Here is a 243,793-nt window from a genome sequence, read left to right on the forward strand (position 1 = left end):
GGATCACATGGCCTTAGGCGTTGGTGCGTAATCGCACCAGACTTACAGGATCTTGCTTAACATTATTAAGTACTCGCCCGATGCTGGGACCTCGCACAATGTCTTTCTTTTGAATTCCCTGATCCCGAAGACAGAAAAGCTTGATCTAGCTGCCTCCCGACCAGCGTGCCTTTTCCAGGCAGTAGCACTCCCGCGATCTGAAATCCGTAATCTGCTTAAGCGGCGAGCTTAAGTCGAGGAATCGGTGGGTCCTTCGGGACTTGGCAGGACCAAGCGAGATTAGAGGCACTGTCCACTTGAATCCTGAAGGCTCTCAAAAGGCAACGCCTAATCTGGCTTAGCCGCGGGAGCAACTATCTCAAATGGCTAGCTCCCATCTTAGTATACATGTACCTTTGGTTTTTATACCAACTATGTCTTGCTACACATGTTTTGGGTTTACTTTAAAATAACTGCATTTATTATACATTTATAAATTATAGATACAGTTTTGTAAGTACTGAGCTCCGCAATATTTTTTAAAAGTATTTTTTGCTTGAATGTGGTAGTTGCCAAAGCTGGTTCAGAAATGAAACTATTTGTTTATTATTTAAATCAGTGCATATAATACATATAGTAAGTAAGTTGTATTTGGTTAGCAACCGTAATTCAAAAAATGCATTTAATGGGAGAATCGAAAGCGATTGAGGCTTAAAATGGTTTGTTTAGTAAATTGTTTAAAAATTACGTTAAAAAATTCATACTGAACTTATATATTAGATTTATGTAAATTTAATAAACTCAAGCAAAACGCCAGTTTAGGGTCTATAATTTTGATATTTTTGTACAATCTGATATCTGTCAAAGTCTTTAGATTTATCATTCCCCTAAACATTCATATGGTTGCATCATAAAAACCTAATTACTGAATGGAAAACAATCAATAGTGCGTGGTATTCAACCCCTGCTGCTACTATCGCCACTCGAAAAGGACTCGCCTCGCAGGACTAGAAGCGAACCCACAGGTACTTCACACAAATCACAAAGCGGCAATAATGGCAGCGCCATAAAATACTCGGCCATGGATATGGAGGGATATCTCTTCATTAACAACTGTCGCAGGACGGGCAGAGATTCTCTGCTGCAAGAGAGGGTAGCAGACGGACGAGGAGTTCGCGAGAGAGCAGGTAGTGAATCCTGCGGAAAAGGGCCATAAAAACCCAAGAAATCGAGAATGAGAATGAGCGACGGCTGCTGCGTTCCTTGCTCAATGAATTTTTCGCAATGGCAGCCTGCCGCAGGATCGAAGGATTCTCCAGGGGAGAGTGAGAGAGGATATGCGAGAGAGGGCATTAGAAGCAACCCTCGCCCGAGTTTCGACCAATGAACGCGGAGTTTGTCTACCTAAGGGTGATCGACTGCTCGATGAATGGATTTGGTCTGCAGGACTATTAAAACGCCGGCGGTCCTCACAGCAGACAACACAACCCATCGTGATCTCATCGAGTCCACATCGGAGTAACCAAGGATATATCGAATATATCACAATCCGCAATACCGCCGTCCACATAAACCGTTATAACAAATATCCACAACGACTCAAAGACACTCCAGTGCCAAGTGAAATTCAATTTGTGCAACCGTTTCTATAAAAATCGCCAAAATTACGCCCCACATCGGTATGCAGTCGTCGGAGGGTTCGCCAGACATGATGGATCAGAAATACAATAGCGTGCGCCTTTCGCCAGCGGCATCGAGTAAGTATAGCAAAAAAATCAGATAGGAATAAAAAAAGATGAAATCAATCCTTCTAATATATAAACTCAAGACAATCCTTTACTTATACAAACTTTCCCCTCTTCTTGAATTTCCAGGTCGCATTCTATACCATGTGCCCTGCAAAGTCTGCAGAGATCACAGCTCCGGCAAGCACTACGGCATCTACGCCTGTGATGGCTGTGCCGGATTCTTCAAGAGGAGCATTCGGAGATCCCGGCAGTATGTGTGCAAGTCGCAGAAGCAGGGACTCTGTGTGGTGGACAAGACGCACAGGAACCAATGCAGGGCCTGCCGGCTGAGGAAGTGCTTTGAGGTGGGAATGAACAAGGATGCAGTGCAGCACGAGCGGGGACCGCGGAACTCCACTCTGCGTCGCCACATGGCCATGTACAAGGATGCCATGATGGGCGCCGGTGAGATGCCCCAAATACCCGCTGAAATCCTGATGAACACGGCTGCCTTGACCGGCTTTCCTGGAGTGCCGATGCCCATGCCTGGCCTGCCCCAGAGGGCTGGTCATCATCCTGCTCACATGGCCGCCTTCCAGCCGCCACCATCGGCTGCCGCTGTCTTGGACTTGTCCGTGCCACGAGTGCCCCACCACCCGGTGCATCAGGGACACCACGGCTTCTTCTCGCCCACCGCCGCCTACATGAATGCCCTGGCCACTCGGGCTCTGCCCCCCACTCCTCCGCTGATGGCAGCTGAGCACATCAAGGAAACCGCGGCGGAACACCTTTTCAAGAACGTCAACTGGATCAAGAGCGTGCGGGCCTTCACCGAACTGCCCATGCCGGATCAGCTGCTCCTGCTGGAGGAGTCCTGGAAGGAGTTCTTCATCCTGGCCATGGCCCAGTACCTTATGCCCATGAACTTCGCCCAGCTGCTGTTCGTCTACGAGTCCGAGAATGCCAATCGGGAGATCATGGGCATGGTGACCCGCGAAGTGCACGCCTTCCAGGAGGTGCTGAACCAACTGTGCCATCTGAACATTGACAGCACCGAGTACGAGTGTCTGCGGGCTATTTCGCTCTTCCGTAAGTCACCGCCGTCGGCAAGTTCCACCGAGGATTTGGCCAACAGCTCAATCCTGACAGGAAGCGGCAGCCCGAACTCTTCGGCCTCTGCTGAATCCAGGGGTCTCCTGGAGTCGGGAAAAGTGGCGGCCATGCACAACGATGCCCGGAGTGCGCTGCACAACTACATCCAGAGGACCCATCCCTCGCAGCCCATGCGATTCCAGACCCTCTTGGGTGTGGTGCAGCTGATGCACAAGGTCTCCAGCTTCACCATCGAGGAGCTGTTCTTCCGGAAGACCATCGGCGACATCACCATTGTGCGCCTCATCTCCGACATGTACAGTCAGCGCAAGATCTGAACAGTATATAGAGCCTAGACTAATCGCCGCACTCGAAGTGCCTTCCAAGTGCTGGGAACTGTGATAATCTCGGAAGAAGCGCTTTGGACAATACTCGATCAGTGAAATCAACGATTTCACACATCCAGGAGTCGAGCCTTAAAATGCGTACACAACACTCACCTTAATACCTTACCTAACCAGAACTCGAAGTAATCTTAGCTAAAGTCTCTCAGACCATCCAGATGTGTTTCAAATTGCATTCGCAAAAGTTTTAACTTTGCCTGTTAAATACGCCAATCGTAGCTTAGTTTTAAACACTAGTTTTAAGCGCATATTATTAGCTTTAGGATTTGGAAAAAACTTATTCAAAATAAACCTAAAGGTTTCGAAATGAAAATTAATTGGACTTTTTTGGGTGGATACACTATTTTGGAAGAAATGAAACAGTCAGTTTCAGAACTTCGATTTGGATTGTTTTTATTTGTTCACTTGAAAGAATATAGTTTATTAATTAAATAGAAAAAACTACTGATTCATTTTATTTGGACTGTATTTTGGTTTACAAATCAATTAAATGTTTAATAGTATAGCATCCCGAGCTAAACTTCGAAAAAATGTATCTAAACTAATCAAGAAGTAAGTCCCAATTATTTGCGCAATGCGTTCGCAGCTGAAAGTGTTATGCCAAACATGGAATCATGAGATTACACACGGAATTATCATTCTTTTTATGGCCATTTCATGAGGCTTTTCGCATCCTTAGAGACGACAAAGCAACCGCACAGGACAACCCAGTTAATCACAAATGAATTATGCAAATACTGGAACAAAGAAATATTAGATCGCAGAAGGAACCTTGGAAAATTAGCATAGTTTTTCTGCATGAGCAGACCAAAGTCGGCATTAATTTGGGAACCTGAGGGACGCAGTGCAATGGCCGCCCCAGTTTTGATATCCTTTCTCTCCCGCCCCGAAATTCGAAAAGTTAAAAAGCAAAAATTCACTTTTGTGACTTTGTCGAGCGGCGTTGGATCGTCGGATTGCTGGCAGGACTGGGACCGGGAACGGGGTCCGGGGATCGGGGATCGCTCTGGCGGAAGGACAATTGAATCCTTTCACAATGGCCAACCAACGTGCAGCCGGAGGTAAATGAGTTTTCGCTGGCGAAGGCTGAACAAACAGTTGCCAAATTGTTCGAATTGCGTTGGCCAAAGTAAACAGAGATGAGTGTATTCCACTGACACACATCCATGGCAGTGGCGATGAGGATGTGCAAAAACCTACCCTAACGGAGAGTCCGGAGCCCAAGCCTGATTCCAATCCAACCACGGCACCCAGAACATCCTGCGGGGATTGGGATTGGGAATTAAGCATGCTTCGTTGGTGCTGCCATTTCGACTTTCGCCAAAGGACCCTGTGTCCTGGGTGCTCAGGCGGTTCACTCGGATGCTGTTGAACCCGGGGTAACAAATTGTGATATTTCTATTTCCCTGCGCTGTTGAGCCCTTTTAAGTCCTAATGGCCCTTTATTATCTGCCTTTAGACTTTTAATAGACTCAGGCACCAGGACACAGCAACGCAGAAACACCGAGAGCAGCACCCGAGAGTCCTTTCGGTGGATGTGTGTGTTGGCCTAATCCTCATCATTCTGTCATCAGTGACGTTTTTCTGCACATTGTCGGTTGGCCATTGTTTGCGTCTTAATTTGCAGTTTTCTCTTGTAGTTTTGCACTCTCGCCGGCGAGCAAAGGATTTTCACATTTTTTCACTTTTTGATTTCTATAATGTCCCTTAAAGAAGGAGACCATCTTTAAGACGACTTCAACGTCGGGTGTGATACTAGCATGGGGCTTACTTCATGGGATTAAGATCTACGAATAACTAAAATCAAAAATGATCATTTTGAAATAAACAAAAACTTTAAATATTATTTATAAATATATTACTCTTAACAATTCATGTTTAATATCAGTAACAGAACAGAGTTCAAATATATAGATTCATGTATAATACCTTACATTAAGTCCTTAGTTAGGGTGTAGATAAAGCTTAGAGTCCTTTAGAAATTAATCTCAGTTTGCGGATTCTCTTCCCTTAGATTAGACTCAATTTAATCCATTTGAAGGTGGAAGGCGGTTTGGACTAGGACTCGGACTATCTACGCGGACTGACTTGTGCCTCACTTGAACTGCATTAAATCCGCGAGCTTTACCTGCCGAAAGGGGGTGGGAACTGGCTCATCTGGGAGAAATCTCAAGTGGCTGGCGGTCCGAAAATTCTGGGGAAATTCGGAACAAGTAAGTAGGAATCTGCGGGATTTTGTGTAACACGTTTAATTCATAGATTTTCGTTGATTAAGTAATCCCCGCAAAGGGCTCAATGAAGGCGACCGTCGGCCGATTAGCGCAGTTCGCGTAAGCGGGATGTCCCGAGTTTGTACCCGAGGGCAGGTGTGGGTTAACAGGTTAAGGGTTTCGCAAGCTTAACCCACACAGGACCTCTCTCGCTCCCTCCTCGAGGCTCTCCTTCTGGCTCTGATCCTTATCCAGGCGCAATTACCTAGCGAAACAAAAATATGAGTATGCAAATAGATTTTAATGGGCAGGATTACCCTTTTGCTAAATACCAAAATCCTGGCCGGGCGGTCTGCGCACCGCAGCTCCTTTGTTTTCAAATGTAATGAGAATGTCTCTAAGCCAAAATATTAAACATCCGTTTGAGCCTGGCCAGAACACAACCATAGATCGGCTATGTATGCACGTATACTGCAAATCCGGCTTCCGATTGTCCTAGTTGTTTGTACCTGAAGTCAGGACGTCTCTCTCTCGTCCTGCGGCAAGCAAAAGTCAAAGCGGCGTTGTTCTTGTAAATTGAGTAGCTCGATCTATCGCCAGATCAATTTTCTATATCTGCCGCCCAGATAAGCGGGTATATAATTGTTTCTGTGGCTTATGCGCTGCCAACTAAGCCTGGTTTTGGTCCTGGTTTCCGTTTCGCTTCTTGCTCTGAGCCTTACTTAGTACCTTAAGTTCTGCTTAACTTACTTTAGTGGGCAAATGGCAAATTTTCGGCGGAAAATTCTACGAAGTTCTTTGTATTTGCATACACATCCGTGGCGGCATTGTCTTTGACGCTTAGTCGCTTAATTTGCCAGACAAAACGGTCATAGGACTAGAGGGGCAATGCACTGAGGAAAAAAGTTGATTTTAATTAAAAACTAAGTTGTACACATAAAACGATTTGCAATTGTATGCATTTTTCGACTCTTCATCGCATAAAGTCAATAAAAAGTGCAAAAGACATTATTTACATAGGTTCTTTACAAAAACCCTTGTGTAAAGGTAGAACACAATAAAGTATCGATTTATCCACCGAATTGTGCGACTTTTAGACCTCATTAGACAGAACACTTCAAGCACACCAGCTGCTTTCTAACAAGGCTTTCTTAGATCATCAGCTCAATGATCAATGCTATCCAAGGCGATTAGGACGAGGACATCGCGTTGCAGGATCATCGAAGCGTGGCCTCATCCAAAGTACTTTTTGCACTGGTCCCGCCATTGTATCTGCCCCTTTTTTATGCCCCTAAGTACTTGATGCCCCGAAAATCTGTGCACATCCTTTTGATTGTTGCCATCTGAGTACGGGACAATAGTCGTGGTTTTGCGACGAGTGGACCTCCTGGAGGTGAGAAAAATATTAAGGGCAAATCCGCTGAGCCGCCGATCCGGCGAACAATGTCCTCGAAGAATCTTGAGAGCAACTTGCGTTTAACCTCAAGAAAGTAGCAATTGCCCGCATTATTTCGATGATCGACGAGTCCTTTGTTCGAGGGATGCAGTTTGCTGGAAACTCCGCTGCGGCGAAAATATATTGACAGACTAACAAGTGTTATACGATCTGCGACAGTTTTTTCCGAAACAAGAGGCCTCGGTTCAAGGACTTGCAATCAAAAGCTGGACCACCGCGACTGCAACATCTTGTGTGTTCCCTCGAAGATGTTGAATTGAATAGGGGCTTGTCCGTTGAGAAACTTTTACAAAATTAATGGAGGATTTGTCTCACGTATATTTTTTGATCGGAAGTGGTGGAAGCTGCATCTGCGTATGGAAATGTGCCTCCGGGCGGAATCTTTGCGCAGCCTGGTAATTGAATTTGTTGCCTTTTCATTTGATGTTTTCTTTGCATAACAAAGCGGACCGCCGATGGCCTCCGGGCCTCGAAAACCGATTGCGTAGATAGTTTTCGATGGGGTTGTACGTGTATCTTTCCGGGAAAAATGGCGGCCAACCGGCATTTAAAGGCGTTGCACATCATTTAATTAAGCCGTCGCACGAAGCTCTCCCACTTCCATTTTCCTGGTTTCGAAAAGTTCGAAACTTTTCAACTTCCGGTCAAGAAAGCAGGTGGCCGGTCATCAGGTGCATCCCCGAATGAAGCCATTACTACCGGGTCACGCAATGTCCAACGGTCCTGGGAACTTGGGAACTCTTCGGGTTCGGTGTTGACCAGCAGCGGTGAAAAGTGAAAAGCCGTCGCGTCATCCTCGTCGATGGGAGGCCATATGTCATCATAACGAGACCCGATCAACCCTGAGCTACTGAGCTCTCAATAGAAGTAGGGATGCACCGCGAATAAAGTAGTTTAAAATACTAGGTATAAGTACCATATATATTAACTTAAAATTTGAACGTAATTTTGGATTTAAGCTTAAAAAATCGTTACATTTCTTACCCCTTTTTTGCTCGTTGTGTTCTTCAAGAGCCCCCCTCCAGAATGCAAGGTTCGTCTTTCAGTGTACCAACCCTGCCCTCGCATTCCGCAACAGTTCGATGAGAGCTCGGCAAATATTGAAAGAGCTCCCAGAAAGGATCTGGGTCGAAGGGGACGAAGGGGAAAGGACTCGCCACTTGAGAAATGTTACAAATCGACTTTGACAAAGCTTCGACCTCAACCTCAAAAACTCAACCTCGACCTGGGAAATCGCGAAGTCGCCAAACACAAACTGTCGCTTTCGGTTTCTCGATTCGGGTTGAGTTGTCGGTGGTTCTGGGCACTTGGAAAGTTTTGAAGTGGCCACTTAACACTCGAAATCGGGAACGAGCTTGCTACACGTCACTCACACCATCACCTCATTAGGGTTTGCTGCGCTCCCAGGATGCAAGGATATGTGTGCAGGATGTGCGGAGCGCCTAAAACAAAAGGGGTAGTTAGCGAGTTGGACTTGCCAGCGAAACGCTACAAAAAAGCAAGTTCAGCAGTTCGAAACTGAAATCGGGATATTGGCAAACCAATTTTTGAGGGCTTTTGTTTCGCTGAACGACGCGAGTAAGCCACAAAGGATCAACAAGGCTCGAGAATTATTTTGTAGGACCAGCAATTGAAGCACTCCAAATAAGTCTGGAGTGTTGGACCCGGCGATTGTAAATTAATTTTCCAGCAAGCAAACTACTTTGTCATACAAATATATTTGAAAAAACAGTGGAAAAAGGCTGGATAGGGAAACCATCTTGCACATTGATTTTAATGAATTATTCCGATGCATATCTGTTAAATATATAATCTTGTTTGAATAATCAAAATTAAACATTATTATTCAAAATAGTAAGCCTGAAAATTCATTGCACATACACTTGAAACATGTTTTCATAAGTTATCAAGATTTCATTGAAAACAAAGGAACCTTTTCAGACACTTTGCCATAATTTTTGCCACATTTTGAAAACCCACAGAAATGATTGAGTGCTGGTCCAAATATCAAATGGTTGTCCACATTTTGTTTTATCGCCAGCTGTCGACGGGAACAGCAACAAAATCAACTTCAATTTCGTTTTTAGTCTGGTGATTTTCGCTTTTTATCGAAGCCATTTTGTCAGAAAAAAGGGATTTAGCCACTAATCCGAAAATGGGACATGTCCGGGCCAGGAAAACGGTGCAGAGGGCGATTGAATGTATCTGCGGCTGCCTAACGAGCCTGCTGCCCAATTGGTGTCGATAAAAAATATAAAAAACCGAAATGAGAATCAGGGCGCGTGATTTCTGACATCGCAATTGACAACCGAGAGGAACAACAGCTGCTGAGCGAGGGAGACGGCGCAACGCTTTCAATTTGCTTCAGGAGATTAGGGAGGAGGACCAGCTAGAGGCACGATGGCACATCCACATTTAAGCGCTTACATGGGAACTAATTTCTGAAGTGCCCTCGAACACTTCATATAATATTTGCATCATCTGCGGCAAGCGGCTGGCGACAGCGACAACCCGCTGCGGGGATTAGCACTAACGCAAACATGGCGACAGTCAAAACCAATCCGGAACCCTGTGGCACCCAAAAAACTATCTGACGGATACGCGAGCTGTGACTGACTCGCCGTGGCTTGTCAGCTTCACTGTGGCTTGGTGACAGTGGTTAAAAGTGGTGTTTAGGTAGTAAAAAACTAATTGTAACCAACCTCTACGTCTGTAGAAATCATAATTTTTTACTGGTCCTTCGTGCCGTATGTCGTAATTGAAACACATCGATTGTTAGGCATTAGGTGGTATGTATATATGTCTTAATGAAGCAGTTTAATTTGGTTTAAGCTTAAGTTAGTATTTTGTATATAGTTCATTAGTATTCAGCCCACTGTGCGTGGGGTGTCTTTGGGCTGCGCGTGCTGTGTTCCTCGTGAGCAGCTTAAAAAACGCTGGTCGGACGGACACTGTTTACCGTGCGGATCACACTTGAGGGCCGGGTCCGTTGACAAAACGGTTAAGTCGGCGTTCCGAAAGCGCCGGTCCATGACATATTTTCAGGGGAAACAGGCGCGCGGGGGCTGGCAATTATAATGTGACAATGTCACGTGAACAGCGGCAACATCCTGATGTCCTACGTTGGAAAGGCATATATATATATCCCTTCATATAAATACTTAACATATGAAGAAAGGGGCTTTGGATTCCGCATAGCTGGAACCACTTTTTGTGCGCTGGTCTGTTCCATTTTAATGAGAGAATGAGCGAGGATGAGCAATGAACTGTTGGCCCGCAGTGCAACTGTTTCAACTGGTTAGGCTATAGGACTAGTTCTCCAAGGGGTGGTTCTGCCAACCCCTACCACAACCCATCCAAACGCAAAACTCATTTGCACCCCGCGATTTGTTTGCCGGCTATGTAAATTGTCACATTATTGTCATAATTCTCAGCCCTGGGAAATGGAAAAGCCATCAGCGGAAAACGCCTATGACATAATTTGTGCTTTGTTGTGGTTAATTGTCGTGCTCACCTCCGAAGGGCGTGAGCGTATGTAGGAGATTAGTCCGAATGGACAATAAGCAATAATGCTCTAAAGTGCTGCTAAACACTCCAGCTACTGGTCGACTGGGTCTTAAAATATGGCTCAAAAGTGGTGAATACTCGTATTGAGATAGGCTGGTTAGGGGTTAGATCGATTAGAGGTCTTTGAATATGATTATTAAATCGCAAAGTAGGCAGTAGGCAGTATCTTTCTAGTCTCTATTTAAATCTATGTAATATATATCGCTGAAGATTTTACCTTACCATCCAACTTAATCCAATTAAACGAAAAATTGAGATGTTCAACAAAAACATAATGATTCCCAAGAATTTCATGAACCGACTTCGAGCATCTTTCATAACAGTTCGCCCCTATCGATGGCGGAACATCTTGAGTAACCGTCCGAGCCAATTAACTCGACGCCAATGATCTGTGAAATCGCGCAACGCAGAAGCCGCCGCCGGAGATCTAGATGCAGAATCCCTGAATCCAGATCCTTAGGATCTGGAAGAGCTCCGATCATCTGGGCGGATTCTGCGCTTTGGTCTCTGGCCGAGACCCGTAATAATTGAAACCAATTAGCTTGGAAAAACCTTTTAATTGTGTGTTCAATGCCCGGTCTTAAGTAAATATTTTCATGGGCGCAGGACAATGCGAGGATGTGAGAACATGGCAATGACCAAAATAATCCTGCTCCGTTCGTAGGATATATTGTAGTGAATGTTACCAGCGAAAGCGGTCTAAAGAAATTGCCAAATAATTGCCAGGAAAAAAGCAAGACAAAGGCCCTGGAGAATGGAAAGCATGAAGACAAAAAATCAACCGCAGGCATTGTGCGCCGAAGAAAGAAACTGAAATCCTGGTCTTCAGGAACTCTCATCTCTTTTTTGCCAACTGTCGATGGCTGTCAAAACTCGTGTGGGTAGCTGGAAATATTGTTGCAAAATATTGCACAGGCCCAGGAAATATTAAGGGGTCCATTCTTCTTGATTTATTTACTTTTTGATTCCCAGCATTTCTTGGCAGCAGTTAATTGGCCCGTTGTTGTGTCAGTCAGGCTAAGGATCAGGATCAGCGCTAAAATAAACAAATTTACATCGGAGATTTTCGGGCTCTGAATTGCGACAGTTTCACGTAATCAGGAAGTGATGAGCTCTGGGTATTCACCTGCACAAAAGCCCGTAATTTGTTATTCCTTTTCGTATAGTATGGTATAGTACAGGAAATTCTTTCGGTGAGCTAATGAAAATGCCAAATTCCCTGGCTGTAATTAGCCAACTATTCGAAATGTTTCGGTTTCCAAATTCGCAGCTAATTCTACTTTAAACGAACCCAATGAGCTGATCCGCTCTACATGCTGCTTAAGTTTTGTGATTGGCATATCATTATCGCATGCCGACTTCAGTTTTTAATTCGGCTCCATACACTGAGAGAAGTAAGAATGGATTTGGCTATGTACTTTGTACAACCCCCTTAGTATCATTAAGCCAACTAACTAAAATAATGACCAAATTAATAAAATAAGTAAATTGTCTATGGACTACTTAACTTAGTAATCCCTAATTATATTTCAATTTATTATAGTTAAGTCCATTTCCTCAGTGTCCCAGCTTTGGATTGTCTTGAAGTAGCCACAACAAAGTGGCAAGCATAACAGAGTAATAACAAAAAGGCAGCAAGAAACGGTAGGCTAATTAAGCACTTTGAGCCGCCGCCGCAGACGTGGCCAACATCTAATCACCTGTGAAAAAGGAGCCGAAACGCTCGAGTTGAGTGGCTCGGAAGGCGAGTTGAGTGGAGGTGAGGTCTACCATAAATATCAAATCGATTACAAGTGAGCCCGTCAAGTGGACGGGGGTATATTTTTCGATAATAATTTAGTGCCGTGTCATGAGAGCGGAACTCGCCGGCACTCCGGTTTATTTGTTTTTTATTTGAGGCTGTGTGCTGTTTGTTTATTGGCTGTCAAATTCTTGCACTTTGACGTTTGACATTGTCCCACAAACGGCGCACAATCAACCGGAATTTAATGCCCATTTTCAGGGGATTGTGTGTATGAGCGATTCCGATTTGTCGAAATGTCGGCGCTGCCAACGCAATTAATCGTTCACTTGTTTGCATGTCACACCGAAAAGTAACACCACTGAAAATAAACCCCATCCGATGTGACATTGAAAATGCGATTATGCATGGAAATCATAAGTTGGTTAATAGCGCGGTAATTAATGTGTAATGTGCGTTGAATCATGAATCATGAATCATTTTCGCCAATGAATAGATGTCAACATCGGCTTAATTGTCTCATTTGTGAGCTGACCTTCTGGCTGCTGTGCACTTGCAGATATGATATTCAAATTATCTCAGATTTTTCTTGGTCTTCGGATAAGTGTTGCTTGGAAGTGGAAAAGTACTCCTTCCCCCCGAAAAAGTGAGCCGTACATTCTTGGCCCCACAAGATAAATGATCAGGGTTCAGTGCACCAGCTTTTCGACAAGGTCAACAATTTGGGTGGCTGCAAAACAACTTTCGAAAAGTGCAGCAACTGCAACTGGGCAGTGGCATGCCACATTTCAAGGACAAGGGCAGAAGGCAATTCACGAGTGCCACAGGATGCAGATAACCACTTCTGTTGAAGGCCCTAATGATGGACTTTTTAATTTTTTGAGGGCATAGATTAAACAAATTGGAGAACTTAAATAAGAAATGCAAAGGCAATTCAAATTAAAAGGAAAAACTCTTAAGTAAGCCATATTGTTTTTATGTTGTCATTTAATCAGAAATTGTGTGCAGTCGATTAAAATTATTGGCACTATGGTTCTAATCCTACTTATTTCTCTCAGTTATTCATTTTCCGCTTCCTTTTCCACCTCACTGGTATTTTGACGTCACTCCTTGTTCGATTTGCATATTCGCACGCTGCGCAGACAGCCGAACCCAGTAATCAGGCCCCCGAAATGCGGAAGTCTGCGAATGCATTGCGAAAACCGCTACGCATGCGAAAAACTCGTTTTCCACCGCCCTCTTCGCTTCCCCCTCGCCCCACTAGAAAAACACGCAATAATCCCACGTAAAATGACCTTGATATTGCCAACGGGCCAATGCGTGTGTGTGCGTGTGGGGAAACTGGTCCAGTGGAGCTGTAAACGCTTTAAGCCATATAAACCACGTTAGTTATGCGACAGTTTATGGCTTAAAGTAATGTTGCTAGGCCGGAGGAAAAGTCAAACGGTAAGCGAAACCGTGGCCAGGAAAATGGAAACGCGATGTGAAAATTCAGCAGATGCGCAATTAGCGGGCACTTACACGGGAGTTAAAGTATACGTACATATATCGAGTTACACATTCATAAAGGATGAGTGATTGAAGTCGGATTTGGAGCAGTATTTAGGGGAAATACATAGGAACCAATTTCTAGGTATATTAATATTATAGGAATTATATGATAATAGCGATTAATATTAATTCTTTTCATAAAAATCTTAAAAAATTTAGTTTTTTGATAAATCCTTATAAACAGTACCTAATCAGAGTTCAATATTTATTTCAAGGAATATGCGCATTTTTTAGCAGTGTACCTAGAGTTGTCTGACTGACTTTTGACGAGTGTGCAGGGTCATCCGTGAATCAGCTATCAAATCACCATCTCCCCATCATCTGAAACTCCTTGCCTCCTTTCCACCAGGAATAAATGGATCGTATTTCCCGACGAGTTTGGCGAGTTAGGTTTTGACTTCTGATGGAAATGGAAATGGAGATGTAGATGGTGATGATGGAACCGATAAGCGTTTAGCATTAAATTTTTGTTAACCTTCCGCGCGGAGTTGACTCGCTCGATTTCAGAAAACGCTCGACTGCATCTTGAATTACAAATAATCGCAATTGTCTGCCCATATATCTGCCTGCTCGTTTTCGCTTTGTTCGGGTGGTAGTTCCTAGTTTCCTGGTCCGCAGCTCTGACCCGGGCTCCTGGACTCGGAATAGCAGCTGAAATAATTGAGAGACAACGCGGAATTACGACAGCATGGATGTGGACGAGGATGAGGATGAGGAAAACGCTCTGCTTTGCATGATGCATCCCCTCCCTGAGGGCACAACCCTCATTATCTCTTCGCCGATTGTGATTAACTCGGCCAAAGTGAAAGCCTGACAAATAAAACGCTGAATGGGCCCATCAGCCATCTCTTTCTGGCTGCTGCAGATGACGGGGCAATCACAACAGAAATAACAACAAAATCAACCTCCTGGTACAACTCCCTCCCTCGAAATTCTGGGTGGCAGTATCGTCGCATCAGGCAAACGCCTCAAAATCGAAATGGAAATCAAAAAGGCAGCAGCAGAGAGGCCAGCGAAGAAGGACGTGTCCGGAGTACAGTGGGCGCTCGAGCATAACGGATTTAATGAAATATTTTGAATTAATTGATAATAAAGTTGCAAATGTAAGTTATTCTATAAGAGAATTAAGATATAGTTTTGGAGTACTTTGAATTATAACTGTGGTGCCATTTCTATGGATATTTTAAGTATAAGAAATTCTTAAACTTCGCGTTTTCCGAGTGATCACTGTAGCTGGACCGTTTCAACCCTCCGATGGGCACACCCTCAAGCTAATCCGGCCATGCTCAACTGCTCGGCCTCACCTTGGATCCGCTGCTCTTGCCAGCGCCTCCTTGCCATGGCGTTCGCACATAAGTATATATTCCGGAGCTATATGCCATAGCTGCAGTTCCTGTTGTTGTTTGTCAACTGATTTAATTTCCTCCTCCTTTTACCGCTTTCTGCTCTGATCACCGCCTCCTGCTGCGAGAGGGCGTTCTCCGCTTTTGGCCACACAAACAAGCCCGCCGGATAATGACGATGGTAATGATGATGGCGATGTTCAGACGATGGCGACTTGCAAAAGGGCAAATAACGGTGAAAATGAGAGTGTTGCTACTCGAAATCTTCGACCCCATGCGGCTTTACTTTGTGTGCGAGAGTGTGCCGCTGTGTGGAAATCGCTCATTAAAATATGAAAACACGATTTGCATACCTAAATGCTCTAATTCTCTTTGCGTCGAATTTAAGGACTTAGGAAAAATTTTTTTAAATTAAAATGAATGTATATATAGATAATTTAATTTTCATTTGACTCTAGATATAAAACTTCACCTAAGTTGGGGATCCTGACCTGCTTGCATTGTTAGATCATAAATAATGCCAAAAGTTCTCTGCAAACATTACGCAAAGTGGGGGGCGTGGGAGTGGGCGTGTGGCATGTGGCATGTGGGTGGGCGGCCAACTGCTTTGGCCATAAACAAGCCCAAACAATGCCAGACATTTCAAACACAATAAATAATTGAAGCCAGCGCAGAGTCAACAAGTCAAACACATTGCGGTAACTCTGGCGATTGTTGCCAAGCGCTTTTGGCCACACCACAAAGTCCAGCTTTTCAGTCCGATCTAGATATAAATCAACTTGGCCATGCACATGCAGATTGCAAATCCAGCTAAAAGGCAAACAAACGGCTTTACAACTTTACAACTTGAAGAGGGGAGTGAAAATTTAACAACGCTCGTTTGGCGAATTTCCCAAGATCTGTTCGGATTTTCGGCAGAGGGCGACCGCCCAGTTATCCATCACAATCGACAGTTTCCACGGGATTTTCACACTGGAAAAATCAAAAAACAATAACGAGGCTTATGCCAATTTCTTCCACAAGGTGTAGTTACTTTCTATTTCTCTTTTTAGCTTAGGCCGCGTTAATGGCAGAAAATAAAAGGTTGAACATTATTGTAATATAAAGGCATGTTATTTAATCCATTTTATATCCCATTTTATTTGTATGCTTCATACATTTTATTTTTTGCCTACGCCCAAATTAAACTATTGCCATGAAAATTGCATCATGCTCTGCAGAACCAATTGATAATTCCTGGTTTCGATAGATCCCCTCCCAGATGAGGATACCTGCGCTGAGGCTGGATTACAGCTGAAAAACTTTTGAAATAATTAAAAAATAGTTTCGTCTTGGGCTTGGGCCTGGTGCAGCCAGAAACGGTGGAACTAAGTGCATATAGCATATATTCGTATATATAGAAAGCAAAAGTTGGCGCTCCAAGCGAAAGAGATCGAAACTGGTAAAACGACTTGGCAACACGACCGCGATACCAATACTCGCCCAAAGTTGACTTATTGGAGCACTTAGCTCGATTCTTGTTATTGTTACGCCGACTTGGCCGACTTGTTGTTGCCGTTAACGTTCATAGTACCAACACAATTACATAGCTTGGAGTGCCTAGGCGGAGCCGATCGGCGATCCAGCCATCCAAGGTTCCCGCTCGGACTATAAAAAGCTTGGGCGGCGCCGTTGCGGAAGGCAGTTAACTCCACAAATCCGTTGCCGTCGGTCCCATTTCCCAATTAACCGACTTGTAAGCGTAAAGGCGCGTGTGAACCCCCTCGAGAAGAAGAGAAAATTGTGTGCAGTTTACGCTTGACAAGGATATTCCAAACTCCCCGCACCAAAATGTTCAGATTTGTGAGTTGTGTTTTATTCAAGGGTGTTCAAACAATTTAAAAGCTATTAAGAGAAAAGTAATCAACCTTACAGACAAAAGTGTCAATTCCAACCAGGATATTAGAATATACATTAAAAAGTGAAAGCATCTGACTATAAAAATCTTACCTTTTATTACTTTAAGTAATAATGGTTCAGATTAATGAATTAGTAGCACATATATACTTGTAGATTGTACAATTCATTTTGAATTCTTGACAGCTTGCACTGACCACCTTGGTGGCCCTGGCTTCCAGCCAGCACTATCACCAGGACCCCAAAACGGCGGCCATCATCAGTGAGCAGCGTTATCTGTCCGGAGATGGAAAGTTCGGAGCTGCCTATGAGCAGGAGGATGGCATCAACTTCAAGGAGGAGACGGATGCGGATGGAACACGTCATGGCAGCTACAGCTATCTGGATCCCACGGGCCAGAGGCGTACTATTTCGTACACAGCTGGCAAAAATGGGTAAGGAAACTATATAGGACCAATACGCGAACCCGTATTAATTTATTGGTGTTTATTCCGAAATAGCTTCCAAGCTTCTGGAGATCACTTGCCTCAGGCACCACCTGCTCCACCACAGCCCGTGCCCACAGCGGGATATCAGCCACAGCAGCAGTACCAGCCACAGCAGTACCAGGCTCCCGCTCCCCAGCCCCAGGCCAGTTTCCGCAGCAACGACTACGGAGATGATGGTTCCTACGATCCCCGCTACAACGATCCCTCCTTCGGCCAGAACCAGCAGAGCTACCAGCAGCCCGCTGCCCAGCCGCAGTACCGTCCTGCTCCCCAGCCCGCCTACAACCCACAGCCCGTGCAGCCGCAGCAGCAGTACCAGCCCCAGTATCAGCAGCCCCAGCCCCAGTATCAGCAGCCGCAGCCCCAGCAGGCGTTCTACACCACCACCACCCCCAACCCACACCGCTTTTCGCCTCCCGGAAAACTGTCCCTGAACCGCACGCCCGATGGCTTCACCTACTCCTTCAACAAGGTCTAAGCCCCACTGTCCCCCACTCAGACATTATGCATCTTCTTCATTAGTAGGGACCCTCTTTTCTTTTCCAACTTTCCCTATCACAACTAGAACCCTTCTCTTTTCTTGACTCCATCAAACTCTCGTGTGATATGTTTAAGAGCAATTGTATCGTACTTCCTATATGCGTACTGTTTGTTATTAATTTATAATCCTACACAGAGAAAATCAATCGCTGCTGCCCAAGGGGTATTGCTGATTTAAATTACAAAATATATATTCAAAATATCATTTGCATATTTTTGAAATATGAAAAAACTTAAGAATATCGGCCTTTTTCTCTGTGACTTTCCCATTAAACTTTAAACTTTCCATTTAAGTCTTTCCAAGAAAAGCGAAGTCAATAAACTTCGATGATGTTGAAAAATGTTCAAAATTAATTTAGAAACTATGGTAATTTGGGCCTTGGGACGTCTGAGCAATTTGTACTATAAACGTGTAAAAGCAATATATGAAGGAAACCAAGTTCGTGTCCTGCAGTCTTTTGTTTTTCGGCCAGTGGCAGCTAATTTAATTTCCAGCAGATTTATCTAAACACCTCGGGTGGTGAACGCCCACTAAAAGCGGCATTACACAACCGACTTTCGTACGTGCAAAACAAGTTTCGAGTTTCTGTTACGATTCTATGCGGCCAACAAGGAAAGACCTCAAACGGGTTTCGCTCATTTGACAGTAATCTTGGCCAATTGTGCAAAATTCCGATGAAAATGAAATCAGCCTGGTGCGCTGGCGCTGGCTAAGCCGGAAAACCATGTGCAAGTGGGGGTGGCACTGGTTCATTAGGGGATTGGGGCTCTAAATCAATTCCCAATGGTATTGCGATCCGTCAGGCTCCAGTTGCGTTAGTGCAACTTAATTACATCCAAATATTTTGCATATTTCATGCACAATCGAACGCAAGAATGGCAGCTAATTTGCTATTTCCTCTCACCTGTTGAGTTCTCAGCATATGTGTGTTATAATTTACAACTTAATTCGAGCTCCGATTGCTATTCTATTATTTGATTGCACTTATACATATATATTTACTTCGAAAATAATAAATTTACTCAGGACATGGTTAAATAATTGATATCATTCAATATCTGTCAAATTTGACTTCATTATTATGAGAACTATATTTTATTTATGATTTTTTGTGTAAATAAAAACTTAATTAAAATTTAAATATTTTTAGGACTATTTTTTATTTTATTATTTATTTTATTATGTTATTATTTTTAACATTTTTCCCTCTGTACTTTCCACATCCATTGGTTGGCATTCTTTTTCACCACCGACAACGATTACATTAACAATATTAGCAACACTTTTCAGAGCTTAGCTTTCAAGGTCAGATTTGTTGTGGACTCGAGGGTCCGGCTTAGAGTTTGGATTTTTGCTTTTGCTGGCTTTGGGGTCTGGCTTCTGTTGAAACTGCTCAGTCAATTAAGAAAATCAATTCGGTTTTGTTTTTTGCTGCTTATTGTTTTTTATGATTTCTTCTCCGCGTGCCTTTGTGCACCCACTTTTGCGGCAATCGCAATCGATGGAATTGGCTTGCTCAATTGCGGATTTTCGTTCGGATTTGCGAAAGAGGTAAGAGTCGAGAATTTGCCTGGGACTGAAACAGGTGTCTCATGGGTGTGTTGCTTCCAGTGTGTTCTTTATACGTCTATTTTTATGAACAACACACGTTTATGAGTGACTGCGTTTATTTTTAAAATGGCAAACGTCGCCAGAATTTGTCGTGAAATGTGGAGCTCACTCCAATTATGGGGATGTGGGTGTGACAAACCCAGAATCTAATTAAATTGATGAGTAGTTAATATATTTGATTAAAGTGGCGGATTATTAACTTGAAAACATCATTAAATTGAAAGGTATTTGCAATTGAGTTAAGTGATATAATCTTATTTTTTTAAAAGCACATAAGCCAGCAGCAATCCTTATCATATTCACTTAGGTGACGAATTCTCCTCATGAAATGGTAGATAGCCGGGACACCAAACATTTAGCTGAGACAATAACCGATACTGTATAACTCTATCAAAAACCGATAGAGAGCGCCACCGTTCTGTTGATATGAAAATATACATACATTTATGTTTAAAGTGCCAAATAACTCTTATATTAAAATAAGTAAATTATAAATTAATGCATTGAAATATTTCTATCATTTTTTTTTAATGCGTTCGTTCAATCAATGCGCAACTTCCCAGATAAAGTCGTTAAAAAAGGAATTTAAAATAAATGGTCTTTTATTACTTAAAAATACTCTGTACAACAAGACTACTCTAAGTATTTATAAACGATATTTAAATTAACGATTAAGTCAGGACTTAGTAATCCCTCTCACACATTGATGACCAGTGCTGTGGATCGGTATTTCCTTTTGGGTTTGATGATGGTCTTGGGTGGTCGGTTAAGATCTCCACTTGGAGGGCGCCTGCGTGATCGAGATCCCTTCGGTGGAGAAGATGGTGGGTGTTCGATGTACTTGTTGCGCAGGTGTCCGGGCCCCGAAAAGTTGGGCGGATAGGCCTCAAAATCCTCGATCTCGAGGTCTGGCCGCGATTCACGCTCCTGTTCCTGCGCCTGGGCCTTGAAAAACTTTTGCAGCTTCGGATTGTTCAAAAGCTGAACCTTGATGGCCTCGTCGAGCAGCTTCTGCTGATCCTCCAGGTAGGCCTCTATTTGTTTCTTGGAGGCGACGCTTTTGTAGCGATCGTGGTTTTTTGGTCGAGGCACTGGAACCACCTCGTAGTCATCGTGCTCGGGCTCATAAACACTATATGAATTGCTGCTGGAGGCGACGGTTGCCTTTGGAGGTGGCACTAGATGGAAGGGATCGGCCTCTGATTCGTATTGCACTGGGGTCCACTTCGATCTCTTCGGAGGAGGTCCTACATCCTCTCCAGACCCAATATGAACATCGGATCCATAACCGGAGGGCTTGTGGATATCGGATCCATAACCAGATGCCTTGTAGGGAATGGCCGTCACGTATTTAGACTGCTTCTGGTAGCCGGAACTGGACTTCTTGGGCACAGTTATGGGGTGCTGGACGCGAATTTGGGTGCCAATCGTGTACTCCCGACTATCCTGAACGGAGGACTCTCCTGAATATTCGGCCGAATTGTAGCGTTGTTCGCCGGAGTAGTCCTCTTCCTCTTGCTATATTTAAAAGGAATACTTTATTATTTGATATCTTATTTATTAGGCCAACTCACCGATCCGTAGGGTCTGTAGTGGCTCTTCTTGGGATACTTTTTGCTCAGTGGCCGGTGCTTGCTCTCATTTGTTTGCAGATCGGCGCGGAGGTAACCAGCAGGTCCTATTCTCACCGGTCCTGGCAGGGAGCTAGGTCCGTGCCCAGATCCCGAACCCACTGCACTGAAGTAGCTCCTCCGATAGTAGGATCGCGGGGGTCTCAGCCCCGAGGTGACCGTCACTAACAGCACCGCTGCAGCGAAGAGCTATGAAGATAGTATCCATTTCAAGTTAATTGTGAATCTACGATTGCGGGTGTAACAGCTTACATTCCAGCACACTTTCATTTTGGGTGGCGGCTTTTTCGGGGGGATTGCGACTTGTGAAAACTCTCTTCAACGGTATTAACCACCAGCGTGGCCCCAACGAAACTGAAAGTTCGGCCAACGGACGCAACAGTTTTATGCCAGCTTCCTCGAACCTGCTGCAACATGTTTTGCAATGGCAATCGCAATTGAAACCTGCCAGGTGAGCAGCTAGTCAGTAGCAGATCGAAATCTCCGCTTCACGCATGGACTTACTACTCACAACATGGAGTAAAAAAGAGCTTACCGCGCGCAAAGTGAGGCATCATTTGCATTTCCACTAGGAAATGGAGCACCAACTTATCGGATGGGGCAGGGGGGCATAAATAAAATGTTTCTTTATGGCCGTAATTACACATAACGATGGCCATTTACTTCTTCGAAGCTGTAACTGCGGAGGGGGCTCAGGTTGTGGTCTGTGACTTAATAGGAAAGTAAGCAAATTAGATATGTAAAATGTACGACAATAAAGTTAATAGGCAAAGATTGATGGCTTTTTTGAGTAGCGTAATTCGACCTCGAACTTGTTAATATAAAGCTAAGTAAAAGAATGCCTTTATTCTATAGTAACCAACTTACAATTGCTTATCAATCATCATAGAAGTGTACACATATTTTCGTAATAAAGGTTCAACAAACGAAAATGGTAATATAAAAATATTATAACTATTCATCGCCCTTTAAGCCAGCAATTTTTTTATGTGCATGAGGTCGACCGGCACGAGCCACCCACCCACTGAAAAGCAGAAGAACCACTTATCCTATCGACTTTTTTAAATCAGTGTTGCGGCAAACGGGTTTCCACGAGTATTACCCAATAAACGCTGCACTTTTCTTCTCTCCTCATTTGGCCCGAAGTTCAGGTTCAGCCGGGGCCAAGTCGAGCCAGGAAATGTTAGCCAGCTGGCGCTGCTTTTTGGCCCGTTTCGCCTTTTTTGCCGGCACGCTTGGACTACTTTCTATCGGCCAGGATGCGCGATCGTAATGCGGAAGATGTATGCCGTATGGACGTACATGAGCGGAGGCAGTTTGTCTTGTCCCGGAGTTGGTGGAAGTGGATGTGGAAATGGAAATGGACGAAGAAATGGTTGGAGAAATGGCAGTGGATATGGACAGGGAGTTGCGTAACATTTCACCACGCTTCATTTGCACAATTATTTTGCACGCTTATCCTGTCTCTGGATTTTGAATTGGGTTCCCATGGCAGCTGCAGATTGGCGGCAATTAAAGCGATGCCTTAATTAAATCCCCGGCTAATGCCGCCTTGATTGCAGCCCCGTGGCATATGATGGATAATTGCCGCACTTGTTGCAATTTGCTGGCTGGACAATGGGTGGTTATTCCACACCCCGTTCCAAGACAAGGTCAAGCTCAAGTTCAACACGAGTGACAATTGGTTGCAACTCCGCATAATGCCCCGCTTCCTTGTGAAACCGACCAGTCGCGACTTAAACTGGCACTTGGACTTCAACTTGACTGCGAGCTGGTTGGATTTCCGCTGGCTCCTAACAATGCCACCTCAATGGCTCTTTCTTTCTGAAAGTTTTGTGAAAGGAGCTAGGGGCAGGGACCTGCGAATGCCCCAGCCCCAGCCCCAAAATGGGCTGGCCAGGTGAGCTGCCCAGAGCAACGGACTTGATTGCCAGACTAGCAAATTGTTGGGAATTTAAATGAGTCGATAAAGAAAAGCCGCGCGAAAGGGTGCCTCGAATGGCATTATGCTCTATGAATAACATACATTTCCAAACAGATTACGGGCCCATCAGTGAGATTGAGAGATCAATAAGTTTCTGTTCACCAAGTCTTTCCAAGTTCAATGTGCGCCTGCTTTCGATTACCTCGATATAATGATATAAAAACCTGAACTTCACTCTTCTGTTGGCCATAAGTTTCTTTATTGGTTTAAAAACTGAATACCAAACGAATTGATCAAGTGCCCATGTATAATTTCTGTGCCTATAGTAGGTTTAAGGCTTAATTGAATGTTTCCCGATTCGAAACTTATTTGGTTATATACGTATCAGTTTATTAGCATATCTCTATTATTATAATTATAGATTATTCTGCGTTGGCTTTAAAAGCTAAATTAATACATGATCGTGGTGCACAACAACAGCATCGCTCACAAATTAGTCAAGATCAAGGTTTGTTTATGTATATTCAACCGCTCGAAAACAACAAAAAAGCCGACTCATTCATTCGCATGTGGGTGAATTCAAAGATTGTGATCGTAAAAGTAAAAACTAAATAAAAGTTTGAGCTGCTGCCGTGCCTAGAAAAGCAGCTGCTGTCGCATCAACGTTGCTGCTGATGTGGCTGTTGTGCTGCAGATGTTGTTGCTGCTTCTGTTGCAGTCGCAGTTGGCTTTCAATTTGCAATGCAGATTGTTGCTGTCTTCTTACCACACAGAGAAATATTTATAATACTATTTCAAACAGATATTCATGTACGATGGCTACATTATTCTACTGACCCAATCGCTTCAGTTATTTGTTTTTGATTTCGCAATCGACAGCATTTCTCGCTGTGTAGCTGCACTAATCACTAAACACGCGAACTGGAGCTCTCAGTCCGGCAGACCCACGCTCACTCTCTGCCCCGCCGAGCTGCGCCGCGCCTGCGCAGTGGGCGGCGACTGCGACGCCGTACCGCCCACCATCAAAGCGTCGCCGCTGAAGCAGAGACTGCTGCGCAGGTGTTTGCGTGGGTCAGAGGGCACGGGGGGATCCTCGTCGGTAGTGTGTGCGTTACCCACTACGGATTGGATCTGTGGCATTTTTGGCAAGATTTTCCTACCACTACCACTGGCCTGATAATTATTATTATTATTTAATGGCTTGCTCCGACTAGTTTCCATAAAAGAGCGTTGATGTTGCTGCTGCTGGCGACTTCCTGTCGGCATATTTGGCTGCTGACGTGGACGAGTCTCGTAGGCGGGCTCCTCGCGATCTTCCCGATCCACCCGATCGTCGTAGTAGGCGTACTCGGCAGCCTCCTCGTTGTAGGTCACATGCTTTTTGGGCAGGCCGGGACTTCGGGTTAGTTGCAATCTTCGGACTCGACTTTCCACGTGGTCGTAGGGATCCTGATCCTGGGACGTTTGCTTCAGTATCCTTTTGGGCAGCGGCAGTGGGCGTGGTCGCCGCCACTCGGGGCTGTCGTTCAGGGGTTTCTTGGTGACCTTGGGCTCTAGTTCCACGCTGAAACTGCGCACATTTCTTTTGACCTGCAGCTTGGGACTGTTCTTGGAATTCAGTTCCACTTCGCGCTTGTCATTGAAGTCCATTTGAGGTCTCCTGGCGTTATTTTGAGTAGCGTTATCTGCTTCGTTTACGTAATCGTAGAACTGGATCTTGGAGCTGTAAGCCTGCTTGCGACGGCTGCTGGTGTCCTCGGCTTTGTTATCCGATTCCTGGGGTCTCACTTCGGTTAGTTTTGGGGTTATTTCCCTGCGTAGACCCCTTGCCAATGAAGGTTTGTTTCCAGGATTAGACTGCAGATTATCATAGAACTGTATGGAAGAACTGGCAAACTCCTTGTGGAACATTCGCCGTGTGTCCACTTCGTCGGATGCATTCTGATTGGAAGTAATCCTTTCCACTGGCTTCTCCAGCTGCTGGCTGTTTCTCCTCTTTGCTCGGGTCTCCACCGCGGAATCCGCTCGGGAATCGTCTGGCCAGAAGAAGTGCGACTCCTGGCGATTGCACACCTTCACCGCCTGGCGCTCCACCATTTTGGGCGGCAGGCCCGTGTAGAATTTTCCGTTCAGCATGGTCGCCCAATCTTCGCCGGATTGGTGGTCCACTCAACTGATCAGAGACTGATCCGCAAACCGACTGACACAAAAAGAATCCGGCGGAGGCCGAGAGCACATAAAATGGCTGAGATGTTGGCGTCGCCATCGGCGTTGTCATTTGTCGTAGGCGTTCAGTTTCGAGTTCGAGTTTGCTCAGGTGATCAACCAGGCCCCAGACTAATTTGCGATTCTTGCGAAAAACAACTCGAGAAGTGAGTAAAAACGAGAGTCTATGTGTTTATAAACTTTTGGATACTCTACCAATTGGAAATATTAGAAATATTATATAGAATATATATATATAAATGATATTTCTATATTCGAGCTCTCAAAAAAACAATGCGCTGCATTTACTGCAGGCAGTTTGAAAAATTTCACACTTCTTGGTTTTGGCTTTAACCTCTCGCAAGATTTTTGAAAATGCATTATACCCTTTTGCAAACTCTTCGAGTGAATTGTCTTATTAACAACAAACACAAACAGCATTTCGAGGCAAAAATTTATTTGCTGCCAGTGCAGCGTGGACGCTGGCAGCGAAGTCGACTGCGCAGCGGCAGAGACGAGTTTCCATCTAAGGTCAAACCAAATCGCGGCATTTTTCACTTTTGGAACGAAAAGTTGATTTTCGTGAGCTCAGCGTTGACCAAATGTTTTGGTTTTTACTTCGCTTTTGGCCAGTCCGTTCGGACTAAAAAGCCAGAATGCCGCCAATCTTGGCCAGCCAAGAATAATAAACGACAACAGCTGCCAATTATTGGGTGCTTTAATGGCTTCAATTCGTACTTTTGGCCGCAAGTAAGTGTCACTTCAATGATGCTCAGTATGGCCGACACTGCGTATACGTAACATTACATGGCTTAAGTTTGAGAGAAGCTCAATACTCTGCGTCTGTAGAGAAACTGATATATATATAAAGGAAACCAAACCCCCAGTAAAACATAATAGTGCTTATTTAATTAAATTAAATTTATTTTCTCTTGATCTTTACATGGTTTGCCATTGGAATCGAGTGGGGAGATGTGTGGGGAGCTTTGCTGATGGACACTACTACTGCTACTTATGTTTTGCTTCCATTATTTCATTTTATTTGGTTTGCCTGCCAGGCTGCGTTTTAGTCGAAGACGTAATTGGAGTACGTAATAAGCTTAATGTACAAACAATGCCATAGAAACACATACAATATCATACACGCTCGGTTTGCATACGGGTCTATGTGGGGACACTACTCTGGAGGGTCTGTGGCATATCTATATATCTCAGTGTGGTGGCTGCTCATGTAGATGGGTACTATATACGTTCTGCGGGGGGATATGTTAGGTTGCTTAGACTACGTTTGATTTTGAGTTGACTTCGCTGACACGGGGATCTATGCTTCATAACCTGACATTTACAAACTTTGTTTTTTTTTTGGTTTTTGGTTTTGCTGGGTATTGTTGTTAAACATATACTTAGGGTTGCTCTCGGCTGCTTAAGACTTTATTTACAATTCGTATTTATAGCTGGTTGGCCAGGCAGTAAGCCTTTCTCTTCGATGGTGCTTACTGCTGCTGTTGCTGCTGCTGTTGCGGCTGCTGCTGCTGTTGCGGAGGCAGCAGTTGCATCGGCGACATAACTATTATGTTGGTGGCTCCACCGGCTGCGTGGCCATAGTCCAGGGGCTTCTGCATCGCCTCCACATCCAGATCCGGGGCCCGGGTGATCACGCAGTACTGGTTCCCATTGTACGTGACAATGGGCATGCCGTGCTGCATGTTGCTGGCGTGCTCGCTCAGCTGGGCCTGCATGTAGGTGGCGGCCGTCGGCGAATTGGCAATGATGTGCGACACCGGCACCGACACCTGGATTTGCAGGGAAAAGGGGTAAACGGAAGGGTAACAGAATACAGAATGCGGAAATGGTGAGTTTTTTGGTGTTCAATGTTGCTGTTGGCTGTTGGTGTTGCTGTGGTTTCAGTTCATTTGGTCTGATTAATAGGTAGTTACTTCTTGGCTTTGGTTGTTGCCGTTGTGGTTGCTACTACTATTGTTATTGTACATAGGCGCACTGGTCTGTTGCTGCTGCTGTTGCTGCTGCTGCTGCTGCTGCTGTTGCTGTTGCTGTTGTTGCTGCTGCTGTTGCTGCAGATGTTGCTGGTGTTTTCTGGCTGCCTTCTTTCCGTGGGCCACGTGTTGCTGCTGCTGCTGCTGTTGGTGCTGCTGCTGTTGCGGATGTTGCTGCGGCTGCTGTTGCTGCTGGTGGCTGGCATTGAGTATCATCTGGTTTTGAATGATTATCTTCTGCTTTCGTGCTTGGGCCTCCATCTGAATTTGGTTTTGATTAGCATCCATTTGATAGTTGCGACTGTTGTTGCTGCTGGTGGTCTTAGCAATGACTCCTGCCGCCGCTGCTGCTGGTTTTGTTGACTCTGCGACTAGCCGTTCCGGCTGTCAATACTATAGATCAATGGGAAAGAGAGGGGTGAAGGGTTAGATCCACTCCAGGCATATCACAAATATGTATCTCCTTGGCTCAACTTTCACCAGGAGTGTCTACCGACATCTTCTCACCTCCAGATGACTCTTGGCGTGAATGGACCACTCGTCCCGACTCGAGAACATCCTACCGCACAGCTCGCACGTCCAGGACAACTGCTGCTGATGGTGCGGTATGATGATACCGGGAATCGACGTCGGCGCTCCTTGAGCGGATTGCACTATTATGTTCTGGGCGGCCACCTGGACCGCCTGCTGCTGCAGCTGCAGCTCCAGGCTCTGCTTGTTGTCCTCCGGCGGCGGATCCGGCTGCTCCTTCTTCTTCACCATGTTGTTCAGCCGCTTTCCGAGTGGTGCAATGTTCGTGGGCGTCACGTGCTTGAACTTGTTCATGTGGATCACCAGCTTGTCCCGCCTTGCGAACGCCTTATTGCAGACCTGGAATGGAGGATTCGAGAGCGAGGGTTAGATATTGATTGAGGCTAGAGGTGCGGGGCTCGAGGGCAGCTTATACTTCACAAATATAGGGCTTCTCGCCGGTGTGGATGCGCATGTGGATGGTCAGCTTGTCCTTGCGGGCGAGTCCCTTGCCGCAGACCGTGCACTCGAATGCCTTGTTGGTGGCTGTAAAAGCGAAAGGTTGATTGATTCAAATCCATGTAAAAGTACGTTATTGTTGAACTTCCACACTAGTGCTTATTACCAACTTTGCGAAACTTTTAACAATACTCACACTTTGAGGGATTTGTCTTGCGCACCCCGGAGGATGCCTGTTGCACCTGTTGCAGGGCCTTGAGTCGACTGGCGGGATGCATGGAGCCCCCCTCGACATAGGGCTCTGTGAAGGGAATGAGGTTGGGCTTGGGGATGTTGTAGGTCAGTTGCTCGGCCGCCGACCAGGTTCCCAGGCTCTGCAGGACCCGCACGCCTCCCTCGAATCCCATTCCGTCGTCCGGAACTGTGAAGGTGCTCTCCCCCGCCGCCGCGGCTGCCACATTGGAGGAACTGATCTGCGGCACCTTGATGGTTGCTGCATAATGCTGCTGCTGTTGTTGCTGCTGCTGCTGTTGCTGCTGCTGCTGTTGTTGCTGCTGCATGTTGCCGTTATTCTGGCTGTTGTTGTTGTTGTTGGCCGTGGGGGAGTTCTGTTGCTGGGACGTCTGCTGCTGCTTGAACTGAATGGCCGCCTGGGCCATCTGCTGCTGCACCGCCATGTGCGCCTCGAGATATGCGTTCTTCTGGGCAACCGTCATCTTATCCATGTTAACGGCGCCGATCTGGCGATTAATGAGAAATATTTAGTAAAATAAATAATTAATGGGTATACCAATTAGGAAAGATAAATTAAGAGATTCCATGTCATGTAGATACATCGAAAAATTGTCAATTTATTGTCAACACACACTGTATAGTATTACTATCGATTTTAAGGCTTTTAACTTCTTTAACTTTTGATAAAGCCTTTGTAATTGGCTAGCATTAATGGAACTTTATGGATCTCCCAGTCTGCGAGGGTATTCGAATCACCGCTAGTCCTTTCATAGGTCTTATCGTCAATGCCACCCCTAACTGTAAATTGTGGGGGTGCTTGTGCGAGTGTTGCGAAATTTCGCTGGCGTCGACCGAGACGCCGACTGCGGCAGCGACGAAGCCGCCTGCCACCCCCTTTGCGGAAAAGCACTCGACTCGATTCACTTCGGCCTGCCCTTGCGCAAAAATTTGTGACTTGAGCTTTTCCCAGCCCAACTTTCGGATTGTTGGATTGCCACCCCCTTGTGGTTGTGTGTGTATGCCGGCCGCTTCTTCCTCTTCCGTTTTTTCGGGCTTCCTCTTCTGCTTCTTCAGCTTTTTTTCATTTTTGAGCCCGAGGTTTGAGGCTTTTCCGTGTCTGCCCGGATTTATTTTCAAGCGCGCTATAATTTAGCCACAACTTTTGAGTTTGGGGTTTTCCCACCTTTTTGCGCCGACACTGCACTATATCACTATTCTATTTTTGGACACTTTGTGGGGATTCTGAGCCAGCTTTAGACACTTTTCAGCACTTCAGCACTTTCCTAACCCACCACCGCCCCTTTTTGTTCCGCCTGGCCATTGACATTTCCACATGCATTTTCACTGCCAGTTGGTGGGGCTTTTCTCTGGACTTTCTCATGTTTTTCCGTATTTGCTTGCGTTTTCCGCTTACCACACTTGAAAATCAATACGAGAATGGTCGCTGCTTTCCGATTTTCCGCTTTTCCTCGACGCGAATTCGGTGGAAATGCTGAGCCGCCAAGGATTCGCCGTCGTCTACTTCCCAGTGCCTATTGTTTGTGTATGTATATTGCGAAACCGAAACCGATTCACTTCTCTGCCACTTTTTTGACTCGACGTCGACTCAAAAGCTTTGCGCCCCCACACCACCTCAATTATTATTATTTTGAGTAATTATTTGTTATTTTTGGAAGGCCGCAGGACGCCGAACGCGGATGTAGGATGCGAGCAGAGCGAAGGCAGCCAGATACCGACTGTCGAATTGCTTTTACTTATTCCACGAAAATCGGAAGCGGTACGCTACGCAAGGCGAAAAGCGTTGCATACCTCACGGCGTCCAAACAGGGAGAGCTTTTGCTCTCTCTCTCTTTTCTCCGCCTCTCTCCGAACTCACACATACATTCGCAGCGACAGCTGCTGGTCACGCACAGTGGTTATGGAATTTCTAAAATTGCTTTGTAAGGTTTCTAAATTTAAAAACACAGGGAAAATAGTAATTAAAATTAAAAAGTAATTCCTTTTTTGTTTTTAGTTATAGATAATTTTTGTATTTATTCCAAAGCCTGGAGATGTCTTGGTGTATCACTTTCGAAGTCGCATCCTGTGTTAAAGGATTCTATAAATGTGATGCAATGCTTTTATCATATAAATATATAGTCACACGACTTTATTTTCGCCTGATCGATGCAGCTTAAAAATTACTTGGCTTGGCTTCCAAAAGTGCATATAAAGGTATACATTAAAGCAATACCCAAATCTAGATTACTCCTTTTATCAAAGTAAATCGGTGAAATCCAAAATAATCCAGGCGAAACCTATTGTTATTCTTTAATTGGGTTAATTGCAGCCACTGCAGGCCACTTTGCCCCGCGAAAAAGTGTGCCACATGCAACGCACACTTTTGCACTGAAAGTTGGCCCATAAATTTAATTTGATTTCATTGTTTGTTTTAATTTTCAACGTTTTTTTTATTGGACACTTGAAAGGGGCGAAAAAATTTTGCCATTTGGCCAGCGGCAAGTTGGAGGCTAAAAAGCTGTTGCTCCTGTTGATTTTCCTGCCGTGTGGGATGCACTTTTTAGGGGCAAATAAAGAACTGCAGGAACAGCATTTTAAGCCCTCCTCCCAAAATTCTGCGAGTGCGCAATTGCCAGTTTAAGGTGGTTCAACGGGTGCAATGGTTGGTGATGCAAAAATCGCGCGCATTTTAGTCCATTTTTTCTATGCTTCGCCAGACAAATGATGGGGCAACAGGTGTACTAGAGAAACGAACTTATTCCGCTGGTGGAGCTTCCTCTGCGGGAGCTTCTGGAGCGTTAGGATGTTCTTCAGCCACTGGAGGGACTTCAGGCGCAGGAGTAGCCTCTTGGGCAGGATGAGCCACTTCCGGAGCGTGAGCAGTTTCGCCTGGCTCCCCAGCAGCAGCGTCACCCTCTTCGGACTCCTCATCTTGAGCTGGTGGCGGTGGAGCTTCATGAACACTTCGGTCTGACTCCGCATCTGAGCCCCCAGACTCGCCTTCGCCTTCCTCCTCCAGGTCGTGCAGGTCCTCCTTGGACTCCTGCTCCTCTGCCTCCGGTTGGATTTCCTCGTAGACAATAACTTCCTTCCACAAAATCTCCTCGTCCACACAAACTGGCTCCTCGTCATGAGGTTCCACGCGCTTATTGAGGTCCAGTTCCGAAATACAGGGCTGAGATCTTTCGAAGCCTCCACAGGTGACACAGGAAGACGATGAGAGCAGCATTGAGGAATGCGGCGATGTGGTGGACAAGGGTTCACTGCTGCTCTGCGTTTTCTTGTCTCGTGGCTGCACTGCCCTCGCACTTGGCTTCGGAGCATAGGTCATGGTGGTCTGCTGCGATTTGTCCTGGATTGCCACATCCGGTCGCTGCTGGCACTGGTTGCTGATTTCCGGCATCTTTGGATTGCTGCGCACCAGGTAATCGGACAAGCGCACCTTCCAGTTATCCTGGCTGCAATCGGTGTTCTGCATTATGTCGTAGATCTCCTCGAGCATCGACTTCAGCATCGGCCTGTTGCAGAAGTTGGTGTGGTCGAACATTTGATGGGGCTCATGAATATCTGAAAATTTACATATTTGATTTCTACTTTACCAATCATTGTAATGCTACTTACAGTTAGGAAAAATAAAGTTTATCTCACGGGCCACACTGTAACTGTTCTTGGTGACATGGATATGGCGTTCCAGATCCGATGCCGAACCACTTAAAGTCAAATTTTACCTAGAGAACTTACTATTCAATTTAAAAGCACTCACAAATAACAAATCATAATGTTGAGCAGCTCCTGCACGGCGTTTTCCTTGGTAACTATGAACGCCTCGGAAACACCCTTCGAAAGCAGAATGACCTCCAGCATAAAACCCTTTTCATCGGCATAATCGGCGTAGAACTCGGCGGCAGTTTCTGGCGAAAAGGCAATCCGTCGATTACCCTGAATCTGGAAGCCCTCGGCCAGCAACTTCAAGAGCACCGGACGCCGCTTGTGCAGATAGTCCGGCTTAATGATGAGCAGGGAGTTCTCAAACATGTCGGCTAGAAAATATATACTGTTCCAAGGGGAATTGGAAATTTTCAATAATGTGCTACTATGTCGGTTTAAGTTTTCTTTATGATTTATAAGATCAATGTTCGTATTTTACACAGTTTTGCTTGATATCTTAAACTACACACACTGCTCAACTGACTTCGGACAGATGGGGATATCGATACAAAGTTTGCGGCTCGTGAATTTCGCTAATTTTTAGGTTGAAATTACGATTAGGGTACTGCTTAGTGTAAGTGTTAGTTTAGTTAAGTTTAACTTTTTTCAGCCGGCGTTTGAGTGCGTTTATAAAATCAGTTTCATCACAAATTCACCTAACAAATTTAGAGCCAAAAACCGGGGTACAAAACGAAAAGTAAGTAATTATGTTTCATTTACAGTAAATCGTTATAGAATGTAAACAGATATATGTAAAGGTATATGCATATATAAAGCGTGGGATCGGGTCCCTTCTCCTTCGAATCCTCCGCGTCTGGTTCGCACATCACAACGCATCACTTAGGCTGTTGACAAGAGTAAATTAATGAATGTATTGTTTTGGCCCTTCAACCTATAGCTTACCTGAAATTCTAGCAAAGGCCAGCGAAGACTTCTCGCTATCGAAACACTTGCCAATCTCGGCGCAAATGTGCGACTGATCAATATAGGGTCGCTTGGCCAAGTTCTTAATGCTACTGCCATAGATGGAGATCATCTCAGAGCACTGCAACGCAAAAGAACTTATAGATATTTATAACATTTAGGATTTTAAGTTACTTACAATCTTGTAGTACTTGGCTGGCAAGTTCTCGCAGCCCACCGATGTCATCTGCAGGGCTGTCACTTCGGATTCGTCATCTTTCTTCTCGCGCAGGAAGGGCAACAGAGCCTGGGTGACTCCATGGCACACACCGCACTCCACAACCTCATCGGTGACGGCCACGCTGAAGCAGAGCTGCAGTTTCTGGCACACCTGCTTGGGCGGCACATCGCTCAGCAATTTCAGGACCGCGGAGGCATATCCATCGACGAAGGCGTCGCACTGTTTGCGCACCGTGGCTGGCAGGCGATTGCATACGGCTTCAATCGCTCGCTTAATGTCGTCCTGTTCGGTCTTGTTCTTTAGATCGGCATCCAGCTTGGTCATGATGAACTCGCAAAGGACGCAGGTGGGCGGCTCCTTGATGCTAGACATCTTGTTGTCCTGGTGCGGCAGAGCAATCACGTCGTACTTCAAAGCCTCATCAACTTCGACTGTGTCACCAAAATGTAATTCATAAGTTTAAACGCATACATAACGTAGCTCTATATTTTAATACTCACGATCATACAGATCAGCCAGAATGCACATTCCCAACTCCGTGCAGATAAGCTTGGGATCCATTTCCTTTAACAGCAGATCGGCGATCTTATCGCCGTACTTGTCGATAACCTTGTGGCATTTAGCGTTCACTGGCTTCCTCATCCGGTCGCAAGACTCCTCCAGGATATGCTTGATACTGTCCCTAGTGGGGTGCTTGCCCATACGCTTCTCCAAGGTCTTAACCAACTCCTCGCAGATCAGGCAGTTGGGAGCAGCGTTGAATCCTGAGTCGAAGGCCAGCTGAGGGGGCAGCTCCTCCAGGGACTCAATGCCATTGAAGCTCATTTCCTCACTGCTGGATTTGTCCTCACCATCGACATCGTCCTCCAGCGAAATGCCCAAGTCGCTGAGAGCGTTAGTGGTCTTTGGGCAGAGCTTCAGTTGCACGCAGATCTCCTGCGGCTTAAAATCTGTGATCAGCATGTCGATCAGCTCATTGGAATAGGTGTTCACGAAGTCTACGCATTCTTCCTTTATCTCGTTGGGCAGATGGCTGCAAAGGCCATTCAGAACCTTTTTGATGTTATCCTTGGACTTGTTGTCGCGGATCTTCATCTGGGCCTGCTCAACGGCAAAGAGGCACAGAGGGCAAGTTGGGTGATCCTGCTCATCGCTGGCTGGTTGGATAAACACTTCGACATCGTCCTTCTTGGGAAGATTCTTCGGGCACATCTGCATGAGGGGGCACACGTCACGGGGATTCAGTCCTTGGACGAGCAGAGCTATCACAGCATCGCCATACATCTCCACGAAGTTGCGGCATTGACCGGCAACTCCCGAGGGCAGTTTGGCGCAAATGTTCTCCACGGTGTGCTTGATCTCGTCATCCGTGGAGGGGGTAGCCAGAGTCTCCTGAATGAAGTGCAGCATGTACTCACAGAGCGTGCACAGCTCTCCACCCTCGACCAAAGCTCCGGGATTAGCTGCACCCATTAGGTGATCAATGGGCAACTGCATGTCCAGGATCTCTTTCTGACTGAACTTCGGCTCACTGGCTCCCAGTTGCTTCTTCTCGTGCTTCTCCAGCTTCTCGATGGTGATCTTCACCTGAGCCGGCTCAATAACAGGCAGCAGCGGCATGATTGGGATATCCTTCATTGAGGAGGCGGAGTTCTTCTGACAAATGCCGATCATGCAGCAGGCTCCATTGGCATCTAACTTGTTAACCAGAGTCTCGTAGATCACATGGTAGTATTGGTCGACAATGCTAAGGCACTCGTCCTTGAATCCCTTTGACTGCTTGCAGAATGCTTCCATAACTTGCTTGAACTCCGTTTCAGTGGTGTTGGCCACCAACACGTCGCGCAGGTGCTTAACCAGTTGCTCGCATAGTTCGCAGGGAATATCATCGCCGGCATCCAAGGCAACCAGGGCTTCTTGTGGTTGCTTTTCCTCTTCATGCTGGTGATATTTGGAGGCACACACTCCGGACACATGGCACACGGCATCCGTGGTCAAGTGCTTGCTCACATGGTCGTAGATATCATTAAAATAGGTGAGCACAATGTTGGCACAGGCGTCTGAGAAACTGGATAGCGATCCGCACATATGAAGCATCGTTTCCACCATGTCATCGCGATCGGTAGCCGCGAATTTTGAGTGCATCAGGCGGGAAAGCAGGTTGCAGTTGCCGCAGGAAAGTTGGTTGGGCTGCATGGCCAACTCGGTCTCCTCGGAGCTGTCATCTTCATCCTGGACGGTTCCATCAAGACCAGCCTGAATGCCATTCTTGAACATTTCGTCGATGCGAGCACTGTTGCAAAGTCCGGCCACAGAGCAAACTTGCTGAGGATTGAAGGAAACAATTTTAGATATGAATAAGAGGTTGAGGATGATGTGTTGTGGAGGTGAAAACTCACATCAGGATTCATCTGCGAGGCCAGGGCCTCGACCAACTCGGGCAGGAAGTCATCGGCCACCTTGATGCACTCCTTCTGGATCGGCTTGATCGGAATCAGCTTGCAGGAGCCCTCGAAGACCTCCTTCAGCTCCTCCTCTGTCTCGTTGCTCTTCAGCTGGTCGCGGGCCTGAGTAACCATGTCCTTGCATATCTTGCAGATGGAGTCCGTGTCCACCGGCACTTTTTGGGTTTCCCAAACGGTTTGGATGCAATGGCGGGTGGCACGACATTCCTTGGAGTTGCTGGAAAGGAAACAGACATAAAGTAAGCAAACTCTCTTTGCTGTTAAGATAAACCCGTCAGAGTAAGTCCCACAGTCGGATTGTAAGCTGATTGTGCGAAATGCCGCTGTTCGGATCAAATGACCCGCATTCGTAATCGAGTGGCCAAGTCAGAATCGACGAGTCAGCAAAGACCAGAGTCCACAAAAAAGGGAGTAGCCCTATCCACTTTAAGAATGCACCCGCAGCTCACATGATTATGTTGGGTTTTCAATGGATACAACGAAGCAATGAGTGGTAATATTTCGATTTTTTAACTTCCGAGTCGAAACGAAATGATACCACTCTTCTGTTTAATAATCACCAAGCTTATGCTGACTTCATCAAAGCCTTTACCATCCCATATGAGCAAATATAATAGCATTTAAAGCCCAGATACTAAGAGCATTTTACCCACTTTGATGGAAAGTAACCCTATATTTGTTCAATATAAATCGATTTGACTGATTCCAACGGAAAGTGCTAATTTCTATAAACATGTAGAGAGTCTGCGGTGAATTCACCAGGAATACCAAACAAAGCGTCTAAAAAGCAAAAATCAGCACTGATAAGCATGGAAATAAACAGTACATATGTATGGTATATCTGGACGTATCCACGTATATATTATTTACTTGGCTGCGCATTCAGATATTGTTTTTTGAATTTTCAACAGCAATGGCGACGTTTTTAATTTTTGACACTCTGCAATTTTTCGCAGTTAATTGAGAAACAAAGAAACGGTTAAGAGCCAGAAATGGCGGATTTTCCTGGCCATTTAAAAATAAATCAATCAACAAACAAAGGAATTACGACCAGCGATAAGGGATGGGTGCTTAACAAATGTTTTCCGTTGCCTATTGATCGTTTTTACTCTATTAATGATGCAGTCCATGTAAAGTTTGACTGTAAGTTGATCGTGGTGTTACATATGTACAGTATAGCCTCTGTAAGATGATCCTCTGTGGCCGCAATGAAATATCACTCCATTGAGGAATTTACAAATGTCAATGAGTAAGGCTTGGATAAGGGTTTCAGGTGCGGGTCATTGTGACTGTGTTAAGTGCTTAGAAGTTGCACTTTCGGATGTTCCCCTGTACTCATCATACGCCTGAGGGATTAGTCAGAATCCGTTGATAAGGAACAACTGTTGCCGCTTGCAGAATTGACAATGATAAACAAAGCAATCATGTGGTTTGTTTGGCGGTGCAGGGAAAAGGTAAAGGGAGCAGTTTCTGAACGATCTGCTCCTATGGATTACTCATGCATATAATCGTGTCGATAAAGTTGTGCCCCTACGAGCGCTTAAATTTGCCGTCTAAATGTTCCGACTGGCGGTACTGTTAATTTGATTTAAAGCGAATGTGCGGACAAAGGAAATCCAGAAATATGGGATATGGAGGCAGAGAGCATTGCGAAAAGTGCACTCAGAGAAAACATGGAATCTGTAAAACAATACAACGCAAAACAGGGGAAGCAATTAGAGCGGCACTAGTGTTAAGTTTGCAATAACAGGGGTTATCGGCGAATAGAGCTATGTAGAGCAAAGTGATTCGATTTCCGATTCGAGTGATAGTCTTATCGGCGCAGAGAACAAAAACAGACGAGTCTTTGCTGCAAACAATGGGCAAGTGAGGCGGAGAAACAATATCGCTATGCGGAGCGGGGTTAAGAGAGGTTAGCTTTTTGCCTTCGAGAACTTTGTAGTGTTCGATGACCAAGCGATTATCCGAATATACCGTTTATTTTGCCACCCACTTTTCCGCACTCACCTGAAATTTCCGCACCAGTAGGAGGGTCCCCAGGTGCACTTGCTGGAGCCCAAAAGGGGCGTGGCAGCGGCGAAGGCGCCTGCAAGAAAGCAAACAAACAAAGAGAGCAACGGTTGAGGAACAGAGTGCACAGCGCGAATACGCAATAAGCTATGACTAAACTATTATTGTGGTTCCCTTTCGACGTCGCTTTTCGCACTTCTCTTCTCCACTTACCGAAGGCGCAGCACAGTGCCAAAACGGCCAAGAGGCCTGCTCTCTCCATTTTCCCGGTTTTAACTGTACTTCTTAAATGTCGGTGGAGATAGTCCTCTATTTGCAACTACGTATTTATTTCTGAACGAAGACTGAAGTGCAATTGCAACGATTGGTTAAATTTTTTATTTGTCTGCAGTGTGGCCGCCGTTTCTTCCCTCAAATATATACCGTAGCGATATAATAGTGCGACCAGTCAGCGATTGGATTATGGTCAAATTAATTTAACGATAGTTTTGGGAAGAGCTTGTGGAGTGAGACTTGGATAATGCTTTTAGCATAAAACCAACCCCGTGTAGACTTAGCAATCAGGGCGGAGCATGGACTCGAACCGCGCTCTGTTAATAACAGAGAGCTGTTTTTGCCTTTCAAAAAGCCATAAAAACCGCCGAGGAAGCCATCATAAAATGGGGTCAGGAAATCATTTAACTTAAAATGTTATAATAAATAATTAAGTAACTATTAGAATTGGACCACATTTCTGCAGGGTGTTAAGTACTTTGAGTACTTGAATACAATGTCTTTGAAATTATAGCTTAAATTATCGTAGAAGGAAATTATTGCTCTTAAAGTCGGAACAATTTATTAAATCACTCACTCACTCAGCAAACAAAGCCTTCGTCACCCGCAAATGCCGCACAACGTATTTATAATCGATTGCAATCCGCAGATTTAATTACATATTGCCGCGGCAAAACTATGACAATAACCATCAGCGATGTTCTTGAACTTAGCGCGGTTATTAATACGTTTCTTGCCCAGCCCCATCGCTTAACCCCCCCTTTGGCCAACTGTGCGACTTGAACTAGCAGAGGCACATGATTAAATTCTATTGTAATTGCGGGTTAATTGATGTGAGCCTGCCCAGATGTAAAGCTCGCAGGCATAAATGTTGGGGAAAATGCATCTCACTCGTAATGGCCGGCCAGTAGATTTTTCTCGCGATGCCTATCGGCGTGTAATTCTCGATTCCGAGGTGCGTATCAAGATCTGTGTGAGAATCGTCTGAAGATACATTCGCAAAGAATGCCAGACACATTCTCACAGCGATTGAAAGTCGAGGTCACCTGGTGGTGTTTGGCCAACGAAATGCCAAATGCAAGCGCCGATCCGGCCAATACGGCCATAACATGGCTATATCTGTGTCAAAACCAACGATTTGGCCGTTCAGGGGCTTAGAAGGAAACCTGAAACCTGTCGTGTTGACCGTGGATTGCAACGCCTGCCGTGCATTTCGGTTCTTTGACGGAGATTAACCCGCTGAGACCGGGTTGAAAGACTTGGTACTTAGAACCAAATATTGAGGAAATATTAAATTGTACTAGATTAAATTGGAATTGAATTTAAGCTTTATGTGACCTTAAGCAAGGTACTATGGGGCAGTAGAGGGTTAATTGCAGCCAGACACTGCACTTGACACTTGTTGAAGTCTGGCTGCGAGATTGATATTATGGCAATCGAGTGGACCGCCAAAGAACAAGTAATCAAGTTCAACAGTGAAGGAAATTTAGGCAATTAACACGCTTATAAGTAAAGCAGTAAATCATTGGACTAACGTTTAATTTCGGAGTTTCAAGAGCGAGATAATTTTCTGCTTTTATCCGCTTTTTATGTCTTTCATAAATTTGTTTACTCTAGAAGCGACTGCGCCTTTTATTCCCCCCCAACTTACTTGGCCAAAAATCAGGTTCGGAAAGAATTAAATGCATCCACAAGAGTGAAATTTCCGGCAGTTCACACGCTGGCAGATAAAATCGAGGCTCGATATACATATTGTGTTGCGTGACCCGCGGAGAGATTGGTAACAACTCTAATTGCCGCGATTGCCAAGTGCGTCACATAAGGCCCGTCTAATGGCTAATTGTTTTATGGCCACTTGAGCTGACCTCTTGGGCAATTTCCCTTTCCCTACCCATGAAATCCGCCCGAAACTCCGAAACAGTTACTTCGGGGTAGTCGTTTGGAGATCAGAGAACGGCGCTCACTAACTACTGGCTCACCATGCGGAAGTGAACTTGACCTTATCGAGGGGCTAAAAGACCGCTAGCCACAGCCAAATGCCAGCTAATCAATTCAGCCACAACTGCTGGCCATAATAATTTGTGAGTCAAATCTTCAAATACTGTCTATAATGGCTATAAACGAACGAAACCCCCACCAATAACAAAGCAGAAACAGTTGAAGTTATAGTTAAGATCTACAACTCTTTTATAGCTGACTTCGGGCGAAGGCTTCTCGACTGCTGCTCTTCTTCCGCACGTAGTCCGTCCAGCATCCAGATCAAGTTCAGGCATGGACTTGGCCATACAGATGCAGTAGTCTAGCTGGGTTAGAAGCACCAAGCCTCGGAAACTTTGACCCATTGAACTGCTTTGCGTGAGACTTCGCTCATGATTTGTTTATGGCAAACCAAACACGTTTGCCACGCTTATTTCGAATCGATAAAAAGTGAATAAACCACACACTCACGTAGAAATGTCAACAACCGTTAACCGGTCATTATTATGTAAATCTGAAAAAATTAAGCATCCTGATAAGAAAGTGTATTACTTCATGTAATGAAGAATTTCACCCAACAATCAAAATTAAAATCTTGATTCTTCTATATAATATTCTAATATTAGCTTGTTAATTAGTTGTAGAAGATTACTATCTAAATTTATTTTTCAGTTCTTTACTTCTGTGTGTAAATGAAGTCACATATTGACATAGTAATGTATTGGTGGTACTTATGAGAACTTATCACTAAAGACGTGCCATGGAAATGATGGTCATCTAATTCCACCCTTCTTTCTTGTCTTTCTGCACTGTTGAAAACTTGACTAATCAGGAAGATGAATGAATACCACTCGTATCGTGTTGTGCCCTTGATCTTGAAAACAGTAGAGGACGGCCGGCCCTCCGCATTAAGATACTCACCGCCTATTAGCACCGACATGCGAGATGCTCGGATATCGGATTCGGATCCGCTGCAAATCAGTCATGGATCGCCTGCACGTAGGCATATTATCATCGACATAGTCCAGTAGAAGACCGAAAGCCACATCAAAACAAAGAGCATGGCAACACAGCCGTTGTGGAGGGGAAGCCCCCGAGATACTTGAGTCTTAAGAGCGATGTTCTCTGTGTTGTGCTCTAATCTGCGGTGGAATTGCATGACTATATAAAGTAAACAGAAATACGCAGAATTAGACGATAAAATGGTTAAATGAAAACAGAAGTGGTTTTCAGCAGTGACTTGGCGCTTTTTCCCCCGCGAAGCTGTTAATTCTTCTTTAATTAAAGAACGAGTCGCTCGCCGGCTTCTTCCACTTCCTAGACATTATTTTCAGTCTCCGGGTTTCGTAATCACTCGGCTTCCTAGCCATAAAGTCGATTGTAATGCGCCATCGATTTCATAGAAATTGGTTACAAAAGACTTTTGCTAGGTGGTGTCTGACCTTTCGATTGAACTCTTCGAAAGGCTTCGTATTTTGGTATGCAAAAGTGTGTTTAGAATTCTAGATTGGGGACTTCAGGTCCGGTTCTATAATATATTTACCGTGCCAAAAAAAGGCATTATATTTCTGGGATTATGTCACAATCTCTGGATGTGCCGGGAGCTCCTACTAAGTCTTTAGTTATGCATCAGTAAGACAAGGTTCTATGGGCTCCATTGGAACAGGTTCCTTGGTTTACAAACCAGAAAAAAGAAACGAAACCCAAAACGCAGACGGCGAAATAATATTAATTTTGTTAGCTAAGAACCCAAAACGAGTTACGCTGGTTCCAACTCGATCTTCATCAATAAGAACGGGCACGAGTTTGAATGGTGACGGACACTAGGAAACTTCCTCCTAACCTTGGGTTACATTTAACAGGCGGCAGCAAATCGGATCTCAATCTCGATCTCGATCTCGATCTCCACCTCGAGCTATCGCTAATTGTCCAAGAATCTTCTGACTCACGAAGGTTGGGTCTACCCATGACTTCGGTGACTGAAATCCTCGAATCAAACGCTCCCATTATTAAGTGTCTACTAGCGGACATGACAGTGCGTTTAAGCTTGTTTTAATTGCACTCTTATAATGAGATCCGAACCTGCAGTTAATGAGCGATCGTAGAATCGAGCGGCTTTATCCCAGTGCCAACCTTCTTGCAAAAAGCTAGCCAAGGCTGTCTGGCTATGTCTGGGCGGAACTCAACCTCCGATCCAATCCTATAACTTTCAATAGACTTCAAAAAGGGTTGACAAGTATACGCCCCTCTTTGCCGATTGAATATGATGAGATCTTTCAGCTTTGAAGTTTGCCATTCAGGCACAAGGGCGAGATACAAAAGCGCTTAGTAAGAAATTATGCGAATCAATAGGTTGGGTAAGACGAAGATATACTGCTCTTACCAATTCAATTTCTGATATACGAAAACCAAAACTTATTTACTACCACACCAAGAAGAGGTTCTACTGGTATTTTCATAACATTTCACACTAGTGGTGCTATATCGATTAATAAAAAGAACAGATTTAGTTCAAGTTCAAGTTAAATTGCTTTTGAGACCACCACGTATTTGCATAGAAACACGTTTAAGCCAACATCTGCATTCGAAAACAGGTATAATGAAATAATACATTTCCCTTTTGGCACAGCTTTCTTCAGCATTGACAAACTTCGAATTGGAACTGAAATGCCCTAGGGGCTAAAAAGTACCAAACGTCACATATGAAATCGTAATCCAAACTGCAACGATTTGTAGGTTCCATAAACAGTGGAAAGGCCCAGTCATCTAGGCAACAATGCGACTGCAAGTCGCTTGTTTTGGCCACCTTTTTTGCCCCCTCTTTGTATGTGTGTGTCTATCGCTGTTACCACTACTGGCGCTATTACCAGCCCGGCTAAGAGATCGAGATACTCACGAATACTGGCGCAGATACTCAGCCTCAGATACAAATGCGATTCAAAGCCGAGTTCGCGAGACGAGAGCTCGAAACCCGAAACGCTTGGCCCGAAATTTTTAGCACTTCTTTTTAAATTTTTGTGCAATCTCGGTTTTTCGGTTAGTTGTCTATTGGAGTTCGCAGCGCTTGAATCGCCGGGTCCGGGTTCGAATCTCCGTGCGATAAGGATATACATACACATAGCGAATAGAAAGTGAAGTTAACGCTGAGACTGAACGCCTGTAGATCTGTGGATACTCCGCGAAGATGTCCTCGAAAGTGATAACCTCGTTGATGGCCGAGAGCATACTGCTCTCGAAAGTGGGCCAAGTGATATCCGGCTACTCCCCGATCACGGTTTTCCTCCTGGGATCCATTCTAATTTTCCTCGTGGTCTACAACAAGCGCCGCTCCCGACTGGTGAAGTACATCGAAAAGATCCCGGGACCTGCGGCCATGCCCTTCCTGGGCAACGCCATCGAAATGAATGTGGATCACGACGGTGAGTGCCGGAGTCACAAATTCTTACGGCCGTGTGGGTGCTCCAGTTAGTGATATTGACCCTGAGTCATTCTCTGATTGCTAGGGCAAACAATCGCCGACGAACAGGTGCTAATTTCTGTGATCAGCTCCCAACGAGGCAGTCGTCCACGTCCCGAAATAATTCGAATATCTGTTAAAGACCAGTGTTAATGAACTTTACTTTCCGAAATTCCGAATTGGCAATCTTCACTTTCGTTGCGGAGAATGGCGTGTCCAAGATTTTGGTCAAGTTCGTGGTCTCCTTAGAGCCAACTGCTAATTGATTTATAGAACCGCAGGGGCAAACATGTCAAAATGCGAAAACCTGTTAAAAATTAGATTGCAATAAGCTGTGATTTATGCATTTTCTATTCCTCTTTGTTTAGTCGTCCGGCGGAGCACATAATTTAATTAACAAATTTTGTATTTGTTTGCGATACGCCACATCGTCGATTGGAGGCAAATAAAACGTGAAAAAGTCGCCGGGACAAGGGGCAATTGAGCGTGCAGTTTTGGCATAATTCTAATGAATTTTAATTGCTGGAAAGTTTCGGTGGAGAAGAGGTACCAGCCTTTGAATAATTTTACTACGCAAACCAGTCGAATTACGTCTGATCTCGATATAAGGCCGGATCCGCCGACTTTCACCGGACAAAGGGGCAATTTAGCCCGCCATTTCACACGCAATTTGCGTGAATTTGTTTGCTCATCCCAAAAACAATTACCGAATATGAAGAATCGGCGCCGAAACAGCAGCCAGAAGCCGCTCATAAATCACTCACATAACAAGCTCGCCAAACACTCGGCGCAGTGATAAAAATAGCCATAAACTGCGAACAGACTGGGCTCAGAGCTTTAGGCCCAGAAAAAGATAAAGAAGAAAAGGTCCAAAGCGGACTTGATCTTGACACTGAATGGCATAATATAGCCATCGTAATTGGACCCGGCCTGGCTCGGATTCTCAATCGATCGAGGGGCTGATTAATTCGCATTCCGCGGATCCGGCGTTTTGCAACCTCCCCCCTTTCGAAGACAAAGCGAATTAACATAAATTTCAATGCGGAAGAGCCAGATACAAGATACAAGATACAAGTTCGAATTCGGCTCTTGGCCACTGCAGTGGATTCGTGTAGGAAATGGATTTGATAAACGTATGAAAAATTGCTACTCATTCGATGGGTGCTAAGCCCCAATGGATTCGATTCAATTCGATTCGTTTCCGTTTCGAGTTCTTTGTCTTTGTCTTCGTGGTTGTGAAGTTCCAATCAAGTTTTGGATACTTAATTTGGGGGTTCTATGGGTTCTCTCAATGCTCCTCGTCTAGCCCAATTAGCATTTACATTTAACAGATTTACAACCTGCTTTGATTGTCTCGAAAAGAACCTTAGAAACCCGTTTGACTAGGCAGAGAAATGCCTTGCTAATTCGTGTCATCAACATCCAAAACTTTAAGGTCGCGATAAAATCAAAAGACTTGCTCAAGAATATTTCTGCCAAGGCAAGCGAGCAACTTGCATATAATTTATGGACCGATTAGCAGCCAGTGAGTTTTATTAATTTTTTATAATTTAATTTAAGAACGAATCTCGAAATGGCCGCCGTCTGTTTGCCTGCGCAATTACGAGGCTTTTGTTAAGTGCTAAAAACTGAAAATAAAATGAAAAATGAAATATGATGTTGCAGCAACTCGGGCTGAAGGTCAAGCGGTTCTTGATCGCGTACATTTTCCAAAATACCTCTGGCTGTTGAAGAGGCAGCTCGGCAACATTTGGAGTGGAATGATGCGGAGTGTTGCCAAGGCTCAAACGGGTTTCCAGTTCTGAGTTTTCAGAGTTCTGCTGCCAACAAAACGGGGGTCACGGTTTTTTTTCAAGTGCCTGTGGGTGTTTCGGGGGTTCGTTTTGGCCTCTGCGCGATCTGGTAACTGCTTTTTAATCTGCACTACCAATGTCAGCCAAGAAATTGTGACAATCGCGAATTATACCAAATTGCCTGCGTAATCGCAGACTACCCAAATGACACACATCTACAGAAATCTGTTGCGAAGGGAAATCCATGAGGTAGGGTAGCAAAATGCGCCTAGCGTAATGTAAATAGGTTTGTTTCCATAGGTGATACGACCTCTTGAGTTTCAAATGAAACAGCGAAGGTGTGTCGGCTTAGACTTGGCTAAGGTTTAATCACACACTTTTCCCTTTTAGCAATCGAGAGCGATCTTTGTTCTTGGCAAAATCCCACAACACTTTCACTTAGTAACGTAATTCCCGTATTAGCACTTCGAATTAAATTCGCTATGATATAGGTTCTTTTTGGATTATCAAATTCATTCATATTAAGCTTTTTTATGGACATAATCATGTCTAAAATTACCTTAAGTAATTAAACGAATTCACAGACCTTGTTGATAATGGAGTGACCCCTAGAGCGGCAAAAGAGATTGCATGAAAAGTGATTTCTTTTGGACAGATCGGCATTCGACATTCGCCAAGCTCCAACTTCCGATGAAAGAGCTGCCCAGAGTCCCTCCGTTTCTCACCTGAGAAATGCCCCACCTGATGGTCGCGAAATAGCGATTCGCTTTTCGGGCGGTGGGGTTACATAAAATCATTATTAGAGACAGAGATTGCTGAATGGCCGCGCATCGCTGTTTGCGTTGTGTGTTTCATCTTTTAATTAATGCAACACACATGAGCTGCGGCGACACATAAACATGTTTACACGGTCTTGTCTATGAGTAACGTGTTTTGGCCAGAGTTTCGGCCGAGAAGAGCCCGGCTTATTAACTGGGCCACAAAGAAAGCAATTGAGGCGACCTTCATGGGGTCGGCGAAGGGGCAGCAGCGAACGCGAAATAATTACTCTGACATCTGGGAAATGTGCAAATACATAAAATAACAAACTATTTTGGCCACAAATGAATCAACAGTGATAACATAAATGCTGACGTAAATTACCCTCCCACCCATATTGTTCGAGCCAACCAAGCTAAACTGGTTTTTTCTTACCAATTCCTATCATTTTGCAGAGCTTTTCAACCGTGTCATCGGCATGCAAAAGTTGTGGGGCACTCGAATTGGAATCAATCGCGTTTGGCAGGGAACAGCTCCAAGAGTGCTCCTTTTCGAGCCTGAGACCGTGGAGGTGAGTTCGAATACATAGGCATTCCTGTAAACATAACTAATTTAAATTTAAATATATCAGCCCATACTGAACAGCCAGAAGTTTGTGAACAAGAGCCACGACTACGACTATCTGCATCCTTGGTTGGGAGAGGGTCTGCTCACCAGCACAGATCGCAAGTGGCACTCCCGCAGGAAGGTGAGTCCTTTTGAGCTGCTCTTACAACTGTATTGTGTACTTATTTCAATTTAACTTAACCACAGATCCTCACACCTGCCTTCCACTTCAAAATCCTGGACGATTTCATCGACGTTTTCAATGAGCAGAGCGCAGTCTTGGCCAGAAAATTGGCGGTGGAGGTGGGCAGCGAGGCGTTCAACCTGTTCCCCTACGTCACGCTCTGCACCTTGGACATTGTTTGTGGTGAGTGTCAATGCCGCTGGGGATCGGATACATTTTCCAGATCGGGTGACATTATTCGTGGCTAATTGCAAACGTAACTCAATTCACAGAAACCGCCATGGGTCGCAGAATTTACGCCCAGAGCAATAGTGAATCGGAGTATGTGAAGGCGGTCTATGGGTAAGATATTGTCAATAACTCGAACCTAAGATGGGCAGATTGCATGTCGAAGTTTTCTTGCCAGCTTTGCAATCAATGTTTAAATTGATAAAACATCCTGTCTTGGAATCGGCAGAAACGTTTTCATTGTGATCGAAATTGTGCCAAATTACCTATAATCATTTAAAGCAATCTGGTTTTCATCTAATCCATGCTGCCGCTAAGTGTGAAAGATTTGTTGATCTGGTTTCAATTATAGTCACAAATTGCATTCATAAAATGTATATCAAGTATATAATATTAGACCATTGAGTTTTCGACCGATGTTGATTGAAACTGTTATTGGCTATTACAAGTCGTTTCCTTTTTGATTTTTATTAGAAACGCTAGTGTCATAAATGGCTTATCTTAAATTTGACTTCGTGTCACGCGAATGTATGGTATTTAATCGTTTATAATAATCTATTGATTGAAATCAAACAAAATATGTAGTTGCATGCAATAAGCTTTTTTATCAACACAAATTGATGTTATGAGCAAATGTACTTCATTAAGTATAACAAAAAGAAAAGAAAATTGTTCAATTAAATATGTTGCCAGCCTGAAAATATGCAATTCATTACTTCGGAGTCGTAGTCAGTTATTAAACTATTTCTCGGCATACTTTCGGAGAGGAACTTATGAAACGCTGCCACATACATTTGAAAACCAGTTATGACCCTCTGAACATGAAATTTCCTTCTGTATAATTAAAATATATCACAAAAGCCGGCGACCACTGGGAATAAAATCATCAATACCAAACACAACTCTTCCTCATTTGGCGAAGAGTTATCAGCGTTGTGGCAGCAGTTTAATATCGAGAGCTGTCAGAACAGCTGTCAGGAAAGAAGACACCCTTTAGATACACATGTCCTTCCACCTCCCGAACCATTTCCCCAACCTGCCCCATCCGCCCACTTTCACCCACTTTCTGCCCCGTGCGTGCGCCAGTGGGTGGTGGTGCATCCAAGCGCAAAATATGCGAGATTAAGATGTCAATGGGATGCTTGAAGTGCTTCCAAGCTGATAACACACAGCATCGGACCCATCCTTCCACTCCTCCCAGCCACGCCTCATAGAACACACTCCCATCCAGTGCACAGATGACTAACTTTCAATTTAACGCAACACTTTCTCATTTCCCATTCCCTGTGAGAAACTCCGTAAATCGGGACAAAATGTGTATGGCACTGTTTATCTATTTAAAAACCAGCAAAGCTTTTCATTTGGAAATCAAAGAAAACTGCCACAGAACTTTGAGTTTACAATTGTTATGTTTCTTCTCGCAGCATTGGATCGATTGTGCAGAGTCGGCAGGCAAAGATTTGGCTGCAGAGCGACTTCATTTTCAGCCTGACCGCGGACTACAAGCTCCACCAGAGCTACATAAGCACCTTGCATGGATTTTCCAACATGGTGATCCGCGAGCGGAAGGCTGAGTTGGCCATTCTCCAGGAGAACAATAACAACAACAATAATAGCGAACCCGATGCCTATGATGACCTGGGAAAGAAGAAGCGCCTGGCCTTCCTGGACCTCCTCATCGATGCCTCTAAGGAAGGAACTGTGCTTTCTAATGTAAGAAGAAGGGTGACCCTGAAATGTTTCTATTATTAAATATGAAATTCTGTTGTAGGAGGACATTCGCGAGGAGGTGGACACCTTTATGTTCGAGGGCCACGACACCACCTCTGCAGCCATTTCCTGGACACTATTTTTGTTGGGTTGCCATCCCGAGTACCAGGAGCGCGTGGTGGAGGAACTGGACTCGATCTTCGGCAACGACAAGGAGACGCCGGCCACCATGAAGAATCTTCTGGATATGCGATACCTGGAGTGCTGCATCAAGGATTCGCTGCGCCTGTTTCCCAGTGTCCCAATGATGGCTAGGATGGTGGGCGAGGATGTGAATATTGGTAAGATCTTTACGTTTTCCCTGCGAGAGCTCTTTTAACTGGCTTCCCTTCCATAGGTGGAAAAATTGTGCCCGCCGGAACTCAGGCCATCATAATGACCTACGCCCTGCACCGCAATCCGCGTGTCTTCCCCAAGCCGGAGCAGTTCAATCCGGACAACTTCCTGCCGGAAAACTGCGCCGGACGCCATCCCTTCGCCTACATACCCTTCAGCGCCGGACCGCGTAACTGCATTGGCCAGAAGTTCGCCATTCTGGAGGAGAAGGCCGTGATTTCCACGGTTTTGAGGAAGTACAAAATCGAGGCTGTGGATCGCCGGGAGGATCTCACGCTGCTGGGCGAGCTCATTCTGCGGCCCAAGGACGGCCTACGGGTTAAGATTACTCCAAGGGATTGAGGAGCTGATTCCCTGCCTCGGAACTCGGAACGCCGTTCGCTTCTATCCAAAGCCCAGTTGTAAATAATTAGAGTTAGCCGGATATGTTAGGTCTAGAGATTAGTTTATGTTAAACTTTGTAACCGATGGAATTCTTTATAGCATAGGAATAAACCTCATCGCATAATTTGTTAAAAGTCATGAAAGTGAGTAAAAGAAATCTACGGTTGCGCGATTAATTCCGTATGCATACCAGTCGGAGTGGATGAGGTAATCCCCGTGGGGAAACTTGAGGTCCCCGCTCACTTGTTGATTCATAAAGTTTGTAGGCAGTTTCTCAACGATTAGATCATGCTGAAATATAAGAAAGGAAAGTATTCAACTGCTCAACCAATCACCGCATCAGCAAACTTACATTGAATGGACAGGTGTGGTTCATGTTGGAATGTTTTTTAAACAGCCCATGAAAGAAACTAAATATCGGATTGGACTTCGGGTGTCTCAGGGCTTTGCAAGCATCGACAGTGATGTTGTATAGAAATGGCTTGTAGCCATTGTAACGCTTGAGCAGAGAAAAGTTCACCTGAAAATTAAACAATAAATTTTAATTCAACACTAAATAATGTATTCATTTTAGTCGTGACAAACCTTCACTTTGGTTATGGGAAGCTTGTGTAGGTTTACTTTGAGCGAGAAGTACTTAAAGCTCCGGTTAACCGACTTCAGATGGCAATACTCAAAATCATCGAACGCGTTATCCCAGGAGGTGCACTTGACATTCGTGAATTCCACCATCGAGGCTATCTTAAAGAGAAATGTGCCTTAGTAAGACTTTAATAAATGCATAGCATGCATACTTCTGTGATCAGAATAAGGAGCATAATTATGTTGCTTATAAGCCCTATGAGTTTGCACATAATGAACAGCGCAATGATACTGACTTCAAGAGATTCGGTTTATTACTGCCCCAGGCCAACATAACTTTGCAGTAAAAAGATCACAATACATTAATCACAATTTAAGTACGCATGAACCTGAACTATTTGCATTCGTCTAAATTCGTAATAATGTTCTTTTAATTTGTCACAGTCTATTGGACCAGCAAATAGCATTTTTATATTTTTACGTTCCCTGATTACATTTCATATGAAAACTTAAATGAAACTAGACCCATTTTAGGCATTTTATAAAATTTAAAAAAAAATGTTGTTCACAATTTTGTAGAATATAATTGTATGATTTGGTTAGCCAAGCTTTCTTTGTACTCACTTTTTTAAATTATGTATATTAGGCATTATATTACTGGGTTTAATGAAACTATTGTTTTCAGGATAGAGTGCCATAAACTTGAACATCCGCTCTATTTATATCATTAACTATCCATTTGGAATCAAAAAGATAATCTCCCACGGGAAAAGGCAAAATTTTTGTAAATTTCGTATTTACAAAATCGGCAGGCAGCTTGTCCACAATAATATCGTGCTGTACGTACGAGAAATAAATTACTCATATATTCATATTCATATTCATATTTTACGTACATTATAGGGACATGAATGATTCATGTTGGAGTGATGCGCAAAAAGACTGTGAAAAAATCCGAAAACCGGGTTGGACTTCGGATACTTCAGAACTCTGCAGGCATCCGTGGTGATGTTGTATAGGAACGGCTTGTATCCATTAAACTTCTTGAGGAGAGCAAAGTTCACCTAAAATGGTGGATCATATAGTGGATATTTAACCATTTTTAACCTTACCTTGACTCTGGTAACGGGAATCTTATACATTCTTACTTTAAGTGATATGTATTTGAAGGTACGGTTCACAGACTTCAGATGGCAGTACTCAAAGTCGTCAAATTCTTTGTCCAAAGAAGTGCATTTGATATTCGTGAACTCGAAGTCAGAAGTGCTCTAAATAGAAATGTTTACAAAATGAACTCTCTTTCCGGTTGGTACTTACCATATTCACTGAGTGTAATATTACAATGATTAAAAGTTTGTATTTCACGGACATCGTTCGAATATTCGAAATCTATTCATATAATTTTTTACATCAATATAGCTCCATGTCTGCCTACAAATAAACTATTTGTTTTTAATTGTGTAAGCCTGGCTCCACAACTATCAATCAATACTAAACAGAAATTAATGGATGCATTCAAATCGGAAGATGCTGATATTAAGCAATCAAATATAATTTAAATATTATGATGTTGGGGTTAATCAGATAACTTATATGGAGCAATTAAAACTATTTTCAGACTAACTTTTTAAAATAATACAAACTACCAATAAACTCCTAAATACAGAGATTCATTTATCTTTGTCATTATTTATATTTTAGTCATTTGTGTGGATCCGTTTATTGGGAGCATTGTTTCGTAGTCGCTTTTCAGTGTTAGTTGAGTTAAGACCAGCTTGATTGGGATTCTCCTCCTGGAACTGGATTTATAAAAATAATTTATGTATCCAGACTTTAGATTATTTGTTATAAATTATTCTTTCGTGTGACAAACGTCTTTATTTGGTTGCAAATCGATAACTGTGCAGTGGCCTAATAAAATCGATTTTACATCTCTGAATTGAGTCTTTGAAGGCTTTTAAGGAATATGTGGATTTCAACAAACGGCACTATCTGTCTGTCTGTGCCCTTTTCCTCAGTTTCTTTTTTCTTGTATCTATCATCATTATTTTATTTTTTTTTTTTGCAAAATAGAGCGGCGCCAGAGCTTAAAGGCAACTTAAGTGTGCTCATGGTTTGTAATGCACAAATAAATGCGGCGGACAAATAAATGGGTGGTGCGGTGTGCGGCCATTGGTCGTATGTGTATATCTGAATGGATATTATGCGCATATTTCCCGGGTCGGCGTTAGATAACTCGAATCGGAGCAGGAAAAGATAGCTGGCCAGATAGATAGATAGAAAGATAGATAGCTAGATCGATAACCGGCGACGATAAGCGACCAATGACGACTCCTGCGCCGGAATGGGCAAACAATCAATTAGAATGGCAAAATCTTCGCAAATGCAATAAAAATCCACGGAACGCAAAGGGCTTAAAAAGTAATTCCCGAGCTAGAAAATTGTGGTCGGTGAGAAAGGGTGATCACCACCAGCACCGGCTGAAGAAGAGCGGAGAAGTGGCCCTGAAATCATGACGATCCCTATCGACCCGTCTGCGGAAAACTCACTCACCCACTTACGAGTCGCGGCAATAAATCGATTGCCACTGCAACCGCACTTTATATATGGGTTTATGCATTTACAATGCCAGCGATTATTGTTTGCTTTAGTTTACGGCCGGACTTTAAAACCAATCGATCACAATTGGCCAGTGACCAAGCTAGTTATGTGTGTCATGTGAACGGAAGCTTGGCCCACAGCTCTATCCCAACTAACTAACTTTCCGGGGAATCTTCCGCCCAGCATATGCTATCCGCTAGCCAAGTCCCGGGGTAATTATGCGAACTCTCCGTGCTCCCCGACTCCTTGCCGGATGTCACTTAACCGGATTGCGCCTGCTACATCAAAACAAATTGCACTCCCTCGTGGATAGCACACAAATCTGATTAGAAAAACATTTACAAACGCAAATCGCAAGTTAGCAACGACGTTATCCTGTCCGCAGGAAGGGGCCGTCCGAACCCACCCTGACATAATTTGATGTGTGAACTTTGGCCGACCCACGATGCTCCGGCTCCGGGATGGGTCTAATTTGATTGACGTCAACGCGCCCGGAAACTGTGGGAAAGGGAGGCGGTCGCACTGAAAAAAAATATATAGAACCTGAAGTGTTCCACTGAAGTGAATCGTTTTAAAATCAAACTTTGCCTTGCTTTTTTCCCAGTGAAGGCAAGAAACGATTTCACAACGGACCGCAAGTGGAAGAAGACCCAATCCGCTTCTGTGGCAGGTAGCATCCGAGTCCGGTCCGGGATCCTGTTACTGTTCCTTCTGCGAGTCCGTGTCCTCGCCAATGGAAATGATATCCAAACAAACTCAATTTGGTGTGCTGCCAGCGCCTTTGATAGATTAGCAGACAAAGCGAAAGAGGCGCGACTGCAGCGACACGTGACCACCAGTCCTGGGCGGAGGTGGGGGTGGATGTGGCATGGGCTGTTGGTGGGCGGTGGTGGGCGGTGGTGCGAGGACACTGACAACTCGTATTCGTATTCCATTTGGGCGAGCATACAAAATTGATTTGGTTGTAGCACAAGCAAAATATTTGCCAACGGCAGGCAGCCATTAAACAGCTGCTGCTGTTGCTGAAATTTGGAAATTCTGGCTCCTGATTTTCCAGCAAGGACACGTGCCGGGCGGCGATGGATGGCGATGGCTGGCTGCTGGTTGGGTGGTGCACTTGCCAACGCCACTGTCACGTGCCACAGGCGGCAAATTAAACAAGGCGCAACATGGGAAGCAAAAGTTTAACAATGCAGAAAATTGAAAAACAATCAAAAAACCCGGCCGCAAAGAGAGGAGGGCAGTGAAAGTTAAGTGCCGGCATGCATCCGAGGACACAGGATGTCTGATACGGGATTCGGGCTGCGGGATAGAGGATTCGGATATATTCCTCTGTTTGCTCGAAGCGCGCTTTTCGTTTCGTCTCACTTTATTTGGCCATAATTAGCTTAATGCGCGCAACAAACAAACCGGAAGAGGCCGGGGTGACGAGGAGCTGAAGCGGAAGTGGCCGAGTTGCCATCCAAAAGCGAGTGGGCCGTGCATGTCCTTGCCTGGCATTTAGCCAGGCCAACGGCAATGGCAGAGCAAACAAACGTCCCAGCAACGTGAACCAGTAGCAGTCCACACAGTGCCAGAAAAAATGGCAAGGGTCACGAAAGGTCGATATAAGTAATACCCTTCTAGATGTGTGGCTAATAAGCTAATTTATTCGTTTAGAACTTATTCTCTAACTACCTTAATTTCTTAAGTTGTGCATATTCACGGATTAGTCGGTGCTGATACCATGTGGAATAATATATTATTAGTACAAATATTACTGAATCATTTCGTATATAGAATCAACTTAATTCATTTTGATTTCATAATGTACCTTATAATATTTGTCATGTCATTAAAATCATTTCTTTTTCAAAATTCACCATTCAAAGCCAATCCGCAAGTCGGTACACCCCGAAGAAAGGGAACTGCCGGAAAACGGAAACAAGGCAAACAGAATGCACGGAAAAAATTAAAATCATTAATCCCCTTAAAAGGTTCTTAATCTGCGGCTGCTGCTGCTGAATTTTGTTGCTTCATTTGCCGTCGTCGTTGAGTTTTTGCCAGCCATTTGGGAATCGGTGCCCCTGCATTGCTCATACGCAGCGTTGCCAAGTTGGTTGCCCCGGTGTGCGCGCCCCTCTTCCTTCCTCACAATATTGCTATATATATTCAGTTAGTTTGGTTTTTTTGCACCTACATATATTATTTGTGCTGTCAATGAAGTGTCCGTTGGCTGTCATCGCCCTGCGACATCATCATATGACTCTGAGTCAGCGGACAATCAGCTGCCAATTGTGATTAGTTCTCGGGCGAGTGCAGATTATGTTCGATCTTTGGCAAACCGACGACCCTGGCCAGTTTGGAGCCACACGCAACAGTTGTTGATTGCCACCTCCGTCAGCGACTGCGATCGTAAATTGAGCAAACATTTGTGGCTGTGCAATTGCATCGCAAGTTTTATGGCACTCTCCAGGGCCCACTATATATGTACACATATATGCGCATATAGATATTTTCGCATTCGCATGTACGAGTATACTCGGGCAATTTCGAGTACGAGACGAGGGCAAACAGCTCGCTTTATGACTGGCAAACCTCCCGCGGAATGGCAATGCAAAAACTGTCACAATCAGCAAAATGTAAATAATTTCACTGCGACCCGAAACAGAAAACAGAAACAGCAGGCAACTGAGCGTCTGAAAGGTGGCAAAACAAAAAGGCGAACCTGGCGCAAATAAAACAATAAATTTTATACAAAATTGACAAGCTGGCTTAGCCGCAGCCGCAGTTACTGATAGCCAGCCACTTTCGATGGAGTGGCCGTTGGGAAAACTGGAGGGCAAAGGCGTTGGAGTAGACCACTCACGGACAGCACTGCCGCGGCCCAATAAACAATAAACTATTAACAATTAACAATAAACAATGAGCAGAGCACATTGCAGCCAGAATTATGCAGTAGCCAGTTTGGTAGTTGGCTCACTTTGGGCCGTAAACTCTAAGCATTTAATTGCGAAATCTAAGATAGACTAAGCTTCTCTCGGTTAAGTAGACTAATTGGGTGCTACATGTCATTTCGGGGAAATGTTCTCTTTAATAATATAAGTTTAATATACAAATGATCTTTTCTTTCAGCTGGAAGTATATCAGACTTATCTTCCCAACAAACCCCGCAAAATCTAATTAATTTCGCCCCCCTCCGAAAATTATGACAGGGGTGGCTAAATAGATCGTACCCTTATTTGGCGACTGAAATCAAAACGAAAACAAAAGGAAAACTTATGTTCCGCTGCCGTCTACAATTGCACCTCCCATCCATCCGCACGCAGTCAAAGAAAACAAAGCTCTAAAAAAGAAAACAAAAATAAAATAACAAGGAATTTAAATTGAAATTATTTATTTTTGCATTTTGAAAGCGTTCGCGCGTGTCAAGGATTTCTCACGCGCACCAGTCAACCGACAAAACGATGACAAACCCCTCGCACTGAGTACCAGTACAATTTGGCCACCCCTCGACGTCACCTTCCCCAGCCGCTGGGCGGGAAAAATAAGAACCGCACGCCTTTGCTTTTTTAATTTGAAAATATAAAAATAACAACGCACCCGCGCGTATTCAAATGTCAAAGTCTCGCGGAATCCGCTTTTCCACCCATCATTCCCTCCCGGAAAACCTTATTTGCATTCGAGGCTTCGCGGAAATCTCTAAAATCTCACCTGAAGAAGCTGCATTGACTGATATAACAACTGTAGTCGAAACCATAATAAAGTATCCTTAAGATATTGGTTCAATTAAGTGTGAGAAATAACTGTGGGTTCTGATGAAACAAACCCCATTATGGACTCGCACTATTCACACCACTTTGAGGTCAAGGTCTGGCGGTCATTGGCGCCCTGGGAACTCTGCAAATCTATTTTCAGAGTGGATTATCACCTCCAGTTATGTAAACGAGATAAGCACGTATCCGAAGCAACAGCTGATCGAGAATAGCCGTACATTGAGGTGGGTTCCGATTCGAATCGTGGGATAGCGGGCCCACTTCCTCCCCTAAAAGCCCCGACAAATGCAGTAGTTAGCCCAAGACATCATCTCTTAATCCTTGGGCACACACACCTAAAACTCGGAACCCAGTGCCGCCGTGGGAATGCCGGAGGGAAGCGGCACCTGCCTGTCCAAAACGGGGAACACGGAATTTGGAATATGGTATATGGTATATGCAATATGGTAAATACCGGCCGAGTGTGATGGATAAATCTGTAATCACACACTCTTACCGCTCCGCTACATCAACGTCGGAACTTCGTCGTCGGGGAAGCCGCCGTTTTGATCCGCTGGCTTAGGCAGTTGAACCATCGGACTAAGGCAGTCCAATAATTTTCAGGTTCCCCACGCAGCGGGCCAATGAGTCGGCGGCCACATAGCTAAAGAATACGAGTGACGGCGGTGTGGGGCGCACTGGAAAAAAGTTGGTTACATTAAGGAAGATAGAGTTACAAATCTAGTATATTTCATTCATAAATGAAATCCATATAATATTATGAAAATACAATGAGCGTGTGTCGTCACGAAGCATGAAATACTTGAGCAATACCCACTTTGTCTCCATGCAAATATATAGCGCTTTATAAATTCCAAGTTAAGACATCATGCGGTCTTATCTGATGGCCATTCTTTCAGTGTAGACTGGCGGATCGCTGAGACCATGCGACAGTCGCATCGAAGTCTATGGGTATATATGCGTATATGTGGTGTAGTCAGCCGACCGATACTCCCACTCTCACTCCTGCTGTCAGCCACTCCCACTGCCACCCACCGCCACCCACCGCCCCCGCCCACTGCGAGTGCGACTGCTGTCTTTCGGGCGCTATAAATCATAAGCAAACATTTTGATATTGTAATCCCCAATTTAATCCGTGCGCATAAAAAGCCAAAAATCAAACTTTTCGACATGGGCGGCGGTGTCTGTGATGTGCCTTCTGCATTTGCTTTGTTAGTTTTTCTCGCTCGTTCGTTTCGTGTTTTTTTCGCTCGTTTGCCCAAAAATTGATGGATTACCTTGGCCCCCCATCCCGCCCACCAAGAACCAGGTGATAAGAATTCTTCAGCTTCTGTTTGTTGCTTTTTTCCTGCTGGCGATGATGATGTGGCAACTGTTGCTTTCGTTGGCCGCCGTGATTTATTAATTAATTATGTGCGGACCGAAAGTGCGTCATTACGTGGAGTGTCGATAAAATGGCTAATAGGGAGCGATAACTTCGATTCGGCGGCACAAGATCGTTTGTCGTCGGCCCTTTTTGAAGCTTCTCAGCGGTAAAAGTTGAAAGAACCCACCACCCACAACCGCCCACCGAACCACTCAGGGTCTGCCATGTTTGATGTGGAATTTTCGGCGGTTGGTAGTCTATTTGGGTGCGTGGTTGCACTGCCTAGGATCCCGGATGCCTTTGAAGTCGTTGCGGCAAAAGGTTGGGAAATGCAAAAGGAGTGGAAATGAGTACTAACCAAATTAGAAGAATTAGGTTAACTGGCTCCCAAAAACAAGAACGCGCTTCGTAAGTTTGGTAAGTGATTATTTGAGCAACTACAACAAATGTGTACACCCCTTTTAAATCTGATCATAAGAATAAACCTACAAAGACTATTTTTATTTAACCTCTAATCCCCAAATATATTGATCCTTCGTAGCGGAACTGCCAACCCCATTTCTATTGCTCACCATTCCCATTACGTTTATTGCCATCATCCGATTGATGTCTGTCCAGGATATCTGCACCCTTAATTGATTATGTCTAGCGTCCGAGTCCAATTTCCATCTCTCGTGGTCTGAGCAGCTACGCGCCGCATCTTCCCTTGCGAGTATCTCCAAACTCGATATAATTACCATCCGAACAGCTGATTTTCCAGGCAAAGTCCCAAAATGCTCGTCCCAAGAACTCGAGGAAGTGCAACAGTCGAGAGGGGAAGTCCTTCGCTCTCTTTCCTGTCGTCCTGGGGAAATTGCGTAGCCGCCCTGTGCGCATGTAACACATGGCACACATAGAGGCAACGCCCCCTTAAAACAGCACGCCATCGGTGGGCGTGGCCAGTGAGCAGCGAGTGCCAAAAGAAATAAACCAATCGAAAGGGAGTGAATAATCAGCGAGTTTTCGACGAGTGGCTGTAGATAAGCGCGCGGGGAGGGAAATATAAATAGCCGGACGGCGGAGCAAAATGTGCGTGAGTTTTCCGCTCCTGGCCTTGCGTTCTCGGCATTTTCCGCTCCTTTTTCCACGTGCCTTGCATAAATCGGACAGCAATCGATGTAACTTGTGCCCAGGAGGAGTTCCGAACAGATGTCATCATATTTCTCTGCAGGTTCCAAAATTATGCGGCTCCTTCGGCGTCGCTTAATTTGTTTTTCCCCCTTCCTCCTTTTGCTCGGAAAACCCAGCTTCGTTTTCCTTTTTTCCGACGTGTGTCTGCTACTTGGTTACAAGTACTTTACGGTAATGGAGGATTTTCGCTTGAGCATCCTCTAACAGAAATTAATTTAAATCGATATGCGGCCAGAGTGGCGCTGTCTACGTGGCCATGGCTGTGCGACGAGGGGGTGGTGCTGGTGGGTGGGTTGTGTGTGGCATCCTGGCCTTTATTAATTAGCATCGTAATTTACTTTGGCGGTTTGATTGAACTGTAGGTGGCTGAAAGCTCTCAGCTGTGCGAATATTCCGCGTATCTCTCGCATTTCCAATGGCAATGTCAACAAGGACATGCCACGCAAACTAATACACAAAACCTACACACTGACGCACTTTTTTGGAGGATGGGAAAACCCTTGCCATGCTTACACAAAAAGAAAAGAACGAAAAATTTAAATATGTTCTTAAATTTTATGTATACAAGTTTTCCCACAGAATACATGTTTTTAATTTAATTTCCCTATTTCTGTGCTTATTTCTGCACAAACTGGCATCCTTGGCACTCCAAATTTCTCGCAGTGCACGTGTGTTTGTATAGTTTATTGACTGCTTGAAGGGAAGTGCTTTCCATAGAGAAACGGAGAGATTTTTCGCTAAGGAATGTAAGACTGGCCGCAAATCCTGAAAATTGACTTCGTCCTCAAGGACAGCGGGGGCTGGTGGGGCAGGGCGTTCTTGGGGGGCAAACAGGAAAGGGAAATCAATGCCGCCATTTTGCGAAAGAGTTGCCAGGGAATCCGCTCGCTACCCGCGTGGTTTTTCACCATCATCATAAGGCATACAAAATTAGTTCAGTCGGCTGGGGATTTTGTGAGCTGGGAAATGGGCAGTGAGATCGGGGGTGAGTGGGGTTGTGGGGCTGTGGGGATGTGGAGATGGGAAATTGGGAATGGGAAAGCGAGCCCGCGTCTTTGTTGCTGTTGTTGTCGCATCTCCCTACGCACCATCGTATTTCATTTCGTCATGTTTCGGGATTAGGCCGGATTACTTTGGCGACTGAGCAATGGCTCCGAATGCTCTGAACTTTTCAACTGCGCTGCCTGTGAACTTTTCGGTAGTTGCTTAAAAAAGGAAAGCGGGAAAACGAGAAAATGTGACGACGCGAATGTGTGTGGATGTAAATCTGAAAGGGGGAAGCCCCATTTCCCTGGATATCTGACACTTTGGCGCGCCATGGCATTTCAATTTCTTGAGGTGCGTGCGACTGCTCGAATGTTCGGCATTAAGTTTTTCTGTTGCCAGCATCAAAGGATGATGAGTTTTCTTCCCCGGACACTTAAGAGATCCCCCCAAATGGCAGACACACTCCCCGGCACGTAGACCCCATTTGGATGGAAAAAAGAACGCCATTTTCTTTTGGGTTCGCTAGATAACAGTAGATACCGCGAAAACGGTCCCCTTTTGATATCGGAAAGTCGAAAGTCTAATTTCGGTTGCCCTAATAATTGAAAAACGACGTGGTAAATTCCCGCAGCGCTGGGCCAGAAATAGACAGCCTGTCATCAATATAAAAGTCAGGGATTTAACCAAGGGACACAAAGGACATTGTGTAATTACGCCATCGTAAAACAGAATTTCCCTGGGGTGCCGAGAACCCTTTGATGGGTGAAATCAGTGAAAGTCGGACCTTGCACCACAGGTGGAGAGCCCTTTACCATGATATTGCACTGCATCATCGTCACTCAGGTGAAATTGAGTGGGTGGATCGCTGGATTACCAGCCCGCCCTTCCAACATTGTGCCACATTTACGTAACTGGGCAAATGTGTGACGGCGAGTTCAAAGGCGGTACACTCGAGAAGGTCTGAGCAACTCGAGTGGCTTTAGTATTTCAAGGGCCTCCGCTCAGCGCGATTATCATTTCAAGTCTATCTGCAATCTGGGTTATGCGAGTCGTGCGTTCTGAGAGGTGGCAGTAATCAACAAAAACATCACACCCTGGGTTGCAAAAATATAATGAATCCTAAAAATATTTACAATTAATAAATATATATAAGTAGGTTAGATTTTATGAAGCATGCTTAACATCACAAACTGATTCCCACTCTCCCCATTCTCCCTTCCATCTTGTCGAATTGATTTATTTTGTACCATGGGATCCAGTAAACTTCCTGAGATCTCCAGAGGTCATGAGTTATGACTCGCATGGCCATTGAAAATTATGTCTGATTAGTTCCCTGGCATGTCAGTTGCGGAATACGGGGCTATAAAGCCAGCATCATTTACATCCGTCGGCTGTCTCCCCAGTATTTCTTCCAGCTTCCCCCTTTCGTCCCAGTTAAACCCATTCCTCCACTCAAGGAGGAGGATAAAACCTAAGGGAACGGCAGGCAAATGCGAAATAAAAACGAAAATTATGAACTGCACAAAAGCTGTTGTGAATTTTAATAAATTCTGCCTGCTGCTTGTTTCTGTTTCTGTTTCAGTTTCAGCTTCCTTTGAAAGTATCGCTGTCTCTGTGACTGTATTTCTGTGCTGGCGGAGCGAACAAATCAAAAAGGGGAAAGTCCCAGGGAGGAGATACAGATACAAATACAAACGCAAGGATACGTCAAAAGGAGCAGTTATTTATTTATTTGCGAGGGGCGGTCGGGGGGTTAAACTGGCACAGGCACAGGCACAGGCACAACAATGGCGGGCTAACGCAGAATAATGGGATAACAAAACGCCCTTGACACCCAGTAAAAGACAGCCAGCCCTCAAAAGTGGGCAAAGTAGCCTTATTATTATGAACACAGCACGTAGCAATTGTCCAGGGGCGGAGGGCAGGGCTCTGCCAGGGGTCCTGAGAGGGGGGAACGGAACAAAGGACCAAACCAGAGCCAAACCCGAAAGTACAAATCAAACCCTCGAGAGCGGCCAAATAATGTACGCATGAAGAGCGAGAGGGAGAGTGGGCGAGAGAGGGAGAGCACAGCAATGGCGCACTGCAAACACCAGGGTCTGAGTGAGAGAGAGCGAGAGTGGCGACTTTGGGGGTGTGTCTTCCATGCACTCGGATGATCGGACCTCTCTTTCGCACTGCCGCGGCACAGGCAGCTCTCGCTACTCGTCGGCCAGCAGACCATCTCCCTCACACCCTCTCGCCGACGCACGGGCAGAAAAGAGAGATAAGATAGCGGGCGATACACGGGGCTCTTGCGTTCGAAAGGCGAAATTCCGGGGTATTGCGTTCAGTAGCCGCGAGTTCTCGTCGCCAGCACCACGTTTACCGTTAGCACTGGCCCAACCACCCCGCACACCCCACCAGCCAGGTACTCGCTGCATGCGCTGTACACGCATCCAACAGATACTTTTCCGAATTCGTTTTCAATCCAGCTACGTCCTGTTACGGATGCAGACGCGTCGCCTCCGTTGTGATACCAGATACATGTAATTGCAGGTCTAGAGCTACAGATTTAGATACAGAGATTCGAGTACCCTAGCAGATACTTAGCCTAATTACGCCGCGGATTAAACTATTAAACACTTAAATCCGCCAGGATTTGCCTATCAAATCAAATCGAATCGAAATCATATCACTGAGAGTGCCGCGAGTGACTGTGTGCGCGAGTGTGTGTTTCTGTGAAGCGGCAGCGAGATTAAAAACATATCCCCGAGTTACTTAAAATTAATCACTAACATAATCACTGTGATTTTTATTATTTGATCTGCCGACGTCAACACCGCGTGTGCGAAAACTGTTTAACGGCTGGGGCTTTATTAAATGCCGCTTCGCATTTGATTAGCAATCTGTTGCAACAACACAGCACAAACCTACCGATCTCCCCGAGATTTATAGCCCACTGCCCACGCGATATATCCGGAAGATTTTCGGAGACTTTCCCAGATCTCCGGCGATTGAAATGCTGGCCATCTGATTTATTGACGGGCCCACGACATTTGCTCCATCAAAGTTCGCCTTTGATATTCCGGATCGACGGAACCAGCGAACCGACGGAAGTTCGTTCCCACCACCTAGTGGATTAATTTGAATTCCTCTCCCATCATTCAGAGGTGAGTCTCAATCGCATAAAGTTAATTATGACTTAAAACCGGGTTTAAGTACTTGTTATTAGGGCTAATAAAGAAGATCTGATCTCAATGATTCTTGAGTTGCTAGCGGACCAATTACAATCAAGCCACTAAAAACTTTAGGCTTATAGAAGACATCCTTATAAATCATATTTGTCAGATATTATTAATAGATTTTAGAAATTGAATTATATAGGGATATTCTAAAAACGAAAGTAAAGCTGCCCCAATTAACAGGAACAACGATGTGTTAGGTCATAGCAAACAGAAGTTTCCCGGTAAACACCTGGCTAGGAACTTAAGCGCCCACTAATGGCAATGTCAATTCAGCTGATGCTAGGGAAACAGCCTAGCTTTCCAGCGAGGATCAGCAGAGGTTCCCATTGAGGGCCCAGAGCCCGCCCATAAACGGCTTGTTGGACAACGAATTAAGTTTACGGCGGACTCTCACGCCGCGCATAAATCACGGCGGAGTGAGACCCGGATCCGGATTGCCGCCATAAACAGAGATCTCGGCCATCCCGTAAGGGGGCCTCTGGGCTTCTGGGCCAGTACTGTGGGTTTTGCCAAAAAATTGGACGAGAGCCCGGCCAAGTGGCGCTGGCTCATTGACGTCACCTGAACAATTAGCAAACAAGATGTGGAAAAAACCTAAGTACACAATGCTCGGACTCGGATCTCCGGGCAGCCGCTAAACTCGAATTTGAATAAAATAATAAAATTAAATAGAAATGAAAGCATGTGGAAAGCCTTGGCACAACATCGGAATCTTGCCACCTTCGCGACGAAGAGGCCGTAAACACACGAGATCTCGCGGCCATAAAGTGGCATAAAATAATTCTGGCATTCTTTGTCTTAGGGAATCATTATGTAAATAAATTCTCACTTTTGAAATAAAATGACGAGGCAGAAAAGCCGAAAGCTGAAAAACACACACGAAATGGAGCGGAGAATGTTCTTTGGCGGAATGGAAACAATGGCAAACTGGCAACCGAATTATTTATTAGACGCTGCGGCAGATAATTTAGCCAGAAATTGAGACAACTGCGGCAAAGACCGAGCAAATAACAGTATTATAAATATCCCCATCACGGCAACAAATGCAGAACTTTTCATTTCAACGGCTGACCCCCCACCCATCCAATCGTGTGGCCTATAAATTGGCTTCAAGTGAAATTATGTTTATCACGAAAGGCTGGCTGCCTATTATTATTGCTGTTGGACAACCGCAAATGGATTTAACATTACAGCCGCACTAATCCACTGGGGATCAAGTGGAGATCAAGCGGCATTATCAGCGAAATCGAAAGTGACAGCTCAAGCCAAGGCATTCCAATTAAATTTAATTAAATTCACTTAAACACACACTGCGAATTTATGCTGCCGCTAGATTTATGAAATTCGTTCTCGTTTCGAATGCCTTTGAATGCCTTTAGTTTGTTGTGATTGAGATTAGATAACCATTTATTGCAACGTTTCGTTTCGTTTGCTTTCGTTTGCTCAGATAGCGGACCGCATATATAACGTATATGTATATATGCCGTTCCCGGCCGATATCGGGCGAAGGGGCCTAGGAACCTGGAGAGGTGTTCCCTCCCTTTTCGCTAATTGATTTACGATCGTTTATGGCTATTTTCGTGCTACTGTCAGTGGGCTGTTTTTATTTTTAACGAATTTATTGGACGCCCATGGCACAGTTTATCGCACTAGTGACTGTCAGTGCGGCGCTCTACTACCTTTTGGAGCTTTCCCCAATTTCGATTGCCAAAATCCAAAGGCGCCCAGTGTACGTGCAATCATAACAATAATAATAGCGGAGAAATGCTCGCAGAAATGTAAATATTTTACATCGATAAGGCTGTTATCACCTGGGCCCCGCCCTCTCCGCTCCATCAGTCTGCTGATAGCGGTGTAGGCGGTTCGGTGGCGCGGTGGTGCGGTGCTGCGGCGGTGCTGTTGTCAGCCCATATGCCCCACCAGATCCCCTCAGGTGCTCCGCCAGCCATACGATTTACGACGCCAACTGAAAGAGTCCCAGTTTACCACTCCGTTTGCCGCCGGCTCCAGCATCCGTGGTATTAACCCCTTGACGTGTTTGGTGTTAACTTGCCATTCGGCTGGTGTTTGGGTTAAGCTCCCTGTTTGCCTTCGCCGTTGAGGCGATAAAAGGTTCCACCAGTTGATTTGCCTACCAGGTAGCCAAGCGATAATTAAGTCTGAGTAGCAATGAACTCGATATGACTAACCTGAGCGACATCTCTGAACTAAATCTATAGTTAGGGGAACGAATTAGATAAATTAGTGAAATACTTCCCAGCTTTTCTCAGTGTTTTAATGACATACGGCCTGCTCCTTTCCAGCTTTTCGGGCTCTGGCAACGGCTGCATCTTGGATTTGCTTTCACCACAGTTGGAAGATACCGGCCTCAAGACGACGACTTTCCTGCAGCACTTCAAGGACGTCGTCACGACGAAGTTCACGGGGAGGGACCACCACCTGCCGCCGCTGCACCCCGCACACCCCGCCCACCCGGCGCACCAGCAGTCGGCGCTGCACCACCACCACCACCAGCAGCAGAGCTTCTCCACCATTTTCCCCACGTATCTTGGCATGGACCGCTCCTCCGCCGTCGGCGGTTGCGGCGGGGGCGGCGGTCTGGGAGTGGGCGTGGTCACCAGCTCGGCCACGGCCCTGGGCCCGGGTGGCCTGACCAACGGGGGCGGCGGAGTGGTCAGTGGCGCACTCAACGGATTGGAGGCCATGTCGGCCGAGTCCACGGGCCTGTGTCTGCAGGATCTGGTGAGTGCCGGGACGGCCAACGGAGCAGGCTCCGCAGGATCGGCGGAAAGTGCCACCACCACCAGCACGGCACTGAGCAGCGGCAGCACCGGAAGCTCCACGGTCAACGGAGGAGGCAGCAGCACCTCCGGCACGGAGCACCTGCACAGCCACCACAGCCTGCACGACTCCAGCTCGTCGGTCAGCATCTCACCCGCCATCTCGAGCCTGATGCCCATCAGCAGCCTGAGCCACTTGCACCACTCCGCGGGCCAAGACCTGGTGGGTGGCTACTCGCAGCACCCGCACCACACGGTGGTGCCGCCGCACACGCCCAAGCACGAGCCGCTCGAGAAACTCAGAAGTAAGTATCAGGTCAAGCAGTTCAGGGGAAATTCTGGGCATCCTATATAAAAGATATAATAGGTAATGAACTGAAGGTTTTTATAAGAAGGTTTGTAGATTGGCATACATTAGGCATTATATTAGTCGGTAGGATAAATCAAAGATCTATAAATTTGCTTCGAAATATTTCAACTTAGTCTTGGGCATTATTTTCTTTTGATCTGTTCCCTTTTGAGGAGATTTTTCCCGAAATATATCAGAAACGTTTATTTTTCCTTGGCATAATGGGATACCATTTCGTGGGCAATTTGTAGTGAAATTTGTGAGGGGCATCTCGCGCATTGACAGCTAATTAGTGGGCTCATAACTCAGTCTGAGATACGAACATTTTTGGGGCGCTACTAAGAAGATATTCCCTTCGATCCGAGTCATCAACAAGTGTCCACATTCTCATTGCTATTCATGGCCTTTGGTGGGCTTGTGTTTTATACATTTTCCTCTGTCAGTGGCAGCTGTTGTCATTTCAATATGCGATTCGTTTTGGCCATCATTCACGCTCCGTGCCAAAAGCTCACTCCCTGGGCCACTTGTCGCTCCATTCGAATCTCCATTCCCCTCATGCATATTCATAATCATTGGGCAATCATTAGCGCATAATCTCCACAAAGCGTTACAAAGGGAACAGGCCAAAAAACAGCAGTTGGGCTGCGATACATCTAAACAAATTTCAATTTTGTGCGCATGTCACGGCTAATTGAGCACCCTTCTGGCGTAGTGCCGAAAGCAACACTCTACCCTGCTCACTTCCTCTTCCCTTGGATTCGTCCCTCTGAAATTCGATATGTGCATTGTAGTCAAGTGTTTGTTGTTCCGATTGCTCTAATTGTTATGGGAATTTGGACTTTTCAGAGGATGCCGGATTGGCGGCCGAGTGCGCAATGCCACAGCTTCAAGTGGCAATATGACAACTCAATTGGTTCTGGGGAAGATTTCGGATGGAGTCAGGGCACTCCAGATGGGCAGGAAACCTGTTGGGCGAAGGCGAAGATCACAATTTTATCAATACTAGTAGGAAATATATGAATTTGTGGATCTCTCTTTAATGCGACTAGTTTTGTTAATGCTCACTTTATTTAGAAACGCAGGAGCAGCACTTGGAAGTCCTGCCCGACGAGTGCCTCCGTACGAAATTTCCATTTGCACAAGAGATTTGTCTGCCCTCGCCCAGAGATTTGTTGGCTGTCGCCCTGTCAACTCAACTCTGCCCCTTCGGGGTTAACAGCCCGGCAAACTTTGCACTTGTCTGCATCCCGAAATGGCCGGAATACCCGAAAAGAACCCAACCGAACCGAACTGAGGTGGGCCTGGGCGAACCCATGGCCGCAGATGTCCTGCCATTTATTTGCGTGCCAAAACAATTTAGCACAAAAATGGCTGGCATTTAAAATATGCACGACTGCAGTTATCCTTTGACACCCGTACAAACACGTAGATATTCGTAGCTGCAGGTGCGGGCCACGTTAACAGCTCTGAGCCACAAATTTCCACTCCTGTCCGCCTGTTTGCTCCCGCTTTTCCCCCGTTTTCCCTGATTTTCCCCCTTGTCGTCGTTATTGTTTACGCTCTTGTTTAAATAATGGCCACGCAACGTGATTCTGCTCCTGCTGCCGGTTGGCAGGATTTTCATCAGACTCCAGAATTGCATGGCTGCAATCGGATTTTCAATTATTGGCCAATTTAATGGTCAGCACACAAACAGAGACACACACCCACATCCCATGCATTTATACACATTTATTTATGCGTATTTATATGTGCGGCAGAGGTAATAATTTTTTACGATTGCACTTTTTTATGGGCCGTGTTCCACCTTTTAGTTTCGAGTCTACTCGACTCGATTCTTGCGTTTTATTTTTGGTAGACCATTTTATGACTTCGGTGCGTGTTTTTATTTCGCTGGCGGTGCTCAAAGGATTTCAAGTTCACGTTCTACACTAATTTAGTTCGAGGAGTAAAGATTTTTATGGCCGAAAGATGTAACTCTTTAATAGATCGGGATTGTCGCCTAAATTATGTTGTCAGCAGCTGCGAGGAACCGACCTTGTCCCTCCGACTCTGTATTTCAAATTTCACCACCGCGGCAATTAGGGAATTATCTCGCTGTATCAGTGACTATATAAACATATATCCACTGGCGTTCATATTTGCCCCAGGCAAACCAAACAGAACCCGAAACGAAACTGAAACCGAAACCGAAACCGAAATCCAAATCAGAGCAGTTTACATTTATTTTTTGGTTGCTCGGCAAATAATAGAATGTTGTTCTATTCCTATTTCTTTTTGTTTCTATTTTTTATTGCCAGCTAGTCCTTAGCTTGTTTGCCAAGTTGTTACCACAGATACGACGAGATGGAGAACTATTTGCCCATGACAATGTTTGTGGCTGATGCCGTTGATAAAATTATGAAATTACCAGAGTTTCACTTCGGGTTTCTGGTGAAATCGTGCTGTTATCTGTTGTGTCTACACGAAAGTAAATGCCCATCTTCCCGCTAAGTGTTAATGGCACGTGCAGCTCGCCGGGCTCTAAAAAAAACAGGAAAATACCGAGCAGAACACAACAGAACCACATAAACAAAACGCCAGACTAAGAAATCCAGGAGATACACACTTTTCCAATGGGGAGGGGTCCTCCAGGACACCCGAACCTGGTCTACTTTAAATTCCGCACCAACGCCTGTTTTTGTCAGGCCTGGTCCTTATGAATATAAATACCTTTTATCGATTTTCCGCTCGGCGCCTGTTTCGCCGCTTAAAGCCTTAAAGGATTTCGTCCTGCGGTGTGCGAACAGTGCATTGCCCGCAAATCTCTGCGAAATTGCTCACATATGTCATCGGGCACTGGCAAAACCAAGGATCACACTCGAATTGGCAATGCAAGCACCCCGAATGCCACATAAATTGCACTTGCTGACCGCACAGTGGTATATTGAAGGCAAAGTGGGAGAAGTGTCGCAAAAAAGCTTAACATAGCGTTATGTTTTAATGTAATATAATTTTTAAAAAATGTATTAGCAAGCCAATAGTTTTTTTAGTGTTTGTATTTTTCATTTCTTTTACCCACTGTACTCGATGCACCACTGTAACTACCACAGAAGTTGCCATTTATCAATCCATCTGCACAGCTCTATCTGTAGGTTTCCTCCTCGCTGGCACTGATTTCGTTTATATAAATTATAATGTCATTATGGCAACCAGCCACAGAATCCACAACCCTCCATCACCATCCCCAATCCACGTCGCTCCCCGTTTTCCTTGAGGCAATTACCTCGTTGCAGAAGTTAGTCGGGAAAACTTGATTCTCTGTCCGCTTTTCCGCCTCTTTTCTCATTATCCGGGCATCGTGCAATTTCGTAAAAATGTCGCATTAGAGATTATCTGAGGAAACAAACTTGTCCGCCAGACAGGACTCGCAGGTCCTTGGTGTGGTCCGTTGGCCGGCTTTTTGCTGGCTGACCCAATGGCAGGAAAGGAATTCGAGCTGACAGTCGGGCAAATTACTGGCCAAAGTCATTGCAGTGGAAAACTACAAGCCAAGAAGAAGGGGAAAAGCTAGTCTGGACAGAAAAACAGAGATCTGCCCTTTTTTGGGTGTCCTTCTCCCTTTTGTCTTATCTGCAGCCTCAACTAATGAGTCCGGGCTTTTGGCCAGGACCTCTGCTACATATAGCCAGGGCCATTTGGCCAAGGGTTGTTCTCCATTCTTGGGACATGTCAATGTGATTTCCGAGATTTTTATGCGACTTTGCTCCAGTTGGTCAAGTGCCTGGAGCTCATTATAGGGCCATAACATATGGTCAGGGGCCATTGTCTCGACCAAAGGATTAGTTTTGCGAGACATAAAAATTAACTCTCCAAGCCGTTGCCTAATTTTCATGACTCCGAATTGGGCTAATTTGCAGCGAGGGATGCAGCCGGGGTTTTTCTTTTGCGGCATATGGGCCAGCAATTTCCACGGACATCAACACCTCGGCGGCAAATGTGGCATGAAATTGGAAAATATTTTCATTTGCGGTGGAGTGTTTAACCCTTTGGTCGGCCAGCCAGTGGTTTACAACGAAAGCAACTCTTGGTCGAAGTCCTGGTCCCATTTCCAATTCCAATCTCAATCTCAATTCCAATCCCAATCCCAGGACCCACAACCAAAGCCAATCCCGATCCCCTTTCAACTGTCACATTAATCGTTTGTTTTTGGTCACCAACTAAACGTTGCTTATGCTTGACATTTTCCTTTAACCGTTTTCCTCCCTTTTCCGGGGCATGTCCTTTGTTGGCTCGTCCTTTTATTTTTGTTTGTTTTGGTCTGGTGAGGTTTTCCTGCTCTGACAGTCTCCGTCTCCTGCGTCTCCTGCTCCGGATAATTTATTGCTCCGGCTGCCGTGTCGTGTGTCAAAAGTTTTTATGTGGAAATCTGTCTATGAATGAGGCGCGTATGGGTGCAGGGTGCCTAGATGCTCACATCCTCGGAGGCGAAAAAATCCGAATCATTTTCGAATTTTTGTGCAGTTTCATTCGGGCAACCCTCGCTTGATTAATTGTGCCCGCCCCTCGGGAGTGTTTGCCTTTGACTTTTGTTTAGGATCGTCACAATAGTCGCCAAGTCAAATAAATTTACCATCGCTCATTTGTTTGCTCAGCGGCTAATGCCACTGCAAAATGGCTGTCGGGGAAATCGGAAAATTGGAAAATCGGGGAATCGGAGAATCCGACAATCAGAGAACCGGAATGCCAGCAAATCGGAAAAGCGAAAGTGACGCCGACACTTGTTGTCACAGAACACAGAACTCTTGCCTGACATGTGCAAAATGCTCCCGACAAGCAACGCCCACCTCTATTGACACTTGCCACTCATCCAAATTCGATACCCACTCGAAAGCCTTGAAAACATTGTAAAACTCGGGCGACAACTGGCCGACAAATGTCACCGCCAGCTGACAGACGACGACAATTTTTCCGACGACCTGTCAGGCGGGAAAGCAGAACAACAAAAAAAAAAAACAAAGCACCAGCACAGCAGGAAAATCAAACTCAAATTAGTCGCTGGCCAAAATGCTGGGGAAATATTTACACAAATGAAAATCACCGTGCTACGTGATTTTCGCTGCGTTTTTTCGAATTCTCCGTATTTTTTGTCTGCTCGGTTTTTGTTTTTAGAGCGTGTCGTTAGGAAAATATTTTACGATACGAAAAATGGGCGATGACGACCCATTTAGCTCAGGTCGGAAATCGGATTTGGGATCGAGAATGGGAGCATTCTATCTTTTCGGATTCATTCAGCTGTGTCTTCGAATTCAAAGGTTGCAACGAGGCGTTCACTAAAAAATGAAAGTGGAAATGAGGATGCAGTGGAATTGGTGCGAGAAGTTGAGTCTCACATGACAAATAACATATGACATATTAACAAATTAACAGCTGAAATGGGTTTCCCAGGCGAATGGATTTTTTACAATTTTCATCGATCTTGACAAAACATTTACACAAAAATTAATTCTCTGCTAAACACTGCTACCATGTTTGTTTTTCAAATTTTCCTCCCAACATCCGAGACGCTCATAATAAAGCAATGAAATTTTAATTACCCCAAAACGCACTCATTAGAGGCCATAAAAATACTTTTCACGCAGAAATTTGAATTTTCCAACGGCATGTGAGGCTGTTGTCGGCGGCATAAATTATGCAACTGGCAATAAACTAATTGAGCCATGGGCCACCTCCAAGGAGATGACATTTGTGACTCCTAGGGGTGCCGGAACCCCCCCTTCCCCCGCCAAAAAGGAGCAGGCTAATTGTTTCGAATGTCGCCCCGGGTGTTTGCTCACTTTGAAAACCACTTTAAAGTGACAGCATGTGAGAAGGCCATAAATAATCAGCGGTATGCAAAGGAAGTGGTCCAGAAGATTTAGGAGAAAGTCGGGAAGTCGGGACCCCGGACCATATGGGTGCACACCTTCCACTTCGCAGGAAAACCCCAAGAAATCAATTGCCACGGCCATAAATCTGTGACGAAATAGCTTTTTTTGGGGGAAATCATGCCAATAGCTGAGTAATTAATACCAAAATAGGCGTGACTAACTGCGGCAATTATTACGTAGCAAATTGAGTCATTTGGCGCCGGTAGATTTATGGGGCCAAGCGGACCGGGCGATTCCCTCGATTAAGTTTCTCCATGGCAACACTTTGAGCACGGGCTGAAGTTTTATAATCCAGCCCCTGGAAACAATTAAGTTGGCCTCCTCCAGGAGCAATACGCTTTTTAATCGGGTTAACCAAGAGGCCATTTCAGGCTGCGGTGTCATAAATCCTTTTATGAGCTCTTTTACGGGCTCCTCTTTTCTGTTCATGGAAAAAGGAATAGTGGGATAGCCAGGTGGGTGGAGTTTTCCGCAGAGGAAAATATCTTTTAACGCTAGCAAATGGAAGCTCTGTAGATTCTGTAGATTCAAGCTAAATTGTATTTAAGATTAACTACCCTAAGCTAGACAGTTTTAGATGTTTTGGCACCTCCTTGGTTAAAGCATAAATTTTTTTGTAATTTTCTCTTGCCTGCGCTGGCTTGTTCTTTTCAGTTTGGGCCGAAACCGGCGATTTCCGTGATAGTCATAGCTCCATGACCGCCGTAGCAAATAGTTTGGATAGCACCCACTTGAACAACTTTCAGACGTCGTCGACATCCTCGATATCGAACCGGAGTCGGGATCGCAAAGATGGTGAGTAGCAGTAGCTGCCGTATCCGTAACCCCCAGCACCTCCCGGCAAAAGTGCTGTACCCAGACCGTATCCGCTATCTCCGGGGGCCCATCGATAAGGAACATAATTTATAATAATTTCGGAAAGCGTGGCCAACGATTCCACCTTTGTCGGCGAAATTTACTCGGCCGGGTCCGTTTAGTTTTCGATTAGACTGCCTTTGATTTGCGACCTCACGACGACAGCAGAACAGAAAAAAGTGAGAATGGAGCCGAACGAAAATGATATTTCACAGGGGCAGTAATATAGTTTATTTGATTAAGTTTTCGGCAGCTACGATTTCGATTTGGTCTCGCTTTCTGGCTTCTCTGGCCCACAACATACGAATAAATACGAAAAAAACACAAAAAGCACGCCGCATGATCGATGACATTCGGGAACATACATTAACTGGTTATAAATCTGTTTGCCGGCGGTCCGCCTTTGAACTTTTTCGGGGGTGGTGGGTGGTGAATGGCTGGTGTTTGCTGGCGACGCCTGAAGGTTGCATGGCAATTAGTAACGGTGCTCCGCTGACGCCAGAAATCGGAGGGCGCTCCGAAGACCTTTCCCCTTCGCGCTTATCTACCCCACTGGTAACCCGAGCAAACCCAGACGGAGGGCATAAAACAGCTTAGCTACTCCAACCGATGAGCAAACACATTAGACAGCCGATCTGTATATCCACATCTACATATAACTATATCCATTCCTTAAAAAAGTATGAATTGCTTCTTCCACAGGCAATCGCAGTGTAAACGAGACCACGATCAAGACAGAAAACATATCAAGTTCCGGGCACGATGAGCCGATGACCACCAGTGGCGAGGAACCGAAGAACGACAAGAAGAACAAGAGGCAGCGGCGCCAGAGGACGCACTTCACCTCGCAGCAGCTCCAGGAGCTGGAGCACACCTTCAGCCGGAACAGGTATCCGGACATGTCCACCCGCGAGGAGATCGCCATGTGGACCAATCTTACGGAGGCGCGCGTCAGGGTGAGTAGGCTTTGATAAAGCGTATTAGTTCATCATCCTAACTTATTTTTAAATTATATTTTGTATAACTAAATGAGATAGAGTTAGCTAAAGTGACATGTTCGAATCACTTTAGCACATAGTGCTTCCAGCGGGAAGGACTCTCTCCCTTTCCACAAACTTTGCACCACCATTACCGCGCTGATGTTCGAATTAATTGCCAACCAAGCCGCAAACGGCAAACAAACGCCGGATTCCGGCAGCTCGGTTGCCACATTATGCGGCTATTATAGTCCGGACCCCAATTATATTACGGACCGCAGGAGTCGCGACCGCAATGCAGCCTCACAGACTCGTAAATATGTCGCCTCGTTTGGCGTTGGCTTAAACCCAATGCGGCCAGCACGGCCAACGCGGCCAATATGGCCAATACTCGACCCGGAAAGAAGAGCCGATTTCCCTGCGCTACCGGGGATTTATGTGCAGCTTTTGGGGCGTGGGCCGGGGGGCGTGGTAGGCCGGGCCAAGGGGCGGGGTGTTGCCATAAATTGCCGCAGCTAAAACTGCAGTTGGCAGCGTTTGCAGCATTTGCTGTTTGTAAACCGCGGGCTTATCGAACGCCCGACCTCAACTGAACTGAATCGGAGTGTTTGCTCAATATCCGTTCTATTGACATGGGCCGGGGCATTTGTCCATGTCCGAGATACAATGAAGTACGATGGTATTTGTATCTGTGGGATGTGGGTTCTATAGAACTCTATTACTAACGCCACCGCTTTTCCAATAGTTTATACTGAAGTTGCAATGCTAAATCTATTTCTTGATCTATATTTCATTCTTTAAACATTTTTAAGAGAGGAGTAAGGTACACCCCCGGTACTCCCCAGTGGAGCAAAAACTAATAACAGGGGCCTCGAGTTGTACAAGATATCTTGGCCACACAAGCGTTGTAATTGTTTGTAAACACGATAGTTAGTTGGGCAAACAATTGGAGTTGTGGCGCCAGCGCGGCAAATACTCCTCTGATATCGAAGATATCTGCGGCTATATCTATTTCCATTTCCACTTCCATTTCCATTCGCCGTCCAAACGGACGGAAAGACAATCAGCAGACAGGCGAAGATATGATAGACAAATGATCGATGATCGCCGGTGATTGCTGATGGTGATCGGGTTTGTGATCATTGTCATTGGACGTATGGCGACATCAGCGTGGCATTAATTGTACAGTTAGAAGTGGCTGCTATCACAGCCATCCGAGTGCAATTGCCGCGGAAAAGGAGAACATCTGCGAGGAAGGCGAATGCTTCATGGTTTTCCTATGCAAATTTCACTGGACTCTCGCATATGCCCAGAAAAATCGACGGACCGACGACCGACCCCCTTGCACTTGACAACATTTATAAAGAAATTAGCTGCGGCCCAGGATGACAAGGGACGGAGCCGGGAATGATGGCAATCTAAACATGTGTTCCTCGCATAAAGCAGCTAAATGCATAAAATATTGATACAGTTTGTTTTATGGTCCATTATATGATGATGACAAAACGGTTGGCTCGGTTGCTCACTTCGCTCACTTTGCTCACTTCCACCCCTTGGAAGATGCAAAACAATGCCCAGACTATTTGTCATCGCCAGCCGAGGGTTGTTTAATGAATTAGAAAACCGCACACGAATTAATGATGATCGCGATCATGCCTTTGCGACTGTCTGAGGGGTGGCTCACATTTGACTTTGACTCCGACTCCGGCTGCCCATTGTAATAGCGGAGGCAATAAAATTTATCAAATATACAAAAGGATTACGGCCCACTGGCGGTGCAACTCCGCTCCGGGATGGGCCGTATAAATCTGGCCGGGCTTTAAACTGTCAAAAAAGAGCAGCCCCCGTTTCCATTTCTTCGGGCCCTGATAGCTACTAATCCGGGGATTTACATGCGCCGGCAATTATGGCAATATGTTCGCCCCGTCTGTCCCATTGTCCCGTTGTCTCAGTGCTCAGTACTCAGTACCCAGTACTCCGGGCTCTTTCTCCACTCTTCCGCTTTTTAATGTGTCAAATAGAAATCACTTTTTAATTCAATTACCAGCCAAGGACTGGCAAAAACAAGGCCCATATAAAAGCATTTGTCGCTGCCCTCAATCGGAGGTGGCATCGGCCTGGGATGGAATCCATGGGGTTGTATCGAGTGTTTTTTGCCCGTTCTTTTTATGGTCAGGTGTCGCCAATGGCCCGGAAATGGAAACAGCATTTGCCAATCGCTGAAAGTGTATAAAAAAGCCATTGAAAGTGGCCACAAAGGAGCCGCAATATGCTGGCATGATTGCAGTTCGAATGGTTCAATGTAGTGGATAAGTTGGGAAGGAGGAATCCCAAAAAAAAAGAAAACTGGGTTATGCCAAACAATTGTGATATTTTTAAGGGCTATACAATGAACCCAACATAAATATTTCAGCTTAAATAATTCCATTTAAAATGTAGCCAATGGCTACTGTGCCTGTGGTATCTTCCCGACCTTTTGACTTTATTTACTTCTGTAATAGCCGTGATTAGGCTACTTTTTGTTCACATATGTCCGTATATCTGCAGCTGCAGTCGAACATCGGACCAATTAATACCGGCGATACTCTGGCGGTACGTACTGTAGTAGTAGTAGTGTATCTGTGTAGTCATCCAGACAGTTGAGCACACAAAGAGACAGCGCTGCGTGGAGTAGTTCACGTATCGATGTTATCTGCTGATTTTCACTTGGGCAGGGCTATCACTGGAATAGAAGAACCCCGGAAATGAGAACCCGGCCCATTTCACATTTAACATTTCACATTGGGCAAATAAAAAACGTATTTAGCTGCAATTTGCGACCATCAATCATGGCAGCCCGCACAAAAAATGAGGCCCTAACTTCTGCCACATGGCCACTTTTGGCCACTCATATCTTTTTGCCACGTCCACCATTTACCTGATGAAGCGTTGCAGGAGTTGCCGTCGAGTGTCGTTGATGCTTTCATCAAAACCAATTAGGATTTTCCACAGGGCGCTGCCCGTTGAGTGGAAAATTGCGCTGTTTTTTGCACTCTCTCATATTTCACTTTTTCACTTTTGCGCAGAGCTCCCTCTTTTTTCAGCAGGCGGCCCATCAATTTGCCATCAGCATTTTCCGTTTTTCCGTCTCCCCGGTTTTTGTGTTTTTTGCAACTTTGGCAACTTGCTAAATGATACGTGAAAATGACAGCTGACGAGATCGATGACGTTAGTTTTGCATCCTTGATGATGCACGAGATCCTTGAGCTCCTGATGCGGATGCTGATGCCCATGATGATGATGATGGGGCTGAGCGATGTACCTTGACAAATTGACACATTGCGAAGGCAGGGGATTTGATTTAGGTTCTGGGAAAATGGAAAACTCTCACTCTCACTTTCGCTTTCGCCTCGGCAACCAGCTCATGCGATTTCAATTAACTGCCGCGACTAATTAGATTAGGGCAATTACCACACTAAATTCTCTTGCTGGCACGCGGCCGTAGTTTTCCACTTGTTAGCCGCGTTCGGAATGTCTCAATCAGGGTTTTCCCAGGCGAAAACAAACACTTTTTGCATAGATCAGCGCGTGTCGGATTTTAGTCACGCCAGTTAGGGGTATGGGAAGTTTACAGGACATAAAGGACACGCATAGTGCGCAGAGAGGGGTGCAGACCAGCATTGGCCATAAATCTGCAACCCCGCTACGTGGTGGAAACCGACGACCAACGCGTTGATTTAGGGACAATGTGGCAATGCGGCAACAAGCCATGAAATTCGAATGTGCAGCTTTAATTGCCCAGGCTAATGTATCTCCATCGGTGAGAACCTTTTCCCAGTTGGCTTCTGTTTCTGTTCAGAGTGTATCTTAAAGCTTCGTGGCTCGAGAGCAAGAAACTCATCAAAATGCTGCCAACGTCTGCGCAGCTCTTTGTCATTTGTATCTGTATCTGAGGAGGAGTATCCTTGTCTGCCCCCAAACATCCGTATCTGTGCAAACTTCAGCCATAAATTACAAAGTTGCCATTTTGTTTTTATCTTCTTCTGGGGAGCACTCGCCCGCCTTTTCTCTGCACTTTCTGTGTGCAAAATAATTTTGATTTATTTTTGCGCCCTCGCAACTTTTTCCTCCACGCCCCTCGCTCCCAGACTTTTTGGGGTGGCAAGCCGAGTTTATTTATATAAAGCTCTCCATTAAAAACGGCAGCCCGGGCTGACTGGGAGTATTTATGTATATATTTGTATATTTATAATTACTGCACATGCGTATTGCGGCGGGCGCGCTTTTTGGGGGAAGTTTTGCCTTGCCACTCGTGTTGCCAGGGCAGATACATAAATTTTCAAGTAATAAATTATAAGGAAAATGGCCGACTGTGCGGCTTAAAAGCTGCGAATAAGTCGCGCTGGGAACTATGAATAAAACTTTTAGATTTGTGTGTAGTTTTTTGAAAAACCAAGAGCTATCCTCGAGGAAACTCTACCTCTAGCTTCTTAACATAGCATCTTATTTAAATTTTACTCAATTTAATCTCCCAGTGAGCTAATCAAGAACATATGTGTTTTTATTTCCAGGTGTGGTTCAAGAACCGACGGGCCAAGTGGCGCAAGAGGGAGCGGAATGCGATGAACGCGGCGGTGGCGGCGGCGGACTTCAAGTCCGGATTCGGGACGCAGTTCATGCAGCCGTTCGCGGATGACTCGCTGTACAGCTCGTATCCGTACAACAACTGGACCAAGGTGCCCTCGCCGCTAGGAACCAAGCCCTTCCCGTGGCCAGTGAACCCACTCGGGTCGATGGTGGCCAGCAATCATCACCAGAACTCGGTGAACTGCTTCAACACGGGCGCCAGTGGCGTGGCGGTCAGCATGAACAACGCATCCATGCTGCCGGGTTCGATGGGCTCGTCCTTGAGCAACACCAGCAACGTGGGGGCCGTGGGCGCCCCCTGTCCGTACACCACCCCCGCCAATCCGTACATGTACCGCTCCGCCGCCGAGCCCTGCATGAGCAGCAGCATGAGCTCGAGCATCGCCACCCTGCGGCTGAAGGCCAAGCAGCACGCCTCCGCCGGATTCGGCAGTCCCTACTCCGCCCCCTCCCCCGTGTCGCGGTCCAACTCCGCCGGACTCTCCGCCTGCCAGTACACCGGAGTGGGCGTGACGGACGTGGTCTGAGAAAACGCCCTGGGTGCGCTGCTCAACCAGCACCAGCACCACTTGCAGCACTTCTCGGGCGGATCGGTGGGCGGATCCGGGGTGCCGAATGGGATGCAACAGCACTCCGGCAACATGCTGCACCACAGCAACTTGGGCCTGGACCACTCCGACCTCGGTTTGGTGGGGGGAGGGCCGGCCAATCACCAGGACGAGGGCAACCACAGTCTGGAGGGCAGCAACAAGTCCCCCATGGAGGCGCCCCTGGCCAACAGCAGCAACAACAACAACAACGACAACGATGACGAGGACGTGATCGATTGAAAAACGCTCTAACTTAAATCAAACTAAAGGCAGCCTAGCCCTAAGCATTCATAAATAATTTTAGATGTTTGCCCAAACTAAAGATAAATAACATAAGAGAAGCCCCTAACCAAAAAGATACAATTTTTTGAAGAACAATAATTAAATTTACCAGAAGGAGTCCCAAACTCAACTTTATTTGCATTGAGATTAGATGCCCCTTTGTTCGAGCGCCCCCAAATCAGCAATTAAGTGTTTTTGTAAATAAAAGCAAATATCTAGTGTTAAGCAGCGGAACCCTAAACTAATCAAGCCAAATAGCCAGCCCAAAGATCATATAGTCGCTCCTAGTTCCACCTTCAGTTCCCAGTCGTATATATCGTATATATAAACCAGAAACGTATCAAGATTGTAAACAGCTAAGGCCAAAAAAGAACACTAAAGCTAAACTATATATCAAGCGTAGCAGTTTTTAAGGAGTTGTCTAGTCGTATAGATCCGCATATGGCATATACCAACACTGTCTGTATATGTATATGTACATGTACATGTATATCCCCACTAAAGAGCCCCGTATAAATATAAACTATTTAATAATTGTACACTTAACATTACTAGTTATAGAAATTGAATCAAAAGAACAATAAAAATAATGGAAAAAAAGCACCCACGCGACGGCATAATGAATTACGAGGGCAAATTGCGGTCAACCGCTGGGATAACGGATGGCTTTTCCCGCTGGGAAAGCCGCGTCGTAGGTGGAGTGGGAAATGGAAACATTAAAAAATCAAATTGTAATTTACAGCCGTCGGGGGTGGGGCGATATATGCCAATCGCCTTTTTCGGGGGGCGGGCACATGAATGGGGACTTAATTTAAAGCAGCTTTTCCTCCCCCAAAAGCGAGCAAGTGCTTAATTCCAAGGTGGACCTGGTGCCAAAAGATCCATCCATCAATTTATTCATTACGGCGAAATTATGTCGCATTTATATGCACCCCGCAAAGTGACAACCCCCCGGAAAATCACCGCACAATAAAAATAATAATAAAAGGACATCCGCGTCGGGGGGTTGGTTTTCCTGGTTCGGGGCATCAAATTTGAATTTCATATGCTGCCCGCCTTGATTGAAGGCGGCTAATAAAGTGGCCAGGGAAGGGAAAATCGGGGAAATGGGATTTCCCGCTGCGTTAAGCATCAATTTCGGCGATTGCGGGAGATGCAGGGGGGCTAAACTGCGACCCGGCGACCATTTGATTTATTTTATTCCCCTTTGCCCGCTGTTAATGTTTTAATAAGATTGATTTTATTGCCGCCTCTGTGCGTGGGTGGATTTGGCCTGCTGGGGCGTCAAAGGGTTAATAAGTTGCGCTCCAGCTGTTTTAGCAACTCTATTATTGTCCCCATTTCTGTGCTGGGCTGTGTTCCGCGTGCCTGGAAATCGCAAGATGGCTTGCGAATGTGAGAGTTTCGGGGAGTTTTTTCCCCTATCTGGAATTACTTTATCGGCACACACTCACTCGCGCAATTAACTTTTCGGCGTAATTAATGCCGAGCCTAATTATTGTTAATCAAGCTCAGGCCGTCAACCGGGCAGAGCAGCCCCAACAGGCCGCATAATGGATGAGCCGCAATTAAAATCAACTTCCTATATATATGCATGATTATATATGTATTTGCATGGGTCGGTGGTGGGGGAAGCACAGCGGCGACAGCAGCGTGACTCACGACGAAAAGTCTTGTTTAACGAAATTCATAAAGTAAAGAATATAAAAAAACACATTTTCCAATGTAAGTTTTAGCAATGAATGTAATAAATACTTACCATAGGGCAGAAAATCCTTTGTGTAAGGTAACCAAATGTTGCATAACAATATTTTCCTTCAATTCAATACAACCTGAAGATCCTTTCGCATCTCTGGAAACTGTTCGATAGCTCCCGCGAAAGAAGCGCCATCTTGAAACTGTCTTAGGGAGCGACGCATTTTGTCAGCCATTATTTGCCTAACCCACCCCGTTGGATACCATACCCCCTTGGATCCCACCCCATCTGGTGCCATCCTTGGCGCCCCCACCATGCCATGCCATGTAGAGGCAATCAGAGAACCAGTCGAGCAGCGGGGCGAGTTATTTCTACTTGTCTTACTTGGGACCCCGACCCTTGGCTGATTCCCCATCATTTACTTTGTCAGTATGCGGCAGCTTCATCATTACTATTGCTGCTGGTCCGCTTCTTTGTTTGCAGCGTGCAAACACGTCACTCGATGATTATCATCATTCCCATCATCATCATCCTCATCATCGTGTTCTCCATCTTGGCTGCTGTATTTTTCCCTTAGGTACTTGTCTTTCTTAACTCATTGCGTTGGCAATAAATCTTCGACGCTCTTATCTGCCAGGCACACAGTTCTGGTTCGGATTGGCCCCACGCCACGCCCCAGCCATCCCCATTAACTGACTTTCACTTGGGCCATATGTCAGGTCCTTCGCTTCTACTTCCCGAGGATCTGTGCCTATGGCACCTGCTTAAACAAAGGGTTTTCGGCTTAATGAGTCGCCGACAATTTAAATTTCAATTCCTGAGCCGCCTTTACTGCCGCAGCTTTGGGCCTCGTTAAGATGGGCCTGATATATTAACTATATAAAGCTGAGTAATTGCGCCAGTGTTTTCTTCTCTCTCTATAAACAAAGCCCAGACACGATGATAATAATATTCGAATGTCCCATCTGCAGGTCGACCCCATTTATGACCAAATACAAAATGATGGCCATAAAATCATCTCATATTTGACTGGCCTTTATTTATTCATTTCAAATTTACTCGCTGGCCATTTTATGATGCCAAATTTTGACCTAAAAATCATAAAAACTGTAATCAAAATGTTTGCCCGGTTTATGGCCGACAAGAAGAAGGTCGGCGAAGCGTGGGTGGTTTCCCGACTGGGGGGAGTGGTGAGGTGGTGGCGATTTCTAATAACGTCTAAACGCGGGTCCGGCCAAAAGGAAAAGCCGGGTGGGAAAGAGAGGCCGGGGCTCAACGCTTATGGCTTTTTAATGGTGCCGTGTGTCGGTTTTGTGGCAAATAAAATGGCGCACATTAAAAGCGGGCCAAGGAGCTGCTCCACCAATTGCAGTGGCTTCCGCATCCTGGGCCCCGACCTGTGGCCCCCTAGCTCGTATTGGGGTCATGCATGGCAGCCCGGGTAAATAAAAAATACATAAAAATATTTTACGAGGCCCGGCCTCCTCGTCCGGGAATAGAAGGAATAGACGGAGCACAAGGAGCTGAAAAATATAGGATAGTCCGCGGCAAAAGGGGACATCGCAGCGAGATTGCAATAAAAATGGCGGCAAATAAAATTGACAATATTGTCATGCGCGCAATTTGATTTTCATGCCAGTGTGTGGGGGCTTTCGCAATCCTGGGACTTGGCAACAAAAGGAGCACATTTTAATTTCCCCAAGAGCCATAAGTATAGCCGAAGAAATCAAGGCCAAGGAGCTGTTGATTGATGGTTTGCCTCATTTTGTAGAATTGCCATCTTGGTTGAATTTAAAGTGCATTCAAAGTTAGTCAATATCAAAATTATATTCCGCCTACAAATACTTGGTAATAAACGCCTCTTCTGATTTGTAATACTCCGTTTAATATTAATATTTAATATTAATATTCCATTTAATACACTGCCATCTTTACTTTTGTTTTATCTGCGTACTAACTTTTTATGGAGCAGTCTAGGTGCTGATGAAATGTTTAAGCAGCTGAGCGCGAAAGCCGTCGGCAAAACGCTAAAAGGTTTGCCCCTTATCAGCGTTCCCCATTCGGGGACTCCCCTTCCCACCTCCACTTCGAAAACCCCACCCATTCGTTATCTCCGAGAGTGTGGAGCCAATGATTATTCCGGGTTTTGTCATTTCAATTCGCATTATCCTTTGCACTTATTTTACTACTTTGTGCGCCACTGCTTCTGTTCTCCCCACCCACTTTCCGCCTCCCTTCGAACTCCAACTGTAATTGTGGGCTGGTGTGGGTGGAAGGGCAGAGGAAACGGAAGAGGGTGTGTTTGTGTAATGGCGGGTTGCGGTTGCCCTCCCCCCCCCCCCGCCACGACCCCTGCCTCCTTTAGACCCTGTCGAGTAACTCGTATTGTCATTGTGCAAATAAAATATGTCACGAATCGCCCACTCCCCGCATTTCGCTCCTTGGTCCTTGGGTCCACCCCAAAAAAAAAAACGAAACACGCCCCCTGCTATGTGTGTGTATCTAACCTTTTGTGCCCATTGTATCCTTTGTACAGGACTCACACAATGCGAGCAAATGTTTTGGTTGCTTACTGGCATCAAGAAATGAGAATCGCTTTTATATAAACTTGGCTGAATGGGGATGGGCGGTTGATGTGGTTAAAACAGTTGGCCAGCCTTGATTCTGCTCCGTGCACAAGCAGAAATTACCTATATTAATTAATGGACATATACTTAGTGTCAAATGAATTTCAATGAATTATCTAAGTGGATATCCCTTATTATCTTGTATATTGTAATCTTATTGTTCACACTTAATTGCCCTACATTTTTGAGCAGCCAAAATGCTCCTTTTTCTCCCTCTCTCAAATTCATTCAAACGCTTTTCACTTGACAAGCCAGGGAAATAAACAAACTGCACGGAAAGCCAATGGCAAAGCCAAATCCAAATCCATGATTTCAGCTGCCAAATCCTTTTCAAAGCTGCAGCCAGGTGAAAAATAACGAAATATCGTATTTTTCATACATTTTTATCAAATATAAATACACACTCGTGTGTGGGTGCAGCCGCTTGTGCGGCCCAGCCAATCCGAAAGCGAACAACTACACAAGTTTATAAAAGACACTCGTTGGCGGCCCTTTGTGTCTTTGTGTTGAGTGCTTTTTGGCTAAATGCGAAATCGATTGGAAAACAATTTCCAATTTTTAAAGAATTATCGCCGCCATATTCGCGCATGCTGTACTAAATCACACATAAGCAACCTCTAAATCTGCTACCCGGGACCCCATGCCACCCCCCATTCCCCCCGCACACATGGGCAACCTTTTCGCAAAGCTTTTCCTTTTTGGCTCGTTTATTTCCTTTTTATTTTCCGCTTTTCCAGCTCCCCTTCCCGCCAATATTTTCCATTTCATTTTCTGCGCGGTTGGCAGCGCGTTTAGCTTTGGCTGCATGCCTGACTGACTTTCAGTTATACTAAAAATATATACATTTATATCCGCACACATAAGCTGAACAGCAGGGGAAATGAAAAAACGAAGAACTATTAGGAAGCAGAGGGGTTTTAAATGTGAAATAGACTAGAGACTAAAGACTAAAAATTTCAATAAAATTTTTAGTTACCCGATTTTAATAGTCTCACTCACTTAAAACAGAAAGAAGCTGTGACAAAATATACACTTTCACAAACCTATTTGCACCGTTCCTCTGTGAGTGTCCTCGGGTGTACCCTTATGGTTGTTATCTCCACCGCAATAGCTACTGAATCCGCAGAGGAGGGAGCTGGTGATCCGGCACAGGGGTCCGGGGTCTGGGAAGGACTTCGAGGACTGGCAACGCAACCCGCAGCCATTTAGTTTTATGTGCCCCGTTCGGTTGGGTTATTGCACCTTTGACTCGACTCCACAGCCATCTGAATTCCACGCCACCTTCGACTTGCTCCGGAGGAGGTGTCACCCTGGAGGGCATGTATCCAATCCACAAAGTATCTCGCATGTGAGAGCCATTTATTATTATTTGCTTTCAGCAAATGTGAGCCCGAGGCTCGGCCGCAAGTATTTCCTAATCAGGTTTTAACTACTAATAGGATTTCCGAGGTGGCGAATCGTAATTTACATGGCTTTGGCCGGAGATACCCGAAGAATTGAATTGGAATCCAGAGCAAAGCTGCCGCTAATGTATTGCAGATTATGGTAAATCCCTCTGCACTTCCTTCCTGATTCCCAGCCCCTCAGCCCAAGGACCTCATGCTCACACGTGCTCTAGCACTGAGTGGATCCAATGGAGACTCCGCTCAGGTCCCTGAAGCGCCTGAACCGCTGGACTCTCCGCTGTCGAAGGTAGCGCCTTATTTCACAGGCCGCGTTGCAGGCCACCAGGCCCAGCATGAGGGCCGTGATGAGCCCGGCAAAGATCAGCAGGAACCAGTGGAAGTAGCAGCTCATGGTCACTGGCCTCTGGAGCCAGCCGCTCCAGGATGCGGTGCACTGCTCCTGGACGCACCTTCCGCGCACATTCCTCACACATCCTTTGGCACAGCACCCGTTCGGACTGAAGCGGCCACAGGACGTCAGTTCGATCCGGGGATCCGAGCAGTTCACCGCCGCATACTGCCCCCGAATCCGAGGGATAACTTGGGCCAGAAGGCAGCCCAGGGTCAACATACTGCCTATCATGCTGCACTTTTTGCCACACGTCGAATAGCATGAATTTTGAGGGTACTCAAATAAATTTAAGGCTAAGTCAGTGCTAACTGCAACAAGAATTTTAATACTACTAAAACAAATAATTGGAAACTAATGTGGTTAAGTATAATATCCTTTTTAATATATATGCAAGGATGTTAAGCTAAAATTCCTCCAATTCATAATTCCACTTAAAGTCTGTTTTATCTCACTCTTTATCTTTATGTTTGTTTAAGGTCTCCAAAAATGCCATGGCTTTTTCAGCCCTCTCCCGCGCCTCGTCGGCCTCCTTTTCCTGCTCCTCTGGATCCCTAGGCGGAATATACTCCGACGGATTCTGCTCCCGGGAATTTGGGATAAAGGGAGCATGTGGCCAAACGGAGGGCTTGGCCTGCAGCAGCCACAGTTCGTCAAGTTGGCTCTGGAGATACTGGACCGCCTTCTGATGGCGATTGGCCATGAAGTAGGCGCAGCCAATCCAAGTACAAGTGATCAGGACTACGCTGGAGATGATCAGCACATTGGTGGGGATGGATTCCAGTGAAAAGCTCCTGGATCTGGATATCGCTGGCTGTTGAGCTGCCAGTACCTCCTGCACGAGGAAAATAGGGAACCACTTTACGGCGATCTTGTGGGTCATTACGCGGAATTTCTTCAACTGGAGCTTTAAAAATCGTGGAGCTGACTTTATAGGCTCCACTTATCGCAAAGGCGACGCCTGCCATTCCCAGAACTATTCCACTGGGAGGAGAACTATTCCAATGAGAGTCTTAAAAAAGTGCGCCAAATGACTTGAAAATAAAACAAGACTTTGCATATAAAATAAATATTAACTGCATTATTTAACTTTCATTTTAAAATATCATACTTACCAAAAGTAATCAGCCTTAGATATTAATAGTGTGAGACCATAGTCGTCTGTAAAATCGTTTAGTTTAAACTTCTGTTATTATTGCTTTCGCTTATTATTCCACAGGGCTTAATTATTGTGGCCGAGTTGATGGAAGGAGGGGAATGGGGGGAATGGCATCCGAATCTTGATTAGAAGTGCCACATCAGCTCGCAATTCACTCGATTCACCGCTCAAAGAGACCGTAAACCAAATCGGCATAACAAAGTGATTCTAATGTAATTCGTGATTTTGCATAATTATAAAGTTAATAATTAAAATTGCTGCGTGCACAAACCGAAATGAAAACATTAAACTTTAATGATGATTTTGGGCCGTACAGGTGCATTGGTCATTTGGCATTTACAGGGTGGATTTGGCAGGGAGTTCACCGCCCATCGGCAAATAACTAATGCGTAAATATTAGCAAACTCCACCCACTCCCCCTCCGAATTTCCACATAAATTTGAGACACATATGCAGTGCGTTTGTAATAAGCAATCAATTATTATTATTGAATTTCGGGCATGGTCAGGTGCAAAGAGGCGGCGGCGGGCGGTGGGCGTGGCAGCTGGTCAACGCCACTAATGCGTCTAATGAGAATTTAAGCACACTTCAACCCTCTCGGTCCGATTTGAACCCAACCCATCCGGAATTTGGGAATTTTGCGTGGATTTGCACAGCACACACAGCCCCCAAGTACAGTTGTGCTCTCTCGGCCCCAATGCAAATGCAAATACAATTACATTCGGAACCCATTTAGCGGCATTTCGGTTTGCTTTTCGTATATTTTCCAATTTGTTGGTCGAAACTGCGCAAATCTGTGATTTGCGGTTGGGCTCAGGATTTTTGAAATACGAGTGGATGTTACATATTTAAAGCCATATTATGCGAAGAATTCGCAATGCAATACTATTATCGTCATTAGATATATAAGCTATTTGAATTTGTATGATTATTATTTGATTTTAAATTATCTAAGCTATCTCATATCAAATATGAGTGAAAAACCCAACCTATTTCAAAGTAAATAACCACTCAGTTTAGATATATCCCAACTGCAACTAAAGTCATAATTATTGGGTCACCCTGATAAAGATCCCCCAAACTGGACAGTTTCCCCTCTGGTTTCCATGTGAGGGGGTGGGGTTCTATAACGCCCCTCACAGTGCCCGCTTAACTGGGTTTCATGTGACCCTGCTAAACCGACATCGTTAATGATAATTTAATTATTGCCCGGCATTTCGGGCTTTGGCGACTTACGCACTCCTGCGAACGCGAATCCTGCGGCCTGGCTAATTGCAGCAAATCTGCTTTGGGTCAGTTAGTCGTCCTTATTAACTGATAATTGCAATCACATGGCTTTTGGCCACCAGGTGGGTAGGAGCCGGCCAGAGTTGGGCGCATAAAACATAAAGCGGCCAAATCCGCGAATATCGCCATACGTTGCGAAGATACGAGCTGCAAACAGTGACAGTTCGGCTGAGCAGCGCGATAGGAACTTAACTGGCATCGAGGGTATTGTAATAATAAAACAAAAGTGTCAGCCAAAGATATCGCTGGATATGCGCAATCCATATTGAAAATTGATTTAAATTTTTAATAGGCATCAGGCAGCGGCGGCGCTTTGATAAAAATGCCAGCACGCGGCAATCGCGCAATCGCGGGCTTACCTCTTCGCAGGAAGATATATCCAGATCCGGATCCGGAGCCGGAGCCAGAGCCTCCTGACGGGGGCTCTAGTTAAATATGGAAACAATATCGAAATGCCAACTGAAATCGGCTGAAACTTGCAAGTGAATGCGAACGCGACATGAATATCCATATCCATATGACTGTGTGGCAGTCTGCATTTATATTTGTTTTCGTAGCTGTCAAATCATATTTTAATCTGTTTTGATTGCTGACTTTTGTGCGAGGGATTTGGGCCGCCTGCAGCTGCAGCGGAAAATATTGCATTTTATTTTATTTATGCAAAAAAAGACGGGCGAATTTATGTGGAAAGCTCGTGCGATCTCCTCTGCCTCCGATTTTTCCGCTTTTCCGCTCGTGACTCCAGTGGCTGTGTTGTGTGCGTTTTCCATTTGTTTCATTTGATGTGCCACAGTTAAGCAGTAAAATCCACTTTTTACGAGTTGTCCCCGGATTGCTCCGCCGGCCACTCCCACTCCGCCCCCCTTATTGGGAGCTTTGCGTTGTTACTCATATGAGCGTAAGAAAAACCAACAGCACGCATTCAGTCGCTGAAATTTGTCAATAATATGTGTCAGCATAGAGGTGAGCAAGAAGTAGACATGTTTATAGGAAGTATCTCTAAAAAAAATATTACTAAGCACACTAAATACCCTAAATAAAGTAGTAATATAAATCTATTTTAATAAAGGTATCGATCCGGTATTTGTTTTCAATTATTACGTTAAGATACTGTTGGGCCTCAGGAGGCTAAAATATATATTTTCGTCGTTAGACTTTTAGACACTATCTATTCCATAATAATTATGTTGTCTCCGGTCAGGAAATTTGATAACCATGCCATACCTCACATTTAGTTTATTATACCGAAGCGACAAGTATAATGTTATTTTTATTGTGAAAGTCGAAACAATATCACGAGAGTCACAAAGGTCTATCTATATAAGGCCAAATTCCAAGCAAAAATGTTATCTTATTGTCATAGAAATCTTATATATTTTTATGGGTGATTTAAATTACTACATTTCAATCACGAGAACGTTTAAAAAGTATGTATTATGAGGATAAGGATATCCTGGATAGTTCTTATTCGAAATTCGCAGGGAGTGGATATCATCACTGGCAGGTCCTTTTCTTCTCGTCTCGCAACCCCCTCGAAGCCCCTTTCTCAGCGCGGCTTTGGCAGTGACTTAAATACACATAACCATAGATGGTGCCACTGGTCCTCGTCCTTTTCTCGTCCTGCCCCGCTCCTTCCTTGGCTAGATTGTCAACATATTAGCTTCAAATTGCTAAAGTTCTGCGACTTTTGCTGTTGCCTCATTTTCTCGCTCACGCACAGCAGCAATCGCCCTCTGGTTCTACTCACATGCTGCCTCTCTTTCGGCCGCACAAGCCCCGTCTCTTTCTCGCCGCCTGTGGGCATCATTGTTTAATGTGGTGTTGCCAACTATTTTAGCCAAAAGCTCACACGGGTGGCGCGGCCGGGTGATTTGCTTGCTTAGCTTAACGTGGCCCGGAATTTTAGGGCGGTGGCAGGAACAGGGGGCGGGGCCCTGCCCCGGCCGTATTCCTTTCCGTGTCCGGCATCCAACCATCCGGCTGTCCGCTCCCATCTCCGGCGGAATGCTTTCGCTTTTGGCGTTGAAACGTTCGGTTGACATTCGTGAAATCTCTTAAAATCCCGAAGGTCGTTGCCGGGGATTTTCTCAGATTTTGCTAGATTTAAATGAATTAGTTGCTTTGGCCGGCTGGCCGATTGATTTTCTGACCTTTACGGCTTTTTCTGGATCTCCTCCGTGGGTTGAGTAGGCCAGCTGCAATTTGGCTGCTGAGCAATTGCTGACATGACTCACCATTAGATGCAGTTGGCTCCCGAGCCTCATAACTCGCTCCACGGAATGAGTACAAATGGGGTGCCTCTGGGCGGATCCGGCAAAATAATATGGATGAGGCCAAATTAGACACGCGGCGCAATGGAGAAAAATGTCCACTGCATTCTGCAAGTAATTAAAATATGAGAAAACAGCCGGCCAACCCATAAAATATTCCGGGGTCAACAAAGGATGCGAAGCCGCATCTGCATGCTCCTTTTCGTCCTTCGGTCCTGGCTGGCTGGTCAGGCTGGTGGGCTTAAAAAAGCATCAAATTTCATATTCAAAATGGCACTTTACATGTTCAGCATAATTTATAAATGCACGCAGCGCCGGAAGAGCAGAAACACCAGAGCCGGCTACAACAAACATGAAATGTGCTGCGGTGGCAATATTTTTGAAGCAACATTGTCGACACTCCGGAAAAAGGGGATCCAGCAGAAATGGGAGGGGCGGGGGAAAGGGGCGGGGCACGAGCAGGACATCGATGGCAGCATTGCCGTTGTCATTCGCCGCCTTTGTAACTTAAGGGTATACTAGCTACCAAGTGCAGTTTGTATATCATTCGTTGGAAAAAGTGATTTCATTAAGCATAGTATCAGTAACACTATGTATTTATTATTACATTTTGTCTAATTAAATTTAATTATTTTTATTGGTTTATTTGGGATAACAAATATCAGTTGACTTTGAAAATGTATTCCACATAAGGGCAGTTAAGGTATTCCACTTTGGCATCGACTGCAGGACTCGCGGCCAGTTTATCCTGCTGTGGACGTTGCAAACAGCAAACATGCCGCAGTCCTGTTCCTGCCAGCCACTCCGGCTCCTCTTTGGCCCCACTCCCTCCTGCCGTTCAACCCTTTGTCCAAGGTGTGCGATGATTTTAATGGCCTCCAGGAGGAGGCACGAGCGGAGCCTGGCCAACATGTTGAAAGGATTGCTGCGAGTTACGCCACGAGGCCTACATAGTGTCCTGCCACCCAGTCTCCATCCTGGCCATGTCCTGCCACAGTTGATTGGCTGCTATTTTGGGTGTTGACGCAGCCGGAGGAGGCAACTGTTGAAATTTGCATATCAAAAACGGCCAGGACATCCTCCGTATGTATGCGTGTGTGTGTGTAATGTCCTTTTGCAGGCTCTGGCTGTGCCAGCGGCTCTATGAATTTATGAACATAATATAAATTTATTTTTGCAAACTTTTCATGTTTTTGTTTGGGCCACCCAAAATGGAAAATCTACATGCCACACCCACCGCCACACGGCCGCCGCCCACCGCCCACCAGGACAACAAAGGGATTGTTGTGTCAGTTTGCATATATGTGCAAGGATGCACACGTCCTTTCAGCCCCTTTGTGTGTGTGTGAGTGTGTGCGGGCTGCATTCAGCTGTGTGCTTTCGAGCACGTTCCAAGTTTATTTATGCGTATGCAGAATACTTAATGAAAATTTAAATGTAAAAGTTACTCGTAGATTGCAGCCTCTGGAAAATGGAAAATGTGGCAGTGGGAAAATGGGAGGATGTAGTCGGTCAAGTGGAGATCTAGTGCACCTTGGCGGAGTACGGATACCTAACCCATTCGAAATTCACAAAAAGCGAGACATTCGCAGTAAGCCCTGCCAGTTATGAATCTCCATTTGGAACAGCTTTCGAATGCAGAAAAATATTTGAAATTAAATTGAAAGGAAAAAGTATACTCAGCTAAGCCAAAAGCTGATCCTTTGAGTCCGTCTTCGAGTCCGGCTGATTATGCTAATGCAATGCGACCGCATGCCTTGAAAAATCTGAAAACCAGCAAGACTCCCCCTTACTCCTTTTAATGGAGCCGACCATTCGATTTAGATGCAAATTCATCACAAAGCCGGACCGAGAAAACAATAAAACTGACCAAAGCCGAAAGCAGTTAAGCTCGGCAGACTCTGTTTAAATTAGATTTTCCCCGAGCGCAAAGCACCATGATCCCCGCCCACTTGCGGCTTCATGTTCCTCCCGAAAAACATAACTCACAAATCCAATTGCCATAAATAAAAAGCCGGGCCAAAAAACTTCTGCCGGGCCAGCAGTAACTCCATCAAATGATGTACAAGTTAACACATTTGCTGTATAAATCTTGTTCAGAAAGTCTAAACGGCGCACGAACAATTCTCGCAAGTCGAGTTATTCAAAAATCGCTTCTAAATTGGCCGCCCTGTGTTACCCCCATCTGTATCCTTCCGCCTGTTTTTCTGGCTGTTTTCTGTTTGTTGTTTTGGCCATGCAGCTTTCGATTGTGCACATTTATCTTGGGGCAGCTTATGCGAAAAGTTATGAAATATGCGCACGAGCTTCGCACAAATTGTCGGGGGGCTTGGGGGGCAGGAAAAGCGGTAGAATGGGTTTATCAGGCGGGAATTTCCCACTGGAGAGCCCCTTGAAAACCGTGCTGAAATCTGCTGCTGCTCGTTTGCTTTACGACTGTCCGCGAATGCACTTGACACTGGTCGCAGGATAATCAAGTTTGTTCAGGATGATTCGTTGATCCAGAATAGTGGGCATTCTTATAGAGATTTTCCTCCTTTAAGTAAGCCAGCTCCGGGAAAACCCACCCTCGTGCATGTGTGTGTGTTAAAATTAAATAAAATAAAATTAAATGTATATAAAATTAGGTTAATGCCTCGCCAGCAGCATCCGCAGCGGAAGGAGCGTCTCTTATTTTATTGCTATGTAGATGAACCAGCACAGCAAGGAAGCCAATGAGGGGGTCCTGCGGCAGGATGGACGCTGCGCTACGCACCCCAAGCACATACGTACACTGAGAAAACAGCTGAAAGTAGAATACCATCATTGTCTAGCCATTTTGCCTTTAAAACCTATCATCAGATACATAATTAAATGGGCGCTTATCTGTAAGTTCCAAATCCCAACGTACTATTTTTGACTAGATATTTTTTTGAGTGCTCCCTCTGCAAAAGGAGTCCCCCTCCCAATGGCCACAAAACAGGCGACTTAAACAGGACTTATGGTTATCTTCGCATTTTATGGATATTGCGCCCGGCCCGCTTTCCAATGCTTTTTTCATTCCACGGGGTGGCAGCCACGAAATAAATGAAGTTACTCACAGCCATATGTTTGCTAAATGCCGTATGTAAATGTCGTGAGGAAACACTTTAATTTCGGCAAGCAGAAGGAGGGGGGAATCCAAGGCAAGGACATTCGAGGCATTAAAATAATGGCGCGAATGAAGGAAAGCGAAAGTGCCGAGGAAGGCGAAGGAAACCCTCGCTGAACTTGAGACAAATTAAGGCGAAATGAACTGCATTCGATGGCGGGAAATTATGAACTGCAGCGGGGAAAATTCCGGCCAAAAATAAAACGCGCCTGCTGCAGCGAGTTAAGCCTACTTAAGCCCACGTTGCATGTTGCATGTCGGTTGCTGCACGCTGCGTGCAGCATTCACCATGCAGCAGTGGCAGCTAGAACATAAAACAGCTCCAGGCACGGGACACAAAACTCGGAGGCGCTGCACATTTGTCGAGCTGGCTAAGCCCACATAAGCCCTAAAAAACAGAGCGGACAAAGACGGAGACAGCCGGGAAATCGGGAAAGCGGGAAACTCGCAGGGAAAGCGGCCGGCAGACTCTCGCCGTTCGATTTGACTTATGGGTTCGTTCGCTCCGATGTCCGCTATTAATAGAAGCGCCCTCGTAATCTGCCCATCATCTGGAGGAGATGCTGATCAAGTGGAGTGGATTTCGCCGGGATGGCAGGTTCCGCCGCAAAGTGACAAGAGGGCACTGGAGTAGAGTTTTCATATAAATTGTAGAGCTTGATACGTCTAGTTATTTATATACCAACTATTTGTCATAACGTATTTGATATCATGAATAAATAGATAAATTAGGTACATCATAGTGAATCCATATTTATATATTATAGAATCAAGCTAGCTGTTATCAGAAATGCCCTAGCTTCCTCTTACACTTTCCTAGTGAAAACCCGCGAGCATGATGATATTCTGAAGATTTCCCCCCCTCCGATAATTGGCATCAATTTCACGCCCCGCCAGCCCACTTGCCCTCGCTCAATTGTTTCATCTGAAATACGATCGCGCTGCCACAAATAGACGGAAGAAAATTTAAATTTCCCCGGACTGCTTGGCTTCCTGGATTTTTCAATTTTTGGGTGAAATTGAAGCGTGACGTGGAGCAAATCGCGCCACGAGCTGCTTCATTACGTCCCTGAGTTGTTGGGTAATTAGAAGAGCAGGACGCGATTCGGGGATTAAGGATATTCAAATGGGTTCCGTTCCATCTTTGCCGTTCTAAGCTGCTGGCTGGGATAACAAACAAACAAGAAATTAAATCGTGTCAATATTTTGTGCGTATTCTAAGCTAGAGACACGCTCCGTCGAACGGAACGTGAGTGGTTCCGCCGGAGAATCACGTCGCATGCCCGGAATATCTAAAACCCAACTTGGGAGCTCGAGAGTCCTGAATTCCAGTTAAAGAAACTTCCGAATGAGTGTATGTTTAGCAGACTCGAGTGCCACCATTAAAATGCCATTGTGCGCGCCATTTTGCCGTCGTTCACCCCCATCGAACAACCCCCCTTTTGCTAGGGGCGGGGGCAGGGGGAGGATCCCCCTTTAATTATGATTCAGTGCACACAAACTTTTGTTGCGTGCCCACTCTCCCCTTGTTGCTGTTGTTGTTTTTGCTTTGTGCTAACTTTTCAATTCCTAATTATAATTAGAGAATCGGTTGTGTTCATAAATATTAAAAAGGGTCCTTTCCTGTCCCTTTTGCACTGGCTGCCAGCGACATTGCATGAATAATTAACTGAAGTCGTTCTCGGGGTGTGGGCTGTGCGGGTAGGGGCTCCAGAGCCCCATTTGCTGACTCCTGCCATTCGCCATTTTGTTTGGCCAAGAGGAATGCCATGTAACAACAGAAGGAGCAACAAAGGAGCTGGGAAATGGGGAGTGGGTGTCGTGGAAGGGGCGAAAAGGGGTGCCCAAGTGCGAGAGCAAGGGGGCCACGGCGACACGTCATGAATTTATGAATTTTTGCATTTTTAATGTAATTTGTGCGACGCAGCTTTCTTCGACGAGTCACTCCAGTTTTCTCTGCTGAACGCCCCGAAAGTGAACTGCCAAAAAAAAAAGAAAAAACCCTTTGTTATATGTCTTTAATTTTAATATTTGTTTTACTATACAAAGTTAATTTTTTTTATAGGAAATTTTACGAATTACAATAATATAATAGGACGACTGTGTTGTTTATCTAGAAAGAAACCAAAATGTTTTCTACATACTACATATATAACGTTTTTAAGAGATAAACTTTAGTTTGGCTATTCTTTTTATGACTGCAATTTTTCTTTTCCCAAATCGCAATTTGAAAATAACGTACCTTCGCGGCAATCGCCAGTATTTTTCACAGTATTTACACAGCTGGCATCCCGATTTCTAAGGCTTTCAGGTGCTGCCACCCCAATTTATGAGGATGCTGAGTGCTGCCATTCTTATTCTTATGGATGTGTGTTAATACACATGTATTACAATCAGGATGAGAACTCTGATATGAGTAAAATGATATCGGTTCGTGTATCAGCTAACTTAACGAAAGACTGTACACAAACCTCGTTGGTAAGGTTTTCTTATAAATTTGAAAGACAATTGTCAAAATTGTGTCAGTAATAAGTGCAACCAATTGTTAAAAAAATAAATTATTAAAGCTCGCTGAAAATTTTAATCTATTTGCATGTCATTCTAAATTTTTAATTTTTGACTTTTTTTTTGACTTAACTGCCGATCCTCGATTTTGTTAGATAACAATCAGATTTTTGTCTATAATAATTTAAATAATGGTCCAAATATTATCATAAATGTCATATCTCGTTCTGCTCGTGAAGAAATTTGCAATCCATGTGTGTCCAAAACTGGATAATGTAAATTTTATCAATTTTTCGCAAAAAATCATGATGTAACCCCTTACCAAAAATTGAAAATTTTTAAAAAAATTTAAATTTTGTATTTCATACAAAAAATGATTTATTTTGTTAATTGGGGTCCAAATGTATCTAAAACAGGCCACAAAACAATCGGAAAGTTATTTTGAAAAAACGATTGATCTGGACCTAGCTCTTTTTATTCCATATTTGCCGAGGCATTGATAACCGAATCAGAAAAGCTTTGAGACATTGGCCAAATATGCAAAGCTTAACTGATTTGGAATGCAGCTTAATCCACATGATACGGGCTCGTTGAGCTGATGTTTCTCGAATGCAGGAATGCAAAAACACCAAACTTAATGACACACCGAGTGGACAACCACATGGGACCCATAAACCAATAACCAAGAGCAACCAGAAAGTTAGCAAGCACACAGGTGGCGCGGGTGGAGATTCCATAGGAGGAAGAAGGGTTGAGGTGGGCTGCAGTTGGCAAAGTGAAACTAAAGCTACACGATGCTGCTCACGCAGCTGCACACATGACCAGATCAGGGTCATAATCCGTTGGCCGAAAAAATGGGGCAGCACAATCAACTCCAACTGGGGGCCAGCGTTCCGTGAAACTGCCATTGAGTGGGGCGCTTGCCAATTCGGATTCGCATTCGAGTCCTCGTCCTCATCCTCGTCCTCGTCAGGTGTATAGTTTTGCTGCTGGGGACCTCCACCTGCTCTTGCCACGACCACAAATCGTACGCTAAAACCCATTTCGGCTTGACTCAATGCCTCCTGAAGGGGCGGAGATGGCAGCGGGGGCGTGGCATGGAGGTATCTGTGGTATTTGCGGTCAGGGGCAGGTCTACAAATTAGATTTCAACGCAGCTTACAGTCTTCTCAGCTGCCGTTTTACACCGGGTATGATGGAACTTTCGGGGCATATCAGATTAATGCACACTTAGGCAATGTGGTACACTATTAGGCTTATTTTCTTGTATATCATTGGGGATTCCAGTCCAATTTGGTCCTTTTTGCTTTTATTTCCTGGATTTCGGGTCGTATTAATTATTTTAGGGAGTATCTGTTGGGCGGTATGCCAAAGTTCCTCGACCTTCCAAGTGTCCTTCGAATCATATTGGGCCACTCAAAAGGACGAGGCAAGGCAAAGACAGGACACTGGCAGCGCAGCGCAACTGAAACGTTTTAAAAGCATCTTCATCATAAATCCGTAAAATGAAAAACGATGCATGCCACTCACATACATTGCCATACAGACCTACATCTCACCAGTGGCCCATGTGGGGTACAAATTTAGTTACACATTTTGCTTGTTTGTTTCTGCCACTCCTTGTGGCAGCGGCAAAGTGATATTGTCCCCTGGTGGCTTAACTTGTCATGTGGCAAGGAAAAGGAAGCAGGACCTTTTTGCATTCGGGCCAGCTCACAGCACTAGCACTGTTGCGGGCCGAAGGAGTGGAAGGACCTAGCAGGCCGCATTTTATGAATTATTCAAAATGATCATAATAAATTGCTGCAGCCTTTTACGGCAGCTGGGAAATGGGGAATGGGAGCTGATTGGGGTGCAAAGTGGCCACCCTTATCGGCTGCAATATTTTTTCGTTAGCCTGTGTGCACTTTTGGTTAAAATGTTTTACCTTCCTTCGGCTCAGCCTGGTAGCATGCAACACTGTTTGCTTTGGCCTGGTCAACTTCGGTTACTTTGCCGTCCACTGAGGGAAAATGTCTCACTTCCCTTTGCCTAAAATAACCATCACAAGAACTCTCGTGTATGCCTTAATTCAGTTTGTTTCGCTCTTACCATATTGAATTTTGAATATTGATATTGAATTTTTGCAGTGTAAAAGTTTTCATCTTGGCTGTCGGGCTGGAAAAACTTTGGTGTGCTGCTTGGGAACCGTTGCAGTTTGCTTTTGCAACAGCAACTTTTTGTTCGAGGGGATGTCGGTAAATCGGACAAGGGCCCAGGATTCAAGAACTAAGGGATCCGAGGAGAAGGTGAACATCTTGGCAGGAAGTCAAACAGATACGCCACCACCTATTTGCGTAGCCTCAGAAGAAGGAGCTGCTTTCAGCTTTCGGAGAAGTGCCAAATGAATAATGCCAGTGGCCGGCTGAAATCTGCTTAAAGTTTCACTCATTAAGTCCTTGAACAATGAAAGTGCTCTCGAGGACTCGTTGCGTCTCGAGAAGGCGGAACTTTGCCAACAGAATAAATCAATTCCTTTTTCCGCCTCAAAACAAACCCTTCATCTCCTCAGCTGTTTATTTGCCAGCAAACTTTGGCGTTTGGGCCGAAACACCTGCGCAAAGACGTTGTTGGCCCGAAACGCTTAAATGAATATTCGGCTGATGTATGGCATTCTGAGTGGGCGGAGGAACATGCACATTGATTGATTATCGACACAGTTTGCCACTCGAAGCCCAGCGTTGAGTGATGCCCTCAGCTTGCCCATCTTGCCCAACTTGGTGCTTTGGCAACAGCTAAACAGCCAAAAGCATTTGTGGGCGGCAAGTGCCACGGTTCGTCGAATGCAATCTCGACTCCATCCGCCAGCGGTCTCCATCTCCAGCTGCCATCTCCTGTTCAGTTTCTGTTTCTGTATTTGGTGGCCATTTTGCCACAGATTCCCAGCCTGCTGGCCAATTTGCTTCATCGCACTACACTGAAAATATATGCAAATATGTGAATTGGGAAGCAAAATTTAGACTTAGGAAGTACATACCGTGAATTTGTTCATCCTCGAAAGAAAGATTCCCATAAATTGTAATTCAAGCCTGAGCAACATATTTTCAAACTCTCAGTGTAGGAATTCCGCTTGCCTTTTGATGGGAAGGCCACTTGATGGTTTAGTACCGGTTCAATGCGCTTTCCATTTGTCGTGGTCGCCAAAGGAGCTCGTTGGAAACTGGCTAAAAAAAAAAGAATGCCACAGAGTTGTGCTTGCCGTCCTTCCTTGAATGTTCCTGCCCAAAGGCTGTTCTCAAATTGAAGTCTGCTGCTCGGAGCTGGGACAAGTGGAAGTCAGCAGCAATTACTAGGCGAAAACAGCATTAACGGTCACACCGGGCGAATGCCCAACGTTTTGCTTTGCACTGCTGGTGGAAAAGAGCCTCGTGGTGGTCCACCGACCGGGATTTCAATAGCGGTCACTAGTTCAGTGGCCATTTAGATACATGTCAGGATGCCAGGATGCAGTCAACAGGAAGTCCGGCTTCCTTGGCACGCCTAATTAGAGCCGATTAATGAGCCAGTTGGCTATCCATTGTTTCCACACTCACCGCAAAGCTCCATTGTGTACGCAATTCGACTAATTAGTTGCACACTGCGCCCCCGCACACACACACACACATAGCTAGTAAGGAAAAGGGGGGGATAACCCCATCCCCAAGCTCAAAACAAAATTCTTTCACATGTAACAAACTGTGTCCTTGCCTTTGGAATCCTTTGTCCGCCACATACTTTCACCTTTTCCCCGTGGCGCATTAAAAAATTAGTGTTGTCCTGGCCTTAAGAAATCAAAAAGGATTACATTGCTATTTAAGACCAAAACAGCCGCTGGCAACAGGTAGCCATTGAAATCCACAAAGGACCCGGACCCAGGACCCTGGACCGTTTTTGTTGCCAAACTAAATTAAAAGCAAATGAAATAACCTCCATCTGGTTAATACCAGCCGCAGACCTTTGTGACCGCCGCCATTGTGACCCCGACACAAAAGGAAACGAGTCTCGGCCCAGGAACTCGATTAATGCAGCCGCCAAAAATTGGCAGCGGCCCCTGGTGGGCGGAGATCGCTCGCCCGGATTACGGCCACGCCCACTGCGTGTGTGGCAGTTCTCCAAATTGAAATTGCCAGCACGTCAAACCGAAATTAGATTATGTCCTGGCCATTGTGAAAACGAAGCTGCTCCTGAAGGAGATAATTTGCGGAGGATAATGCAGCTTGTCTATCGGAAGGACTAGACGACGCAAGTGGATCGTTTATTTCAAGGAGTTTTTGTTTGGACTTACACAGCGCAGAAAGTTTGCTACATTTTATTCTCTCTGGAATGATATCTTAATTATTATAACGATACTACAGGCGTTGAAATCGTAAATATAAATTGTGGCGAAACAACAATTTGGAAATATGTCACCACACCCCATCCTTTTTTATGCGTTTCGGTGCCCTTTCATGAACCCATTAAATAAATTATAGTTCTTTTTCGACAGTGTCCACTTACCTCGTTAGCAATCCGCCTTCCCGCCCCCGGAGGTGTCATTAGCATCCCTGATGGATGCATTATTCAGCAAACTCTATTAACATTTACGAACACTCGACGGCAGGCGCTGCCAACGGGTAGGTAAATGGTAAATGTTTAACGAAGTTCGCTTCGAAAAACTATAAAGCTCAATTAATAACAATTTGGCGAGCAAAGTTTGTCCAATCTGGGTTCATTGTTGGTGGCTGCTGCAGCTGAGGCCCGATGATTACGGGGCCATGTCTTCATCTGCCGGAATTTAATGTGGGGCGTAAAGGTGACCGTCCACGTCGGTTGGCAGCTGGCTGTACTGGCTGGCTCTACTTCGATTTACCTTTGTGTTTTATTACGCCACTGGGAGCCATACGGCAAAAAGTAAAAGCCATTTAAAAGCCAAAACTTTCCAGCAGCAAACTCCCAACATGTGGGCTCGTCCTTTGTATCCTTGTGCTGCAAAAGTTTCCAGAGCGGGGCACACTTCCGCATTTATGGCGAATTTCAGACTGCCGGACTTTGTTTTGCCGAGTCCTCGATGCATTAAGCCGCAAACGGAGCAGTGGTGTTGGGCGAGGGGTGTCGAGGGGGGGGAGGGGAACCAGGGGTTTAAGGACGCCCATCCTGGCTGGAATCCGCCCACCGTATCTCATTTGGAATTCCGCGAGTGTCTGTCCCCCGTTTTGCTGTTTGTTCTGCTCACAGTTTTTCTAGTCGGAAGCATAACTCTGCACTCAAGTGCACTCCTGGGCCAGAAATCCCATCCCCATCCCCATCCCCATCCCACACTCCGTTGGAATCCCACTTCCCGGTCACGTACTCCTACATTTCAATTACACCAGACACAACGGCAACTAAATCAATAATCAATACATTATTTCGCGCAATTAAGGCAGCGGGAGTTGTTGTTGGCGCATAATTACAAAGTGTGCAATTGAAAAATGCATGAAGCTTAATTGATAAACAAATGCATACATTATCCGAGAGTAGCGGCTTTGTTTTTTTTTGCTCGTACGACATGATAGAGCAATTAAAGATATTTAATACATTTTGCATCAGGGGATGCTGCGCATTGAGATTCAATAAGTTGTAATTTGAAAGGATATGATGTTGTGGGGGGAGGAATCATTTACACGGCTCTTTGTACGAATCATTCCGCTTGCAAAATTTGCGGATTTTAAATGCGCATTAATGGATTTTGTTGAATTAATTTAATCAGGCATGAACTTTGATACATAAATTACCCGAAGAAAAAACGAACGTGTTTGTGTAATGGCAGTCATCTATATAGGGAAATGAATAACTTTACTCATTAAATCATATCAAATGGTGATAGAATTAGTTTGGCATCTGCCTAATCCAAGCGAACTGATCACTTACGCTCCCATCATTGGCGATTCGCGATGTGCAATGCTCGTAATTGAATTTGCCGTGCTTTGAATGCCCGCTGATGGGTCCAATCTAATTATTCCCCCGTACGAGTCGCCCCTCCGATAACATAATCCCTCTGCTGCCCCCTTAACTACCACATACCCGCAACCGACTTATAATCCAAAGGGCTGAGAACACATTATATGCTGCGGCACTTTTTAAAATTGACTCAGGGAGGAACTCAAGTTCGTATCCTTTGTCGTTCGACCAGACAAATGCTTTTAGGAGCGGCACAAATTCCGCCCAAGGGCATGCGTCCTTTTCTCGGCCCGCTTCTTTTGGCTAAAACCGAATAAAAGCAGGAAAGTATGTCGCCAGAGGAAAAGTGCAAACGGGGCGGGGAAGTGCGGGCAAACTTGTTTTCGTTCGGCCAGCAGAGAGGCGTTCAACATCCTCGCAAGTTGGCCACTTCCATGTGACAAGACAGGACATTTCATTGCGGCAATGTTGCTTTTATTGTTCCTGCGCCGTAGCCCAAGCTCCGGCCGGACACTCGCCAGCTGCGTGCCACAAAAGTTTGTGAAATGTATTATTTCTGGCGAACAAAGGACTGAAATAACTTGGAATGCATTTAAAATAATTTTAGTTCCATTTTGCGCAGTGGTCAAGGCTAAGTAAACACCTGCCCTTCTGCAGTTCGATGTGTGAATATCTTGGCGAGCACAGCCCCACTGACTTGGTGACTTAGTTTCCAGTCCCTCCGGATTCCAAGGCTTGAAAGCGCAAACATCACGTATACGCAACGTGCGCCAGCAAGGCGTTCGAGTGCAGCTGTGTTTGAGTTGGGTGTGTGTGTGTGCGCGTGCGTTAGTGTGAGCCAGTAATATATATGTATGGCGTGTAGTTGGGAATCCTAAAACTTGGGCCTGCTGCGCCAGCGAACTGGTGACCTTTTTAAAGCAGCGCCACCGCCTTCGCCGGCAATTTAGCAAACACTTCCGTTCGCCAATGTCCTTGTTGGCGGGTGGGCGTGGGCGTTGGTCTGGTGTCCCGAATGTTCTCTATGTTCTGAATGTCCTGGCCCACGCACTGCTGGCGAGGAGCAAATGTTTTTACCTCCGCTAGTGACACGCCCCGAAGGCCTGTGGATGTTGGATGTGCAGCAAGAAACAGAAGCGAAAAGTTACACTGCACAAACAAAATGGATATTTTAGATAAATATGTGTTTAGCACGTAATTTTTTACTTGGATATAGTCAAGTATTTCTTCAATAATTTATATACTAATAACTTCAAAACAATGCATTTCCACCTGATTTTTCCAAGTGCACATCTCTGTGTTTCTGATGCGAACTAAACAGTGATTCTTTTCGCATCCGACGGCGTCGCCTATTCCTCGTCAGCTGCTCATGTGCCCTGGATTTCCGCTTTGAGCTGGTCACTCGGTTTCTCGGTTGGGTGGAATGGAAGTGTGATTGGGACTCGGAGTGGAACCCTATAAGTGAGTGACAAGCGGACTGAGGCCCTAAGCCAGATGGGTTGTTTATGTCCTGGACATCGATACCAATTTCCCCCTGAAATGCGCCCGTTTTACGCTTTTTCTTGCAAAGTAGCGAAGTTGCGGGTTCTTGGTTTACTCCATGTGCCATTTGCCCAGTTAAGTTGCTTTCCGTTGTCCCAGCTGGAATTTGCATGTCTGTTCGTTGACATTCTGCCGTTCCGCAGCTGTTGCGGCTTCTTTGTCAGCTTCTTATTTATGCATTTGTATCTTTGTCCCTAGTTTTGTATCTGGGTATCCATTGTCTGGTTTGCGGCTTGTGGTGGGGTGGGATGGGGTGGCAAAGAAGGAGCAGAGGGGGTCTGCGGTTCAAATCCCCGGATTGCCAGCTCATTACAATGAAGTGCAACCGCAGGAGCGGAATGCCGAAAAAACAATTGCAAACGGAGCACATTAAGTGCAGTTCACGCTGTGCCGGCTAATGAGCTACAGTCCTCCAGACCCCTACCCCACTTTTCGCAGGCCACACCTCCCGGCGTTTATCTAACTTTCCACGTTTTCGCATTTATAATGCTAATTCAGCAAGTTGATTACATGGCAGCCAGCCGGTCGTCCAGGATGCCGGATTATGAAATACAACATTGTGCTGCAAAAATGGAACAAAAAGCAGTCGGGCGCCCGGACCTCAGATAGTGGCCCTCCCCCACAGAAAACACTTTGCTTTAATGTGCATTTCGGTGGCAATTATGAGCGCATCACCGCCCAACGGGGAGCACTTTTCGGCCAATCTTCTGCTCCTCCGCAGTCTGCCACTTGTAATTTGCATGGCGGACGGGCATGTTCTGCGGCCAAATGACCCACACTGGCTTTCATTTATGCTTTCCACTGCACTTTCTCACAGTTGCCGAACAAAGTGCCACCGGCTGGATGTTCTGAAAAATGTCCAACATGTATACGCTTTCAAGGCGCCACAACAATATCTACAATTTCAAATGTCTCTGAGGTTTTTAAGTGTCAATTATATGTGTTATAAATATGTAGGTGCTGATCAATACTTGTACAATTTCAATGCGTATTTAAGTGGGCTAATGATTATGAAAGCTGGCAAAATTTAGTTGAAATCCAGCTTATGGGATTATTGACAGACATTAAAATTTGTATATTTAATTAACACACGAGATCATCCAAGCTTGAAAGCTGTCCAGTTGTGCAGTCAAAGATAATGCTTCATAATTAAATTGGTGAATCTGATTCCAGGAACTCCTGCCATTAGCCACTAGCCACCAGCCCATTATGAAATCCAGAATTGCCCACATGGGTTTGGTTGTGGATCTGTTGTGTTCTACGCCTACTTTGTTTGCATTTCAAATTTGGCGTGCTGCATAATTTACAATTTGAATCCATCAGCGAAAGCCCAACAACAGGGCTGCATACATATTTAGCCATCGCCGGGTATTTTCGTTGGCCAAAACCAACTGCCAACAGATACGCCAGCTGAAAGTTGCAGCTGCACAGTGGAAAATTACACCTTAATTAGCGGGATTTTGGAATTTACAAATTGCGTTTTAAATGCATACATTGAAAAGGCGTAAATGCAACTGACCCTTGAAATGCAGGTATATTGTTGCATAGCCCAAGTCGATGAGGCATACTACATTTGTTGGCAGTGTACTCAGCTGCCTCTCGAACTGCTGCATTTTTCATGTTTAATTTCAGTTAGTGCCGCCTGTCAGCTGAAAGCTCGAATCCTTTTGGCGTCCATCCAGAGGGTGTGTGTGTTTTAGGTGTTTTTGTTTGGCAATTGTTTGGAGTGTGTGTTTGGCAACACAGACCGCCACACACGGACCTCTATTTGCCAGGTTGTGTCAGCTTGACGTTTCTGTCAATTGGCCCGAAACTACGATCTATACTCCGCCATTTCGCATGCCGTTGGTGATTCTCTCCGGCAAAGGCAACTGGCTAATATCCACGGAGATGTCTATGTATACAATGGAAACTCCTCTAATTGGCCTCAGACTTTCCGACACCTCTGCTCCTTACCTCCTCAAATATCTGTGCTTCTTCTAGCTTCTAATGACTAGCAAACACTTTACGCATCGTAAAGTTTCGGGTGATAAAGAGTTTTTAAACTTTTTAAGCCACTCGCATATGAATATTATTCCGTCAGGTTCTCCCAGCGGACCAGGCACATGCCGAGGATATCCCAGAGTCCTCGAAGACACAAACTAAGTCCGAAGTCTGAGGTCCCGGCTCAAGTGACATTTCCCAGCCATCTAACCTCTGACGCTCCCAGACAGTATAAATACGTAAGCAAGCATGAGTTGTCTTTAAGTGAAATTCAATAACGCATAAAATTCCAGGGCACAAAAAGCTCGAAGCCGACACACATACTCACATATTGAGGGGAAAGTGGGTGGTTTTCGGGTGATAGTTGCCTTGCATATTTTGCATATTACAAATCATTGTTCGGCTCAAGTGCTTGCACTGAAAGCAAAATACATTTTAATAGCGAATAATACCAACACTGCTGTCCAATCCCATAACTTAGCTTGAAATATTTAAAGATCTTATTAGATTTTACGGTTAAGTCCATACTTTTTTTACTGTGTATACTTGCCTTATAAGTTGGCTTCAAAATTGTTGAATCAGCGCGTTGGAAGCCTTGTAAATTTTGGAGCACCAAGGACTGACATTGCTAACTCGGTTATGAATTCCCATTTACTTTTGCATTAAATCCTGGCCAAATATGCAAAACACATTTGCCAGCTGGAAAATTAAAGGCGGGAAACCGAAAGGAAAATGGAAACTTCACCCTCGATAAGTCAACAAGTCGTCGCTGTTTTTTGCTAAGACAAATTAAATTTATAAACAAATGGCGCACAGCAAACAGAAGTTGTTCTGGCGAAAAAGTTAAGCATCGTGCATTTGCGAAAGCCCCGGGGTTTCGTATACCAACCACAGGATCTAAAGGACGAACTCGAACAGGAGCAACAAGCAAATGCCAGTTATTATTCCTGCCCTCGCCGCAGTACTGCCTCTTTTTCCGTGTTTCGGGGTTTTTTCGCATTAACCGAAAACTGTTGAGGGGGGAAAAGAAGGATGTGTGGGGCGGTGCGCCTTTAAAAATGTTTCACTTAAGCAGGGAAGCTGCTCCCGAGCCCCAATAAAAACAAAATGTGTACACGACAAACAAACATAAAGTTAGGAGCTCGTTAAATTACGCCAAGGGGTAAAAATATGCGAACATGCTTTCACTTTTACAGCTGTGTGTATCTGAATAATGCGAGTTGTCAAGAGAGACATATCCCCCTTCTGCGATGCCAATATCCTTCCTAGTTCCGCTCACCCATTTCAAGATAGCTAAGTGCGCCGCCAGCTATTCCCAAATATATATTTTATAATCCCGACTCAAGTCGGCCCAGAGCACGTGACGCCATAAAGTCGGTTGAACGCTGGACGACTTAGCATAAGCCCGGCTTGCGGCATTTCCCAGTTCCCAGCCACCATTTCCCAGTCGGTGAAAATCTCCGCCACCTTTGCTTCCTATATCGTGGGCTTATAAATATATGTATATATATATATATATGTATATATGGTGAAGAGTCTGCCGAGTTTCCGATTCAGTGGAGCGAAATTTGGGTGCAAAGGGCGCGAAAATCTGATTTGTGAACGGACATCAAATACTAAAACCAAAAGAAGATATGTATATGTGCCGAGCACACATTACCACTTTGACCTTTAACCTTTTAAACTCCATAAAGAGAACCGGGAACTAATTTAATTTTGAAATCCTACTAAAGCTTCACAGTACAGCCTAATTTAAATTTGATTACTTGGATAGTAGCCACTTTAATTTGTTCAATTTAATCAATTATCTGAATAATTTGTAGCAACAAATTTAATTCAAGTGGTAACCAGTAAATAAAATATGGTAAATTTATGTGCTTATAACGCTGCTTTGGCAAAAAATCCAATCGCAAGCCATACAGCATTTCAAAATGATTGATTGGGTGCCCAAGTTCGACAAGGCCAACTTCATTCTATAAATAAGCGAATCGGTTGCAACTCGAACGTTCGTATTAATCGCTTCCCCGAAAAAGAAAGTTTATCAATTTCGCCGGAGACCGAAAAAGGGCGAAAAAAGTGCTCTGGTATGAGCGATATTAAAAAGTGCCCCAATACATTTATGTGCACATATTTTTTCGGGAGGACATCAATAACCGATGAGCTGCCATAAATCCATGGGCATTTCAGTTTATGTGCGGGTTCAGTGGTAACATGGTAACTATAACGCTTTCGGCAACCCCGTGTAACTCAAAATGTGGTCACGCAATGCGGAAAAGCCGAAGGAGGCGGCAAAGTTGTCAAGCAACCACTTTAATTTCCTTGATATATCATATGCCCGTTGCGATAAGTTCCACCTGACAATGCAAGCGTATCTATTATTAAGATCTGGCATCTGAAAAAGCCGTTCGCAATCAGCAGGAACACATGCCAGTGGCCGCAAAAAGGAGCAGATTCTAGGCCTAAGTTGGGGTCATTAACATAAACAACTCTGCAGGCGTGGATGCCGCAGAAGCGTACATCCCGAAAAAAGGGCGAAGGCAGCAGGACCTCTCCAAAACAAAGAACCCGTGTCTGAAAAGATGCATAAATCATGGGCGACCTGCCTGGATCCGAAATAGAAACCGAGAATGCGAGAAACGAAAGCGAAAACAGGGGATCACGATGTCAGCAAATGGCAAAACTGTCATTTTCTAAAGAATTTAATTGACAGTGCAAAGTCATAAATTATATGGCGTATCAAAGACGGCGAACAGGAAGCGTATCCTGCGGCATTTGGGCTAATTGTGGGCCCCGTGTGTGCCCCGTGCCACTTGGCAAACAAAGACAGGGGGAGGTCCTGGGGAAACACGTGTGTGACCGGGCGTGCGTGAAAGTAAAAACATTCCTATTTGGCTTGCTAATAAATTAATGATATACTCGTCGGGGCGCCGCCTCCGAAAATCTCGGCAGAATAGGGGACGATTCCCTGTGACAAACACTTTGGCGACACGAGCACGCGAGGCAATTTATAGCCGAGAAGGACACTAATGGAAGGACCAGCAGCCGTGTGACGAATTCAGGATGTGTGCGTCCTTTGCCAGGACGAGGCGTCACTGGGACTGGCCCAAATAAAATGCTGGCCAAATCATTTATCTTTCGGCCATTGTGGAAGTGCTTAGCCAACACTGGCAGATGTAAACACTTCACTGGATCATAAGACCAAGCTGGCGATTGCCTGAAACCATTTAATGTGAAAGGGAGGGATACCAATTAATGGGCGGCCATTTAGGGAAACCTAGGCTGCTAGTTAGTTCCAGCCTTAAAAATTCTATTCTATCTACTTTAAAAGGTATTCCTTAAGGGATTTTTGTTTTGACACTTTACACATTACGTTGACAACTCGGGGCTTATAGAAATTAAATGTTCTATTTCATCCGTTTACTTGATATTGGTTATATTTATATCACCAAATTATAGCAGCAATGGAAAATCAAAAGGATCTGGTCACCCAGCGCACCTGGCGCCGCATCTTGGAGCACCTGACCCCGGTGAAGGGATACAAAGCGGCAGAGAGGAAAGTCAGCTGGTACCGAGGACTGTCCCAATCCCAGATGGCGGCAGCAAATGCATTGTTCGATATCCTGAGGGAAAATATGGATAAGAATACCACCTCTAATGTTGCGAAGCTAATGGTGAAACTGGGACTCCATCCCAATCCGCCGTGGAAAACTCTGCATATGGTGATCAAACTGAGCCGGGGTAATGATCTGGCCTTCCTCTGGTTCCTCATGGAAATGTGCTACAAGACACCCAATCACGGCGAGACCTACAGTGTCAACGAGCAGATCATCATGACGGCTATCTTCCGGTTGGACCTCTTTCCCACTCTGAGGGAACTGGACCGCTGGCTGCCCCTGCCACATTCCTCGCAATCGGATAGGGATAAAGCAGACGCCCTAAGGCAGAGAAATCAGAGATTGAAGAAGGAAAAGGAGGATGAGCGCCAAGGGGAATTGGCCAGAAAGGCAAAGATCGTGAGACCTCTATCTCCTTACTTTCAGGAACCCAATATACCCGGAAGGATTCGAAACGAGCGAAAATTGCTGTCGGACTATCCAGACACTGCAGCCACTCTTTTTCACATGGATGAGGAACCCCTCGAAGCTTACCTCTGGTCCCGCTGGTTCGGAACCTACACCTTGAACGACGCCCACCGCGTGGGAAAATCCATAATCTTCGAGGAGATTAACAGCATCTTCAAGTCCTTCAAGGCAGCCTCATTGCCAACCCGCGACGTGGAATCCTTATGTGCCCATCATCAGTACATTCGGGAGATGGAAAAGTCCCTAAAGGACAAGCTGGAGATGATGAAGCGGAGAAAGTGCGTGGAGCTCATCGAAGCGAAAAATAGACTGGAGGAGAGAAAGCGTAAGCGGGTGATTCAGGAGCTGGAAGAAATGAGTGCCTGCTACTTGAAGCGGTTCCAGGAAATGGCGGCCAGAGCCAGATTGGCCTCCACCAGTAAGACTCTGTTTGGAGGCAGTTCCGTCAAGGCATCTTATTTTGGCTGCCCCAATAATGAGATCAGGTGTCAGACATTTGAGGCGGAACGGGTAACGGAAAATCATATAAGTGATAGACCCAAAAGTGGAAGTGGTGGTGATATTAGGCTAACAAGCGGGGCAGAGGCCAAAACGAAAACCAAATCTAGATCTCGATCCAGATCTAGCTCAAAAAGCAGGAGATCAAGGAAGCCTCAAAGTAAAGCGCGATCCACTAAAGAGCCTGAAGTAGTGGTAGAAGCTCCTGTACTCCCTCCCAGAACGGCCAAGGAAGATTTTCGCGATATCACGATCAGATTATTGAAAGGAGAAAACCCCATCTTAAAAGGGTGTCCCGACTTTCAATTGGATCCTCCACACTGCGCCAAGTGCCTAATTTTCGACCCCCAAAGGGGCTTACCCCAAAAACCACAAAAAAAACACCGGCCTAGTAGCCTAATGCAGTTCCTACAAAATTGCGCCTCTGAAGGGAATGAGGAGGAGGATTCCCACCACGAAATGGCTGCTAATCCTTCCGCCCATTCCGTTCAGGAACCAAAGCTTTTCGATCTGGGACTTTTAGGAAGGAATTGCGCGAGGTTCAACTATCGTGAGTTGTTTGGCTCGCTGCAGAGGACTCAATTGGACGACGAACGGATGCGTCTAAAGGAGGCCTTTGTAAGAGCCATCGACGATGATGTTCAGTACCTCAGTGCGGCCTTAAGTGGCGAGGAAGAGGGTTCTCTGGATGCTTTGGTGGACCGAGCAGCCAAGAGGGTGTTTGCGCAAGATGTTAAGGCCTTTCACGAGGAGCTAAAAAAAATGAATAAGCAAAAGGCTGCTAAAGAGTATAATCCCGATTCTCGTTTGAATTTCGGCCAAGAGTTTTACGATCCCGAGAATATCCCCTTGATGAAGGAGATGTTAAGGTTGGGCCTCGAGAAGGTGGCCCAGGACAAGAGATATGTATTGCCCACCCTCCCCGATGTCCACTCTGTGCCCTACCTCATCGAATGGATACGATTACGTTATGGAAAACGCTATTCCTATGGGGAAAAGAAACAGATTTTGAATAGAGATAAGCTGGTAATGGATCAAATAACATGGATGATGCACACCAACCTCGAGAAGATTCCTACCCTGCCGGTTGGAGACAACTTTACTGACTTGGCCAAGCTGAGGGGGCTGACCAAGAAGCTCAGGGAACGCTATACCAATAAGTTCCTTGAAGCCATCATGGAAGTGGAGAGGGTCTTTTATTCGGCCATGAAACCCCATCTCTGCAATTTAGCAACTGAAGAGACCTTTTTGGCCTACTTGCCCGCCCATTTCCACGACCTGGGCTTCACTGTTAATACCGTAAGCTGAGTAATGAAAATTTCCTATGAACTGGCCAACTAGTACATAAATATGCCTTTTTTTCCATACAATGTAGTTTAACTAAACTCCAGTTGGGTAATTGGGTAATTGCTTGTTGTCCGCAAATCATCGCATTTAATTGCGGTTGTACCCACTTTGGATCGTTTATGCTTGGAACAGTTTAAGTACGACCAAAGGCGCAATGACTTAAAAATTGTATAAATAATTTAAAGAGTTTTAATTGATTTCATATTGAGAGTGGAGCTATTTGCTTCTTATTGTTCACGTTTCTTTAGGTAACCTAACACAATTAAAGTTGGCTTACCACTTTGTCCCTGAGCGGTCAGGTGTACACCTGTTATGCATCGTTGCATTTCCGTTTCCGTGGATGGACATGCTTCTGGCCAAGTCGTTTTCCTCGAGGGACTTGCAAATGGGCTGTTCTTAGTGCACATAGCCATTAAGGTAAACCTGTACGCTTGTGGGTGAATTATTAAAGCCACATCTGCCGTTTGGCTTACTGACCAAGGGTTTTCGTCGAAATCTCCGCGCGAAATTCATTCTGGGAGCTTCTGTGTGCACCGGAGCGAATTGCGTTATCCGCTCGGAAAACGGCGTAAAGTCAGCTTATTAAAATATTAATTGGAAGTGGAAGCGCCGATAACTGACCGACAACAATGGCGGCAGCCCTTCCATTTACATGCCATTTCCTTCTCAGTTCCGTGTCCGTGTCCATGTTTCCCTGTGTCGTAATGTAAACACGGCGCTGCTTTATCGCCCTCATAATTACGGCGTAATGAAAGCGCCAGACACGGTCAAATAAACGGCGGCAGCATCCGTAGCTCCTTAGATCCTTGGCTCACCTGGGCAGCCATACGAGAACCAAAACACACGGGATGTGGGCGACCTCGTAAATGCGGGCAAACCATAAAGCTGCCGACACAAAAATATCCGAATAACGCGTTAAAATGCCCTGAATTCACTTTGGCAACTCTAGATTGCGCATACGCCCAGTTACCTCACACAAAATGCCGCATTCTGCAAATGCCCATTCATTTCGGCAGCGGAAGATGCTGCATTCATTGTTTTACGAGCCATAAACATTAACAATTAGGCCGGGTACCCAAGCCGTTATGATTTTTACAGCTTGTGTTAATTAGAAAAACACATTAGCAGGGCTCCTAGACAGCTCGTCTCGGTCCATTTCTGTGTTAGTTGCAGTGCTCCTGGACGTTGGTCCTGAAGGCGCAGAATATGTAGTACCCTACACCGGCGCCCAGCAGAACGGCCACACAGAGCCACACATTGAAGGTCATGAAGACGAGCATTAGCAAAAAGGATATGAGCACCTGCAGGACGTGCAGGAAGGTCTGCAGGATGTGCATCCCGGAGCAATAGACCTTGAGCTTGGTGGTTTTGCCAGCGGGAGGGGTATTTTCCTGAACATGATGGTGAGTGTGCTGGGTCAGGATCAGCGAGGATTGCGCCTGAGGAGAGCTCCGTCCTGGCGGCTGAAGAGGCGGCATCGATGGCGACCTTGGGCGGTAGGCGTAGATCTGGGTTCCCGATTGTTGGTTGGTCCGTGGGGGATACGTTGGCTGGTTGTAATTGTAGTTGGCCTCTCTATATCTTCTTGGCCGATTATACTGATCCCTTCCGCCCGCCAATCGCTTCCGGTCCCACGAGAACAGCCACTCTCTGAAGAACTTAAGGGCCTCATAGAGCACCGCAACCACAAAAATTAGAAGGCAAGAAAGAGTCAGCGCCATGGCGGATTCAGTGCGCCAGAACTTGAAGAGAATGGTCTCCGCATCGCCAGTATGAAAGAACATCGCCATGGACATGTCGTGGCCTCCACCATCGTGATGGCCGTGCTTAGTGTGCTCTCCATGGTTTCCATGATGAGTCATTTCAGGTGAATGGTGTCCTTCGTGAGCGGAAGTCGGTGGAGCAGGCGCCGGGGATCCATGAGAAGCGTGATGGTGGACGTGGCCCTCTGAAACATCAACTCCATGGTGGTCCATGGTCGAACATCGGTGAAAAATATTGGTCTTGTTAGTTTGTGTATATTCGATCGACAATCAAGTGACAGCTTTTAAAAAGATTTGAAAAATTCCAATACATTCATTGAAGAAGTTAATTTATTGACCATTCGGCTTTAAACCGTCAGGATTGAGCCTCCCCCAACTACTTCCAATCACCAGAGATTTTCTATACCCATCTGTAAAGCGACGAGTTTCGACCGCAGCCCAATGCCAATTCGGTTGTATCATTAACATAAATGACAGGCGGGCAGAACATGCCACGTGCCACGAAATCAATGCAGTTTCCGCCCAGGACTCGTTGTTTTCTGCCCGGGACAAGCGAGCAAATTTGCTGGCACTAATGGAATCCATTTTTCACCCGGCGCTCGGATGAGACGAGCTGCACCGAAATCCTCCGGCCCAACCATGCATATTAATAAAGATTTAAGCGTCAGCAGCCGGCGAAATTAAGATCGTACACTGGGAGCCCGGCTCGAGTACTTTGAATTGCTCACGAGTTGGCCATTAGGTGGTCTAACACCGAATATTAATCATACGCCGCGTTAATTTATGGGCAAGTCGCTGATTGCCGAAACAGGATTTTTCAGCCAGACGTGCTGCAATCTCTTTCGCTTTTCTGGAAGTGTACTACTTGGCGGGCAAGGGAATCCGTACCGATTTTCCTTTTCCCTGCTAAAATGAAGCCACTAGCTGTCGCTGGGAACGCCTCGCTGACCGCCCATTAATGCGGCTCCTTTGTGCAGGAGCACATTAATCATGGCGAATTCTGCAGCAGCCATCGCAGCATGGCTCGTGTAATTTTTTTCGGCTACCTTTTATTTTGTGTTTTGTTTTTGGCCCACAAAAAACAAAGAATCCAACGAAGCCCAGCAACAAAGTAAGTCCTGCATTAAATGCTTTGCTTTTCTATGGCTGCTCGAGCACTTCCGTTTTCGCCCAGAATCACAGACCTTAATTGTCGAGACGGAAGAAAGGCGAGAATGGTAAAACTAGGATTGGAAGCATGTCAAATACCCTGCCGAAACAAAGCAATAATAAATGAATGGAAGTTGTGTTGAACAAGAAAGATGTAAGGTATTTAAGTTCCCAAGTCTGCCCATAGCGTACCTACCCATTTTTAGGAATTCTCAGGTATTTGTCATTCCCTGGACATAAGCAACTAGAATCGAGTTAAGGAAATCCCCTTACGCTGCCCAGTTCAGAGGAAAGCCTGTCAGCAACCCTTTACTTAAGCTGCAGTGTCCATTGTTTGCAGTCCTTAGCTCCTCGGAAATGTAATTCCTTTTGATGCCCGACACGGCTTAAAGCTCCTTGAGGTCCTCGAGGCTCGCCGTTCCATTCTTTATCAATTGTCTTGTAGAGCAAAGCGTTAATCATGCGGCATTTAACGAGACTAAAGCCGACTGCTCCCCGGAGACTGTGATTTCTATGGTCAAAGTTTTGCTGCCCGCCCCCTGCGTTCGACAAAGCGACAGCCATGAATTCCGAGAACGAATGAAAGATGTTGGTCAAATGTGTGGGCGCTTGGGAGCGCAAAGAAAAACGGAGTCCTGGCGACCCGCCGGGGCAGCCTTGCGTGTAATCGCGCTGCTAAGTCCATTTAATCAACTTAATTTAGTACAAATTCTCAGACATTTGGGCTCACTTTTTCCCGTGCCTTCATTTATTTCGGGCAAGTGACGCAATCCCCGCAGGACGGCATTTAATAAAACATTTTCCACAATTGTAGCAAGGCAGGGGAAAAAGCTTCAAGATCCCAGATTCCTATCGCTCAACGTTGAAATGGAGTTGTTAGCGCTCGAAATAATTTACATAACTTGTTTTGAATACACTTTGACAAAGCCGAAGGTGTGCGTGTTGCATACTTTCAGGCTGCCCTCGGCTTACCCGGCGGATACGCAATATTTAACTTGACAATGATGGCAAGTTTTAATGAAGGAGCCCAGGCAACACGTCCTCTTAAGATTATTGTCACAGAAGTACGAAAAGTAAATAACATTTGATTACACTTTATATTTCCGCTGCTCTCAGCCATTTAATACCCACAGAAAATATTAAATTCCCATTTCGTGGAGATGCTGCTTTGATATTTATTAAGTTTAACATCAAGGGCCGCCATCCCTCGATCCGAAAGTCAATTGCTGAAACTGGAGCCCATTTCTTCTGGGCAAACACATTTGGAAATTTGTCGTATTACCTTGCAGCGCATTTGACATTTGGCTGCCGGGGGAGGGTCATCGATTTTCGATTGCGTTATCGAAACAAATCTAGCCACTTTGGCGGCCTTTTCGCTGGCATCCGAATGGGAAAACTGGAGAGTGCCACTCACAGGAAATTGAGCTCAATTGGGGTTTTTGCTACGTGCCTCTCACTTTCGCCTTGGCTTTTATTGTTCCCAGGATCGCCAAAAAAGGGTCCTGTCTGTTGATTTATGTGGCGAGTGCTTGTTAACACTCTACGATTACGAGCTACGAGCGCGACAATTGCAGGCATCTTCATAAGCGTATTTTCTAAAAAAAAAATAAAGAAATACGCGTCGCAGAGTTTTCGAGGACATCGAGCGGCCCTCATGTCGTTTCCCGATGTTTCATAAACGTCGCATTAGTGTCATACAAATACTAACAGAAAAAGTGCTCGTAAAACTGCAGACTTTACTGCTGGCGATACGATAAGTTTTACGCTTCCCGGCTGCAGCACAATTTCACTGCACTCGTCAGCTCTTTTTCCATTTCGGGAATTTTTCGCGTGCCGAACGCAGCTATTTGAATACAGAAATCCGCTTAACTGAACTGAGCGGCAAAGCGCCCCGAAAACACATATCCCCGTCCACATCCGAGGCGGAAGGCGTGGCCTTGTGCTCGGCGAGAGTCCTTTTTTCGACTGGCTCATAAAGTGGCATCCTAGCATGTGTCCTGTAGTGCGGAGGAGCGGGTGCAAAATCATCATTTATCAGCAGGCAGCCAGGAGGTCCAGATGCACGATGAACAATGTCTGAGCATAAAACAATATGAGTCGTTTTGCTATTTCGAGAACTTGATTCTACATATTCGAAAATTCGTATGCTTAGATAAGCTTACCTACAAACTGTTGTTCCACATTTACCCAATATTCCATTCGTTATTTTTGTTGTTTTTTTTTACAGTGTATCACCAGAAACATACCGAAACTCTGTCAAATTGGTGTGCTGCTTTTTGCGAATGAGAAACTGATTCTGGTGCTGGCGCCGTCAGATCCGCCTCACTTTGTCATTGTCATACCCTTTTTGGGAGCCGGCTTCCTGGAATCTCGGTTGCTTAGGACCGCTTGTCTTGTTTATGCCTCACAAAAAGTGGACTGAGAACCGGGGAATGTGCAGATATTTGCATACAGCCTCGCACATTTCGAGGGCTTCCGCCGCAGATGTTTGTTAGCTTGATGGTGTTTGGCTGTTGGTACGAGAGCCATGTTGGCGTCGCTTTTGCTTTTCCACTTGCTTTCCCTTTCCATTTTTCGCTCTTCACTTCCGTTTCCGTTTCTGTGCGTTTTGCACGTTTGCCCAACTTGTCATTCGCAATGAGCTGAATGCACTCGGCGGGCGACTGGATTGCAGCTGCCTTTCTATGTTTTTTGGGCCGCCAGTCCGTTGAATTGCACATTCAGTTGACATTCAGCTGCAAAAACAGCCAGCAGCTGCTGCAATTCGCATTTGTTGAATTTGAATTAAGTTCTGATTTTATTTCGCATTTATGAACCCTAGAAAGTTAAGCCTGTCGCTCAATTTATTAGTGCAACTAAGAGAGTAGTTACTAAAGAGCTTTTACAGTCTGTAATGCTAAATGAAATGTTTTAAACTTCATTAACAAGATGTTCTGACAAATACTATACCTTCACCAGAGTTTTATAATAACAATAAATGTTCAACCCCCAAAACACGAGTAAAACTTCAGGAGAAAGTGAATTACATTGATACGGTTGCCTTTTATTTGATGCTTTAATTTCCGCATGTGTTTTGTTGGGAAAACAGTTTTCAAATGCAGTTTTGCAGTTTTGTAAGCTTCACTCAGAAAGTGATGTTAGTTTTATTTGTTTGTTATTCTCAATTACTTGGTTTTTGTTTTTAATTATAATATATGATGTTTGTTTTTGTAATGAACTTTAGTTCGTTCGGTTGCGTATAATTAGCTGCGCTTAGTTTGTCATGCTCGCTTGCCCTTGTTTGTTTTTCATTTTCATTATCCGATTGCCGTTTTCAATTTTCCATTATCCATTTTCCATTTCACTTTAGTTTCGTGGGTGTGTGGGAGTATATGCGTGTGGGTTATGTAAATAGTTTGATAGTTTATCTCATCAAGTTACGAATAGCTCAGTTTCCATTGTTTTTGGTTGGTTGTTTGTTGCGAATATCATAATGCACTTCTCACAGTGCTACATACACATACAATAAAAACATGCACACTTATTTGACTAGATCTATATGTATAGGTATGTCTGTATTACTTCTGATGCAGCTTCGATCTAAACATAAAAGTAATGCTTAATGTTTGGTATCACAGAGAGGCGTGACTTTTCATACAAAATACAACGAAAGACTAATGCAGAAAGTTACAAAATACAATTTAGTTCTTCTCACTTGAGCTGCAGCCTGAACCGCACAGTGTATACATATATATAGGCTACCTTTTCTATATGTTTATATAATATATATCTTTTTAGACAGAGCCGCAGGGGGCTGGGTATTTACAGTGGATAGCTTCTTGCTCAAAACGTAAATATATCTAAGTTAATCAGTAGGCTTAATTTGGCTGCAATCTGCAGTTTGTAAATTTAATTTTTGGCTCAGTTTGAGTATCGCAAATCAACTAACTACGCTGGCAAATTTTGGGATGGGGACAGTGGGATCTTTTTCTTGGTTTGGGAGGTATCAATAGATTCAATAACGATTGTGTCTCATATCCGGTGCTGATTGTTTTCGAAACATAAAAGGAACCGTAGAAACCTGTCACAGTTACAACCGTGTGTGTGTGTGTGTGATTGGTTGGTGAGTGTGATTGTGTGTGTGGCTCGCACCACGTCGATTGCTTAGTTCTACATTTAAAATTACAACAACAAGTTACATTTAGAGGAGTCGTCTACAATTCGCACTTTGCTGCAAGTTTCAGGGGGTGCACATATACAGAGATACGCACTACTAGCACTACTACATACAAATATCCATGTGTGTGTACTGGGGTGGCAAAATGCGGGGAAAGGTAATATTTGCTCTGCTTTCCGTACGTTTTTTTTTGAGTCAATGGGGGTCTCTAATCAATGTAACCCTTAAAACCACATCTTTAAATTAAATAGAAAATTAATTTATAGACAATTAATGGACATGATCAAACTCTCAGTTACAAATAATATTAGACGATTATTTCTGCTAAATAAACTATACCGACGCGGTACTTTAAACAGCCCAGAGCCTACTTTTCCCACTTAAAACTTTACATTTCCTAATTGTTTAAGATGTACACCCCAGTGTGTATACCTAAGTGTGTGAGTGTGTCGAGCAGAGGAGTCGCCTTCTTCCGGAAACCTGGGGAAGACCCTTCGAGCACCTCAGATTCGCTTGGGTAGGCTCTTTTCTCCGGGATGGAGGTCCTCGTGGATGGCCTAGAGAAAGCTCTCCCTCGCCCCGTGCCTCTCGTCGCCCAGCATCACCCGCTGCGAGGGAGGCTCGCCATACTGATCCTGGTAGTAGTTCTCCCGCATCATGGTGTTCAGACTGGAGCAGCGGAAGTAGAGGATCTCCTGGAAGGGTTTGCGGAAATCCCTGTTCAGAGTGGCGTAGATAATAGGGTTCAGCAGGGAGTTGGCATAGCCCAGCCAGAGGAATAGAGACGAGAGCGATGCCGGTACGTGCATTGTCTCGAAAGGACGAATTAGGGCCAGGATAAAGAAGGGCAGCCAGCAGACGGTAAAGGCCGACATGATGATGCCCAGAGTGGTAGAGGCCTTCTTCTCCTTGGCCAGCTGAAACCGCAGCTTCTTGTGGTGCGGAGAGCCCAGGAGTCCTGTCGAACCACTGACGCCACCCCCACTGCCGTGTCCTGCGAGTGCGCCTCCTCCGCTGCTCAGACCACCACAGGTGGAGTAGGTGAGCGAAGTATTGCCCACGCTGCTGTGCCTCTGGCCATTTCCCGAGCTGGCCAGCTCCGTGTGACCCAAGGGCGGAGCTTGCGGGGCCGACGGCGATCCCGTGCCATTGAGAGCCTGCTGCAAATGCGTCTGTGCGCGTTTCTCCTCCAGGACAATCCGCCTCGCCGCCCTGAAGATCTGGTAGTACACGAACAGCATCACCGAGAGTGGTATGTAAAATGAGCCCAGGGTGGCGTAGATCTGATATGCGAAGTTCTGGCACACCGTGCAGATGGGCTGGCCCTCCTCGTCCTCGTGCTCGTTGCCCAGGATCAGCAGAGGAGGCAATGAGATGCAGGCGGCGGCCAGCCAGACGATGCCCACGCACAGCATCATTCGCCGAGGAGTCCTCTTCACCCCGTACTCCAGAGGCTTCGTGATGGCCAGGTATCGATCCACGGATATGGCACACAGATTCAGGATCGAGGCCGTGCAGCACAACACATCGAAGGACACCCAGATGTCGCAGAGCAGCGGTCCAAAGTTCCACTTCTCCAGCACTTCATAAAGCAAGGCCATGGGCATCACCAGAAGAGCCACGCAGAGATCCGAAAGAGCCAAGGACACCAAAAGGTAATTGCAAGGTCTCCTCAGTTTCCGCACCATGCAAACGGCTATGCAGACCAGGACATTGCCCACAACAGTGCCCAGGATCACGATCAGCAGGACGATGCTCACGAATATGGACGTCAACGGGGGCAGTACAAACTCTCCGGCTGCAAATTCCTCCAGGAGCAGAGGAGTGTCCGATAGCGGTACCAAAGTCGTATTGCTGTCGCCCAAATTGCTGCTGGTGATGCCTTGATACGAGACTATGGCAATGGGGCTGCTGTTCATCGAGGCCAGGCCATAGGATCCTGAACCCGAGCCCGATCCCGATCCCGATCCCGATCCCGACGATGAGGCCGAGGCTATCGCTCCCAGGAAGGCGCTACTGCTATTAAAGTCCTGCGAAGTGACCGACTCCGTCTCGCCTTCCACGAGCGGAGCGGGAACGGTGGCCTTGCCCGCCGCATAGGCTATCCAGCTGCTCAGGAAGAGCACGAACAGAGTCAGCGTGGCGGTGGAGATCAGTTTCTGGTGGTTTCCCTGGGTTCTGTGGTTTCTGTGCTGGCGGTGGCTCTGATGGCGCCGCCAGTCCTGTCCAGATAAAGCCATCAGCAGTCTTTCAATGGTGGCAGCGGGCTAACGCGGCATATGAGCAACCCAGTGCTGACCTGCTGCCCAGCATAATCGCCTCTTCGAGCCTCAGAATCATTGCGTATACGCCACCGTGCCGCGCTTTACTTCGGCACTCTTGTCATTAATCATAATTTCAATAAAAATAGAGCCCTCTTATTAGTTTCGCCTCGAGCCGCGTCGCTTGATTACTAATTTATGTGGGGCGTTCGCTTAATAAAAACGCTGCCTGAGGCTACCAGTTGATGTGGTCATTGACGTTTATGCCTTGTACTCCGGTTATCTCTTTCAATAAATCTCTGTGGCTTGCCGCAGTCGGTTTCGCAGACTGTGTGATTGTCGTCGGGACTGCAAAATAGAAGGGGAGGAAATTCATTACTCAGCTGGATTTATAAAGTGAAAATGACAGTGTCTTAAAGACTATATTTAAATTCTCTTAAAATTCAAGGGCCTGGGGCCGTCATTCGTCCTACACTTTTACATTCCCTTCATCGCTTTTCCAAGCACACAAAGACCTCAACACACGCACATGTCGCCCTAATGATGGTCACAGTTGTTACATTTTCCACAGAAAATTTTTAAACAATGAAACAATGGGAGAAAAAGGAAAATAATAGAGAAGAAACCGCGAACCACGTTTTCATGGCCCGGCGGCTATCAGCAGATGGTTTGTGTACCCGCCAAGAGTTTTCCCCATTTTCCCAGCCACGCGGTGAATCATCAGAGCCTGTCGTTCGTCCTTTTGTATTAATTTTCATACTTCTTTTGATTATTGAATTGTTGGCTCCCCGCCTGACCAAACCGCAGACCACGCCCCGCCACCGCCTACTCCTCCGCCCACCAGCACTTGACGCTCTTCGAAATGCGAAACAAATAAACAAAGGGCAGCTAAAAGGCGGTGGCGCCTCCGCCATTGTTGCGGCAATTTTCGTTGTAAGCTTCCGTTTGGCATTTTTATTTATTTCGCCTTTCTCCCCCTGGCCTTCTGCCTTTGTGGTCAGTAGTCCTAGAGGAAGGGGAAGGATCGAAAAGCAGGGCACAGAAATACAATTTATACATTTCTCCCTAATTGAATTCCATTGCTAGGCATTCGAAAGGTGTCGTCGAACCTCACGCACTTGAGAAGGCGCTTTAAAACGCCATTTGCGAGTCCCGTTCTCACATGTCTCCCTGCGCGATTTATTGAATTGAAGGCAACCAAGTGGCAATTGAGCCACGAAAATCAGGAAAATGGAATGGGAGGCAAGGACGTCTAGACGGCCAGACACTGCCACACCTGTGCGCCAGGTGTCACACTCAAAAATTGTGTGAAGCTGGAAGCAAGTTGGAGGGCAACAAATCGAAGCTGGAGCCCAGCATCATTATAAAACTATTCCCTGAGGACAAAAACTTGGTGGCCTAACTGGTCAAGAATTACAAGTAGGTGAGTTGGTTCACAAGACAGAAACCTGCCACATAAAAATCGTGCCTATAATTATACGCACTCATTTACCACGCCATCTCTTATACTAATTTTTATACGTGTTCAAGTTGGATATTTCATTAAAAACAACTTTAAATATGTTTTTCACACTCACACGTTCTATTTCTCCTGCTCATTATTAGCCGGCTTAATTTAACCATTGAAAATAGTTGACTGTTTATGGCACAAACATTCCGAGTGTCACTAAATTCTAAACAAGTAGAACAACAAAGAGGCATGTACACGAAAACCAGCAAACTAATCGGCCGGGCATAATGATAAATAGCATTGCAAAACATTGCTGTGTTTGTTTGGGTTTGAAATTTTTGGAAAATTCATGTCCAGCGGGAAATTGTCGGGCAATTGAAATTCCGAAATGCGCACGAGTTCATTTCGTGATTGCTGTGCTGCCAGTTTGTGCGAATGCACTCGAATTTATTTGCTTTTGGCGGGTGGCTGCGCTCGAGTGACTTTCGGTGTTAATTATGCTAATCAAGGGGACAAGATGGCCCAATTATTTGGTCAGCAAATAACGAGTCGTAAGCCGCTTTAAGCCTCGCCGTCCGGAGCTGCGACTCCTGTCCGGGTGAATTCTCCTGGCAACAGGACATAAATAATGTAATTTAATTATGAAGCGTTCGGGGGCGCATGGTGGGCGATTTGGCAGCTATGGCTTAGAGAGGCCTCCTCTGTTGGCAGTGGCCTTATTTGTATTATTGCCAAAGCTGACAGGGGCGTAAATATTCATAGGTTTTAATATTTATGTCCTTCGTCCTGCACGGGCAACTTTCGCTCAGCCGGCTTCTTCCTGCCCCCTTAGCTGGCATTCCTCCTGCGGACGCAGAACTTTTCAAATATTTGGCAGTTTCTCTGGCTTCTGCGGCAGCGTCTTGAGGTTTGCCGCAGCCGCTCGACTTTGCTGACAGGCCCTCTTCAGCAGCTGAATCCCATTCGAAATGCGGGGGAAACCCAGCTGCTAAACAAGTGTAATTTTAGTTGGCCAACTGCTACACTTTGTTGGAAGGCAGCAAATAGTTTACTGCGGAGATTTCCATTTAGATTTATGCCGCCACCCCTTCTGCGTTATTAAGTGCTGTGCGGATTTACTGGCTCGCCTTTCAGTTAACACAAAATATATTTTATGACCGCGCTGACGCTTTCAAATCCTTAAGTTACCATCGGCCCCAAATAAGCTCATCCAGGGAAAAGATAAAAGCTGGATGCGCATAAAGTGCTTTTTAAAATCAGCGAGCGTAAACTTAATTTTTGCAGATATCGCCGCAATTGTTTCAAGCAGCCCGCTCGAGTATCCCCCACAGCAGCCACTCAAAAACTAAAGAACTGCGAAACTCGAAAGGGAATGCGATGCAGTTGATGGTTGCAGTTTATGGTCTGCTGCACCGCCCACCCGTCCACCAGCCTCGCTTTTTATGGGGTTTGGTTTGGCTTGGCGCCGCCACTCTGGCGCATTAAGATCTTCTTTCGCTTTTTACCACACACAGACAGCATTTTTAAAGCCAAGCTGATTTGTGGCTGAGCAGCGAAAGTCACGAGGCAAGTGACTCACTGCTGAAATGAGACAGCGAAAAAAGTGTAATAAATCCGCAAAAAAACATGGCGAAAGTGCAGGCGGCAAGCCACCGAAGATTAAGTCTGTGCGGCCCACTAGTCGTATGCGCAATGTTCGGCCAATCATTTCAGTGAATGATATTGTGTAAACATAAATCCTCAAGGTGCTCTTTTAGGCAGCAGACGAAAACCATCTTAGAATGTAGTACAAATCTCTTCGCTTTCTGTTCATTTTAAGAAGGTGCCTGAATTTATGCACTGTGCTTTTGTAAAAGGATCCCAAGCTGCAATCGTATGTAACATGCCATTTTACGTCCTTTCAAATGCTTACAAGATATAAATTCCTAGCCAACCAGTAAGTTATATAGCTTACAAGTATGCATGTATGACTGTAATATATATCCCCAAAAAGACAGAAAACTGCAGGACGGAAGCCTAGGAGACTAAAATCTCTGCTCTGAACACGGAGAGTGCGTGAGGTTGCGTATACGCCATGTTCGCCCACTCATTTCATATGCTTTGCCAGCGCTTTTCAATTACAAAGTCATAAAATTTGATTTTTCAAGCTCCGCATTCAATTTTTTCCTCAACTCTGCTTATTTACGGCCCACTCGCATGCGTTATCCTTGCAGCATTTTCGCCATTTGCCAAGTGCCCGATGTAATTTCAACCTGACACATCACACGAGGGACACGTCTCGTCTCGAGAGCTCACAAAATTGCTGTAAATGGATGCGAGTTAAAAAGCCAGCAATTTTAAATTGCCGCTGTCGACATTGGCGCCCCTTTTTGGGGTACTTCGTCTGGCCGGGGAAAAGGGGGCCCGCAATGGGCTTCCGAGGGGTGAATTCCTCCGCACTTGATGTTTATGTGTCAAGCTGCTGCTGGTTACATTGCCTTACACTTTTTCCGCTCGGCGTTTGGCGTGGTTATAAATAATGAATGCGTTGATTTCGAATCATATATTTATGCCAGTGAGCTTACACCCACCAACAAAATATGGGAAGCAATCAGAGAGCTAAGTTTAAAATGTTCAAGCTTTATAGATTCTCTTGATTGCTAATTTACTCATGAAATATTTTATATTTTTGCTTAAAATAATTTTTAAGGTTGTCAATCGAAAGGCACTTGTAACAAATCAATATCATCCGATAAAAAAGTGGAACTATGTTACTCCAACCACTTTTAGAGCAGTTACACAAAAATCCTTCAGGATTGGGATATCCTTTTGAATGGAAAATCAGATATGGTGTGTGGCCAACCCTTTGAGCCGCGCTCTCGCAAAGTCAAGGTCAGGGAGGGAAAAACATAAAAATAAGTGGAAAATGTGAGCGGATCATTGTTTACCATTAATTTTGTTTGAGAGTGTTTGACAACAGCTCGTGTAAAATTCCTGGCATATGTAGGCATTTCGGGTGTGTGTGTGCTTGCCTGTTTATTTGTGTGCATAATAAAATTTGTTCACAAAACATGTGTAGAAACGAGAGGCAGAACAAAAACATTTGCTTATCTTTAGGAATTCGCATCCTTCTTGTTCCGACATTTTCACTGGTGTTTCATTTTTGATAATGTTTTTGCATTTAAAGTTTACGTGGGCGTATGAGTGATATGATTTGCATACGAGGGAGCGCTAGTCTGCGTGTGCGACGTAATAAAGCATTGAATTTTACATAAATTGCGGGTACGGCCTGTCCCGTTTCGTCTTCTTTTCCGTTTCCTGTTGGAAAACAACACGAAATACGTTTTGCTTTTCCCATTCCCACATTTCCGCAAAGCATTTGCATATTTCGGGGCTGAGTCTTACAGTCCTTTGTTATTTTCATTTGATTATTTATGGCGCCATATGAAGCCCCGAAAAAAGAAACATCGATGATTCCCGCCAAAGGAATTTATGCTCCCCTACATAAATGCCCGTTTTGTCAAGTCAAACATTTGTTGTTGCCCTTTTATAGCTCATTCTGTTGTTGTCGGTTGTATTTTCGCACAATTTATTGGTTTTAAAATTATTTCTCTGGCGCGCTGTGACATCATCATAAAAAATACCATTTCGCATTTATTTACGGAAATATTTCAGTTGATGTGTCGCCTTTGTCCTTGTGCATTGTGCATTGTCCACTGTCCATTGTCCTGCCGCCCCTTTCAGCACGTGGTGGGGTGGGCGGTAATCACAACTACTAATTGTTGGCAAATTTCCAACTTGTTGGCCTTCTGTTCGCAACACGTACTAGTCAGGGGCTTCAATCAATTTAATGGCTCACCACCAGTCGGGCCAATTGCAATCGATTTGATTTTTCGCCCTGCTCACAGAAGAACCCATTTAATCCCGGTTTCAGATACAAAAGCAAGGGACATCTGATACCGATGCTTTAATCTAATGCAATCTAATCCGGCTGGGGAAAATGCAGCAGCTGCATCGCAACAAAGTGCATCGCTGGCCCACAATTTTCCACTCAATATACTTGTGCTGACTTTTATGAGGCTGCCGGACAAACGTGGCATGCCTTTGCTCATGATCCTGTGAGTGAGTCATAAAATCTTTTTATATGGCTGCCGGATAACTTTGTCTCTTAGCTGCCACTAATTGAATTGTTTTGCAAGGGCCCTGGAGAATGCATTCAGTGCGGTATAATGCCAAAATTAAATTCCTCGGAAGCTGAAGTAGATGCACTAAGCATAAAAATAAATAAGCATGGGTAAAGTAGCAGCGACATCTTCAAATCCGAATTGGCTCCTTGAATAAGTTGCCAATAATAATGGCTCCAGCTTAAAATTTTTGAAGCTAGCTTGTTTTCTATCCAAATTCCTGATACTCTAGAATGTTAAAATTTTAATCTGATTTAATGTTATAAGAAATCACACAATAACACATGTGATAATCTTCATTATCATATTTTTCTGCCTCCTAAAGGTAATCCCCTGTTGTCCTATTTCGTGATTGAATTTAAAGATGAAACATATTTTGGCCTTAATTTCGTTGGGAAATTCCTACGATGAAAGGCTCACCTACTTGCTATCTCTTTTTATGTCTTTAAGCCCGTCTTTTTCTTGGCTTAGCGCGTTTCTGCCATGAATGAGATAAGTGATGAGGTGTGTGTAAGTAATTAAAGAACCTAACGCATAATGGAAGTTAAGTGTGTGTTTGGAAGTGGTGTTGGTGTTACCAGATTATTGAGAGCGTGTGATGTGGATGTGTGAGTGTCAGGTGCTCCATCAAATCGCGAGACATGACGTAGGAGTGAGTTCCGCCATTGAATTCCCCACGACAGACCCCATTCTCACCCTTTAACCAGCGAGATTTTGTTTTATGTAAATATAATAAGCGCCTGTCTGAGTGTGCGAGTGTCTGGCAGAGACGGCATCAATCATACGCCATGTTGTGCTGCGTTGAATGGTGGCTAAACAGGCGGAAACGCTAAAACGCGCGCGCTCACTCACACATAACCACGCAAGTTGCGAAATTGAAAATTTATCGTCTAGAACACACGCACACGCACACTAAACCGCAACATGAACAGCGGGCGCTAACAAGAAATTGTCAGCAACAAATTCAGCCGGCAACGGCAACTGCACAGCAGCAACACATCGCCGCACTGCAGCAGCAACAGCAGCAGCAGCAGCAACAGCAACAGTAGCAGCAAAGCACAGCAACATCAACCTGCCATTCCATGAACCTTCAACTAAGTTGAGCTGTTGCATGCGCTTCATCAACGTCATGCTTAGTCGCATTCGAGACATTGTAGGCATTGCATTTGCAACAGAGTGCAGCAGAGTGGAGCAGATATCGCAGGCGGGAGGGGTATTGCAGTGGGGCGAGTGTCGGTTGAAGTGGGTGGCGTAGGGCGCAGCCGATAAAAATTCCCAACATGCAGCCACTGGGAGCCCCAATCACTCCATTCGCAGTGACTATGTTTGCTCCATTCCGCATTTAGATGAACTCGCACATAGCAGAGAATACGAAAAGTTGGCACTATAAGAAGAAACAATTCGGAATATAGGAATTCTTAACTGAAAGTTAACTTGAACAAATACGAATGCAGTCTACAATAAAATTAAAAATATATATTTTTACTTAAATTTTTGATTGTTTTTTTCGGCTTAGTTTTAAGAGAAAATAAGAAAATACCTTCTGTCCAACTGCAACTGTGTGGTATTTTTCTGAGTGCAAATTTGTGGTGGCTCAGTGAATGACAAATTTATTTGCCCACAACTCCCAGACAAGCACGATTCCCGAATGACATTTATGAGATCTGACTATTCAGCAGGGGAATTCGCTTGCATCCTGTGCGGAGCGTTGTGGCCCTTACATTGTGAAAGCTGAACCAGTTAGATGGCTAATTTATGAATACAGTTGCATTTGAAATCAAATTACCTACGCCTGCAACAGAGGTAACGAGGTAACAAGAAAATACAAATTACAAGCCATAATAGGAGAAATTCCAGTGGCCCACAAAAAAGAGTCCCACAATGCATTTGCATGCGCCGTTAAGTGCGAATGGAAAAAACACAGCGGATCTAGGAAAAGCCTAGGAAAAACCCGGTGAGCAGGGAAATGCGAGGCGGGGAAGGCGACATGTGTGTGTTTTTCTGACACTGGATAAAGATAATCAACTTCCGTCATCAGGAGAAATGCGGCATGGCGGCAACAGCTCGACAGTTTTTAATTGAGTTTACGCTTCGTGTGCTGCGTTATGAAAGTGTGTGTACTGCTGTTGCGAGTGTGTGGGTACACAGACAAAAAAGTATGGTTTGATGCATTTCATACAGTTTTTCTGTATTGGAAATAATATCTATTTATGTCCAATTAAGTCATTGCAGCATATGATAGGATATCAAATATACCTTGCTAAGAAGTTAAAGCATAATATTGGATATCCTATATAGCTTGTTAAAAATGGTTTTGGATGGTTTTTCTCCGTGTTTGTGTGGGGGAAAGCGCATTATTTGCACTCAGCTGGAAATGACTCGCTTTGCGGTTCTTGCACTTACACTTGCCGTTCTTTATGCACTCGTATGCCCTATTTGCCGAGCGTCTGCCAAGATTTTTAATTAAGTTAATGAAGTGCATCGTGTGGTTTTTGGCCACATTTAGGAACAGTGCCAAGGAGTCGCGTTTCCCGTGCTTATCCAGTCGCCTTTAATAAGGAAATTAGGGGGAATCTGCGGCACTCAACACATTGTATCTATTTACCGCCGGCCACATGGAAGGCAATAAAGGATGCTCGGCTACTCTGCAAGGATGGCAATGTGCTGATCTTGAAAGCTGGAGGGGGGATAAAAAATGAAGCTCAGTTCCGAAACTTCCGGTTGCTGGCGAAAGTAAACATTAAATATTTATGACGCTGCACAAAAAATGCAATCAAAAACGTGAGAAAAGTTTCTATTGCATATTTATGTGCGCACTGAGCGGAAAGCGCATCAAGGAGGAAAAAAGCTGCGAAAATATTGCACAAAATTCTGAGCTGGCTTTGAAATGCTCTTACTGGGAAGTGAAACAAGCTGATTACACTCCCAACTGACTTTTTCATATTATTTGGGGAGGTATTACAATGAATATGTCTTCTTTTGGTCAAGCAGTTTGTTTAAAAGGTTTAAAATTAACTCCTGTAAATACTCATACCCCATTTGGAATATTTTTAAATGAGCGGCGAATACCACAGCATAGTTATCAATGAAATAGCATCATCTAATAACCAACTCTTCCATGGAGCTTAGTTCCCCTTTCAAACGCAGGGCACAATAGACTCGAGCTCGCTGTGAAATGTAATGAATATAAAAGTGTTGCCGACGACGAAGGTCGGGGTTTTTGGGAGGTGCAGAGCTTTTGAGAGCGCTGCACCAAAATGGTTTTCAATTTAGTTAATTTATGGCGCGCATTGTTGGCTCTGAAGTCGCACTGGCACACAATGGGCATATTTATTGCCGTTTTATTTTCCCATTTTAATGCAATTACCCAAGCCGACTGCCGTACCAAGCGAAATGTATGCTTATAAATGGATATTTTTGAAGGTGTTGGGCGGAGGGGGGGAGCTCAGTGCTCCATGAGACGGCGGAAAGTGCTGAGCCAAGAATATATACCCTGAAAACATATATCTCAGTGTCCATTGTGGGACCAGCTGTCCGAAAAGCGGCACTTATCCAATTTGAGGAGCCACAATGCCCAAGGATCTGGCCGCCCGTAAATTGCGGGGCCGCCAGGTTGGAGGACATTAGAACACATGTCGGGGTGTTCCACTCCTGCTCCTCCAGCGCCTGTTAAGTGCAAAGTTTTAACGCTGGTTAGCAGCTGCTAATTAGCATAAAGTTGGCTCAACTTTCGCGCCACTCTGGCACACATTCACTGGAAAAAAGGAACTTAACAATCTGGAAAAATCTGTGGAGACAGAAAAGTGTGCGGCCTAGTTTCACCTAAACTTTCAACGAGATGGCTTGCTATATGTCACTAATATTAGCTCATTTAGACACCCTCATGAGGCAATACAAAAGCCATATATGGATTTTTCCAAAGTGAAACCACTATATTTCCAAAGTGATACCACGTTGAATCCCCAATTTTATGCCCTGTAACAGCAGACGAGAGGGGCTCCATGCTCCATTCATTCCGCTTTTTGACAGCGTCACTTGCCTTAGTCTGCGTGACGCTGCAGCATCTCGGAGGGATCCTTCAGCTCATCCTGCTCCTTGTTCTCCCCGCTCGGGCTTTGCGGGACCATTCCTCATTGCTCCCAGGATGGCGCCGGCTTTCGCTGCCGTCTTTTGTTTAGCTTGAAGCACGTCTCGCTCATCTCTTTGATAAATATTAGTTTAATTCCTTGCAGGAGATGGAACTTCAAGGCTGCCTTCAGCCTCTTTAGTGGCTCGTTTTCTTATTTCTTATTTTATACAATTATTCGGTTTCTTTTTCCACACTTTATTGCCCTGGCGCATTTTGTGTCCTTTGTTTGGCATTTCATTTCATTTCATTTCGCCCGCCTGACTAAGTGAAAAATGTAAATATTTTTCTTTGATTGAAATCCAAGTATCGAACTTACTGAGCTGCTGGTAACTCGATCAGCTGAAAATTGATGGAAAATCGCTGGACTCGAAATGTTTAAACTTAAGCAAAACCGATTTCATTATTTGATTTGCTTAATATTGACTTGAAATTAAGTTCTTAGCAATCGTGTTATTTCTCTTAGTGAGTAACCATTACTTTTTTCGTCCTTCTCCGATCAATTGATTCTCATTCAAGAATATCCATTTATATGTCACCCGAATTTCGTTTTTCAGCATATATTCAAGAGAAAGGCGCCAAGAAAGTGGTGCCAACTTAATTCGATGCCGGGTGGCTGAAATCCGACCAAATCTCTTGGCTCTAATAGGCGGCCTGCAATTTGGCCCATTCAGGAGAATGGTTTCCATTGAACGGCTTTGCGAATCAATGAAAGCTACTTCTTTTTGGCGTTTTGCCTCTGTCGAAAACTGGGAAAATTGGCAAGTGACAACCTCGGTGCATTTCGGTTTCCGGACTCATTCATTGAGGGGAAAATGCTGTGTTTGCGGTCCATTCATGAGGCACTCCAACGCACACAGATGTCATCCGCTTTTCCTCTCTGACAATCTGTCTGACATTTGCCAGATTTCCGAAGGCCAACAAACACGTTTCTCGCATACGATATCACCTTCCCAGTTCCCTTGCGCCGAGTTATGATTTGATGACAGTGCGCTGTGACGTTTAAATTGAATTTTCGATTCTAGCATGTTTATTTCACATCTGACTTTGTCCAAACTTTTCTGCCGAGCACATTCTAAATTTAGCCGAAAAGGCAGCCAAACAAAAAGCCAAATACAAGATATTTCCGCTGACAGTGATGTGCGTATATATCTTTGAAGGCGTGGCGAGGGGAAAAGTTCCATCAGGCTAAAACGACAGGTGCAAATGTCGCTGCTGGGTCGAGTAATTTGTCGGAAAAGTTCAGCGGCTGTCAGCGGTCCGCAAGCTTTTACCACTTGTCATGCTGACCCTTCTGCTAAATTTCAGAGTGAGCGGGCAAGCTAAAAAATATCAAAAATTACTACTCATTTTATATCAATTTTAATTAACCACCATTTTTGTGTTTAAGTAACTCATTGACAAGATAAATCTCTTGTATTTATTGCACCACATTTCTGGAATTAAATATAAAACCCTCCAAAGACTGCAGCTCAATTTAAATCTAGCGTTTTAATGTATTTTTAATAAAATAATTGCAGCTCTCTTAATGGGCTTTTCCACGGCATTTTCCGCAAAGCCCGCTTAATTGAGCGGCCCAAAAAGCAACATTGACTCGCCCGAGGCAGTGTAGCATAAAAATGCAAACAGCAGCCGGAGAGCAACAGCTGCCACCCCAAGGAGTCCATCCAAAACTCGGGCAAGCGGACACTTGTTGCGGCAGGACGGAGCCAAAGGATGCGTCAGCAGAAGGAAAAGGATGTAGGAGGACCCGGCTGCCTGTTGCAACTGCTCCGAGCATCCGGACTCCAAGGATAACCCAATGAGGAGCCCCAGGCCCTTGGCAAATAGTCTGGAGATGGAGGAAGGAATATACAATTTAAACGTTTCCAAATTGATTCCGATGGCCAGCAAGCTGCAATTCCATTTGCCCACTGCTGATTGAAGTGGAAAATTGCAGAAAATATATGAAAATGATTTATCGTGCCAGAAGTTTAGAGAAAGCAAACAAATTTTGATTATGTTAATTGCCAGAAAACTGGTAGTCACTAGGCCAAGTGCGAAATTTTGAGTTTCCTCAGCTGCTCGTCAGAAGAATTCGAAACTTTTCTGACTATGAAACTGCAGAACAGTTGAAAGCTTCTACTGCCTAAGCCTGGCTTTATACACTGTCAAAAAACAGGCATTTATTTATAGAATCTAAACTTTAAACTACAGAAAAGTGTGATTAGTGAGGCCCCTTTTCTCTCAGTGCACCGAACCCCTTAGCGGTATAAAAATAGCTTTTTTACTACTTTATGCAAACTTGTCACCAAGTGAACTCTTTGCCCCGCGCCCCGAGCTCCACCCAAGCACAACAAGTGGCTCCTGACTTGGCAGGGGAATTTAATTAAAAAGTTTTTATGCGTTCCACCAGAGCCGCAACAACAACAGCGAACTAGAGGCGCAGCAACAAAAGTGCGGGTTTGTCAAGGGGACTAACAACAACAGAGCTTTATCTCGGCGCAGACTTTTGCGCCTATTTTCTGAGAGGTTTTCCCCAGTTTTCCGCCGCTCCTCCGAAAAATGTCCTTGCTCGCCGCATAGTTGCAGCTAAAAAACACAGAGTAAAAGTTTGTTGCTTTTTTAGTGGCATGTAAATTTGCAAATTCATATTTATGCGAGGCCCGGGCTGAAATAGTTTACCCAAAGAAGCTGAAATGATGCAGCAATTTGCGGAAAGTTATGCGCTGTCACTTTCAGAGGGAAAATGGTTTCGGCGAAAGCGAAATTGTTGCACATTTGAAGCACATCAAATTCTGTAGTTTCCCCATCAAATGTTAAGCCCCGTTGGCCACAAAGCCTGACTTCAAAAGTAGAAAAAAATGGTTTGAACGATGCCAGAACTCATCATTATTTATCAGTGCCATAATGGAATAATTAATTCGATGCTACCTTTATGTATTAAATGTGTGCATTAATTTATACATTCAGCTAATTTAATTATTTAAATATTTCGAATTATTTCGATTTCAAACCATTTATATCTACATTCCGTAGCAATAGAAAAAATACTGGAAAATCAAAAAATACACGTTAGAGTTCAATTATGAAATTATGATTTATGCCAGCAGGCTTAAAAAACGGAAGCTTACATTTGCATAATTCAAATTAATTTCATCCTAGCATTACCTTCATAACAACCTTACCTCTTTTGTTAGGTCTGACAATTGCAATTTAAAAGGCTAGGCAAGTACGGAGCGAAGAAAGGTCCTTTTGTGCTTATCCCGACCACAATCCAATTGAGTTACTACCACTTTGCATTCAAGGACCAATTAGCCGAGGTTGCCGCTTTTCGTTGCAGCGAAAGTCCTTGAGCATCTGGCCGGAATTGTCTTGACCAGAAGAAAGCCGGCTTACTGCGCTGGAAAGCGCATTTGCGGTTGAGTTTTTCCGCTAATTTTCGCCGAAGAAAAGCCAGCCAGCAATTTCCCCTTCGGACTCGCTCGACTGGTCGAAACGGAAGTGGGCGCTAATTGAGGCGCTCTTCTTCGTCGTTGTAGACAAGTTGCAAACATTGTATCTGTCTGGATGTCAGTCGAACCCCAGAGAACTGTCTGCCACCACTCGATTCTGACCCATCCAATCGTATTACCACAAATTATGTCACGTATTAGCGGAGTGAAAAACTTTGGCGAGAGACCAGAACTTTTATGACATAATTGAACTCTGCGTCGGTTAAGTTTTGGTTTCGGTTTCGCACCAGTGAAGCAAAGTTTTTAATGTCAACATATAAGCAGCCCTTGTGCACTTTCCAGAGGACATCGGCACATCGCCGCAGGACTAGGACGATGGAGCTGGAGATGGAGACATATCCATGCATGCGCCGGCGAATCGCCAATCAACATCATCGTCAACGGCGACGGCGACTATAACCGCAGCCATCACAAATGCCATTAGAGAGGCAACTGGGTTGTGGCCCCCAGCAAGGACACTGCGCCGCCTACACCCAGCACCCACCACCGCCCAGTCAGCAGGAACAACGAGGTCCTAGTGGCATTAGTAACCACCAAGCCCTCTCGGAAAAATACAGAACGGCAGCTCAACTAACGCATCGTAAATTGAGATTTCTATTTATTGTCGGCGACCATAGAACACTGACAAAAAAGTTGTGATCCCATGTAAATTCAAGAGCAAAGACTTGCGCTACTATAAACATTATATATTTATGCTTTGCATTTGACAGCTTTACTGCAGATTCTATAACTTGAGGGAACCATTCACAGATCTACATCATTTTTCCACATTCGTTTCTTTGTATAGACAGCAGTTCATCAAGTGTAAGCTATATTTCTGTGGATTCTGTTCAGCTCAGTTGGGTTGCTTAGTTTTATGCAGTCCAGTCACCCACATCCACATCCACATCCACTTTCCGTTTCCCCCCAAATGTCACCAAGTTGACGCGGTCTGGCGACTTTATAAAGTCGCTTAAGCATTTTTAATGGACTTTTAAGTTTGCTTTATTGTTTCATTTGCACTGCCTTTATGTTGATACACTGTATACTTGCGAATACATTTATGTGCAATGGAATACTGAATTCATTTCACTGTAGAAAAATGTGGTCCTAAGATAAAAGGGTTTTAACTCGAACATTTTAAACTATTTTATGTAAAATAGTTTTATTTGTTTGATTTATCGAAAATTTTAATAAACTAATTTCTGTCGAATTCATAAGGTCTTTGAAATTCAAACTGTTTCCCCGTTGACTCATTAGCTTTGTGAATTTACCACCAAATTGAGTTATTTATACCATATACCTTTGGCATGCTAATATTGACGTTATATAAGTGATTTCCGCCCACTGGGCGTACTCGAGTAAACTGTGATAAAGTTAATACGTATTTACATTGCAATCAGCTAAATTTCCTTAATCAGAACTAAACAAACTCCACTCACAAATGGCTAAGGTCCTTCTCCCATTTCTCCTTTTTTCCTTCGGGCGATGAGAGCAGGGCAAATACAATTAACCATAGCTGCACGATTGTTTCGCTACTGAAATTCCGTCCGTTCTATTAATACATATTTGATCTACTTATTTCAATCAATGTTCTGTCAACTACTTTTCGGGTGTTCCCCCCACCCTCCTCATTCCACCGAGCTAAACAAACTGTCAATCATAGGGAAAATCCCCCGGGGGAAATGTCCTGGAGGCGCTGGCTTTATTATGGAAATTAAATTGATATTTAAGTGACACATTGCGGCGGCGGGGTGAGCAGGATGAATTTCGGCTGACGGCAAATTGTTGGCCCATACGCCCATTGTTAAGGCGAAATTAAATTTTTATGGGCTTAAACTGGGCTCAGCTGTTGTACTTTTGTGGGCGTTTCGGCCCAAAAATATGCCTCGCCATCTAATGAAGCAGCTGGCAACTGGGTGAGTGTGTGTGGTGTGTTTGTGTGTGGTGGTCAGCTTATGGTTTTTGGCCCGGCATTTTGGTATTTTGACCTTTCGGCTGTAGGGTTTAATTAATATGCAAATGGACAGAGAGCAGACAAGGAGTTGGCCAGACCGGGCAGCAATTTAAATTTAGTTCTCCCATCTTTAATGAACTCCGAAGCGCCGGAAAGTTGTGTTTCTGAAATATTTATTGGACCGCAACTTGGTCCACATGCTGGAATTACCAACTTTTCGGGGCCTCGGGCAGCCAAAGCAATTCTGCTGGTCCTCTCCATATTCATGGGGTTTCTGGACGCCATTTGCAATTCGAATGCAGTGCATTTCCGGTTTTCGGAAATGCATTTCCGCTTCCGCCGGCCGTTGCTCTGCAGTTCCGCAGCCTTGCAGACGTGCAGCGTTCGCCACAGTTTGCTGCACATCAATTTGATATTTGACAGATGCGCTCAAAACTAATGCACTTACTGGCCATTCAACCAATTTGGTTACACGATTTTGATGCAATTTATTGCATTGCACGCCCCACTGCCCGACCACTTGTGAAATTGATTTGATTTTTATTAGCATTTTATGCGATTTGCCCAAGTGTCCGTGGAGCGAGTTGCCCGGGGAATTAAATTAAACACTTTCTGCTCGGTCGGCCAGCAGAAAGTGCTCTCCATACACACACACACACAAACCGACCTTGTGTGGCCAGTGGAACAGTGAACCAGGTGGACCAGCCATTCCTCATTGTTTGCCCGCAGCCGGTTTTCCTCGCTATTCCTTCTTCCTGTGGCCACGCCCCCATGCACACACAAAAACACACGCTTGCGACCATTACACTGAAAAATCCGCCCTAATAGGTCCTTCCTTTATGAACACCAAAAACTGGATTAACTATTTAAGCAAATTTTGTTAGTTCTCTAATTAGTATGGCATAAGGTAAATTCCCTTATGCATAAAACTGAAATCAATGCATTGTTGAAAGTATTTAAAGTATTGTCGGAAAATGTTCCCGATACACCACAATAAAGAGTTAAAACACGGCTGACGCGCAGTTGAATGCGTGTTTGCCATATCGAATTTCACACTTTCCCCCTGCTTTTCCACCCGCAGTGCTTTCTTTGGGCGGGAAAAGCGTGAAAAGAAACAATGGAAACAGGAAAATTCGGTGGCAACAAAAAGAGGCAATCAATGAAACGCTTTTGCTGTTGCACCCGTCACCTGCCAATGCAACTGCAACTGCAAATCCATCTGTGTGTTGGATTTTGCTGTCTCGTCCTTAATGTGTTTTCCCGCTTTTTGCCTGCCGTACATCATATTTCACATCAGATATGGGTGCTTCCCCGCTTGGTAATGACAGCAAAATAACGATATCGTCAGCAATTCAGCAAATGACAGGATACCCCAATTTCGGGTGTATCGTCAACAGAACGTTATTGAGGAATGTAATAAATAAGTAAACTTTAATTATAGATGACATCTTCATATGCAAAAGCACCCGCAAAATTCAATGGCAACTCGAAGCCCGTACCAGTGGTAACTGAAATGGGAGCACTAGTTTCCAATTCAAAGACTCTTAATTGGATGTAATTATGGCTTGACCTGACTGCCATGTCAGATCCCAGCTGCACTCGACCCTAGTTCACACTAACGTGCCGACCAGTTCCGCTGACCGCAGTGGGAGGTCCTTGCTGCCAGGACCAGCTTTTTGGCCTAGATGTGCCAGATCAGCGGGGGCCGGGCCTGCAGGATGCCCTCTTTAAGAGCGTGTGAGCCGGGCAAGTTTTGAGCACATAATAAATATTTATTAGGCCCGCTGCTGCTGGCCAAAATTTAATTTGTTTTCATTAAGCCGGGCAAAGCGCTTAAGACAGCTGCAAACATACAGTTCAGCTTCCTTGAGTGCAATTTGGTTAGACTCGTAAAAATTAAGAGCCAATTGGCTCAAAACTTTAACAACTTTAATGGCAATGTGTCTATTTTATAGATAGAAAACACGAATTTAACAGTTTAGTTTGAAGACAGTCTACGTTCCATTTGCATTTATTGCTGTGGAATGCTTCAACGAATGTATTATTTTTACGTTGCCTCTTAGCGGAAATGGCATTCTTAAATTATTAAAACATGTCATAACCGCCAAGTGTTTCAGGTTAGGCAGGCTTGACTGTATAATGCGTACGCATCCCTCCGAGGAGTTGGGTGCTGCGAAAATATGCTTGAAATTAAAAAGGGTATTCTCTCTGGGGTCCTCAATGTCAGCGTCGTCGCCTTGACGTGGCCAAAAACATTTCGCTGGCTTAATTGCGCGCAAGCCAAGCAGATAAAAAAGCGAAATGAAAAAGTTTGGGGCCCACCGAAAAAAAAAAAGCGGGAAAAACGCGAAAACGCGAAACAAAAGCGTTCAAAGCGAGGAGAAAAGCGCGTTCAACGCTGAAATCGGTGGGGGGGTCTTTCATTTTTGGGCGGTGGCGAAGTAACATAACAAAACAAAATTAAAGTAAATATGCGCCCGGATCCACAGACAAAGTAGAAAGGCAAACAAAGCCGAGATCCTGACAAGGGGTCGAGCGACAGGAGCCAGGAGAGCCAGGAGAGACAAGGATGACAGTAAACAAAATCACAATTAACTGAGAATGACGAAAAATAACAGCGCCAAAGGAGCAGCGAGCATGTGACAATGGGGCAGCTTTAAAGTGGTAAAAAAGGGGAAGCTCAAGGACGAAGGACCTGTCATAAAGCATTTTAATTGCGCACCCACATCGCCTGAACTTGATTGGAAGTGCTGAGGTCTATTCAAATTGGACCCAAGGACAAAATGGAATATTTAATGATTGGAAAAGGGTTTTCGGGCTCTAATGCGCAGATTATGGTGACAATGACATGGCAGCGAAGCTCTAATAAAAGTCTGGTAAGCAATAAGGTTACTATTATCCCTGGTATATGCGAAAATTCCGAAGGGGTAAGTCTAATAACTGAAATTTTATTGCGAGTGGCTTAAAAGGCTGGCATGCATATAGTTTGAGCGACCTGCTGCGACCGAAAAACTTCTCCGCTTGTGCGACATCTTTTCTCCTCTTTTCCAGGCTTTAAATTTATGTATATTTCGTGTCGAGTAAAATTAGACTTTTAAAAAGTAGATTTGAATTTAGAATGACACATGTGCCATTTTGATGGCTTGCTCATAGACACCTGGCCTGCTCCGGGAATCCTTTTTACCGCTGTGACAGCTAATTTATATTGCATTCCCTGTCAGCTAATTGCTAAGTGCATGCAACAGCGCCACCTGGTGGCCAGAACCCTGCAGCGAGGACGAAAAAAGGAATTCTAACTTGTTTTCCCTTCTCACTTTTTGCGTTTGCTTTTCCCATTTCCCGCACTAATTACGAACACATAATGAATTTGTCGGCAAACGCGAGAGGTATAAAAGCAATACAAATACACAACTCCAACTGGCTTCCCTTTTAAAATTCCACCAAGGAGGGGGTTCATCTGGTGGGGATATGTGCCCCACAAAATACACTGAACAAAATGTTAGCTTCAGAACTACTACTTAAATCTCTCTTGATATGAGACCCAAACTTAAGATGCAGCAAAGCAACAATGAATAATTTATACTGATTTATTGTTAAATGGTCTGTACATATAAACTTAAAATTGATTTTTTTGAGTGTGTGTCCTTTTTTCCCAACGCTCGCACCCTTTTGAGTTAAACAAGCGAAGGGCCTTAATGAACATCCCAAAAAACATTAACAAAATGGATTTTAGATTTTTGTTGCCGGTGGAACCGCATAGGAAATTGCTTTACCCGAAGAGTATTTCAAACAGCAAGAACTAGCGCTTTCGACTTTCCACAAAGTCAAACCTCTTTGCTTTTAGCGAGTGCAGCGGAAATTCTTTAATTGGCTGGCAGCATGCTAGAGTTGTGACTATTTTTGCTTTTGGGGGAGAAGCGAAAACACAGCGGCAATTAGCCGAACTGCCAAAAGTTTGGGCCTAATTCGAATTACGCAGTGCCCCATATGCTGAATTTTGGCAGCGAGTTCATGTGGCAAACGGAATATTTCATTAAATTATTGCCAACCGCAGAAAGCCGAAAACAGACCCGCTGCAAATGCCGCTTGATTGATGCTGTATTTAATGCTGCAGAGTGTGGAGTGGGGAATTCCCCCTTTAATGCTGGCTCCGTGTTCATCAGCACTACACAATTTCCACTCACTGTGTTATGAATATTTAAGCAAATTATATTTGCTCGCTGAAATTGTGTGCCGCCTGCCGCCATGTGAACAAATGTGACAGCAGCTGCTGCCACTTTCAGCTGCGAAAAAGTGGAGAAGAACTCTACGCAATGCTAATTTCATTTTGTTTATTGTTTTGGCTACAACTTAATCGGCCCAACTCTCTTCGCGATTCGCTACCAGCACTGTTTATAAATCAATCAACATCAATAATGTTTCGGCAAGCAAGATGGATGGCCCTGAGCTCTGGGATGAGTTGGATGGATCTCCGTTCTTGTTGGTGGCTGCCCGCATATAGCCAATTAATTTGCTTCTCCGAAGGCTCTTTCTACGCCGCTGAAGGGGTCCTCGTAAAAAATGGAAGGCAATTGCTCAAATTGTAAATCGAAATTGATAGATAGCACCAATTGAGAGAACAAAAACCGAGGGGAATGTCATAATTTGGTTAAGAATGACAATAACATGTGTATTTTCCGTTTTCCGAAGACATTTGAGTTTTAATTTCACGAACTCGTGCACAAAAAGTCGGGGAACGCACTAATTTTTCATTTGTTTTCCTAAGCTTTCGGTCCCAATTCATTTTTGACAAATTTTAAGAAATTTTTTTTTTTGCCAAATTTTCACTTTTTTATAAGGGGTACCATCATCATTTTTTGCAAAAATTGAAAAAAAAAAATTTTTTTTAATTTCGATTGCCGATTGAAAAGGATGTTTCTACGAGTTTGACAAGGCGAACATTTTTCGATGTGGACTCCATTATCTTTTTATTCCGAAAAAATTCCTATTCTTAGGTAGCCAACTGCAAATTAAATACCATGTGTACATATATGTATGCTTTAGAATAATCTCATTGATTTGCTTATGTGATCTGGATGAGGTCATCATCTTAGCATCTCAGCATAGCATCTCAGACATTGTAGCGCCGCCGACACTGCTGCATTGCCTCGTTGAACTCCTTGCAAACGGAGAGATCACTGCTGTTGTCCTCGGTGCACTTGAGGAACTGCCTCAGCTCGAAGGCACAGGGACCATCCTCCACTAGTTGAGTTTTCGGTACTGATTGCGAAGCTGAAGCTCCCAAGGATCCCTCCTGCGGAGGCTGCTCCTTGGCCGGGGCTGCCTGACCACGTCCCTGGAACATTCCGGTGAGTCCTGCGCCCACAGCGTGGCCCACAGCTGATCCTGCTGCCACGCCAGCCGCCGTGGTGGCCATGTCCTTGAACCTATCTGCCGTGCTAGGACCTTTTGTCTCTGTGGAGGTGGCTGACGAGGCAGCAGGCGCTGCAGCTGGCAGGGATTCCTTCTTGGGCTGCTGCACCGCCGGCAGATCCTTGCTGCTACCACGCGACGGCTTTGTGGCGAAGACATGGCTGCTCCGGCTGCTTTGGCGGCGCATTGATCCGGTGGATCGCGGACTTTCCGAACGTTGGCGGGGCATATCCTTTCGAAAAAGAGCAGACCAATGTGAAGGCTGACTTGCTGAAAGCTGAATTTAGAATGAAATGGCCTGACTTTTGACCTTTCTAGACTCGACTACCACAGCCAACTGTATTATAAAGTTTTCCCAACGGAACACTTGAACTTTGTCCGCTAATTTTTATTACACGGTAGTCGCGGACGCTAATTTCATTGTGCACGACATAAGGTTACATATTACATTATCTCTGGAGTGCTGGAAATAACTTACTAGTCTCCAATTCTTATATTTTGATTAAGTGTGCCACTTTAGATATTGCGACTTTGTATAAAAAAGTTATTTACACAAAGTCTATCCTCGAGTGCCACATTAAATACACCGCTCCATTGGAATCGTATTCATATAGGCCTTTTGCTCGGGTCTTTCATTACTTTTGACAGCAGCTGTATTATAGTTATGGCGCAAACATATTGCACACTGGCGAATCGAGATGAATTGGGTGGGAGATATGCGGATTTCATTTGCATTCACGACGATTCTGGGGGCTGTTTCCCACATATTCCATTTGCTGTTTGCTGATCTGCGACAGCCCAAACTGGCACGCTTTCAATTTGGAACTGCACTTGAGTGTCTCAATGGGCGTGAGTTTGCATAGCTGCGCTGATTGCACTTTGTGTAAATTAGGCGACGCCGGCCGCAGTGCGTATGATTAATATGGGGGCTGGAAGTGGGGGAAGCGGCTCATTGCTGGCCCTCATTTGCATTTCTGGCTGTCGCTCCGAGGCTAATTCTCGGCTCGCAAGTGGCTCTCAAGTGCTTCCCATTACAACCACCTCCGATATCCGACTTTGTATGCCTCAATTACCTGCGCCGTTTTCCCCAAAACTGGCTGGCCGTTTGAAAAACACAATTAAAGTCGCCACCTGCACACCAACTCGACCATTCATAACTGCATGGAGAATCGGGGAATCTAGAATCGAGAATCGAGAAAGGTGAATGGTGAATGGCGAATGGCGAATGGCCAACATTTCAAATGCGGTAAATTACAGTTAACGATTTTGTAGCACAGCAATTTGCTTTATCTTCAGATGTCTATCTACGGTTTGTAAATGTACTTCCACGTAGCTGCCCCGAACACCGTTTGCTTTGCATGTCGGCCGATGGATTCTATCCGTACATAGTACTACAATACTACACAAAGCCACCTTCTCTGGTCATTGGCCAGAACTAAAGCCAGGCCCATAGTGGCCAGCGCCATACACTGAGCGAAAGCTTAATAAACTTAGATACATCAAAACTGCAGTTCTGTTTGGCCAAAACCTTAGGCCACTCAGCACTTCACTTACTTCACTTACTTCAGGTGCTTAACTATCTTCTACTTCTCTGAAGTCAGGGAACATTGCACTATTTTACTGCATTGCTATCTATATACACCTTGGTGAATGCTTTTTCTCGCAGTGTGTATTTGCGGTTAACAAATGTAGGAACACCGCCATAAAGGTGTTGAAATAACTGCTGCACCGCTGGACCCGGCTCCTTTGTTTGGCTTTCGTTGGCGGCGTTCTTGGCCGATTGTTATGGCGTTTTATGGTTATTGTGTCGGGGGCGCAATGCAAATTGCCGCCACATAATTATGTCGCAGTGGAGGGGAATTTATATAGTATGAAGCGGGAATACGAATAGGCCAGCTTGACCTGCTGCCAACAATGGGAAAATCAGTGCGACTTTGGGGCTTCGGGCATCGGGCTTCAAAGTTTCGCAATTGAACGGAAAGTTGTGGCTTTACACACCTGGACAAGTCCAACTTTTCTATGTCTAATTAGCAAGCGACAGTAACAGTTCCAGCAAACTAATTTATATAAAAACTCGCTTTGGCTTGGCAATCAAATAATAGAAAGAGAACTTTTAATTTGCCAACGCCCTGACAACTCACGCAATGGAAACACGGAAAATTCCGGGCGAAAACCGACGAGTGCGAAGCAAAAAACTAAAGTTGCTCCGACTTTTGCCTCAGTTAAATCAGTTACTAATTGCATCGTCCTCGGCAGGCGATAAGAAAGCAATTTCAATCTACCAACATTGTGGCCATCAGTTCGTAGTTGGGGATTGGTGTCCTTTTTATTCGGTTCGAAACAGGAGGTTATTAAAACGAGAGACAACTATATCCTTCATTAAAAAAGATACCTTTAAGCTCGCCTCTTCTATCTTGAAATTCGAAATCCAATTTGAAATAGATCCGATCCGATTTGGTATGTATCAAATAAATAAATTGAATGCAGCTGAGGAGAAATGAAAGACAAATCGTTGGTAGGTCCCAACACTTCTGCGCTGAATTGCGAACAGGGTGCAGTATCTTGATTTTCGCCCACCAAAGGGTGTTTTTCCGGAGAACTACTCTACTCCATTTCGCTTTCATCAAGTGTCAGGTTGCAGTTCCTGCTCCTTGACTAATGATCGCGTGCCAATGCAATGGCAATCTGCCATTACAATAGTGCAACTTCACGCACGTATTTCCCTGGGGACAGGCAAACAAATGAATTTAGATTTCGTGGGGCTGGCGCTATTTTTTGTATTTTCTTAAGTGGGCGGAGGGCAGCATTTTGCAGCCATTTTTTAAGTTTAACGAAGGGGGGTCGTTGATTGTAGTACATTAGCTGGGACCCCAAAAATTAAGCTGGATATTAATGATTGCGCTCTCGAGAGAAGGCTTCATTGTGTGGGCTCCGCAACTTGATAATGTGCAGATTAAAATTTTCGCGGCTCTTTCTGCTAAGTTTTTCAACTTTCCCGCTTTATGAAGTGAGCGGCGCGAAAAGTTTCAGTGCTTAAGCAGCCGCAAAAAGAAGTTTTTAATGAAAATAAATCATGCGCACACTCGACTGCCTCGAAGGACTTTCAGGAGCAGCAGCAGGACTTATCGCCCGGGAGTAAGCCAAGTCAAGTCGGGCTCTCCGAATGCGAAGTTACCACGCAAGGCGGCCCCAGCGAATTTATGGACTTGCTCCAGTTGACAATTGATATAAATCAGGGAGCTGCAATTAGGTGGCGGGTAAATTGGGCCATATCACGAGAGACAGTTGGCCCAGAACTATCGTTTTGCAGACTGTGGGTGAAAAACAGCCCCCTGAAGGCCTTCGGCAGACAAATCCTCGCACATGCAGTGCCCCTGGCCACAGGTGTTTATTTAATTAATTTACATAAATCAGCTGGCTGCAAAACGCACTCACACACATGCACGCGCCTAGCTGCCCTTGCATTTAATAAGTAATTAAGTTTAAATAAGCCTATTGGCCCAGCAGCAAGGCCGGGCCTAAAAACTGTTTACACTAATTAAATGACAGAGCTGCAGAGAAAATAAATAGAGTTAAGCCCATATTTGTGCTGCGGTGCGCATACGTGGCGTATACGCAATGTTGTCGATGAACCTGCACGGATTATTGGCATTAAGTAAGCCAGCCAGATAATTATGCAAATGCCAGATTCAGCTTCAGCCATTTTGGAGCTCCACCCTTAAAGCCCTGCTTTTTGGCCAACAGCACAACTAATTGCCGAACGTCGGCTGCAAATTCCTCACTCGATTGTCTGCAGAAAACAAATTGCGCCTGGCAAATAAATAATGCATGGTTAAGGCGACGGGGATTCAGGGGGAACATGCAAATAATGGCGGGCTCTTTCTACCTGCAAATCACTTTGAGTTATTGTATTTAGCCTTCAACATTTCCCGGCAAAGTAGAATAAATATTTAAAAGCCTCGCGCCGTCTCACCTGCAAAAGGTGTCCAACAGCCACGCACTTTGGGCGATGATTGATATGGCTTTTTGGGGGAAATGGGAGACGGGCGGCTCCCGGGGGACAATTCCCCCTTTCAAACACAGAAAACGTCGAGTGTCAAAGTTTTTGTGCGCGCTTAGCGCATTTGATGAATTGTTAAAAGAAAATCGCGCGTATGTGTAAACATATGGGTCTAGAAATTCGGAGGGGCTGGAGCCTTATGAATGTGTGTGTGGAAATCAACTGTACTACTACCTACTACTACCACCACACATGGAGGAAAAAGTCTGGCGAAGCTTTTGAAGCCGCCGACGAGCGGAAGCCGAAGCAGCTGCTGATGATGATGGCGGTTGCTGTCGGTAAACAGAAAGAAATGAGTGGGTAACGTTGCGGGAGCACTGACTGGTTAATACCCTTCGTCGCCAGGCATCGAAGATTAAATAAATAAATTCGACGACTTTGAAGCCCAGCGAGTGTTATTGAAGGTTGCTAATTGAGTTACTGTACTCTCCCATTCATCAGGTAAGCACTTTAAATAATTAAATGGACAATTGCCGGCACGCGAGTGGACAAAGGTCTTTCATTACTTTTAATAATTTAGTATTTTAGCAGCTTTAGTCAACCGGAATCAAGTAGATTAAACAGCCAAGTGGAAATTGACGTGACATTTACCCAATGAATATGAAATAAAATACTTATACACTAAATTTAAAGCCATGAAAATTGCTTGTGTAAACAGAGCAACTGACAAGTTTCCGGATTAAAATAAGTAGAGCAGGTGAATCATGGCCAAAGTTCTTGTGAGTTTTACCTGGGCAAAACCTAAGGTAATTTTCGTAATGACTCACTCGCCCAGACATTTCTATGCTAATGCAGCTAAAATTAGCATGAAATGTGTATTTACTTAGTGCTGGTCATAGGATTATTTGTGGCGCAGTAAGGGTATGCCCATTCAGTTAGCAGGAAGCAGAACTTTTCGCAGGCTCTTCACTTTTAATCTTAGCCATAGAGCGACCAATACACACACGATTCGCCTGGGCGAATGAATATATGCATATGTGGGCTGTCATTGCCTTAAGAGAGACAGGATCCCCGGGATTCCTGGTATTTGCTCGGATTCTGCGTGGGCACCTAATCCTCGCCAGAGAAGCCACATTTGGCTGGGCGGGAAATGGAGCGACACTATACACATCAAATCATCAATCACATGCTTTGGTGATTCATTGATAAGTCCTCCCCTCGAAGCCCTCAAAGGACTCCGCATGCGGTCCTCGTGGCAATCATGTTAATAATGCCGCAAGATGTCGGCCAGCCATTAGCCTTCGCCATTAGGCTCCCCTTTTCCCATTCCATTTCCCTCTCCCTTCTGACGGCAATTAATTTAAAGAGCTTTAAAGCAAGAGAAATGAAATGCAGGGAATGGGACTTTGTTTATTTTGATTTTGGAAATCAATTTTGAATTTGTTGTTTATTTTTGATGTGGTTATCCGGCCAGCAGCCACTGGCGTGTAAACAAATCGAGCGCTTTTTTCGCAGATGCCACGAACAGACAGGCTCTGCTTTTTGTGTGCCTCGCGAAATAAATATAAAAACTATATAAAAGGCAAATATTCATGCGGAAAATATACGCATGTATGCTACATACATATGCGTATATATCATGAAGCCGCGAATGTGTGTGCCTGCGCCATTAGTGTCACAAGTGTAATTGTTTTTTAATCGCATTGATAGCGCCGCGCCAGCAGCAAATTCCACACACGAAATTATTTCGAGTGTGTGCTAAAACCACTTGAAAAACGCCAAGAGCTTTGAAAGTGACCCAAAAAAACAAAAACCCGCCAAGAGTGCTTGTGTGCAAGTGGGTGTGCGTTAATGCTCATAAACAAACAAAGACAAAGGAAAGTGGGTGTTGCGGGGGCGGAAGTGGAAATGTGGAAAGCATTCGACTTAAGCTGTCTACTCGCTCACAAAAACTAAAATGCTGCACACCAAAATGGCGATAAAAAATTTACATAATGGCTGAAGGAAACATGAAAGCGAATAGTGGCAAACGTGCAAATGAGGAGAGCGCATAAGTGACTGGCAAATGGCAAGTGACACTCGGAAAATGGAAAACCCAGCGGAGTAATGCGGAATATAGAGTGACCCGAGCAGAGCGAGGGATGAGGGGTTAGGTCTAGAATCTAATAAACTAGAAAACTCCATTAGCTGGGTCCTGCAGAATTAAAGATCCTTTGGCAATTGTAGGGGGTGAATATAAAGTTGTCATTAAGCTTAACACTTGCTGCTGAGATACTGAGAAACAAGATTCAGTCACAGCTTCAGCAATAAAACATATATCCATGTACTTTCTATCCAATTTAGCTCGACTTTTCCATGTGATTTAAGAACCAGTGCAACTGAGACTGCCAAGAAAATCCGTTTGTAATCGAAGTCGCCTCTAATGGCTCCACTTTGCACTGTTCTGCTAATGGTTCCTCCACTTAGTTCCTTGGCTTTTGTGCTCAAGACAGGGACTGTTGCAAATGCATTACATCAGTTTGGCCCGGGGCCCGCAGCCCGACTTATATATCCTTGTACATCCTGTGCATACATTGAGCCCATGGAGCATGTAGAGCAGGTCCTGGGGCCGGATTTTAATAAGCAAGAGGACGAGGAGATGAACACAACGACTGCCATCAGGGCAGAACGTGCCACGAGCACCACAATGTAAGATTTGATAAAAAGCCATAAAAAGCAGAGCTGGCAAAACTTAGGGCCAAGACTATAAAATAATAATGAAGTCAATTTCAATGATGTTGCTGTGGCCAAAACAACAAAGCTTAACTCGATCCGGCCCCTGACCCTGGAAAACGTTTCGTTATATTGTTATTATTGCTGCTCTGGACAGCAAAGGGCAAACTGGGGAAAAAACCAACAAACCGGCCAACCAGCAAACAAACAAAACAAAAGCCTCACGTCACATCATTTCCTGCAGCGATTTTCGTGTCTTGCCTTTGACGTTCCCTTAAAATTCTCCTCTTTTATGGCAATTAGCTTATGATTTTCATTGTTATGACCGATACAAGCCAGCCACCCCTAGTTTATTTAATGGTACGCGTATGTAATTTATGCGGACAAAAAGTAAACAACTTGTCATTAAATGGGTAATGGACTGGCTAGCTGGCAAAAAGGGAGAAGCGTCGAAAAGTTGTTCTGCAAGTATTGCCTAAGCTGTCGCTTCCTGAGATTGCTTTTCCTGGCGCTTCCACTGAATTCAGCAAACTTTTGGCGGGCCCACTTAAAACTTGACCACTTAAAAGTTTCTCGGAATGCATAATACCATTTAAAAACCTCCAGCCCCACCTGGTACCTAGTACATTCCAGTACATTCCGCTGGAGACAACGAGCTGCCAGTCCATTAACAACTGTCTTGTAGCGCTCAATTACAATAACTAATTCGCAGCTAATCCGGTAGCATGTTTCCGCTCCAAATGGTCAGTGTTTTCGTAGGTAAAAGGGAAATGAGAGGCAGAAAGGGGAAACGGGTAGCACTGCTCTTTTTGCACACCTTTTGGGCCAAATCAAAACACACTCCTTGAGTGCGTAAGCGTGTTAGTGTCAAGCGGCTTATCTATTATCATTTCGTTGAATTTTGAATGGCCGGGGCGAGAGCAGGGCAAGCTTTTGTCTGTCCTTCGTCTGGGGCTTCATTACGCTTGATTTCTTGGGCCCCAACATGCACACAGCCACCCATTTGACGAGCACACGGCAAAATAGCCCTTTGTTCGTCCTTCGTTGGCAAGGAGCAACTCTTCGGCTTCCTCGTCCTGGCGTTATAATGCCTTGGTCCTGGCCGAAGTCATATGAGTGCTGCACTGAGGCGAAAATGTTATCGATCACGCATTAAGTAGATGCATGGCTTCTTCACAGGGAAAACATTTCTGCTCAGTGCACATAGCCAAACAATAAGTCTGAGGAAGGCGTTCCTTCGTCACTCGCCAGGACGGACATTCGGGCAGCGTGCCGACGACAGGATGTGTTCACAGGATGCGAGCAGTGTGCCCAAGGACTTGGAGCTGCAGTCGAGTGACCAACCCAATGACTGACACCACAGTAAACAGCCGAGGGGCTGCGAAGAGGTCCTAGGTAAACACCCAGTGCCGGCCACATAATGAACTGACTGCCAAGGCGGGTGGCCCACCTGTCCCTCGCTCACAGCAGACCCCACCTGTTGATGGAACAGGTCCTTCCCGGCCTGTCGCACAAAAGCGAGCAACACTTTTTGCACATTTACCAAGTTTATGCAATTTACACAAGCCCGTCAACAGTCACACGTCTCGTTGGGTTCCCATCCCGCCTTTCCCCGCTTAGCCCGCTTTTCCCATTTTAGACCCCTTTAAGCCATTTAAATGCCCTACTGCCCCAGCCATTCTGCTGCCTTTATGCACACACTGTGCTGACCACAAGCGTTTCGGTCTGAATAATTGACCAACAGACAAAAGCAGCAACAAAAAACCAGCAAAAATATATACGAAAAATGGAGGAAAACAGCGGGACCGCAGCAAAGCGAAGCCGGGCAAGGACTGCAAAAAAGAAACAAATGAATAAACAAAATTTATGAAGCGCAACCACAGAGTTAAGCGTTGTCCAGCTCGTGATTTAAAGTTGGTCAGCAACGGCAAAACCCCATCCATATATCACCGTTGAGCATAACGAGGATCCTAAACATTCGGTAACCGAAACCGTGTGTCCCATCTACACTCATTAAATTTGTCCAGCAAGGTGGAACAGGAGCTTGGTTAGCACCTTCGGACCACAAATAACTTTTGCCAAAATTCAATATCGTACTCGTATATGGTTTCCCTTGACATATTTATAAACTTCAACAGAGAAATCCAAATTAAATTTGTAAAGCAAACCTGTGTGAAATGGGTTTACCCGGAAATGGGGCTCCAGGATATCATCATACCATAGCAGAAGCCATTAGAATCTTTAATTTTTTGTTTAAATAGGAAAAATAATATTTTTTATGAATGATCTTTTACAAATACATGGAATGGTCTCCTCAAAAGGCAACAAAAACAAATTAAAGTGCTTCTCACTCACCCAAGGCACCACCAAAGATCATCGAATTTGTCCATCAAGGTGTACAAATACTGGAGGTAAACATATTTCTATCTCATATTCGGACAGTTGATGGCAACTGCCCGGCAAAAGGTCCTCTGCCAGGCACGTAACTAATTTATTTATGTATTTCTTAGTCGCCGCATTCACACAAAGGACCCTCGAACTGCCACTTTTTCCATCTCCTGACCACAGGCACATTAGCCGCAACGGATGTTGGCCTTTTCATGCTCAGTTGGGCACAAAGGAGCGAGGTTTTTGCCTCGAACGGAGTGAATGTTCTTTTTGGGCAAACAAGTGGGCAGTCCAACTGACCGACCGAACAGAAATGTCAATAAATTCATATGAAGTTATCTCTTCCAGACAGCTTAATGCGTATTTTTATGGCCTAATCTAGAGTCAAATTTTTCTGGCGCTCCTCGCTCGAGTGGATTCCAAATCCCTGATCCCAAATGGCTCCGTAGTCAAATTCACGCACTCACCTCGTTCAATCTGCAATGGAAGGAAAGGAAGGGAGAAAGATGGGGTTCAATCATGGGGTTATTAGAAAGTGGCAAGCACCAGAGTATCTATGCCAACTATCCCACATATGCTGACGTCTGCTGTCGGCCATTTGATGAGCCCAATAAAGCCAAACACGAAGTGCCACTCAGGCCCAAAATGACAGCCCAAATGTTGAATAAAATTGAAGGGCCCGGGGCCTTTCGAGAAGTATCTTATATTGAATCTCGGCGACCCGGGAGCACAGGGCACATAAAAAAGATTAACGCCGGGCTGGAAAAGTGGGTCGGAGTGTCGAGTTTGACATGGATTCGGAATCGGTGGTGGGTGTGCTTCCTATGCTTGCCCAGTCACCTGGCTCCACCATGTTTATTTTAGCCCCGAAATAACTTCTATACCTGCCCCTCCAATTGCATTGCATTTCGGCTGTTGCATTATTTATAGTCTTTCGTGCTTTATTTTTTATGCCCCGGCATACGTGATTTTGCATAAATTCCCGTTCCCCCTCTGCACTCCGCTCTCAGCTTAGCTTCCGTATTCCTTTCCGAGTATTCCCCGTGCTTTTCCACTCCGGATTTGCATTCTCCGCCGTGCACATGGAATCGCTTGGGCCCCGGATCCGGAGTTCTTTTATTATTTATGCGTCGGCTGCCACAGCAGACAAAAATTGCTCCAATAAATGTACCGAAAGCGAAAGGCGATAATAAATAAATGGAAGTCCAATAAAGATTGAGCGATACTTTCGGAGCATCGCAATTAAAGAGTCAACTCCAGCCCATTATCATTAAATGCTATTACTCCATGAGTTCTGAAAGGATTTCGTGCTTGATACCAAAATGTTTGTAATTATAGGAAAACATTGAGTAGCAACCACAACTTGCTTTAAGCAAGTCATCAAACAAAATTACAGAATATTCTAGATTTTAAATGATGGCGAAATCCCCACGGATTTGAATGACAGCTCTGATAAAAAGAAACCTGCCTGAAGAGCTTTGCACTTTTTAGTGAAAACTTAAAAGAAAGATACATAGGCGTACAAAATATGATATCAACACTCTCTGACAGCCGGCAAATTTTATTTTAGTTTCACTTATCTTTGTTTAAATAATTCACGCTATTTAAAGAGTTTATCATTCTTTTAACAATTAATGAATGAATTCGCTGGGCTTTCTTCGCCTTGGTCCCATCAATATTAATAGACCTTCAAGTTCCTATCGATGCTCAAATTGAGCTATATAATTTCCAAAGTTAGTGCACACTCCCCTTTTAAGATCGCTCCTCTGAAATTAGGACGCTAATCAGCGGGGTTAAGCAGGCTATCTAGGTGTTGTGCCAACATTTGCAGGTGTTGGCCAGCCAAATTGAATAACAAACGCGGCGCCTAAACGCACAGGACAGACCCCTAGGAGCAGTGAGGGGTTAAGGGTCCTGGATGTGGGCGTGTCGGGGGCTGTCTTGCCTGTTTATCGGCGCATAAATACTAAAGCAAATGTACTGTTAACTCGTATATTCCACACAAAGTGTGAATGGAAACAGGTGAAGCGAGCGTGTGTGCGTGAGTTACTGCATTAGTGTGGTCCCAGCCACCACAACTGCTGAAAAGGAGGTCCAACTTAAAGACAGGATCTAAACTAAAGGGAAGACCGCGTTGCTAGAGCATTACGTAACCAAAAACACGGCCAAAGTAAAGGTACAACCCAGCAAGGTGCTGGGTGCTGGGTAACTGGAAAATTGTGTAAATAAACAGTATTAAATTTTCCGCTTGACGGCTAATAGAATGGCGGACGGACACGCAGCCCCAGTTGTTGCCGCAGAGTATCGATTGCCCCGCAGAACTCGATTCCTTGAGGGGACGCGACTGCCAGATGATAAAACTGAACTCCACTCTACTTCTAACTAAATTTACAACAACTTAAGCCATAAAAATTGAAACGATAGCCGTAAAAATAAGGCTACATTGGCGGCGTACACAGCGAAATAAAGCTGACCCCCTTATTATTTAAAGGAAGCAGAGCGTTTGCAGATATATACATTTTTTTTTGTGAATTGTAGCTTAGAATTCTGAAGATGAATAGAGGAAATTTTAAATTTCGAAACGAAACTCAATTTTTTCTCCGAATGAAGCGCTCGAATTCTCTCCTCCCTGCACTTCTATATATTTCCTTATTCTCTGCTTGCTATCTACTACCCAGCAGGCAGACCACGGGGTGGGCGTCCTTGGGGGCTGGGGTTTTCAGGGGGCGTGGCAACTGCTGATGCTGCGTCTTCGTTGGGCGCCACTTAACGCCACTGACAGCAGGTCTCGTTCCCATTTTCCCGTCTTCTCTCCCATGCAAAAGTTCATTGGGGGCCAACAGTTTTCTTTTTCTTCGCTTTTCCAGGTTGTTTTCCTTCGAGAAGCACGGCATTTCGGGCCCTGAGCAGACGAAAAAGTTTTCCTGTATGTGGCAGATGAGGCAGAAATACCCGTACTCTAAAACTCTTTTCTCAAGTGACGTGTGGAGGTGTTCGGTGCTTCGTCTTAATTTGCTAAGGAAAACACAGAACACCCCTGGAGATACGGAATGAGACCATTTATGGTGACTTAATCTTGTGCGAAATTAAAGCGAAAGAAGTACTAAGTGCATTTTCTAGCCATTTCTGGGTGGAAAATCACCATGATGTTTCTGGTCTCATAAGCAATTCGCATGGCTTGGCGAACATCAGGGTCCTCTCCAGGCACTGTTTACTGTAGCACATAAATTTAAAGCATGCCCAACTTGTCCAATTTTTGCTGCCTGCTCTTGGACGCACACACACAGCGCTGGAGAGCTGTGCTTATCACCCCCAGTCAACACCCACTCACCCATACACTCGCACTTCAACAGCCAGCTCTTCAGACACGCATATGCAAGGACTTAGTTTTAACCCGGGGCTATCAAATCTTGTAGCTGACATTTATGCGAGTCTGAGTTCTATTAACGTACTCCCACCAAACTGTCTCAGCTGCGCAAGTGTGTGTGCAAGTTTCCTTTGCCATTCACCGGGTGCACGAGTGTGGGTGTGAGTGGGGCAGTGTGTGCGTGTTGACATTGATTGCGTGCGTGTTACTGACAGTTGTCCGTACAAGCTTAATGGCTGTGCGATTTTAATTGAATAATATGCAAGCCCCTGAGCCGAACCCCAACCTCTATTCCCACTGTTCCCCGTGCTCCAACCCCATGGAATCCATGGAGTCCTTCCTGAATCCCTGCCCCCGAAGACAAACAACGACGATCCCAACCAGTTGGAGTCATCGGGGCACCGTGCATATGACATGGGCCATGTTTACTTTGGCTCTGACTCAGCTGCCCCCCACTTTTCTCGGCTTCCTTGGCCTTTAGTAGCCGTGTCCCTGCTGGCCAAGATTTAGTAGCGCCATAATTGTCAATGGGCCATTAGGACGATGTCCTGGATGTCCTCGCCCCTGCGGTTTTGCCAATCACTCAGCCGTAAGCCTCAGAGATGGCAGCGTGATGGAAATTATTTTTATGACTTTGGTACACCAGAAATGAGCACAGGATTACTTTAATTGTTACATTGATATTGCTTATGGATATTCACGGCAGCCACAGAACTGCTTCCAAATTAAACAGGTGCTCACATTTGGAAAATTGAAGGAATATCAAAATCCTAATGATTTCGACGCCATTCTAAGAACTGTCTAATTTCTCCCTGTGTAGAGCTATGGGTAAATCCTCCTAATTCGAATCACAACTTTTGCTTCGGTCACGCACTCATTCTTGATTCGTCGTCAATGATTATGAAGTTGCCGGGACAGACTGTTCCACATATTTTTATTGACAACGGAGGCAAACAAAGCGGAAGTCATCTCCATCCACATCCACATCCAGATCTCCTGCCCTTTCCTTCCCGATTCCATTATTACTTTGCGGATGCGTGCGGGAATTATGCTCGCATGAAAAATCGATAAATTATTGTATTAATGTATACATGGCTCGTCTCGTATTATTACGAATTACTGCCGGACCAGCGACTTCCATTTGACAGGTCATGCGTTAAAGTTGACTTGGACGCCCAGCACAGGCATTCCAATTAAAGCCCGTCCGCCTTCTGTGTAAATATTTGTGATGTTTGTGTTTCGGGGCCATAAATTAAATTAGATTTCAATTAAACGCTGCCCACATTCAAATACCGAAGACAATTAGTTGGTGCATATTTCCAGCCCAGCCTACTGTCGCAGGTTAAAGGCGGGTGACCCCGATTCGGGCAGATCACAGGCCAGGAAATTAATTCGTTGCAAAATCCTTGGCACACAGAGACAAGAAGGAAAGGACGATTTCACAAAAGACAGATGCAGTTTATGCGACTCCTCACGTTCGAAGGCATGAGCCAGCAGAAATGTCATTCGGATGGCAGCTCAAAATATGCAAAAATAAAATAAGAAAAGCCAGGACGAGCCACCGACAACGTGAACATGTAGAAAGAAATTGAAAACGGAAGGAAGCACAAAACGAAGAAAACAGGAGCAAAAAACAAACAAGCGCATGACATGCAAAACAGGCAAACAAGCAACGAGGCTCGAGGGGAAACCGTGGGTGGCTGGGCGGTGGGTGGCTGGGAAATGTACGCTGGTCGGGGTCACCACCCAGCAGGGAACAACTGAAAATGCGCTGATAAGCGAGGCGTGCGCACCGGAAGCAGCAGCGGTGTATGAAGAAAAAATGTCACGAAAACTGCGAGAGTTTTTGGAGTTTTATGAATCTCCAAGCGGACTAACCCAGCAATTTATTTGGTTTGTCAATTTAGTATTTTTGACATATTCAAATTTAAATCAAACGGGATGCGATTTAACTGCGCTTTTTTTCAACATTTACCAGTTCAGAAATAAAACTTATTCATGTTATTGAAGAAGGCCTTAAATGAGAAGAATTATTTATTGTGTTTAAAGTTCTGCAACCTACTTCATTTAACACTGCTATCATAATATTACTAATATTACTAATAAAGCACAAGATTTTTTATTTTCCCTCTGTGCACAAGCGAAATAAAAGCAAATACGACCGAAAACAAGGACCAACGTAACAGTGAGTGAGTAAAAGATACCCAGACATACGGAAACACCTACTAAAACGCTGGCATGGGGGGACTGACAAAAAAAATTGAGTAAAGTGCCCATCGTCAAGGCTTATACCCTCCCCTTCTAGAAACGAAATGTAGAAAAGGACCTTGTGAGTGGAGACTACTTTCAGTGTGCTTAGCATAACTTAAAGTTTGAAATATTATCCCAGGATTTGTCCAACCCAAGGCGAACCTTACATACCAATCAAGAGATTTATTGCGAGACATCGGCATGTATTGCTGTTTATTCAAGATCAATATTTAAAGCTGCTGATAATTGGCGCAAAATTTAAAGAGGTGAAGTCACAGAAAACCTTATGTTCGCCAATCTATTTCCCACCTAGACTTATACCCCCCAATTCATTGAAACTGGAATTGAGGCCAGGGAAGCCCAATTTGGCAGGTAATTTCATTGTGTGTCTACGTTCCATTCAAACAGCACCGCAGAGCAATTAGACCCGATTGTATAGGGCATTGCGAGTAAGGCGCACGTAAAACTGCGCGAATTCCTAAATAGCAGAGGGGCATTCGTGGGGAGACGCAGGACATTAGGGGACGGTTGCATCCGAGGGAGGTGGTGCACAATGGGAGGCTCGGAACAAGGACAGCAGCCGCAAGCTAAATGTCGTCGCAAGTGCGAGTGCAACAGACCTCGGCGGAGCAGCAAGTCTTTCGGTCAGGTGTCCTCCCTATGCCATCAGGTTTTAGGATCCCACCCCGGCACGCGCCAATTGATGCGTTGAATGCTCATAACGAGCTGTGATGCACTGCGAAAAATCGTAACCTTAAAGTGCAACTAATTTTAAGACATGAATTAACACAAATAAGCAAAATTACAAGTCTTCATAAGTTCAATGCCTAGACGAGTGCTTGAACTATGAGCTACTTTGACCTAGATTAATAGGGAATTTTGGCATTTTTTCCGAGTGCATCAGGTGAATGGTGCCTCCAGGCAAGTTGGCATGTTGGCGCGGGTGCCGCTGAAACAATGCTGAAAATCAATAAAAGCCATTAAAATGCAGCCAACGCTGATGGCGCCAAGGAATGTGAAGTTCAAGCAGCAAGGTTGAGGAGGGATCCATACTTTCTGGTTGCGTGATTGGAGTTACCCATGGAGTTCTGCCCCCATTTATAAATAGAATCCAATGGCATAATTGGCGACGCCGCGGTTTGGCTGCCAAATCGATGCCAGAAGGTCTTGGTGGAAATGGTAAAAAATGGTGTTGAAAATTTAGGACAGAAAACACATTAAATTTATGGCATGGAGCTTGTCGAGCTGCATGAATTATGTGCAAGGAAACCTGACGACGCACACGAATGCAAATCGGAAACTAAATTCGCCGGGAGATTTATGTGACACGTACACAACGCGGCGGGAAAAAGCCGCAAAAACAAGCGGGGATTTAGCCGAAAAAGTTCAAATGGACATTACAAAAAATTTAAAATTAAATCTGCAGTAAATGGGAAGTTTTACCACTTCCGGGGGCGAGTGGTGCAAACTTATCACACCCACTTCCTGTGCAGAAAATTGTACATTTACCCAGCAAAAAGTGCTACTCGTGTTTGCATATTCAGATGCGAGGCATTCCGGCACTCCGGCCATTCGCACTGACCACAAAATGCATTCGATTAATAAATAAAGCCAATTTGCATACCCAAAGCCAGGATATGTGCAAAAGCTCCCTGTATCCGTATCTCTGGGCCACGAGGCCCATCAATCATGCAGAATGTTTTGGCCATTTCACATGCACCAGCCACACCCGGATACACTCTAATATGCATAGACAATTTTCAGATACTGTATGGTTATGCCAACCTTTATCTTTATCTCTGCCAGTCGAATGCGGCTCTCGTCACCGAAACGGGGGATATTTTTATTGAGCCGGCGCTTAAATTAATTGAAGAAATAAATATCGCGTATTTGGGCCAAAGTGTGCATAAAGATTATGTTCGATTGATAAGCTTGGCGGGCGAGAACAAATTGAACAGCGAAATGCCAGCCAACCAGCTTTTCGACTGCTAGATACCACAAACAGATATTTATGTGGTTTTTAGCCCTGTTTAGTTTCTAAACAAATTGGCCCGAATATATATGAACTCATTACGCAGCTTGTTAACCCGACCAAGTGCACGAGACCTTTTCAAAAATGCAAGCTACAAATGGGTGTGGAAAATGATCTGGGAAATGGGAAAACACTACGCGAGTGTAAACAGTTCGTTATGGCCAAATAATGGCAACAATATCAGTGTTTTATGAGCTCGAATAAATATTTTCGCACTTCGTATTTATGCGATTTAACCATTAAATGATTGAACGGGTTAATCGCTTTCCTGGCAGCGCTTGTAAACAATGCCCGGGGTCCAAAAGTTTTCCACATCAACGCCGACAGGCAATAGTGTTTGAATAAATCATTCTTCATCTGCCATAAATAGTCAGCCAATTTCAATTATCACCGGCATCGAATATGTATAAATAGTTATTCATTTATTTTTAGCATTGTGTCGTTGACTTTTATCCAACCCGTTGGCAACGAAAACGAATCGCTCGCCGCTTCCATTGTTCGCTACTCCTGATATAAAGCATACGCCGCGTTGGTTTGCAACCGATAAATAAGTAATTAAAGCGCCTAAATAAATAATTACGCCGAAATTAGTGCTGGCAGTGGGCGTTGTCTGCATACCGAAACCAGCAGCCAGTCTGCAATATTATCCCAATTAACCCTCATTCCACAGCAGCATCAAAAAGCGAAAACAAATATATGGCCCAGTTTAATCGGGGTAAACAGATTTTCTGATACCCTTGAAAAGAGTATTATTTAATTGCATCTATAAAACATAGCATTTTACCAAAATAAATCAATGGAATATGAAAACGAAGCTCGTCTGCTTATTTAATATTATGATGTGGTAAAGTGACGCTGCATGGCGAAACAGATCAAAATGTTTATTTTACTCGAATTCAGCCAGTTTTGCCTTCAGTGTTTGTGGTCAGAATTACATTCAGCAATCTGTGGGTACCAGCATTAAAAGCACACAGGGAAATTTTGCGCTTAAGGCCAAACAAATCACGAAGCCATTAATTTTTATTAACAAAATCTCGGCTGAGCAGTTCCGAAAGTCAAGAGCTAAGCGCCAAGATATGTCCAGCGGAAAAAAGAACCACATGAAGACCATTTGATAGGAAAAAGAAGTCGAACGAAAGCGACTGCGAAGCACAAAAGGAAAAATGTGAGCTTATCAGTAACGTAATTAAGCAGCGATAAAGTGCCGCCACGCCCCTGCCGCCCCTTTTCCCCCATTTCTGTACTCTTTTTTTTTTTTTGGGAATGATGAGTGGGACGCGCGATAAGCACGGGCCTTCTTTTTTCTCTGTTTAGCCTCAATGAGCATAGTTTATATCAATTTAGATTTGAATTTAATTTATTTACACAGCCATGTGTGGCGGGGGTGTTTATTTTCGGCTGGACGGTCAGCGGTGATAGAGGCGTTAGTCACCATCGGATGATGACATGGAGGTGCACTTCGACTAAGCAAGTAATTAAGATACACTATAGTTTTAAAATGTTACTTTTAAAAACTCAGCCTCTTCATCTGGGCTTCATTTTGCTACTTGGACTTGAATGACCCAGTTTTCGAACGATATTAAAGATAAAAGAAATCAAGAGATAAAAAAAACCAAGTTTGCCGAGCAAGCAAATTGTTATGCGTTTTGCTAGTTAAGAAATGGCGAAGGAGTGATTTTTAAACTCAATTATATCTTGTTCTTTGATGGAAACGTCAGCGAAAGTTTAGATGCCTGACCATGGACATCTGCTGATCGATAGAAACACAGTTCTGCCTGCGTAAGTTATTAATTAGCTGAGGCAATTAGTTTGGCGTTGCATTAGCGCGGATTACGCATACGCCAAGTGCGCCGAGCGAAATGGAACTGCGCTTAATCGCATTGTTTTGGGCTATCTCGCAGCTGGCACTCGTGTTCTCATCGCAGATATTAGTACTGCTGCCACCGCTATTTTCCCGGAACACAGCTGCATTTTCCTCATCTCCACCCGATGATGATTGTGGCATAACCATAACGAGAGCTGCTCTGCAATGTGTGTGCACAACTGGTCAGAGTTGGAAGAGCAAAGCTTCTAATTGCCTGCCGCACTTGATTACCTTCTTGTTTACTGGCCAGAGTTGGCAGTTTGCAGTTTATAATATTATTAAACAATATAAGAGCCGGTAAATAGCAGTTGGTGCACAGTGTGGACTGCACACGGAAAAACATTCTTATCGACAGTTAAATCGGAATCAGGTTATTATTTCGAGTTGAATAAAATTATGCTTCCAATAATAATTATTCTCTTACACTTTTTTCAATGTGCTCCTAAGTTATTAAGTTATACTGCCAGAAAAATTAAAATTTTAAGCAAATATTTAATATGTTTATTTTATCATTGTTATCACAACCACGTGTTACTTTGCATCTGGCGCTTTAATTCGCTGTGCAGCCACTAATTGCATGCCAAGTCGATTACAATTCAATTAGCACACGCTGCGAACTCTTTGCAATTGTCTGCTGTCTGGCTAACATACAATCAGGTAGTACAAGATGTCTACAATTACGTGTTCTGGCGGAACGGAACGCAATCGCCTGGCTTGTATGCAATTAGCCATCAAAAGCGTAGCGGGCCAACACTCGCGGCTGTCTTGCCAGACATTTGGCTGTGATTAATGGGTCTGTGGGGCATGCCCCCAATCTTGATTGGCCGCCCATAATGCACCCTCGAGACAGGAGAACAAGGATCCACTCGAAGGACTCGAGGGCCTGCACTTAGCAGAAACATGTTTTCGATTCTCTACCCTGCGTCCTGTGCCCTGTGCCCCCTGCCTAATGCCTAATCAAAACATAAACATTCCGGCCCAGAAAGGTGGTCTGCAATTTAATTAATGAAAAGCCAAAACACTTGAGAATCTATTTCGGCCGGAGGACGCTGCCCTGATTTATGCTGAATGACTTCTGTGGCGCCGGGGCTTGAGAACTGGCCCTCGTTCAAGTGTGTACAATTTGGCTAATAAAAGACAATATGCCTGACTTATGATGGTCTGTCCCTATGATCAGGAACGAGGTTGGGTTATGATCAAAAGATTTGTCACAACATAAATAGTTTTATTCGTTGACAGCTATTTTTTATTATTTAATTATTCTGCTGTTGCAACCCAATCATCTAGTCAGCTTTTAACAACTTGCCAGTCAGGTCCGCCACTCACGTGTCCGTTTCTAATCAATTTGTATATCCGCCAAAGGTCGCTTTCATGGCTTTAATTACTGATGATTAATCATAATTGAAAAAAGAGGCGTGCGGACAGCGTTTCTGTTTCTGTGGGCAAGGCCAAAGTTCTCTGTTTCAGAGCGCTGCGTATGCCGAATTCCCGGGAAAACTTTCGAAAGCTGACTGGGCAGGGAAAATCGCAAGTCTGCCAACGGCAGGCCGCAGATGATCCACTTGATTGGAGGCAGTCAAGGCAGCGATGAGCTGCGGGCTTAAATTCGCAATTATGTCGTTTTAATAAACAGGGACCAACGAGCCGTAATTGCCCAGATGCCGTACAGAATCCGGAGAGGAACTCCGGCTCCATCTTCACAAGCCGTAACCAGAAGCTGTAACCGAGACCCTGGAGGAAACTCGAGGGGAAGCGATTGAGCCGGCCCATCAATAAAGTGCGTGACACAATGTTGCCAAAGGCCCACGCTGCGTATACGCAATGCGGCAGGAGATGGATGGCAGGATCAAATGGTATTTCCCAGCATGTTAAGTGGATTGTTTACGTCTCCCAGTGCTTGTGTGTGTGGCCACTATGTATACCTATATATAGGTGCCGAGGCGGGGAACAAAACTTAATTGCAGGCATTAATTATGCCCGAAATTAAGATACATTGTGCACTGGAGTTAATGTTGCTTATTATTACTCTCACCAAAGCGTTGCAATTTGAATTAATTTTTTGCATTAATGCGGCTTAATTAGTTTTTCATAAATTGCACAAGCATCGATTATGTGTCAATACTGTATTATATAGTCGGCAGGCGATGGCCGTCGCCTGCTGTCCAGCCAAAATAAAGTCAGTAATTAATCTCCTGACAACTGACTGCTGGGCAACCAAAGTTGATTTTAATGAAATTATTCCCAACTGACGCACTGACCTGAAAGCCATTCCGGATTCCCTCTCCCAATTTTCGCTCCAATCCGATCTCAGCTGGCGGCATTTTGAATACATTAATGCTTGCGAATTGCACGAGGCTAATTACGTTTTTAATTATTTTACGGCTTAAGGCTAACAAATCCATTGCAGCGTTTTAATTTTAACGCAAACATCTGCATTGCATTAAATAGGTTAAGGGATTTTCACAAAAGCCAATGATTAAGCACAAATGAAATGGGAAACATAATTCAATAGTCGGTTAAACAGATAAGCGGCAATGCAAAAGGATTAAATAGCACAGGAAACTATTTTTGCTATCAATTTAAAACAATGGTTTCGAATAATATTTTAGTGGACTCTTTCTTATTCGAATTTAAAATAACGCTATTGCCTAACTCACTTGGGTTGATTATAGTTTATGGCATATTGAAATCGAAATGGTTTCCTTCTGCATGGTGAGGCTGGACTATTTGCCAACTCATTCGGCTCCTCAATTATTGTGCCGTTCTATTTATTTATGCAATTTTCCGAATACAAACTGTTGCTTTATTGCAGCTCGCTCATCTGGCAAATAAATGCAATTTGATGAATCAAAGGGTCCGACTCCACAGTTTTCCAGAGCGAGCGGGAGAAAGGGGGAAATTGAATTCTCATTGTATGGCAAGGCCCGGGGCTTTGTGAAATTGACTTTCAAGTTGAGATTTCGCTTGGGTAAGTCTAGCATCATAAATCAACAGGGCTAAATTGGGACGGAAGGTGGATAATCAGGAAAAGGCTCTTTTCTCCTCGGCCCCACTTTAAATTTGACTTATCACGGGCTGCAAATCCTTGAGATTTCTCATTAGCCGTGGCAACTAATTAACATAAGTAATTTGCTTAATGGCCACTCAAAGGCGGTCGCACTCCCTATGAACTCCTCAAACCCTCAGTAAAAATACCTGGGAGCTAGTTCGTTTATCAGCAGCGAGGAGGGCAAACAAATAGAACAAACAAAAACAGGGAAGCCCAAAACAAACATAAAAAAAACACATGCAACTGAGAAATCCCGGGCTTACATGATGGATTTCCCAATGGCTGGCATGAACTAATATTTTGTAAATAAAAAGCTAGCGCTCGCTCCGTCTTCTTTTCGCCGCTTTTTTGTTCTTGGGACTGATAGCGTTTGGGGACGGAAATTAAATTTGGCCACGTTAATTGCCTCGATTAGAACTTTTCGGCCATTACGATAAGCGTGGGCAGCAGTCCCGCAGACACTGGCCGAATGACTGCTTTTTTGGCCAACAAATGATGAGCTTGACTTTGCTTTATGATTAACTCAAAATAATTAAAAGCTTATTAACAATATCTCCAAGGTGCAAGAGGGCCACGCGGCGTATGCGCAATAATCACCAGCACGCAGAGCAGAAAACACTGACGCAATGGTGCAAAACAATAGTTTACTTTATATTTCCGCCACGCCCGCTGGCACTTTGAGCTCCATTGTTGTGGGTTGTCGCCTTTGATTTGAGCGTTCCGTTTGCTTTGTAGCAGCCACCCTGGCGTATGAGCAACATTCAGCGCAGACAATGCAGCGAGAACGCAGGAGGACTGTCGACCGTATTACGCATACGCCCCATTGTGCTGGCCATTCTTTCTCGAGACTCAATTTACAATAGATGAAAGAAGGGCTGGAGCCCCGGCGGTTGCAAAACTGTGTCACTCCGACATCTCCCCTAAATGCTTTAAGCAAACGGAAAACACGTGTGACTCGTGTGGCCGTGACTCACTTTAAGTGACGGCGGCTGTAATTAGTGTAAGTGCCGCCCGAATTGTCCCGACATCTTTTGGCAGCACTCTCGTTTCACTTTTCATGTTCAAGGATGCGCGCAGCAGTTGTTGCAATTGCAAAGAAATAATTTTGAGCAAGCGCCAGTGCTTCCAGTCGCAACTGGAGGATACCCATTCTGTATCTATGAGGTTGAAAAAGATTTCATACACGATTTTCAGTGTTTACAAATTCATTTAGCCTTTAAATATATGTAGACCTAATTTTGATGGTGGTTTGATACCATTAAATAGGTGATCAAAGTACACTTAGTTTCTTTTCATATAATTGGGAAATAGTAGTAGCAAAAACCAGACAAATTATTTATATCGAATTAATGAAATTTTCTTCAGATCGATATACCCCTCTGCTGGGCACTCGAACTGCTCTCAAGAACTTGGCCCAGGACCACTCGGCCAGATCCACTGGGATGCTGAGTTTTATTTGGTTTCGGGCAATTAAGCTTGTTGTTTTGCAGTTAAGTGTAAATTTATACACAAAGCCGCACCCGCACGTGGGGTGCACACCTGTGCGGAGATAATTTGCCAACTTTAAAGATAAAAGTGCTGCATATTCCCGGAGGCGCTGGCAAATCGACAGCATCTGCGGCAAGCTACAGCATATGCCTTGGTATACAGCCGTAACCTAACTGAATTATCAAATCAAGCGGTTTGTGACTTTGTAATTTGATTAGCTACGCCCCCGGCTGAAGTGTTTGTGCATATCAGTGGCTGCTTTTCACTTCGAGGGCCCTCAGAAGGGCGGTGCGAAAACAGTATCTGAACAAGTTCGCTGGGGAAGTTACCACATCAATCGGGGCAAGTGGCACCTATTTATTTCCCCTTGGTCTAGGTCAATCATCTCAAATGCCCCACCAAGACGGAGCGGGTAATCCAATTAATGTTTGCCTGCCATAAATCTATATTTAAATCTCCGACAAACACTCTGCGATAACAAGATCGCCCGCAGATTGGTGTTAAGGTGCCAAAAGTGGCGGGTCTATTTAAAGGGGCACACAAGTCCAGAACAACATTGACCAGAGACTTACACTGGGTCAACGACTGGCGACACTCTCACTTTTGGCCGTGGATCGGATCGGCTTTCTTCTCGAAGTCGTTTGCATAAATTGCGGCTGCTTCCAAAAGTCGTCGAACAGGTGGCAAGTGTCGCACAAATTACTTTAATAATAGCACTGGCGTTGGAAAATATCCGAGATGGAACTGCACAAGTTTGTCCAAGATATATTCTTTCTTTCGACTTTCGGCCTATTTACTCTTGAGCACTTTTCCATTCATGCTTATGTAGACACATGCGAGTGCTGGTCGCAATTTATTTTTGTTTTGCACACACTAATAGCATTGAATTTTTCATTGATTTCAAGTAGCACGAATAGGATTTTTGGCGTATTTTTGTGGGTATTTTCATTTGAGTAATTGCTGAAAATATTTTCACTATTTATTTATTTTGATTCCCAGTGGTTTCAATAATTTTCTTGCAATTCTGTGCTCGCCATTTCCATTTGAATAATTCCTGCGTGTATTTTTTCACTCGTATTTATTTATTCAGATCTCTGACGACTTTCAACTACTCGAATATCTGAATTCCGCGGGAGGCTGTCAGGAATCCAGGAGCCGAATCGCGTAGAAACTGCGGAGCCCGACGATTGATTTCAAGACCCGTCCGTCCGCCTTTTCGGTAAAAGTTTAACTGGAAACGCGACCGCCGACCTCCGAGCAGCGATTGCCGAGCGGTACGGAGAGAGCCTCGTACCTGTGCGGCGGCATACGCCATAACAGTGCTCTCTCTGCTCGCACCAACACAGCGGCGCGCTGTTATCAGTGGCCATTCTTTATCACTGTGTCAGTGGGTCTGCGCAGGCGGGGAAACTCAGCCGGAGAGCGAGAGAGAGCGAGCGGAAAATTCGTAGGCATGAAAACTCGCATGCGAGAAACTGCTTTTGCAGCAGAACATTTGAAAACGAAACACACGCAGGCGGGGAAAAATCAAGAAAGGCAACTGCAAACCAAATATTTACCATGGCTCTAGTAATGTTTAAATATTTGCCATATCAAACTGGCGGCTTGCATGCTGTTTGCTAAAAATTTACATTTATATACGTGTAATTAACTCACTTCGTTCCAACGCCTGAGTCAGATAACTAAGATCTTCTAGTACAGATAACTTACTGTTAGCGTATTTATATTTTACATATCAGTACTTTAGGTATTATTAAAATAAGGGGAAACTGATTGTTTGAATCACATAATAGTAAAAGAGGAGTGCCTGTATTAGAGGTTTTTTACTACTGATGAGTCTAACAATCTTCTAGGGAAAATGGCAAGCGCTAGGCTAATAAGCCACATTGCTTTCATGAATTATTAATTGACAAATAAAACGTTGCAGCCGACTGAATAATTGTAAAATATTAGCTTTCTATCTTGTTTGCAAAATGCAATTTGGTTGAAGTCTTTAGCAAATTGTATGCCACTCATTTTGTTCATGACGAAATCTTTTTTTTGCAGAATTATCTTGACTTTTAAATTGTCGTTATTTCACCAAATAAATATTTTCACCTGTTGTTGGAATGTTAACTGCTATAATTCAAATTTGGCGCCCAGGCTGAAATGTTACTGAATTCAGCTCAGCCAGGGGAAATCTGCAACAGAATTGAACAGAAAATTCACGTCCAGTTAACATTAACAGCTTGGCTGGCTTACAATCAGCCTGCAAGGTGGTAAAAGAAAATGCAGACGGTGCCTAAAATTTTCCTCAACTCTACAGCTGACCAAATCAAAACTGATTTCAACTGCAGCTATTGAATTCAATAACATGGGATCGGGAATAATTCCGAAATGTTCCACTCGAGCAATCATCATAAGAGAAAAGCCGAGTATGTTTATGGACACGATAATCATCAGTAATCAAAACAAAATAAATTAAAGCTTTATAAGCTAACATTAGCTGTCGGGCAGCCAGAGAACATAAATCGAGACGAGAGCCCCTAGCAAACAGAAATAAAATGGCAGAAATTATTATTATCTAAACAAAAGGGGGGAGCTCATATGCCATCGCTCAAAAGCACTTTGCTACTGAGATTGTGAGGGGGCTAAGGGGCCAAGGGGCCGAGGGGGCTTCAGCAGCCCTTGTTTCCAACGCTGCGCGCTCTTGTTTTTGGGTTCAAATTGAAAAACATGAAAAGAAATATTTCCAATCAATTGGCAAAGAGAAACGAATAAAAATTCACACACAGAACAGACAAAAAACCCAGGCACACACACCGGAGGAGGCAACAAGAAAAATGTTGTTCATTCATTAAATACAAAAAATCATTAAACAGACGAGCGATCAGAAATATTACTGCTGCAGTCCAATCCAAAGTGGCCTGGGGTCTGACCGGTGGAGAAGGGAAAAATAAAAATAGTTGTTTACTTTCGGAACAGAGGCAGCGACAACAACAAGACAAAAACACAGGGGTAACAAGCTCTCACTGTGCGATAAAATATGTTTTTTTAATGCAGGTCCGTGTTCAATAAAAGTGCCACAAATCCAAATAGAAGGTGCTGCAGGAGAGTTCAGAACAAACACATTCATCCTGATTCGAATATACGATACCTTTTCGATATAAACTCAGGCTATCTCACTGAATGTCGTCCTGAAAAGGATATACCCGGTAATACCCTGAAATGACCAGTGAAAGGCGGGAAAGTGAATCTTGCAAAACGAATGAAAGTGCTTGGAACAGCAGCAGAACTTGATTTGCATTTTATTTACAAGCTGTTCATAGATAATAATAGTTAATAATTAGTTTTAAATGTCTATTCCTTTTAAGCGACATTGGGGGATTGGCTTTAATAATAAAAAAAAAACTACTACGTTTCTACTACAACAATATTCAGACTTTCCATTAGAAAACCATACCTACAAATTGTACCGCCGGCCTTTACATATCATTGACCCTTCTAAAGGAGAACGGCAAGAAGCCGACTTGGCATTGGTGAAGTGAATTTATTGTTCAGCTAATAGATGATGACTGCTATATACTCGCATTCGGAGTGCCCTAGGAAAAGTGTCGAGTAATTTGTGGAAATGGTCAAGGCGAAGTGTTCGAGCAGAGTGGGCAACTGGCCATTTCCCGTGGCAGACCGCATTTATCACTCCTGGCCTCTTCGATTTTTTGTTTTGAACGAGTTGATAATGCCACGTCAATCGTCTAAGTTACTGGCGATGGGCTGTCTGTCGGGCTGACAGTCCTTCTTCACCTGCTTTAAATTTCCCGACTCGCCAATTATTATGAAACAATGATTGATCCGCTGGAGAAAATCAGGGAAAATCAGGAAAGCTCACGAATCGATGCCGAAAAGGAAGCGCCGACAGATAGAGGCAAAACAAATTCGCTACTCAACTGGAAAAGAATCATAAATAAAATATGCGCGCCAAGCAAACACATCAGGCAGCTCCCTCCCAATCGAATCCCAATCGGAATTTCGGGGCGGCGGATACAAGGGTACAAGCTGAGGAGAATCCAATTTGATTTATGATAAATACCCCATGATTTATGCCCTTTGTCCAGAGCCTAAGCCGTCGATACGCATCAGTTCAGCTGGCGACCGCAAAATCATCGCATTTCGCTGAGCGTTTTTCAATTTTTCATTTCGCTAAAACTCTTTTGGGTTTTCATGCGAGATGCTCAGCATTTGATGGGTATGCTCATTTGGAGCATATTAACGTTTACAAATATACAGGAAATTCCAAAAATATATGTTCATCGCAGATATCTGAATAGATTTACAAAATGTGGTGGAAGCTCTGTCTTTTTAACGGGTATCAATTGTTCGATCCGTCCACATTTGCATGCTCTGTAACTGAGGTCTTTGTATTCAATTCATTGTAGATTCGTTTCGATTCGCTTTATTTTTTCGTGCATATAAATTGGCTGCGTCATGAGTTTAAAATTTCGTTGCATACTTTTGCGGGCTTGTGTTTGCTTTGGTATATATTTGCATTCGAGTTTGCGGTTCGTCGTTTGTTTGTTGCTTATTTATTTAGTTGTAAGCGAGTGCGAAACAAATATGGAGGTAAACTTGTTCGACGCCCATTTCGTGTTCGTGAGAATGTAGTAAATATGTAAATCGACCGAGTTTGCCTAAGTTTGGGCCATATTTTTGAATGATAAATGTGCTGGCAGGTTGGCAAATTGTGTTGATAATCGCTGCCAGAACCTTTGGCGCCTCTAAATCGCTAATGTTGCTGGAATTAATGAGTGTATTTATGCTTTAAGGTAGCGGCCCACGCAGTTCAAAGAATTTGATGTTTGCCTGCTTCCCAACTCTGCAAACTATCAGAGAGTCACGCACTCGGCAAGCCGAAAGTAAAACAAAAACAAAATTCAATTAACTTCCCGGCTCTGAGCCTCGCCGAAAAGCGGCATATAGAATTCAGGATTTAGACGGCTTATAAATAGGATCGGTGCTAGACACTAGCTTAAAGTCCACCTAATGTCCACCCTTATCAATTCCTTCATTTCGGCCTAATTAAATGGACATTTCGACAGCTTGACATGTGTGTACTCGTAGGTTTCGGGGCCATTGGGTAATCCCGTTCCGACGGTTTTAATTCGGCTTAAATCTGGGGGTTCCACCAAACTGACAATGTTAATTGAAACTGTGGAAGTAAAAACTGTAAAAAAAACGGAAAACATCTGAAAACCCGAAATAAACAGAGTGCCAAACGAAAAAACCTGACGCGTAATAAAAGCACACTTCGACATTGCGTATACGCAACGTGTAGCGCAGGAGACGGCGAAAATAAAACTTTATTGCTAATTTATTTGATTAAATTTCACGCCGCCACTGCTGTCATCTCAAATGTATTTTTCGTTACACTTGTTTTGCTTTGTTTGGATTGCCTGTGAAATCTTTGACATTTGCTGACACAGGAGAGGCCTGCAAGGCCTGAGATTCCCTACAAATTGATAAGAAAAACACTCGGGCAGCTGATTATCGGGCGGCCGAGATCAAAGCAGGTGTTCCCCTTAAAGATTTAAGCTGTGACTGAGCCAGCCGTTGACCCGCCTTCAAAGCAATTCAATTAGAGCTTCACTGCGGCAGACAACGCGGCGTATGATTAACATTTGGCGCGCCGCTCAAAAGTATGCAAAAACCGAGAGCGAAATGCAAATGTCAAGCACACAAAGACAATAAATGAAAAATAAATGAACGGAATGCATAAATAAGAAGCGTAAAAAGGCAAGTGCCAAATGTAAAAAGGTATTATGACACCACACACGCGCACACATGCAGAAGACAATTAAAGCAGGTGAAAGGCAAAGGCGGGGGAAAATAGGAGAAAACCCAGGATAAGAAGGGACAGCAGGGGCGTAACTCAAAGCTAAACCATCGCGAATTTCCGCAACGCTGACATTTCCATTTAAATGCGTAACACACTCGCACTTTGCGGAAAAAGGAAAAGTGTTTGCGGGGTGGCTAGAGGAATAAGGTCCTTAATTTGAATGACGCTTTTTATGCGCCCAACGTTCATTTGGCTACCTTTTGCAATTTCGCCTCCTGCCATAAAAAACTTTCACTCAGCGAAAGTATGCCCCAAGTCGAGCAGCACGTGGTAAAATCCAGCGGGTCTAGTTTCCCCAGAATTCACCCACGAGCACCACCATTTCGTGGGCGTGCTAGGAAAAGCCGCAGGCCTGCGAAATTGGGAATCTAATAAAAATATATAAATACAACAAGAAGGAAAATCCAACTAATCACAATGTTCGGCAGATACACGCGGAATAATGCAAAATATGTTAGCATATACCGATATGGAAAGTTTAAAATTATGTAGAAACTATGTTAACCACAAACAAAAGCTCATTGATTCCAAATTTAAGTTAATAATTTATTTCAGCTTGATGGCACTAGTAGAGCCATAACACACATTAGTTTTTATGAGTGTTTCAGTACTCATATTATTGAACCGCAAGAAAAATCGTCGGGCAATGAAACACTTTGCCAAGGCTAATGCCCTGCTACCAACAATTTTATCGCCCCCAGTACATAACAAATATCGAGGCAATAAAAAGCTGTAACTAAACGGGCAAAGAAAAACACAAATTGCAGCGACCACGGCACAGATTGAATTTCCACGCATCAATAGCATTGGCGGAAAAGTCGGTCGCACAAAAGTAGCGGCCATAATAGCCTCGTCAAAATGGCCAGCGGCATTAGTGTGCATGTGTGTGTGAGCGTGGGTGCGAGTGTGCGTGGGCTACAGGCAAATCGAATTGACATAAATTGAGGGTATTTATGGCAGCGCTAGATGGCAAAACAGGCCTTAACTCAGCCAGTCCAACGGTTGCCCAAATGATATTTTAGTGCCTAAATTTGCATGCACACATCAACGGAATTAAAGTCGTAGCATACATACATAAAAAGCAAAGCTTGGTTTTAGACCCAAATCAGCTTCATTTTCCTGCAGAATGTTGACGACTTTCTTGCTATTCAAAACCAGTTACTTACAGGATTAAGTTATCTTACTATGCCTCCAATCATCAGCTTAATTAGCCCATATATTGCAGAAAAACTGGAATCAAAGAGATTTCCAGGCAAGACATTCGAATGCCAGGGCCTGAAAAAACCAAGGGAAGTGCACATAATTGAAGAGGGAAAAATCAACATGATTTGCGAGCAGCAGCATAATTTTTGGTTCAATTTCCCAGCTCAGAGGCAGAGCTAAATCATGGAAAATGACAAGCGCATATGCAAGGGATGCCGAACATGAGTAAGGATGTTGTGGGTTTAGAATTTTCGCTGGAATCCTCGACATCGAAGGGATGGAAGAATTTCCCGCTCATGCAAACGAAAAAATTCCATTTTAAATGTTGTTTTTCCAGCTACGAGATGCTGAAGCAAGCTTTATTAGCCATGAATGAGATGTGGAACGAACATGAGCTGTGGAAAAGCGGTTAGAGGATGATAATCCCCAGTCAATTAAGGGCGATGAATGCAGGATGCATTACTGGGATAAAGTCTAAAGACCATTGTAATCAATATTAATTAAGTGACCTTTCCAGCGAATCGGTTGCCTTAATTAAAAGATACCCAAAGGGACTTGGACACGGATAGAAAATAAGACTGGCACACAAATTGAAATTGCTAGGCTACATGGCAAATCAATTCGAATGCAATAAATAGTCGTTTATATTTGCTTGCCAATGCAACATGCAAATGGAAATGGAAATATAAATAGGAATACTGCGTATACGACGTGTTGGCCCAGAAACCAGAAGAGCAAACTTGGCTGCCAAGTGACAAATCGAAGCTCCCCTCCCATTCCAGCAGTAAAATTTGATTACTTTGTGGCTGAAGCACAATGTTTGCACTAGGGCTTCCACTTTCAACCGAAATCCTGGTGAATCCTTCAATTCACCCACTCTTGTGTGCATTGCGCTTTTGCGGCATTGTGCAAATAATAAAGGGCCTGCCTTAAAATTGCATTCATGGGACCTAGGCCTATATTTGCACAACTTTACTGCAAAATCAAACTTTACTGCCCCGAAATCAAACTTCATATTTAATTAGTTTCGCAATGAAAGTTCTCTGGCCTAACTAAATATTTACAAAAATCAGTCTTTGGGTCCCAATCCCAGACCTTAGTTTTGCTTTACCCTCCCAAAAATTGGTCGACTCTCCTCCTCTCCAGCTTTTTTGTGGCACGTGTCCAGCTTGTAGTTAATTAAGTATACGCACTGAGGCCTACACAATTTAGCATTCGTTTAGTTTCTGCTGACTTTGCATAATTTGCCAGACGCTTTTTTGGCTATCCGGTGGTAGGTCGTCCAGTAAATATTTCAAGTTAAATACGGCCAAAACAGTTGCTCCGGCTCCACATGCAAATTACATTTAAAAGAATTTTCGTATGTACTCAGTCGAATGCCTGAAGTTTTGCTATTTAAGCATGCACCACCCTCGTTTGTGTGCTTGTTTTTTGTACTTAATTGGAATTCCTGTTAACTTAAACATGTGTGAAGTTATCTAAATACAAAGTGCTACTAAACAAACACGTAGTTCTTTAGACAAAGGGGATCCACTCTTTATTATGAGGATACATTACTAGATCTATCTATTAAACTAAGATGAAGTAATAAGTAATCAAAATAAACCAAATAACCAATGAGGGAGCTCACAAAATTGAATGAATGGTTTCGCACAACTTAAATGAAAATCATTTGACTTACGAACAAAAACTTTTCAATTTCGGGGAGCCATCTGGCAGTAGAAAGTCGAATATCTTTATAAGTTGCCAAGAATGCGAACAAATGTATTAATTAATCTTGAAAGTATTTATAACTTTTGTTTCACCAATTTGAAACAATTGTAAATAATTAATGCACCATTATACTCAATTACTGAAAAACCTGCATACAAAATCCCCAACGGAGTGAGACCGAAAGTCAAAAGTTTCACAAGTTGCAGCTGTTGAGGCAACTTTTCCGGTTGGAAAGGGAGAAGGGGTCAAGGGTCACCGAGTGGAAACTAAACTCAGTCAGAATTTAAGCATTCGTGCTGCGGCTGGTAAGACATTAAAGTTGCATTACAGACATGGCCACGATATTTTTTTAAACTTTGTGTTCAAATTTGAAGGGCTGCTTGAAAAATGAGGTCAAAGAAGTAAGGTTGGGGAGTTAGAGAGACGTTAGAGACGTGGTTTTGTAAAACATTTTTACTAAAACCACCGGTTATTTTAACAACTTCTAAGCCCAAAGCTTGTATAGTTTTGTTTAAAAGGAAACGATTTCCCGTACAATACAATGGTGTTAAATGGGCAAACTTATGACCTCTTCCTTCCTGGAACTTAAATCCCATTTTGCTTCTTCTTTCGCTTCACGCTGAACTTTTTGAGCTGAAATATTCGCCGGAAAAGACAAAATGCAAATGCCTTAAGTTACAATTTGGTGTGGCATTGCGGGCGGGGCAATCAACTACAATTTGCATTATTGCAGCTCCACGCGGATGCCGCCAACAGAGCTGCCCCAAAAGCCCCGAAGCCGACCGCAAATACTTGCAGCAGCAGCAACAAGAACTTGCAACAACCATTGCCACAATAGCGCAGAAGAACGAGGGCGTGGGACAACTATGCGGCTCATTCGCAGCGACATTGTATAAACAACAATTTTAGCGGATATTAAAAACAATGTTGCTGCTCTCGGCGGGCTTCCTTCTGTTTCTGCTGCTGCTGGGAAAATGAATAAGTGGGAGGGGGATGGGAAAGTGGAAGTGTAAGCGGGGGAGAGCCGGAAAATGGCGAGCTAAAGGCACCCCTGACTTTCCGTGCACGTCAAATTTCAAGTCGTGTTTTGTCATTTCCCATTCAGCTGTCTGCGGCTGTTTCGTTTCGTTTTGTTTTATTCCGTTTTGTTTGGCCCTGTTTGTTATCGCTCACTTGAATGGTGTTTTCCATTGAACGGCGGCCGGATATCCGCTTGTCGCACTTAAACACAGTCAGCCGCCAAAAGCCGCCGAAAGTCCTCCGACTGCGGAAGTCCCACTGACTCGGACTCTTTTCGGGCCTAATTGAGCCTTTGAAGCCGCCCGCATCGAGTTGATTAAAATTTCATTGGCACCACATTTCACTAATGCGCCAGTAGTGATAGAAAGTTCTGCCACTTTGGCAGCTTGAACTCTGGGGGTATTTCCTGTTTATTAACAGTTGAGAGCCACTCGCTGAATTAAATTTAAATAGAATGTAGAAAAAAAGTTTAATAAAGTCGCTTTTTCAGGCCACGTTCATCAAAGGTCGCAGCGTTTACACTGTCATATTAATAAATATAAAATGGTTCGGTTTCCCATTTGATTGGTCAAATATTGGCTTATTAATTCGAAATGTTTGCTTGGGCGGATGGTGACAACAATTAGGTGCAAATGCGAAAGCATTAGCACACAATCAGCACTCCAATCAGGCCAATCGCCCAGCATGTTAATTAAATGCTATTAATTTAAATTTAAATGGCTACGGCGCTGAAAGGTCCACGGAGATTTGTCTAAATTTAGCTGCTAGCCAACTGGGGAATGATGGAATTTGGCGCAATTATCTGGCAACGAGGTCTCAGCAGGGTTCAGATCAGGTGTTTCGCAGCTCTAATTGGCACGTGTTATCGCGTGTCTGCGCCCCTCGGATATCAACGGCTAATCAAAGGCCCGCCATCCCCGAGGTTTGCCTTTGTGCGGTGTCACTGACATTTGGCCAAGTCAACTGGAGTCAAGTCGAACGTGGCCCAAACGTTTGTCTATCATTAACTGCTCGGCAATTTGTGCAATTCGCCCATATAGGAGCTGTCACACGCACCCACGTCCCTTATGCGCTTTTGAGTGGACCGGCACGGCTTAATCAACTTACGGCCAAACAAAAGCCCATATAAATTATTTAATTAATCCTTGGGTTTCGGCTTCGGCTGGAGTGCGCCTAAGTGTGCGTGCGGGCAATCAATGTCATAAACGCACACGTGTAGGTGTGAAACAGTCTGCCATGATTGTGATTTCCAATTAATTTTGTTGCCTACTTTCGGGAATTCCTGCGGGGAGTCGGCACTCCGGAGAAGGTAACTTGAGGTTTGTGGGCTGTGAAAAGTTTGACGAGGATTGGCACACACTTTTGGGAAAAATGGGTGAAGGTTAGCTTAGGTTAATAAGGCGATGACACTAGCATGGACCCTTGAACTTAACTCTGCCAATGTTTAATTACACCTTCATTGGCCTTTTGATAGATAAATAACTAATACAATTAGGTAGGTGGAAAGTTTAAAGAAGAACCGTGTACAGTTTTCGATTTCCAATACAGCAAAATAGCCACAACTAAAAGGTAATGGATTTCGAATCCATAGACAATGTTTTATTAATGTTGTTTTCCTTTTAAAATGTCGAGCCTGTCAGCTGTGGATAACTTTGCTAAATAGAAAGATACACCTGGTCCCTTTTTCCCTACCTATGTAGACACACTCATGGATATCCTGGATATTCAGGAACCATAAATATTCATTGCCTGGCCAGCGGCATGGGCTTAAACTCGCAACCGAATTGGCAAAAGATGCTTCTGGTAAGAAACTCACCAGGAATATCATTGTCTGCCCCCGGAAAATCCCAACAATACATCTGCAGACAATCCAAGTTCATGCCGACACGCACTAAATCTTTGCTTTCATGTTTGCGTTTTTGTTCGCAAATGAAACGAGCGAAAACTAACCCTTCATTCCAGGCCAAGTTTTTGCCACCACACAAACACACACAAGCATTGGGAAGAAGAGCCGAAAAACCTATAGTGTAGTGGATATAAATCCCTGCCACATGCCTTTATGCAAAGTTTGGATTAAGTTTTGGCGAGCAGGGAGGTCCTGGCAAGGTCCTGGCAGGGCCTCCGAAAGCCCAAGGACCAAGGACCGCCCGCTTCTGCATGACTGCCCAAATTTGTAAACAATCAGAAAATGTGTCAACTTATTTTTTCAGCCAAAATGCCGAGTAGGGGGAACAACAATGGCAACACAATCTGATGCCTGATGCCTTAAGTAAATACATAGTTTGAAATTTGTTTTGTGTGTTGTCGCCAGTTGGAAAATTCAGTTAAGCCGCTTACCGAATTTCGTCCTAACAATAATAGCATCATAATAGGAAGCGATTTCAACTTTTAAACGCTAAACGCATTTAAATTGCACAGGAACAACAAGCTCGGTGGCTCGCATTTGCATAAGTTTGTTGGATTTTGAGAGCATGGCCAAGTGCTTTTTGGCCAATTGTAGTTGGCAGAGCGTAAAATGAACTCCCAGTGCAGTTTTCAATTGCAAAAGAAAGGCAGACACACATGCAGGGCGGCCGCTGATATTGATCCCTTCAGCAGGACAATTGTCAGACGAATAAATTGGATTTCGTATTCTTTGGCAGACCGATTTGTCCCTTGTCTGATAACATTTAATTTGGCCCACTACTTGGCTAACCTTTCGAGACAAAAGCTTTCCCAAGTCGACTAACCAGACGGAGCTGTTCCAACAATTAGTAAGCCAACACCACGACACAGCTCGCATTTCAAAGCCATTTAAATCAATCGATCGGCAACACTTTCCCGCAACGATAACAACAGAGACGCAGAGAATTTAATCGAATCGAATCAACAATGGCGAATATTATTGCGGTAATCATATCTGTTTTCCATCTGCATAGCTTCCGCAGCAATGGCTCTTTAAACAACGTTATTTCGCTCGTTTGGCTAACAAGCAGTTGGCCTTTTCGGGTTTATGCAGAAGAATATATTTGAAAAAAACACATTTAACCTGTAGCCACTAAATAAATAATTAATTAGCACTTTATAAAAGCTGATTTTAAGTCTAAGCATTCACATAAATTCCAACTCGTTGGCTTAAGTGCTTAATTAATTATACTTTAAACTTGCACCATTAAAATATACTAGGTAGGCATTCGAAATTGATTTTCTCTAAATTCAGGAGAGCATGCAACTTTGCCACATGAGCCCGATTGGCCAACACTAAATTCAAGTTCTAGGCAATCTCTAAGCTTATTTTATTGCACCCACTAAGCCAACCCAACTTTTGCGAATTTCCGAAAAGTTGCTCTACTTCATGATATTGCACTGGCATAAACTTTGGGCCCCGATCCAGGATGCGAGGCTATAAATAAACTGCCAAATGTGTAAAGTTGCTCCACTCGAAAAGGCAAACAAGGACCAGAAATGCGAAGGGCTGAGTTGGGAAATATGTTTGTCATTGTTAGAAGCGGCATTGCGGCAAGCGATACCGTTGTACTCGCATCACGAGCACGTGTGCCACGACATTCCCCATCTCCGAGCCCCGAAAAGGATACCCCTCGAACAGGACGAAATTTCCCCAGTGACTGACGGACAAATTTCACATTTTGTGTCAAAATTCTGCTGCCAGGAGTCGCAGGAGCAGCATCAGCAGCAATAACAGGACACATTCAATTGCGGCAACCGCAACACAGACACTCATTGAGCTGGGGTTTCCAAGGATATGCCTGCTCTCCATCACGGAATATTCTTACCCATTACTGAAATAGGGAACTTAAAAAATGTATTCGGTGCAAACCCAAAAATAGAGTTCTAAGCATGTCAGTAATCCAAGACGTTTGGCCTCCTGACTTATTTAATGTTCCTCTTAATTGTTGTATAAATATAAATACTATACAGAACCTTATGATACAATATATTCTAATATATATTCTCAGTAAAGTAAGCATTTCCGCTGTACTTAGCCCCTAAATGGGTAAGTTTGAATCGTAAGTCTCACTTAGGGAGTACCAACATATTTTGCATATATTGGGAAACAATAAATTTTGCAGTAAGAGCTCCATTGTGGGGGTGTCACTCGATTTGGGTGAATGTGGGCCCACGTCCGACAGAAGCTGACCTTCGACACGGCTGGGGAAAAGGAGGAAATCCTAAGACAAAGGACCCAAAATCGCCAGACTGTGACAGCTGCGGGGCTCGGATAACTTAAATGGGTTAAAAGGATATGTTCCTGGCTCGGGCTTCCCCCGTTCTTCCCACTCCCATTTCCCATTTCAATATAGAAAACAGAAAGGAAAAGCTTATTAAACGCATGAGTTGTCGAAATTGAATTTTCTCTGACCGAGAAGAGAACTATGTGAAATCAGAATTGAGCACCTCCCCTGCCACTGTCACCAATCGAGATACAGAGGGATTTGTGGGAATAACTTCAAATGTCGACTGGCAAAACAATTTACAATTATAATGATAATCAATTTTACTTTTCGCTTTCCTCCCGTTTGCAATGCAAATTGTTTCCTTCATCAGGCAAAAGTAATGCCCAAGTATTTTAATGCTCGAGCGCAGGAGAAAAGTAAAACAACATTAGTGACTTGGCAGCAAAAAACTTTATCCTCGCCTAGCTTTCGCTTTTCTACGGATGCAAGAACAATTTTTTCATTAAAAAGCAGCAAACTTTCGGCACAAACAATTTTAATAAACATTCACAAAAATTTAATTATATGCATGGGCATTCTCAGATGATCGGCCAAAATAGAGCCATCCAGCGGGGCGCCCAAGTAAACATGGCCAGATGGAAAGTCGAAGATAACCCACACAGGAAAAGCCAAGAAACAGAACCTTTAACCCGGCTGCTAAGCCGAAATTTAATATTGGAAGGCAATGAGCCAGCGCGCAATAAAAGCCAGGCCCCCAATGGGATTGGGTTCGGAATTGCGGAGTGCCAATGGCTGAGTGGGGGCCAGGAGTGGGGGCTACGGACGGAACTTTAGGGGCCGTCGGCCCCTCATGTGCTGCATTCAAATTGGGACTTCTCCCCGATTTCTTGTCTATTTCAGTGCCTCTTTGGTAGCAGCCAATAAAGTATGGTGGTAGTAAGATACTACCAATGCACTGGAAGATACACTTGGGTAAATGAAAGTTAGTCCAATGCGGTTATGTGTCTGTTTTTCTTATTAACTATAACTTGGTTGTACATTTACCCTCTATAAGTAATATATGCTTTACTTCTCACTATCTTTCTCTCAGTGTAGCACTAGCCCGTGAGTCGATCGACAGGAACCTGGGGGCTGCGGGATGGGAAAACGATGGAGTCGTTGGCGGTAAGCGTTCTGTTCAGTTCTGGGCTTTGTTACATAATAGGTGAAGTTTTATTGTCGAAAGCTATTAAACTTTTCCCATCAAAAGTGTACGATGTTGCCACACGGAAAAGGTGTAGAGCATTAAAGTTGTGCCAGTCGGGAAGGTGGAAAAGCGGTCCGAGAATCGGAGGAGCAGACCCTAGGGAGTTTGGGAAGTAGCTCTGATGGTAATGATGATTTTGCGGTCCATGATGGCAAGCAGTGCACACACTATTTGATTATAGTTAATTGATTATATATTTCTCCCCAAGCCTATCGAATTCTGAATGTCTATTTTAGTACATAACAACATAAGGGCAACATAAGAAGGAAAAGGAAACATTAAACTTGAAAGTTCCATTGATTTGTATTAAATTTGCGGCCTCATCGGATGACAATAATATGTTGGCCACATTCTAACCCAAGGGACTGAAAAACAATTGACTCTCTGCGTTGTTGCCGATTGTTGGCGCTCCACTCCATCTTCGATTTGTGTTCTTCCTGCCCTGCAGTCGGGGCACGCATTGCGCATAAAATAGCTGCCACAGAGGGATTGCGAGGGGGCTCACTGGGGCTTGTGGCCCCCAGAAGTTCCACTTCATTTGGGCCATTCGCTTCGTGTGCGGTTGATGTCTACATTTTCAGCATGTTGGTTAAGCACTCCGGCAAGTTGCTTGTTTTTCCGGTTTTCCGGTTCCACCGCTTCCGCCAATATTTTTTGCGCCCGCTGAAATTGAAAAAGTTTATGAGCAATTTTAAAAGTGAGTTTCCGACTTAACCGGACGGACGACCCGTCCTTCCGAGATGGGGTTAATTCGGATTTTGTGTCGAATGGTGCTAATGAATTGGCTCGTTTGCACTTGTGGTTGCGCTGCTGACCTCCGTCCTCTGGCCACGCCCACCAGCACTTGAAATGCAATTAATCAGTGCACGATGATGGCAAAAAGTTGTGGCCAAAACCGATAGCAGGGGCACACCGCAAAGAAACCTCAAAGCCGAAAACATTTGCGAGTCCATGCATACATATCGTTGGAAATTCGGGTGGATATCAGGCTGTTAGAAGGCAGTTACTTTGTCTTAAGTGAAATCACCTTCAAGCAACAGCAGACAATTGCGCTCTATAATAAAGTTTTCTTTTTTTTAGGATCTAATTGATAGCGCAAATAGATATTCCCAATTATCTATTATAATTACCCAATAAGATATTATACATTTTTGATTATCGATATGGGTCGGCCTTAATTGCCCTCCAATGCCAGCTATTAAGGCTGGTGAGAGTTATGTGTCCTAATTGCAGCTTGTACATGTGTTGTGTTGCACCCTAATTCCCGTTGTAAACATGCACCCATACCAGTGTACTTTATGGCGCACATCCACGCACACCAGCGCACGTTCGGAGAGCAAGAAATAATGTTGATGCAATAACATGCAACTTTGACACCATCACAAGTGCAAAGGCCACCGAAAGGACTCTGTGCTCGTGCGTGTGCGAGTGTGTATGTGTGCGGTGTGTGTGTGTGAGCGAGTTACATGCTCTTAACGTTGATTTGTGCATCGACCGTAGGATCTGATGCCAGTTCAGAGGCACTTGCAAGTCCTGCTTACCCCACTTCAGTTCACAGGACTTCACAGGACTCCAACCCACTCCTCTCCATTCCACTTCGGCTTACTTCAGCTGAGCACGGCTAAGTTTCATTTGCAATTTTCATCTGCAGCTGTTGCAAAGTGCACGGCACACAAGCCCAAAACACAGAAATATCATTCCGGGAAACTGGGAAACTCGGAAAATGGAATTGGAAGAGCAAGCTCAATTCGTAATTGAAATGCCGGGTATCTCTCACTCTTACCCAAAATTTGATACTTATGAGGGCTGACTGAATAAATTCATTTATAAATTACAACATTTCATCGTATCAATAATCATGTTGCAATATATGCTTATGTGAAAAGTTTTAGAGAAAACCTTTAAAAAATATATAGAAAAGGTAATATATATAATTTTTGCAAGACATACCACAGCTGTCGGTTGCCTTTCCGAGCGATTTTTCCATCTCCCTGCCCGGAAAATGCAATTAGATTTAATAAATAAATATGATTTGCCGACTAGACGCGAGATACGCCACAGTAAAACCCGAGAGGTACGGCCATTAAAATTGTCGGAGCCAAGAAGTGGAAACGGAATTATTACAACGGGCTATTAAATTATTTTTAATTGGCCGCCCGCAAGCAAAGCTCAGCGGAAATTGAATCAAATGTTGAGAGCCACTCTCACTCACTACCAAGGTCAGAGTTCGTAATTACTCGATATATTTTCGCCTGTCTACGTCTTTATGGGACATTAGCTACAGGAACCCGGGGTCAAAGGGATGCCGGTCGGGGGGGTCGAATGAAACCACAACCTGAAACTTCGTGTTCCAGATGCCCAGCCAGTTGAACTGAGCGATGGGGCTAGTAATTATGACAACCGCAGTCATCGCAGGCATTCAGAGGACCACCAATGAAGCGGTCCTAATGGGTAATTAATTGGTGTGTTGACAGTTCAAAAACCACAAGAATTCCCCATGCAGGGGTTATTGGGTGCAGACACATTTATTTGAACATTGACGTCTTCTGTGTAACTCAATTAAAGCTGAGCTCCCTTGGATCCACCAATTCAAAAAGGAGTTATTTTCAAAAATTGCATCATCTATTTAAAAATATATAATCGCAGACAACGTGTCAAATGACCCATGGGCGACCGCACTAAAACTAATATATTAATCTTGCAAGGTTCCAAGTCATGAACTTATTTTATCGTCTGCAGTTCCATCCCATAAATCATAATCAACGGAACTTTGGCACCTGAATAAAGTGCTGAAACAGTGCGCGTGGAAATGAGAAGCAATAAAAATGATATTGCCTGTCGGGAAAAGCCAAGGACGAGCAGTGAAATCAATTAAATGCATTTTCCGAAGTCTCATCTCATTCTGTCTTCCGCTTCCGCCCAACCACTCCTCTTGTCATTTCGTCCATTTTCTGGCTTTGCTCGTTTACCTAAGCTTTAAGTTGTTATATTTATGGCGTCTATAATTGCAGCAATTTGTGCGATGCGCCAGGTAGGCACAACCCCACTCACCACTTCCAATGCCACCCACCTGGACGTGCTCGTATTTGAGATGGAACTTATATACAACGTGCTACACATGACCCCACAGACATGCTGGGATGCACTGAAAAAAAGTGTGGAAAGGATCATACACATAGAGATATCGTTCATTAGGGTTGATTAACGATTAAATCCCATAAATTGTTAATGGTTCATATAAGAATGTGTCTTAAAGTATATAAATTGCAATTTCCAACCTTTCGCTCATTTTGAAAATATGTTCGCAGTGTGGAAATTGCTTTTCTTCATCCATTTTTTGTCGTCTCCGTTGCAGGCAAAATGTCAGCATCGTTCAGGACCTGATGCCCTACCCTCTCTCTCTTTCACTGTGGCCCCTACCCGTCTCTTTCTTTCTGCGGTCCGGGCTGCTGCTTGATTGCACTTTTAATTAACTTTTTTGCGAGCTTCCCAGCTTGGGATCCTTGGGATCCTTCGGATCCCGCTCCTGTTTCAGCTGCTGCCAATTGTCGGCACTTTGTGCTTTATACTTTCGCCTCGTCATTAACAAAAAGCAAACAAGTCGTGCACGGGGCCCATAAATAATGGCAATCTCGACCGCCCACCGCCCATCGGAAAATTATTTGTAGACAGTTTAAGCCATATCCCGCTCTCTCGGCCTGCAAAGCCATAATTCCGCCCGCCGGCCAATATGTTAATTCAATTCACCGCATTGTAATCAGCGGCAGCGAAACTGCGAGTGCCGCAAATGTTTACGGATTCCCTCAGCTCACCGGATTTCCACATATTTTCCCCGGCAGGTGAGTATTGGCAGTGCAGGCACGCGTAATGTTATGATTGGAAAATGAAAATCATTTACGTGAGCAACCAATTCGCAGCTCATATAAAGCAAATCTAGCGGCAGTTGCATTACCCACAGCAATTCGGGCCATCGATCGGTTTGCCTGCTTATCATGTGGGCAAATTAATGCGCCCAACGTGATGAGCATGGCGATAGATTCCACATCGTAGCTATTGACCCGGGGCGGAAAAGTGGTCAAAACGGCTGCCAAAACGAGGTAATCGAGGATTGATGGAAGGGTGTCCGATAAATAAGGATAAACTCAATTTTATTGTGCATCCGTTAGCCCATTTAGATAACCTAAGCTCAACAACAACATTTAGTTCAAAAGGTGAACAATTACTATTTCTCGATAATATTGGATCAATATATAAATCATATAATAAGGAGAAAAATATATAATATGTACATTTGCTTGCTTTTGATGCTCATTTTGAAACGCACCAAAAATTAAAAACATTTAACTCGTGCTCCTATAAGTCGTAATTATTGCTTTACGATCTGATAAGCGATTTATTTCAATCGTTTATTTGGCCAAATAAAACAAATCACTCAAATGAATTTATAATCATTCATATATTTCGACTGTAATTTTGACTTCCGCACAAAAACTCAGTACTGAGTTGGTAGCCAAAAATGGAAGATGAGCGCCATGGGAATTAACCTGATTTTGGCCATTTCGATGTTTTATTCAATCATGGAAGTGCGTAAAATATCAAAATAAATTTTAATAAAATATGTAATCTTCACATTTATTCAAGACAAATTCCCGCTTTGAATTTACGAACTTAAACTGCACTGATTTTGACCTGCGAGTTGGGGAGTTCGAGTACTGCAACTTAAAGTCGATAAATCGGAGCTACAAATATGTTTCCGGAAAGTATAAGTTACATCAAATTCCGTTGCCAAACATGAAGGTAATTCAATTAGTAAACAGGCTGATTGAATTTCATGATAATGAATAATGATAATTCAATTGCATAAAGATAAATTTCATAATGTGGAAACGACTCAACGGATACAGGCCTTTTCTCTACAACATAACAGTAGATGCATGCAAATTCATTGAGAATCCAAAATCAAACCCGGTCTTCAAATATATATTCGAATCATTTTCCGCGTATTCCAATGTGAACCACTCGTGTCCCTTCTCGGTAAGTGAAGTGAAATTATTATATATGAAATTATTAATTATTAACCATGCTTAGAGCGACTTAATTGTGGAAAGGCTGCCCATTGGCTTTATGAATCACCGAGTAACTGAAATTCTTCCCATCCCCGAGGGCAATTACCTGGTTGAGTTTCACTTCAGTCACCGAAAATCTATTTTTGCAGGCACTCGAGTCTATTTTACTATTTCATAAAAGTGTCAAATGTGTACAGAATTATAACTTGTCGAATGTTTTAAGTGAAAGCTGAGAACTTGAACAAATTCGTTGGTTTTGTAGTTACGATCTATTTATAAATAAGATTTGAAATCATTGCGAGTTTAGTGTAGCATTCAGTTTGAATTGTTGCTACTGTTATCAATAACATAATATGCCAGCGTAAGTAAATCCCCTTGGTTACTTTTCAATTAACATGATTTTTATGGACTTGCATTAACCCTCAATAAAGTTAAACACAAAATTGGCCCCAAACAAAGAGGCTAAGACCGCGGCTGGGGGAGAATTGTATAAATGAAAACTAAATATTTACTTTGGGCCCTTGTTATTGCTGCCAACTGACAGCAGGAAAACAAAGAAAATTGAGAAAAGGTTTTCCCGGCGCTTATCTATGAGCGCTGAGCGCCCAAATAAGTAAGTCAATAAATCAATTCAATAAAATTTCTGCTGCCTTTTTATATCTGAAGTTTTTGGCTCCGGTTCTTTTTTGGCAAATCCCAAGCAAACAAATGTGAGCGCAAAAAACGTACGGCCTGGCAAATGTTTGGCACTCAGTAGGGAAAACAATGACGTGGGGCAGCGGGCAGAGGGGCCCGGGAAAGGGTCAAAGGTTAAGAGGGAACGAAGGCTTGGACCAGAAAGATACATAAGCACTGATAGCTGAAAAGTTTATCAATTTGTAAAACGACAGCCGCAGACATAAGGAGTTTTCCCCGGAAAAGTGTGGGCGCAGTTTTCCCGAGCAGAGCCGTTCGTTTTGAAGAAAAGAAAAGAGCTTTTCGTCGGGGTTTCTGAATCTGCTGAGCTTTCCTCACGGACATTTGCCCCAATTTATTTGCTTTGAAATCAATGCAAATAATTAATTTAAATTAACTGCTGGCCCGGAGGAAGCTGCTTCCTTCTGCCAGCCACTGAATAGCCCACAAATCGGCCATCATTCACACATAACCCCATGCCTGTGGTCACATAACTCAAATGAATTGTTTATACAGCGCCAGAAGCTAAACAAAAAACAGCAACAATTGCGATTGCCGAAAAAGTTGAAACAATGAATGAAATGTTTGCGTTGCGTGTCAATATTATCTTTTTATTTCACTGCCGTTTTGTTTATGCGCAAAAAGAGAGGAAGCGCCGTTCGGCTTTCTGCGTGCGAGCATAAAAAACATTGTTTTAAAAATACTCGGCCAGTGCGGCTATTGCTATTTTGGCACTTCTATTTTGGCCATTTCCAACGCAGAAAATGTATATCAGCCCGAAGACTAAGTGACATGCCGACATGACGAAACGGGTGTTCAAAGTGTCAGGCGCGAAATCTGTTGAAATGCGAACAACTTGACTCAACTTGACTGGCAAATAATTCAGCAAATCCCCAGCGTTTGCTCTAGCCGAGGCGATCGGCTAGTCTATAGTTTAGATAATCTTGAGGTGAATCAATTGCGGGTGTCGGCCACTTAATCTCGGCCAGCTGACCGCAGTTGCCTCGCCTCCTAATTGCGCCTAAAATGCGCTGCCAACGAAATTTTTGGGCTATTTTAATAGCCGCAGATCGGAAACACACGGTTTTGGTGTAAAGGGAAGAGCAGCTCGATTGACTTACTAAATTGTATATATTTAAGACCCGAATTGATATTTAATTTGCAACCAACTATTACGCACTCTGTGCTTAAATAATAAAGTAGAGTATTATTATTATATTAAAGAGTATTATATTATTAAATACCAATTTAAATGCAATCACAAACGTGTGTTTTGATAATCTAAAACATATTAGTGATTGAAAATAAATAGTCACACCTATTGAGCTCTTCTATTCCTCGGCGGCACTTTCGAAAGTTAAATACCCCGTATTGCCATTGGATACCCCCAGAAGGATGGGGGGCTGGACTGGGCTCTGTCGGCGCTTTTGCCAAAATTTCGCGATGGGAATGCAATGCTCTCACCGGTCCGCCCACCGCACCCCTCCACGCCCCTTTCGAGCACTTACAGCCCCTCGAATCCAATCCCACCCACTGGTTAGCACCGGAAAGTATTTCTTTCTAGTCTGCGGCGGTCGTGTGACTCGCTTTTGTCTCTCTGCGACTTGCGAATTCGCGGGGGCGTCCAAGTAAAATCGTCTCCGCTCTTTGCCAAATCGAAAATCCAAGTGCCATCGATGCGCATTTGGCTGGCAGCGGGTGCATTGGCATGGCAATGGATTCCGATTCGGAGATTCCGATTCCGAGTGCGCGAAATCGGGCGACCCATCCTTCCCAGCATATATTATGGAACTGGCTGTCGAGCGATGTAGCGCTTCCCCAGCCAAATCGTACATATCAATTGACCATCGCGACAAACAACATTGACGGGGCAAAACACACATATTGTTTGTGGCTGTGTTTTTTATGTGGGCATCCACACAGATAGTTGCTCAAATATTGCCACGCTTCGCATAAAAGTTGCATGAAATCGGTTTCACCAGCGCAGCATTCAAATGAAAAGAAGAACTGCGAATGCGCTACCATAAAAATCAACTATTGCAAGTAATTACCAAAAAAAAGCGGTATTTATTTCATATATAATATATCTAGATACAAGTTTTTGATATCTTATTTTTCTTTAATTTTTTATTTTAAATATAAATCAAATATAAATTTTATCCAAACCGAAACACCCCCTTTTAATTGTAGATCGCATATATTTTTGCACGAGGCGCGCACAAAGTCAAGACTATAATTATAGCGACACCCACCTATTGGCGCCCAATTTCTGGCAAACACACACAATAGCACACACACACACGGACGCACGACGCACGCACACACAATCAATATCACGGTCAAGTTGAAAATCATTGAGAGCGGATGTGGACATGGAATGGGGCATGGAGGTGGAAATGGGCATGGGGATGGGGTGGACATATCACAGATGTGTAAATGTCTGTGAAGGTCGAGCAGTCAGTCGCCCGTCCAGTCGACGATCGCAGAAGGGCAGTGATACGAAGATGAGGCCAGAGTGCGTGTGTGACATTAACCCAATAAAATAAACAAATAGATGGAACCCTACGAGAGCGGGGTGTATCTTATTTATATTTTCATTTTCGGCGGAGAGTGGGAGTCAAGGGCGTGAGATCGGCCGATCTCAGCCGATCTTCTTCGGGCTTTCAAATTGGGTCTTCTGAATGCCAAACGATGCCAGCGAATTTCGCTCAGTTTCGAGGAAAATCGCGTCGCGCCAACTTGGGAAATGCGTTGCGTCGTGTCCCGTGGAAATCATCGCGACTAAGGCCCCGACAATCCCCAAAGGATTAGCCCGAAAATAATAACAATAATCGCAAGCGGCAAACGGCAAACGGCGAACTGCAAACAAAGTGTGACCAAAGTGATATATGTGTGGCCTGTCTGGCCGTCGATTCGCAAATCCATTGCTATTTTCGTAGTCGCTCGCTTTGTGGGCAATTAGCACAAAGTGTCGAGCAATTTTCCGTCTCAATTGAAGTGCTGCTTACCCTTTGCCAAAAGCATCCGTTAAACAATGTGATGACTTAATGAAAAGTTAATACGTCTCTGAATAATTGCAGCAAATTGAAATATTAATTGTTCAACATTTGTTTCGTGTGCGCCGCGGGCCAAAGTTGTCTCTATCTCACTATATTGGCATTGCCTGGCTAAAAATACAAGAAAGTCCACAGCTATACAAATTATAACAACAAGTTTTATTTATTGCCTAAATATATTTGTGTGTTTTGTGTGCTGCTGTGTTGTTGTCTCGTCGTCCATAAAGACGCTAGGCAAAGGCGTATAATTATCTAAATTCCTGTGTTAGTAACACTTTCAGCACCAGCAAACAGTCAAGCCATTAAAAAATATATATCGAGCATCGCGAAAATCAGCACCAACAGAACGCAGAAAAATTAATAAAAAAATAAATACAAATTTAAAAAAAGCAGGGGCCGAATAAATAATCAAGCATCATGTCGGCGGCCTCCACGCGAAGTTCGGTGACGAGGAAATCATCGCTATCAAAAAGTTCTAGTTCAGACAAATCGGCAAAGTCCTCGACGAATTCCTCGAAATCCCCGACAGCCGCCAGTGGAAACAAACAGAAAATGCAGTACACAAAAACCAGGGAGCGCATGGTCGATGGTAAAGATCTCTACTCTCTATGGGCACTACGGAGCCCAATCAAGCATTATCCCAAGCACGAGTCCCTCCTGCGATTGTATCTTTAATGACATGCGATCATGCTTCAATGGCATTCCGATGTGCTGACCGCCGTCATTAATGTCAAAACTGAGGGTTTCACAAATTATTTCCTTTGAACATTTCGGCCAGCGGAGGCAAGCGTTTCCAAAAGTGTATTTCGAGAATTGGGAAGTCATGCTTGTAATTTTCAAAACAATAGCATGGCTGCACCTTCTCGAGGAGCAGTACATCTATCGTTAAGTTTTCGTGTTTAAAAACCAATAAATGGGTTTTTCAAATGGAAATAAACAAAGAAAAGAAAACATTTTACAGCTCATGTAAATTTAGCTTATTTCAAAAAATTATAATGATGGAAGTTTTGATTTATTTTACAGACCATACTAAATGCGTTATGGGCAACATGTATATATAAATAATTTACTGTTTTTTAATAACCCATATATTCCGATGCAACTGCCATAAAAGTGCTTTAATTAATCAATTATTCAGCATCGTAACTTTAAACCCTTAAATGAAAATGCGGTGCTCGCTTTTGTTCTTTGGTTTATTGGGTCCATAAAAATTAATTTAATTATCTTCGAGCACCCATAACAAGCAACAACTGCAGCACATTGGCATTTTATTGGCCATTGCGTCAAAATTCGAGACATTTACCCAAATTATGACAATTAAAAATGGCGTTCGCCCTGGCGTTTCGATGTGTGTGTGTCCGATTACGTTTGTTTGTTTTGTGTGTGCCAATCAATTTTCGACTTTTATATTCACTCAGTCAAATTTTGTAATTAGCGTACGAATCTCATGTGGCTGCATCTGGCGGAATTTCGGTTTTCTTTATAGCCGGGCCAAGAAAAGCGGCCAAACCGAATGAATATTGGCGCTAAGTTGCAGCACCTCGTTAACCCACATCGCCGTCGGACAGCAATGTTTATTATAATTCTATCAATGCAGGCCTACACCGAAAGAATTCAGGGGAACTGTAACAATTCTGGGAACACAATTTTCAAAGAGATGTGCCATTCACGTCATATCAGATATAAGATGCAAGATATAATTAACAATTGAATCAGGCGCCTGTTCTAGAAATGGGTTATAACAATCACGGGATGCTCTTTACTTAATAATTTGATTAATTTCTTGTTTACTACCCCAGATGTTCCACTGCCGCCCACCCACAAGCTGACCATGTCGGAGGTATACGACGATCCGAAGACCGGAAAGCCCAACTTCGACGCCCTGCGCCAGCACTTTCTGCTGGAGGGGCGGATCGAGGAGGCGGTGGCCCTGAGGATCATCACCGAAGGAGCCGCCCTGCTGCGCGAGGAGAAGAACATGATCGACGTGGAGGCACCCATTACCGTGTGCGGGGACATTCACGGGCAGTTCTTCGATCTCGTAAAGCTCTTCGAGGTGGGCGGCCCGCCGGCCACCACCAGGTACCTTTTCCTAGGCGACTACGTGGACAGGGGATACTTCAGTATTGAGGTGGGTCAACAGAGCAACATTTATTTTTTTCCTAAGCTATTCACTGAGTTTTCCACCTAATTTCAGTGCGTTCTGTACCTGTGGTCCCTGAAAATAACCTACCCCACCACACTTTCCCTGCTGCGAGGAAATCACGAGTGCAGGCACCTCACAGAGTACTTCACCTTCAAACAGGAATGTAAGTTGGACTTAATGCCAGATCAGGCCAGTTATGAGAAAGTTGATTAGTTTCCTGTTGATTTACATAAACTACAAAATGAGCAAACCTGGCTGCTTCAGCCACTTCACGATTGTTGTTGCAGGAACTTAATGCGCTTTTAAGTGCGAGTATGAATGCAATAAATCTCCTTGCTTCGCTAATTCATTAATATTACTCTGTTGAAGGCATCATCAAGTATTCGGAAAGTATTTACGACGCCTGCATGGAGGCGTTCGACTGCCTGCCCCTCGCCGCGCTCCTGAACCAGCAGTTCCTCTGTATTCACGGCGGTCTGTCGCCCGAGATTTTCACACTCGACGACATCAAGACGGTAATAAAGCAGCGCTGAAATGTTTACAATATAATGCATCTGTGCGGATTTTCCCAGCTGAATCGCTTCAGGGAGCCGCCGGCCTATGGGCCCATGTGCGACCTGCTCTGGTCCGATCCTCTGGAGGACTTTGGCAACGAGAAGACCAACGAGTTCTTCTCGCACAACTCGGTGCGCGGGTGCTCCTACTTCTTCAGCTACTCGGCCTGCTGTGAGTTCCTGCAGAAGAACAACCTGCTGTCGATAGTCAGGGCCCACGAGGCCCAGGATGCGGGGTAGGATCGCAAGTACCAAGTAATATCGACGATCATGTATCGAACTCCTTCCGCTTCAGGTATCGCATGTATCGGAAGAACCAGGTTACGGGCTTCCCCTCGCTGATCACCATTTTCTCCGCCCCCAATTATCTGGATGTTTACAACAACAAGGTATGAGATAGTTCCACCTCCATCCATCTGCTCGCCCTATCTCTTTCTGGGTTGTTTATTTATCTTGCTGTTGTTGTTCCCGCCTTTGCTATTTTTAAATAACGAAATCTTTTTTGGCTGCATTGCGAGCTGGTGCGAGTTCAAATCGCGCTGCGTTCGTAATACCCACTCTTCCCTCTCTTTCTCCGGCACTCGCCCCGTCTCTTTCTCCGCTCGCGCTGATTTTGTCAACCATCGAACCCATTTGACAAAAGGCAGCTGTGCTCAAGTACGAGAACAACGTGATGAACATCCGCCAGTTCAACTGCTCGCCACATCCCTACTGGCTGCCCAACTTCATGGACGTCTTCACATGGTCGCTGCCCTTCGTGGGCGAAAAGGTGGGTTCCCATCCAACTGGGTGGGTTTATCTATACATATATTTTGAGTTCATTGATGGAACTAGGCCATAATACTCGAACTAGCCTTTCAGTGATTTCAATTTCCAATTTACCATGCCATTCAAAGGTAACCGAGATGCTGGTCAACATCCTGAACATTTGCTCAGACGATGAGCTGGTGGCCGGACCCGATGACGAGCTCGAGGAAGGTAAGTTTGGGGATCCGCAGAGCGTCCCTGTCCGTACTAGACTGTGTGTAAATGTCGCAGTGCTTTGGATGTTGTGGGCCAATACGGATACACGTGAATTACAAACTAATCTTCTATTAAAAATATTTTCCGAAACCAAATACCGAAATACGACAACTGCAATCTACTACCAACACCCATAATAATTTCTGTACCAACACCACCAACTTTCCACTCAAAACACGTCCAAAACACGACCAAAAGAGCTCCGCAAGAAAATTGTGCTCGTGCCGGCGAACGCGAGCACTAATAACAATAACAATAATACGCCCAGTAAGCCAGGTAAGCCAGGTATTAAGCGCAGGCCCAAAGTGAAGCCAAACAGTACCGCCAATGCAAATGCCACTGCCACTCCCACTGCCAAAAATAAAAATGCCTGAGCCAACAAAAAACCGCCTGAGCGAAGATAGAAAAGCTTAGTTATTGCCTTGCGCCCTGCTTTGATCGGCTTTTCAGCGAGTTTTCCAGCTGATTACCATTACATTTACCCCGTGACCCCGCGAGATTCCGTCTAATCGAGCCCTCAATTCGCAGCTTCCATGTCGGCGCTGCGCAAAGAGATAATTCGGAATAAGATTCGGGCCATTGGCAAGATGTCGCGCGTCTTCTCCATCCTCAGGTGCATAATGCCCCCGATAATCCCCTGGATTCAGCTAAATAATTCAATATTCCCACTTCCCGCAGGGAGGAATCCGAGAGCGTGCTCCAGCTGAAGGGTCTGACGCCCACGGGCGCCCTGCCAGTGGGCGCCTTGTCCGGCGGAAGGGATTCCCTCAAGGAGGGTAAGTCAAATACATAGGTATTCCCAGGATCAAATTGAAGTAATGTGTGTGTTGAATTGCAACTTGTTGATTTTACATATGCCTACAAATTAATCAGGATATAGTTCCGTACACCTTGATCACAGCCCTCCTTATGTCATAGGCCATCCAATTTGTTTCGTATAGGTAACCGCCTTCAGGAACGGGAAGGACATTTGTCACCTGGTGATAAACGAAGTGTATGGGTAGTTTTTCGATCAAGAGGTCGTGCTGTATAGGAAACCAGAAACATAAGCACAGATCGGAGTCAGTTAAGGATATACGCACATCATAGGGACAGTTGTGATTCATGTTGGTGAAGGGCCTAATGAAATCATATAGGTAACTGGCTATCCGGTTGGACTTTGTGTTGTTCAGGAACCTGCAAGCATCCACTGTCATATTAACCATGAAAGGTCTGTAGCCATTATATCCATTAAATCGCTCGAGGATCACTCCGTTGATCTGGGAACAGTGATTGTGGAAGCGAAAATGTTGTTAACCAAATTATCGAAATACCTTCACTTTTGTAATTGGCGTTTTAAATAATTTTTCTTTGATCGACACATACTTGTAGCTTCGATTAACCGACTTTTTATCCAAATAATTGCAAATGATATTAGTGAACTCGAACTTCGATATCTGGGGAAGATTCTGAATTGATTCGTATTGTACCTAATGTTTAAATAACTCTTACCTCGACTACTGAAATTGAAAGAGCCAAAAGCACCACAAAACCACATTGATTTATACCCATCTTTCGAAATCGACTAACCAGTGTAAGTAGTTTACAGAACCCTATTAATATTCTATTGAATCAGCAACGTAAATCAATTTCCAAAACAATTAATAGCTCCACCAAGCCAGAAAATCACAATGAACCCACATAATGAGTTTGGTATAGTTTTGTTTACTAAAAATAGTTTTTAGTGTCTACCATTTACACATGCCAACAAAGTTTACCAGTTTGGTGATAGCTAACCGATCAGGAGAGGGTGCCATATACTTTCACCACGGCTCGGTCGATGTCGTAGGCAATCCAGTGGGTTTCCAGTTGGTAGTCTCCTTCGGGAAAGGGCAAGACCTTTGTTGCTTGATGGTTCACAAAGCCAACTTCCAGTTTCTCCACAATCAAATCGTGCTAGAATCGGTCAATTCGAGTAAGCCAACCCAAAGTGCTAGGACGTACTCACATCGAAGGGACACGTGTGGTTCATGTTGGAGTACGGCTTCAGGAATTCAAAGAAGTACAAGGCTGCCGGATTTGACTTTGTATTCTTCAGGAACCTGCAGGCATCCACTGTGATATTGAACATGAATGGCTTATAGCCGTTGTAGCGCTTGAAAAGAATGGCTCGGACCTAATCAAATCGGGGATCAAACACAATATTCGTGGCCAATGTTACTATCTTGCGTACCTTGACCTTCCTGATCGGCGTTTTGAATAGTTTGACTTTGAGCGATAGATACTTATAGCTCCGGTTGAAAGATTTCAGATGGCAATATTCAAAGTCGTCGAAGGACTTATCCAAAGACTTGCATTCGAAGTTGGTGAACTCAAACTTGGAGGATATCTTAAAGTGTGGTTTAACATATAAAAATGTGTATATTTGTGTCTTTTCAAATAATAACCTTTACTGCAGAAAACAGGAGAGTCAATAGCAATATGAAGCCGATGTGCCTAGAACACATCTTTCTAAATTGACTAACCAACCTAAACAGATTCGATTGGAGCTAAAAGGCAGACTGGTCAAAATCCATTACAATTCGATTTGCAGAGAGTTTTAATCTAGATGTTTGCTTAAATATTATTTAATTATTTGCCTATCACGGCTAATTAACCAGTCCTGATCGCAGACTAGCCTTCGTTTCTATACTAGATTCGTTGAAAAGTATGTCACTAGCAGAAGGAATATAAAGAATATAAGTTCTTGATCAGGATCCGTCTGTCCCACCGTATGAACGTTCACGTCCATTCTGGCGCCTAAAAAACCGTACAGTATTAAAATTATTCTTTCCCCAATTTCTACCGATATTCCTTAAATATAGTTCGACTATAGCGTTCTCTCTTGTCTTCAATTAATAACTAAGTAATAAACCCCCCATGTTAAGTTTAATTGAAACTTTTTGCCAAGACACTGCCCCGCCGATTATTAATTGAGCTGTTTCCCATCCCCTCCCGACTCTATGAACCCTCAGCTCTGCAAGGACTGACCGCATCCTCGCACATCCACTCCTTTGCGGAGGCCAAGGGCCTGGATGCGGTCAACGAACGGATGCCGCCGCGTCGTCCTCTTTTGATGAGTGCCAGCAGCAGCAGCATCAGCACGGTCACAAGGAGCAGCAGCAGCAGCAGCAACAACAACAACAACAGCAGCAACACCAGCAGCACCACGACGACAAAGGACATCAGCAACACCAGCAGTAATGACACCGCAACCGTAACCAAAACGAGCAGGACGACTGTGAAATCGGCCACCACCAGTAATGTGCGGGCAGGATTCACCGCCAAGAAGTTCTCATAGGGGGTGAAGCACTTGCCTGCTCAACACTGACTTCTATCATTTTCGTTTCGACCTTCTGTTACCCATTTAAGTTTACACCTTGTTAGGGTAAGGTCAGACGTGGCCATAAATTAACGCTCGTCACAAAGTTCTGATAACTTCGCATATGAGATAGATAAACATGAAACTAGGACACTAGTTTGCGCCAATTTATTTCAGTGTCTGACCTTAGCTGTAGTTAAAATTTTATACAACAACTTTCTCTAATGCTAGTCATAAACCAACAAATTGCAGCCTGCGATTGCTCAGCTTTCGATTGCAGGTGCATACTTATAGAATCTCTCCGCAAAAACTCCCGGGCGATATTAGCAAAAATTTATACGTGACATGAAAAACAGTTTAATAAAAGGTGGCTACAAATAGCTAAACAAATGAGTGCTTGATTTTATCTTGTTTATCTAGTTTTTGAGAAAGAAATACCTTAAAAACTTGAACATATTTTAAAGCAGAGACTATGTTTTACCTTGGCTTTAACGGATAAGTATGGGTTAGATGTAAAAATTGCTATTCCGCTCTGTACCAAGCTATGTACTTTAGTTGCACTTCAACTTCACATCGCTTGAGCTCTCTAGTCAAGCGTAAAAATCAGCACGATGTAATAATAATTAACTAAATGCAAACAGAGGGGAATGAACGGGTCCAAAAAGCACGTCACTTGCAGTGGAAGTTTCCCCATTCCCCATATTCTATTCCAATTTATCTGTTTGGCCATAAAGATAGCCCGGCGGAGCAGATTAAGATTTACAACGCTCTGTATGTCGACAATCTATCATCACCATCCCCAATGCTCTTCTATTACCACGTTTATGTTGTACGATTTCACTATTACTGGAAAGCGTTAAATCCACTGTTTATACGAAACAAAATGCACTCTTTTATTTGGTCTTAGCTAATAGGAATGCTTGATGGTGAGACAAATGTACTTTTTGATTGATAAACATTGATTAAAACTTGTAAGATGTTATGCCGAACCAGACTATCAGATACCTCTCACTCACCACACTCATTCATATGCAGTCAACAGTAAAACACTCAATTCAAATTCAAGCTAAGTTTGTCTAATTTGTATTTCTTATGCGGACTTGGCTTCCCAAGTTATACAGCAGTTTTGTCTGAATACGAAGTTAACTTTCATATTTTAGAGAATCGTGAAAAGTGCTTCGTATGAACACAGTTTAAAACAGTATCTTGGTAGCCCACTATGACATTAACTGTCAAGATTAATATTGACTTTGATCTCACCCCTGTCTTTTGTAAGCACTAGTAAATATCGCATAAAAATGATCACGTGCTTTTTTGAAAAACATTACGGCGATCTTGAGAGGTTAAGTACACAAAGTTTTAAAGGGACTGTCTTTACTTACAAAAAAAAGTGTCGTATGAAAACAAATGTTTCTGAAAAAGACAAAGAAAACATTTAACACAGAGTGAAGATGAACAGCGATATGCATTGCGGTTTAGTAACGCCCAATATGGTACCAATATATTTTTATATTTTAATAGGGCCAGTTATTTTTGTCTGGAAAGTCGAATGCGTCACTAGACTCAAGCGTGAATAGCACACGCATAGAAACTAGAACGTTAGACCGTGACAATATACCGCACTTCAAGCCGCTCTCCATTGTATTCCTCAGATCCAGTAATATAATAAGCCCAGCATATAAAAAGAACCGAATAAGTGGCATTGAGGTCCCCCTCCGAATGGGCGATAAACTCTCCTCGGAATGGCAGTCAAAAGTCAGACAAGTGCAAATAGCAAATATCGCGCATACGCAATGTGTGCCGCTGAGGGTACCCCTTGATTGTCCTTATCTGTTCCGAAGAAGACAAACAGCAGCCTCTGCAGACATCGGCCGAGATGAAGATAAAGATATAGATAAAGATAATGCCGACCAGCAGCCGCTTCACGTGCAAGATACGCCGTAAATCAGCACATCGACACGGGATCCGGCGGAGAATTCCGCGCCAGAATCCGGGCAAACAAATGATCGCGCCGAATGGGCTTATGGTGCGCGGGCCCTTAGTTCGTAAAAGCTTTGCACGTTTTTATGGATTAATCTCGGCGGAGCCGTAATTTTAATTGAGACAAACGTTTTGCAATTGCAAGCAGCTTAATAGCTTCGTTTTGGCCTATGGACTGCGGGATATCCTGTAGTTGGATATCATTGCCATTAGTAGATACTTTATACCCATTGTAATGGGTATTACACTTTTACTCTTTTATTTTTATGGATGTATTTATTTTATAGGCTTGCGAAGTGCTTTGCACGGTAAGAAACATATATATTATTGGTGCCTAACTACGAATACATGTGTTTCAGTTTTTTTTAAGGTATAGAACGTGTCTAAAAGCCGAAAATGTCGTAAGCTGGATATGGTCCACGAGAACCTGGTATAATTCCCGAAGCGCCACACGAAGCGATCCACACGCACACATGTGTGAGTGCGCGGACTTCGGGTCGAGCCGATCGTCTGGGTGGACAGTTAGTTCGCATATAACGGCGCTTGCTTGCCGACTTCGGTGTTAGTCGCAAGTTGAGAACCACTCGGCGCAGAATTAGAATTCCAGGCAGAGCCGAGAAGAATCGTTCCGATCCGTTCCACTCCGCACTTCGAATCAATTTCGATGGCCCGCTGAAGAATCTGCGCCTCAAGCCAAGCTGTGAACGAATCCGCATTTGAAAAGAAGTCGCAATAGTAGTCGCCCCCAATTGCTCGCGGGTTGTGCACATTAGAGAAATGCATTCCCTGGTGATACTCGGACTTCTGCTGGGTGGCCTGGTGGCCATCAGCTGGGCAGGAGTCACCACCCAGCCACCGCCGCTGATTCGCACCCTGAGTGCCGGAGGAGACATAGGACCGCAGTTCGACGTGGGGAAGCCCAAGGAACCCGAAGGTGAGACCCACATCCCGATCCCCACTGCAGCGCAGTTGCAAACGTGCGAAATGTGAGCTGGAGCACTACTGCGCTCAGAACGTGAAATAATTTAAATTACTTGAACTTGAATGGTTGTCCAGTTCAATTATGCAACGAGTGCTTAACTTGGGTCTATCAAGGTTGCAAATCTTAGGCACTAAATAGTCACTTGCGTTTACTTTCCAAACTGAGAGCTCATTGCTGGGAAATTAGCCACAAAGCAGAGTGTTCCACGTAATCCAGTGAAACAGAAAGGCATTACGAGTGGTGGTGACCTATTACGAAATAGGCGCTTAACTGTAACTGTTCGAGTTGCCAACAAAGTAGAGTTTAAAATTTTGTAGTCACCTAATTGCTTAGTTTCGCTATGAATGCAGTTAACAATCTTTATCGGCTTTCGAAAAACCACACAAGTAAATCAGCTAAGCAGCTGACAAAAACTGATTAATCATATACTTTTGATTTCATTGACAAGCCCAAATTAACAGTCGGCGAATGAAGCCTAATTGTAACCTGTCTCAGTGTCGAGGTCGTCGGCGGTGGGCGGTGGGTGGCGCTGGGTGGAATACCCCACCCCTTCCCCAAGCTACCTCAACTGAATATTAATTACGATCATCATCACCGCAAGTAAAGCAGTGAGTGGACGTCGCTCCAAATCGCAAAATGCAAATGTTATAAAGCCAAAAAGTAATTTTTAATCTCTGAAAATCCATTTTAAGCAGAGATATAGATATACCCGCTACTCGAGTAGTAATTTTGTATCTAATAGAAGACCATTTCAATATTCCATTACTATTAAAAAGTCTTATAAAGATTACCACCTAGACTTTATAACTATTTTACTACCGAAAGTCTCAGGAATACTGTATCTGCTACTAAAACAATTAAATGATCGTGTCGTATAAATTTAGACGGGCTAATAAAATAAAGATTAGAACAGGGAAAATGGAAATTCGAGTGCACACATTGACTAATTTCAACGTAAATAATGATAAGCGCATATAAATCAGCCGAGAAAATCGAATTCAGAAATTCTGGCTTACATTAAACAATGCAAAATAATATATATCGAGCAGGGCTTAAAGCGCATAAATCAAGAAAAGTCGTTTTCCACTCTAAGGGGGGGATCCACCTGCCACCGAATTGTGGAAAGCCTAGGCATTTTCTGCGACGTACGTTGCGAAAATAAATCCCATTAACTAGTCGAGTACTTAAAATACGATCCGGAACATGTTCAAGTGCCAACTGGATCTCACTGGAGATGGGCAATTAATACGTGACATGGCACCTAACTTACCTAGCGATTTCCGATCCGACTTAGTTTCAATATGTTTTCCATCTGTGAATCCAATTTCAGACGCGGAATTCTGGCACAAAGTGGGCCTCAGGCAGCTGGAGAAAACCATTAAGCACGCGCAGCGGCTGAAGGAGGACTCCTACCAGAAAAAGGCCCGGAACATCATCATCTTCATTGGAGACGGCATGGGAATATCCACGATCAGTGCTGGGCGCATCTACAAGGGGCAGTACCTGAAGCACGGTTACGGCGAGGAGGAAACCCTCATCTTCGACGATTTCCCAAACACTGGAATGGCCAAAGTAAGTTGATATCAGGGAGCTAGTTTAAATAGGAACATCAAATTAATGTTAATACAATCCTTTACAGACCTACAACGTGGACAAACAGGTTCCGGACTCGGCGGGCACTGCCACTGCGATCTTCTCGGGTTCGAAAACCCATTATGGAGCCATTGGAATGGACGCCACCCGCTCCAAGAAGAACGGCCAGCAAGGCAGGGTCCAGAGCGTCATGGAGTGGGCCCAGAAGGAGGGCAAGCGCACCGGCGTGGTCACCACAACCAGGATCACCCACGCCACGCCCGCCGCCACCTACGCCCACATCTACGACCGCGACTGGGAGTGCGACACGGAAGTGCCCGCGGAATCGGTGGGCTATCATGTCGATATTGCCCGTCAGTTGGTGGAGAATGCTCCGGGAAATCGGTTCAATGTGATCCTGGGCGGAGGAATGTCGCCCATGGGCATCCTGAATGCCTCCGAGGTGAAGACTACTATTTTCGAAGGACCCACGGAAACAATTTGCAGCCGAGGTGATAACAGAAACCTTCCTGCCGAGTGGTTGGCTCATCACGCCAACGACACAGTTCCTCCAGCATTGGTACACAACCGTAGGGATCTGCTCAATGTGAATGTCAAGAAGGTGGACCACTTGATGGGCCTGTTCCGAAACAATCACATTACCTACTCCATAGCCAGGGAGGCGGGAGAACCTTCCCTGCAGGAGATGACGGAGACGGCGTTGGGAATCTTGGAAAGGGGCGATGAGTCCAACGGCTATGTGCTCCTGGTGGAAGGAGGTCGCATTGACCAGGGTCACCACATGAACTACGCCCGCGCTGCTCTGCACGAGCTCTACGAATTCGATTTGGCAATCCAAGCGGCCGTGAACAACACGGATCCCGACGAAACGTTGATCCTGGTGACGGCAGACCATTCCCACGCGGTCACCTTTAATGGTTACGCGCTCCGTGGAGCTGATATCCTGGGGACAGCCAATTCGCACGAGAAAAACGATCCCATGTTCTATGAGACCATCTCGTATGCTAATGGTAAGCTAGACCTTTGCATTATCATAATTGTCTGGTAAAACGATCTTTAAATGTTTTCAGGTCCTGGCTATTGGGATCACTTGGCTAATGACTCCAGACCTCAGAACAGCTCCAACATGTGGATGCCCCTGAAGCATTTTACCGCTGAGGAGCGGGCTGCTCCCACTTATCGCCACTTGGCGACGGTTCCCAGAAAGGACGAAACCCACGGCGGCGAGGACGTGGCTGTCTTTGCATATGGACCTGGTTCCAGTTTGATTCGTGGAGTCTTCGAGCAGAACTACTTGGCCTATGTGATGAGCTACGCGGGCTGTCTGGGTCCCGCCAAGGACTTCGATGACTCTTGCGAGGATCACAAGGATGGGCAAAAGGAGAGGCCGCTGGACAAGCCCAATCCAAAGAGAAGTGGCGCCTCTGTTGTGGGAGCCTCCTTGATCCCCATTTTGACGGCCGCCACTGCGGCTATTTTGCGCGGTCACGGGCTGTAATTAATGTTGTTTAATTATATTAATTGTTATTAAAGATTATAGAAGTGCGGATTGAATGAGAGTGAGCGAGATGGAGGAGTGATCGTTGCAACTTAACAAATAGATACACTAAAAAATATGCAATGTTTTTTATTTTCGTCATGGTAAACTTGAATAGAAAATCCCGGCCATAAAAACTTCCATGGATTGATTCATTTAAGTTAGTTTACTATCGCTAGCAATGACACTTTTGCTTAAGTTTTGAGTGCATCCCCATCGATCGCTCAATCGTTTATACAAAACCCATAAGGGGCCTCAAAGAAAAGTCAACAAATCAGGACAAAAGGATCTGCCAGGATCCTAGGCCGCCTTGGCAGGAACGGTGGCCTTGGAGGTCGCTTTCGGCGACTCTGGTTCCGCATCCAGCTTCTGGACGCGATGTAAATCGATGCACTGTCGGAATTGGGCCACCTCCTCCATGCACTTCAGGGTCTCCCCGGGATGCGCGCGGTAGCAGGCAAGCAGCTGGGATTTCAGGTCCTGGCAGGGAGGCACTTTGTGCGACGAAGCGGTGCTGACGAATCGCTTGTGCACATTGTCTACAGCATTGGCGTACTCCTTCTCCAGGATGGTGTTGGTCTTCTTGAGGTTCTCCTCCAGCTTCGCCATGCGCTCCTTCCACAGCTCGTCGTTCTTGATCAGCTCCTGGTTCATCTGGCGCTGCACATCGGCCGCGCTGATGGTGTGTCCTCCTCCCTGGACGTAAATGGGCACTGCAGCGGGATAGGAGGATACTTTCGGAGCAGGAGAAGCAGCTGGCGATGATGCGGCTGGCTTGGCGGCAGTCTTCGACGTTGGCTTGGGCACTGGTTTCGATTCCTCCGAAGCAGCTGCATGCTCACGAGCTGAAGTGGACAGATATAAATCAATAGTTTAATGAAAAACACATACAAATAGGAATGGAAACTGGCTAATAGAGCCAAAGCTACACCCTTCGAAGTGCGGTTTTTTGTGAACAAGATATAGGAAACTCTATCCACAATTTGCAGCTGTGCTTTTTAGACGAGTTTCCACTGTGTTTGGCGTAAACATTTGCCCGTTTTGACAATTGTTGCATAACACCGGGCAGAGTGAAATGGGCACTTCCAGTTACTACTCCACAATGCCATTGGATTCCTTACCCTGCTGGGATATTCCCGCCTTCAGTCGCTTGACCACATCGTCGGATATATCAATAACGCCGGCAGGAGTTGGGTTTTCCATCGAAACGGAGCGGGGCTCGCGGGATTGAGACTGTCGGGCTCCCATCTTCGAAGTTCCTCTAGCTGCTGATCGTGGCGCAAAACCTGGAATATCGGCGATTGGTTAATGGGTTTCAAGTCTTCGCAAGCTCAGGCAACACTCCGATCTGTTTATTTCTGCGCTTTTATTACCCTTTTCGGTGAAAAACTACAGGGTCAACCCAACAAAAATAAGACGTGCTCAGAGTGACCTTAAAGCGCAAGCACGAAAATGCGCAAAACAGCTGACCGCTAGAGTAGCCAGACTGTTCGGCCAGGGCAGGTTGTTTTCACTTAGTGGCGTTGCCAGATTATCGAATATTCAAATCCTGCACTTAAGAAACCTTTCAAAAAAGTTGCATTTAGTTAGACAATTTACCCCAACATCTGGTTGACAAGACAATAAGCAAATCCGGTGAGTCGTGTTATTATTGTTTAAGCTTTTTAATGCCTCGTTCGTAATTGTTATTGTGAATGGTGTGGCTTATTAGTAGCTGCTTTTATTCTGTTCACACATACATATTCCATGTTCGGTTTAATTCGAAATACTTGCTAATTACATAAATGTGGCCTTATCGTGCACTTATCGATACATCCGTCGAATTCCGATCCAACGTACTTTTGAAATGTTTCATGAACCGCTTCGATTTCGATTTCGTTTGTGGTTATTTTGTATTCCATATCACTGGTGGTTTATTTTTAATGATTTTCTCTCGTATCGCACACGATACAGTCGAACTCGATCCACGTATAATTAGTTATTAGTTCAAAATTCTATTCTCAATATACATATACAGTTAATTATACAAAACTTTCGAAATTACTATGTTCTCAATTTGTTAGTTTCTCTATTTCGCTTATGCTGAATGGACTGCTCACACAAGATCATTTAGTTCCCCAGTTCTAGTGGCTCATAATCGCTATGAATCAGTTTGTCGGGCTTCGATTTCGTTTCTTCTATCAATAAAATGCTAATGGTTTAGGTTTAGTACTCTGTATGCTAGGAGGAAAATCACACATATATTTTAATTTTATCTTTTTTTAGGGTTCGGGTATTATTCTTATGTACACTCACTAGGTTGTCAATTCGGTTTGGGGAGGGGGATTGGGGCTTCTCCGCGATCGCGGATCCCCAAATCTGAATGCGCTATATGGTCGTGTTTACAAGGTTGGTCGTTTGCAAGGCGTGCGCTTCGAATGGAGTTGTGTTCCAATGTAAAAAATAAAAGTGAAATGACTGAAACAAACCGATCAGAAACAAGGTCGATGAAACAAAACAATTCGTAAGAAATATCACGTAATGTACTTTTATTTAAGTTTTAGTGGCTTCTGCGTTCAGTGATCCGATTTGTGTTTTGCATTTCTTTGATTTGTTAGTTCTTAGCCAGCCAATCGCTGTGGGGTTTACATGTTTACGTGTTCGTTCTCATAAGATATAGTTTATATTAATGTATATTCATATTTTTGCCCATTCATTATCTCTTGGCGCTTTAGAATTTATGTTTTTTTTTGCATTTTTTATTTTACGGTTTGGTATTACTTATAAACAAATTTCATATTATAGCTATAGTTTATTAGCTAGCGTTGTGTAACTTTCCTCCGCAGGGCCATTACTTACATTGTTAAATCGAAACGTTAATGCAATTGTTTTGTTGTGTATGTCTAACGCAATTTATATGCTCTCTATCTTAGTTTCATGATCTTGTTGCGTAAACAAAGGGCTGCCCCAACTCCCAGCTCCCACATCTCGCATCCCATTTGCCCACCGCTCGGGAAATGCGCGCTTAAGTGTTTAAATTTCGGAAAGATATATATGAACACAGGCAGCGAAGTGCAGACCACGAAAGTATATATATGTATATATATAGGGGAGAGTAGACGGTACAGAAGGATACATAAGATAACATAGGAGGGCCTTATAAGTCAGAGCGTTGCTTAAAGCTAGAGAACTGCACGTGATAATCGCAATCATTTTACCATCAACTTAGATTACAATGTGGGTGCCTTGCTGGGTGGCATATGCTTTTGTATGGATTGGATTGGATTGGATTCGCTAGAGCTAGAGCCTATAGTCTACGGTTAGGGACACTCGCTGAACGCGGTGTCCTTTGTTTCTTTTACACAAATATTACACTTACAATCGAGTTATGTGTTCATGATCGGTTCTGCACGTTCTGCCTGATTTGGTCTGGGACTTCAAGTTAACAAAGAAAAAGTTGAGCCGGCCAAGAGCAATAGTCAAATGCAAAACAGAATTAAATGCCTGCGTGTCCTGCTGACCCTCCTCCCAACCCCGCCGCGGACCCCTAATTAACCACCGATCTATTGGCCGATCTTCAGGCAGGGATCTCAAATCAATTGAACAGTGCGGTGTTTGTTGCAGTTTCTTGCAGCCAGGTTGCAATCGTTTATGTTCTAATAGTATAAATTAAATTAATCATAGGCTAGTTAATTAATAATAAGCGCGCTCAACGTTCTAACATCTGGGAGCAGAAACCAAAATGTCAGAAAACAAACGAAAATGTACACAAAAAAAGAAAAGCGCCGCGCTTTGCTATGCTCTGCTCTTCTTCTCTCACTGCTCTTGTCCTCCGTTTCTGGCAGGGACCTGGTCATCCTGCCGCTTGGATACATTCAACGTGTTTTACCGCATATATAAAGCAAGTATTATATATTTTAGGTATATATAACTATATATCCTACATGTATAGTTTGTTGAGTTCTGTTGTTGTTTGTCTACTGTGTCGTGTCCAGCGTCGCAACCTAAACGATAAAATATTATTTGGCGTTCCCCACGCCACCGCCCCCTCCGCCGCTCTGCATACCGCCCACACCCACTCCGCCGCCGCCTCCTCCGCCTCCCTGGCGCATCCGTATCGAGGGCCGACGCTCCGGCGTGTCGTACGGCGGTCTCGACGAGTTGGTGGCCGCCATCGAGTCGTCCATGTTGAGTCCGTTGCCGCCGATCAGTTGGCTGCCGTTGCCGCCCCCGTTGCCGCCCAGCATCGCCAGCGTTTGGCCGCCCTGGAGTTGCTGTTGCGCTGCACTGCCTCCTCCGCCGCCGAGCGCCGCATTGACCTTGTGTTGCTGCTGTTGATGCGAGGAGGCGGCTGCCGCTGCTGCCACGGCCGCTGCTGCGGCCACCGCATCATGACCCGCCTGGCCGTCCGCTCCGTCCTGGGCCTGCTGAATGGCCTGGGGATTGCGAGGTCCGCCAAACTTAAGCAGGTTCCAGTCAAACACATAGTCGTAAGTGAAGCCCAAACGGTGGAACAAGTTGCGGAAGAGCTTGCGCAGGTGGCAGTAATCGGGACGCTGGTCGAAATGCATCTGGCGACAGAAGTTCAGATAGTTGACGAACTCGCTGGGGAAGCCCTTGCACAGCACCACAATCGAGGTGGACAGCTTCTTCTCCGAGATCCTTTCGTACTTTTGCCTCTTGTTGGCTGCCTTTAAGCCCTGCCAAGGCAAGGCGCCCAGATTGAAGTACATGAGGACGTAGCCCAGGGATTCCAGGTCGTCACGACGCGATTGCTCAATGCCCAAATGTGTGTTGATGGAGGCATAGCGGGCAGTGCCCGTGAGGTTTTTGTTTTCCCGATAGGGAATGTGCTTCAGCGACCGGGCATCGCGGAACTTCTTGGCGAGGCCAAAGTCAATGATGTACACCAGGTTGCCCTTCTTGCCAAGACCCATGAGGAAGTTGTCCGGCTTGATGTCGCGATGGATGAAGTCCCGCGAGTGTATGTAATCGATGCGGGAGATCATCTGGTCTGCCAGCAGCAGAACCGTCTTCAACGAAAAGCGGCGCGAACAAAAGTTGAAGAGGTCCTCCAGCGAGGGTCCGAGTAGCTCCATCACCATCACATTGTAGTCGCCCTCGCTGCCGCACCAGATTATGCGGGGTATGCCTATGCCGCCCTGCATCGTCTTGTAGAACTTCGACTCGATGTGCAGCTGGGGGTGCTTGGTGCGGATGCACTCCAGCTTGATGGCCACCTCCTCGCCAGTGTTGATCGTGGTGCCCAGATAGATGTCGCCGAACGATCCCGATCCTATCTTGCGGCCCAGGCGATATTTGTTACCCACGCGCAGCTCCATTTCTTGACGACTGTTTCTGTGGGTTTCTGTGTGGTAGAGTCCGGAGTTGCGTTGCCTTTCTGCGGGAGCGGAGAATTCAATTTTAGTTTTAATTACACAACACATTGACTCGAAAAGAAGGCTGTACGCTTTTCTTACTCATAATACTACACGAATTGGTCGATCCCAGTTCAGATTAGCTGTGCTTAAAATAATATACAGTTTCAAATGTCTACGCCAAAGACTACAACTTTTACTTTGTAATCGCGATAGGATATGGAAAGGTTGCTACGATGCAGTCAAAGGTTGGTTGAAAAGGATGCAGGTTGAATTCGATCAGAATGTAAATATGCTTAGTCACGATTGCTTTGACTAATTATAGAAATACCAGCGGCGTCACAGGTTTTTACGAGTAAATATGAATCAAGTGACTTCGAAAATTCGGCTATTGACCACTAGCAACAATGTGTGATATTAATAGAAGAGATTATTCGAACGCCTTGTTAGCGATAGCGGTAAATATTCGTCGGATTTTGTTAGCTACTACATCTTCTTCTTTTAGTAAAAATACTTTTGATTCTTCTGACACGTGATGTCTGACAACCCTGCTGTTCTGTACAGTTTGCTAAAAGTCTACGTTTGACAGCTAACAGGGCTTCGTGAGTCTTTCCCAACACTTCTCCACTTTTCTCACCTGGCGCTGTCCTTTCGTCTGAGCTCCTCTCTTCTTCTTGTTCCGATTTGTTCAAGGCAGTCGCTTATGGCTTTGTTTTCGAAGGGTCCTGTAATAGGAGGTACTAAGTTAGTTTTTTAGATCTTCAACATGGTTAATCGAAATTCCCCACGGCTGTTGAGTAATCCTCTGTTTTTACCGTGCATAATTCGCTTTTGTTTGTGGTGATAAGGATTGCGGGACACAGACATGAAAACAACACACGGCAACAATCGATATCGAAAATAGAAAACGGTTAGCTAAGAATAAAACAAGAGAGAGAGAGAGGGAGAGAGAAGTAAGCTTGGCTTACGTTGACAACACAAAAATAGCAGAGAAAAGCGTACCAAAAGCAATTCGAAATGCAAATGCACAGTGGGTAAATATGATAAGAACCCGAACCTCGCACAAAGTAAAAGTTTATCTCATATATTTATATTTAAGAGTGAGCGCGTCCCTGCATTCGGCAGCGTTTATTGATTACGAATGGGAAAAACAACAGATTTAATAAGTGATGAGTAACGATAATTTATAAGCACATAGCAAAAAATCACTACTTTTTGACATTCGTCACAGTTATTGTTTTAGTCAATTTAATATTATATTGTACTATTAAAAAATAAAGCAAACGTGCCACAATGCTTTTACATGTTTGAATAGATATAATTCTTTTTTTCAAGTGTATTTTTTACGTGACGACACCACCAACATGGAGAGGTGAATCAGCAATCAGGAAAAGACAACGAAGAGATTAACAACAAATAGATAAAAGAGACGTGTGTTTGTGTATGCGTGGAGTAAACAATCGACGACAAAAGGGAGAGAAGTAAAATAAAACGCAGCGACTGTGAAAATGCCACTTAAATGACACTTTCAGTGGTAGAAAGCACAAACAAATAGCGAAGATAAAGCGCATGGAAGTGAGAAAAAGAAGCAACAAGCCGAAAGTTTTCACTTGCCGGCCGAAAATCAAAAAAAAATTAGTTTAATTGTTGTTTTCTGCGGCTCTCACTCACTAACCCCTTTCCTCTCCTCTTTCCAACATTCTGCGCGCTTTCTTTTACCGCTCACGCATTTTGATCGCTCTCTCTCTCTCTCTCTCTCTCCACCTTTTCCTGACTCTTTATCACTCACTCTGCGGTTCTAACCTCAAAACCTGCCTGTGTTTGTTGTTGTTTTTGCTTTGGCTTTGATTTATTTAACCGAAATGTACCGTTTTTTATTGGTATCTTCCATGTTCTACACTGAGAAAAATCACTGTATAAGCACTGTAGTCATGTTGAATGTAGTATTAATTTAAAGAGCTTTAATTTGTGTACTGTGAGGCGAGCAGGAAAACCGCGGTTTTTCCTATTGGTAACTGAATATTTTCCAGGGTATCCAGCTGTTGTTTTCGGCCAAGCGGGTAAACACGAATTGATTACAATTGCAAAACAGCTGCGCGTTGCGTTGGCGGCTGCCGAAAAGCTTCCGCAAAAAAAACGCACAAGAGAACAAAGAAGATACAAAAAACAGTTGTTCCAGCAGGCGCCACAAAAATAAAAAGCTTAAGTAAACAGGGAAGGGCAAATGGAATGGAAAACCAGAGCAAAATCAACGGGGAAACCTCAGAAGGGGAAGGAAACTTGCAATTAATTGTCAAACGCTAATGGCCTCCGAAAACTAACGGCACTCCACGAATGCACTGCGAATAACGGGGCTGATAAGAAACAGCCGATAGCGGGTGGAGAAGGGAAACTTGAACGCACAGTGGAACAAATTCCGCACTTACCGTGGCTTGTTTTTCTTATTTTACTTGTTTCCTATTCCGCTTTGCCCACTTCCTCTGCTGGCGACGCTGCTTTTCCTTCTTCTAATTCGACTGAAATCGAAATCGAATTTTTTAATTGGATTGATTCTGCCACAATAATTTTCATTTTCTTTGTTTTAGAGCCCAGACGTTGTTTTTGTTGTAGTTGCCACAGTCACACACAAACACACGCACACAGTCGCACTTTTTGGGGCCACACGCAAGCGCATTTTATGCAATACTTTTAATAATAATGCATTGCTGCCATATTTCAGTTATTTTTATCGTTTTTTTCAAGTCGGTTATGCTGTTCATCTCGGATTTTATGGGCGCATCGATTAGCATCGGGTTGCAAATCAACTCGAGAAAATTAAACGAAACCAAACGGAACTCGGAATCTTATTAAAAAAACCAAACTTATGCGAGTCGTTTGCCCTGGCAATAGATTCGTGCACACTAGTCGTCCCGCCCGCACTCACACGGTTTCTACCGCGAGCACGTTGCTATCCCTCCTGCTTCAGCATTTTCACACCAACACAAAGACGAGGGCACTCACTCACACACTCGCACTCTCAATGAGACACTGAAATGCTGCTGGGAAATTCGAGTTTTCCTGCGCGTGGTAACCGCCGCTTTTCCGCTCGCAAACGGGTCTGTCGATCCGAAACGCTACTGACCACTTACGTTTTGCATCAACGCTGCGCTTTCGTTTCAATTTTCCTGGCTATTTCACATAGATTTCGACGATTTTTTACAAATTTACGCCATCTTGATATTCGCAGTGTGACCGCGCCGATCACGAAGAAAATTACCATCTGGTATTTACTCCCTCGCGAGTGCCCAGAAAGACATGTAATTGTGAAAAACTGTGATTCATATACTTAATTGTGATGGTCCAAAGATAGTTTCGAAGTACCACATTAAGAAAATGAAGCTAGAGTATTGGTAAAACCAGAGAAAGATATAAACTATTTCTTTGCAACAGCTAGCCAGAAATTCAAATTTAAAGAAACTAGAAATAGCGAGAAATAGCTAAGTTGTCAACGTTGTTTTTATAATATGGGCACACTAATCCTTACACTGTGAAATCAGGCAGGTCTATTATCATAGACCCAGTGCTGCCAGATGGAGGCAAACTACTTGTGAGCTGCGCCACCTAGCGGATGAGTATGCGAAAAGTGGTACCCAGGTGGCGCCTAAAATTTCAGTATATCTGAAATTCAATTGAATATATTTAATGTTTTTGAATCTTACATTCAAAGAAAAGACCCACCCTTATGTTATTTTTAAGAAGAATGCAATTAACAATACATAAATCGGACTTTATGTAAGGATATTAATACTAATATACAAATTTGATGAATCAACGATATGTTAATAGAAGTTGTGTCTTAATTTGCAATGTTTTTAAAAAAGTTGTTAACCCTTTTTTAGGATTCTGTTCCACATTCACGTGTAAATAGAAATTGAAAATGTATTTTATTGGCATGTTTTGCAGTTATAGGTAGCATGCCAATTTTGATGTTACGCCGAGGTATCGAAATACCTGAAACGAATACTTTTATTGCAGCAATACGAATAAAGCAAAACACGTGTGAATTCCATTAGCCCGCCCACCCGCTTTCCCCATTTCCCCTCACATCGTGCATTTTCCGGCTGTGTAACTCAAGAAACGGTGACATAAAAAAGGAAGCAGAGCCAGTTATGTATGCATATATGAGAAAATGTGTGTGTTTTTTTGGGAGTATGTGCCAAGGTGTGTTTCATTTCAAGTGGGGGTAGGGTAGATAAGCAATCACTCGAAATTGATAACAAAAAAGGGGAGAAAAGAGTGTAACGATTCGGTATCGGAGCCGGCAATTTAAAATGAAATATAGACAAAATAAATCACCTTAATTGCAATTACCTACGATTTTTGTTTTCCACTTCTGCTATTTAGATGCATTAGCTTAATTGCATTTTTGTATGCAACTATAGAAATCTCCATTTTCTATTTATTGGTGGATCGTTTAAGATCTTCGTAAAAACCCGCCTTTGTCTCCCATTGGCTGGGAAAAAGAGAAAACAAAGCAATCCAACGAGGCAATTGAAGATACAACAAGTAAAGCGAGAAAACAACTCGTTTAACCGCTCTCACACACACACTAATTCAAACCATATCTTTCCCACTCACACACGCAAAGACGTGCGATCGCCGACGAATGAAAACCGTCGTTATTTCGACCGATGGTCAACCACCAACAAATAAATAACGAAAAACGTAAACCAAATATGTAGGTGCGAAGCAATAAAAACCGAGCGAGACGCGTGTATGTAAATGATCCATTCAAAGAACACTGTAAGAAAGTATGACATATTCATAGGGATGCCGACACAATTTATTTTATTAATTACGCAATATAAACCTATTTTTCAATTCATATTTTAAACAAAAATACGAATCTGACCACAGACTTAGCTGCTTTGGTACTAATTTTGAATGATATCTGAAAAACGGTAATCACTCATAATCATTTTTCTCAGTGCTCTTTTGTATTTTTGCATATTTCCTGACTGCGCCTTGCTGCTTTTCTTGCTCGCAAAATATTTCCGCAACACATGTCGCATATCTGGGCGCTTCCAGCTCCTCGCGGCTCCCACTGCCCCGCCCCCTTATCCGCGACGCCCCTGGGCTTCTGCTTCTAACGCAGCAGTTAAAAAAGCGCCATTTGGTTTCGTTTAGCAGTCGGCTTGAAGATTTTTGTATTTCCTTTTTTGCTCGTCGGCGGCTTAGATCAAATAATGCGATTTCATGGCAAGTCGCAAATTGTCAAGCGGTCGTCGCATCCGCCGCCACGCCCCCCGCCCACGGGCGCATTCAGATGCATTTCGACCTTTCTGCTCCAGTTTGATTATGAAACATAAAAAGTGGGGGAAAAATTAATTTGCCTGCGCTGATTTTTTTCCTATACAGCGCAAATATTTTTAATTAATTCATAATATTTTTTTTAGCTTTTTTCAGCGAGTTGTTTATCAACAAGTTGCGGGCTTTGAAGTTTGCCGGTCCAGAAAAAAATGCTTGAACGCGGCTGGGGAAATTGTTAGATGGTCGGCCATTAAATTTCCTAGACGCGAATCAATTTTCCAGTCGCTGCAGTTCAGCGAACTGCCCTCGAAGTTCTGGACGTTTGTGTATTTCATTCTTTTTTATGGAGTATCGTATAATTTTCATTTTGATGCCTTTTATGACACTTCCAAAAAGAGTAAAAAACGGGCGCTGCTTTGACGTCAGTTTTCAGGTTCGATTTCATCTCCCCACTTGGCATAAAACATCCGAAATGGCCTAGGTATTTATGATTTCGTTTATGCATTTCTCCGTTTTATTGTTTAATTTCGATACTTCGATTTGTCTGCCTGGCCGGCGGCGTTTGAAAAAAGTTAATTGAGCTGTAAAAATTATAAAGATGTAAAAACCCCCCAAACTATTTGGCGGCTGAGATACGTGCGCTGCAGATAGCCACTTGGGTCCTACCATAACTTCCAGTTGAAACCAGCTGGAAAACAAAAGCGTAGCCAAACTACACTTCTTCGATCTTTTACGATCGTGGAATGAATAGCCCTCCGTTGGCCGATTATTTCATTTCTCTTTTTCGAGGGTGTTTTCTTCGCATTTTACGATTTCGGATCGCATCGGATCGGATCGGATCGTGTGGAGCATAAAGTAAATCTAGTGCAAAGTGGTTATGAAGAGATCGTACCAGATCACCTGATCTCGACTTCTATGTGGCCTTACTAAACGTTTGATCGATGAAAGGGTACAGCATTTGCATTTCACTGGATGAGGCGGGGATGAACTTCGTCTCTTGCATCTGAAAGTATTTCGAACTCAGAGTGCCAAGGAAGTAGGTCATAGTTTGTAGGAATCTAGTTTTATGACCCTTTCATAAGATATTAATGTATATCAGTACATATTAATAGTTTCAGGTAAATAGTCCTCCCACTTTCCCCAAGTTCTGTCCACCCTGGGAACCCATCCATCACTTCCCACCCCCACTCCCTCGCATTATCTCCATTCACCGCAGTTAACCCTTAAATCCCTAATGATCTTATCGACTCCTCATTACCAATCGTTACCCATTCAGGACCTATGCGCCCCATCCCCTCCCGGAAGGGACACCAAATACAGCTGCAACAAGTGGCAGGTTTCTAACGGTCCCGAGAGTCCACCCTCTGGCCCGAAGTCTTCGAGGTGTCATAAATCCACATGTGACTGTAAAGTGTTACTAATTTCTGTTTCCATTTCGATTTATGTCCCAGCTTTTTGCCATCTCTTTTAGATATCCTGGAGTTTTGAATATAGAGGGTATGTTGTATGCGTGCTATATTTGGTGGGAGTTATTACAAAACCCCGTTGGATTATTATGTTCTATAGATAATAGTGTTATTTATATAATCCAAGAGATACAATCACTGTTATTTTTTCCTAATTATAAATTTCGAATACTAGGTACTCAACAGTCGAACCACTGCCGTTTATATATTGCCACTAGTTTCTCGGCGACAGTCGTCACCCCCGCCCCATTTTCGATTCCGCTCTGGGGCCAACTAATTTCACATGAACATGTTAATATTTACACGCGTACCGCCGCGATTTTTATGTTCGCCCCCGCCGAGTACTGCTGCCCCTCCCCCTCACCCTGCCCCTGCCCCGCTCCAAAACCCCCATCACCCCCAAGTGACAGCAAACGATCCAACCAACCACCGTCTTCAGCTTATCGCCACGATCGCCTCGAAATCCGACGATTGCCGAGCTCGTCTTGGGGCACCAGACCAGCGGTCCCCAAGATCAGTCGCAGTTAGTCCGTCAACCTCGTCGCGTCTCTGCTATCCGTAGTACTCGAAAGCCCCATTCAAAATTCCCCGAGATCTGCGTGGGCTCCAAGCAGCTGCCAGAACAAATCGTGATTCAGTGACATATTTAGTTTGTGCCCAGCGGATGATTTAGTTTAAGAGGAGACTTAAGACAAGTGCCGCCGAAAATGAGTGACAGTTCCAGCTCCACTTGCTCCAAGGATCGTGCTAAGCCGGTGGAAACCCTGGTTTTGGCCAACTATGCCCTGAAAGCCGAGCAGAAGAAGGCGCAAGGACAGGGTGGTCGAAAGGAGGACGAGCGCATCACCACTGCGGTGATGAAGGTCCTCGAGGGTTACGACTGGAATCTAGTCCAGGCATCAGCCAAGTAAGTCCTTTTGAAAAGCCAGACTTGTGGTTTATGCCTTTCATATGCCTGCCATATTACAATTAAAAGGGTGTTGATTATAAGGCTGTTCCAACATCATAAAAAGGTTATGCAGAGAACTAAATTCAGAATATAGCATTCCGATGAGCACCGAGTCCTCAGTGGATCCGAAGCCGCCGTTGAGCCAAGAATGACTAACCCACCAACCTCCGATGAGTTCGCTGATTAACACAATTTCCAGGCTCATATGCACATACGTGGGTTTCCTTTTATTTAACTGGATAAACAAACTTGGCGAACCGCAAAGGGAAAGGAAAATACATGGGCGAAAGAAGGGAATACGATTGGGAATCCGCCGGCATTTATGTAAATATAAATGAATTCACACATTCACACATATTAGACAAACAAACGACGGCAACAACAAATTGGCCAAAGGCAGCAATAATAGGAAGAGGCAATAACCAGCCACCAGATACAAAGATACGAAATACAGGCCTCAATAAATGCGCCTTGCGGACTGGAACTAAATGCTCGAGATGAAGACGAGACGACGACGACAAATCAATTCAGGCATAAAAAGCGAATAAATATGTTTTTAGCGTTAAGATGCTAACTGCTAACAAGGTGGGGGATGGGGTTCTCGGGGGCCAGCCCCAGCGGATCTCAGCTCAAGCGGACCGGGGAGGTGACACTTGGTTCCGTATTTTGGAGTACATGTAGTGCTGCAGGTCGTGGGAAAGACGGGCGGCCGCAGCGGCTGATCTCTCTGATCCCTCGGATTCCAGATTCACCAGATCCCATATGCCAGATCCCAGATCCCAGATCCTCGGTAGCTCTATCTGGCTGTCTGTTTGACCGGCAATTAGCAAATGTCGGGGCTTCCACCTCCGGTCCATTCTTATCTGAGTTTGTCAGCCGCCTTCAGTCGCTTTGTACTCAACGGCGCTTATCACTGGCTGGGATTACACTGAAATAAACAGTCTAGTAGTCATATGATGTGTTTTGAGTGGTAATTAGTTTCTTTAGTTTGATGCTGATCAATTTTAACTCGAAATTATAGAATATACTTTGAGCAAGTGCAGCTATCATAAACAGGAAGGGTTTCCCCCTCGGATGAACTCGAAGAAAAGCCAGAGTCAGTATTGATTTGCGATTCTGTTTCCCCCAGTGCCGCCGCCGCCGAGGGGAGCTGATTCTCAGCTGTCCAGGGACAAACATCCTTGGGCGCAGTTGCCTCCTCGTTGCGAAATGCGCAGAAAGCGCTGTCAAGAGCACGTGTGTGTTTGCACAAGGATATGAGCGCCATTTCCTCTCCTTTATCTATCCACGGTGGGGTTCCTCGCCCCCAAACCCCACCCTCCCCACGCTGCCCACCACTCCACCCGCTAGGTGCCCTCCTGCACTCACTATCCCCCAACTCTCTGCAAATTGTTTACCTTGCGCTTTATGAGCCTTGTTTATTTCCACTTAAAATCGCTTAAATGCACATCGTTTGCCTCCAAGTCCCGCTCACTTCACCAGATTACCACGTATCCATGTCACCTTAAAAATTAAATCTTTTAAATGGTGAAAAGTGCTGTGTGGGAGATACGTTTAATTGCTTCGCTGTTTGCCCTTATTGACAGCAGAAATTGATTCGCAATTGCTTTGCTTTTCGCTTGGAATTTTGCTAGGATGAGGTGAGAACTCAAAGCACTGGCATTTATCTCGGTGTCTCTTGATTATTTTACTAGTTAGCTGAAATCTAAACTAACTAGTAACTAGTAACTAGTGATTGAAAACGATATAGCACGGCACAGCAAGTATCGAACATATCTGATGTTTTGTGACTTCCTCCTGCCAACTTTTATGATCCACTTTTGGCGAAGGGGAGACCGCAAACATTATATGGCTGTTTGATTTGGTTAAATTAATTTCGCATGAATCACTTGAAAACTGTTACTTAAGAGCAACACCAAAGTGCCGAGGAGCCACTTGAATAGTCAGACGATCGTCGTAGCCCGATATAAACCCATATATGTATATGAACATACATATGTGTGTGTGCTATGGGAGGGCTGGGGTTTGTTATTAAATAATACAGACACCATGTGCGGAACCCCTTCTTATGCGCCCTGCTCTATTTACTTGCCTCGATTAGATATGGGGCCCTACTACTAAGGAGGAGGAAATGCGAGCCCGTCGGAGGAGCCGCCACTTCGGGTAGGACTTTGGCGACGCTATAAATATTTCATTGCTTATCTGCGTGTCCAGCCCGAGGTGTTATCACTCGCCCATGGAGTACCCCTCGGCCAGGTGGGCAGAGCCAGAGCCAGAGCCGGAGGTCCCCGGTTCCCAGCCCCTAAGCCATCCGATAGTTCCACTTTCGGCGCTGCGACGAGTCAATTTACATGGCCCCAACAAGTCATCTCGGGCAGCCTAACCAAACACTTCCCCATGGTGAAAGCTCCGCTGGAGGCCCCAACCACATCAGCCCATGCAACCCAAGTGGGGCGACAGTGGGGCAGATCCAGATCCAGCGGATTGAGGTGCTATAAGGAAAGATTTATACATTTAGACTTGGAGACCAGGGAACATAACATAACATATTATATCAAACATACGTACCTCAGCGTTATTCTCAATTATTTTAATCATAGTTTAACCCTTTCGAAAGCAGTAGTGTAGGCTCCACCGTTTCCTGGTTTTTGGAGCTGGACCGGCAAACCTGTTTGTAGCTGTTGCTCCGCCTCATGTTGGTAAAACCTCCTCATATGTTGGTAGAACACCGCCCCCTGCAGACCCCAAAAATCCGCCCAAGAGTAGCAACCTCAGCTTTTGGTGGCCGGTAAAAGTTTGTGCAGCGGCAACAAGAAGAACAGATACACGTGCGGCTTACAAGGCAAATATTGATTTTGTTGCTGCTGATGGCGCTGTTTTTGTTGCTGCCCCACAACCACAACTGCTGGCCAAAAGTTTCCAGCCTAGACTCTCGTTTTGCATACTTTTTGTTGCAGCAGGAATTTACAAAACATCGGGAGCTCATCTCCCCGAGGTGTTGTCCTCCTCCTGTAGTCCGCATCAATGGGCGAGTTTTATGGCCAGGTGAGCGCGACAATGGCCGAAAAAGTTGGCAGCAACTAAAGTGCAAGTAAGCCAAGTCGCTGGAACGATGTGGGCCAAAGCCAGCGAGGCTCAAAGGATGCCCCGATTAAGGCCACAAAAACCTGTCCAAAGGGAAGGGACGGAAATGAAAGGAACTTCGATTTGATTAGCTCAAGAGTATGCCATTTCATGAAGTATCTGTTACTTTACTAAGATTGCTGTATAGAGCAAGGAGACAAGTTCCTTAAATAATATTAAAAATTATACATTTCTGTTTTAATAAGCAAGCCTTCTAGTGTACTGAAAAATCTTGAATATCTTTGCTTTGAACATCCGAGGGTATCACAATACTGAGTAAGCTCCACGTTCTTTTCCTAAGCTCGGGATATTTTGCCAAATATTGAACAACATTTGCGCATCAAATTGAAGGCGCATTTGATCCGGCCATAAGCTTTTAGCCGAAGTACTCGCACATTTTGGCGCAAATCCGCTCGATATGCCTTTCAAAAAGGGTTCAATGGCTCAGCAGCCATTCCGTTTGGAATCCCCGTCCTGTATCCATTCCGCATCTCGGTGCGTGTTTCTGGCGGCACTGGGAATCCTGTGGCCGCAGTTTCCATAGCGGGAACACCCACGCGATTATTCCTCGGATGCCGAAGTCTACCGGATTTCCCGTGCTGAAATTCACGATGGATGGACGGAAAATCGCCAGCGGCAAAATAGGTGTGGAAATTCAGAGCCAACTTTTCATTTTTGTGAGATTCCGAATACGCACGTTACACTAGAAAACAGGCAAAAATCGCTGGGCGCGAAGCCATAAATAATATTTAGTGTTTGCTTGCTTTGCATTTGGGTGAATCATGCATATTCCCACGAATTCTAAATATTTAACTACTCTGTAGCGACTGCTTTGATTGGAGGTGAGTCATTAACCAGTTTAGATAATTGATATGCCAAGACCTCCAGTAAGCTAAAAGTCAATGTATTGAATTCTGAATTACCAATGATATTCCATTCGAAATCTGTCATCCTTGTTGGGCAGTGTCTTCTGATTCACGGCCACTTCACCACAATGACAATCATCAAATGTCAGGGACATATGTATATACAGCATTGATTGTAGTTGCAACCACCCACCAATCAGGCGCAAAACAGCCAGCAAAAATAAAGAACCACCCACGAAAACCAGGATGATGCAGAGCTATTTCCTCTACGCCACTTAAGCTGTCGCTCTTCATCGCGTTCCCGCACCCAGCTGCCACGCCCCCTTCGCCAGGGTCCTTTCACGCCTATCCAGTTGCTCCTAGCTGGTCAGCGGTGCCGGGGAATCCCCCGAACTCTCTGTCACTTTGCTCGAGTGCGGCACAGTGCGCTGTAAAAATAAATTGACTTGGAAATTGAAAAAAGCAGGAAAATGAAATGAAAATGAGAGTGGTGGTGGAAGTGGAAATGGATGAGGACGTGGCCAAATGAAATGATAACAGCGAATGGGATCGAGATGAAGTGGCCAAGAGGCGGCTTAAGCCGAAGGGGAAAGCTCAAAAAGGCCGCTTCTCGAGAGGTCGCCATGTGTGGATGCCACTCCGATAAGTTTCCAATAAGTCCAGCCATTCCCATTGATCCCTGACCTAAGTAGCAGCCAATAACGAGATGTTTTTCTTCTTACCAGAGCCGCACAAAGTTGGCCAAAAGCACTGAGCAAAACTATGCAACGAAACTAAGCTGGTTAAAATTTAAAATTGTATTTATCCCTTATATTGTATTATTTGTATCCTCAACGTTACATAGCTGAATTGAAAGGCCATTTAAATATTGTAATCACATTTATGCAGAAGCAAGAAAATGTGTAAAATTAGAAAGAGCTCTTGAAGATTGCCGAATGCACCAGAATTCCCAGTGCAGCTGGCACGGAACAGCCACAAACACTGAGCAAACTCGGATGCCAGTCTCACGGTAGCAGATCCCCGGATTGAGAAGAAAGGGGCAGTTCCAGCGCCTTATCACCTTATCAGTGCCCTGGGTGTTTGACCACCTTTTCGGACGAACTTCGGGGGCCAAAAGAGGGCAGAACATGAAAGGAGAAGAAAGGCCAACCGACCGCAGTACAAACAAGCAACTGCATCCGTTGGATGCATTTTAAATTTGTTTGACAAAAGTGTCGTAAAAGCGGCGGCTGCGTGGGAAAATGTGGGCACTGCCTAAGCAAATAAGAAATAAAAACGAAAATACTGGAGATACAAAAACAACGAGCTGCGGCGGCTGCAATTTGTTTACACGCGCTGTATCTGTTAGATACATTTCATATTTGTGAACTTGTGAAAATCGCTGAGACGTCTCCGCCGCTAATTAGGCGCATTTGTCCCCGCTTTTTGACATGCGCTTACAAATTGGAAATGAAAATGGGCATGGAAATGGAAATGGGAGTTTTCATGCCGTGTTTACAGCTTCGTGTTAAGGCCGTAAATATTTGGGATTCGCCCCTGCCCCCCGCTGTAAAACTTAATAACAAAAGCGGCAAATGGCCCGTTGCTGATAAAAGAGGCGCAACAAAAGCCGAAGTGTATCTTGGCATCTTCGCGCATCCCTGTATCTTGTATCTTTGGCATATGCGAAAAATGGAAAGCTGCACATTCAAAATTCCTCGCAGTCTCCGCTCATTTCTCATATTTGCTCATGAGCTAACGGCCACTTGAAGATATCACTTAATGAGATTTGCGCATCTCCGAATGCAACAACAGCAGCAAATAATGAAGACGTGCTTGAGTTGCCAAGTGCCCCGCGGATATGCTGTGCATGTATCTCTGGGGTTCGGCGCTGCACGCGAAGAAATTCAACACAGTTTAGTTATTGTGCCCTGAAAATTAAATGTACAATGTTCCATTTAGATAGTAATTTTGTTCAGTGTATGCCTGGGAATGGTGCACCACCTCCCAAGTCCCAGAACTGAGTGCAGCAAAACGAACATCACTTGATTCTGATTAGCGTGCTGTCAAGCGTGAGAGCTGCATATACATATATCTGTATATATACGCGCAGATACTTTTGAATCGGGGGAGGGCGTTGGGAAGCTGGGCGGGGCGGGGTCGTGACGCCGACGATACCAAAGGCAGATAACAAACCCCAAGACGATGTCCATTTGGCCTCCGGTTGCGTTTTAAATCGCTTAATAAGCTCGGTCGAACTTGTAATTAAGTCCAGGAGCAAGGCGGCTTTCAACTGAAATTTAAAAGCCGGAATTGAAATATATAGCGGCTATTAAGCTAATCAATCCATGGGTCTGCTGAAGACACCTGCTTGGTGATTTGCACTGATTGAAAACAGATGGAGAATCTACCATTTTCCGGCCAGGCACAGGATGCAGCCAGGCATATCGAATAAACTCGCCCACAAGGCCACTGGCACACGCACACCCAACTCAATTGAAGGATTTACCTAACAAATCCTTGCCCTGATCATGTTTACTTAGGATAAATAATTCAATATACGAGGCTCCCAAAAGGTGGGCAGCCAATGGGAAACCTGGGCCACTCTGCCATAGTGTTCCGCCCCTGGAACGCCTATCTCTTTGATTGAATCTCTGTCTTCCTCGGTGCTCGACATGCTAAATAAAAATGAATGAATAGATAGGAACAATCTGGGTGCTCGGATGTGTATGTTAGAGTTAGAGTTGGTTAGGGGTGTCCTCTTATATTACTGCTGAAAATGCGTAGAAAAAGGCTTTTACATTTTTGTGTTGAAGAATTCATGTTACCAAACAAGGCTTCACTCCTCTCTCTCTCAGAAGGAATACAAATATTTATAGGTATAGAATGGAATTAGACAGCAGCAGGCTTAAGTTTCTTAGAAAAGTATGTAGTATTTTATTATTTCATTATGCTATTTGGTACATGGGCATACCACAGTGTTCGTAGAATAGAAGCCATCATACGCCCCGTTGGTTTTATTTGGACGAGCTTGTATCGCACTGTCAATGGAATTATTGGGAAGTTTGGCGCGAGACAAGTGGATGGACTTGGCTGGGGATAGACTCGTTGTACACTTTATGCAAAGTCAAGAGTTGAGGCAACCACTTAAAGGATTCCCAATGCTTTTTGGCACAGCTGAAATAGATTTGGCCCGCCAAAAGCCCGCCTTTCTCGAATTTTGCACGATTTTGCTGATTGCTTTTGTTTGCACTTCACTTTTGCACTGCCCGCTGCCATTTGAGCTCGGAAATACATTTTTGACTGCACTCTTGAACTTTCCTGGGAGCCATTCTATTTACCACGGCAAATAAAAGTTTTAATTGCAAATTTCAGTTTGACATTATGCGTTGTTGTGCCGTTTTTCGGTCTGCGACGTCTTTTAGCAATTAATGAAACTTGTTTACCCGGCCAACAAGTCACTGCATTTCTGACTGACTTCTCTCCACTTCATTTCCAGGGCGCCCACGGACCGCAAAAAGGAGCACATCAAGCGCCCCATGAACGCCTTCATGGTTTGGGCCCAGGCAGCCCGCAGGGTCATGTCCAAACAGTATCCGCATCTGCAGAACTCGGAGCTGAGCAAATCGCTGGGCAAGCTGTGGAAGTAAGTACTGGCTATTCCATTCTATGCCCCACTATACTATATATACATCACTCGGAACGGAGGAATACGGAGCAGATGCGAAACAGAGACACGTATCTGGCTGCGTAAACGCTGGGGCATGGACCACTTGAGAAGTGTCTTTTATAAGCCCCACTTCTCGGCCAGACAAAGAAGCCATCCGCAGGGGGTGGGAAGTCGCCCAAGTTTGGTTACGGGCTTTCCGTCGACACAGGGAATTGCATCTGAAGGCGGTTTGTACTGTCAAAAAGGAGGAGTCAGTTACTCGGAGGACATCCATCCAATTGCAGCCCAGCAAATAAAGTCAGATAAACATCTAGGAGGCCAAGATAAATATATTAGGTTCACCTAGTGGACACTTGCCAAGGACAGTCATGAGCTGCAAGTTGAAATATTACACTCGATTGCATTGGGAAAACAGGGTTTTCTTTGTACATAGTACTCTCCTTACCTTATATTTCCATAAAGCTTACGTTCTTGCAAGGAAATGCTGAATTTATTATTATGCTCAAGAATGCTGCGAATCGCAGTGACAGTTAATTAAACAGGATTTATTTATGGGCCAACAAATGGGCCCAGCTCCATTCCCAATTAGTTGGGGCGGATGCTGCGACTTCTTATCAGCCGAAGACTCCACTGCTTATCGCGAGTCGCCCCAAGCGCTGAACTGTGAAATTTTAATTTCGAACCGGACAATATTTTATTACAAACAATATATGAAAACGACGCCGCTGTGTCGCAGATCGCCTTTTGGCCTGACAGATTTGCATTAATCATGAAAGAGGCGATCTGCGGCAGATAGCTTTTAAGAATAGTGGAATCCAATGCTGGATCCAAGTGTTTTGTAAGCCTGGCGGATGTTTATTTATAACTATATGTACTTTCGAAATAGAATCTGCTTTACTGAGTATCCCCACTTACACTTGCAGAAATCTAAAGGACAGTGATAAGAAGCCCTTCATGGAATTCGCCGAGAAGCTTCGAATGACCCACAAGCAGGAGCATCCGGACTACAAGTACCAGCCGCGGCGCAAGAAGGCGCGGGTGATGCCGAGCCAGCAAAGCGGGGATGGGGGATCCCTGGGTCCAGAGATGACGTTGTCCGCCACAACGGGTAGCTCCGGGAAGCCAAGGAGCAGCAATTCCAACGGCCAGAGGCGAGCTGGTAAGGGAAATGCAGCTGCAGATCTGGGCAGCTGCGCCTCGACCATCTCCCCCCATTCCAATGTGGGCTCGAACTCCTCGGATGTCTTCAGTAATGAGGCCTTCATGAAATCCCTGAACAGTGCCTGTGCGGCCAGTTTGATGGAGCAGGGCCTCATCGAAACTGGCCTGGACTCTCCGTGCTCCACGGCCAGTTCACTGTCCTCGCTGACGCCCCCAGCCACACCCTACAACGCAGTGCCCTCTAATGCAAAAGCGTCGGCAGCAAATAACCCCAGTCTTTTGCTAAGGCAACTAAGTGAGCCAGTGGGAAATGCAGGCCATGATTATGGAGTTCTCCTCGAGGCAGGCAGGGAATATGTGGCCTTAGGTGAGGTCAATTATCAGGGGCAATCGGCGGGAGTTCAGAGTGGAGCAGAAGGAGGAGGAGCAGGTCAGGAGATGGACTTCCTGGAGAACATCAATGGCTATGGTGGCTACACGGGCAGTCGGGTGAGCTACCCTGCCTACTCCTACCCCGCAAACGGAGGCCACTTCGCCGCCGAGGAGCAGCAGCAGCAGCAGGCGTCACAGGCCAGTGAAGCCTTAAATTACAAGCCTGCAGCCGCCGACATCGATCCCAAGGAAATTGACCAGTATTTCATGGATCAAATGCTGCCCATGACGCAGCACCACCATCCGCACCACACGCACCCGCTGCACCACCCACTGCACCACTCGCCGCCTTTGAACTCCTCTGCCTCGCTATCCTCGGCCTGCTCCAGTGCCAGCTCGCAGCAGCCGGTGGCGGAGTACTACGAGCACTTGGGCTACTCCCCGGCCGCCTCCTCCGCCAGCCAGGTCCCCAACTTCGGGCCCCAGCAGCCGTATGCCAATGGGGCGGCCTCCCTGACCCCCTCACTGGGTGACCCCGCACCGCAACAGGAGCTGCAGTCGCAGCAGCAGGAGCAGCAGCACCAGCACCAGAATCCATCGCAGCATCATCTGTGGGGCACTTACACTTATGTCAATCCCTAAGCTACTTCATTTGCACATTTGTTGTGAGGCACAGAGAGAAAGAAGGCATCGGTATTCCTAAACTTATGTGGGGATTCAGTCGGAGAAATCCAATGGCAGAGTTATCAACAATCATCTTTCAAATGCCATTCCTAAATGTTACATATTAGTTTTTTAATTCCTTTTTATCTAAATTTGTTCTACTCTTCCGAATAATATTTAAAATATTTATACCCCACGTTGTTATAAATTAATTTAAAATAAACAAAAATTGCTCATAAAGCAATTATGCATTGCACCCAAGACAACCGCCAATTTCTCTCCGTGCACCTGCCCCCTCCACTTCCGTTTCGGCCCCTCTTTATGGGTCACTTAGATGGCTTTCGTTTATTGGTTTATTGTCTGTGCAATGTCCGTGTGAGCGGGTGACTGTGCATGTGTGTGTGTTTGTGGCTTGAGGGTCTTTTTGGAGATTCCCTGCAATTTAAGCTAATCGCTGCGATTTTCGTTTATGGCTGCATTATTCCTTTCCCCATCAATATGCAATTCCAGTAAGAATCGAAGAAAGAGCCATGGCTATACAATCTAAATGGAAATTGCCGGGGGTGGCAAGAATACCGAGATCATAGCTAATTGGAAGCAATATAAACTAGTAGTAATAAATTATATTTGTAAGAACATATTGTTTAGAATTGGCAAGATAGTATACGAAAATGTATGAGCAGTGCTAAGAAAATATAAAAACGCCTTATTTAAAGTACGGAATAAATAGACAACGATTTACACACTTAAATTATTTGTAACTTTATGCAAAATCTTTTGTCGCATAAATATTTAAAGTCTAAGCGAATGAAGCGAATGAACCCAAATTAAAGAACTTTGAGTTTAAAGATCAAGGAATGGACTTGAAAAGGTAATCACATTTGTATCAATTTTCAGTTGGTCAATTGAAATCAAGACCGGTATCCCAGGTATCCCACCTCGAAACACTGGCCAATTCCAAATGGCCCGAGGTTGGAACAAATTCACTCAGTTGGGCGTGGCTTCTGACAGTTTCCCACACTCTGCAGATCATATTTGGGCTTTAGTGTCTACACCTGGCTGTATGGCACCTGTAACCGTTGTAAAACCAAAAAATTCCAGTGAAATTAACACCCGCCTACCAAACGGGTTTTTCACTTCGTTTTTGCCATGCAAAACAATTTGAGACAAAATGAAAATCACACTCAGCTTGGAATGGGCAACGCACATTTTTTATTTGCCGACTCTTTTGAATTTTTTATTTAGCACGGCATTTATTTTATTTATTTAAATTTGGAAGCTTAAGTTCAATTTGCGGCTGTAACAAGTTGTTGTTAATTGAAGCGCAAGCAGGAAGGCAAAATAAAAAAAAACAGATGGGTATTAGAAAAGAAGAAAAAGCAATGGCCATGCCAAAATGGCCGGAACATAAAATGGCCGAGGGCAAACAGAAATTCATTTATATGTGTATGCATTAATTTCGAAAGTTGCAAATTAACACGTTTAGCGAAACGCTTGTTTATTTATTCACCATATTTATGGGCAGTATTTATTTTTCGATTTTTTCGCTTCTTTTCATTTGGTGCCAGGCGCCGGACGCTTTCTCACTAATTATGTAAATTATTTTCGCCGATTGGGCAGAAGATCTGATGAAATTGTTGCGCCACAAAAGTTACACGAAAGTATCGCAAACTTCTCGGGGCTAAAAGCGGGATTTTGAAAAGTACGTGCCGAAATTAATAATCAGTTAATTAGATTGAATTATTTGTACCTAAATTTGTTATGATTGAGTTGTTATGCACTGAAAGTTATATCGAATTTTTAAAACACTTCGTTTTGAAAATATATAAATGACAAGAATACAGGGCGGAATACATGAAAAGTATTACTAATTTATAATAAAAAATTTTACGTTGAAATATATTTGTGAGCTGTATTCACTAGTTTCTAATCGACTTGCTTCTCTTCAATGATTTTCAGAATTTGCCGTATAATTTAAATGGAAATTGCTTTGCGTTCTCAGTTATTGCACACTCATGATTAGGGAATAATTTAATTAACTCAATTTGATGATTGGCAGGCAGGCTTGGGAAGCATTATTCATTTTGAGGGAGCACGAAATTCGCTCACGTGGCAAATCGGAAGCAGAGCCAAATGCATCCAACCAGCAAATGTGAATGTCATTCCTCATTAAGATCCGAGAACAAATGTTGTGATGGCCCGACTTTCACCAGAGTCCTACCAAGGACGTCAATTTTCGTTTGGGTTGCCTAAATGTTATTAAAACTAATGATTTTTGCAGCAAACTTTGGCCAACTGTGCTTTTACGCCTGGTCGTGCAACGTGTCGTATGCGTAATGGCATTCCGTGCTAGTGCCCTGTGCTCTCGGCATAACTCAATTAAACTTTCATCTGCGGTCTCAGTTTAAATTCACTTAGAACTTGAACGATTGGAGATGGAGCTTACGGGACACTCTCATTAGACGTCGGCTTAGCACCTGGGAAAATGTTATTCAAATTGAGCTGCACACGAGATCCGCCTAATGGCCGTTGAAACTTCTGACCCTCCTCGGAAAACTCGGCTTGGACCAGTGGGGAGTGTGCCAAAAATTGGAAAAGCGAGGCGAATGGATAGGAGGGGACGCCGCGTAATGGCCGCATTCTTGCTGTTGTTTTCCTCTGCAATTTCTTTTTTAACGGCGGCAAAATGTGAAAATGTCAGGCACTCAAGCAGTTCAAATTATCCTGCGGAGCAGCGTACAACAAACAAAAAGAGAAAATAATAATGTGAGCCATTTGAATAAAATATAAGGCGAGAAAAGTTAAATGTAATGCCAAAGCCACAGCCAAGCTCCATTCTTTTTGCCGACTTGAAATTGAAATTTTGTTTCGGTTTTAATACTCTTGCCCGGGTACATTAGAGTTGGTGGTTGAGTTGGTGTCTGCAAGATGGAATCATAGACATTTCTCCGGATTACACATCTTGTAGTGTGCGAATGAGCTTGTCGCCATAAATCTCCCGGGATTTTAAATTAAAATGTGATAAGGTTCGGGCAACATTGCCTTTGGCAGCTAGATTTATGTATTTACTACAAAGAAAAGTCAATTATATTTAGTTTTTGTAAAATATTAACTGAAGTTAATACATACTAGCTTAACTGCTTGAATGTTTTCTATGTTTTCGTTTTAAATGTGTAAAAATAAGAATATCCTAGGTATCCCAAAACCGAAAGGTAAACACTGAAATCCCTCAGTTGCTTTCTCAATTTGACCTGCCTCGTTTAACCGAAATTTATTCCAATTTTTAATGTGACCCCGCCCCAGAGAGGCAAACGGCAGGTAAGGTAAGATGATTTTAATGGCGGGCAGCATTAGGCGAGGTCCTTGCCCAAAGACCACCCCCTCCCTTGCGGACAACCATGCCCCCACGCGCACTGCTTGCTCGAGCAGAGGACACAGTAACACTAAACTCGAGGAACTGCTTTAATGCGCTCGCCCGAAAGTATGCAGCGAAATAATTTTGTTTGCGCATCAATCAAAGCGATTTTTCGGGGGCGTTGGCAATGTGGGCGGGCGGTGGCGGTGGCAAATGCGTGGGCGTGGCCAAGCCAAGTGTGGGAGCCGAAAAATCACTTTTGGACCAGCGCATTTGGCCCATCAATCAGCGTCAGGCAAATGCTGCTTATCATATTGCTGGTGTACTCGTACGAAAAACGCTGGCAGTGCATCAAATTGATATTTGTCAATAATCTTCTTTTTTTTCGGCTGCGGATGCCGCTGCGGATTCGGCTGCGGATGCTGCTGCGGCGCCAGCTGCTGTGATAAATGTCACTCACCATGACAAAATATGCTCTGTGGCTGTTGGAAAACGTGACGTGGGCAGCGACGTCGATGCATAAAATATTGGAAAATCACCAGCAAATGGCCACATCAATTTAATTAAAAATGCTTACTTTATGGTGACATGCAAAAAGTACCCGGTTTTTACAACGCGGTCGCTTTTTGTGCCGTTGGCCGGTAGTGGGGCTAATTAAACAGTCACTTTCGTTGGCCGGAAATGGACAAGTGCTCGCATTATTAAATACAATTGCGTCATGAAGATGTAACTGAATTAAAACTCTCTTCAAACCAATTGCATGTATAATGCTGTTTTCTTTTCATAATTGCTTAATATCCAATTAAAGTGTTATTTAATATTCCTCATAGCCCAGTACATGTTTTCTCGGTAATTCACATTATTGTATTCCATGGCAACATTTTTCACGAGACACAAATTGCCCCTAGGTGGGTTTGGATTACCCATCAGTCGATGCTTAAATAAACCAAATATTTGTCCGGAGATAGAGTCTCCATTGAGTTGAGCTGCGCTCTCAGTTAATATTTGTCCATGCCGTGTACTCAGCTGAAGACCCTCCATCTCTGAATTCGGGCGATGCGAAACTATCAACTCGATTCGAAGGACAGGACTTTACACAGCCCCTCCATTAGCTGAGGCATCGGGCTGCCCCGAGCCTTGATGTCCCCATGTAGATACGTGGATACTCGATGTGGATGCTACATGTGGAGAACCCCAGTTGCAGTTGCTACTTTGCCAGCTCCTTTGCCTTCCACGGGCCTTTGCCGGCTTGTTTTCAATTATCAGGCATTACACTTAGGTACACACTTTGATACACATCATTGCCTTCTCGTCCTGTTCTCGTCCTAATCAATGAACATTGAACAACTTCTGGCATGTGGATGGAGTGCGGATCTTTATGAACACGTCTGCATTTCACATTCACTGAGTGAGAAAGACTCGGGGGAGAAAGTAATGCATACACAATGTACTACTGGCAGTGATGGAATTTATTCAGCCAGTCGCATCTATATCATATTTTGCAGGTATTCCCAACGTTATCTATACCTTTTGAGATGCGTTTATCCCACTTCTTTTAGTAATTGATAATTTATTACTATTTAATAGTAATACATTTCACATATCCATTATTGTGAAGGTGCAAGTGTGTATCTTCATCTGATTAGCGACTGCACCATTAACCCCTTGAGGCCTACACGTATGTGCGAGAAAATTGAAATTGGCTCTTAACTAGATTTCCCCCACTTCCCCTTTCACGCAGGCTTTGAGTGAACAATGACTTGGCACATTTTAATTAACCCATTGTGCCTGAGTTCCTGTTTCGTGCCAACAATTATCATTTGCGAACGCATTCGCACTGCGCTCGACAAAACGACGATGACAGTCAGCGGTTTTTAATTAACTTTACAAGTCTCGCGTTTCTGCGGAAACTAAGGACTAAAAATAGCGGGTTGTGGTTGACTTTGATTTTAGCGAGCTTTGGAAAATTGTACAGAACATAGGGGAAATGCTTTACAGGAATGGGTTATAGACGGAGGTTTTCAATTTGTTGTAAATTTAAATACTTGTGGGCGTTTTCAAAGAAGTAAAAAAGGAGGCAGGCGAGCTTCTCTCATTAATAAAATAATTTGACCAATTTAAAGATAGCTCATGCAAAAACCATTTCCAGCAGTTTAAGGAATTTCCTTTGTTACATAACGGTGGTAAGAAATGTAACCCCCTCTACCGCCTCATACTTTTATATAGTTTTTCAACCGTTTCCAGCTATTCTTCGGTTTTGCGAAGTTTTTGTTATGTGTGAAATTTTGTGCTCGCCGCAATTTTCCCTTTTGCTGGCGCCTTCGAAAGTCCTTTGTCTGCGGTCCCCGTAATGTGTGTGTTTTTTCGTGGGTGGCTTCCAAGGCAACTCGGAGCGTCTTAATTAGCTAATGGTTGCCTTGCTGCCTTGCGGCCTTGCAGGCACGAAAAAGGGCTTAGACTGCTTGTCGGCTCAAACTCAATTTGCCTCGTTACAAATTGGCCTGATTGGCATGCAAAAATGCCAGTTTTTCCTCGCTGCATTGATAATAATGCAGGTGCTTCTCCATTTTGTTAGAAGCTTTGATGGCCTGTCAGAGGATTTACGGAAGCGGTGGAAATGCAATTTTCCTTCAGCAGCCTGCAGTCCTACCTACCTACTAATGAAGGCAATGCAATTTAAGGTGGATCAAAACTCACCTAGACGAAACATCGGCTAAAAGGACACTTAATGGTTTATGGAAATTTCTGCTCTTGAATGGCCCTTTGGAAAGCGAGTTTTAATATGTAGCCACATAAACATTGCGCCGACCCTGTGGTTTTGTCTATCTGGATGACTGGCTTTTATGTAAATGCCGCCTGGCCAACAGTGCGTATGATGTACACATAAAATGTTTACGAGTGCCGTAATAAAATCAAATCAAAATTTAATGCTTACACCAGACTGGAGTGGAGATCCTTTTATGGCTTTGCATCCATCAAAATGTCAAATGAGCTGTCCACACGAGGTGGTTCTGGACATATGCTTAGCCCAGGATTCCCAATTCCCGGACTGAAACCTTTTGTTTTCCTCCTAGGAGCGCACACTCTGGACCTGGAGCATCAATCAGGTTTTGTGGTATGTAGGAGTAGGTATTACGGTGGAAAACTTTCTGCTAATCCATTTTACGTGCCTGGGATGGATATTCGTTCCAAGGGCAAGGTCAGCAGCACTCCGGATCATTCGGTTCTCTGTTCGAGCATGAGAAATGAATTTACTTATCTGTTAGGGTAAATTCATGTTCCCCCACTCCCCATGGTGATTTCTACTGGCTGATTTCCTCTTCCGGCGAAAGTCGTCATCAAAAAACCCAAAACACACAAGTCCTTTCTCGTTTAATGTATGCGAAAAGATATGGGGGAGGGGAGATTTTTTTTGAAAACACACGCTCCCTGAAGCTGCTCAAAGAGAATATATATGTATGTTTTAATGTATATAACATACACTATTTATAATGATAATATTTGTTATATAAAACGTATTTATCTGAAAGAGCACTCATCCCATTTATTTAAGAACACAGAAACCGGATGCAAGCAGTTGCATAGGCAAGCAGAGCAGCGACCCCCAAGCAGTTTGTATAGATGTTCGTGCCAAACAGTTATCGCAGCTCGATGGTCATTAAACCGAAATATGAACCCTTTTGGCCAAACGAAATTGCTTACCGAAGTGCGAGAGACATTAGCAAATGTGTATGGTACTTAGAGGAGCTCGTTCGAGGTTAATGCTGAACTTTTGCGGCGGAAATTATTTTTGGGGGCGAGCTTAAATGACCTTGAAGACGGGCCAACTTTTTCGCCTACAAAGCAGCGTGCTGATTTCGCCCACTTCATTTGCTCATCATCAAGTCAATCAAGTTTTAATGATGCCACAATAAACCCCGCATCGCCCGCTGAATAATTTAAGAAATGTCCACGGGGCGTTATTATTTTCTGGGAGTTGTGTTGTTTGTCCAGCCCCCAATATTGCGGCATACTTATGAGCTCAGGGGGATAAATCTGAAATTTTAATTGCTTGCCATTTTCCTTAAGTGTCCAGCAATAACTGGAAATTTATGGGCTTCTTAATGAACGAGTACAGATTGCTGAACATGCTTCGGTTTCGCACAGTTTTATTTATTGAAAAATACATTGGGTTTTCTTTGGTTTCTCATTTGGTAAATAGTTTTGCATTTGTCCTGGGGCTTACACATATGTCGTTAATGATATGATTTCCATTTATGGAGTTTCGTATTCGACTAGCTCATTTTACACACACATAGATATACATTTACATTTATATTTATAACTTGGTTTTTAGACCCCCAGCGGGGTCTCTCGTAGTTGAACTCTAAAAGTACAGACAACACACAGTCCACAAGTATTTTATATCTTGTCCTGGCGTCTCTTCTTGTTTTTGTTTATCGGTTTTTGGTTTCTTGGTTTTTGCTATTGGGTCCTGGCCAACAGTTTTCATTGTTTGGCTTGCGGCTTTGCGTTCGGCCAGATTGGGGTTTAATTCATTTTCATTAGGGTGACAAGCGGTCCGCCCCGTGTGTCAATCTTCATCAGAAGATGAGCGCCCAATTCCAAGTTGGATGTCCTCCCAAGTCCATCCCTTCCAGTTGGCGCCGCAGGATATTCCGCCCAGCATTAATGGGGTTGGACGGCTGGCTACTTTTCGGCTGGGTTGATTTAAACCCAGTCCTGCCCCTCGCCTTCCCTTCAGTCACTGCCATCCTTCGGCTCGGCCCGGTGTCCGGTATTTACAACAGCCTCTCCAGATCCTCGCTCTCCGCGTCGCTGATAAAGGAGTCGGTGTCCGTGAAATAATCGTCGTCGCACCTGTTCCGGCGACAGCAGACCCTGCGACCAATCTCCTCGTCGCTCCAGTGCTCAAATTCCTCCTTGTGGTGCTCCAGCAGCATTAGCGACGGGAACAAACTATCGCAGCCACTGCAACTGGTGGAGGGCAGGTCGGGAAGTCGCCAGGAAGGCCCGCAAAAAAGGGAGAGAAAGGCACGAAAGAAAGGCGAGAAGTAGATAAAAAGCGAGAGCTAGCTTAATTAAGTGCATTTCCCTTACCCGAAGTGTCGCTTCTTCTGCTGGTGCGATGCCAACTGGCGGTGACAATGGAAAGCTCGGTCGCACACGTTGCAGGTGAGTGATTCGTCTGAAAATTGGGTAACTATAAAGCAGGCTTCGGAAACAGTGTTCGTCTGATGTGGAAACATTTTGGGAAGCAGGTGGTAACACAAAAGTAAAATGTAATAGTTTCAAGTTCAGTAAATGAACATATTACTAAGAGTATCTCCGATAGGTAAATTAAATTATATAAATGTAATTTACAAACAAAGGCTGTCCGCCCACTCGAGGCCCTACTGTTCCTCATCCGCCTGCATCGCCTGCATTATCGCTGGGCTTTTGTGGACCCAACACTCACCGTAGTCATCATCGTCATCCGCCATGGCCAGCGCATGCAGACGACTTATTGTGTTTTCGTTAATCTCCTTCGATGTTGACGTGCTGCCTGCGCCGAGGTCCTTTGATGTTTTGGCTTTCGCCTGGCACAAGCCCAGTTCGCAGAGGGCGCTCTCCACCTCGTAGTTGCCCTGGCAATCGGCATCCATGCAGGGCAGGAGTGCCAGGTTCCCGTTTCCACTCCCGTTCCCGTTCCCATTGCCGTTCCCACAGCCTGCCGCTCCTGTGGATCCCGAGCCTGAACCCGAGCCCCCGTTGACATTGACGTTGCCATTGGCTTCTCCTGCTGCCTGACTGCTACAGCCGGCGGTGGCGGAGTTCGCTGCCAGCATTTCAAAGTCGTCTAGCTCATCGAACGGATCATCGATTTTGTGGCCAAGTGACACGGCATCGTCGGCCTCGGCACTCAGTCGTCCATATGCCTTCCGTGGGGGCCGCTTCACATATTTGTCTGCCATAAAATGAGGTGGAAAATGCATGAAAAACTTTGCTAAATAAAAGCCTGTTCGTATTGATAAAACATTCTGTGGAAAATGTAGCGAAAGTCCTTAGGGGTTCGTTTTCAGAACGAGCTTTATGGACATACTTTTGCTTTTGAGCTGGTTTCTATTCATGGTTCAACACAAAAGTATGTATAAAGTATAGGTTTTTTATATTTTAAACCTACACTAAAGATAACTTTGTTTATATTTTTAAGCTTGCCTTAAAACCTAAGCGGTTGCTTTATTTTTATAATAATGGAATAGAGAATAGTTATTACAGTCTAAATGTAAATATATTCGAAAAATTCAATTGCCTCACATCTCTAACTGAATGAAAACGTAATATTTTAAATGTTTTTCCAGTAACCGGGAAAAAGAACAATTCAAACGCAATCGCTTTTTTATTGCTTTTGAATTGCTTGTGCTGTCGGAGGGTTCTGGACATATTTTTACTGTAACGCGTTAGTTTTTTCAGTGCATAACTTTTGTTTCCGCTTTGTGGGGCAAGTCTCTTTGTTATTGCTGAGCGTGGAAATTGAGAAATGTGCCTCAATGCATCAGGCAATTTATGGAGGCTTTTGTGCCGCTTTTGATATTTGCAGAAGGACCTGCCGTTGAGACAAAAAGTTTCCGCTCTTCCTTATATTTGCCTGCATGTCCTCGACGTCCCGAAGTGATAAAATGAGATTTATTGTCGGCTTTGTTTGTGCACTGTGTGATTGTGATTGGGGAAAGGACAATAAATATAGTGGCTGGCGGTGAGATTTGGAAAGCCTTTATTTACGGTCCCAAAAATAGATGGTGTGCTGACTTGGCCCTGTATTTTTATGGCGCACTAGCCGTTCGAGCTCCCATTAGCAGCTCATTATGTGGGCTTGTCTTTGTGCGGGCTTTAATTGCAATCGAGTTCAACAGTGCGTATACGTGACGACACGAAATTGACCATTCGTACGGCTTAATCGTATTTAAATGCTTAAATAAACTAAAGTCGAAGTGCTCGAGCACGTTGCTATAGCAAAGTCTTTAATTTCTGTGGCATTTCGAGTTCGTTAATTCCCGACAAGAAAATTAAATTAAAATGATTTAATGGATTAAGAAATCAATTAAAATACATTTCATTTGAATGAATCCTATATACTCACTAAAATGGTGTCTAGAACCTTCAAACGCCTTGTGACGACTTTATTATTTAACCACAAATAAAAAACCATTAAAAGCTCGTATTTTGAGGCAGCCCAGGAAAAAACGACCATGAATATTAAAAGTGGGTCCAGAAATGGAAATAAAAAACGCATATGGGGAGAAAACATTCGCAGAATATGACGGACGGAGTGAAAAACTGGTGGAAAGCCGGCCGAGATTGGTGTCAAAATAGGCGCCAGACCGTGAGGCGAACTAAAACTCAATTTTATCGTCAAATTGTGGACCGCAGAGCGGCAAACATTTACCGCGATGTTTTCTGGTCTGGGACTTGGATGGAAATTTATGACCACGGGCTTTAAGTTCGCCCCGGACTCGTAATCTCAAAAGATAAAAGTTTCTCTCGATTTTACTTTAGAATTACAGCACAAATTATTACAAATGATGCCGCCCGCCGGCAAGAAAATATAAATCATGGCTCGGAAAAGCTGGAAAAGCTGGAAAAGCGTACAGTGCAGACAGGACCGGCGATATTAATACGCCAGATAAATGCCTAATAATTCTTCTCATGCTGCGTTTAGGATACACACTCGTTTTCGATGCCTGCCCGAATGGCAACCATAATTTATGATACATTTTGTTTGCCCCGTTGTTATTTTTATTATTTCTGATGTCTGACCAAAGGCACGAACTAATGATGCCGGCAGCCAAAGTGAGCCACATCTGATGGCATAGAAAACCAAAGCAAACAGAGCTGGAAAAAACCAAAAATCAAAACAGACATCCTGCAGGACCTTCGGCTAATTGGCAGCAGAAACAGCAGTGTTCAAAATAATAATGTGAACATTCGATAAATAGTTTAAAGGCAATACGTTTGACGGAATTACTCATTATCTTTTTAAAGCTTTATAAACTTCCTCTTATCACCAGAAAATAAAAGAAATCGTTTGTATTATGTGAAAATACGTATGACATTTCATTTTGATTCCCCCATCGCTTGTAATACGAGAAAATCCGCTGCTAATAAACAAGTCCTTTCCCTAGTTTTCCCCATTAATCATCATTTGTACGATGATATCTGTGTGTGGACATCAGACGCGGTGGCATAACAACATGCCTAGGCTAATTGCCATTGCTTGTTTTACAATTCTCCAAATTGAATGCACAAACGCATTATTATCAATGACAAATGGCTGTCATAATTATCGGTAAATGTCGCGGCCATATGTTGCCCAGAATTTGCATAACGCACATAAATCTCGGCCACGCCCCCTTCTCCGCCCCGTGGGCGAACAACAGTACATATGTTGACAAAAGCTTAAGGGCGTCGTCTTGTTTTTGCTGTCACTTGTGCGAGTTGGCAAATTAAATTTTGTACGATTAAATTTCGCGCCTGCCACGGATGATTGGAAAAATTGTCGTTGCTATTAATGTCATAAATGTTTGCGAATTTGCAAAGTGAGTAATGGCAATTTGCGATGTGCGAAAAAGCTTTCAATTATTGTACTGACATTAAGGACATTGTTTACGTATCCATTCTAATGGATTTATCTGTGGAAATTCATTAAACATTACTTGTTTTTCTTCGCCACTGTAGATAAGGGTGTGAAAAGTGGGTGGCTCAGGCAGAAGTCAACTTGTTTTTCTTCTTGGCAACAGCTGCTGGCAGAAGTAAATCAAATGCCAGAAGCCCCTTAAGTAACTTTATATGCCACAGCTGTTATGTAGAGTAAACAGCAGATTTATTTACTCTTCATTTTTCAAACATAATTATACGTACAAATAATCGAAAGTTTCCAATTTGCCAAAAGCAAATTCAATCAGGGAAAATCAATACTGCCAAAAACTATCCCGTTCGCCACAAAAACAAAGGAAGTTGGTAAACATAATTTAAAATTTCTGATTAACATTTTGATTGCATTTTACCCAGGCTGGCTTTTAATTTGCTTCGTGAACATACGCTAATTATTTTATAATAAAAACCGGATTGAGAATCGGGATAAAGCCGCAATTTATTTATGGTCGCTTATTATTGGTATGTGTCCGTTGTTATATATTCATGTGATTCAGGTCTGGGCACCTAATATTTTATTGATGGATGCTTAACATAAAAGTGCAGCAACTTTCAATTTGCGCGACAGAATCAACAAAGGCAACTAAAAATTTCAATTACCAGCCATCAGCGAAATCCCCCCAGAAGCATCCTTTATTTTCCCCCAGCAATTTTCTTGGCGGGTGCGAGACTTAGCGCTTAGACAAAAGCATCTTGGGGCCGAAAGCCCAAAGTGTTTTCTTTTCGACAGTCACATCCGCACCACGTTTTCTGCGTCGCTCACACGTGCAGGGCCTCATTATTGTGTGGGTTGTAGGATCTCGATGTTATTTACTTTGGCCCGTTTCCCCCAGTTGCTAACATAAACCCCCCCACTTCCTCAATGTTTTTCCACTTTTCCATACGGCACAGATAAAGGCAAACAATAGGAGTGTGCAGGCAAGTAGAATATACATTTATTCGGGGCCTATACTCACCAAGTCATTTCGGGAATTTTAATTAACTTGTTTAGATAACGAGCGAGTGTTTGGCTTATGAATGAAAGCCAGGTCTGAACTGATACATGTCTGGCATGGCAAATCGAGAAAATCGTGAAATGCACCTCAGCAGTTGAAGCGAAATTGACTTGTTGAAATTCCTGCTTGGAGAATGTAGATATATCTGTGAGAAGCCAAGATTGTCAGCTTGATCCAGTTGGTTTTAGTCGTCAGCAATCATCTTCTCCATCAAGATTTAGTGATTTAGTCTATGATCTGCTTAATTTTCATGGATGTCATATTGTAATTTAATTGATTACAGGAATGAAGCGAGCTGACAATTGCAAGTCAATCAATTTTAAGTGATTCGAGTTACGTTTCAGGCAACCAGAGTGCAAAGTAATATATCAGAATGGAATAGAGCTCTCGTTTGAAGGATTTTAAATTACAAATTTGTACATATCTATGAGAAGTTAAAGATACCCAACTGATCCTTGGAATAGAGCTCCTTCCTCGTTTACCATCCAGTAAACTCCCCTGCTTGATATCAGTACTGCAGCTATTTATGGTTGACTTAGGCACAAGTTTGCGACTTAACCCGATTAGTTCGCTAATTATTGATAAATTATCCTAATTGAGGGCGGACTTTTGCAGCCAACTGGACTAATTGATGGCCCAGGTGTGGGAACTAACCTTGTGTGGTGTTGCTGTGATTACCGCCGTTCGAGTTGCTCTTGGAGAAGCTGCAGTTGTTGTTGAAGGAGTTGAAGAAGTTGGCGGCACCGGTGCGCCGTAAAATCCAAAACATGGTTGCAGGTGTGCAGCAGTGTATCCTGATTAATGGGCTGTCGGAAAATTCCAGTTGATATGCTGCAGCGCCCTGAAGTAGGCAACGAATTATGCCAACTGCCTTTCCACCGACGGCATTTTCACGCGACGCGTTCTTGCGCTGATAAGCGGGCTACGGAAAATGAGGCGAGGACGCGACGATAAGCGAAGTCGGAAAAGCCCAGAAAAACTGGCGACCGTATCGTGTGGAAGTCTTCAGCAAACTAACCCGACTTCGGTTGCGCTCTCGGACTTTATACCCCACGAAGGAAAATGAGAGCGAAAATGTCCGTGTAACCATGATGGCTCTCTCCCTCTACGTGATAACGTAAGGACTTACGTTTTCCCACTGCTCTTTTGCTCTTTTGACGTCTGTTGTTGGGAAAACCAACGCTTGGCAAGGGCTAAACTTGACCTTCGTCAACACTTGCATGTCGTTTGGCCCGCTGGCAGCCCATAATTCGTTTTGTTTAATAAACGATTACGTATGCGCCGTGTGGACGAGCCTCAGCTGTCTTGCGACTTCGGGCACTAAAACGCCCATCAATCATCGCCACCGGAAGTGGTCGGCACTTTGTTGTTCCTGTTTAAAGTTTTATATGCTTCTTATTGGGCTGCTCAATTAGACAGCGTCTTTGACTACTTTGCTCACTGGGAGAAAATCGTAGCAGCATATGAAATATATAAAATACACCTTTTTTCTATCTCTTCCACATTGCGATTGCTTTTAACGATTTTTCTCGTACACTTTTCCGTACAAATTTCCGTTCTTTGTGCATATTTATTTGACACTTTCCCATCAGTGTTTGTGACGTGGAAACGGGCGGAAATGCTGAACGGTTAACAGCTGGCAGCACATGCATCCACATCAAAGTTTCCCCCTGATGGTTAACGCGGTGGCAAAAACAAAGACATCTCCATTAGGTTGGCGTGTTCGAGGGTTTCAAGTGCAAGTGCAAAGTTCATGTCCTGCGAATTCGTTTATGGTGCACGCGCGGCGGCATTAAAGCGTTTTCCGAGCACCCTCTATTAAATGCCGCACGACAAATGGTTTTCCGCAGACAAGACTGTGATTTGATGACTCGGTTTCGGTTCGCCGATTTCTGCTGCTCGAGCGGGGTTAAGTTAACCCGATACTGATTGCCGTGGCTTGGATGTGGCCGCCACGAGGGGCAGTAGTCGCCCCCACACACACACACAAAGGACAAGTGACATACGACCCACCTTTGTGCGCATAGTAGAGTCTGAATTTAATATTTAATCAGCGAGGGCTGCCGTTTAACAATTCAAATTGCTGCGAATTGTGTGTTCTGTGAACTTTTGGCATTGGCGACATTACGAATTCATGCGCTACGTGCCAAAGTCACAACGAGTCCAAATGAATCCAAACGATTCTCCGAATATGTTTGAACTCTGCGAATATGTTGCGCAAACTTTGCCCCATAAATTATGCACTATTAAAAGCTCATGCATAAGGCATGCCCCATGTCCCTGCAGCAAAACCAACAAGGACCCTGGACCAGAAATAATAACCGCAACAAAGCATTACACATGGACGGCAATTAGGTCCAATTTCGATGGAAATGCATGGCAAAGTAGTCACTTATGTCCAGTTGATGCAATAGAATGGTTCCACAAATTGTTGGCCATGGAGAACATGACATTTGGAATTCGATTAGTTTAAATGGCAACGAACGTTGGTTAATCCTTCAACATGATGTAATTCCAATCGGCACATAATTCCCTTGCGGAATGCAAATTAAATTAACTGAATACAGAGGAGTGCTTCACACAAAGCCAGTTATCTAATGCTGTCCACACAAAGTTTTCGACTTAAGCATAAACAAAGCTCTGGAAAGTTGGCAAACTTGCCACAATCAATATTGATGGAAATTCAGTTTACTTGGCTATTTGAGCGTGTCGGCGTAGAACTTTCGGTGCTTGAATTTAATTCGCATCACCCAGCTGCAATAAATTTATTCAAAATCATTTAGTGTGGCAATGGATAGCGGCCATACTCACCCAATCAGGATGAACGCCAGCAAGTAGAAGGCGGCGCTGAGGAAATTAAATCCTCCAGGATTGCTGGCCAGGGATTCCTTATAGATGGCCGTGTAAAGGGGGGCCGCGACTGGAAGTGAAGTGTGATGGATGGGGCAGGTATTCAGAGAATTTCAAGGGGTCTTACCAAAGGGCGCGAACGATTGTAGGATGTTGCCGATGGCAAACAGCTTACCTGCGATGATTACAAAAACATTTAAGTGGCAACGAAGTGCATTCCTGATTATTACTTACCAGTGTCAGAGGGCGGAACTATATTCGATACAATTGTGCGAAACATGGGACCCTGAATGGAGCGAAAGATTCCTAGGACAACAGATAGGTACAGGTGCCAGGAGAGATAGGCAAATCCTCTGGCCATATTGGCGGCTACTTCCGAAAGCAGAGACAGTAACGCCAATGTAACAACGGACAGTCCAAAAAACTGAGCATATGTGAGTAAATATATAGGTAATATTCGATATGATGCATTGTTCAAAATACCTTTCTCAAAACAAAAATCCCCAAAATAGCTCCCACCATGGGAACTGATTGACTGAAAGTATCGAAAATAGTAAAATCACGCACTGTGAAGTGAAACTGTTGGCGCACGAACAAGTAATTTACAGTCATGACGCCATCTGCAAGCATATCAGCACATAAAATGATTAGATTCCCAAAAATAAATCTATCCAGAATCCAGACTTACCGGCAACAAAAATGGAGACAAAGCCGGCCAAAGTAACCAGCCAAATAACGGTGTGCGCATTATTTTCCCTTTTCTTAAAACAGGTGCTAAACATATCCTTAACGTGTGTAAAACTGAACAAACCAGCCTTTTCGACTTTATCCTCTGAAGGCTTTTCTGTCGCCTCATATTTGGGGGGATCGTCACAATTCTCGGTTCCCTCGGCTTCAGCCGATATTTCATTCGTTTTGTTTTTTTGATCTAAAATTGTGACTACGACATCCTTTTCTTTTCCAGGCACTTCGTCGTCCTCTTCTTGAGACATTCCCAGACTTTCGGGCATGTAGAAAATAATAAATAATGTTGCGATAACGACTATTAAACAGGAGAGACTCTGTACAAACGCAGAACTTGTGGCTGCATAAACAAAACTCGATAGCAGCGAGCCACTTGTGAGGGCCACAAACAGTATGACCTCCATGAAGATCATTCTGAAAATTGTAAATTATAGAAGGGATGGCAATAGTGGAACTTGCACTCAGGTGGCACTCACCTGTAGGGTCTGGTTTTCATGTCCGTTGTGTCCGTGATGAAGCAGAAGGCAGCCACAGAAAACACGCACCATCCTCCGAGCACAGAGTGTGGCACGGCTGCCAAGGTGTACCACCAGGGATTCACCATATAGTAGCTGGACAGCCAGCAAATGACAGACGAGATCAGGGCGGAAGCGGAAAAGCCTAGTAGGAAACGGCTTACTTCCATTGCGGCATTCAACGAACGCATTTCCGGAGAAACTCACCGATCAGCGAGACAATCAGCAGGGGCTTGCGTCCATACTGATCCGACCAGGATCCCACGAATAAGCCACAGATGGCGGGCATAATACTTTCGAAGAGGGTGCGGGTTAGAAACATGTTAGCCACGTAAGCCTGAAGCTCCGTTTCAATGGCCTAAAAGGCGAGAGAAGCAAGCTTAATAACCCCTTTAAGCGTTCTGTAGCTCCATACCTGTATTTCTGAGCTGGTGTTTTTGCTATCCAATAGCTTACAATCGCTTTCATTGTACTGGAATATCACAGTGCAGGCCTGATAAATCAACTGATTGCGCATGACAGTACCTAAAGGGGTGATCGAAATGAGGGCTTATCACGATAATCTGATTTTCCGCTCACCTGACAGCATATGCGAAAATATCAGCATAAAAAGCACCGGCTCTATGTATAACATGTTGAACAGACGCCTCCATTCCAGAGTCTTGAGTTGGGAAAGCGATGCCTCCTCCATTATTTTAATTGAGATTGTTTATCTATGTTTGTTTAATTTAACTCGCTTAATTCGCTCGCATAAGCTTGGTATGTTATTAGCTTAAACTTTGTAACTCACTTCACTGGACTTAACGATCCCAATTTATTGAGATTGATGATCAGGTATCATTTTTAAATTTGTTTTTCAGCCTTCATAATATTTTTATTTGGTATATGTATATTTATATTTATATTAGCTCCATCCGACTTATCGCTCTGCTGGCTTTGTTGTTTACCCGGGCAACGCGAGACTAGAATATCAAGTTATATTTCATCTGAGTTTCGAACACGAACTAAATCTGAAAAGCTTCGTTCATGTGCTTAAATAGGTTTTAAGTGATATAGGCGTGCGTGTAATTATTGTAGGGGGGATTTTTCCCTACCTACCAGATTGATCTACGATGCTTGTGTTCAGAATACATCTATCGCAGGGCTTTAACATCTTGTTTTATTATATGCAGTTGCAACCATAACTTTCTCAATTTCTAATACAGGGCTCTGCACTTAACCCTTTTATGCTGGAAAACTTTTCCTCCACACGCACACACACACACGAAGTTTAAGAAAAGTCTTTTCCGCCGAGGAAAGCGAACAACTTTGCCCGTGTAAATAGCAGGCCAACACTTCCGGCATGTTGGCGTTGGTACTTAACCCCTTGTCCCCTTTCACCCGCTTATTTCGCGCTTTTTATTACATCACTATTTCCCCCCTCGCATAAAATATGCATAAAGATTTTAAGCTTGGTATGGAGAACATTTACCAAAATTATTTCGAAGTTGTTTTGGGGTTTTAATTTGGCTGCCGACAAGGGGTGTTCATTAAGCTGCGTGCGGCTTTTTTTAATCGTCGAGGTGTAGTGGAAATATTTAGTTACTTTTCTACTTGGATTTCAAATTGAAAAACTCTAAGCTGCCGACTTGCAGCTATGAATAATTCCCGAAAAACGTTGCAAAATAGAGTGTTCACTGCAGAATAAATGCATTGCAGGCACATCACGCATACGCCGCGTACGCCTGGCCATTGTTGACAAGCTAATTGTAAACTTTTCCGCTTTGCGTTTCATTGTTTGGCCAACTGGCGGGACAACAAAGGACCGGCGGGGCATATTAGGTCTCAACCGACCGACTGGCAGATATGAATGCCCGAAAGGAGTTTCGTCCTGCTGTGCAACATACATGCTAAGTTCGTGCAACTATTGTCTTGGATTGCGTTGCGCAACATAAAAC

General features: G+C 44.4%; 27 protein-coding genes across 38 annotated transcripts; 9 read left to right on the forward strand and 18 right to left on the reverse strand.

The window, feature by feature from the left end:
• Positions 1 to 1,443: 1,443 nt before the first annotated feature.
• LOC117145249 (protein tailless) lies at positions 1,444 to 3,515 on the forward strand. Its single transcript, XM_033310830.1, has 2 exons — positions 1,444 to 1,736; positions 1,854 to 3,515. The coding sequence occupies exons 1-2, from the start codon at positions 1,661 to 1,663 to the stop codon at positions 3,134 to 3,136; spliced, it is 1,359 nt and encodes a 452-aa protein (XP_033166721.1). The 5' UTR covers positions 1,444 to 1,660; the 3' UTR covers positions 3,137 to 3,515.
• A 13,231-nt stretch (positions 3,516 to 16,746) lies between these two features.
• Positions 16,747 to 18,335, forward strand: LOC117145445 (DNA translocase FtsK). The gene is made up of 3 exons (XM_033311104.1): positions 16,747 to 16,912; positions 17,153 to 17,400; positions 17,467 to 18,335. Exons 1-3 carry the CDS (start codon positions 16,901 to 16,903, stop codon positions 17,930 to 17,932), a joined length of 726 nt encoding a protein of 241 aa, XP_033166995.1. The 5' UTR covers positions 16,747 to 16,900; the 3' UTR covers positions 17,933 to 18,335.
• A 1,848-nt stretch (positions 18,336 to 20,183) lies between these two features.
• LOC117143622 lies at positions 20,184 to 21,600 on the reverse strand. Its single transcript, XM_033308388.1, has 3 exons — positions 21,490 to 21,600; positions 21,181 to 21,426; positions 20,184 to 21,124 (listed from the first exon to the last, which is right to left on the reverse strand). The coding sequence occupies exons 1-3, from the start codon at positions 21,505 to 21,507 to the stop codon at positions 20,303 to 20,305; spliced, it is 1,086 nt and encodes a 361-aa protein (XP_033164279.1). The 5' UTR covers positions 21,508 to 21,600; the 3' UTR covers positions 20,184 to 20,302.
• Positions 21,601 to 23,408: 1,808 nt separating this feature from the next.
• Positions 23,409 to 25,345, reverse strand: LOC117145594. The gene has a single exon (XM_033311308.1). It carries the CDS (start codon positions 25,295 to 25,297, stop codon positions 24,092 to 24,094), a length of 1,206 nt encoding a protein of 401 aa, XP_033167199.1. The 5' UTR covers positions 25,298 to 25,345; the 3' UTR covers positions 23,409 to 24,091.
• A 924-nt stretch (positions 25,346 to 26,269) lies between these two features.
• LOC117144951 (alpha-protein kinase 1) lies at positions 26,270 to 30,299 on the reverse strand. Of its 2 annotated transcripts, XM_033310408.1 has the most exons (6): positions 29,978 to 30,299; positions 28,526 to 29,069; positions 28,307 to 28,416; positions 27,868 to 28,230; positions 27,304 to 27,744; positions 26,270 to 27,159 (listed from the first exon to the last, which is right to left on the reverse strand). In XM_033310408.1, exons 2-6 carry the CDS (start codon positions 29,052 to 29,054, stop codon positions 26,860 to 26,862), a joined length of 1,743 nt encoding a protein of 580 aa, XP_033166299.1. In that variant the 5' UTR covers positions 29,055 to 29,069; positions 29,978 to 30,299; the 3' UTR covers positions 26,270 to 26,859. The 2 variants fall into 2 exon arrangements, with proteins under 2 accessions (XP_033166299.1, XP_033166298.1); XM_033310407.1 differs by lacking the exon at positions 26,270 to 27,159 and having other exon boundaries at positions 27,662 to 27,753; positions 29,978 to 30,296.
• A 689-nt stretch (positions 30,300 to 30,988) lies between these two features.
• On the reverse strand, positions 30,989 to 32,694 carry LOC117142922. The gene is made up of 3 exons (XM_033307219.1): positions 32,327 to 32,694; positions 32,185 to 32,273; positions 30,989 to 32,130 (listed from the first exon to the last, which is right to left on the reverse strand). Exons 1-3 carry the CDS (start codon positions 32,596 to 32,598, stop codon positions 31,319 to 31,321), a joined length of 1,173 nt encoding a protein of 390 aa, XP_033163110.1. The 5' UTR covers positions 32,599 to 32,694; the 3' UTR covers positions 30,989 to 31,318.
• Positions 32,662 to 38,300, reverse strand: LOC117142920. The gene is made up of 7 exons (XM_033307218.1): positions 38,104 to 38,300; positions 37,888 to 37,966; positions 35,815 to 36,097; positions 33,916 to 35,740; positions 33,374 to 33,846; positions 33,175 to 33,316; positions 32,662 to 33,116 (listed from the first exon to the last, which is right to left on the reverse strand). The coding sequence occupies exons 1-7, from the start codon at positions 38,150 to 38,152 to the stop codon at positions 33,112 to 33,114; spliced, it is 2,856 nt and encodes a 951-aa protein (XP_033163109.1). The 5' UTR covers positions 38,153 to 38,300; the 3' UTR covers positions 32,662 to 33,111.
• Positions 38,301 to 43,324: 5,024 nt separating this feature from the next.
• On the forward strand, positions 43,325 to 49,757 carry LOC117145224 (cytochrome P450 4c3). The gene is made up of 8 exons (XM_033310796.1): positions 43,325 to 43,559; positions 46,605 to 46,720; positions 46,781 to 46,897; positions 46,963 to 47,122; positions 47,212 to 47,281; positions 48,592 to 48,880; positions 48,939 to 49,218; positions 49,275 to 49,757. The coding sequence occupies exons 1-8, from the start codon at positions 43,325 to 43,327 to the stop codon at positions 49,613 to 49,615; spliced, it is 1,608 nt and encodes a 535-aa protein (XP_033166687.1). The 3' UTR covers positions 49,616 to 49,757.
• Positions 49,758 to 49,763: 6 nt separating this feature from the next.
• Positions 49,764 to 50,511, reverse strand: LOC117145225. The gene is made up of 4 exons (XM_033310797.1): positions 50,452 to 50,511; positions 50,243 to 50,398; positions 50,010 to 50,177; positions 49,764 to 49,948 (listed from the first exon to the last, which is right to left on the reverse strand). The coding sequence occupies exons 1-4, from the start codon at positions 50,509 to 50,511 to the stop codon at positions 49,793 to 49,795; spliced, it is 540 nt and encodes a 179-aa protein (XP_033166688.1). The 3' UTR covers positions 49,764 to 49,792.
• A 409-nt stretch (positions 50,512 to 50,920) lies between these two features.
• LOC117145744 lies at positions 50,921 to 51,610 on the reverse strand. Its single transcript, XM_033311506.1, has 4 exons — positions 51,581 to 51,610; positions 51,352 to 51,507; positions 51,136 to 51,303; positions 50,921 to 51,076 (listed from the first exon to the last, which is right to left on the reverse strand). The coding sequence occupies exons 1-4, from the start codon at positions 51,608 to 51,610 to the stop codon at positions 50,921 to 50,923; spliced, it is 510 nt and encodes a 169-aa protein (XP_033167397.1).
• A 10,869-nt stretch (positions 51,611 to 62,479) lies between these two features.
• Positions 62,480 to 79,671, forward strand: LOC117145152 (pituitary homeobox homolog Ptx1). 2 transcript variants are annotated; one of them, XM_033310692.1, is made up of 5 exons: positions 62,480 to 63,270; positions 65,649 to 66,430; positions 73,038 to 73,178; positions 73,941 to 74,194; positions 78,766 to 79,671. In XM_033310692.1, the coding sequence occupies exons 2-5, from the start codon at positions 65,899 to 65,901 to the stop codon at positions 79,366 to 79,368; spliced, it is 1,530 nt and encodes a 509-aa protein (XP_033166583.1). In that variant the 5' UTR covers positions 62,480 to 63,270; positions 65,649 to 65,898; the 3' UTR covers positions 79,369 to 79,671. The 2 variants fall into 2 exon arrangements, with proteins under 2 accessions (XP_033166583.1, XP_033166584.1); XM_033310693.1 differs by lacking the exon at positions 73,038 to 73,178 and having other exon boundaries at positions 78,766 to 79,391.
• Positions 79,672 to 85,017: 5,346 nt separating this feature from the next.
• LOC117144027 lies at positions 85,018 to 86,129 on the reverse strand. Its single transcript, XM_033308987.1, has one exon. It carries the CDS (start codon positions 86,062 to 86,064, stop codon positions 85,651 to 85,653), a length of 414 nt encoding a protein of 137 aa, XP_033164878.1. The 5' UTR covers positions 86,065 to 86,129; the 3' UTR covers positions 85,018 to 85,650.
• Positions 86,130 to 86,229: 100 nt separating this feature from the next.
• Positions 86,230 to 86,720, reverse strand: LOC117144526. Its single transcript, XM_033309748.1, has one exon. It carries the CDS (start codon positions 86,711 to 86,713, stop codon positions 86,282 to 86,284), a length of 432 nt encoding a protein of 143 aa, XP_033165639.1. The 5' UTR covers positions 86,714 to 86,720; the 3' UTR covers positions 86,230 to 86,281.
• Positions 86,721 to 109,022: 22,302 nt separating this feature from the next.
• Positions 109,023 to 111,590, forward strand: LOC117145628. The gene has a single exon (XM_033311347.1). The coding sequence runs from the start codon at positions 109,105 to 109,107 to the stop codon at positions 111,529 to 111,531; it is 2,427 nt and encodes an 808-aa protein (XP_033167238.1). The 5' UTR covers positions 109,023 to 109,104; the 3' UTR covers positions 111,532 to 111,590.
• Positions 111,591 to 112,573: 983 nt separating this feature from the next.
• LOC117144236 (high affinity copper uptake protein 1) lies at positions 112,574 to 113,589 on the reverse strand. Its single transcript, XM_033309305.1, has one exon. The coding sequence runs from the start codon at positions 113,544 to 113,546 to the stop codon at positions 112,734 to 112,736; it is 813 nt and encodes a 270-aa protein (XP_033165196.1). The 5' UTR covers positions 113,547 to 113,589; the 3' UTR covers positions 112,574 to 112,733.
• A 3,915-nt stretch (positions 113,590 to 117,504) lies between these two features.
• On the reverse strand, positions 117,505 to 200,032 carry LOC117142321 (5-hydroxytryptamine receptor 1). 4 transcript variants are annotated; one of them, XM_033306230.1, is made up of 3 exons: positions 199,952 to 200,024; positions 151,048 to 151,057; positions 117,505 to 121,247 (listed from the first exon to the last, which is right to left on the reverse strand). In XM_033306230.1, the coding sequence occupies exon 3, from the start codon at positions 120,876 to 120,878 to the stop codon at positions 119,196 to 119,198; it is 1,683 nt and encodes a 560-aa protein (XP_033162121.1). In that variant the 5' UTR covers positions 120,879 to 121,247; positions 151,048 to 151,057; positions 199,952 to 200,024; the 3' UTR covers positions 117,505 to 119,195. The 4 variants fall into 4 exon arrangements, with proteins under 4 accessions (XP_033162121.1, XP_033162122.1, XP_033162119.1 ...); XM_033306231.1 differs by lacking the exon at positions 199,952 to 200,024 and adding an exon at positions 165,203 to 165,843; XM_033306228.1 differs by lacking the exon at positions 151,048 to 151,057 and having other exon boundaries at positions 199,952 to 200,032.
• LOC117142324 (coiled-coil-helix-coiled-coil-helix domain-containing protein 2) lies at positions 140,995 to 141,786 on the reverse strand. The gene has a single exon (XM_033306236.1). It carries the CDS (start codon positions 141,707 to 141,709, stop codon positions 141,179 to 141,181), a length of 531 nt encoding a protein of 176 aa, XP_033162127.1. The 5' UTR covers positions 141,710 to 141,786; the 3' UTR covers positions 140,995 to 141,178.
• LOC117142327 lies at positions 184,383 to 185,103 on the forward strand. The gene is made up of 4 exons (XM_033306238.1): positions 184,383 to 184,442; positions 184,501 to 184,656; positions 184,726 to 184,893; positions 184,948 to 185,103. The coding sequence occupies exons 1-4, from the start codon at positions 184,383 to 184,385 to the stop codon at positions 185,101 to 185,103; spliced, it is 540 nt and encodes a 179-aa protein (XP_033162129.1).
• On the forward strand, positions 189,074 to 196,099 carry LOC117142318 (serine/threonine-protein phosphatase 2B catalytic subunit 1). 3 transcript variants are annotated; one of them, XM_033306224.1, is made up of 12 exons: positions 189,074 to 189,245; positions 190,456 to 190,787; positions 190,854 to 190,965; positions 191,172 to 191,317; positions 191,375 to 191,592; positions 191,652 to 191,745; positions 192,000 to 192,125; positions 192,253 to 192,334; positions 192,578 to 192,655; positions 192,908 to 192,992; positions 193,058 to 193,155; positions 195,373 to 196,099. In XM_033306224.1, the coding sequence occupies exons 1-12, from the start codon at positions 189,074 to 189,076 to the stop codon at positions 195,696 to 195,698; spliced, it is 1,869 nt and encodes a 622-aa protein (XP_033162115.1). In that variant the 3' UTR covers positions 195,699 to 196,099. The 3 variants fall into 3 exon arrangements, with proteins under 3 accessions (XP_033162115.1, XP_033162116.1, XP_033162117.1); XM_033306225.1 differs by lacking the exon at positions 192,578 to 192,655; XM_033306226.1 differs by lacking the exons at positions 192,253 to 192,334; positions 192,578 to 192,655; positions 192,908 to 192,992; positions 193,058 to 193,155; positions 195,373 to 196,099 and having other exon boundaries at positions 189,140 to 189,245; positions 192,004 to 192,118.
• LOC117142325 lies at positions 193,036 to 193,930 on the reverse strand. Its single transcript, XM_033306237.1, has 4 exons — positions 193,871 to 193,930; positions 193,693 to 193,815; positions 193,462 to 193,638; positions 193,036 to 193,404 (listed from the first exon to the last, which is right to left on the reverse strand). The coding sequence occupies exons 1-4, from the start codon at positions 193,928 to 193,930 to the stop codon at positions 193,249 to 193,251; spliced, it is 516 nt and encodes a 171-aa protein (XP_033162128.1). The 3' UTR covers positions 193,036 to 193,248.
• On the reverse strand, positions 193,760 to 195,373 carry LOC117142323. 2 transcript variants are annotated; one of them, XM_033306235.1, is made up of 5 exons: positions 194,806 to 195,373; positions 194,592 to 194,747; positions 194,367 to 194,534; positions 194,156 to 194,314; positions 193,799 to 193,815 (listed from the first exon to the last, which is right to left on the reverse strand). In XM_033306235.1, exons 1-4 carry the CDS (start codon positions 194,863 to 194,865, stop codon positions 194,159 to 194,161), a joined length of 540 nt encoding a protein of 179 aa, XP_033162126.1. In that variant the 5' UTR covers positions 194,866 to 195,373; the 3' UTR covers positions 193,799 to 193,815; positions 194,156 to 194,158. The 2 variants fall into 2 exon arrangements, with proteins under 2 accessions (XP_033162125.1, XP_033162126.1); XM_033306234.1 differs by having other exon boundaries at positions 193,760 to 194,314.
• LOC117142320 (alkaline phosphatase 4) lies at positions 198,278 to 201,890 on the forward strand. Its single transcript, XM_033306227.1, has 4 exons — positions 198,278 to 198,633; positions 200,012 to 200,253; positions 200,321 to 201,284; positions 201,345 to 201,890. Exons 1-4 carry the CDS (start codon positions 198,477 to 198,479, stop codon positions 201,770 to 201,772), a joined length of 1,791 nt encoding a protein of 596 aa, XP_033162118.1. The 5' UTR covers positions 198,278 to 198,476; the 3' UTR covers positions 201,773 to 201,890.
• A 68-nt stretch (positions 201,891 to 201,958) lies between these two features.
• LOC117142322 (MICOS complex subunit MIC19) lies at positions 201,959 to 203,279 on the reverse strand. Its single transcript, XM_033306233.1, has 3 exons — positions 203,185 to 203,279; positions 202,933 to 203,097; positions 201,959 to 202,656 (listed from the first exon to the last, which is right to left on the reverse strand). Exons 2-3 carry the CDS (start codon positions 203,057 to 203,059, stop codon positions 202,112 to 202,114), a joined length of 672 nt encoding a protein of 223 aa, XP_033162124.1. The 5' UTR covers positions 203,060 to 203,097; positions 203,185 to 203,279; the 3' UTR covers positions 201,959 to 202,111.
• A 1,032-nt stretch (positions 203,280 to 204,311) lies between these two features.
• Positions 204,312 to 210,419, reverse strand: LOC117142997 (discs overgrown protein kinase). Of its 4 annotated transcripts, none has more exons than XM_033307352.1 (4): positions 210,297 to 210,419; positions 209,595 to 209,684; positions 207,806 to 207,893; positions 204,312 to 207,191 (listed from the first exon to the last, which is right to left on the reverse strand). In XM_033307352.1, the coding sequence occupies exon 4, from the start codon at positions 207,130 to 207,132 to the stop codon at positions 205,810 to 205,812; it is 1,323 nt and encodes a 440-aa protein (XP_033163243.1). In that variant the 5' UTR covers positions 207,133 to 207,191; positions 207,806 to 207,893; positions 209,595 to 209,684; positions 210,297 to 210,419; the 3' UTR covers positions 204,312 to 205,809. The 4 variants fall into 4 exon arrangements, with proteins under 4 accessions (XP_033163243.1, XP_033163244.1, XP_033163245.1 ...); XM_033307353.1 differs by having other exon boundaries at positions 210,290 to 210,419; XM_033307354.1 differs by lacking the exon at positions 209,595 to 209,684.
• Positions 210,420 to 214,431: 4,012 nt separating this feature from the next.
• On the forward strand, positions 214,432 to 225,465 carry LOC117145484 (transcription factor SOX-10). The gene is made up of 3 exons (XM_033311161.1): positions 214,432 to 214,830; positions 222,340 to 222,486; positions 223,434 to 225,465. The coding sequence occupies exons 1-3, from the start codon at positions 214,631 to 214,633 to the stop codon at positions 224,683 to 224,685; spliced, it is 1,599 nt and encodes a 532-aa protein (XP_033167052.1). The 5' UTR covers positions 214,432 to 214,630; the 3' UTR covers positions 224,686 to 225,465.
• Positions 225,466 to 232,192: 6,727 nt separating this feature from the next.
• On the reverse strand, positions 232,193 to 238,743 carry LOC117145635. Its single transcript, XM_033311354.1, has 4 exons — positions 238,402 to 238,743; positions 233,520 to 234,008; positions 233,162 to 233,249; positions 232,193 to 233,038 (listed from the first exon to the last, which is right to left on the reverse strand). Exons 1-4 carry the CDS (start codon positions 238,514 to 238,516, stop codon positions 232,843 to 232,845), a joined length of 888 nt encoding a protein of 295 aa, XP_033167245.1. The 5' UTR covers positions 238,517 to 238,743; the 3' UTR covers positions 232,193 to 232,842.
• A 1,586-nt stretch (positions 238,744 to 240,329) lies between these two features.
• Positions 240,330 to 242,841, reverse strand: LOC117144109 (proton-coupled folate transporter). The gene is made up of 10 exons (XM_033309129.1): positions 242,436 to 242,841; positions 242,272 to 242,381; positions 242,064 to 242,214; positions 241,818 to 242,001; positions 241,286 to 241,755; positions 241,081 to 241,217; positions 240,832 to 241,021; positions 240,725 to 240,772; positions 240,559 to 240,667; positions 240,330 to 240,501 (listed from the first exon to the last, which is right to left on the reverse strand). The coding sequence occupies exons 1-10, from the start codon at positions 242,545 to 242,547 to the stop codon at positions 240,444 to 240,446; spliced, it is 1,569 nt and encodes a 522-aa protein (XP_033165020.1). The 5' UTR covers positions 242,548 to 242,841; the 3' UTR covers positions 240,330 to 240,443.
• Positions 242,842 to 243,793: the final 952 nt, after the last annotated feature.

The sequence above is a fragment of the Drosophila mauritiana genome, chromosome 3R, assembly GCF_004382145.1.
Source record: "Drosophila mauritiana strain mau12 chromosome 3R, ASM438214v1, whole genome shotgun sequence".
Lineage (NCBI taxonomy): Eukaryota > Metazoa > Arthropoda > Insecta > Diptera > Drosophilidae > Drosophila > Drosophila mauritiana.

What these genes read in the sequence shown, in the direction of transcription:
- LOC117145249 (XM_033310830.1), top strand. Translation starts at nt 1,661, where the DNA reads ATGCAGTCGTCGGAGGGTTCGCCAGACATGATGGATCAGAAATACAAT. An exon ending in CCTTTCGCCAGCGGCATCGA is followed by an intron (nt 1,737 to 1,853) that starts GTAAGTATAGCA and finishes TTGAATTTCCAG; the next exon opens with GTCGCATTCTATACCATGTG.
- LOC117145445 (XM_033311104.1), top strand. An exon ending in TACACAGCTGGCAAAAATGG is followed by an intron (nt 17,401 to 17,466) that starts GTAAGGAAACTA and finishes ATTCCGAAATAG; the next exon opens with CTTCCAAGCTTCTGGAGATC.
- LOC117143622 (XM_033308388.1), bottom strand. An exon ending in ACTACAGACCCTACGGATCG is followed by an intron (nt 21,125 to 21,180) that starts GTGAGTTGGCCT and finishes TTTTAAATATAG; the next exon opens with CAAGAGGAAGAGGACTACTC.
- LOC117145594 (XM_033311308.1), bottom strand. Translation starts at nt 25,297, where the DNA reads ATGCTGAACGGAAAATTCTACACGGGCCTGCCGCCCAAAATGGTGGAG.
- LOC117144951 (XM_033310408.1), bottom strand. Translation starts at nt 29,054, where the DNA reads ATGGATAAGATGACGGTTGCCCAGAAGAACGCATATCTCGAGGCGCAC. An exon ending in CAAGACAAATCCCTCAAAGT is followed by an intron (nt 28,417 to 28,525) that starts GTGAGTATTGTT and finishes TCGCTTTTACAG; the next exon opens with CCACCAACAAGGCATTCGAG. An exon ending in ACGCCAAGAGTCATCTGGAG is followed by an intron (nt 27,745 to 27,867) that starts GTGAGAAGATGT and finishes TAGTATTGACAG; the next exon opens with CCGGAACGGCTAGTCGCAGA.
- LOC117142922 (XM_033307219.1), bottom strand. Translation starts at nt 32,598, where the DNA reads ATGTTTGAGAACTCCCTGCTCATCATTAAGCCGGACTATCTGCACAAG. An exon ending in AACATTATGATTTGTTATTT is followed by an intron (nt 32,274 to 32,326) that starts GTGAGTGCTTTT and finishes TTTGACTTTAAG; the next exon opens with TGGTTCGGCATCGGATCTGG. An exon ending in AAACTTTATTTTTCCTAACT is followed by an intron (nt 32,131 to 32,184) that starts GTAAGTAGCATT and finishes GTAAATTTTCAG; the next exon opens with ATATTCATGAGCCCCATCAA.
- LOC117142920 (XM_033307218.1), bottom strand. Translation starts at nt 38,152, where the DNA reads ATGGAGAGAGCAGGCCTCTTGGCCGTTTTGGCACTGTGCTGCGCCTTC. An exon ending in TACTGGTGCGGAAATTTCAG is followed by an intron (nt 36,098 to 37,887) that starts GTGAGTGCGGAA and finishes TTTCCTTTCCAG; the next exon opens with CAACTCCAAGGAATGTCGTG. An exon ending in TCTGGCTGATCTGTATGATC is followed by an intron (nt 33,847 to 33,915) that starts GTGAGTATTAAA and finishes TTGGTGACACAG; the next exon opens with TCGAAGTTGATGAGGCTTTG.
- LOC117145224 (XM_033310796.1), top strand. Translation starts at nt 43,325, where the DNA reads ATGTCCTCGAAAGTGATAACCTCGTTGATGGCCGAGAGCATACTGCTC. An exon ending in AGTGGCACTCCCGCAGGAAG is followed by an intron (nt 46,898 to 46,962) that starts GTGAGTCCTTTT and finishes ACTTAACCACAG; the next exon opens with ATCCTCACACCTGCCTTCCA. An exon ending in GGGCGAGGATGTGAATATTG is followed by an intron (nt 49,219 to 49,274) that starts GTAAGATCTTTA and finishes TCCCTTCCATAG; the next exon opens with GTGGAAAAATTGTGCCCGCC.
- LOC117145225 (XM_033310797.1), bottom strand. Translation starts at nt 50,511, where the DNA reads ATGTGCAAACTCATAGGGCTTATAAGCAACATAATTATGCTCCTTATT. An exon ending in TCCTTATTCTGATCACAGAA is followed by an intron (nt 50,399 to 50,451) that starts GTATGCATGCTA and finishes TTTCTCTTTAAG; the next exon opens with ATAGCCTCGATGGTGGAATT. An exon ending in ACCACACCTGTCCATTCAAT is followed by an intron (nt 49,949 to 50,009) that starts GTAAGTTTGCTG and finishes CTTATATTTCAG; the next exon opens with CATGATCTAATCGTTGAGAA.
- LOC117145744 (XM_033311506.1), bottom strand. Translation starts at nt 51,610, where the DNA reads ATGTCCGTGAAATACAAACTTTTAATCATT. An exon ending in AATACAAACTTTTAATCATT is followed by an intron (nt 51,508 to 51,580) that starts GTAATATTACAC and finishes ATTTCTATTTAG; the next exon opens with AGCACTTCTGACTTCGAGTT. An exon ending in TTCCCGTTACCAGAGTCAAG is followed by an intron (nt 51,304 to 51,351) that starts GTAAGGTTAAAA and finishes CCACCATTTTAG; the next exon opens with GTGAACTTTGCTCTCCTCAA.
- LOC117145152 (XM_033310692.1), top strand. Translation starts at nt 65,899, where the DNA reads ATGGACCGCTCCTCCGCCGTCGGCGGTTGCGGCGGGGGCGGCGGTCTG. An exon ending in GAGTCGGGATCGCAAAGATG is followed by an intron (nt 73,179 to 73,940) that starts GTGAGTAGCAGT and finishes CTTCTTCCACAG; the next exon opens with GCAATCGCAGTGTAAACGAG. An exon ending in TTACGGAGGCGCGCGTCAGG is followed by an intron (nt 74,195 to 78,765) that starts GTGAGTAGGCTT and finishes TTTTATTTCCAG; the next exon opens with GTGTGGTTCAAGAACCGACG.
- LOC117144027 (XM_033308987.1), bottom strand. Translation starts at nt 86,064, where the DNA reads ATGATAGGCAGTATGTTGACCCTGGGCTGCCTTCTGGCCCAAGTTATC.
- LOC117144526 (XM_033309748.1), bottom strand. Translation starts at nt 86,713, where the DNA reads ATGACCCACAAGATCGCCGTAAAGTGGTTCCCTATTTTCCTCGTGCAG.
- LOC117145628 (XM_033311347.1), top strand. Translation starts at nt 109,105, where the DNA reads ATGGAAAATCAAAAGGATCTGGTCACCCAGCGCACCTGGCGCCGCATC.
- LOC117144236 (XM_033309305.1), bottom strand. Translation starts at nt 113,546, where the DNA reads ATGGACCACCATGGAGTTGATGTTTCAGAGGGCCACGTCCACCATCAC.
- LOC117142321 (XM_033306228.1), bottom strand. Translation starts at nt 120,878, where the DNA reads ATGGCTTTATCTGGACAGGACTGGCGGCGCCATCAGAGCCACCGCCAG.
- LOC117142324 (XM_033306236.1), bottom strand. Translation starts at nt 141,709, where the DNA reads ATGCCCCGCCAACGTTCGGAAAGTCCGCGATCCACCGGATCAATGCGC.
- LOC117142327 (XM_033306238.1), top strand. Translation starts at nt 184,383, where the DNA reads ATGAGCGCCATGGGAATTAACCTGATTTTGGCCATTTCGATGTTTTAT. An exon ending in TGTTTTATTCAATCATGGAA is followed by an intron (nt 184,443 to 184,500) that starts GTGCGTAAAATA and finishes CATTTATTCAAG; the next exon opens with ACAAATTCCCGCTTTGAATT. An exon ending in TTCCGTTGCCAAACATGAAG is followed by an intron (nt 184,657 to 184,725) that starts GTAATTCAATTA and finishes AATTGCATAAAG; the next exon opens with ATAAATTTCATAATGTGGAA.
- LOC117142318 (XM_033306224.1), top strand. Translation starts at nt 189,074, where the DNA reads ATGTCGGCGGCCTCCACGCGAAGTTCGGTGACGAGGAAATCATCGCTA. An exon ending in CGATGACGAGCTCGAGGAAG is followed by an intron (nt 192,335 to 192,577) that starts GTAAGTTTGGGG and finishes CACGACCAAAAG; the next exon opens with AGCTCCGCAAGAAAATTGTG. An exon ending in TAATACGCCCAGTAAGCCAG is followed by an intron (nt 192,656 to 192,907) that starts GTAAGCCAGGTA and finishes CTCAATTCGCAG; the next exon opens with CTTCCATGTCGGCGCTGCGC.
- LOC117142325 (XM_033306237.1), bottom strand. Translation starts at nt 193,930, where the DNA reads ATGGGTATAAATCAATGTGGTTTTGTGGTGCTTTTGGCTCTTTCAATT. An exon ending in TTTCAATTTCAGTAGTCGAG is followed by an intron (nt 193,816 to 193,870) that starts GTAAGAGTTATT and finishes AATCTTCCCCAG; the next exon opens with ATATCGAAGTTCGAGTTCAC. An exon ending in CGCCAATTACAAAAGTGAAG is followed by an intron (nt 193,639 to 193,692) that starts GTATTTCGATAA and finishes CACTGTTCCCAG; the next exon opens with ATCAACGGAGTGATCCTCGA.
- LOC117142323 (XM_033306234.1), bottom strand. Translation starts at nt 194,865, where the DNA reads ATGTGTTCTAGGCACATCGGCTTCATATTGCTATTGACTCTCCTGTTT. An exon ending in CGCCGATCAGGAAGGTCAAG is followed by an intron (nt 194,535 to 194,591) that starts GTACGCAAGATA and finishes CGATTTGATTAG; the next exon opens with GTCCGAGCCATTCTTTTCAA. An exon ending in ACCACACGTGTCCCTTCGAT is followed by an intron (nt 194,315 to 194,366) that starts GTGAGTACGTCC and finishes GACCGATTCTAG; the next exon opens with CACGATTTGATTGTGGAGAA.
- LOC117142320 (XM_033306227.1), top strand. Translation starts at nt 198,477, where the DNA reads ATGCATTCCCTGGTGATACTCGGACTTCTGCTGGGTGGCCTGGTGGCC. An exon ending in GAAGCCCAAGGAACCCGAAG is followed by an intron (nt 198,634 to 200,011) that starts GTGAGACCCACA and finishes ATCCAATTTCAG; the next exon opens with ACGCGGAATTCTGGCACAAA. An exon ending in CAAACACTGGAATGGCCAAA is followed by an intron (nt 200,254 to 200,320) that starts GTAAGTTGATAT and finishes AATCCTTTACAG; the next exon opens with ACCTACAACGTGGACAAACA.
- LOC117142322 (XM_033306233.1), bottom strand. Translation starts at nt 203,059, where the DNA reads ATGGGAGCCCGACAGTCTCAATCCCGCGAGCCCCGCTCCGTTTCGATG. An exon ending in GGCGGGAATATCCCAGCAGG is followed by an intron (nt 202,657 to 202,932) that starts GTAAGGAATCCA and finishes TGTCCACTTCAG; the next exon opens with CTCGTGAGCATGCAGCTGCT.
- LOC117142997 (XM_033307354.1), bottom strand. Translation starts at nt 207,132, where the DNA reads ATGGAGCTGCGCGTGGGTAACAAATATCGCCTGGGCCGCAAGATAGGA.
- LOC117145484 (XM_033311161.1), top strand. Translation starts at nt 214,631, where the DNA reads ATGAGTGACAGTTCCAGCTCCACTTGCTCCAAGGATCGTGCTAAGCCG. An exon ending in CTAGTCCAGGCATCAGCCAA is followed by an intron (nt 214,831 to 222,339) that starts GTAAGTCCTTTT and finishes CTTCATTTCCAG; the next exon opens with GGCGCCCACGGACCGCAAAA. An exon ending in TCGCTGGGCAAGCTGTGGAA is followed by an intron (nt 222,487 to 223,433) that starts GTAAGTACTGGC and finishes TTACACTTGCAG; the next exon opens with AAATCTAAAGGACAGTGATA.
- LOC117145635 (XM_033311354.1), bottom strand. Translation starts at nt 238,516, where the DNA reads ATGTTTTGGATTTTACGGCGCACCGGTGCCGCCAACTTCTTCAACTCC. An exon ending in GGATGACGATGATGACTACG is followed by an intron (nt 233,250 to 233,519) that starts GTGAGTGTTGGG and finishes CCCAATTTTCAG; the next exon opens with ACGAATCACTCACCTGCAAC. An exon ending in CAGAAGAAGCGACACTTCGG is followed by an intron (nt 233,039 to 233,161) that starts GTAAGGGAAATG and finishes GCCCTCCACCAG; the next exon opens with TTGCAGTGGCTGCGATAGTT.
- LOC117144109 (XM_033309129.1), bottom strand. Translation starts at nt 242,547, where the DNA reads ATGGAGGAGGCATCGCTTTCCCAACTCAAGACTCTGGAATGGAGGCGT. An exon ending in ATTTTCGCATATGCTGTCAG is followed by an intron (nt 242,382 to 242,435) that starts GTGAGCGGAAAA and finishes TCACCCCTTTAG; the next exon opens with GTACTGTCATGCGCAATCAG. An exon ending in ATGAAAACCAGACCCTACAG is followed by an intron (nt 241,756 to 241,817) that starts GTGAGTGCCACC and finishes TACAATTTTCAG; the next exon opens with AATGATCTTCATGGAGGTCA.